The following is a 243793-nucleotide window of genomic DNA, read 5'->3' on the forward strand; positions in this document are numbered from 1 at the left end:
GCGCAGAGTTGTGATTTCCCTCGCACCAAACCCTGAGTTGTGAGGGCAGCGACCCCTCCCCCCGTGCGACCACCTCCACTCGGGCCATAGGAACCAACTCCAAGGGGGCCAGGTGTCTTTGCCCATCCCACCCACCCCCCATAATTAAATATTTGAGGGGGGCTGGGGCCGCCAAAGTTAACGGTCACTGCCATTCAAATGGGGTGTATGTGTGTTGCTCCCGCAGTGTCAGATTTACGTATAAGCTAAACAAGCTGTAGCTTAGGGCCACACTCTCTTGGGGGCCCCCCAAAAAAATTTAAAGAAAAGATACCTGGATGTACATTTCCAAAATATAAGATAAAAAGCAAATAAAATAAAACCTACATCCAGCAACAGTGTTTTGCGTTGTGTAGGCTCCTATGATGTAAGGAATGGGTCCCGCCTGCTAGCCTGCTCCCTAAAACATCACTGGCTTGCTCCTTTCTATATATAGGATGCCTACATTCTGCATGGACTGGTTATATGGCAGTAGGTGCAAATGGCTTGAGATACCTATTAGGTCCATAAATTATTACCTAATAGCATATATTCAACACAAAAAACCAAGGACAATTTTGTTGTTGACAAAGGACAGCTGGACATATAAAGGGCCCGATTACCTTGAGTAGCTTAGGGCCTCATCAAACCTAAATCCGGCCCTGGGTGCCCCTCACCCGCCCCAATATTTAATGCAGGTTGGCCCCGCTGACTCTGACCATGCACAGAGTGATTTCCTTGGATGCCCTTTTGCACAGCCCAGGGAGACTTTTCTTCCCCTGGAGGCAATCCCCTCAAACCCGAGCATGCGCAGAGCGGTTTCCTCGCCACCAACCACCCCTCCCCTGAGCATGCACAGAGTGCATTTCCTCAGGAACCCTCCCTCCCTTCCCGCCGGCCTCGACCCACCCGTTCTCAGGACGGGCCTCTGTCTGATGGCGTTCTCCAGCAAAACGCTGATCCAGCCCAGGAAGCCCAGGTAGACCGAGCCCCTGTTGAACAGCCGCGGGGGCGGGATCGACCGAGCCTCGTCTGGCAGCCGGAGGTACAGCGGCGACGGCATGGCGGAGGCCGGGGACAAGGGCGCGCAGACCCAGCAGCAGCAGCAGCAGCAGCAGCGGCGCCGCTCGGGGAGGGCCTGGCTTCAAGGGCAGGGGGAGGTCCGCCCCGCAACACCGTCCCCCGCGACTCCCGGCCCGCGACGCAAAGGTTCCGCGGCGCTTTGGTTCCCCCGCCTCGGAGCCAAGGGCAAGGGCGGTCCCTCAGCGACGTCTTCCGCCGCTCCGCATTGCACGCGGCCAGCGACGCGGAGGTTCCGCGGCTATTTGGTTCCCCGCTTCCTAGCCGCCCTCGCAGGGCCGGATTTAGGATTGATGAGGCCCTAAGCTACTGAAGGGAAAGGGGCCCTTTATATGCCCAGCTGTCCTTTGTCAACAACAAATGGTCGCTGTTTTTTGTGTTGAAAATATGCTATATGGTAATTTATGGACCTAATAGGTATCTCAAGCCATTTGCACATAACAAAATATGTATTTTATCAAAGTACTTGTGGGACTGAAATACAGTTAAGAAGTATATTAATAGCAAAACGCAATTAAGTGAGGACGTGGGTGTTGCTGTGGGTTAAACCACAAAGCCTAGGACTTGCCAATCAGAAGGTCAGCGGTTCGAATCCCCACGACGGGGTGAGCTCCCGTTGCTCGGTCCCTGCTTCTGCCAACCTAGCAGTTCAAAAGCACGTCAAAGTGCAAGTAGATAAATAGGTACTGCTCCAGCGGGAAGGTAAACGGCGTTTCCGTGCGCTGCTCTGGTTCGCCAGAAGCGGCTTAGTCATTAACCCACAGCGCCACCAGCGTCCATATACATACATAAAATCAGTTAAAATATGTGAATCATACATATATATATATACACATATATACATACATAAAATCAGTTAAAAGTTTGAAGACTGCAAGCACGCCAGGCTCCTGAGGTTCACAGAAACTGGTATTCAGCATTGCTGGAAACCATCACTGAAGTCAATAATGGCTTAGAATCATAGAAATGTAGAGTTGGAAGGGACCACAAGGGTCATCTAGTCCAACCCCCTGCAATGCAGGAATCTCAGCTAAACCACCCGTGACAGGTGACCATATAACCTCTGCCTAAAAGCCTCTAAGGAAGGAGAGTCCATCACCTTCTGAGGGAGTCTGTTCCAAATTCGAACAGCTCTTACCATCAAAAAGTTCTTCTTGATGTAGTTGGTATTACCTTTCTTGTAACTTGAATCCATTGCTTTGGGTCTTGCCCTCTGGAGCAGGAGAAAACAGCTCGAGCCATCCTCCACAACAGGCCTCTAGATCATGGGTTGGCAAACTAAGGCCCGGGAGCCAGATCCAGCTCAATTGCCTTTTAAATCTGGACCACCGATGGTCCGGGAATCAGCGTGTTTTTACATGAGTAGAATGTGTCCTTTTATTTAAATGCATCTCTGGGTTATTTGTGGGGCCTGCCTGGTGTTTTTACATGAGTAGAATGTAATTCATTCATTCCCCCCCCCAAAAAAAATATAGTCCGGCCCCCCACAAGGTCTGAGGGACAGTGGACCGGCCCCCTGCTGAAAAAGTTTGCTTACCCCTGCTCTAGATATTTGAAGATGGCTATATCTCCTCTCAGGACACGGGTGGCGCTGTGGGTTAAAGCCTCAGCGCCTAGGACTTGCCGATCGAAAGGTCAGCGGTTCGAATCTTCGTGGCGGGGTGCGCTCTCGTCGTTCGGTCCCAGCGCCTGCCAACCTAGCAGTTCGAAAGCACCCTTAAGTGCAAGTAGATAAATAGGGACCGCTTACCAGCGGGAAGGTAAACGGCGTTCCGTGTGCTGCGCTTGCTCGCCAGATGCAGCTTTGTCACGCTGGCCACGTGACCCGGAAGTGTCTGCGGACAGCGCTGGCTCCCGGCCTATAGAGTGAGATGAGCGCACAACCCTAGAGTTTGGCAAGACTGGCCCGTACGGGCAGGGGTACCTTTACCTTTACCTTATATCTCCTCTCAGTCTCCTCTTTTCCAGGCTAGACATATCCAGCTCCTTCAACCTTTCCCCATAAGGCTTGGCTTCCAGAGCCTTGATCATCTTGGTCGCCCTCCTCTGCACACCTTCCAGCTTGTCAACATCCTTCTTAAATTATGGTGCCTAGAACTGAAAACAGTATTCCAGGTGTGGTCTGACCGAGGCAGAATAGAGTGGTACTATTACTTCCCTTGATATAGACACTAGACTTCTGTTGATGCAGCCTAGAATAGCACAAGCTTTTTGCTGCTGCATCACAATGTTGTAGTTTACACCAGAGGTGGGCAGATTCCAGCCTTCTACAATTTTTTTTTTACTTGAACCTAGTGGTCTACAAACCAAAGCTAGGTACCACTGAGCCTCTTGGGCTTGCCAACTGGAAGGTTGGCGGTTCGAATCCCCACAACGTAGTGAGCTCTTGTCGCTCTGTCCCAGCTCCTGCCAACCTAGCAGTTCGAAAGCACACCAGTGCAAGTAGATAAATACAGTGCGGGGTGTGTGTGTGTGTGTGTGTATTTGATCCCCTGCTAAATTTGCCCATTTGCCCTCTGATGAAGAAACGACCAGTCCATAATTTTAATGGTAGGTTTATTGTAGCTGTGAGAGACAGAATAACAACAGGAAAACCCCCAGAAACCCAGAAGACAAAAGTCAGAGATTGATGTGCCACTCCTGGTTAGCTTTCTTCAGTCCAGCCTAAATTAGGTGGAAAATGTTGTTTGGTTGTTGTGAGTCAATTACCCGCGACCCGCGTAGGGTAAATAAGACACAAGGACACATGTATTTTAGGTTAATGGGCTAAAGAAGGCCAATACTTTATTGGGTACACACAGCATGAGAGTGGTATTGGCTTAGGCATTGGATCAAACAACATACCGTATTTTTCGCTCTATAGGACGCACTGGACCATAGGAGGGGGAGAACAGGGAAATTTTTTTTTTCTTGTTCTCCCCCTCTAAAACAAGGTGCGTTCAAGATTCATTCACCCAAAGCCTCAGGAGAGCAGCAGGAGTTCCCGCTGCACTCTGGAGCCTTCAGGTGGCTACCTTGGAAGCTTGGAGAGCAAGACTCTCCTGGCTTCAGCAAAAGGAACCTGAAGCCTTTGGAGCACAGCGCGAGGTCCTGCTGTGCTCCAAAGGCTTCAGGGATCTTATGAGGCTGGGGGGGGGGGGGAGGAGCAGCACTTCCCCTCAGCACCAGCCTCACAAGCTGCTGATGTGGGAACAGCTCCTGCTCACAACACCTCCCCTCTGGGAGGGGAGGCTTTGTGAGTCAAGGACCTGCAACAGGTAAATAAGACACAAGGACACATGTATTTTAGGTTAATGGGCTAAAGGAGGCCACAACTTTATTGGTTACAGCATGTGAGTGGTATTGGCTTAGGCATTGGATCAAACAACCTATATATGACCCCACAGGACACATATTCCAATGCCTAACCCGAGCCAATGAGGCTTGCCGCCAAATCCCCTCACAGCTGCAACCAATCCCTAATGCTAGATATCGGCCAACCACACATCATCCACAAATGAACGCCATCGTCTCTAAACAGGGCCACCTCGCTGAATCTGATGTCAACATGCTTGATCACATGGCTGTTAATAAAACACAATTTGCGGGCCACCACACGATTCAAGAGTTTCCTGGATTTGTCGATGGCAACGACTGCCACGCCAAACTCTCTTCAGAAGGGAGGACCAAAACAAGGTAGACTTTGGAAATAGAGCAGCAAGTTCGTGTAAGTCCTTTTTTATGTTCAATAACAAGTCCAAGCTCTTCCTGAAGGCCAAGTCGTTTCTCCCCAGCTGAATGATCAGGATGTCTTGAAATCCAGGAAACTCTCACTTGCAGGCAGTTCCAGGTTGTTGCCCAAGCCGCAATCTTTGGCTTGTTCCCAAGCCCAGTGGACAATACTGTGACCGCAGATCCAAACTTGAATGTTAGAAGAAGCTGAGGGTAAGAAAACAAGAACAGGTAAGTGGTTGCGTTCTAAAAATTCTTTCGTATGTACCCTTTGAATGCACCTGACTTCTAGTGGCCCAGTTCCTTGATTCTATCTGTTGGGTGGCCTAAATGGGCGGCCATTGCGGGCGCCCCAATCCTGAAAGAGTCGGCAACATATTCCTTTGCAGGGAAACCACAGACATCAATCGCTTTGCGCAATACTCCTATGAACTGATGCCTCATCAAGCAGGAACCATCCTCGTGTATGAATAAAGGGCCACAGCCAGGAGGTCTAAGATATAAGTACCGCCTAGTGTCTTTTACTGGGCATGGACCCTGGTTTTTGGAAGCAGAAAGTCTGATCGGGACACCCTTTCCCTGTTGGTCAGTTTTTGACCGCTGAATGCATATTATTAACTCGGAGTTGGATAACTGTATGTCATTTAAGTGGAGGCCACGAGAGGAACCATCTGGTTGGGCCTCAGACACAACCTCCCCAACGCTCAGGGCTCCGAAGGCGGCAATGGAGAATGCCGCGGAAAGCAAACGTGCTTCATATTTTGACCAACATATTGACCTAAGTTTCTGACGTACCAGGCAGAGGAGATCAAATGTTACCAGCTTTCTGCTCTCGCCATTTTCAAGTTGGAGTCTGCCCCAGCCCTTAATTGCTCTACGAACGATAAAATCAGTGCAAGGGTCAGCTGAGAATATAACTTTGCTAAAAAAGCTGATGGCAGCCGAATGGATTCTTAAGGTTTCTGCTGCACACCCCAAATTATGCAGGTGCGCTAGGTACTGTAACACGTGATCAGTAGTGGGTGGGATATTGGGGGCAAGAGCTGAAACCTTGGACCTGAAATCCCGGAAATCGCACCAGGCTTTCTTATACGACCTGAGAGTAGAAGGTTCCAGTGAGGCTAATACTCCCTTGATCACTTCGCATTTCCAATGCTCCAGAGGTGGTCCGAGAAAGGTTCCGGCAGCTGCTGGGCCGAAGATGCTAAGCGGAAGCAGTTCATCTGACTCCTCATCCGTATCCCGCGATCTAGACTTCTCGTAAACGTGTTTCTTCTTGGAGCGTCTCTTCCCTGCCGGCTTATCTGTTGTGGTGGGCTGTTGCTCGGCTGATGCCTGAAGCTGCACCTCCTCTTCATCATTGATGTCAGACTCAGGAAGCTGAACCCCTGGTTGCGAGCTCTGAAGAAGACTAGAAGAGGACTGAGACATAGACATGTTATTGGGTGGAGCAGAAGCCGATCGACCGGTAGCACGTGTTGCTGCTGACAAAGCGCGGGACATTCGGAACCTAGCACGAGTCTGTGCAAGTTGATTAGCTAACATAGCCTGCGTACTTGCGCTTGCAAATTGGGATTCGTTAAATAATGACGCAGATGTCCCAGGCAGCTCACCATCAAAGGATGGGGCATCAGGCGCCGTGTCAGGGATCAAACTAGGAGAAGGGGAGGACCTTGGCGAACGGTTAGCAATACGTTGTTCAAAATCATTCATGAAACACTTGAAAGCATTAAATAATTGAGAAATGGTTTTAGGATCAGAATCTTCGTTACGCGACTCCCGATTGCTTGAGGTAGGGCGCTTTGCCTTAGAAGTGGGATTCTTGGCAGGAGTTTTCCTCTTTGGCGCCATTTGGAAACAGTTACACAGTGCTAAACAACACTATATACAGCAAAATGCAGTAGTGTGAATTATACTTGTCTCTCTCTCTTGTTATTGATTGATTGGCCTTTGTTATTTATTTTTTAATTTAAAATTATTTATTTATTTAATTTATTATTATTATTATTATTATTATTATTATTATTATTATCTTTTATTTATTATCACTTAAGGCTAGCCCTATAAGCCAGCCTTAAGGAAAATGCAGCAAAACTATGCCAGCAACAACTTAGATAAATTAGCTGCGAAAGCAAAACCAAATTATTAAGACAAAATAAAACCCTGTAAGACTGGCAAATGCGCTGCAGCACACAACAGCCAGCTATCAGCAAGCCTTAATTAACTTAGCCCCAATCCCAATTTAAATACGATTAATGCAATATAATTCTAGAACCCCTAGTTAATTTAAACTCAAAACCAAGTGAAATAAATTCGCAGCTGTTACTTAGCTCGGTGTTGTTTCAGGTAAACTTGCGACTGTTAACAGAGCTCCAAGCTGCTAGAAAATAAACTGGAGCCAAAAGGTTTGTATGTAAACCTTAAAATGAAAATGAACCAAGATCAATTGTAGCCAAATCAATTCAAAATAAAGTGATCCAAAGGGAAGCAAGACATAACCCCCCCCCCCCAAATTCAAGACTCCGGTCCTATGAACTCTGAAGCCTTGGCAACCCCTGATAATAGGGCAATGGGGAAAGCAGGCTAAACAGTGGCAGTGATTAGGACTACTGGCAAGGCAACTGGAGAGCAATTAAGCAATTTTGGATAACAAAGGATGCAGGAGCAAGTCAAACAAAAGCAGCCCTGATGAGATGTAGGGCAAAGGGCGCTGGAGGGGAAAGCACCCCCGTTCAGGCAATGCTCCTTGTTAATATGACCCCCCGACGGCTCCCCACAGCCGTAGAGAATGTTTGGAGGAAGAAGCCCCTTTGCTGAGAGAGAAAGGCCCTAGCAAATAAGAAATCGCACCAGTAAGGTTGAAAAAAGGTTGGGGGCGGGGAGGCTGAGAAAGAAAAGGGGGGGGGTTTCGAAGCCCACCAGGATTAATGGAGCAAGCCAATGAAAAACCCCAGAGGAACCTAGAGAGGCAAAGTAAAAAGGAAAACAGGCACGCTCTCTCTCTTCTGAAGGGCAGGGGGAAGCCGCGGCAGGGGAAATCCCAACAAATGACGCAAGAGCTGGGTGGGTGTCCGTGTAGGATAGGTGTGTAGGTATGTTGATATGTATAGTATAGGTAGGAATTATATAGAGTAATGTAGGTATGTTTAGTGTTAGGAAAATAAGGTAGTGGGTTGTGTATGTGTATTGTGTAAATGTATAATAATAATAATAATAATAATAATAATAATAATAATAATAATTTATTATTTATACCCCGCCCATCTGGCTGAGTTTCCCCAGCCACTCTGGGCGGCTCCCAATCAGTGTTAAAAACAATACAGCATTACATATTAAAAACTTCCCTGAACAGGGCTGCCTTAAGATGTCTTCTGAATGTCAGGTAATTATTTATCTCTTTGACATCTGATGGGAGGGCGTTCCACAGGGCGGGCGCCACTACCGAGAAGGCCCTCTGTCTTGTTCCCTGTAGCCTCACTTCTCGCAATGAGGGAACTGCCAGAAGGCCCTCGGCGCTGGATCTCAGTGTCCGGGCTGAACGATGGGGGTGGAGACGCTCCTTCAGGTATACAAGACCTGTTGAGTTTCTGTTAATTGGTTCTCATGGGAAACTTACAGATTCTGGCTTCACACAATTAACTCAAGGCAGTGTCAATTTACTCTTGGCAGAAAGCCAAGGTCAGCTTGACCTAGAAACTACTTACTCTGATTGGTTAACGACCAGCACTCAACTCTGTTATCTAGGGATTGCTAGCACAGTGTGATGTGGGGTGTGTTAGGAGTAGGAGTGCTGTGTATGGTTGAGAGAGAGAGAAAGAAAGGATTTATTTTGCTTTGTTTTGTATGCAGAAACTCTGCTGGTTTTATTTTTTCCTTTTAATAAATCCTGTAAATAGTTATTCTGAGTCTAGCTGACTAGTCATTTCCACCTCAACTAGCTTCTTCGCTGTGCAGGAAAACTCTGCTACGTTTGGGCTAAAGCCATTAGTGCTATGCCTGACACTTCAAAGTTCCATGAGGTTATGGGTATTGTGCTGCCAGCCTGAGTTGTGGTGGTGTCAGCATCAACGGCGTTGGTTCCAGTAGTTCCAGAAGTTGTTGTTCCTGTTGGTGCAGCAGATGGACACTGGCTGGTTCCTGACTGTGGTGAGCTGGTGACGCAGCGGACACAAGGACAACAGCTGCAGCGTGTGAGTGCTGGGTGCTGTGGTTCCTGTTTTCTCTCTCGGTGGTCGTGAGTAGCTGGTTCCGGGTTCCAGGGACATCGCTCTCAAGATGGCCTCACAACCAGTTCAGATGGCTTTTGAGCGTCTGAATGACTCCAATTACTTGCTGTGGTCGGAACGCATGCAGGCAGTGCTGCAGAGGGATCGTCTCTGGCAAGTGGTGAGTAAGTTTCCTGCGAAGCCTGATGATGAGGACCTCGATAAAGACCAAAGAGCAAGGGCCACAATTGTCTTGGGGCTGGAAGATTCCCAGTTGCCGTATGTGAGGGGAATCAAGACAGCTAGAGGTGTGTGGCAAGCACTTAAAGAACTCCATGTGCGTGAGACAGCGGTTTCCAAGCTGTTCATTCGCAAGGCATTGTACAAGGCAATGTTACAGCCTGGGGTTACAATGCAGGAACACCTACACAGTTTACAGTTTGCTGCGCTACAGGAAAGAGACTGTGCATTAGACCAGCAGGAGAAGGTGGCTATTATTTTGGGTTCTCTCCCGGAAAGCTGGGATAATTTAGTTTTGTCTCTAGAAGGCATACAGGAGCGTGATTTATCAATCAGTTACGTTACTGGGCGTTTGATTGAAGAGTGGCAGAAGAGGCAAGAAAGGTCGTTTGCTGCAGAGGCTTCTACATGTGGGCGGTTTGGAAGGAGTTCTCATGCCGTGCCAGGGGTGAAGCAAAAGCAGCGTACCGGTGAGGAGTCAGCGTTTGCTGTTAGGCGTTGTTTCCGATGTGGGTCTTCAGCGCATCTAAAACGACAATGTCCTGAGTTGGTCAAGTCTCAGCTGCCGGTGCAGGAGCAGAGACGAGATCAGCAGCAGCGGAAAAAGAAATTCTTCAAACGAAAACAGTCGGCTCAACTGGTGACTGCCGAGGTCAAGATTGCTGATGAGAAACAAGCTGTCTGGGTGGTCGATTCGGGAGCATCTCGGCACATCGTAAATTCAGATGAATTGATTGTTTCCAAGAACTCAGCACAGCGCAGCCAGGTGGCTCTAGCAGACGGAAGTACTTCCGAAGTGATTTCGGGGGGTGCAGTTTTTGTTCCTTGTCTTCGTGAATGCCTGCAAAATGTACTTTGTGTGCCTTCATTAAGGAGCAATCTGATGTCTGTAGATTGTTTGCTAAAAGCTGGGTTTAAAGTGCATTTTGAAGGAGACAGTTGCATTATTAAGAAGGCTGGTGAGATTTTAGGCACTGCTAAGTCAGAGGGAGGCTTGTTTTGGCTTAAAGCAGGATCTCAAGTTGCAGCAGTAGTCAGTAAATCTCAGCCTGCAGTGAATAACAAAGCTATACATGACAACTGTGTGCACTTATTGCATAGGAAAATGGGGCATGCTTGCTGGAAAAGTGTACTAAAAATGTCAGAATTGGCTGATGGGGGTAATTTAAAGAGTTGTAACAAGTACCTTGATTGTAATGTTTGTAAAAAGGTTAAAACCCACAGAGTCTCTTACCCCAGAAGTGACAGAGTTAGTGAGTCACCGCTACAGCTGGTTCACATGGACGTAATTGGTCCATTTGCTGTAAGCAGGGGTGGATCGCGTTTTTCATTAACAATTGTGGATGACGCCACGCGTTATTCTTGGGTTTTTCCCATGAAGAATAAGGGTGACGTGTTCACTAAGTTTAAAGGCTGGGTGGCATCTGTGGAAAGATTTCTGTCCACTAAACTCAGAAGGATTCAGACGGACAGAGGTGGCGAATTTATGTCAAATGCTTTTAGAGATTGGTTACAAAAGCGTGGCATTGGGCATAGAAAAACGAACGCTTTTTCCCCAGAGGAGAATGGCGTTGCAGAGCGAAAAAACAGATCTTTACAAGACATGATGTTTGCCATGCTTGATGATGCTGATTTGCCCATGTCTTATTGGGGGGAGAGCATGCTCACCGCGTGTTATCTCCAAAATAGGCTCTTTCATCAAACAATAGGTACAACTCCGTACTTTAAATTGTTTCAGAAAAAACCCAAAATTGACCACTTGCATGTGTTTGGATCAAAAGCCTGGGTGTTAATTCCAAAACAAATGAGAAAGAAGGGAGATCCTAAGACCAAACAGTTAGTGTTTGTGGGTTACCAGGAGCTGGGAAAAGGTTTCCGCTTTGCTGAAGGGACAAATGGCATTGTGATCTCCAGGAATGCCAGTTTTTGTGAACATAGTGGCTGGGAGAGACTACATGCCAATACTGAGGTTTGGTTTGAACCTTCCCAGGAGCTTCATGACTCTGAAGGTAAACATAGAGAATCAGAGTCTGAGGGGGAGGAAAGTTCAGATAAGAGTTCTCAAGAAAGTGGAGTTGCCCCAAGACCAGTTGTTAAGCAACAAAAGAGAGGTCATAGTTCTGAGGAGGAAAGTGGGTCAGAAGAAAAATTTTCTCCCAGAAGATCTAAAAGACAAAACAAAGGAGTGCCTCCAGTGCGTTTTTCTCCAGATACTGCAAATGTATTTAGTGTAATTGCAGAACCCAAGAGTTTTCAGGAGGTGTTAAAGTTACCAAAAGAGGAGGCAGAGCTCTGGAAGCAGGCAATGGAGGAAGAGATGTCCTCTCTGAATGAGCACAAGGTCTTTACACCAGTAGCAGCGCCTGAGGGGGCAAAGATTGTAGGCTGCAGGTGGGTGTACAAACTTAAACCTCTGGTGACAGGAGAGTACAAATACAAAGCTCGTTTAGTGGCTCAAGGATACTCTCAGAGGCCTGGAAAAGATTATGACGAGACTTTTTCCCCTACTGCTAAGGGGGACAGTGTAAGGCTGATTTTAACGCTTGGAGCAAAGAGAAAACTCCTGTTAAACCATTTTGATATCCAGACTGCATATTTACATGCATCAATATCAGAAGACCTGTATCTAGCCGAACCGCCTGGTTATGAGACAGGTTCCAATAGAGTGTTGAAATTAAACAAAGCTCTATATGGTCTTAAACAGGCTGCAAGATCTTGGAACAAATGTTTCCATGAGGCCTTAGTGTCATTTGGTTTCAAGCAGAGTACAGCTGACAATTGTGTTTATGTACGTGGTACAGGCAGTGATCAAGAGTTTTGTCTGATTTATGTAGATGATGTATTGTATGCTTGCAAAACAGATAAACAAACTAAAAGGTTTGCTAAACAATTGTCCAGTAAGTTCAAAGTGAAAGACTTAGGCCCGGTTAGGACATATCTAGGGTTGGAAGTGTGCTGGGCCCAAGATGGCAGCTGCCTAATTAGTCAGCAGAACAAAGTTAAACAACTACTGACTACATACAGGATGCAGGATTGCAAAGGGGCAGTGGTGCCTATGGATCCAGGTTTCATAAAAACACTTCATACAGACGAGAGTCCTGAATTTGAACATCCTGATGTATATCATTCTGTAATTGGAAGTTTATTGTATCTAGCACAGTGGTCCAGACCTGATATTAGCTACGCAGTAGGCATATTAAGTAGATTGGTCTCAAAACCCACACTAAATGCCTGGAAAGGGGTAAAACAAGTTCTGAGATACCTCAAACAGACAATTGGCTATATGTTACAATTAAATTCTTCAGAGGATGAAATGTTGAGTTGCTACTGTGATAGTGACTGGGGAAATTTGCCGGATAGAAAATCTGTCACAGGACTAGTCATAATGATCGGTGGACCTTTAATCAGCTGGCGGTCACGCAAGCAAGACGTTGTAAGTGTGTCATCAACGGAATCAGAGTACGCCGCGTTGAGTGAATTGTGCAACGAGGTGATTTATTTCAAGCATTTGTTAGCAGATTTAAATGTAAATTGTGGAGAACCAGTACAAGTTTACATTGATAATCAAGCTTGTATAACCTTAAGTAAAACAGAGGGTTTCAAATCGCGTTCCAAACATATCTCTGTAAAATACCAAAATGTACGTTGCTGTGTACAAGACAATGTAATCACCTGTACTTATGTATCAAGTGAAGAAAATGTAGCAGATGTGTTAACTAAACCATTGGCAAAGGTAAAGAACAAACGAATGTGCAAGGGTTTAGGTTTGCTGGAAAAATAATCTCCTACATAGGTGTATTTGATGTTAATTGTCGAGCAGAATCTGTGAGGGGGTGTTGAGTTTCTGTTAATTGGTTCTCATGGGAAACTTACAGATTCTGGCTTCACACAATTAACTCAAGGCAGTGTCAATTTACTCTTGGCAGAAAGCCAAGGTCAGCTTGACCTAGAAACTACTTACTCTGATTGGTTAACGACCAGCACTCAACTCTGTTATCTAGGGATTGCTAGCACAGTGTGATGTGGGGTGTGTTAGGAGTGCTGTGTATGGTTGAGAGAGAGAGAAAGAAAGGATTTATTTTGCTTTGTTTTGTATGCAGAAACTCTGCTGGTTTTATTTTTTCCTTTTAATAAATCCTGTAAATAGTTATTCTGAGTCTAGCTGACTAGTCATTTCCACCTCAACTAGCTTCTTCGCTGTGCAGGAAAACTCTGCTACGTTTGGGCTAAAGCCATTAGTGCTATGCCTGACACTTCAAAGTTCCACTTCAAAGAGGCCGTTTAGGGCTTTAAAGGTCAGCACCAACACTTTGAATCGTGCTCGGAAACGTACTGGGAGCCAATGCAGATCTCTCAGGACCGGTGTTATGTGGTCCCGGCGGCCACTCCCAGTCACCAGTCTAGCTGCCGCATTCTGGATTAATTGCAGTTTCCGGGTCACCTTCAAAGGTAGCCCCACGTAGAGCGCATTGCAGTAGTCCAAGCGGGAGATAACCAGAGCATGCACCACTCTGGCGAGACAGTTCGCGGGCAGGTAGGGTCTCAGCCTGCGTACCAGGTGGAGCTGGTATATGTATGTGTTTTATATGTTAGGAAAATAAAAAAGGTTGCGAAGGGAAAGCCCCGGTAGGGGAAATCCCAGCAAAGGACACAAGGGCTGGGAAAGCCGAATAAAGGAATAAAGGACACAGCGGCGGGGCAGGGGAAAGCAAAACAAATCATTTTTCTTACTGTGCTCCAAACCTCCCAGACCCGGGCACAAGCACCGCAGGAGCCGGGTCAGCCCTCCGCCCCCCACCCAAAGCAGCCTCCAAACCTCGAGGAGAAAAGAGAAGAGAGTTGCTGCACTGAGGAGCAATGGAAGAAGGAATGGAGGAGAGAGCAGCTGGCGAGGAAGACGCAGAGATCTCGATCCCACGACTGCAGGAAGCAGAATGAATGAGGCGCAGGGTTGCCGCGCGGCCGCTTGAATGCGGCTAGACTCCGCCCCCAAGCCAGCCCTATTGGCTGGCCTGACGGGGCAGCCGGGAAAATGACGCAGGAGGCAGAATACGCCCCCCTGCCGACTGGGAATCAGAAACTGCTGATAAACTGCAAATCAGTCGGAGGTCTACCACCAGATCGTTTCTCCTTTTGCCCTGTCTACATATAGGAGCAGTGAAACAGCTGAATTCTTGGGACCACAATAGTTTCCCTTCCATTACAGATGTTACCGGTAGTTAATGATAACATTGCAGGGGATTGGATGAGCCTTCCAACTCTGATCATTGCTATTATAAAGGGTCACCATGCTTCTTTTGCACTTTCCAGCTCTAATTATTGCTCTCTGCACTTTTGGCATTGCATTTCCCTCTCACCCAAAGCTTTTATGCCCCCCCCCAATTATCCTGACAAGACAGAAGTACTGTTTTGGGGGGGACAGGGGGCGGGCAGGAGTGGGGGACTCCCTGGTCCTGAATGGGTAACTGTGCCCCTGAAGGACCAGGTGCGCAGCCTGGGAGTCATTTTGGACTCACAGCTGTCCATGGAGGCACAGGTCAGTTCTGTGTCCAGGGCGGCTGTCCTTAATTACGCCGGCTCCCTTGGCCAGAAAGCGAGATGAGCGTCGCAACCCCACAGTCGCCTTTGACTGGAATTAACCGTCCAGGGGTCCTTTACCAGCTCCATCTGGTATGCAGGCGGGGGCCCTTCCTACCCACAGACTGTCTCGCCAGAGTGGTACATGCTCTGGTTATCTCCTGCTTAGACTACTGCAATGTGCTCTATGTGGGGCTACCTTTGAAAGTGACCCGGAAACTGCAATTAATCCAGAATGCGGCAGCCAGACTGGTGACTGGGAGTAGCCGCCGGGACCACATAACACAGGTCCTGAGAGATCTGCATTGGCTCCCAGTACGTTTCCGAGCACAATTCAAAGTGTTGCTGCTGACCTTGAAAGCCCTAAACGGCCTCGGTCCAGTAGACAGGAAGGAGCGTCTCCACCCCCATCGTTCAGCCCGGATACAGACATCCAGCTCCGAGGGCCTTCTGGCGGTTCCCTCATTGCGAGAAGCTAAGCTACAGGGAACCAGGCAGAGGGCCTTCTTGGTAGTGGTGCCTGCCCTGTGGAACGCCCTCCCACTAGATGTCAAAGAGAACCACCACCACCAGACTTTTAGAAGACATCTGAAGGCAGCCCTGTTTAGGGAAGCTTTTAATATTTAATGCTGTATTGTTTTTAACACTCGACTGGAAGCCGCCCAGAGTGGCTGGGGAAACTCAGCCAGATGGGCGGGGTATAAATAATAAATTATTATTATATTACATGTATGCATATGTGTCTGTGTTATCTTATATCAGCACATGAAGGAAACTTGGGGGAGGGAAAAATCATTTTAATGCCAGGTTCAGACTTCCTGAGGCCCTCCAAGGACCACAGGCTGAGAACCCTTAGCTGCACGAGAACCCAAATATCGTACATAAAAAAGGCAACGCTACAATTATATTTACAAAAGCAATTATTGTATATTTTATTCACATCTTTCACCCCACGTTTGTAACTGACAGTGCAATCCTACCCATATCTACTCAGAAGCAAGTCCCACTGAATCCAGTGGAGCTTCTGCCCAGATAAGTGAGGTTAAGCATGCAGCCTGAGTTTCTTGTCTGGAGGACAGTCTCATAATACACACAAGTAACCTTACACATTACATGTAAGGATAGACCCGTTAAACATAACCAGTGATTGCTTCAGCTGAAAGTGAAAAGTAAAAAAAGAAAGTCCAATTCCATTTTTAAAAACCCTCCAATTAAGCATCCTTTTGTAAACAAGGCTTCTCCTGCAATTCTCTTTTCATGCCAGGAATCGCCCCTGCTCATTTAAGGGTATTTGCTCACTAATTTCTTGATCCCACATCCTTAAAGAAACAGCAGCTATTTCTGGAGCACCCCTGCATGGAAAGCACATGGCACCATGTGTGGCAGGAGCCACCACCGTTTAGCATGATTTGGCAGCTATTCTGGAGGTATCACCGTTGACTCAGGTATGTTGTAAGCATCGCTATTCTTTCTTTTGCCTGACAGCTGGTGGTCCCGCAAAGGCGGAGATGTACAGTTTGAGCCAGGCGTACGTGACACCTACAGCACAATATACAGAGGTGAGCAATAAAGGGAGGAAAGGGAATTTGACTATCCAGGTGGTGAAAGGCATCACAATTTCACACAAGATTTCCAGAGGTATCAGCCCAGTGAGGTAGATTGTTTCCAACCAATTAAGCAGAGGCCCTTCTTTTCTGTGGAGAGAGAAAGCAGAAAAAAGGATTTTAATATAATCACTTAAATTATCACTTTGAAAGTTACTGATATCTAAAATCAACCCCTCTTTTGCAAAGCAGAGCAAGCATGTCTTATTCTGGAGGAAATATCTAAATCGGGGATTGAGAACCAGTGACCCTCCAAATATTTTTGCTCCGCAGCTCCCATCATTCCGGACCATTGACTGATGAGCTGGGAGTCCAAAAACACAGCTAGAAGGCCACAGGCTTGCTATTCCCAATCTAAATGCAAGAGCAGGCAAAGACTCGCTAGGCTGTCCGGGAACCCCAGTCTAAAATGTGAGTAGGTTGTGGGCCCCACCTCTCAAAGACAACCAAAAGATGTACTAAGGCTGGTGGCAGGTGATGGTACTCATCGAGACATTTGCAAGTCCTAATGGAAGCTTGCCTTTGCAAAAACATTTAGGCTGTAATCCTAACCCCATTTTACCTGGGACTAAGGGCCACTGAACCCAACAACTAACTTGTGGTTAGACACGGTAAGATTGCACCGTTGGTCATTACCTGAATATGGCCTTCAGCGAGGAGAAGCTATACACCATGAAGAGCAGCATGAGCAAGATTTTAATAGGCAGTTCTGAAACACAACAAACAGTTGGCAGATGTTGTATATGACCAAACAATGGAGGGGGGATTGTTGTTGTTGTTTAGTCGTTTAGTCGTGTCCGACTCTTCGTGACCCCATGGACCAGAGAACGCCAGGCACCTCTGTCCTCCCCTGCTCCCGCAGTTTGGTCAAACTCATGCTGGTAACCTTGAAAACACTATCCAACCATCTCGTCCTCTGTCGCCCCCTTCTCCTTGTGCCCTCCATCTTTCCCAACATCAGGGTCTTCTCCAGGGAGTCTTCTCTTCTCATGAGGTGGCCAAAGTACCTTGGTCATGAGGTGACCAAAGTACCAAAATACTCTTTGTATTTGGCGTTTATTTTGTTTAACAAAGTGCATATACCACTTGATTAAAATAAAAATACAACTCTCTAAGCAGTGTACAAAACATTAGCAGCAGGCACATAGGAAGCTGCCTTATATTGAGTCTGACCACTGCCCAATCTAGTTCAGTATTTCCTACAATGACTAGCAGTGGCTCTTCAGGATTTCAGATAGGGTTCTTTCCCAGCCCTACCTGGAGAAGGCGAGGATTAAACCTGAGACCTTCTCTGTGCAAAGTAGTTTGCTCTACCACTGAGTTACATCACCTTCTAAGAAGAGGCAGCTGCTGTTTCAGAAGTACTTACATTAAAAATAAGGCACTCCTTCACTAATCGGGGAACCCTTTTATTCCATTCAAAGGAGTTTCAGTCAATGAGAGGAAGCAGCCCTAAATGACGTATATTCTCGATGTGTTGACGGCCCTTCACGTACACCAGTAACCTTTGAAAACGAATGTGTAAGCCAGGAAATATTTTCGGCAGGTGGTGAGAAATAGAAGGTACTTACCTGGTGCTGTAAACAGTAGAGGAAAAAGGGAAAGATGTCCTGTAGTCGACAGAACCAGATAGGTGCCAGCATCTCTGGATCTCTCCACAGCCAGCAGGCTAAAAACACATACCAAAAACAGGAGATTTTGGAAAGTAGCTAAGCTGTTCAAAGAGATCATTTTCTTCAAGGTCCTCCCTCACTGCTGCCACCATGCTCCCAGCACAATGCTATGCATGTCTACCCAGACGTTTCACAGAGTTCAGCTCTGGTTAACCATGTACAACGGGAGGTGATAAACTTGTAGCCTTCCCAAGGTTGTTGAATTACAGTTCCCACCATGCTGGCTGGGGCTGAAGGAAATTGGGAGTCCACCTTTGCAGCAATACCTAGGATCTTCCTGCAGCAGCAGGGGGAACAAGGAAGTCAAGTTCCAAAGCTGCTTCCTTGTTTTGCTCTTCAACTGTAAGAAGCTGCTTTATCCCTTACTTGTTTCTAAGATATCACAGAAACAGGCCCAAGATCCACAGGGAAGTCCTATGTAGCCACGGAATTTTTAAAGAGAAAATCAAATTAAGAAAACTACACTCTTTGGATTTCATTATGTCATTTGTGGTGTGATATTTGTAAGCCACCCTTCCCACAATCTTGCCCAGAAAAGGGGTCCAGGTGTGAAGACTGGAATTTATAAAAATGCAACCTGAACCCCTTTCCATCCCTCTTACCTCAGAGGGAGAATGGCGAGAAGGACTGCTTTCTCATGCACATGCCACCCAAACATGAAGGAGCTCAGCGCGCAGAGAACCAGGCATCGTAGAAAGCCTCTGGGCCCTTGGGGTTTAAACCAAAGACAGAAAACAGAGGGCTAGAAACAACAGGCAGAAAACAAAGCTTCAGTGGTGCATTTTAGCAGGCTTATCATTCAGTGGGAGCTCAGCAGTTGCTAAGCTCGGCATTTTTACAGCGGTGTCTTGGTTGTCAAACTTAATCCGTTCGAACCCGGAACTGTTCGAAAACCAAGACGCAGCTTCTTATTGGCTGCAGAAGCTTCCAAAGTTCCAAGTTCAGCTTCCAAAAAGCATTCGCAAACCACAACACCTACTTCCGGGTTTGCGGCATCCGGGAGCCGATTTGTTCAGGAGCCAAGCCGTTCGACAACCAAGGTTGCATTATTCTGCTTTGCATTGCCAGAAAGTGTTAAATTGCCCTTTTGAGATTCTAGATACCACCTACGTTACTTGGCAGTTTAACTGACGTGGGTCCTAAACCAAGGAACTCTGGGATTTGTAGTTTTGAGGATAATGCTGAGACAATCTTGTACCCTATACTTTTCAAGTGAGGGGTGCACCAGCGGTGCCACAACCATCTTTTAAAAAGCAGGGGTGGGGGAGGTGGAGAAAGGGTGACAAGCAGTGAAATTTAAGAGAATCTGTAAAAACAAAATCCAGAACATTGGAAGCTGACCTCATGCTTCAGATTTCAGTTAATGGTGGTTCTTGGGTCTGAACATTTTGCCCCACCTAAGAACATAAGAGCAGTCTGCTCCTGACTCTTTAAAAGCAGCCTAACACAGGTGTGTGTAGATTTGAAGCTTTCCCCATCCATGCACTTCTAACCCAGGAAAAGCTTCACCTGTTGAATTTCTGCAAGTCAGGCCACTGTTAAAGGCATAAAAGAAGTAAGCAAAACTAGTGCTAACTCTGTTTTTAAAGGTACAATAGACTGGCAGGGACCAGAGCGGGCTGAATATTCAAGGCAAGCAAGTTGGTGCTTTAACAGGGGAGCATTCATTTTAAATGGGGAGAAATTTCTTGTGGGCTGTGCTTGCAAGCAGATGAAGATGTGCTCAGAGGGGTAAAGTGATATGGATTTACCAGCATAGAGATGGCAGTACAGGTCAAAGTTGCCAATGGAGTCACTGAAGGAAGGACGGTATGTTGAAATTCTTGGACTAGCCCTCCAGTCATGGCAGCCTTGGGCATCTTTGCAGGGTCAAGGAATTTATATTTCAGACCTGGAAGTTATAATGAAGTCTGTAAGAAGGACAGGCACGTTGTCAGCCACACCATACCCACCCTAAATATATGTGGACGCAAGTCCCATGGGTTGTTTCAACGCTTGTTTACATCCAGAGAAATTTTAAATTTTATTTAAAGGTTTATAAGCCAGTTTTTGAGCAGATGCTCCAAAGTGTCTCATAGCACAAGTAAAACCCCAAAGCCGAATATAATATAAAATATAATTTAAAATATTGTGTTTGTGCTAAAAAACAGCATTAAAACTAAAATAAAATCAGGTTTAACAGAGTCAGTTTATAATCACAACCTATATTACATAGGATTATAAAAATGTAGGGTTGTTAGGGACCCTGAAGATCATCTGCTCCAACCCCCTGCAATGCAGAATATGCAGCTGTTCTGTATAGGGATCTAACCTGCAACCTGGGCGTTATGAGTACCATGCTCTAACCAACTGCACTGAATGGGTTAAGTCTCAAGGAAAAAGCGGGTCTTCTAGGCCTATTTAAGGACTAAGGGATGAGGCTCACTTAAGTTCAACAGGCACAGAATTCTACAGTTGTGGGACCACTGCTGAGTGCCCAGCAGCCTAACTCGTCATGTGCAATCATGCAAGGACGCTACACAGCCCAAATGGTGTACTAAAAATGTCCTTGTAGACATAGCAAGATGTCTGAGGCACACGCACATAACCAACTCCACTTTAGTAAAGAGTAAGCTTCTGAGAAGATATTTAGGATGGTTTGGAAGTCATCCTCTTGAGTGTGCACACACACTCATAAACGCTATCTCCAACTCCTCGGAAGATTCCATCAACAGTGCCTCCGAATTTTTTTTACACATCTCTTGGGAAGACAGGCAAACTAATGCCAGTGTAGTGGAAGAAGCAAAGATCACCAGTGCTGAAGCAATAATTCTTCAACATCAACTTCGTTGGACTGGTCATGTTGTTCGGGATGCCTGATTATCGTCTTCCAAAGCAGCTACTCTATTTCAAACTTAAAAATGGAAAGTGTAGTACGAGTGGTCAACAAAAGAGGCTTAAAGACTCTCTCAAGGAAAATCTTAAAAAATGTAGTATAAACACCAGCAACTGGGAAACACTGGCCTGCGAGTGCTTCATTTGGAGAATAGCTTTACCAAAGGTGTCATGAGCTTTGAAGACGCTCGGACTCAGGATGCAAGGGAGAAACGTGCTAAGAGGAAGGCACGCTTGGCAAGCCCTCACCGTGATCCCACTGTGGAATAACGTGTGGATCCAGAATTGGCCTCTACAGTCACCTATGGACACACCGTTAAGACCATGTTCATGGAAGCCAATCTTACTCAGCTATGAGTGATCACCAAAGAAGAAGAAGAGTAAACACAGTGGTTTAGGAGACTATGAAGATGAAGAACTTGCATGGAAATCTCCCTGCTGCTGTCGTATCCAATGACTGTCAAAGGCAAGACATTGGACTGGACATCCCACTTACCCAACCCAGTTAAACCCAGTTTATATATTCTTTTGCATACTTTCAAAAGATTAATAATAAAATGTAAGGAGAGGAACTGCCACTGTGCTAGTCAGACACAGCAGGCTTCTCCTACTGAAGATTTCTAATAGGGAACAAGAATCACCAAACAAGTATTTGCTATTAATACATGCAGGGTTAAGATACTCTACCAATAACGGAGAGCGCTTTGTCCAGGGCGTTGTACAGTGCCCAGAAATTAGGAGCCCAGTATGCATGGCAAAGGCCTCTCTTGAAAGGGAAGAGACGAGAGAGGACCTGAGGCAGCTGGCCCTAATGGAAGAAAAAGGAAGTCAGAAAGTTAGTCAAAGATTTTTCATTTATATTAAGTAACACAACAATACATTTATGGTTGTGGCTTTATTGCTTTTACTGGTCATGTTGTTGTATTTTGTTAAAATAATTTTAAATGATTTAATAATAATAATAATAATAATAATAATAATAATAATAATTTATTATTTTTACCCCGCCCATCTGGCTGGGTTTCCCCAGCCACTCTGGGCGGCTTCCATAGAAACCAAAGATACAGTAAAATATCACAGATTAAAAACTTCCCTGAACAGGGCTGCCTTAAGATGTCTTCTGAATGCCAGGTAGTTATTTATCTCTTTGACATCTGATGGGAGGGCGTTCCACAGGGCGGGCGCCACTACCGAGAAGGCCCTCTGCCTGGTTCCCTGTAGCTTAGCTTCTCGCAATGAGGGAACCGCCAGAACGCCCTCGGCGCTGGATCTCAGCGTCCGGGCAGAACGATGGGGGTGGAGACGCTCCTTCAGGTATACTGGGCCGAGGCCGTTTAGGGCTTTAAAGGTCAGCACCAACACTTTGAATTGTGCTTGGAAAGCTGCTTTCAGGGCCTTTGGATAGAAAATCAGCTTATAAATCCAAGTAGAAATCACAGAATAGCAGTGTTGGAAGGGACCACAAGGGTCAACTAGTTCAACCCCCTGCAAAGCAGGAATCTTGTTGTCCAATGTGGGGCTCAAACCCATAGCCCTGAGATTAATAGTCTCATGCTCTACAGATGGAGCTACCCTGAGCTAACAGCCAAGTCAAGAATGTTCCTCACACTCAATCAGCTTATAAAGAATATTATTCATACATATAGTAGCTACCCTTTGTACAAGTTACAAACACCTCGGGTTACAAACACTTTGGGTTACAGACTCCGCTAACCTGGGAGTAGTACCTTGGGTTAAGAACTTTGCCCCAGGATGAGAACAGAAATCGTGTGGTGCAGCGGCAGCAGGAGGCCCCATTAGCTAAAGTGGCACCTCAGGTGAAGAATGGTTTCAGGTTAAGAACGGACCTCCAGAACCAATTAAGTTCGTAACCAGAGGTACCACTGTACTCGCTTATGGGAACAATTAGTAAAGAACGTCTTGCATACAGTCATCACTCAGGAAGCAGGTGCATGTTTTAAAGAGGATCAGGGTCCTTACCCAAACAATAAATGGTCCCAGTGAAAGGGCAGAAACAAAGCAGACGATGAATCCCAGGGCAACTAAGCGAAGAAAACTGAAACTGCCCCATCGGAGGGATCCATCTGGAGAAAACGAAAATATTATGATTAAAACAGAAGAGGGGTGAAAGAAACAAGAAATGCTTCAGCAGTGTGTTTTACAGTGGTACCTCGCAAGACGAAATTAATTCGTTCTGCGAGTTTTTTCGTCTTGCAAATTTTTCGTCTTGCGAAGCACGGTTACAAAAGAAGTTTTGGAAAAGCTTCAAAAATCACCAAAGTCTTCAAAAACCTCAAAAAAGGTACCACACCACGTGCTATGAGTTGCTCCTCGAAGTCAAGTCGCAACTGCGGTTTTAAGAAAAAGGAAACAAACTTGCAAGACGTTTTCGTCTTGCGAAGCAAGCCCATAGGGAAATTCGTCTTGCGAAGCAACTCAAAAAACGAAAAACTCTTTCGTCTTGCGAGTTTTTCGTCTTGCGAGGCATTCGTCTTGCAGGGCACCACTGTAATTTTCTTCCCATTATAAAACAAGATCCTCCTCTGAGATAGTTAAATTCTTGTCATAGACCAGTCTTTCCCAACCTGGTGCCCACCAGATACTGTGGACTACAACCCCAGCCAATATGGCAGTCTTCTTTTTCACCTGGCAGTGTATCCAAACCCAGGTCGTTCCCCCTATGAAATCATCAATAACTTGCCTGAATTATTTGCAGTGAAGCAGTAGGACCGGAGGAGGTACACACCATATGCTGGGGCGACATAGAGGTTGATATGCTTGAAGTGCAAGAGGACGGCAAAGAGAAAAGCCCCTTCCAAGTGCCTTTTCTGAAAGGGAGTGTGGGGCAAGAGGGAAGAGAAAGGTCAGGCGGTTATTTGAAGGAACAAAGAATCCAAAGCCGACATAAACAGAATGCACACTTAAGAGCTGGATGAGACTTCTAGAATAGGAATTGGGCATGGCCGCCTCTTAATACACTACCTGGAATAGCCGTGCAATGGAAAGCAGCATAAATCCAAACAGAAAGCCATTGTACTGAAAATGAATGTCTGTGATTGAGTTAAGGAGTAACGTCCACTACAGAAAGACGCCCTAACCCAGGAAACATTTTAAACTTTAGTGCTTCAATTCAACTTCCATGTTGAATGACCAGTTGTAAGTCTTACCAGTAGCAAATTTAGCAGTTCCAATTCTCATTAGAATTTGATAGCTATCTCCCCACTCCCCCCAAAACCCAACCAAATGTTGATGTTTGGTTTAGGTTATCTGGCCAGATTTCTTTTGACACCTGAGTTGGAAGGATACGGTCCACAATTAAGAGGCCAAAATTCCATAAGAGGAGAACTGAAAGGACAAGCTGAGGGTTCTCCAGAGGTTCCTTTGTACTTCGCTTCCCATTTACACATCTACAGCACCTGAGCAGAGGAGAAATAAAGAGACAAGACAAAATCCAAATCCCTTTGTTCTTCCATACACATTTCTTAAAGATCAGGTGCGGTTTATAGGTTATGTTAACACTGTTTTTTTGGTTTTTAAAAATACTCCATCTATTCCATCTAAAATACTCCATCTATTCTACTCTTCAACACATTTACTGATTTCAACAAGAGGCAGGCTGAATGATTTCTTTCCAGATTCCAGTGGCTTATCTTCCCTTCTCCCAAAACACAAAACATAAAGACTTCTTATTTAAAAGCAATAAAGGGGCACCAACATACTCGCGAACTGCGTAGATGAAGAGCACATCTGTGAAGATGACCGAAAGCCTCTGGAAAAGAATGGTTGGGTAGCTGGAATAGTTGAGGTTTTGGATGACCAGCATCTCTTTGTCAAAGTATTTGGCAACATGTGAAAGCCCATACTCAAACCATGCAAAGAAGGGAGGGTAATCCAAGGTCCACTCAGAAGTTGCCTGTAAACATGGGAAAAGAACGCAAGTGAGAAGGCAGGTGTCAATCACTGGACGACCTTAAACTGTAAGCTAGTTCACATATGCCAGGGGTCTGCAACCCGCGGCTCCGGAGCTGCATGCGGCTCTTTTACACCTTTGCCGCGGCTCCGTGGCGGATACTAGCGAGGGGAGGAGGCACATTGTGCGCCCCGAAACTCCCCACTGTGGTGGGCGCTGTACTGGCTGTGACGTCGCATGGGGGCGGTGCGTGCGTTAGTCACGCACCGTCCTGACGTCACCTTCCCGCCCGCACGCCCGCTACATTGTAAGGGGCATGTACGCTGGTCACTGTTTTGAAGGGGAGTGAAGAACACACACACAAAAAAAGGTAACTTGTTAATTTAACGTTTATTTCTATGAGGAGGAGTAATTCTGAGGGGTCAAACAAAGAAATAATAAAAAAAAGTGACAAAAAAGTTATTTTTATAATGACGAGTTTTGCGGCTCCCAGGTTTTTTTTTCTTCGGAAACGGGTCCAAGTGGCTCTTTTTGTCTTAAAGGTTGCAGACCCCTGACATATGCACATTCAACGTGTGGCAAGTGCAACATCAAGTGATCTCTCGTTTCGTGAACAAATCAAATGGTTTGCAGTCATTAGGGTGGCTTTTTAAAAAAATGTGCAAAGGGGAACGATCTGGATCAGTTGGCTGTTCTAAACCAGACAGAGACCTTCACTTTTACTCTAGGAAGCCTGGAAAAACAGGCAAAAGACATTTCAATTGCCTGCCCTGGAGGTCCATTCAGCTTCCAGTAACAAGGAAGGGATATCTGACGGCAGCCTTTAATCATCTGCAAAACTCCACAAGATGCTGCACCTCACTGTTCTAAGAACCAAGCACACTTCTGGAAAGGCAGAAAGACACACTTACCTCATAATACCACTGAGAGACTGGTAAGCTATGGGTGATGGCTAGCCAGTTCCTATGCACTTCAAAATCTGTGGAATGACTACAAGAAGTTAGATATTAGTATCTGGATCATACCACATAGCTTTCTACTTTGTAAAAGGCAAAAGATTTATATGATCTAAAGAGAAACCAGAGCATTTCTACTTTGCATTTTCCAGTGCAAAAGTAGGTAAATAAGAACCGATGAGGAACTCTCTGCTAGGTTGTTAACAAGAGACAAACTTTCAGCAGTTGTGCTCATGCATTAACATGTATGTCTATGTATCTCTGTAGGTATCTGTGCACAATAGCTTTCCTACAGTTAATTCTGTTTCCTAATTTCATGAGAAATTACTTCTGCCACATTTTAAATTTATGTTCCAGCAATTCAATTACTGCTACATCTACAACTCACATTCCCATTTATATGTAAATGTACACAGCAGTGGATGACCAAAAGGTAAGGAGAATTTTCAGAGCGGCACTCGGTGGGCTCACAGAGCAAACCGACAAAAAGGTGGACTGGGCTCATACACCATTAACACAGAATCATAGAAAGTTATGTAGAAGAGGACATTTTGACCCCTGGATGTCAGGACAAGCTGCAACTGCCAAAATTTGCAACATGTAGAGAGACAATGGAGTGCATCTCTGGCGGTGAAGTAGCAGCACTGAAGTTGCCTCCCAAGGGTACAAGCCTGGGCAGTATGTATAGAGGTCCTGAGCCGCTCAGATGACAACACATACCCCTCTCAGCTGGGCTGCAAGAGTTGCCAAAAGGAGGCATGCAAGGCACCATCCAACCGTCTTAGGGACTGCACTACAGATTTGTGTCAGGATTATGCCTTAGCCCTTTTATCTCCCGAATACATCCAGCAAGGCAGCAGAGGTTTAGGATCTTTTCCTTCTACTTGGGCTACCTTCCCAGGTTGATGAGCCCCACCTGCCCCTCACTTCTCTCTACAGCACATGCAGAAACTGCCTTCTTGGCTGTTGGACCCACTATTAGTATCACCTGCTCAATACATTGGAGCTAATCCTTGCATGGAGGGGAACTACACCTGTAAATATCAGCTGCTGGGAACTGCAAGTGGGGAAGAGGGCTGTTGTGCTCATGACCAGTTTCAGGGCTTTCCAACAGCATCTGTTTGGCTGCTATGAGAACAAAAAGCTGGAATACAGGAGACTTTGGTCTGACCTTGTGGGGTTTTCAAATGTACTTAATGTACAATTGGGCCAAAGCAGCCAATCATAACAGCCTTCACTATGTCAGCTGATGTTTTCTTTTTCTTTCTTTTTTTGTTAAACTTGCTATAAAACATAATTGCACTGATTACCAAAATATGCTCCGTGAAAATCTTGTTCTTAGTCTGACCACATCCTGCAATAGTCAACAGTAGAATTGGTGTCCATTTCCCCAGACACAGCAACATACTTTAGTGCTTTGACAAAACCTGCATCTCCTGCATTATTAAGCCTAATGGGCATTTACTGGAATTGATGCAGTGCTTTTTTCCATTTTATCACCTGGAAGCCCAGAGGGCTAACTAATATTCCTCCTCTTCAGTTAGAGCTGTATCCAATCCCTCATGTTCTTCATAAACTTGGTATTACTGCACTTCTGAGTTTGACTCCACTACTAACTAGGGTATAATTTATTGAAGATAGATAATCTGAAGGGGTCTCCAGCAGAGAATTAGAATAAAGATAGATGATAGATAGATAGATAGATAGATAGATAGATAGAAGGAAACGGGGAAAGAACAAAGGTCAGGGAGGAAACAAAGGCATTGAAAGAATGCTATTATTTTAATCACACATACTTTGGGTTAAGGTAGGGATACCTAACATGGTACCCACTAAATGTTTCATGAACATAAGAAAAGCCTGTTGGATCAGGCCCATCTAGTCCAGCATCTGATTCTCACGGTGCCCAGCAGATGCCTGCAGAAAACCTATTAAGCAGGACGCAGGTACAAAAGCACCTTCCCCTCTTGTGACGTCCAGCAATTGGTATTCAGAAGCCATTTACTGCCTCCCCAACTGTGGAGGCAGAGCACGGCCATCGTGGCTGGTAGCCACTGATAGTCATATGCTCTATGAATTTGTCTAAACCTAGAATCATAGAATCATAGAGTTGGAAGAGACCACAAGGGCCATCGAGTCCAACCCCCTGCCAAGCAGGAAACACCATCAGAGCACTCCTGACATATGGTTGTCAAGCCTCTGCTTAAAGACTTCCAAAGAAGGAGACTCCACCACACTCCTTGGCAGCAAATTCCACTGTCAAACAGCTCTTACTGTCAGGAAGTTCTTCCTAATGTTTAGGTGGAATCTTCTTTCTTGTAGTTTGGATCCATTGCTCCGTGTCCGCTTCTCTGGAGTAGCAGAAAACAACCTTTCTCCCTCCTCTATGTGACATCCTTTTATATATTTGAACATGGCTATCATATCACCCCTTAACCTCCTCTTCTCCAGGCTAAACATGCCCAGCTCCCTTAGCCGTTCCTCATAAGGCATCGTTTCCAGGCCTTTGACCATCCTCTATTAAAGTAATCCAAGTTGGTGGCCCATCCCTGCCTTTTGGTCTATAACTCTTTGCCTTGAGGGATAGCTCAGCTGAGACTCTGAATCTGAGGGTTGTGGGTTTGAGCCCCATGTTGGGTGAAAGATTCCTGCACTGCAGGGAACTGGCTTAGATGATCCTCATGGTCCCTTATAACTCTATAATTCTGTGATTTTGTGAACTCTCATTTGTCCCAGACAGCATGAGTTCACCATGTTGGCCATCCCTGCAATAAGGTGTAGGGAATGGGGTGTGATCCAAAGGAAAAAAGTGAGTTTTAAGGAAAACTTTTTCCACCCAAGGGCAGCATGTTAAATAGAGTGGGTTCTCTACTTGCTTGATTGCAAGCAAGCTGAAGTATACCTGATCGAAACAATTCCATATTCCTCCCGCCTACCTATGTCTTGAATTCCCTCCCCTTCCTGTGTGCCTGCCTGGGGTCCATTTTATATTACAATCCCCTCAGGGCAGAGACCTGTCAAACCTGTTCTTTGTAAAGCACCACGTTCGCATGGGACTGCACTGCTTGTTGTGCAATTCACACATATGTCTCCTAACCTTACACTTACTGGAGCTTTGCTTATGAAATGTATATTTTGTCGTCATTTAAAAGTTGCAGCGTAAGTTCTACAGACTGACTCTCAGGTTTCCCATCCTCTTTTTTTGACATTACAGGAGGGTTGGAAGAATTAGGAATAACATTAAGAATAGCCTACTGGATCTACTTCCTGACAGTAAGAGCTGTTCGACAGTGGAATTTGCTGCCAAGGAGTGTGGTGGAGTCTCCTTCTTTGGAGGTCTTTAAGCAAAGGCTTGACAACCATATGTCAGGAGTGCTTTGATGGTGTTTCCTGCTTGGCAGGGGGTTGGACTTGATGGCCCTTGTGGTCTCTTCCAACTCTATGATTCTATTATTCTAGTCCAGCATCCTGTTCTCACAGCGGTCAACTAGATGCCTGAGGAACCAGTGAACAGGATTTGAGCACAAGAGCGCTCTCCCTTCCTGCTGTTTCCTGCAACTGGCATTCGGAATCATTGCTGCCTCCAGCTGCGGAGGTACAGCATAGCTGGCTAGAAGCCCTCTCCTCGTCCTTGACTTTGTCTAATCCTCTTTTAAATCTGTCTAGGGTGGTGGCCATTGCTGCCTCCTGGGGGAGCAAGTCCCATAGTTTGTCTATGTGCTGCGTGAAGTATCACTTTCTTTCCTCTGTCCTGAATAATGATAATTCATTTATATGCCGGCCGCGCATCTGACTGGGTTTACCCAGGGACTCTGGGAGGCTTCCAACAAATTACAGTGGTACCTCGGGTTAAGTACTTAATTCGTTCCAGAGGTCTGTTCTTAACCTGAAACTGTTCTTAACCTGAAGCACCACTTTAGCTAATGGGGCCTCCCGCTGCTGCTGCACCGCCAGAGCACAATTTCTGTTCTCATCCTGAAGCAAAGCTCTTAACCTGAAGCACTATTTCTGGGTTAGTGGAGTCTGTAACCTGAAGCGTATGTAACCTCAAGCGTATGTAACCCGAGGTACCACTGCGCAGTAAAACACAGGTAAGACATCAAACATTAAAAACTTCTCCATACACCATACAACAGCCCATGAGGCCCTTAATCTCAGGGTCGTAGCTTCCAGCCTCACCTCGGGCAAAAGTTCCCTGCATTGCAGGGGGTTGGGCTGGATGACCCCTGGGAGTCCCTTCCTACTCTGCAGTTATTCCACGATTAAAAGAGGCGATGGGGGGGGGATCATTCCTCTGCCCACCTTTCTCCGTGCCACGTATTCATTTCATAAAATGCCAGTTACGGAGCGAGGTTTCCCAAGCGCGTGGGTTTCCCAGCTGTTTTTTTGGACTACAACTCCCGTCATCCCTAGCGAGCAGAACCAGCGGGCGGGGATGATGGGAGTTGTAGTTCAAAAAACTGCCAGAGGCCCAAAGTCTGGGGAACGCTGCTGTAGAGGGAAGCCCTGCAACCGGGAACCCAAGGCAGACTCAGAGAGAGAGGGGGGGGGACCAGGCAGCAGGAGGCCGGAGAGACCCCCGCGAGGAACAGCCGCGTCCATTATGGCGGCGCTGGCCGCCCCTTCCCCGCCAGAAGAATGTGAGGGGAAATAATAACGAATCCGGGCTCCTTACTACGTGGGGATGAGGAGCAGCTTGAGTAGCGTGACCCCGAAGGCCACAGCCGCGAACCAGCCGCCGCCGCCAGCGCCTCCGCTCGCCGCCATCACGGCCCGCTTGCCTCCGCCAGCGCCTCAGAGGGCCGGCGGGCACTGCGCATGCGTGGGGGGGAGGCGAGCCGTTGCCGCGCCGCAACGGTTTCAACCGCCTTCGCAGCATCTAGGCGCCTGCGCGGGAAGACGGTCGGGCAGGAAAAGTACTGCGCCTGCGCGCTGGCTTTACTCGCGGGGTCCTGGCTCGCCCCTCGCCACACCCCCTGCAGGCGGGACTGTGTCAACGCAGCCGCCTCGACGCAGGCGGGGTTTCAAAGCGGTTTGCAAACCGGTTCTTTGCTTGTTATGTGCAGTTGGTTCCAAGCCTAGAGCCTCTAGAATTCAGTGGGGCTTATTTCTGGCAGACTGTGAGAGGGTTGCAGGCTTCTAAATGTGCAGTAGTCCCAAGTCTAAATCCTGACCCTGTAGAATTTATTGGGCTGTTTTTATTCTGATTATATATACTGTATGTGTGTGTGTGTGTGTGTGTGTGTGTATATATATATATGTTTTTATGTTGATCTAGTATGTGAACCACCCAGGTATAGGTATAGGTAAAGGTCCAGTTACGTCCAGTCGCAGACGACTCTGGGATTGCAGCGCTCATCTCGCTTTACAGGCCAAGGGAGCCGGCGTTTGCCTGCAGACAGTTTTTCCGGGTCATGTGGCCAGCATGACTAAGCCGCTTCAGGCACAATGGAACACTGAAACCAGAGCAGTGCATGGAAACGGCGTTTACCTTCCCACCGCAGTGGTACCTATTCATCAACTTGCACTTTCTGGCATGCTTTTGAACTGCTAGGTTGGCAGGAGCAGGGACCGAGCAACAGGAGCTCACCCCGTCACGGGGATTTGAATCGCCGACTTTCTGATCAGCGATCCCAAGAGGCTCAGTGTCCGGGTATAGGGCGGTACAGTCATACCGTGTTTTGCAATCGGGATCTGTTTCAGAGCCCCAGCCACTAGCCGAAAAGGATGCAGGAAAAAGCACTGCGTCTGTGCACACGCGGAGCGGTTTGCGCTTCTGCACATGCACAAGTGGCAAACCCAGAAGTAACCCGTTCTGGTACTTCCGGGTTTGCCGCGGACGTTCGCCGGAACGGATGCCTGACGAGGTGGACATTCGTGGAGGTATTACTGTATATAAATTCACTATTTATATAAATATATAAATTGCACTATTGTATGCCCAGATAATATTCTTATTGTCTGATTCCACCCTTTATCCAAACACCATAGGGCTGTTTACAGTTAGTGTTGCAGGGACTGCATTCGGAACTAACCTCAGTTTTCTGGAGACTCTCCAAAGACAGACCCATCTGTACAATTTATTACAGTCATCTATCCAGCACGGGTGGCGCTGTGGGTAAAAGCCTCAGCGCCTAGGGCTTGCCGATCGAAAGGTCGGCGGTTCGAATCCCCGTGGCGGGGTGTGCTCCCGCTGCTCGGTCCCAGCACCTGCCAACCTAGCAGTTCGAAAGCACCCCCGGGTGCAAGTAGATAAATAGGGACCGCTTACTGGCAGGAAGGTAAACGGTGTTTCCGTGTGCTGCGCTGGCTCGCCAGATGCAGCTTTGTCACGCTGGCCACGTGACCCGGAAGTGTCTCCGGACAGCGCTGGCCCCCGGCCTCTTGAGTGAGATGGGCGCACAACCCCAGAGTCTGTCAAGACTGGCCCGTACGGGCAGGGGTACCTTTACCTTTTTATCCTAGATGTCAGTTTAATGGAAAGGCATGTTGTTCAACACGATAACAATGCCTCCCGCCCCGATGCATAGAAAACCAAAGTCTATCTGTAACGGGCCGCCATGCCAGTCTCTGTGTCTGAAAAATGCTCTTTAACAAATTTCATCGCCCTTTTAGTCAATGGGGGCCATGCAACTTGGGGTGGGGTCAGGACAGAGGTCATGCTCCATTTTCTACTTTTGTCATGCAATAACTACCTGTGGGATATTGCGATCCGTCATAAACCAAGCCCAGACACACATGCGGAATTCTCAGAGGCATGTTTCTAAAGTTAACAAGCAGATTTATTATAAACATCTGTTAAACCCAATATGCTTTTAGAGAGAGTCCCAAAGACCCTGTAACTCTGCAATAAGATGTCTTTACAGGATCTGTCATGGAGTTTGGCATTTATTGCAGAACTGAACGCCATTCGTCATAATCCCCCACAGAGCATCGAGGGTCAACATCTAAGGACACCTTTCAAAGGGTCACTTTGGCATCCCGATGAAGCAGATTTCTTTCTGAATTCTTTCCAAGAAGTGGTGAACTGAAATCGCAAAAGAGTTTTTACAGGACCAGTTTCTGTGCACAAAAAAGTCAGATGTTTTTACAATGTTTGCAACCAATTTCCTACAGACATCTTTGGTCCTTCCTAAGGCAAGCTCCCTCTATCCTGACTGCCCACTCTGCTGTTATTCCATTGGCCAGGGGACCAAGATCACTGTTGGACTATGACTACAGCCCCTGGAAGTATGGCTGATAGCCAGGGATGATGGGAGTTGTAGTCCAACAACAAGCGTAGGGTACCATGCTATTATTATTAAATGTTTTTATATATGCTGGAAGCCGCCCAGAGTGGCTGGAAGCTGCCCAAGGTGGCTGGGGCAACCCAATAAGCTGGATGGGGTACAAATAATAAATTATTATTATTATTATTATTATTATTATTATTATTATTAATTGGCCACCACTACTGGCATAAGTTGCATGCCTTCCTAGAGAGAGATGACCTGGCCATAGGTACCCATGCCCTAGATACACTCCTGCTTTTATTCATTGCTTTCGTGTATTTTAGTCGCTATGGCTTTAAAACAATCTGCTGCTCTGTTGCTTCTACTGCTTTCCATTATGCAATATATTTATTTTTTCGTTAAGCCCTCTGGAGACTTATGCAAAAGATGGGCAGTAAATCCCTAACAGTGCCCTCCTACGCATGTTTATTTGGAAGTTAAGTCCCTGCTGTGTTCAGTGGGCTCACTCCCAGATAAGTGTGAGTGGGATTGCCGCCTTAAATGAATAAATAATAGAATTGCAGAGTTGGGACACCGAGGTCATCCAGTCCAACCCCCTGCAATGCAGGAATGCAATATACTCCAAATGAAGCACAGGGCTAGTGAGCTATGTTCTCTTTGGGGGTGAGGGTTTCACAAGTTGTGCAGGCCTGATCTAAACCTAGGCCCCTTCATGTTTTTTTCTTTTTGCGCTGAGGAGAATCTGTGTCCGTCCGTGTCCAACACCCCTTCTCAATCTGACTACTGCAATGCGCTCTACATGGGGCTACCTTTGAAGGTGACCCAGAAACAACAACTAATCCAGAATGTGGCAGCTAGACTGGTGACTGGGGGCAGCCACCGAAACCACATAACACTGGTCTTGAAAGACCTACATTGGCTCCCAGTACATTTCTGAGCACAATTCAAAGTGTTGGTGCTGACCTTGAAAGCCCTAAACAGCCTCGGTCCTGTAGACCTGAAGGAGCATCTCCACCCCCATTGTTCAGCCTGGACACTGAGGTCCAGCGCCGAGGGCCTTCTGGCAGTTCCCTCACTGTGAGAATTGAAGTTACAGGGAATCAGGCAGAGGGCCTTCTCGGTAGTGGCACCCACCCTGTGGCACGTCCTCCTATCAGATGTCAAGGAAATAAACAACTACAGTATCTGACTTTTATAAGACATCTGAAGGCAGCCTTGTTTAAGAAGTTTTTAATGTTTGGTGTTTTATTGTGTTTTAAATATTTTGTTGGGAGCTGCCCAGAGTGGCTGGGGAAACCCACCCAGATGGGCGGTGTATAAGTAATAAATTATTATTATTATAAGTGCTGGGGTAACCAGCTGCAAAATGCTTCCTTTGCTGGCTGGTTTTGGAAAGGCTGGAAGGAGATATCATGGCCCTAAGCCATGTAGCTCAGCCCTGAGCCATGTAGCTCTTAATCTCAGGGTTATGGGTTCGAGCCCCACGGTTGGGGGTTGAACTAGATGACCCACGTAGTCCCTTCCAACTCTGCAATTCTATGATCTTGCATTTGTCTAGTGCCTGTTAGCCGCACTCTCCACATAGATGCTAGGCAGTTTTCAGATGCTTCCTTTCTCCTTTGGAACAAACAGGGTCATAGGAAACTGGCGTTTTACCAAGACCATTTGTTTCCCTAGCGCGGTATCATCCACACATACCGACAGCGGCACTTCAGTTGGGGATATTCCCAGTCCTATCTGCAGAAGCTGGGGATTGATCCTGGAACCTTCTGCATGCAAAGCAGAGGCTCAGCCACTGAGCTACAGCCCTTCGTTCTACCTAGCAGCCAGCTAGCAGAGACAGATACCCCCCAATAGCCTAGTACCATGAAGCCATGCTCCATTTTCTACCACAGGCAAAAGACCCAAATATCCTGGAGGCCGTCTCTTCAGACCGTTTGAATCTTACAACTGGCCACTCACGTTAAAGGAAACAGTGACAGCATGGAGGCAAACTGCTGCACTGGGGAAACTTGGGCAATTTCATATCTACATGCCAGAGACGTTATAATATGACCGAGGAGGGAATCAACTCCAATGGCTATCATGCCCTGCTTGGGTCAGAAAGTCTCTCTCACCCTGAATCCTCCAGCTCTTGCACAAACACAGACATCCTTAACTGCCTTTAGCTGCTCAGCTGCCCTTTATAGTAAGTTAAGATTGCACAAGTCTCTTCCCAGTGGGAAAAAATGAGGCAGAGAGGTTAAAATGATGAGTCACCCGTCATTAAACAAAATGTGGGATCTCTTCACAACTCCCAGTCTCTGTGTAAACAGTTCAATATTGCTATTTTGCCCTGTCAACCCCACAGATAAGGGATGAACAGCTTCATTCTGGCATCGTGCCGTTTGGGAAACAGATTTATCCATCAACATTCCCCCTCCCTCGCCCTTTCTGCCTCTTCCTTGCCGGGCACAATATAGCATCGAACATGCAAGGGGGGCAAACAACGGCAGTACATAATGCCCCCGGTGCTGATGTCATTGCCGGTGCCCACAGGAAGAGACTCGTCCCTTCCCGATGATGCATCTTAGAAGAAAGGCAGTTGGTTGACACGGAACCAGAGATCTTCCTCAGTCCCTGCTACCACCTGGCCCACAAACCAATCTGTCACACATCCCTAATCTGGAGTTTCGACATACACTGGTTAGTCTGTTAAGCAGAAAACTAGCTTCGTAATTCAGGTTATTAGCGCACGATTCGTGAAGTGGGCTCGGGAAGGGAAACCCGTGTCCAGACACGAACCTCAGCGCATCGTTGCTATGTGTAGTGGAACGGGGGGCAAAGAGGCCCCGCCTACTTGTACCGTATTAGCCGGATAATTTTATTGTTCATAAAATCCGAGGCGTGCGGGTGAGAGGAGTCGACGCAGAAGCCATCGCTCATTGCGATTTTCAGTACCTCCTCGACAAACACCTGGAAACTGTTGATCTGCTTCTTGGCCGGCAGGACCCACAACCTCTTTAAGTTCTGCCTGGTGTACTCCTCTTCCGGCAGCCCTTCCACGCTGGCAACCCAATCCAAGGTCACGTGGTAGGGATCCTGCAGGTAGCTGGAGATCGAGGACAGGTTGCCGTTGAAACAGTAGTAGAGTTTGGAGCCCAGAAGTTTGAGGAACAAACTGGAGGTGCTGAAGATGTGAGCGTTGAACACTTCCATGTTGGAAGAGGACAAGCTGTAGATCTGGGGAGCTTCCCGGACGGTGAAGTGAACCGTCTGAGTCCTCTGGTCCAAGCTGATGTTGAGCATGGCGTTCTTCTCCGCCCTAGAGAGCTCCACCTCCTTCTCCTGCAGGGCCTCGATCAGCGGCTGCACCTGGTAGAAATCTGCTTCTCGGCGGAGCAGGCCCATTTCTTGGAAGTCCTCTGGGAGGTCCAGGTGGGAGGTTCTCAGGAAGTTGAGGATGTAGCGGAAAACCTTGCCGTCCCGGTCGATGAAGCAGTTGCCTTGGCTGTCCCTCTTGGTTGGCAGGTTCCCGCTGAACATGGCACCCAGCATGGAGTCTGGGAAGCTGGTCAAGGTGGACAGCGATGTTGTGTACAGCTTCCCACCAACGTTTAGTGTTATAGGCTCTGACATGGTGGGAGGAAGGGACGTCCGGAGCAGATCTGGGATGGAAGGAATGAGCACCAGACATTAGCACAGCATCGTTTAGGGGTGGGTTCTTTTTGGAGGGGGAGAAACTTGAGTGCATTAAAATTCTTCCATTTACCTCCCTCTTCAACCCTCTTCTGCTGGAGCAGGAGAGGTGAAGGAACATGAGGAGGAGAAGGTGGTGTGAAAGCCCTTGACTCTCCACCAGAAAGGACCCATCCCTCTTGTCCTCCTGGACCTGCTCCTCACTCTCCAACCCTCCAGCTGATCCTGCCTGACTCTTGTCTCCTGGCTGTTATGGGCTCCCCCAGATCCCTTCTTCCTTCAGCTTCTAACCCCCTTTCTCCCAGTGCCCCACTCCTCAGTTTGCCTAGCCACCACTCCTCAGTCTCCAGCCAGTCCCTGACAGTATCAGCAGGAAAGTCTTCTCCTGCAGAGCACAATAACTGTTTGGGTATCTAAGGAGTGAGATGATCTTTTGAGAGCCAGTGTGGTGGTGTGGTTAAGAACGGTGGACTTGTAATCTGGTGAACCGGGTTTGCTTCCCTGCTCCTCCACATGCAGCTGCTGGGTGACCTTGGGCTAGTCACACTTCTCTGAAGTCTCTCAGCCCCACTCACCTCACAGAGTGTTTGTTGTGGGGGAAGAAGGGAAAGAAGAATGTTAGGGTAGTGATAAAGCAGGATATCAAATCCAAACTCCTCTTCTTATTTTGGAAGCTGATTAGGGTTTTGCACACCTGTACTAGCACTTGTTGTCTTTGTACATGGAGTTTGTCCAATGACAACCTAGACAGCATCTTAAAAAGCAGAGACATCACCTTGCCAACAAAAGTCTATATAGTTAAAGCTATGGTTTTCCCATTAGTGATGTATGGAAGTGAGAGCTGGACCATAAAGAAGGCTGATCGCCGAAGAATTGATACTTTTGAATTACGGTGCTGGAGAAGATCCTTGAGAGTCCCATGGACTGCAAGAAGATCAAACCTATCCATTCTGAAGGAAATCAGCCCTCAGTGCTCACTGGAAGGACAGATCCTGAAGCTGAGGTTTCAGTACTTTGGCCACCTCATGAGAAGAGAAGACTCCCTGGAAAAGACCCTGATGTTGGGAAAGATGGAGGGCACAAGGAGAAGGGGATGACAGAGGACGAGATGGTTGGACAGTGTTCTCGAAGCTACCAACATGAGTTTGACCAAACTGCGGGAGGCAGTGGAAGACAGGAGTGCCTGGCGTGCTCTGGTCCAGGGGGTCATGAAGAGTCGGACACGACTAAACAACAACAACAACTAGCACCTAGAAGGCTGTATTATAGAATCATAGATTTGGGAATCTCAGCTAAAGTATCCAGGACAGACGCCCATACAACCTCTGCTTAAAAACCTCCCAAGGAGGGAGACCGTTCCACTGTCAAACAACCTGAGGACCCACTTTCTAGGTGTTTGGTTCCCACATGCAAGATCGTAACTGCAGCTTTCAGCGTCGGCTTGCAAGCGAGAACAAAACTCCCACAGATAGAACTTCTACGTCTCCAGAAAACAACACTTTTCAGCATAGCTACTTTGCCTGTTCAGATGCCACCAGGCTTCCAACGTCTGAGTAATGCAGTGAAGAGGAAATCAACTGATGGTATGAACCTGTGTGAATGAGTTCTTGGGTGAAGGGAAATGGAGACCCGTAGTAACTTGTCATCAGCCTTGAACGCCAGTTTGCCTCAAAGTCAACGACAATTTCCCCGTTGGAAATCTCAGGGCTGTAAATTCAAGAAGCTGCACTCAAGTCTACTACTAGGTCTTCTGCTGAGGCCAGATACCATCTGGAGACAAGGTACCTTTACAATGTCTGCTAATTTATTAATTGGCACAAAGCCAGCGTAGTTAGTCACACTAGGACTTGGGAGACCTGGGTTCAAATCCTCACAGGGTTCTTGTGAGTATGAAACAGAGGAATGAAAACCACATATGCTGCCTTGAGCTCCTCTCGTGGGGTATACATGTCAGGAAGAAAGGAAGAGAAACTTGCTAACGAAACTCCCATCACCCCTTCCTGGCTGGGACTGATGGGTGTTGGAGTACGACGACAAACTGAGGACCCTGTTTAGGGGCTTTGATTCTCAAACACCTTGGTTCCCAAACACCAAAAATCAGGAAGTAAGTGTTCCGGTTTTCTAATGTTTTTCGAAAGCCAAACGTCTGATGTGGCTGTCGGCTATTGTTTCAGGGGCGGCTGCACCAATCAGAAGCTGCGCCTTAGTTTTTAATCATTTTGGAAGTCAAACAAAGTTCCGGAACGGATTAAGTTTGGTGCTTTTATTTTTGCTATGTATTTTGTGTTTTTGAGGCTTTTTTGGTTAATCTGTTTTTATGACTGTGTGGAACCCAGTTCAGCTACTGATTGATTGATTGATTGTGCGACTGTGGAAATGGGTAAAAGCCCCCCATCCAAACAATGATTATCATCAGTGCAGGTAAGAATTTTATTTTTTTTAATCATCTACAATACTGGCTTATTTATTTTATAGTACAGCACATTGATTATTGCTTTCATTTTATGGATCAATGATCTCATTAGTAAAATTCATGTTGAATTGCTGTTTTAGGGTTTTTTTAAAAAAGTCTGGAACGGATTAATCCGTTTTGCATTACTTTCTATGGGAAAGCGCGCCTTGGTTTTGGAACGCTTTGGTTCCAAATCCGGAACGGATTAAGTTTGTGAACCAAGGTACCACTGTACCAGGTTACGGAAAGGTGTGTTAGGAGTCAGAACTTTCAGACCCTCTTCAATCCATTATGACACGGCGTGCTGAACCCTTGCATGTTATGGAAGAGAAGAATAACAGTTGGCTGCGTGAATGGGCCTTTCCCCACGACTCTTTATTCACTGCGTCAGGTGAGATCTGAGGCTGGAAAGACCATTTCACCGACCCATCCGTGAGGTAAGACCACTTGGGCAAAGAGTGATCTTGGAGGGAGTAAGCCAATTAGGGTGTCAAGGGAAACACGAGGGATAAGAAACGCAAGAATTGTTTTGCTGGATGAGCACAAGTTTTCTGTCTGCATTCTAAGGCTGGATCTAGACACATTAAAAAAAACGTTTTGGGAAAACACGTTACAAAGCTCATAATGGGAAATCACATTAGCGACGGATCAAACTCTACAGCGCCATCTGGTGTCGTGGTGTTATAACACATTTAAAACCAATGTAAGAGGTAAAGGGGCCCCTGACCATTAGGTCCAGTTGTGACCGACTCTGGGGTTGCGGCGCTCATCTCGCTTTATTGGCCGAGGGAGCCAGCGTACAGCTTCCGGGTCATGTGGCCAGCATGACTAAGCCACTTCTGGCGAACCAGAGCAGCGCATGGAAACGCCGTTTACCTTCCCACCAGAGCGGTACCTATTTATCTACTTGCACTTTGACGTGCTTTCAAACTGTTAGGTTGGCAGGAGCAGGGACTGAGCAACGGGAGCTCACTCCGTCACAGGGATTCAAACCGCCGACCATCCGATCGGCAAGTTCTAGGTTCTGTGGTTAAACCCACAGCGCCACCTGCGTCCCAAAAACTAATGAAGCTGTGTCCTAAGAAGGTAGTCCACCATCTAATTCTCACAGTGATCAAACAGATAGATGCCTCTTATGGGAAGTCGGGAAGCTGGGTCTGATTTTTGCTCTGTCTATTCTTTTATTGTTAAATTGCTTCTAAATATTTTAGAGGAAGCGATTAATAAATGGAACAAATAACAAATAAATAAAACAATGTGAAGAATGTGTATACCACTCAACAGAAAGTATCTAAGTGCAAGGAAGGGCATGTAAAGATATTATTATTATTATTATTATTATTATTATTATTATTATTATTATTAAAAATATGTAAGACCGAAAATTAGAAATCATAATAAAAACCATTGTATGTTGTATCAGCCGTAAACTTCTAAACAACAATTCAGCTGGAGACGACCTGAGTTGTTGTTGTTAAGCCTCTGAAGCGCAAAATAATAGGTGCCATTGCCAAGGGGACAAAATGCCATTATGCTGGTGCATAATTAAGAGGCATATACAGTGGAATCTTAGTTCCTGAACGGCTTAGTTGACAAACAAATCAGCTCCTGAACGCTGCAAACCAGAAAATAAGTGTTCCGGTTTGTGAACGCTTTTTGGAAGCCAAACGTCTGACACGGCTTCTGCTTGTGTGCAGGAAGCTCCTGCAGCCAATCGGAAGCCACGCCTTGGTTTTCAAACGGTTTCAAGAGTCGGATGGACTCCCGGAACAGATTGACTTCAAGAACTATGGTACCATTGTAGTAATAATAATACCCCGCCCATCTGGCTGGGTTTCCCAGCCACTCTGGGCAGCTTCCAGCAAAATATAAAAACATAATAAAGCGTCAAACGTTTAAAAACTTCACAATACAGGGCTGTCTTCAGATGTCTTCTAAAAATAAGGTACAGTGGATGCTTGGGTTGTGAATGTGATCTGTACGAGAGGCACGTTCGCAACCCACAGCATTTGCAACCCGCAGCGCCGCGTCTGCGCACGTGCAGATTGCAATTCGGCACTTCTGCCAAATCTAGCACTTCTGCACATGTGCAACCGCCGAAACCCAGAAGCAACCTGTTCCAGTACTTCTGGGTTTTGGCGCGTCTGTAACCTGAAAAAACGCAACCTGAAGCATCTGTAACCCGAGGTATGGCTGCAGTTGTTTATCTCCTTGGCATCTGGTGGGAGGGCGTTCCACAGGGCGGGCGCCACTATCGAGAAGGCCCTCTGCCTGGTTCCCTATGGCTTCACTTCTCGCAGTGAGGGAACTGCCAGAAGGCCCTCAGAGCTGGACCTCAGTGTCTGGGCTGAGCAATGTGGGTGGAGACGCTCCTTCAGGTATACTGAAGTTTAGCCATCCCTCACTTGAGGCCTACATAATACCTGCAGGATAACTGAAACGCAGGTAGGAAACTGGCCCCCTTGGGTGAAGAATGTTGGTGTGCATATGAGTCAAAGGTCACTGGAGAAGGACCTTTGAGTCCTATGTGTATATTTGCTTCCTTGACCTGCTTTGCGCTTGTGGTCCGACCCGACGGCCCAGCTTTGAAACAAGTGGCTGCGCCGATGAACTTTTGCTCCTGCGCAAATTCCACCCCCTTTGTTTTTAAAATAACTATCTGCAAAGCAGGGGCTTAACTGACCTTGAAAAAATGTCAAACAACTGGTCAGAGCCGTTCTGTATTTAACCTGAAGCAAGGATACACCTCTGTGTGGAGTGATGGCTAACTTGGGGGGACGATTTTGTGCTTGTCTACATAGGAAAGGCTATGAAAGAGCCATAGCTCAGTGCAAAGGAATGAGACTTGTATGCATATAGTTATCTGAAGTTTAACATTTTAGTATGTTTTTATATATGTTGGAAGCAACCCAGATTGGCTGGGGCAACCAAGTCAGATGGGTGGGTTGAAGAAGAAGAAGAAGAAGAAGAAGAAGAAGAAGAAGAAGAAGAAGAAGAAGAAGAAGAAGAAGAAGAAGAAATCCCTCCTTTATGATAGAAATGTTGGAGGGCAAGGGCGAATGGCTGGATACAGAAGACTCTTACTACAGTCGTCCCTTGGAAGTCAAACGGAATCCTTTCCGGAAGTCCTTTCAACTTCCAAAACGTTCAGAAACGAAAGCGCGGCTTCTGATTGGCTGCAGGAAGCTCCTGTAGCCAATCGGAAGCCGCATCAGATGTTTGGCTTCCAAAAACAGTTCACAAACCAGAACACTCACTTCTGGGTTTGTAGCGTTCGGGAGCCAAAACGTTTGAGAACTAACTGCTTGAAAAACAAGGTGCGACCGTATATTCTTATGTTCTGAAATCCCTGGAGTCATTGTCAGTCAGTGCAGACCAGGTGAGTAACCTGTGGCACTCCAGATATTGCTGGACTGACTCTCAGCATCCCTGACACCACCACTGGCCATGATGTCTGGCGCTGATGGGAGTTGTAGTTGCAGTTCAAGACATCTGGAGGATGTCAAATTGGCAAAAGCTTTGTTACAGAAGTGCCACCTGCAACAACAGCCTGCAGACGTTGATGTAAGTTCCCCTGAGCCCTGGGGCGTACAAAAGGGTGTTAGACATGTAAATACATAAGCAACATTAAGGCCACCGTGGCCTCAACCACACTTTAAAACCTACCCTTAAAAAAGATCTTCCTTCCAAAATATCTCCATGTTTATCTTTGGGGTTGTATTGTAAGGCAAGGCACAGCTAATCAAGGTATATTTGCACATATCCTGTCTGATATTTTTGGCCCCATCTCGTTATACCTTTAATCCCTTAAAACCAGTCCTACCTTTAAAGATAAGATCATAGGTAAATCCAGGTTGGTACTCTTAGATAAAAGGAACCAGCCGTGTATTAACAGATGATTTACCAATTCTGTCTTGCCGTCTGCCTTCAGCCACAAAAACTAAAAAACTGGTTCAGCTGTCAGGGTCTGCCCCCTGGCCCGATCCCAATCATGATTACTCAGAAGGAAGTTTCCGTGAATTCAGCCAAGCTTACTCTCAATTAAGTGCAGAGATCGTGGCAACCTTAATTTAATTTTACCTTGCCTCTAACAAGCCTGGTCTAGCTACATTCATCTTTCCAAGGAGCTGAGGTCCTGCAAAAGGTTTTGCGTGCAGCTCAGGTCTTGCGATGATCTTGGCTTTCAACAACTTCGCATTTAGAAGAAATTCTAATGTGGACCCAGCAGACAAAAGTCATATCGAAACAGATTTGCCAGAAAGTATAGCATCCCTCTTTCTCCCTAAGATAGAAGTAGTTGTCAGACTATTTGCCCATTAGCTACTATTTCCTACTCTGACTAGGAACATCGCTTCATCGTCTCAGACAGAGCATCTTTACCCTCTCCTGTTACATGTAACCTGGCAGTATCACATTAGTGTTTAAAAGTTCTAAATGACTTAAGCTCCAAATATCTGAAAGGCCTTCTCCTTCCCTACAGATCCTCTGAAGATCTGCAGAGGGAATCCTCTTGGTAATTTTGTTGCCCTTACAGGATCGAGGTGGTGGTAGTGGGTGTAGCAAGGGACAGGGCCTTCTCTGTGGCGGCCCCTAAACTATGAAATTCCCTCCTCACAGAAGTGCATTTATAGTCATAAAGGTAAAGGTAAAGGGACCCCTGACCATTAGGTCCAGTCATGACCGACTCTGAGGTTGCGGCGCTCATCTCGCTTTATTGGCCGAGGGAGCCGGCTTACAGCTTCCGGGGTAATGTGGCCAGCATGACTAAGCCGCTTCTAGCGAACCAGAGCAGCGCACGGAAACGCCATTTCCCTTCCCGCCGGAGCAGTACCTATTTATCTACTTGCACCTTAACATGCTTTCGAACTGCTAGGTTGGCAGGAGCAGGGACCGAGCAACGGGAGCTCACCCTGTTGCCGAGATTCGATCCGCCGACCTTCTGATTGGCAAGCCCTAGGCTCTGTGGTTTAACCCACAGCGCCACCCGCGTCCGACTTCATTGTACTACTATGCAAACAGCAAACAGTCGCAGGGAGAAGGTCAGGCGCGCTAAAGCTCAGAATGAGCTCAGACTTTCAAAAAAGGTAATAATAATAATAGTAATAATAATAATAATAAGGTTTCTTTGGATATGTTCGAAGCAAGAGGAAGAAGAAGCAAGCAGTAGGTCCTCTGCATGGAGAAGACAGAGAAATGCTATTGGGTGAAAGAGAGAAGGAAACACGTACCTACTATAAACAAATTCAAATCTCCACCCAAGCTGCACCCAAGGGTACTAAAGGAACTTGTGGATATAATCTCAGAGCCTCTGTTTACAATCTTCGAGAATTCTTGGAGAACAGGTGAGGTTTCTGCAGACTAGAGACTAGAGATAGGCCAGTGTTGATCCTGATAACTGGTGGCAGATCAGCTTGACATTGATACCAGGACAAGTCCTAGAACAGATAATTGAATGGTCGGTCTTATAAAAGGATGCCTTGATTACTAAGACCCAGCATGGGTTTCTCAAAAACAAGTCATGCCAGAAGAAAGAGTTACAAGCTTTGATAGAGATACAAGCTTGGTGGATCAGGGGAATGCTGTGGACATAGTGTATCTTGATTTCAGACCTTGACAAAGTCCTCCATGGTATACTCATGTTAAACCTGGTAAAATATGGGCTGGACGAGGTAACTGTTAGGTTGATTTGTAGTTGATTTACTGACCAAACCCAAAGACCGCTCACTAATGGTTCCTCATATCATCCTCGAAAAAAGTGACAAATGGAGTGCTGCAGCGTTCTGTCCAGGGTCCGTTGTCATTCAACGTCTTTATAAATGACTTGGAAGCAGGAATTGAGGAGATGCTCATCCAATTGGCAGATGACACCGCAGAAGATAGAATTTGAATTCAAGATGCCCTGAAAAGATTGGTGAACTGGGCCAAAACAAAGTAACAAAACGCATTTCAATAGGGACAAAGCTAAGGTTCTAAACTTAGGCATCCCCAACCTGCGTCCCTCCAGATGTTTTGGCCTACAACTCCCATGATCCCTAGCTAACAGGACCAGTGGTCAGGGATGATGGGGATTGTAGTCCAAAACATCTGGAGGGCCAAAGATTGGGGATGCCTGTCCTAATCCAACCCTCTAACCCAGGCATAGGCAAACTCGACCCTCCAGATGTTTTGGGACTACAACTCCCATCATCCCTAGCTAACAGGACCAGTGGTCAGGGACGATGGGAATTGTAGTCCAAAACATGCCTGTAATCTAAACTTAGGCAGAAGTCACCAGCTGCACAAATATAAGATGGGGGACATCTGACTTGACAGTAGTACATGCGAAAAGGTTCTTTCACATTACCTGTTATCCATTTCCTTTTTCAAAACAGGAGATACCTGGGGCCTTCTGCATGTGAGACGGGTGTTGTACAAATGAGCTGGTCTCTCCATTGAGTTAGGATGGTGTTGTGAGCAGAATGAGAGACCTGAAATTGCTGAGAGGCTCTGGGCAATTTTTAATCATGGTTTCCCTTCTCCAAAACAGAAATAATATGGCCTACTGCAGAGGGTTTATTTATGTCTCATTCATGGCCTGCCGGCCTGCCTTTCCTCCAAAGCAGATGGCATTTTCATGCAACAACAACTTTGCGAGGTAGGTTAGGCAGAAAAATAGTGACTGAACCCAAAGCCCCTGGTCACCTTCACAGCTAAAGCTATGGCATAAAATTGTGTTTCAAACTTACAAGGCCATCTCTAGCCACTGGACTATCACAACTCCCTATAATGAGTAAAAAAGAAAGAAAAGAGTCTAGGTTATAAATGGGTATATTTTTATGTCTCTACGCAAACACACATCTAAACGATCTCAGTAACTTAGAGCAGAAATAAGTACTGCAAATAGCTGGAGAAAGTAAAGGTGTTTGCATGCAGAGATTGAATAAAAAAATGATCAGGCAGCACAAAGTCTAAAAACAACGAGGTTTTAAGATTATGGGATGACAGCAGACTTTGTAATAGAGCTGGGTCCTTTTATGGACTATTGTAAGATAACTTATGGTGGGGGAAATAATATGAATATAACTTTTACTGTTGTGTAGGGGCCTTGTTGCTTTGTAAAATTTAAGAGCGGTTTACAAACTTGTACATAATGTTGGAAGGCGTTTAGATAGGGACATGTTGCCTTGATATCAACAGTTTATGTAAGTGTGTATACGTTTGGGAGCACCTTTGGATACCAAAGTGGAAGGACAATGTCAAACCGGAAAAGGACCTGGTACACATCTGCTACCTTGTCACCTTTAACTGCCTGACAGGTGGAAACTCAACAGATGCAGCTCTCCTTTCAGAGGAACTTTCCGACAGTTTTCGTGAGAAATGTGACTTCTGAGCCAGCTGGGTTTTAAAAGCCCCCCCTCCCCAAACAAACAAACAAACAAACAAACCAAAACCCCCACCAAGGTGTATCATGAACCTTGAGCCAAAGGCATGCATCTGAGGGGCCCAGCCGTTGGGATCCCTCGGTTGATCTCTCCTGCGACCAGCCAGCATCCCATTCATTGGAGGGCTTCCCCCGGCATCCTCCGCCCCCTTTTGCGCACCTGGATCTTTCGCATCACTTACCTGTCGCGCTGCCAACCTGCTGGACCGCTGTCGCAGATGCTTCTTTGGGGTGGGGAAGGGGAGAGAGAGGAAAAAAACACGATGGGAAAGCTTGGGTGGACTGGGGACGGGGGGAAGGCAAAGAGGTGGATCTGCCCTGCCTAGGAGACGAAGGGAAACCCCAGCCGGCCGCAATGCTCCGTGGGAACTGTATTTCCTGGGCGCCTCCGGTGCCAGCGCCGCGGGCCGGGGACGGGACTACAACTCCCAGGCGGCTCCGGGGCAAAGGCGGCCGGCGATCAGCTGGTGTTAAAGGGGACGCAGCCCTGGAATTGTGACTCGGGGGGAGGGAGGGGGGAGGAAAAACAAACCCACAGAGCGAGCCCATCTCCGAAAGCAGCCGGAGGTGGTTCCCTGGTGATGCGCGCCGGCTGCAGCAAAGCAGCTCCTGGCGCTTTCCCTCTGCACCACCAAGTCTGGTTTGGTTTGTTTTTTTGCAAGCGGGGCGCTGGAGGAAAAGTGGGGCGTTGCTATTCTTATTATTATTATTATTTGCAAAGGCGTCTTCTGCACCTGGAGAGAGAAGTAAGTGAACGGCCGCCTCCCTCCCTCCCTCGCTTGCTTGCTTTTTTGCTCGCCTCCCCGTTTTGCGCAATGGTAACGCGCGCGTGCAGTGCGGAAGGCTCCTCTGCGAGGAAGCGCCGCTGGGTTTTGCAAGCGGGAGGGGAAATTGCTGCCAGGTAAATGGGCGCAGGGTGGCCCCATCTGGTCCTTCGGGTTTGGGGAGCTTCCTCGGCTCAGAATCCCTCTTTTTGACCCCTCTTTCTTCGTGGAGTTGGAAAGGGACCCGACGGGTCATCTAGACCAACCCCGTGCAATGCAGGGATCGCAGCTGAATTCATGGAGGTTAGATGCGGCTCCGCTAGCAGCGCAGAGAGCCTCCATGTTTAGCGACAATATACCCCTGAGTGCTTGATGCTGGGTGGCAAATGACGGAAGAGGGCAGTTGCCCTGTTGCCCCCACTTTGTGGTCTTTCCTAAGGGGTCTGGCAGGGAAAGCAACCATCGATCTTTGGGTTAATGCAGCTGCGCTCTTCCAATGTTGTCTTCTAGCTGCTTAAGATGCACTCTGCACATGCTCAGTGCTGCTCTTTTTTCCTGGAGGACGACTTAGAATCGTAGAGACGGAAGGGACCCAAAGGGTCATCAAATCCAACGCCCTGCAATGCAGGAAATTCATCTCTTTCAAGGCCGAGATGTGGTTTTGGGAACTGATTTTGGAGCACAATTCTTGATTTTTTGTTCCGGTCACTCGTCCTTTCCCCTGGGGCTGCCGTCCTCTTGTGAACTAAGTAACCGTATGGTCAGGTTTTGGCGAGACAGGTGAGTCCGCGAAGGGAATAGCAAGTGTGGAAAGATGGAGGAATGTTCCTGCAGCAGAACAAACCCTTGGCGAAAACAAAAAAGTTGTCAGGCTTATTGACATGATGCAAGAAGAAGTCCAGGGGGAGCGCCGGTGGCGAGGCTGCCTCGTTGCTAACTCAGACTGAAATTTATGCTCTCTCCATTCTGTCACCACCACGTACTTCTGTAATAAGAACGGCTGCAGAATTAGAGCCATCAGAGAAGTGCAGTTGTGGTGCAGTAAATAGATGCATTTATTTATTAGATTCTGCCATTTCTTTAAGGAGCGCACAGTATTGTGAAAGGTTCTCCAGTAGTGGTTAGTGTGTCACCCTAGGACCTGGGAGACGGGTTCAAATCCTCACGCAGCCTTGAAGCTCACTGGGCTTCCAGTCTCTGTCTAACCTACCTGGCAGGTTTGTTGTGAATTGGGAAGTGCGTGTCGCCTTGAGCAAATTGGAGGAAAGTCAGGATGTCAACGCAATAAGAAATAGATGTGCACTTGTACATTTTATCCTTGCAATAATCTCTTGGGTTGGTTGGGCAGAGAGAGTGATTGGCGCAAGGTCCCCCAGTGAGCTATGTGACAAGAGTGGGGATTTGAACCCAGGGCTCTCTGGGATACTAACCACTGTACAAACACCAGCTGTAAGTCAAGTCTCCTGTGAGGGTGCTGGATTAGATGGGCCATTCGTCTGATCAAGCAGTGGCATGGTTTAGGGGATCGGGGAGGTCCTGGGGGCCATGGCCCTGGGTTCAAAACTCTGAGGTGGTGCAACCAGGTGCCCCCGTGCAGGCGCTAGCTTTTGGGGGATCCTCGCTCTACCCCGGCAAAAGCAGCAGAGCAGCCCAAGCCCACAGTGGGCAACCCCAGCGAAGCCCGGCCCAGCACTCTTCTTCGTGGGTGTCAGGATGAGTCTCCCACCAAGGGCTGCGTTGGCTGGCCAGGCTCCACCCTGTATGGGTGGGTGGGTTGTGCGACATGGCCCCGCTTAGCTCAGGGGGGGGGGTACCTTCTGGTGCTATTGGTGTCTTGCCTGCCCCGGGCACCAGCAACCCACGCTATGCCACTGTTCTTAAGTTCACTGGCCGTCCTCCAGCTTGGAGCTGCAGTCCCAAACATGTGGAGAGCACCAGGTTGGGGAAGATGAGTGTAAGCCAAAGAAAAGAAGCCACCATACTTTGAACTTATTGACTGTCTTGGCATAGGTGTTATGGCTGTTATTAAGATGACTTGGGCGCTTTCATGAAGGCTAGGTCTGCCATTGACTATCGGCCATATTAACTAAAATTGTGTTTCTGTAAATAGGGGCCTCAGTGTACCTGTCATTACTGGGCACAAGCTGGGTAAGAGAGAGAGAGAGAGGGACTGAGACTGGCCATTTCCATTATACCTGACTTGTAGGCTTCTCTGAGTCATTTGACTGCACACTGCCGGAGACATAAATCTGGGAGCGGTAGGACTTTGACCCGATTCAGCATGACGGTTATGGTATTTCTGAGATCTGGTACTCAGCTTTATACTGAACAAAATACCCCCCCTCTTTTTTTATGATACACACTTTCTCTTCGCCAGAAGTGTCATAGAATTATGGTATAAAATCCTTTCATTTCAAGTTGTGCAAGTGTTCCATATTCACTCCTTTTCATTTCTTGTGTTTGTGGAATCCGCAGAGATTTCTTCCAGGTCTGTTTGATGAAAGAAAATGATGGTTTTGTGAGGCAAAGCAAATTGATTATTCAGAAATGGTAGCAATAAAAACTTGTGATCTTGCTTGGGAGGGAAAAGCCGAACCACTGTGGGACCTAACTTCTCCTTCCTCTTCTCCTCCTCCTCCTCCTCCTCCTCCTCCTCCTCCTCCTCCTCCTCCTCCTCCTTCTTCTTCTTCTTCTTCTTCTTCTTCTTCTTCTTCTTCTTCTTGTATTTGTACCCTGTCCATCTGACTGGGTTGCCCCAGCCGCTCCCAACAAAGTATTTAAAACATCAAACATTAAAAACTTCCCTAAACAGAGCTGCCTTCAGATGTCTTCTAAAAGTCAGACAGTTGTTTATTTCCTTGACATCTGATGGGAGTGCGTTCCACAGGGTGGGCGCCACCACTGAGAAGGCCCTCTGCCTTGTTCCCTGTAACCTCAATTTTTGCAGTGAGGGAACTGCTAGAAGGCCCTCAGAGCTGGACCTCAGTGTCTGGGCAGAACGATGGGGGCGGAGACGCTCCTTCAGGTATCCTGGGCCAATGCCATTAATCAGAAAATGTGCACAGGATTGTTGATCTTCAGTTTTTGATTCAAATTCTAACCTTCCTTCTAGGCACTGGTGGAGGAAGAGGAGTGCGAGGGGAGCGCACTGCCCTAGGCAGTGTGATCCCGGTGGGGTGCCATCATAGCTGCCCCCCCGGGGGTCACGCCCCCGCAGGCACGGGCCACGCCCCCGGGATGCGCACCAGCAGCCCCGCCCCCACCTGCTCTCCCCCCCCCCCAGTGCCAGAGCATGGCACTCCGCCCCTGTTTCTAGGATGCAAAGGAGGAAATGGATCTAGTGTGAATTCTTTGTCTCAGAGTTATGATATGAAATCAGTTTTATTTTTATTTATTGTCCGTATATTACAATTATATCCTGCCCTTTCTCCCAAAGGAAGTGGGTGTCATTTTTCAGGAACGCCTCGTATCTGCTTTTGCGTATTATGAAAGAGTCTGCCTTTTGCAAAACCTTATATTGTGAAGACTGCTAATTTTTTATAATTAAAATCCTTAATACAAGTTGGCAGTAGTCAAGGAATGCAATGGGAACAAAGTCGTACAGAATGTGAAGTAAAACATTCTGAAAGCATGGGACGATCTGTATTGAGTTAAGCATTCTTTCAGTCCAATCCTATGCATGTTTCCGAGCACAATTCAAAGTGTTGGTGTTGACCTTTAAAGACCTAAATGGGCTCAGCTCAGTATACCTGAAGGAGCGTTTTCCCCCCATCGTTTTGCCCGGACGCTGAGATCCACCTCTGAGGGCCATCTGACGGTTCCCTCACTGCGAGAAGCAAAGCTACAGGGAACCAGGCAGAGGGCCTTCTCGGTGGTGGCACCCGCCCTGTGAAACGCCCTCCCATCAGATATCAAAGAGATATCAACTACCGTATTTTTCCTTCTATAAGACGCACCAGACCACAAGACGCACCTAGTTTTTGGAGGAGGAAAACAAGAAAAAAAATATTCTGAATCTCAGAAGCCAGAACAGCAAGAGGGATCGCTGCGCAGTGAAAGCAGCAATCCCTCTTGCTGTCCTGGCTTCTGGGATAGCTGCGCAGCCTGCATTCGCTCCATAAGACGCACACACATTTCCCCTTATTTTTCAGGAGGGAAAAAGTGAGTCTAATAGAGCAAAAAATACGGTATCTGACGTTTAGAAGACATCTGAAGGCAGCTCTGTTCAGGGAAGTTTTTAATGTGTGACATTTTAATGTATTTTTAATCTTTGTTGGAAGCTGCCCAGAATAAATAATAATAATAATAATAATAATAATAATAATAATAATAATAATTTATTATTTATACCCCGCCCATCTGGCTGGGCCTCCCCAGCCACTCTGGGCGGCTTCCATAAAAACCAAAAATACAGTAAAATATCACACGTTAAAAACTTCCCTGAACAGGGCTGCCTTAAGATGTCTTCTGAATGTCAAGTAGTTGTTTATTTCTTTGACATCTGCTGGAAGGGCGTTCCACAGGGCGGGCGCCACTACCGAGAAGGCCCTCTGCCTGGTTCCCTGTAGCTTTGCTTCTCGCAATGAGGGAACCGCCAGAAGGCCCTCGGCGCTGGATCTCAGTGTCCGGGCTGAACGATGGGGGTGGAGACGCTCCTTCAGGTATACTGGACCGAGGCTGTTTAGGGCTTTAAAGGTCAGCACCAACACTTTGAATTGTGCTCGGAAACGTACTGGGAGCCAATGTAGGTCTTTCAAGACCGGTGTTATATGGTCTTGGCGGCCACCCCCAGTCACCAGTCTAGCTGCCGCATTCTGGATTAGTTGTAGTTTCCGAGTCACCTTCAAAGGTAGCCCCACGTAGAGCGCATTGCAGTAGTCCAGTATTATTTTGACTCGGGGCTGAAGTCAAACGGCTGTGTTAACAGCACTGAAGTGTCCTGCATGGGCAGTATGTCTGGAGGTCCTGGGCTGTCCAGACGACAAGACCCCCCTCTCAGCTTCACCGATGTGGTCCAAACGAAAGCAGAGCAAGATATTTGGCACCAGCTTGGCTGTAGGAGTTGCCGGAAGGAGGCGTACAAGGCGCCATTCAACTGTCTTACAGACTCCACTCTCAATTTGTGCAGCAGTTCCTCCTGAGCCTTTTCTTTTCCCAAAGATATCCCACAAGGCAGCGGAGGTTTAGGGCCAAAGTTTTCCTCCTCCTAGATGGGCTCCCTTCCCAGGTTGACAAACCCTTCACTTCCCTCAACAGCACAGGCAGAATTTGCCTTTTTGATCGTTGGACCCAGCCACTATTGGTCTCGCCTGCTCAATCCTCTGGAGCTTGTTTTTGCTTGCAAGGGAAACCCCTAACTCATGGGTAGGCAAACTAAGGCCCCGGGGGCCTGATCCGGCCCAATCGCCTTCTAAATCCGGCCTGTGGACGGTCTGGGAATCAGCGTGTTTTTACATGAGTAGAATGTGTGCTTTTATTTAAAATGCATCTCTGGGTTATTTGTGGGGCATAGGAATTCGTTCATTTTTTTCTTCAAAATACAGGCATACCTCATGTTACGTTTGCTTCAGGTTGCGTCCCACGGCAACCCGAATGGGTTACTTCTGGGTTTCGCCACTCGCACATGCGCAGATGCGCAAAATGACGTCACGCGCATGCGCAGAAGTGGAGAATCGCAACCCACGTGTGTGCAGACGTGGGTTGCGTTCTTTTCAGGTTGTGAACGGGCTTCTGGAATGGATCCCATTCGCAACCAGAGGTACCACTGTATGGTCCGGCCCCTCACAAGGTCTGAGGGACAGTGGACCGGCCCCCTGATGAAAAGGTTTGCTGACCCCTGCCCTAACTCAATGCGCGTTTGAGACCATCAGCTGCCCTCACCTGGTTTAGCCAGCCAGTCGAAGCCATTCCAGAGTGTGGCTGCTATCACATACTGACAGCTTTTAGGAGCCACAGGTGAGAGCTGTGTGCAGGGTGAGGACCAAAGGTGGACAAACTACCCAGAAGCAGCAAAATGTGTTCCCCACCAGAGATACTACCCCTCCCCTAACAACCCATACACTCTTCTAGGGTATTAAGAGAGAGGAAATTAATAAAGGTTTTTCTTTTCTTTTCTTGGCAAGGATAGGTAATGAAGGGAAAGCTTTGTGCATCATTTTGCAGTTAGTGGCACAGAATAAGGCCTAGGGGAAATGGTGATGCCACAGTCCCGATCATAAATTTTGGATGCAACCTTCTTTCAGAGCGTCACATTTGAAAAGCACAGACTACTGTAGATGTTTCCTCTTTTGGAGTGCAAATGTATGGCCGCTCTGGGATGTGCTGTTTGTTGGTTTAACTTGTTTGTTGGTTAAAGGGGGGGAATGCTAGGTATAATAATAAAAAATAGAATTTCCTGGATGCCAAGATACGAGTTCGGGGCAAGTACTCTTTGATGAGAGAACCCCAGCAGAGAATTAAAATCACAAAACATGCAGCAAAGTAAAGCGTGGAAATATAGCCTGTTGAAACCTTTAAAATATTCCCTTCTTCCAAAGTCCCCCACTTCTCTTAGCATAGGAAGAGACCACACGTTTGACAAGTTGAAAAATGGGTTTACTTACAAACTCTTCAAAGGTCAGATTCATGTGCTTTTCCATGCAGCAGCAAGAAAAGACCTGCAGTAAAATAGTAAATGCTTCTAAATGATTTGTATAGAAAAACAAAGATGGCTTGCTTAAGCCATGCAATCTAAGCTTGGCACATCTTGGTTAGACCTTACTGGTAGGGTTCACATGGTGGAAGAGAGGGAACAAAGAGATTGGTAGGAGGAGTGACCTAGCTAAGCCAGGCAGGACAGCTTACACTCTATGGTCTTAACCCCTTCATGCATTAGAGTTAAGCATCTTGATTATATGAGGCTGATTGATCCCACACTGGTTTCCAAGGTTTAGTGGCCAGACCATGTCACTTGAGAGGGCACTAAAAACCCCACAGATTTGCAACCATTGTTGAGCAGGCAAAAAAAACAACATGTCTGCATAGCTGCACCTTCAACTTGCAAGGTCAGGGGTGGGGAAACTCTGGACCTCACCATCTGTCCCTGAGGGCTCATCCTCTGGAGCCACCAGTCCTGCTTTCAACCTTCCATAAGGGGTTTTGCCTAACTGGAATGTCCCCTTGAACTCTGAGAATGCTTCTTGTTTATCTGGATGGTTGTCTGAATGTGTGTAGAAGTGTGTTGGACAATCCAACATTCCTTCCCCCCACCTTGTGCTTTTGGTCCCGTATCTCGTTTTGTGTAGAAGCGAGCCTACTGAACAGCGTCAGAATTCGCATTCGTAGCCCTGCCCGCTTTCTCCTCTGGCCCCACCCAGCAGTGACGGGCGGCCCCCGAAACGCTGCCCCAAAGGGAATGTGGCCCTTGAGATGTTTCTCACTTCCTCCTCTGTAGCACCACAAAGTTCCCAAGAGTTTAAGCCAGCAGCCAGTTGCTCACTATTCCGTCTGGAGCATCGGGGGCTTAGCAAAGGTGCAGGTCTCCGTGAGTCCAGATTGCCCGGCAATCTCGACGATGCAGAAAGTCAGTGATGTAATAGCTTGGCTGGCAGAGCAGGAGGTGGCTTTGGAAAAGGGATGAAGGACAGGGAGGTCAGGTTGAAATTTCCACTTGGCTCTTTTCTTTGCTGCTGCAGGATGGAAGGGAGAGGAAAAGACTCTCCTCTCCCCGCACACCCCCTCAACCTCAACCCCATGCAGAAAATTGACTATGTAAGCAAGGAAGCAAGCACTCCTGTCTTCAGGATATGTTTTGATTTTATTGGGTTTTTCTTCTTAAAGGAACAGCATACTTAGGCTGAGATAATGGCGGGTCATAAAGATGAGCTAAGTTGAAACAGAGAAGTGTTTTGTTCCAAGACTGCTGGGTCATTGTGCATGTGTTCATTTTATGGGCACCCGCTCCCCATAAACCCAGGCTATCTGAGGTCCTAATTCCCAACTATATACCCTCCATCTGTTTCAAACCACAACTCTGATCAGCCCAGCAATGAAAGGGGAACCCAACTAAGTTTAACCCACTGAAATTTCAGTGTGGCCTACTCTTGAGTAGGAAGCCACCCATAGTCCAAAACGTCTGCCAGACTACTGTAGATCCAATTGTATACAGTGGTACCTTAGGATACAGACGCTTCAGGTTACAGACGCTTCAGATTACAGACTCCGCTAACCCAGAAATAGTACCTTGGGTTAAGAACTTTGCTTCAGGATGAGAACAGAAATCATGCGGCGGCGGCGCAATGACAGCGGGAGGCCCCATTAGCTAAAGTGGTGCTTCAGGTTAAGAACAGTTTCAGGTTAAGAACAGACCTCCAGAATGAATTAAGTTCTTAACCCAAGGTAACACTGTAATAATAATAATAATAATAATAATAATAATAATAATAATAATAATAATTTATTATTTATACCCCAGCCACTCTGGACGGCTTCCAACCAAATATTAAAATACAGAAATACATCAAACATTAAAAGCTTCCCTGAACAGGGCTGCCTTCAGATGTCTTCTAAAAGTTTGGTAGTTGTTGTTCTCTTTGACATCTGGTGGGAGGGCGTTCCACAGGACGGGTGCCACTACCGAGAAGGCCTTCTGTATAGGTGTGTGTGTGTTTTAAAGGAATGTCGCTAAGCCACCTTGAATGCCATTTGGCATAAAGGTGTCCTTCAAATGCGTAAATTTTGGTTGGGAGGAATAAACACGGCTGAATGTGTCTGAATAGCTTTGCAACAATAACAGGATAATAACAGGATAATTGTACGTCAATCGGAGAAAGACCGTAAGGTTGAAGTGTTGGTGCTGACCTTTAAAGCCCTAAACGCCCTCGGCCCAGTAGACCTGAAGGAGCTTCTCCACCCCCATCGTTCAGCCCAGACGCTGAGGTCCAGCTCCGAGGGCCTTCTGGCGGCTCCCTCACTGTGAGAAGTGAGGTTACAGGGAACCAGGCAGAGGGCCTTCTCGGTGGTGGCGCCCGCCCTGTGGAACGTCCTCCCACCAGATGTCAGGGAAATAAACAACTCTCTGACTTTGAGAAGACATCTGAAGGCAGCCCTGTTTAGGGAAGTTTTTAATGTTTGATGTTTTATCGTGTTTTTAATATTCTGTCGAAAGCCACCCAAGAGTTGCTGTGGCAACCCAGTCAGTTGGACGAGGTATAAATAATAAATTATTAGTATTAGTATTCAGAAGCACTTCGCCTCTGAACCTGGAGGAGGCAGTACGTAGGTACCATGACCCGTAGCCATTGATAGCTTTATCATCCGTAATGATCAAAACCTGGTTTGCAGGCAGAGGGATGCAGTTGTGACACAGCAACATCATTGGCCAAGGTCACTAATCCCCAATCCTTTCTGCAAGTATGTGTCCCCCTCTATTCATGAACGGACTCAAAAGCTGACGGACTATGCGGAATTAGATGGTCTATCAGAAAAAATAAAGAATAAACCAAAACAGGAATTTGTTTCAAAATGGGAGGTCTTTAAAGTATATTTGAAATATAATTATAGTAGTTTAAATTCTGTTGCAGCATTTGAAGAATTTCAGTAATAGTTTTACTGAAATTAGTAATAGAATTAGTTAAATCATGATAAAAGTGTGTATGGACAACAAGTAATACATAAATGAAATAAGGAATAGACGGGAAGTTGGGATCTATAGTTCTAAGACCAATTTTGGTTTTATTATCTTGTCAAGGAAATTTTGTGTTTATTGTTATTTTTGTTTCCTTCCTCTTTGCAGTTGTATCGATAAAATTTTGTGTTCTAGAATGAAAAAAAAAAAGAAAATAGCAGGAAAGGACCGCATGCTGGTATACTGCCCCATCTTTTCTCACATTTCTCCCACAATTTTCTGGGTTAAGGAGGCTGCAAACGAGGATTATCTCCCCTGTAAAACACGACAGCAATAATTTTATTATTTTATTATTTTATTTTATTATTTTATTATTTTATTTTACAACTCCCTGCTTGCATGGGGATCTTGTTCTGGGTCATTGTGCATATCGGCAGAGCATGCGTAAGGCAGTCCTGCCCCATTCCCGCCCACTTCCGGGGCAAAAAACAGTGCGCATGGTAGCAATTGCGCATGCATTGGATGCGTACAAAATGGTTGTTCCTTCTATTATGGAAATAAGCACTAAGCATTCTCTGTATTTCGTCCGTTTTCCAGAAAGCGGCTTTTGCATCCTATTAAAGCTCCGGTGGCGCAGGTGGTGCTGTGCGTTAAACCACAGAGCCTAGGACTTGCTGATCAGAAGTCCTGCAACGGGGTGAGCTCCCGTTGCTTGGTCCCTGCTCCTGCCAACCTAGCAGTTCAAAAGCATGTCAAAGTGCAAGTAGATAAATAGGTACTGCTCTGGCGGGAAGGTGAACGGCATTTCCGTGCACTGCTGTGCTTCGCCAGAAGCGGCTTAGTCATGCTGGCCACATGACCCGGAAGCCGTACGCCGGCTCCCTCAGCCAATAAAGCGAGATGAGCGCCACAACCCCAGAGTCGGTCACGGCTGGACCTAATGGTCAGGGGTCCCTTTACCTTTTCCTAAAGCTCTGGTAGAATGTGGAGATCAACAACAAGGGAAGCATTAGGAAAGGGGGATAAACTGCCGTGTGAATGGACCTTGACTGAAAGTGGCTTTCCGGGGTTTCAGATGGGAGCTGGGACTCGAACCTGGAACCTCTGACATACAAAACAGATGTTCTGCTGCTGCTGCTGCGCTACATCCCTTCCCCTAAAACACTTCCTCGCATTTACCGGCTTCCTGAAAGTTCATAGAAGCAAAAATAATATTTTGGCCTTTTGTACGCAGTTCAAACTCCCCGTCAAGCGTCGTTCTGACTAGTAGTTCTAGTGAAATCCCAGTGTTTTCAGCAGATTTATTACCTCCCCCCACTTCTGTTTTGTTGCTAATTAATGAGTTTCCCCATTTTCACTTCCCTCCCCCGCCGCCACCTCAGACTTTAATTGGAAAGAAACACAATGGTTTCATTCCTAGCCCTGGAGCACTAGTGAATTTTGGCAAGGGCAGGCAGCGCATCCTGCATGATGCTGCAGAATTATCCTCTCATCTGAGTGACGGTGCGCGATCAGCAGAAAGCCCAGACTTTCCTAACAAGGAGCCAGTAATTGCCTTTGAAACATGAGCGCCCATCTGGGGATTCATGGTCTTGATGGGGGGGGGGAGAGAGAGAGCTGTGCAGCTCGCGTTTTGGCAGGCCGAATGGGAGCAGGTCCGCGGTGTTCTGGGCCGGCCCTGCCGTTAGACAGAGTGAGGCAGCTGCCTCAGGCGGCACGTGCCAAGGGACAGGCAGTGACGCAGAGAGGGTTTGAAGGACAGAACTGTGTTGTGCTACATGGCCGGCTGGCCTCCGAAAGAGGGTGCTGTTCCCTCAACTTTTAAGTAAGGTTCGACTGTCTGGTTAGCTTCCGTTATGTGCCATCTTGTTCTTGCCTCAGGCAGCAAAGTGTCTTGGCCTGGCCCTGGTGCCAGTGCCCAGCGGGATCTACTGTTTTCCCTAGTTCTCTCATCAGCACTGTGGGGATCGATATGGGAGCCGCCATTTACTTTCCCCACAAATGCCAATGATAGAGAATTGGCCAAGGGCATTATGGGAAATGCAGATAACTTCTCTCGGCTCCCGAAAGTCAACTGGAACGCTGTGTTATCACTACCAAGTGAACCCATTCGGGCTCACCCACACAGGAGACGGTAATGAAGGGTATGTTTAGCCTGGAAAAGAGGAGGGTGAAAAGAGAGAGAGAGATGATAGCCATCATCATCATCAACAACAACAACAACAACAATAATAATAATTTATTATTTATACCCCGCCCATCAGGCTGGGTTTCCCCAGCCACTCTGGGCGGCTTCCAACAAAGTATTAAAATACAGTAGTCTGTTAAACATTAAAAGCTTCCCTAAAGAGGGCTGCCTTCAGATGTCTTCTAAAAGTCTGGTAGTTGTTCTTCTCTTTGACATCTGGTGGGAGGGCGTTCCACAGGGTGGGTGCCACTACCGAGAAGGCCCTCTGTCTGGTTCCCTGTAACCTCACTTCTCGCAATGAGGGAACGGCCAGAAGGCCCTCGGCGCTAGATCTCAGTGTCTGGGCAGAACTATGGAGGTGGAGACGCTTCTTCAGGTCTACTGGACCGAGGCCGTTTAGGGTTTTAAAGGTCAGCACCATCACTTTGAATTGTGCTCAGAAACATACTAAAGCAGGCTTCTTCAACCTTGGCCCTCCAGATATTTTGAGACTACAATTCACATCATCCCTGAGCACTGGTCCTGCTAGCTAGGGATCATGGGAGTTGTAGGCCAAAAACATCTGGAGGGCCGAGGTTGAGGAAGCCTGATCTAAAGGGTCACGTGGAAGATGGAACAAGCTTGTTTTCTCCTGCTGTGAACGGCAGGACTCGATCCAATGGCTTCAGGCTGCAACAAATGAGATTCTGACTAAACATCAGGAAGAACTTTCTGACTGTAAGAGCCGTTCAACAGTGGTTTCCTTCAGGAGGTTGTGGACTTTCCTCTTTGAAGGCTGGATGGCCATCTGTCATGGATGCTTTAGCTGAGATTCCTGCATTGCAGGGGGTTGGACTAGATGACCCTTGGTGTCCCTTCCAACCCTACAATTATACGATTCTAATTCCCAAATGCATCTCTCTCAGTCACACACACAGAGCACACTTGTGCACCCCATTCAGAAAATCTCTACCAGTGAAGGAAGTACTTGCCGTTTCAGCCCTCTAAATAAAATAAATAAATCCTGATTTCCCTACAGAAGCAAATACACGAGGGCCACCCATCTGGTGCCTACACCTATCAGCCTGCACTCGATTAGGACCCTGGCAGAGACACATGCCTGACTGGCATGTTCCCTCCCTCCTGGTCGATCGTTCGGGAGCTTCAAAAGCTTTCTTCAGCCCAAACATCACAGCGACCGATGCCAACCGACATTGACACACTTAGGGATCCGCAGAGTTTGCGCATCCCGCGTGACAGTCCTCAGGAACTCAGCATTTTGGCTAATCTACTTTATTTACATATAAACACACACAGAACACTGCAACATGGCTCCCTCTCTAGCATCAGACAGCAAAGAGGGAAAAAACAAAGGACAATAGTCCTACTTCACGGAACAGAGTAACACAAACATCCTGTCTCCATCACTTCCCACTCGGTGGAGTCAAAACGTATACCGTCATGTGATAGACAACAATCCCATGACTGCAATCATGGAGCAGGAATTCTAACAGTGCCCACGGGTGCTGTGTTGGCAATCCCTGGCCTACGGCATTCTGATTTTATTTCCGTCCTAGGGAGAAACAAACTCGTAAACTAAACTTGTCGTTATTTGATTCTCTTTCAGCACACGAGGTGCGCCAGCATGGACAAGATTCTTGAAGCCATTCTGATGTCCTCCTACCCTGACCACATGAAACAAGGGCTGGTGCGGCGAGTCATCGAGGCTTCGAAGCAGTCGATGGACAGCGAGCAGTGCTGGCTGATGCTGGAGCTTTCAACCAAGCTATTCCTGGTGGGCGACACCAAGTTCAAGAGGTCCGTCGGCAAAGAGGTCCTGGAAGCCTACGGCCATTACCACCGGGAAGCCTTTGAAGAGTTCTTCAATGCCCGTTTCCTCCTGAGCCTCTTGCAAGAGGGTTATGGGCCTCTGGGGAAGAGGAGCGTTTATGTGCTAGATTATATCCACCTGGGGCTGCCCTTTGTCTCGGACGGACCCTCGGCCAACGACATCTTCAGCCTGCTCAGGACGGAGGTTCTCCGGAAAGTCTGCGAGAGGCCGGGCCTGAAGCAGTGCGTCCGAATCAGCAAGCTCTTAACCCAGTACCCGCAATGTATTCCCATGGGCAAGCGCCAAGCCCTCTTTTGCCAGCAGCTTGTAAGGTGCATCGGGCAGTTCCGCCCTGCCTCCGGAAGGGAGGAGGCCATTGTGGACTTCCTGGACCAGGTGATCAAAGTCAGCGTCTTGCTGCAGAAGATCTGGAAGACTCAGGTGTCTTCCATTCTCCCATCCCTAAAAGAGCTCTTCACTATCATCTCATCGACAGGTGAGGGGGCTGCACGGGTGGAACATGTTTTGTAGCATCAGTGCTAGTGACAATCATGGTTTGTGGTGATGTGTGCGTTCATTATTTCGGAGAGTTTTGATTTTATTATTATTATTATTAGATTATAGATTATGATGGGGGTGTTTGGGGAGGGATAGTACCTCTGTTGCAGGGACGCAGGTGGCGCTGTGGTCTAAACCACTGAGCCTAGGGCTTGCCGATCGGAAGGTCGGCGGTTCGAATCCCCATGAAGGGGTGAGCTCCCGTTGCTCTGTCCCAGCTCCTGCCAACCTAGCAGTTCGAAAGGACGCCAGGTGCAAGTAGATAAATAGGTACCGCTCTGGCGGGAAGGTTTGTGTGGCAAGTTCCTGCCCCCCCAGTGGAAATAAAGACACATGACACAATTATTAAGGTTAATGGGCTAAATAAGGCCACAACTTTATTGGTTAATGGTGATGAGCAGTATTGGCTTAGGCATTGGTCCTAACCAACTATATCCGGCTTCAGCCCGTCCGCTTGAAGTCCGGGAAGGGTTAACCACCAGTAGGGGGAGTCCTGCTGATGCACATCAACTAGGAACTCCCCTAGGGTCGCCGCTCAGGGGCGTGCCTTAGGTCCTCACCTCCACAAGCTTCGGACAGGGCCACGCCCCCCAGAATCCTTTATCGGACTGCCCTTCAAGAACAGCTGGTAGGCGGCAAAAGAGGGTGATCCTCAGGACCGCACCTGCCTTAAATAGGGCAGGCCACGCTCCCAGAGCCAGCTGATTGGCTGGCAAGGGGTGACACGGCCGGGGATTCCCCCAATTGCGCGGGGTGGGGTCCGTGAAGCCCACAACCCCACCTCCTCTGCAGGGCGGAAGTGGCTAAACAGCATTTCTGTGCGCTGCTCTGGTTTCGCCAGAAGCAACTTAGTCATGTGCTGGCCACATGACCCAAAAGCTGTCTGTGGACAAACGTCAGCTCCCTTAGCCAGTAAAGCGAGATGAGCACCGCAACCCCAGAGCCATCTGCAACTGGACTTAACTATCAGGGGAAGAAAGGCTCCGGCAGATTGAGTGGACAGGACCAGTGGGTCCAATGGTCAAGGCGGCGATTTCTGCAGGTACTGCAGAGGGAAGTGAGGGGCAGATGGGGCTTGTCTACCTGGGAAGGTAGCCCACCTAGGAGAAGGAAAACGCCAATCCTAAACCCCGGCTGCCTTGTGGGATATATTTGGCTAAGGAATAAACCAGGCATAGGCAAACTCGGCCTTCCAGATGTTTTGGGACTACAACTCCCATCATCCCTGACCACTGGTCCTGTTAGCTAGGGATGATGGGAGTTGTAGTCCCAAAACATCTGGAGGGCTGAGTTTGCCTATGCCTGGAATAAACCCTACACAAGTGGAGTCTCTTATGATGGTTGGATGGCACCTTGTACGCCTCCTTCCGGGAATTCCTGCAGCCAAGCTGGTGCCAAGCGCATTGCTCTGGTTTCCTTTGGACCCCATCAGCAAGGCTGAGAGGGGGGTCTTGTCCCCTGAGCAGCCCAGGACCTCCACACACACTGCCCAGGCTTGTGTCCCAGTTTGACTTCATCCCCCGGAGGCACACTCCATTGTCTCTCAGTATAACTAGCGGAGCCATACACGTTTCAGATATAATAATAATAATAATAAATAATCAATTTTATTTATACCCCGCCCTCCCCAGCCAAGACTGGGCTCAGGGCGGCTAACACCAGGTGTAAAAGCAATTGGTTAAAATACAACTTAAAAACAAGATTAAAACACAACATTAAAATGTGGCCTCATTTCAGTAGAAACTCAAATCAAAAACGTTTTGGGGTTGAAAACGTCAAATCTTCACCAAGGCCAGCTATCCAGACTGGTATGCTCATTTAGGTTTGCCCTGGCCTCTGTTTCCCTTTTCTGGTGTGTGTGTGTGTGTGTGTGTGTGTGTTTGTTTGGTTTGTTAGTTTCCTGGAAGTCTCTGGATAGGTAGAAACACACGGCGCCACAACCCCAGAGTCGTCCGCGACTGGACCTAATGGTCAGGGGTCCCTTTACCTGCGAAGTAAGGTAAAGGTAAAGGTACCCCTGCCCGTACGGGCAAGTCTTGACAGACTCTAGGGTTGTGCGCTCATCTCACTCTAGAGGCCAGGAGCCAGCGCTGTCCGCAGACACTTCCGGGTCACGTGGCCAGCGTGACAAAGGTGCTCCGGCGAACCGGCACCAGAGCAGCACACGGAACACCGTTTACCTTCCCGCTATAAAGCGGTACCTATTTATCTACTTGCACTTAAGGGTGCTTTCGAACTGCTAGGTGGGCAGGAGCTGGGACCGAATGACGGGAGCTCACCCCGCCGCGGGGATTCGAACCGTCAACCATGCGATCGGCAAGTCCTAGGCGCTGAGGTTTTACCCACAGCGCCACCCGCGTCCCTGCGAAGTACACTGTCTTAATTCTTGATGCCACTTGTTTTTTGGACTGCCTCTGCCTTCGACGGTCTTGTAGATGAGCAGGACCCACCATCGATTGCCTTAGCCAGCGTGGTCCAGTACGTTCCCCTAGAACTCATGGATGGCATCCTTAGAAACCTCACCAACGACGACAGCATAACGGATGTACAGATGATGATGGCAATTGGCAGGTAAGGAACGCCCAGGAAGAGAAGTGTTCCCCAGAGAGGACTTGCAGGGTGGGTTGCTTTCACAAATGGTACTAATAATACTTTTTTTGTGGCGCGTGCAAAGGAACAGAAGAGGGACCTGCAAGGATCAGGCCAGTGGTTACCCCTTGTAGAATTCTGTGTGTGTTTTTGTGCTTAGGCCAGCCTGCCTTCCACCCCACCCGTCCCAACAGACAGAAGTCACTAAAGCGTTTATAAATATGTATTTTTATGCAAATTCCCCTGCAGATTTCTTTTAAAAACAATAGATTGTGAGAACCGGATGGGATGGGTTTGTGGCTGAACACATGCAAAAATGGCACGGATTTGGGAAATACCGTATTTTTCGCTCTATAAGACGCACCTTTTCCCTCCTAAAAAGTAAGGGGAAATGTGTGTGCGTCTTACGGAGTGAATGCAGGCTGCGCAGCTATCCCAGAAGCCAGAACAGCAAGAGGGATCGTTGTTTTCGCTGCGCAGCGATGCCTCTTGCTGTTCTGGCTTCTGAGATTCAGAATATATTTTTTCTTGTTTTCCTCCTCCAAAAACTAGGTGCGTCTTATGGTCTGGTGCGTCTTATAGAGCGAAAAATACGGTAGATGCACCCATCACTACTCATAATGCTCTTGGTTTTCTCAGGACAGGAGTCTTCCTCTTCATCCTGGTTCTTTTCTGGGAACACACGATTCTTTGTTTTGCTGTGTCCTGCAAAGCTAAAAGTGCTGCAGAGAACATGCACAACCTCTCAACTTGGTTCAATTATTGTTCTTTCTCCTTCTTCTTTCCCTGGGCAGCTAATGGCAGATGCTTGCTAGCGATGCTACGACTAAAAGGCATCTGGCATCTATAATTAGCCCTTGGAAGATCAATGGCCTCCCTTTCCCTTTTTAAAACAGCCCCCGCGCTGGGGCAGAATTGGGAGAGACATGAAGCAGAGCCCACAAAATGCAATTAGGCTCACGCGAGGGCTGGGCGGGTGGTTTGGAGGAGGCTTTGAGAGCCAGCCGGCAGCCCAGATAGCGCCTGCCAGATCGTCCTTGCGTCTGGGACTCCTTTCCAGGCACTCGCCTCCTCCTGCGTAGACTGCGCAGACTCTGGGCAGCCGTCCAAATGACGTCAACGCAGCAAGCGACCAGTTCCTGGCAAATGGTTGTTTCCTAGCAGCCGGACAGATACAGGAGGCAGTGGCCGGAAGGCACAGAGGGATAGCCCCCCAACCCTTTTGACCTATAGCCAGAGATGTTGGGAGTTGTAGTTCAGTAAGATCCCACCACGTTGGAGAGGGCTGTTCTTCTTCTAGGGCAGGAGTAGCCTGTATGTGGTGTTGTATGCGTGTCTTTAACTATAGCTCTTATCAGCCCCAGCCAGAACTATAAAATGGTGGTTTTCTTGAGTCAAAAGGAGAGTGCCCCATAACACTTAAAAAAAAAAAAGCACTGATTTTACCTAACGTGGGACTCAAAACCACAATCCTGATGAAATATACTCTTGAGTCGAGAGTGGATTTCATGCTCTTTATTCAGCTCATAGTGGTGAGGAGGAATGGAAGTTCCCCCAGGATGTCTGCTTTATATATATTATTTACACAATGGATCCCACGTGATTGGCTAATTCCGGGATTCACCCGTAGGCCAATCAGGTTGCGGGTTCACTTCCACCTGGAGCTGGATTGGGTGGCTCCTGTGGACCAATCAGACTGCTGCATTTTGGATCCTATTAAACTCAGTACATAACACCTGAGATTAAGAGTCTTGTGCTCTACTAACTAAGCTATCCCCCTACCTCTCTGCTGATGAAAGTATCACCCAGCCCTAGCACTAAACTAAACCACCAGAGGGTGAGCTGTTGTGCTAATCCTAGTGGCAATTGGCTTAGCTATATCCCCTGTTGGACTTCCAAGATGAGACATGAATCCCAAACTCATAAGGCAAGATTCACTGAAAACCCTGCCTACACAACAGCGGGAGAGTCCTCTAAACTTGTTAGTCCTTGAAAGCAGTTAGAAGTTCAGTTTAAAAGTTATTATTGTGGCTTTCACTGTGCAATTAACAAGAAAAATGAGTCTCTGGTAGGATGGTGCTGTGGACCCTCTGGGTGTGCTCTGCGGATCCCCAGGGGGTCTCCACTAATTAGGAACCACTGCTTTATGCAATTACCCTAGAGCAGGTTTTCCCAAATTTGGGTCTCCGGCTGTTTTTGGACTACAAATCCCATCACCCCTGACCACTGGTCCTGCTAGCTGCAGGTGATGGGAGTTGTAGTCCAAAAACAGCCGGAGACCCAAGTTTGGGAGACTCTGCCTTAGAGGAAGCCACATTGAGAGCAACGGGACTTAAATTCTGAGTAGGAACAAATAGGATTGCATTTCCTGAACTTGGCATTTAGAAATAAGGTTCGTCTGGACCGGGCTTGCACCTTGCAAAGTTATTCTGCGTATCCTATCTTGCGGTACCTGCTTCCTTCTTTATCTTTGCAGGATGATTGAATGGGTGTCTTGGCCTCTGGGGAAGAACATCGACAAATGGATCATAGCGTTGCTGAAGGGTTTGGCTGCGGTGAAGAAGTTCAGCATCTTGATTGAAATCACGCTGTCCAAAATTGAGAGGGTCAGTTTGCTTCTTCGCGTAAGCCTGCATTCAAGGGACTAATGTGTATTTAGCACTGGCAGGGAAGTTTTCTCTGCCCTCAGGGAGCCCATTTGGGAATTATAGAAACATAACTCAATTTCTGGCACGTGTGTGTGTGTGTTTGAGTCATTGTTCAGCCCTCTGACATCAGCGCTGCCGTGCTATTCCAGAAATAATTCAAGGGGCTGTTTTTTTAACTTATAAAGGCTTAAATGGCTTATGTCAGAGGGGAAACATTTGGAAATAATCAACAGTTGTGGGTCCCCACACAAAACCCATGGCACATGTTGACTGGGGCTGACAGGGATGTTACTTGCTGATTTAAACCAAAGTCCAACATTCTTCGCAGAGGTTTGACCCCATTGTCTCTCAAGACAGAAGGATGTCAACAACAACAACAACAATATACGCTAATGGCCAAAATTGTGGAAACCTTTTGGGAAAAGTGTATTTTTGAGGTTTGATGGCTCATAACATCTAATTGGCTCTCTAAACATGCATGCTCATTGGCTACATTCAAATGAATGCATATCAACCTAAGCAAGTTGTGCTCCCTTTTTCTGGTTATTTGGCTATAACTTTTGATAGAATACAGATAATTGAACAGACTTTGTGGCATTGCATTCTTCATTGAATTATCTTTCCATTGATATATAATTTTATGGCATTACTCCAAAAAAAGTGGTGTTCTGAGCCATCAAACCCCAGAGATACACTTTCCCCAAAATGTTTCCAAAATTTGGCCACTAGTGTAACTCAGGGAGACGCGGGTGGCACTGTGGTCTAAACTGCTGAGCCTCTTGGGCTTGCCGATCAGAAGGTCGGCGGTTCGAATCCCCGCGACGGGGTGAGCTCCCGTTGCTCTGCCCCAGCTCCTGCCAACCTAGCAGTTCGAAAGCACGTCAAAGTGCAATAGGTACCGCTCCAGCAGGAAGGTAAACGGCGTTTCCGTGCGCTGCTCTGGTTTCGGTGTTCCGTTGCACCAGCAGCGGCTTAGTCATGCTGGCCACATGACCTGGAAAAACTGTCTGTGAACAAACGCCAGCTCCCTTGGCCTGTAAAGTGAGATGAGCGCCGCAACCCCAGAGTCGTCTGTGGCTGGACTTAACTGTCAGGGGTACTTTACAGTAGTACCTCGGGTTACATACGCTTCAGGTTACAGACTCCGCTAACCCAGAAATAGTACCTCAGGTTAAGAACTTTGCTTCAGGATGAGAACAGAAACTGCGCGGCGGCAGCAGGAGGCCCCATTAGCTAAAGTGGTGCTTCAGGTTAAGAACGGACCTCCGGAACGAATTAAGTACTTAATCCGAGGTACCACTGTACCGTTTTTTAGGGACGCGGGTGGCGCTGTGGGTAAAAGCCTCAGCGCCTAGGGCTTGCCGATCGAAAGGTCGGCGGTTCGAATCCCCGCGGCGGGGTGCGCTCCCGTTGTTCGGTCCCAGCGCCTGCCAACCTAGCAGTTCGAAAGCACTCCCGGGTGCAAGTAGATAAATAGGGACCGCTTACTAGCGGGAAGGTAAACGGCGTTCCGTGTGCTGCGCTGGCTCGCTAGATGCAGCTTCGTCATGCTGGCCACGTGACCCGGAAGTGTCTCCGGACAGCGCTGGCCCCCGGCCTATAGAGTGAGATGGGCGCACAACCCTAGAGTCTGTCAAGACTGGCCCGTACAGGCAGGGGTACCTTACCACTGTACTTTAGTGTAACTCAAGAGCCGTTGGGTTGTGGGATCCTGCTCACCTGCCATGTTAATAATGAGCCCTTCCTCTCTTCCAACAGGTGTTTTCCAAGTTGCTGTACCCTATTCTGCGAGAGGGAGAACTCTCTATCCTGCGTTACATGCTGTTGAGCTTCCAGCACTCCCACGAGGCATTTCACTTGGTAAGGCAAAGCGTGTCATCGCTCATGTTCAAACGTACAGGCGTTCAGTTAAGAACCAGGTAGAACAGGAATGTCCTGGAACTCCAGATGTTGCTGGACTTTTGCATCATCCCAGATCGTTAGCCAAGCTTGCTGGGGCTGTTGGGAGCTGGAGAGCCACAAGATCTGGAGAGCCACAGGTTCCCCATCCCTGACACAGAAGCAGAGATCTGATGCTAGAGAGAGCCAAAGTTCTGATAAACTGAGATATGCATTTGTAGGTTCTGGACTGAGTGGGAGGCAAACTTTGGCTTACGCACATGCAAAGTTTAATGTGGGGCAGGTGTTTCTTTTGGAATGAAGAGGTGGGGTCTTCTTCCACTGAGTCCTTGACCATTGGCCAGTTGTGGGATGAGTGACAGGAAAACCGAGTGACATTTTAACCCTTAAGTATCTGGTGAGCTGCTGTTGCTCAGTCCCTGCTCCTGCCAACCTAGCAGTTTGAAAGCACGTCAAAGTGCAAGCAGATAAATAGGTACTGCTCCGGCGGGAAGGTAAACGGCCTTTCCATGCGCTGCTCTGGTTCGCCAGAAGTGGCTTAGTCATGCTGGCACATGACCCGGAGGCCGTACGCCAGCTCCCTCGGCCAGAAAAGCGAGATGAGCACCGCAACCCCAGAGTTGGCCACGACTGGACCTAATGGTCAGGGATCCCTTTACCTTTACCTATCTGGTAACTGCCTCTCCTGGTATGTCCCACAGAGGACCTTACGGTCTTCAAACAAAAACATCTTGAAGGTCCCAGGCCACAGAGAGGTTAGGCTGGCCTCAACTAGAGCCAGGGCTTTTTCGGCCGTGGCCCCGATCTGGTGGAACGCTCTGTCACAAGAGACCAGGGCCCTGCGGGACTTGACATCTTTCCGCAGGGCCTGCAAGACAGAGCTGTTCCACCAAGCCTTTGGCCAGGGCACAGCCTGACTCCTTTGGCAATCTTCACAGAACTCTAGCCCAATGGTTGCCATCAATTTGATTTGAATTAATTTTATAATGAAATGATTTTAGAATGTTGTATTATTTTATTGTTGTTAGCCGCCCAGAGCCTGGCTTCGGCTGGGGAGGGTGGGATATAAATAATTTATTATTATTATTATTATTATTATTATTATTATTATTATTATTATTATTACACGTGTAGCTCAGCCCTGTGGTTGGATTTTGCTGGTTTAGGCTGACTGTACCTCTCCTTTTTCTCTCTCTCAAAGCTTCTCCCACACATCCCTAGAGTGGTAGCTGCCCTCCACAAGGAAAACTCCAACTCTGCGGCAAGTTGCCTGGAACAACTGGCTGAGCTAATCCACTGCATGTTTTTCCGATTCTCAGGATTCCCAGATCTCTACGAACCTGTCGTGGAGGCGATAAAAGTAATTCCTCTTTTGGGGGTGGGTGGGTTCTGTATGCATGGAAGAAACCTTTGGGGGAGGAGGAAAAAAGCTTTCAGCTTCATGCAGCTGAAATGAGACGCTTCTTAGAATTGGCGTTGGGGGCTAGAATTATAGCATGAGACAATCCTGCTTTTTTTACTTTTAAACCAAAGGAGCTGTGAACACTGCAGACTTAACCCTGACTTTCCCCCCTTGCCTTATTCCTCGTGAGACTCTCCCGATTCCAAATGAGGACCGAATCAAATATCTGCTCGGGCAGAACGCCTGGACTTCCCAGAAGAACGAACTGGCCAGCTTTTATCCTCGACTGGCTTCCAAATCTGAAACGGGGAAAATAGGGTTAATCAACCTGGGGAACACCTGCTATATGAACAGCATCATCCAAGCACTCTTCATGGCCTCTGAGTAGGTGTTCTTCCTACCCCTTTTGCCTCTGCTTTCCCCTCCAGCCTTACCTGGTTTGGTATTTAATGATAGGTTTGGAAGTTCTGATTTGGGGCTATTAAAAGTGCCACATGTTAGCAGCCCATTTTCTGTTCTGGCTTCGTTGCTTCTCACATTTTAAAGCCTTCAGCAACAAATTACCGTGAGCCAGTGTGGTGCAGTGGTCGAGTATCTGATTAGGATCTGGGTTCAAATCCCCGCTCAGTCATAAGTGATGTTCACTCGGGCCACTCGCAGCCTCTCAGCCTAACCTACTGCACAGGGTATTCAGTGAGCAGGGGGAGAGAACTGTGTGTGCTCCCTTGAGCTGGGTGGAGGGGGAAATGTAGGATAAGAATAAGAATAAGAATAAGAATAAATTCTATTTATATCCCGCCCTCCCCAGCTGAAGCCGGGCTCAGAGCGGCTAACATCAAATGTATAATACATTAACATAAAATCAGACAATCAATTAAAATACATCCTCAAATCAGATCAGGATCAGAATAAAATCCAATCGGATGGCAACCCGCAGATTAGGGTTGGGGACCTTAAATGCTCACCAGGCCCAACTGTTTGTGCTGAACTTATATGGGCCTGTGAGAAAATAATAATAATAATTTATTTATACCCCGCCCATCTGGCTGGGTTTCCCCAGCCACTCTGGGTGGCTTCCAACAGAATATTAAAATACAATAACCTATTAAACATTAAAAGCTTCCCTGAACAGGGCTGCCTTCAGATGTCTTTTAAAAGTCTGGTAGTTGTTCTTCTCTTTGACATCTGGTGGGAGGGCGTTCCACAGGGCGGGTGCCACCACCGAGAAGGCCCTCTGCCTGGTTCCCTGTAACTTGGCTTCTCGCAGCGAGGGAACCGCCAGAAGGCCCACGGAGCTGGACCTCAGTGTCCGGGCAGAACGATGGGGGTGGAGACGCTCCTTCAGGTATACTGGACCGAGGCCGTTTAGGATATAGATGCAATAAACAAATAAACAAATAGTTGAATGTTTGCTGCTGAAGGCTTCAAAGCGAGAGAAGCAGTTCAACCTGAACAGAAGCAAATAGAAGTCGTAATCACCTGTTGATTGCATTGGTGAACAAATTAAATACACTTGTGGGAATTTCGGGTGGGGAAGAGGGACTTTGAAGGAAGTATAATAAGGGAAAGGAATTGGTTAAAATAATAGTTGCTGGCATTTGTCTGTCTCGAAAGACGATGGAGTGCACCTCTGGGGGTGAAGTCTACTCCAGCCCAATCTGGGTTAAGAGTTCCCCAAGAAGAGGGGTTGGTTGTTACACTACTCTAGAAACTTGAAATGGAATCAAGAGTGGATTTCCTGCTCTTTATTCAGCTCATAGTGGTGAGGAGGAATGGAAGTTCCCCCAGAATGTCTGCTTTATATACATTATTTACACAATGGGCCCCACGTGATTGGCTAATTCCGGGATTCTCCTGTAGGCCAATCTGGTTGTGGATTCACTTCCACCTGGAGCTGGATTGGGTGGCTCCTGTGGACCAATCAGACAGCTGCATTCTGAATCCTATTGTTCTAGGACCAATCAGACTGCTGCATTTTGGATCCTATTCAACTCAGTACATAACAAAACTGTAGCTCTGTGTGGTGAATAGGTGTCTTCTAAAAAGTACAAGCCCCCTTTAATGAACTACAGCTCCCAGGATTCCTTGGGGGAAGCCATGACTGCTTAAACTGGTCTCATAGCACTTCACATCTGTAGTGTGAATGTGTCCGGTGATGTGTTGCAGAATACACACACACAAAAGCATTTGTCTGGAGAAACCCTGGTTTCTCATGATTGTATGTAAAGTTTTGTGTTGTTGTTTGGTTGTGGGGTTGCCACTGTTGATCGGGGAGCTCAGGCTTCTCATTACGACGCTCTTTTGTTTCTGTTTTCTATACCACCTCAGTATATTCACTGTGTCTAAACGTCTTTCAAAACTTCCTTTTCAAGCTTCAGGCGTTCAGTGTTGAGCTTAGCCGAAAACACTTCCCAGCCCTTGATGGCGAAGCTGCGGTGGCTGTTTGCCTTTCTAGAGCACAGCCAGGTAAGTCAGTGCATCTCCCAATTCCTGCATTTTTGTTATGCTTCCCTTTGGAACGTTCAAAGCTCTTCTGTTGCATTATGCCTGCAACAGCCCTGCAAGGTACCTTGGTCAGTTTTGTTAACCTCCGCATCCCAGATGGGGCGAGGAGGAAGGGAGTTGAGCCTCAGATATGGTGGCTTGCTCAAGCACCCATGGTAAGATTTGAACCCGCTGCTTCTTGGCTCAAAGGGGCTGTTCAGTTTCCAGTTCAGGTTGAAGTTTAGAGGTCTGGAGGATGAGCCTCAAATTATATAGGTAAAGGTAAAGGGGACCCCTGACCATTAGGTCCAGTCGTGGCTGACTCTGGGGTTGCGGCGCTCATCTCTCTTTATTGGCTGAGGGAGCCGGCGTACAGCTTCCGGGTCATGTGGCCAGCATGACTAAGCCGCTTCTGGCAAACCAGAGCAGCGCACAGAAACGCTGTTTACCTTCCCACCGGAGCGGTACCTATTTATCTACTTGCACTTTGACGTGCTTTCGAACTGCTAGGTTGGCAGGAGCAGGGACCGAGCAACGGGAGCTCACCCCATCGCAGGGATTTGAACCGCTGACCTTCTGATCGGCAAGTCCTAGGCTCTGTGGTTTAACCCACAGCGCCACCCGCGTCCCTCAAATTATATACTTTGCCTCAAACCAGGAATGGAATGAGGCAGCTGCCGTGTCCGCAATAAGGGGACTGATGGACTTGAGGCTTCTTGCTTGCTTTGGTTCATATCCTGTTTTTATCTCACGTTTCCTCCAAAGGGTGCAATATGTGCTCTTGTCTCTTTTATCCTCACAGCAACTCTGTGAAATGGATTAAGCACACAGAGTGACTGGTTCATGGCCATTCAGTGAGCTTTGTGGTGGAGTGGGGATTCGAACCCAGCTCTTGCAGGTCCTAGTCCAACACTCACAACCACTGCACCATGCTGACCCCTCACAATGCCAGAACCACCACCGCACAGATGCTGTTTTGCTTAGTGTTGAGCAGAACAGAAACAGCCAGCATTTGTCCAGTGCACAAACAACAGTGTTTTGCTATATTTGCAGATTTTCGGGTGGGAGTGAGCAGGTTAAAGAATGTCATGGCAGCCCTTAAAGCAGCTGGGGAAACTGGCTGATACAGTGGTACCTTGGTTCTCAAATTTAATCCGTTCCGGAAGTCCATTCCAAAACCAAAGCGTTCCAAAACTAAGGCATGCTTTCCCATAGAAAGTAATTCAAAATGGATTAATCCGTTCCAGACTTTTAAAGACAACCCCTAAAACAGCAGTTTAACGTGAATTTTACTATCTAATGAGATCATTGATCCATAAAATGAAAGCAATAAACCGTGTACTGCAGTCACACAAACAATCAGTAGCTGAACTGGGTTCTTCCACACAGTCATAAAATAAATAAATAAAAGAGCTGCAAAAACAAGAACGCAAAATAAATAGCCAAAACAGACAGACCTCAGCGTAACACTCAAATTGGAAGTGTGGCACTCTAATCAGAAGCGTAACACTCAAAACAGAGCATGTTCAGCTTCCGAAAAAAGTTTGCAAACCGGAACACTTACTTCTGGATTTGCAGTGTTTGGGTTCCAAGTTGTTTGAGTACCAAGGCGTTTGAGAACCAAGTACCACTGTACTTTTATTATTTTAGGGTTTGTTGGTGACTGCCTACTCCAGCTTTCTAGCTAAAATGAAGCAGATTTCGAAATTTAAAACCACCTAATATATAAATTCAGCAGTCTAAAAATCAGCTGGGGCCATGATTTGAACTCTAAAAAGCACAGGTGAAAAAGCGCAGGCTTTGGTATCCGAACGGCAAATGCTTTGTGTCTTTTCACCATTTCCCCTTCTGTTACCCACTTACCTTTCTTAAATCCCTGTTAGCGGCCTGCCATCTCTCCCGAAAGCTTTTTCTCTGCTTCCTGGCCTCCCTGGTTCACCAGGGGAGCTCAGCAGGACTGCTCCGAATACCTCAAGTACCTGCTCGATCGGTAAGATGCATCCTTCTCAGATAAAATATGCTTTGTAAAAAAAAACCCAACATGAATATTAGGTAAAATTGTATGCAAAAAATGTCTACCGAGAAGGGAAGGGCCTTCTCGGTAGTGGCACCGGCCGTGTGGAATGCCCTCTCATCAGATGTCAAAGAAAAAAAAAACAATTACACAACTTTGCAAAGACATCGGAAGGCAGCCCTGTATCAGGAAGTTTTAAATGTTTGATACCTAATTGTGTTTTTATATTATCTTGGAAGCGACCCCAGTCAGATAGGTAGAAGTATACGTAATAAATTATTACTGTTCTTGTTAGGAGAAATACACACTAAAATGCTGCTGAATTTTCAGGACTTTAAAACCAAATAAATAAATTGTGAACCGATCTAGAAATGTGGAGAACTTAAAACTGGAAAGCCGAGAAACTGAAATTGGCATGTTTGCCTATCCTGTCTCCACACACACCCTGAAGATTGCCCAAATGCCCGCTCTCTTCACAGCCTGTGAAAGCTCAGCCCTTAAAATTGCCCTATACATTTGGGAGAGATTTGTTTGTTTGTTTTGAGGGAGAAGGGAGATTCTCTGAATACAGCCACTACTGAAAATAGCAGGTGTGCGTCTTTCTTGTCCCCTCTCCCTCTGCATTTCTCATTGGACTTCCTTGTGGCCGCAATCCATGGTGTCAGGATACGGATTGGTTCAACCAGATTTTTGAAATAAGAATGTTAAGTTATTTGCCTCCTGCTTTATCAGACAGCTTGCGTGTAAAAGCTAACACTGAACTTACTGCAGAAATGCACTCAAGGGATAGAACAAATTGAAACACAGTTGATTTGTGACGTGGATTTGTCAATTAGATTAATAATAATAATTTATTATTTGTACCCCACCCATCTGGCTGGGTTTGCCCAGCCACTCTGGGTGGCTTCCAACAAAGATTAAAAATACATTAAATTGTCACACATTAAAAACTTCCCTGAACAGGGCTGCCTTCAGATGTCTTCTGAAAGTCTGGTAGTTGTTTTTCTCTTTGACAGCTGGTGGGAGGGCGTTCCACAGGGCGGGCGCCACCACTGAGAAGGCCCTCTGCCTGGTTCCCTGTAACTTGGTTTCTCGTAGTGAGGGAACCGCCAGAAGGCCCTCGGCGCTGGACCTCAGTGTCCGGGCAGAATGATGGGGGTGGAGACGCTCCTTCAGATATACTGGACGGAGGCCGTTTAGGGCTTTAAAGGTCAGCACCAACACTTTGAATTGTGCTCGGAAACGTACTGGGAGCCAATGTGGGTCTTTCAAGACTGGTATTATGTGGTCTCGGCGGCCGCCCCCAGTCACCAGTCTATCTGCCGCATTCTGGATTAGTTGTAGTTTCCGGGTCACCTTCAAAGGTAGCCCCACGTAGAGCGCATTGCAGTAGTGCAAGCGAAACTGATTTATACAATGCCTTCCAGAATAAAGATAAGTTTCAGTATCTGTCTGGAGAGGCAGCTTGTCCAGTTTCCTTCTAGGCAAAAATTACAGTGGTACCTCGGGTTAAGTACTTAATTCGTTCCGGAGGTCTGTTCTTAACCTGAAATTGTTCTTAACCTGAAGCATCACTTTAAATAATCGGGCCTCCTGCTGCCGCCACCCCGCCGGAGCACGATTTCTGTTCTCATCCTGAAGCAAAGTTCTTAACCTGAAGCACTATTTCTGGGTTAGCGGAGTCTGTAACCTGAAGCGTATGTAACCTGAAGCGTATGTAACCCGAGGTACCACTGTATATGATTCTGGTACTGCCGCTCATCTTGAGATGCAGGGCTTAGATGCTGACAGGCGTCTAAGAGCATCGTAGCACCTGCTTCCATGGTTGGAGGGATGGTTTTACTGGTGACATTCTTCAGCGTATTTCTCTTCTTCTTCCCCCAACCCCAAAAAAGGCTTCATGAAGAAGAGAGAACAGGAAGGCGAATCTACCAGAAGCTCAAAGAGTCCACGCTGATATCTCAGGCTGAGCAACAGCAGCCTGCAAGCAAGACTTTAATTGAAAAAATGTTTGGGGGCAGAATTAAGACGAAAATCCGGTGTCTGAAGTGCCTGAAAGTCTCTTCCAGAGAAGAAGCCTTCACGGACCTCTCCTTGGCTTTCCCACCAGCTGATAATCATGTGCCTATAGCCAGTAGCAGTACCTCTCTTTTACCGGTAGAAGAAATGGGCCCGCAGGCCGTTCAGTCGGGCATAGAAGTGCCAAGCAGGACATGCGATTCGCCAAGGAGGTTCACTAAGCCGGCTGCACCGGGAGAGAATCACCCCCAAATATTGCCCGTCGAAACTTTGGGGCCTGGAAGTCAAGAGACTCCTTTGCCCCTGAGGGCTGAGCAAGACGCTACCGGCGCGAAGCCAGACGAAGACTTGGTGTTGGCTCTGAGGGAGCAAATTCGCGGGCCCATGGCCTCCAGATCCGTCCCCGACCTGATCAATTATTTCTTATCGCCCGAGATGCTGACGGCGGAGAACCGCTATCACTGTGACAACTGCGCTTCCCTTCAGGACGCGGAGAAGCTGGCCGAACTGACGGAGGGGCCTCACTACCTCATCCTCACCCTGCTGAGGTTCTCCTTTGACCTGAGGGCCATGAGGAGGAGGAAGATCCTAGACAACGTCTCCGTCCCGCTGGTGTTGAAGCTTCCGGTCTTGGCGTCTTCAGAGGACCCGAGCGGCGGAGCGAACCCGCCACGGAGCGCCTCTGCGCGCAAGGCCTTCGCTTCGGTGGTGTACGACCTTTGCAGCGTCGTGGTGCATTCTGGGGTCTCCTCTGAGAGTGGCCATTACTATTGCTACGCCCGGGAGTGTGAGGATGTGGCGGCCGAAAGCAACCTGAAGGACGCCTCTCGGAGCGGCGCCCCAGAGAAACCTCCGGACGTTGCGATCCAGTGGTACCTCTTCAACGACACCAGAGTCTCATTCTCGTCTTTCGAGTCTGTCAGCAATGTGACATCCTTCCTGCCCAAGGATACGGCTTACCTGCTGTTCTATAGGCAGAGGTCGAGCCAGTCGAGAGACGTGGGACGTGGGGCCACCGGAGAGTCTGGCCGGGTGAATGGAGACTTGCATTCTCCGGACAAAAGCCTGATGGAAGCCATTGCGAAGGATAATATCCTGTACTTGCAAGTAAGTGCCAGTTTACATTTCTTGGTGTGGAAAGTATTGATCTGATGTGTAGAGATCTTTCCTATTCTACTTAATTCTGGAAGCTTCTGGAAGCTTCTCTGCGTGAAAGAAACAAGCAGAAGGTTCATGATGTTTGGGTTATTCCTTCCGAGAAGCTGGGTACAGCTGGCTTAAACTACCGTATTTTTTGTCCCATAGGACGCACCGGCCCATAGGACGCACCTACTTTTTTGGGGGGGGTGGGAAATAAAGGGGGAAAATTTTTTTGGGGGGGAAATAAAGGATGTCTGCCTGAAGCGCGGGGCGCCCTGCTTCAGCGCGCCCCACGCTCCGTGCAGGAGGCTGCTATCCGCAGCCTAGGGAGCCCTGCGGGTACTTCCGCGGGCTCCCCAGACTTGCTGATAGCTTCCTGAAGCCTGGAGAGCGAGAGGGGTCGGTGCGCACGACCCCTCTCGCTCTCCAAGCTTCAGCGAAAGCCTGCATTCGCCCCATAGGATGCACACAGATTTCCCCTTCATTTTTGGAGGGGAAAGTGCGTCCTATAGGGCGAAAAAGACGGTAATTCTCTTATGTCTTTCTGTCAAGGTCATGCTGACTATAAAAGTAAGGCCAGAAGGAGCCTGGGTTTCGCTTTCGCTTTGTATCTCTTTTCCTTCTGGTGTGGTGTTCTCTACATAGTATGCTGAGTGTCAAGGCTTAGACTTACTATAAGTTATTGTAAGTTTAAGTCTGCTGTAACTGGATTTCTTATGGACAGGGCCAATCCTTAATGTATTGGATTTGTGACCATTATTCTCATTTGCCTTCAGTAGCAGCAAAGCTCTGCTGGATGAAATATTAATGGCCTCTGGTCTATTTTTGGGGAATCCTGAAAAATATTTAAGTTTTTACTCTGCTAACTATACATTGAGAATCTGCTCTGGATCAATACTGAGTAGATTTCCATGACAGTAAAGTATGCCAGCTCTATCACCGTAGTTGTTGTATATGCCGGGGTAGCCAATATGCTGCTTTTTTGACACCCAACTCCCATCAACCCCAGCCAGTGTGGCCGTTGGTCCAGGATGATGGGAGTTGTAGTCTAGTGACAGCTAGAGAGCGCTGCATTGGCTACCCATCATAGATACAGGTTTGAGATTTTCGTGCTCATGTAGGTGAGCCAAAACCATGCTGCTTGCGCACAAGTAAGATATCAGCAGCCTCTGACAGTTATATCTGACAAAGCACTAAGCTAAATCACTTAGCTGCTTTTGCTGGTGAAATGTTATCCGCCCTCAGAGTGCTATTATGCATGGTGGTTGGGAGACAATCATGTCGTGGTGGGGAATAAAATGGATTAGCTGCAGCAGGAGAGCAGAGAAATGTTTACGTATAAAGTGTGGAAAGAATGACCATATAGGTGACTTCCTAGTGGATTCTGTTTTTGAATGTATCCCGGGAAGAGAGAGTAGTGGCCACATGCATCACCTGAGAAGTTAAAGAAGTTAATGGGTTTAGGATTGGGCGCAAGTCTGTCCACCCCTCTAAAAACAAGCAAACCCACAAATGGAGGTGGCTGTAGGGGGGACACCTCAGACAAGCCAGTGAGGACTTTTCATGCTCTATGGGGATGGAATACTGTTGGGACTGACCGGGGTGGGGAGAGGGAGCAAAACCGTTGGTTGGTTGGCATCCTTCTGCCTTGAGACACAATGGAGTGCACCTCTGGGGGTGAGGTCAAATTGTTTGGCACCAGCTTGGCTGCAGGAGTTGCTGGAAGGAGGCGAACAAGGCGCCATCCAACCATCTTAGGGACTCCACTCCAAATTTGTGCAACATTCACTCCTTAGCCTTTTCTTTTCCTGAAGATATCCTTCAAGGCAGTGGAGGTTTAGGATCAGAGTTGTTCTTCTCCAAGATGGGCTACCTTCCCAGGTTCATGAGCCCCATCTGGTGGCGGTAGTGGATGAATTGGGGTGGTTGAAACCCTGGACGGAAGCACTGTGTGAGTGTCTGGAGGCGGTTGGAGGATGGATGGCGGCTAACAGATTGAGGTTTAATCCTGACAAGACAGAAGTACTGTTTTTGGGGGGCAGGAGGCGGGTGGGTGTGGAGGACTCCCTGGTCCTGAATGGGGCAACTGTGCCCCTGAAGGACCAGGTGCGCAGCCTGGGAGTCATTCTGGACTCACAGCTGTCCATGGAGGTGCAGGTCAATTCTGTGTCCAGGGTGCCTGTCTACCAGCTCCATCTGGTACACAGGCTGAGACCCTACCTGCCCACAGACTGTCTCACCAGAGTGGTGCATGCTCTAGTTATGTCCCGCTTGGACTACTGCAATGTGCTCTACGTGGGGCTACCTTTGAAGGTGACCCGGAAACTACAACTAATCCAGAATGCGGCAGCTAGACTGGTGACCGGGAGCGGCCGCCAAGACCACATAACACCGGTCTTGAAAGACCTACATTGGCTCCCAGTACGTTTCCAAGCACAATTCAACGTGTTGGTGCTGACCTTGAAAGCCCTAAACGGCCTCAGTCCTGTATACCTGAAGGAGCATCTCCACCCCCATCGTTCTACGGAGGTCCAGCACCGAGGGCCTTTTGGCGGTTCCCTCACTGCGAGAAGCCAAGTTACAGGGAACCAGGCAGAGGGCCTTCTCGGTGGTGGCACCCACCCTGTGGAACGCCCTCCCACCAGATGTCAATGAGAACAACTACTACCAGACTTTTAGAAGACATCTGAAGGCAGCCCTGTTTAGGGAAGCTTTTAATGTTTGATGCATTACTGTATTTTAATATTTTGTTGGAAGCCGCCCAGGGTGGCTGGGGAAGCCCAGCCAGATGGCGAGGTATAAATAATAAATTATTATTATTATTATTATCATCATCACTCCATACTGCAATGTTTTGTTACAGGGCCCCATTTGTTAGCTGAGAGTCAACTCCCCTCAGTCCCAGTCAGTATGGTGGCCCAAAGTTCAGGGATGATGCACCATCTTGAGGGTGCCATGTTGGCTAGCCTTGAGGGGGTTATTTGCTGTTGTTTATTTAACTGATTTGAGGTGTATACCATGTCTGAGCTTTGTTTTGTTTTCCTGTGACACAGGCGCAAGAAAAGGAAGCCCGAAACAGAAGTGCCTACATCTCGGCCTTGCCCAAGTCCCCTCTGTGGTGGAAAGACTTTGATGGGGACGATGACGATAGCTCTTCAGGGGGTTGTGGGCACGACCCCGGTGGCGGGTCAAGCTCTTTTCATGGACTCGTCTTCTAGCCATTGTTGACCCGACACAAAACGGCCGACACTGTCACCACCAAGCAAGGCTTCACTGTGCTCAACGATCCTTTGGCCTTTTTAAACTTCTTAGCAACTGGAGAGCTAGGTCCACCGTGGCCGAGACAGAGCACCACAACCGTTTGAACGGCCTGGCCCTACCGCTCCATGGAATTCTGGGAAATGTAGTTCTCTGAGGGGTGCTGAGGAGGGAAATCTCCGCTCCCTCACGGAACTACACTTCCTAGGACCGCCAGGAAGACTGAATTCGAAGTGTCCTGAGGTGCCCCACCTACACCTTCTCCCCTTGCGAAAAGGTGGGAAATCCTTTTGAGAAACCCCTCAAAAGGGGTGTCTTTTCAGGGAGGACAGTGCAGCAAACTGGACTCGAAGGCATTTCTGCTGCCCTGTGATACCTTTTCAATGTAGAGCGGCGGCAGGTTCTGAACCCCTGTCCTGTTTTGAGTCTTCGTTGGCCATGGATATTTTGAGTGGAACTGAAAGAGAAGTAGGAGCTTTGCAGGGGATAGAACAATATGGCGGCTTAGAATAATTCAGGCCACAGGGCAACACCGTTGTTGATCAGCACTGGCTTTGGGTGTAGCCGTGTGCCGCTAGGTTGAAGATTAAAATGGTGCACGTGCCCTCTCTCATACTAGATCTTGAAGCTCCTGGATGTGCTAGTCCCCTTCTCAAGTACCCAACCTCAGCCTGTGGTACGTTAGGTAGCAGGTCTTACCTGCGCTCTATCACAGAGCTCAGGTGAGTCATGTCCCCTCGCTTCCATCACAGAAGAAGCACTCTCTCCTCGTTGACCTAGACAGCCACCTAAGGAAGACTCATGTTTAGAAAGGCTGGTCCTCCTGACATGAATCTTTCCTTTGCTGATTTCCCCCATTTCTTATTCTAGGAATCGCAATGTCTGAGAATATAGTCCTGGCCGCGACTTGTCTCCTAGCGCCTCCACTCCAAATCAGTATGTTTAAGACTGTGGGTCATGTGGTGCCTCTGCAGTATATGAAGGCAGAGGTTGCTAACTGATTATTTAGCTGGTTTTTAAAAAACGCACACCCATGGCTGTCACTCAGATTTTTCTTTGCTCTGGGAAATCGCTGCTCTCGGGCTCAATTCATTGGTTGTTCAAATCCAGGGTTACCGACGGGCTAATATTTTAAACTGTATAATGGAATACACTAATACATACACATGCAAAAACCACCTCATTTTCGTTCTATTTTGCGCCTTGATGAGAGCAGGAACTCAGCGGCAATTTCGTTCTTTCTTCCTAGCTCTGCAGAAATTGAAATTCTTAATGGCAGCCGGACAGTGGAAGTTTCCGTAGGGGCAAGAAAGGAGCTCTTAACCTTGAATCCCTCTCTCAGTGCTTTCTCTACACCTTTGGAGAGATCTGGTTTTCCTGTGGTCTTTGGCACACCTTCCCAGGGGGTGTAGGACTTCCTGCCCATCTTTCACTTAAAAACACGAGCCAGGACAGATTATGAATGGTCGCAGCCACACCAATCTGCTTGTTGTAATGGTCATGACTTACCCCCAAAGAATCCTTGGAAAGGTAGTTTCTCAAGGTTGCTGAGAGGAGGCCCTTAGGAAAGCTAATTTCCAAGATTATTTAGAAGAAACCACGAGTGTCAGAGTGGTTTAAAAGCAATTTCAGTGCATGGTGTGGCTGTGTCCCTTCCTGCTTGTGTAGTATAGCATCTGTCTCTCTGTTGGCATCCATCTGTCTCAGGAGACAATGGAGGAGTGCGCCTTTGGGGTGAAATCAAACCTTTGGAGAGTTTCAGCGCCTGCAGTGGCTGCAGAGACCGATACAGGCGGGACATGTTTTGTTGCAGCTGGGGCAGATGAAGGCGTCTGGTTGTGCTGCTACAGATGCACCATGGCGTCTATTCTCTTTGTTCTCCTCCCAGCGGTCATTCTTCTTCTGGTCATTGCTATGGATACTCAACCTGTCTCCAGGCACTGTGGTCGCCTGCAAGGGATTTAGCGCTCTTCTGAACACTTAAAATGCACCGGCGAGTACTTTAATTAGCATTATAAATAGCAACTCCCTCAACAGCCTGCTCTCCTAATTGTGCTAGTTAATAACAGAGAGAGACACACACGTTTTTTGCTTTTAGGCACAGGTCACATTTATTTAACAGCAAAAATAATAAGTTTCTTTTCTTTAAAAAAAGTATTATCTAGGTTAAGCGCAAGATCAGTTTTACAGGATAAGTGTGTCAAAAGTGTCTTTTTTATAAACAACAACAAAAAAACCCCTCACAAAGAATAAATTAATAATTTAAGGGATTAGCAATCCACAGCGACTAGAAAAATTAATAGCCAGCTCAAATGGCAACACCACAAGACGAACAAGCTGTACACATTTTTAAAAAGGGACTATTTTTTTTGTCCTCCTAAAAAACCCCCCAAAAGTATTCTTATGAAATAAAACATTTCTTACCCCCTTCACCAAAAACAGCCATTCATTTTAGGACATTCATAGCAAAGTAACTAAAGCACAACGTTCCTTTTATTAAATGCCCTTAAAGGCTCCTCATCAAGTTGATTTTGGGGACACATTATAAAATTACCCTAAACTGGATGTGGCGAGCTTTTGGCCCTCCAGATGTTGCTTCACAACAACCTCGTGATGTCTGGCCATTCTTGGATTCCAACATCTGGAGGGCCAGATGTTCTCTGCACCTGGTGAAAAGGTTTGCATTAACAGTCAAATGTTTTCATTATGTAGACTCAGCAACAGGGGATCTGAGACTCTTAAGATGTTCCTGGACTACAACTCCCATCATCCTGAGCTTGGGCTACGGTAGCTGGGACTGGTGGGAGCTGGAGTCCACTAACATCTGCAGGGCCCCAGGCTCCCCACTGCTGATGTAGATCCTTGGTTTCTTGAACCCTGGTTTCTGAAAAGCCGTATCTGATGTCTATCCATGGAACTACCAAGTCCATCTGTAAATAGCCCTTTATCCAAATGCCACCAGCCTACGTGGATGCTTTAGGCCAGGGGTAGGCAAGCTAAGGCCCGGGGGCCAGATGCGGCCCAATCGCCTTCTAAATCCGGCCCATGGACAGTCCGGGAATCAGTGTGTTTTTACATGAGTAGAATGTGTGCTGTTATTTAAAAGCATCTCTGGGTTTTTTGTGGGGCATAATAATTCGTTCATTATTATTTTCCCAAAATATAGTGCAGCCCACGACATGGTCTGAGGGACGGTGTACCGGCCCACGGCTGAAAAAGCTTGCTGACCCCTGCTTTAGGCATCTAACAGGGCCGTTTGGTTTTGCAGCAATACCCAATGCCATCAGCCTTAGGACTTATCTGCTTTCACTAATCAGAAATTTGTGTTATTGAACTGCACAGACTCCCATCAGCCCCAGGCAGCTGATGGGATTGATTGGGGGTTGATGGGAGTACTACTCAAACAACAGCTGCATGGCTACAGGTCCCCCATTTCTACGCTATATGGTACAGTTGGGGGGGCTCTACCACTGAAGACTTGTAGAGCTCCTCTTCCTGTTGGTAATTTTGGAATACAAAACCTATGATGCAGTGGTGCCAGATGAGCAGCGTGGAAATCTCCAAGCAGATGATCAGAATGCTTGCGTGGGGAGGGGAGAAGCAAGGAGGCCACTCCAATCGGCTGCTGTAGATACACAAAATTGCCCCTCGTTGAGGTAATGTATTAAGAACTGATAGCCCACACTCTCCCGAGCTTTTTGGTGTGTGTGTGCGCGCACTACTGGCAAAGTGGTATCGTGATCCTTCTGAAGTCGTGCTTCCCATGTGCAGCAATCCACCATTTTAATTACCCACCCTGCCATTGTGGGGAATTTTAAAGCACAACTTATTGCAGCTGTGTGCCCTAGTGGCTAGGCATGCCTACACCCAGGAAAGATGGGTAGAAGAAGAAGAGTTTGGATTTGATATCCCGCTTTATCACTACCCGAAGGAGTCTCAAAGTGACTAACACTCTCCTTTCCCTTCTTCCCCCACAACAAACACTCTGTGAGGTGAGTGGGGCCGAGAGACTTCAGAGAAGTGTGACTAGCCCAAGGTCACCCAGCAGCTGCGTGTAGAGGAGCGGGGAAGCGAACCTGGTTCACCAGATTACGAGTCTACCGCTCTTAACCACTATACCACACTGGCCCCAGTCCAGAACAGGCATGAAGTCTGGCGGTCTTGAGCATGAAGGGTGTCGATACCAGGCCATGCTGGTTTTGCCTGGTCGGGACACACACACACACACCTCCGATCTTACCTGTTTATTATGCATTCACACCACTAGGAGCTGCTAGGGTGGCCCCCCTCAAAATGCAAACTCTTGGTAAAATTCCCAACCAGGTGCTGCTCTGAATTCTTGTGCAAAATGTTCACTGTGTTGATCGGTGCCCCTTAGGAGTAGGACAAACTGATCTCTTGTCAAAATGGGAAAACGAGCGCATAGCATTTGTTTCGGCAGCTGGCAATATCGTGTCCAGCTCACCCGGTTTGCTTTCCGCACCATGTGACCGACATGGTCACGTGACCCCATTTCTGTTTCTGGGGATTCTATTCCGTCACCCTATAACTCACCCCTACAAATGAGAAGCTGATGAAGGGGAGCAGGGATGGAGATGGTAAGAACTCTTTTGGGTCAGGTAATCTAGTCTAGCATCCTGTTCTCACAGAGGTCAGACAGATTCCACAATCAGAAATCCGCAACTGCAGAACCTGAATGTAAACAGCACTCTCCCTGCCTGCGATTTCTATCAACGGGGACTTTAGCAGCAGCAGAAGTGGAATTAAACCATCATGGCTAGTAGCTGTCAATGAGAAAACTCAACAGTGCTAGAACATGCAAGGCGATGTCTTGCATGACTAGAGGTTAGCACAGGAAGATGCTGTCTGGGTGCTTTCAATGGAAGCTGCAAGGTTTTAGTTTAGAGCAGAATGTGAAAACTGGCGCTTCAATGAACGGCCCCACAAGGCTACGTTTGACAGTTTGGACCGAGTGGGAGCCCCACAATGGGCTGCCTGTCAAAGCCTGGCATGTTGAAACCCAGGTAGCCATCAGAGAGGGGCCTGATTCCAAGGTCAAAGGGGCTGCTTCTTGTGATCCTTTAGCGTTCGCCCGAGAATAAACCTTGCCACCCAGCCTTTCCCAAATCCCTGGAGCAGGCAGGTTGGGAAGTTGCTATGTGAATGCAGCTGCCACCCTGCCCAGGAAGTCTGGGAATTGGTTAGAAAACGTGCCCTCATACCAGTGACAAAGCTGTGTCTCCATGTATCAGTTCACCACGCAGGTGGGAACTCGGCTGACTACTAAAACCAAAACCCCTGCATGTAGAAAACAGCATGGTCAGGGAGGCGAGGCAATGTGTGTGTGCAGAAACATAGCAGGTAGCTGGGGAGGTGCTGTTGTTCAGTGGTAGTGTACGTCCGCTTTGCATGTAGAAGGTCCTAGGTTGCTTCTCTAGGTAGGGCTGGGAAAGACCCCTTGCTTCAAACCCTGGAGAGCTTCTGCCAGCCAGTGTAGACATAACTGAGCTAGATGGCCCAATCGTCTGTAGGCCAGCTCCCTTCATTCTTGTGTCATATGAACCTTCACCTTCATCTCAGACAAGTGGTTTTTACCACTTCAGAGAAACCGATATCTGAGAACCGGGGAGGGGCATTAGGCTCTTGGTTAAGTTTGCAAAAGCTCAGGTGCCTCTGGAAACTTTGCTAGAAAAATAGGAATTGAAAATAATAATCTCAATACCCTGCCGTTTCAGAGTTTTCCAAGCTGTCAACAACTGGGAAAATGCCTGACATTAAAAAATGAAGTACCGTATTTTTTGCTTTGTAAGACTCACTTTTTCCCTCCTAAAAAGTAAGGGGAAATGTGTGTGCGTCTTATGGAGCGAATGCAGGCTGCGCAGCTATCCCAGAAGCCAGAACAGCAAGAGGGATTTCTGCTTTCACTGCGCAGCGATCCCTCTTGCTGTTCTGGCTTCTGAGATTCAGAAGATTTTTTTTCTTGGTGCGTCTTGTGGTCTGGTGCGTCTTATAGAGCGAAAAATACGGTATTTTCTTTTCCAATTATGCACCTGATGCATCCGATAATGTGCCTTCACAGTGAAGGCTGATTCACATTTATTCCTATTTTCTCTTCCCTCCCTTGGATTTTATTCATTCTTTTCCCAACGAGTAGAATTCATTGCTCATCAAACTGGCTGGGAATTGTTCATTGTGTCTGATGACATTGGTGGATCAGAACAACTGCTCAGTATCCTAATCCGTTTGAAGTCTCCGCCATTTTGATTAGGGCTTCTAACAGTGTTTGGAGTCAGCGAGGCAGAGAAATGTCCCTTCATTACACTTGCAATATTGGTTGCTGGAATGCCATAGTGGTGTCACATATAGTTTAAAGGTAAAGGGACCTCTGACCATTAGGTCCAGTCGTGACCGACTCTGGGGTTGTGGCGCTCATCTTGCTTTATTGGCCGAGGGAGCCGGCGTACAGCTTCCGGGTCATGTGGCCAGCATGACTAAGCCGCTTCTGGAGAACCAGAGCAGCACACGGAAACGCCGTTTACCTTCCCGCCGGAGCAGTACCTACTTATCTACTTGCACTTTGACGTGCTTTCAAACTGCTAGGTTGGCAGGAGCAGGGACCGAGCAACGGGAGCTCACACCGTCGTGGGGATTCGAACCGCCGACCTTCTGATCAGCAAGTCCTAGGCTCTGTGATTTAACCCACAGCGCCACCCACATCCCCACATATAGTTTAGGGCCCAGCTAAAATGCTCTTTCCCCTGTTCTTAGTGCCCACAACACTCCTGTGAGGTAGGGAACTGAAACACTATCTTTCTTATAGGGTTGGAGACCACTAGCAGCTCACCATTTTTTAAACCATGTGCTACAAATCAGACCGTCCAAACAGCCTCTCATGGAGCAAACCCAAATACTTTGTGGGACACAAGCAGTGTGCAGGAAAAGCCCAAAAGTCCACAGAGCAGGTCAGTCATCATGCAAGAAGAAAGCGAGTGAGAAGAGATCTGAGCAATGTCAGCGACGGGTGTCAGAAAGAGACATTTCAGAGGCATTCGTGGTTCTTAAGACAGTGGAAAAAGCAACGATCTTAGCCTGAAAAGCTGGTGGGCAAAACAGTCACTGCATTTTCTATAAAATGAAATTCAGGTGCCATTCTAGTGAGCAGTGCCGGCCTGCACATTTAGGATGGAAAAGGAAGTGCGATGCCCATCTTTCTGACATGTACCTACACTTACAAGCAGACTGTTTTGCTTCAGACTGCAGGTAAGGAGGGGTCTGCAGAAGCTGTATGACTGAGCAGACTTCCCTGCATGTAGAAAGCCAGAAATTTTGCCCTAGCCTTTTTCCTGCAAACCATAACCCTCACTTGCAGTCTTGAGATTATAAGGTGCACTCACATGGCAGTTTTTATCACCTCCAAGTCTTTGCTGGAGGATGAAATGTAGGTCTATGCCTAAACAAAGACTCTAGTGTAGGGGACCTGTGGCTGTTGCATTATAGGGGTTAGACTAGATGGCCCTTGGGTACCTTCCAATTCTACAATTCTATTATCTCTGACCTTACTGACTGGGGCTGATGAGAGTTGGGACACTAAGGGGAGTTGGGATACTACCACGAAGGAGGAGATACAGCAGTTCCCCACCCACAGCACTGATAAAAGAGGTTTATTTTCTGTGCCAGAGGTGACCAGTTTCCCTCTTTGTCCCAGAGGTGGGTTTCCACTGTGAACCAGAGTCTCATCATGTGGCTGTTTTCATTTGCACATGTTCTGAAACCATGGTGGCGAGGACCCTGGGAAACAGCCCTGGCCTGAGAAATAAGCAGTTGGCTATTAAGTGGGACCCCGGTGTATAGGGGCAGTATACCAAGCAAGCAGGAATTGCTGTCGTGTAATCCCTTGTACAGGACGCGGGTGGCGCTGTGGGTAAAAGCCTCAGCGCCCAGGGCTTGCCGATCGAAAGGTCGGCGGTTCGAATCCCCGCGGCGGGGTGCGCTCCCGTCGCTCGGTCCCAGCGCCTGCCAACCTAGCAGTTCGAAAGCACCCCTGGGTGCAAGTGGATAAATAGGGACCGCTTACTGGCGGGAAGGTAAACGGCGTTTCCGTGTGCTGCGCTGGCTCGCCAGATGCAGCTTCGTCACGCTGGCCACGTGACCCGGAAGTGTCTCCGGACAGCGCTGGCCCCCGGCCTCTTGAGTGAGATGGGCGCACAACCCCAGAGTCTGTCAAGACTGGCCCGTAGGGGCAGGGGTACCTTTACCTTTTTAATCCCTTGTACAGTCATACCTCGGGTTACAGATGCTTCGGGTTGCGTTTTTTTGAGTTGCGGACTGGCAAAACCCGGAAGTACCGGAACAGGTTACTTCTGGGTTTTGGCGGCTGTGCATGCGCAGAAGTGCTAAATCGTGCCTTGCGCATGCGCAGAAGCGCCGAATGGCAACCCGGCGTGTTGCGAACATGCATCCCGCACGGATCACACTCGCAACCCGAGCGTCCACTGTATGCAAGTTTCCCACAGCCATCTTTCTGGATCAAGTCAGAAAAAGAATGCAGACTTAGGCTGACTCAGCACAAGTTCTGAATTCTCACAAATTGCGTGGAATCTCAGGGCAGGGTTTGCCACACACCAGTGCTCTACCACCTAGAATTACAGAAATACGCTTTCCAGAAAGCGAAGCATGGAAAAAAATCCTTTTGCAATGGTACAGCTGTTTTTAACAGTCAGTGCACAATTCGCGACGTCACAGCTTTTGCCGGCTACCCGCGATAACCTGTACAAAAGTGCAAAGGAAGGTCATGGCAATATGCTAATTGAGGCTGCGATCCTAAACACACTCCCCTGGGAGTAAGAGCTACCGGACACAATAGGGCTTACCTCTGAGCAAGCATTCATAGGGCACGAGGATGGTGTCGTCTGTCGGTGGCGTAGAGCCAGGTAGAATAAGGTGGACAGGTCCTGGCATGCAAGGAAGCAGCCGAGAGAACACCAAATAGCAACCGATAAGCAAGCTCCAAGGAGTGCGATTCTTTGTCCCCACCGCCTGTATTATCCGGTATAACGGCATAGCGATGCACCACATTACGGCTGCAGTCCAATACACACCTGGGAAAAAGCTCCATTGAAGACAGTGGGACTTACTTCTGTGTAAAAAAGCACAGGACAGTGCTGGACGTGAGTCTGCCTATGCTCAGGTACGGGTGGAGGTTGTACCTTTAGGCCAGAGGTCTTCAACCTTTTTGAGTCCATAGCTCCCTCGACCAACTGCATTCTTTCTGCGGCACCCCTGCGGGGCTCAGGAGCCCAGTTCTGTCCCCCCTTGCCTGCAGAGCTGGCAGCCTCTCACCCCTTTTTGAACACCCTGCCTCATGGAGGGTTCCCTCAGCCTCCTCTCCTCTCCTTGGGAGTCCTCTGGGCAGCCGCTGCTGCCACCCCTGGCCTCTGAGCTGCTCCCCAGTGCCCCAAAGAGGTTTTTTTCCAGAGGCACCACTCACCTGTGGAGCTTGTAGCCAGGGCTGCTGCAACCAACAGCTGTTTGGGAGGCAGAGACGTGAGAGGGGATCAAGGAGGGTGGGAAGGAAAGAGGGACAGAGGCGAGTGTTGCCTGCGGCACCCCTGACCATTATTCACGGCACCCTGTTTTAGGCTATAGCTTAGCACTATTTACGGGACCGCCTCTCCTGGTCTGCCCCGCAGAGGACCTTAAGGTCCATGAATAATCATAGTTTAGAGGTCCCAGGCCCTAAGGAAGTCAGATTATCCTCCACCAGGGCCAGGGCCTTTTTGGTGATGGCTCTGACCTGGTGGAATGCTCTGTCCCATGAGACCAGGGCCCTGCAGGATTTAACTTCCTTCCGCAGGGCCTGTAAGACAGAGCTATTCCGCCTGGCTTTCCATTTGAATTTAGCCTGATCTTTTATTCACCTTCCTTCCCTCCCCCTCCCCTTTTTATGAAGATTACCTGCTCTGGGATCCCACAGCTAATTCTCCCCTGGTCTCCTCGCTGGCCCAAATAGGACAAATTTAGCCAGCTAGCCCTGGTGATTATCTAATGTTTATTGGATGGATTTCCCCCCTAAATTGATTTTTGAATTTATTGTTATTCACGTTTTATACTGTATTTTATGCTGTTTTTTTGTTGCATCAATTAAGTGTTTTAAATTTGTTGTTAGCCGCCCTGAGCCCGGTTTTCTGAACTGGGAAGGGCGGGGTATAAATTTTATTATTATTATTATTATTATTATTATTATTATTATTATTATTATTATTATTATTTATTAGTAGAGCCAATGAGTTGTATGCAGATGGTTCCATCTCCAGCATTTCCTGTTAGATGGATCAGGTTTCAGGTAACAGGAAAAGATCCTTCTTACTAACTGAGACTTTGGAGGGATGCTGCCAGTCAGGGTGAGTAATAATGGACTCAGCATAAGGCAGCTTCATATACGGAGCTCTCCATGCACTTACCACATCACGCTGGGGGCCCCAGAAATGCTTTTAAGGTTGTTGTTTTTTGTGGGGAAGGGAGGGGTGGCCGCTGATGGTCCAGTATTAAATCCAAAAGGAATCTCTCAGCTACACGAAGAAACACATGGATATTCTAGAAGGGTTAAAGAACTAGAATCTTACTATTCTAGAGCAGTTGGTCAGAGCATGGTGCGGATCATGCCAAGGTTGCAAGTTTGATTCCTGTATGGGACAGCGGCGTATTCCTGCATTGCAGGGAATTAGACTAGATCAGGCATAGGCAAACTCTGCCCTCCAGATGTTTTGGGACTACAATCCCCATCATCCCTGACCTGTTAGCTAGGGATGGTGTGAGTTGTAATCCCAAAACATCTGGAGGGCAGAGTTTGCCTGTGCCTGCACTACATTATCCTCACAGTCCCTTCCAACTGTACGATCCTATTATTCTATTTGGGGCTTGGCCTCTTCATTCTCAACCTGAACTCTGTCCTCCTGCTGTCCTTACAAATTAACTCTGCTACTCCTACAGCAATCTGCGCTCACCCTGGCGCAGAAAGCAAGTTAGTGGGGTTGTTTTTGTGGCCCTACAAATCGGGATACACCTTTTAATCAATTAGCCTCAACCAAGATGTTATTCCTTTCCCTGTCTTTATCACCCTGGACAATTTTAGGCAGGGACTTCTTAATGTTCCCCCACCCTGACATTTTCCAGGGTCCTTGACTTCATGCCATTAGATGGGGAAGAGGTTGAAGTTCTTACAGCATGCAGATAGGAGAATTCTCTCCATAAAGTGGCAGAAACCTGTCACAAAAAGGCATCTTTTTCATGACATCCCATCTGGCAGACCCACTGCTATGATGGCTTCCTGCAGCAGCTTCCATTTTTTCTAATCCTCTGTGCTAATGCGATCTTCTGGAGGGACAACTGGCCAGTGATTGTGGCTCTCATGTGACAAGCAGCAACTAGTAAGACATGTTGAGACTATGAGTCGAGAGCATCACTTAACTCGTAGCCACAATGACACAGAGCTTCAACCCACTTTCAGCTGCTATACAGTGGTGCATCCACCTTTGCCATTATCCAGACACGACTAAGAATCTGGAGGATTACCGTGAGACAGGGTTCAAACCTAACAGGGCAATTTTGCTGACATCTGGTTAAATGGGTTCTTTTTTTTAGTGTGTTTTGCGCCCGGACTAAGCATCAAGGCAATGGACAAATTCCAACACATGACAACTGAATATTTGTAAATATCCAACCTTTCGCCAACGTCTAAATTTTCGTTTTGAAAACGCGAAAAGTTCTAACGAGTTTTGAGTGCGCTAGTTTTATTGGCAAGCATTGGACATGAACAGTGGCTATTCCTGGAAACGGAACGTCGGACCAGATAGACCTTTAGCACAACCTGACAGGGCTCGTCTGACAGTCTCAACTACGCATCTCATGAGCTGCCAGACATCAAACTCACTCACCTACTAAGCACAACTGCACACCAGCTATCAAACACTTGTCAAACATCAAAGGCTGAACTCAAACATTACAGGATATCAGATACAGATCTCAAATATTCCGCGAATGTTCAACAATATGCAAGAATTCAGAAAAGATTCGACATTAAGATTTGCAAAGGGGAATCTCTGAGGGGAACCAACACACTTTCCCAAGAAACTGATATATGCCAATGAGCAGTGGTTTTTTTCCTTACACCGACATCCTCACAGGGAAAACTCTCCTAAGTGCTCTGAGGACAAGGATGCCTGTAATTTGCAAGGTAAACAAAAACCAGCGCTTCCACAGGCTTTGCTGAAAATCGAACGTGATTAGAGCCGACGTCTGGCCACTATAAAGGGATCAGGAGACGGAAGAGGGAGGCAAAAGGGAGACCCAAAGATCCCAGCAGAAGCCCAGCATTCTGCCATACTGGCACCAGTTTGGCTCGGGGCAGGTGTACTTTGAAGAAGAGGAGAAAACGGTGGATACAAGGCGGGTCTGGTGATGACTGAAAGCATGCAGGGCGTCAAAATTCCCAGTATTGCTATGTTGAATTTTGCAGATAACTTATCCACCAGGAGCTCTGGCATCCTTTAGCACTGGCAAGCAGTTGTCAGCCATGTTTTCCCCCCTGAAGTGAACTTTCTTAGTTGACCTTGGCGCTAGCAGTCCTTGCTGAACGACGGCCGGTGGGCCCAGTGCCTTGATGGGCAGAACTATTTAGTCTTTGCCCTTCTGGAAGGCTCTCTCTTTTTCCTCTCTCTCTTTATCCTGGTATACCTCCGCCGGCTATTACTTCACCGCCTTGTTGGGCTCCGAAGACTGCCGGACGTCTGTCCACTCCTGCATGGTGCTTTGCAAAGCTTGCGTCTTCTCCTTGTCGACTTGTACGTAGTCGACCTTCTCGTCTGAGGCAACCGAGGATGTGGAGGGCTGGTGACAGGGAAGAAAAAAGAAGAAGAAGAGTTTGGATTTGATATCCCTCTTTATCACTACCGAAGGAGTCTCAAAGTGGCTAACATTCTCCTTTCCCTTCCTCCCCCACGACAAACACTCTGTGAGGTGAGTGGGGCTGAGAGACTTCAGAGAAGTGTGACTGGCCCAAGGTCACCCAGCAGCTGCATGTGGAGGAGCAGAGATGCGAACCCAGTTCACCAGATTACGAGTCTATCGCTCTTAACCACTACACCACACTGGCTCCACCATAAGGAAGCACAAAACAGTTGAACGTGGTTGCACATCTACCCCAAAACAGAGTGGGTGGCAGGGGGTGGAGAGAGAAGGGAATCTTTTTCAGCCTGGGGGCCATATTCCCTTATACAAAACCTTTTGGGGGCCATATACCAGGTGGTGGGTGTGCCAAGAGGCAAAATGGAGTGGAGCAACAGTTGTGTCTCATGTACACATTCCTCTTTAACCAGGCCTTTGGCTGACAGAGGCCCTTTTAAAATGTGTTGTGGGGCCATTATTGGGTTGTTATTGTTATTTTATTTTTATTATACGTTTTCTGTTTTTATATTGTGATTTTACGTTGCGAACCGCCCTGAGACCTGCGGGTATAACATAGTACACAAAATGAAATAACGATGATGATGATGATGATAATGATACATAAGCCATGTATAGTTCAGAGGGTGCAATTATTATTATTATTATACCTCGCCCTTCCTGGTTCAAAAACTGGGCTCAGGGCGGATAACAACCAATTTAAAACACTTAATTGTAAAAGCAGAATAAAATACAGTATAAAAACATGAATAACAATAAAATTCAAAGTTCAGAAATCAATTTTGTGGAAATCCATCTAATAAATATTAGATAATCACCATGGCTAGCAGAAAGTGCATTGCTTGAATGGGACAGAACATTACTTGCTTGCACCCCATTTGATTAACGCAAAGTCTTTGGGCTATACCTTTCTGTGAGGGCCAGGTGAGCTTGGCTGGAAGTCCAGAGCCAGGTAATCGACATTTCCTGTGCTCTTTTTCGTGGCTGGGCTGCTTGTGCCGCTGGGGATGGGCGATGCAGAGACAGGGTTTTGCTGGAAAAGACAAATAAAGAAGGAACAAGTGAAAAAGAAACCACAGTCGGAGGCCAAGGTCTGTTCTTGGACTCCTGCTCATGGTTTGGTTTGAAGAAAGAAACCACAACCCTGGCTCACACCGAAAGCTTTGTGGTTGGTTTCCTGACTTCCAGAAGGAAGATCCAAGTGGGGACTGCTTGAGCTGCCTTTTTATGTACTGAGTTGAATAGGATCCAAAATGCAGTAGTCTGATTGGTCCTAGAACAATAGGATTCAGAATGCAGCAGTTTGATTGGTCCACAGGAGCCACCCAATCCACTCCAGGTGGAAGTGAATCCGCAACCTGATTGGCCTACAGGTGAATCCCGGAATCAGCCAATCACGTGGGGCCCATTGTGTAAATAATGTATATAAAGCAGACATTCTGAGGGAACTTCCATTCCTCCTCACCACTATGAGCTGAATAAAGAGCATGAAATCCACTCCTGACTCCCAATATATTTCATGCCTGCACCAACATATACGGCTTATGTACAGACTATAGTTTTCCCAGCTAAGATTAGTGGCCGGCTGGTGGCCTCAGACTCGGTGTCAGTGGCTGGTTAGGTCAGGCATTAGTCGAGGGTCCCAGGGTCTCAGAAGGGCCCCTCACAGGCATGACCCAGCCATCTCACCACCCACTGACCTTCCTGCTAGATGAGTAGTAGTACGGTTTTTAGATGGGAGCAAAGCTTTGCTCCCATTCTGTCAAGTACGGGAGTTCCCCTCTCCCTTCTTGTAGCTCACCGATAAGAATTAACAAGCATTTGGTAGATTTATGGTCCTTTTATTACAGCAAGTACAAACACGCAACCCTTCGCAAGGGTATCAGTTGCTCGCTCTGACTCCCCCCAACTTCCGCGGCAAGAAGTGTTGGTGCTGACCTTTAAAGCCCTAAACGGCCTCGGTCCAGTATACCTGAAGGAGCGTCTCCACCTCCATCGTTTTGCCCGGACACTGAGGTCCAGCACCGAGGGCCTTCTGGCGGTTCCCTCGCTGCGAGAAGTAAAGTTACAGTGAACCAGGCAGAGGGCCTTCTCGGTAGTGGCACCCGCCCTGTGGAATGCCCTCCCATCAGATGTCAAAGAGAAAAATAACTACCAAACTTTTAGAAGACATTTGAAGGCAGCCCTGTTTAGGGAAGCTTTTAATGTTTAATAGGTTATTGTATTTTAGCGTTTTCTTGCAAGCCGCCCAGAGTGGCTGGGGAAGCCTAGCCAGATGGGCAGGGTATAAATAAAAAATTATTATTATTATTACTGCACCAACAGGAAGTCCCCCCTCCCTTGCGTCTCCTTTGTTCTCTGACATGCTCGGACCCTGCCCCCCACTTTCGATTGATGTCTTCCCCAGCTGCTCCCTCCCTTCTGGTTGCTTAGCTACTATCTCATAGCTAGGTAGTTCCTCTCTCAACTGTGCAGCTTCTGTGTCTGCCTGTCTTCTCTGCTTCTGGAAATACTGGAAGCAGGGTGGTGGTGGCAGCAAATATTCTCCCTCCTCTTCTGTTAGGAGCTGATGTCTCTGAGATTTCATTTCCCAATCCTTCAATCCAGCCCAGCCCATGACACATTCTCAGTGGTTGTCCTCTGTCTTAATTTACCCAAAATGCAACGCCCCGGCCTATAGAGCTATAAAACTAGACCAAAGATCTAAATCTATAGAGAAGGAATGGAAGAGCACCCGCTTTGCATGCATAAAGTCCCAGGGTCAATCCCAGGCAGGGCTGGGAGAGAGCCCTCTCCAAAATCGCCGAGAGCTGCTGCCAGTCCGTGTAGGCAATACTACACTGGATGGGCCCCAATGGTCTGACTCAGTACAGGGCAGCTTCCTGTGTTGATGCTGGGCTTTTGCATTTTGGGTAAATTAAGATGGCGGGCCTGTTGTCTTTGTCCATGGAGTTTTCTTGGCAGGGATACTGGTGTGGCTTGCAGAGACATCACCTTGCCAACAAAGGTCCATATAGTGAAATTATTGTTTTCCTAGTAGTGATGTATGGAAGTGAGAGTTGGACCATCAAGAAGGCTGATGGCCGAAGAATTGATGCTTTTGAATTATGGTGCTGGAGGAGACTCTTGAGAGTCCCATGGACTGCAAGAAGATCAAATCGATCCATTCTGAAGGAAATCAGCCCTGAGTGCTCACTGGAAGGACAGATCGTGAAGCTGAGGCTGCAATACTTTGGCCACCTCATGAGAAGAGAAGGCTCCCTGGAAAAGACCCTCATGTTGGGAAAGATGGAGGGCACAAGGAGAAGGGGACGACAGAGGACGAGACGGCTGGACAGTGTTCTTGAAGCTACCAGCATGAGTTTGACCAAACTGCGGGAGGCAGTGGAAGACAGGAGTGCCTGGCGTGCTCTGGTCCACGGGGTCACGAAGAGTCGGACACGACTAAATGACTAAACAACAGCAACAAAAGATGGCGGGCAACCATCAGGGGTTCCAATGCTGCTCACCCTCTGCTAAAATGTGAGCTGGGATTGGGACCACTAAGGACAAGGAAGGAAAATGGAGTACAGAGAGAGAACTTGGGTTGTACTAAGAGATGGATTTTGCAGGGACTTACCATGGCCACGTAATTCTCTTCGCTGTCTCCGGAGTCTGTGCTGGTGATGCTCTGGGTGGAGATGGGACGACAGTATTGGGAAAAGTTGGAGTTGAAGGTCTGGCTGTAATGAGAAGTTGAGAAGATGAGTTGGGCTAGGCAAGCTCCCTTACACATCCTGTCCGTTCCCCCCCCCCCCGAAATATACTCGGAGTCGAGAGTGGATTTCATGCTCTTTCTTCAGCTCCTAGTGGTGAGGAGGAATAGAAGTTCCCCCAGAATGTCTGCTTTATATACATTATTTACACAATGGGCCCCACGTGATAGGCTAATTCCGGGATTCTCCTGTAGGCCAATCAGGTTGCGGATTCACTTCCACCTGGAGCTGGATTGGGTGGCTCCTGTGGACCAATCAGACTGCTGCATTCTGGATCCTGTTGTTCTAGGACCAATCAGACTGCTGCATTCTGGATCCTGTTGTTCTAGGACCAATCAGACTGCTGCATTCTGGATCCTATTGTTCTAGGACCAATCAGACTGCTGCATTTTGGATCCTATTCAACTCAGTACATAACACCCCCATTTGCACAATCTGCTGGAGTGTTGAATGGGGACACTGCACATGCCCCAACAGCTTTCCCCCGGAAAACTTGCTCTTTGGTGCTAAATCAGAACCAACGACAATCCACGGAGAACTCACTGTTTGCTGTTTGTTCCGATTGAGTGTTGAAACTGCGAGTTTTCCCGGGGGAAAGAGGAGAGGAAAACGGAAGTGTGAAAAAGCCCTTCTTTAACCCTCTGTTGACCCCATGGAGGGCCTTTGCCCTGTTTCATGGACAAGATCTTCACTTAAGGAGGCTGGTCGCTTTGAGAGCAGCCAAGCCTGGTCTGTAGCGGACAAGGGGTCCTTTACTCACCCAGGCCTAGACCAGGATTTGGTGACCGGCGACTTGAAGGGAAGTTCATCGATAACGGTGTTATTCCTCAAGTCCAGAGGCGTTGGCTTTGCTGGAGCGGAAAGAGATCTGAGTAAGGCCTGAGCAATCGTTTAACGGACACTTGATTGAATGGACTTGTCAGGGGACTGCCATCGGAACAGGGGAGGGAGGGAGGGGGGCCGTTGGGAGAAAGAGTGCCTCCAAAAATCCTGAGGAGCAGCTACTCCTCCAGCGGTGAGGAAAGCCACACCTCCAGTGAAGGAGAGAGGGAAGGGACCAGCCAAGTGGGGGAGCCCCAACACCTCATCTAGCCAGGCTGGCAGGAAAGGGGTCAAGGATGCTGCTGAGAGCCCCAGCACCTCACATAGCCAGGCTGGCCAGGAGGGATGCAATTCTGGGCTGCATCAATAGGAGTATAGCATCTAGATCAAGGGAAGTAATAGTGCCACTGTATTCTGCTCTGGTCAGACCTCACCTGGAGTACTGTGTCCAGTTCTGGGCACCACAGTTCAAGAAGGACACTGACAAACTGGAACGTGTCCAGAGGAGGGCAACCAAAATGGTCAAAGGCCTGGAAACGATGCCTTATGAGGAACGGCTAAGGGAGGTGGGCATGTTTAGCCTGGAGAAGAGGAGGTTAAGGGGTGATATGATAGCCATGTTCAAATATATAAAAGGATGTCACATAGAGGAGGGAGAAAGGTTGTTTTCTGCTGCTCCAGAGAAGCGGACACAGAGCAATGGATCCAAACTACAAGAAAGAAGATTCCACCTAAACATTAGGAAGAACTTCCTGACAGTAAGAGCTGTTTGACAGTGGAATTTGCTGCCAAGGAGTGTGGTGGAGTCTCCTTCTTTGGAGGTCTCTAAGCAGAGGCTTGACAACCATATGTCAGGAGTGCTCTGATGGTGTTTCCTGCTTGGCAGGGGGTTGGACTCGATGGCCCTTGTGGTCTCTTCCAACTCTATGATTCTATGTGGCACACCCCTTCCATTGCCCAGCCTGCGCAGAGGGGGGAAACGTAAGGAAGGGAGGCGGAGGCTTGGGGTACCAAAGCTCTTCTGTTGGGGCAGAAGCCAGAAGGGGCCGCTCCCGGATTTTGCAAGTGACTAAGACGGACATGAACTTTGTGTTTCTGCACTGTAAATAGTTTGCACCAATAAAACCTGTAAAAGATAGGTCGGAGTCTTGCCTGGTTACTCACGAGCAACCACCACCTGCATCTGACAGGACTCATTGAAAAAACAGGAATTTGGCAGGCAGCTGGTCGGCGACTGTGAGAACAGGATGCTGGACTAGCTGTTGGCCTGATCTAGAAGGTGGTTCTTAGGTTCTTATGGCAGAGACTGGCAGCCTCCTGAGGTGTGGATATTAGCCTCTAAACGCAGCTTCAAGCCACAGCAGTTGCCACACACATTGCAAAAATATCAAATCGCCCACAGAAGAAAATGGCAGGAAAGTGGTGCCTTTCCTTCCCTGAACTAAATGAATGCAAAAAACCTCCCAAAATAACTCTCAGTCCCCTGAAATGAGGGATAAGCTAGGGTATCTACACCTACCTCACAGGGTTGTTGTGAAGGGGGGAAAATGGGGAGGGAAAACCCATGTAAACTACGTTGAGCTCCTTGGAGGCAAGGGTGGCCAAGGCAGTTTGCTTTTCTTTTCTTTTTTAATTTTTATTAAGTACAAATTAGAAAACATACATATTTACAACAAAAGAAAATTAAAAAAAAGAAAATACATATAACCAAGGGGAAAAAATGAGAGAATATTTTGTCTCTTTTCATATTTACAGTTATTTATACCTCTATAAAAGGGGACGCAGGTGGCACTGTGGGTTAAACCACAGAGCCTAGGACTTGCCGATCAGCTTGGCGGTTCAAATCCCCGCGACAGGGTGAGCTCCCGTTGCTCGGCTCCTGCTCCTGCCAACCTAGCACTTCGAAAGCACGTCAAAGTGCAAGTAGATAAATAGGTACTACTCCGGCGGGAAGGTAAATGGCGTTTCCGTGCGCTGCTCTGGTTCGCCAGAAGCGGCTTAGTCATGCTGGCCACATGACCCGGAAGCTGTACGCCGGCTCCCTCGGCCAATAAAGCGAGATGAGCGCCACAACCCCAGAGTCGGCCACGACTGGACCTAATGGTCAGGGGTCCCTTTACCTTTACCCCTCTATAAAATGCTATTCACAATAAAGCAGTGAAACGAAAGATAAGATATCAGAAAAAAGAACAAAGAAAAAATAAAGAAGTAAAAGAAAAAGATCATAGGTGAAATTTTTTTAAAGTAGATAAGTACGCACAATACATAGCCGTTTCCCGTCTATATTTGTATTCAATTGTATAATTTCATCTTGTCTGCCAAGGGCAGTTTGGAGGGGAGCAGAGCTTACCTTTGCGGTCTGGCTTGAGGTTGCGGTTGACGGGCGGGGGCTGGATTTCGCTCATCCTCCTGTGCAGCTGGGAACTGCTGCTACCTTTGTGGACCGGGAAGGTAGAAGAGGACATGCCCATCAAGTCCAGGTGGTGAGGCCCAGGGCTCATGGGGATGTAGAGGTGCTGGGAGTTGTCGTTTGACCTCTCCGTGCTGATCAGGACCGAAGAGCCTGGGTTCATGGGGACATAGTTGTCTTCCGAGTCCGCGCTGTGAGAGCGAGCCACCGGCGCCTTGTTTTGCTGGGGAAGGGAGAAGGTGGTGACACACGAATGGGAGGCGAGTCGGTGAGGAAAGGCAGCAAAGAGGGGAAACTCAGGTTCTAGGTCAGGGGTCAGCAAACTTTTTCAGCAGGGGGCCAGTCCGCTGTCCCTCAGACCTTGTGGGGGGCCGGACTATATTTTGAAAAATAATAAGAATGAGCAAGCTCCTATGCCCCACAAATAACCCAGAGATGCATTTTAAATAAAGGCACACATTCTACTCATGTAAAAACACCAGGCAGGCCCCACAAATAACCCAGTACAGTGGTACTTCGGGTTAAGTACTTAACTCGTTCCGGAGGTCCGTTCTTAACCTGAAACTGTCCTTAACCTGAAGCACCACTTTAGCTAATGGGGCCTCCTGCTGCCGCTGCGCCGCCAGAACACAATTTCTGTTCTCATCCTGAAGCAAAGTTCTTAACCTGAGGTACTATTTCTGGGTTAGCGGAGTCTGTAACCTGAAGCGTATGTAACCTGGAGCGTATGTAACCCGAGGTACCACTGTAGATGCATTTTAAATAAAAGGACGCATTCTACTCATGCAAAAACACGCTGATTCCTGGATCGTCCGCGGGCCGGATTTAGAAGGTGACTGGGCCGGAACCGGCCTCTGGCCTTAGTTTGCCTACCCATGGTCTAGGTCTTTGGAATTTTTTGCAAGGTAGCTTTCTGAGAAGCACAGATTTTATATTATTTATATACCGCCCTATACCTGGGAGTCTCAAGGTGGTGCACAGAATAAAATCAAGACATAAAGCCACAATAATAAAAATAAAAACAACAACCCAATAGCCCCTCCCACCAAAAAAACCTCTACATTTTAAAAGGGCATAGGATGTAAACCAGATCAACCAAAGGCCTGGTTAAAAAGGAACGTTTTTGCCTGGCGCCTAAAGGTGTATAAATGAAGGTGCCAGGTGAACTTCCCTGGAGAGAGCATGCCGCAGAAGGGAGCCACTGCAGAGAAGGCCCCGTTCTCCTGTTGCCACGCTCCGAACCTCTTGAGGAGGGGATACATGAAGGAAGGCCTCAGAAGATGATCTCAGGGTATATATGTATGTATAGAAAACCTCAAGTTGCTAGTTCTTAGGACACGAGCTAACTGAGCACCCATAGCTTACCAGATATGAGTTGAATCCAGCATTCACAGACTCTGTAGACTGAACTGCACTGCTGCTGCTGTGCTGAGGATATTCATAGGTTTCACAAGACGAAGCTGAAATCAGTGACATCGAAATCACAGTTAACAAGCAGTAAACAAAGTTTATTAAGAGGATCAACTGAGTGGCTTCTCCCAATTCCTTTTAGACGGAGAACAAACAAAAGCCATAATTCCTAGAGTGCAGATTTGATGAGCGTTGGATGAAGTTGTACATTATCTACACCCTCGGGGCAACTGACTAATGCAGGTCACACAACAGAAACAGCTCTTTCCTTCAACATGCTACCACCACTTCTTGCCCCACGCTGTCTAACAGTAGAGCCGGACAGGCCCCAGAACTGGGAAGAAATTTGTCCCGCCTCTATTTTTTTTTTACATCAAGGTACTTCTGGAACAGGAACTCTATTTCTGAGTGATGGAGATGGAAGAGTGTTGTGTCCATGTACTGTTGGCATCCATCTGTCTCTAGAGACAATGGAGTGCGCCTCCGGGGGTGAAGGGAAACGGCTGCATCTGCAGCACTCAAGTGACCTCTCTGGGGCGCAAGTCTGGGCAGTGTGTAGGGAGGTCCTGGGCTGCCCAGAAGACAAGACCCCGCTCTCAGCCTTGACGAGATGGTCCAAAGGAAAGCTGAGCAAGATGTCTAACACCAGCATGGCTGGAGGAGTTGCTGGAAGGAAGTGTACAAGGTACCATCCAACCATCTTAGAGACTCCACTTTGGATTTGTGGAGCGTTGACTCCTTAGCCTTTTCTTCTCCTGAAGATGTCCCTCAAGGCAGTGGAGGTTTAGGATCAGAGTTTTCCCTTTCCTAGATGGGCTACCTTCCCAAGTGGATGAGACCCAAATGCCCATCACTTCCCTTCACAGCATGTGCAGAAACTGCCTTCTTTTTTTTTCTTTTTTTCAAATATTTTTTATTAAGGATTTTCTTGTTTTACAGAAGTGTAGTGCCTCGTATTTTTTCTTCTTCTTCCATGTAACATTTTTACAAATCCGTTTCATTTGTTGAGGCATTAGGGGGAGAAGAAAAAAGAAAGAAAAAAGAAAGGGGGGTGGAGAGAGGGAAGATGGATGGGGGTGGGGTCGGGTAGCGGTGTTTCTATTATGTTTAATGTATGTAGAGTTTGGTGTCAGCGTTGCTTGTGTTGCTCACTTGTGTTCCTTTGGTGGTGAGAGAGGTTGGGGTTGGCCTAGGGTGTGATTGTTTGCTTGTGATTGGCTGTGGTGATCTTTGTTTTCGTGTGTGAGTGAGGTGTGTGTCTGTTTTGGATCAGGTTAGCCATATTGATTTGTATGCTGTTGGTGGATTATTGTCATTGTCCTGTTGGGCTGTGTATGTGATAAAGGGGAGCCATACCGGGGTGAAGGCGTCTTCTGTTTGTCCCCGTGTCAGTTTCAGTTTATTAGTTAATTTTTCTAGTAGGGCTGTTTCCCATACTATTTGGTACCATTGGTCCATGCTTACTCCTGACAGGTCTCTCCAGTGTCTGGTTATGGTGTTTCTGGCTGCTGAGAGCAGGTGGGTTATGAGTTCTTTGTGGTGTAAATGGGCATTGTTGTCTTGGAAGATGTTTAGTAGGGCCAATTCTGGGGTGATGTCTATTACTTGCTTAGTTATTTTACATATTTCTTGTATGGCTGTTGTCCAGAATAGTTGAATTTTGGGACACTCCCACCACATGTGGAGGTATGTGCCTGTGGAGGTGCACCCTCTCCAGCATTTTGGTGAGGTTCCTGGGTGTATTAGCGCTAGTTTCCTTGGTGTTAGGTACCACCTGTAGGTGAGTTTCAGTGTGAGACCAGAATGTGGTCTAAACCCCCCTTTAAATCGATATCAACGAAAAGAAAAAGAAACTGCCTTCTTAACTGTTGGACCCACTTTTGGTCTCATCTGCTTAAGCCGCCAGAGCCTGTCTTTGCATGCAGGGAAAGTCCCCAACTCACTGTCAGGGTTCAGGGAATCGGATCCCTTCCTCCCTGATAGTGAATAAGCAAATCAAACAAAAGGAGCGTTCTTACCAGTTAGTTTCTTTAATAATCACAGCGAGAGAAATAGAAATGTATATATCTCTCTAGAAATGGCATTGTTCCCAGTAAAGGCTCACACCCTCTGTCCCTACTAATTTATGCCACGTTGGGTAATCTGAGCTGGTTGCCCCTGTTCTATCACTTTCCAAGCCTGTCTAGTCTTAGGCGAAAGAGGGGGTCAGGAATGCTGTCCAAGGACACTGAATCTGCCAGCTGTCTCCTAGTGTTTCTGTGCTGGGCCCGGGGGTAACCTGTGAAACGTGGTCCAGGACCAGACCAGAATCTGGAGGTTCCGCCAGGAGTCAGTCCGACAGGGCCAAGGCAGGACACGAGGCAGGAAACCAGGCAAGGACAGGTACAGGATCTCAGGCAGGATCTAGCATACAGCAATGTTGCTCCCGCAACCTGGGGCGGGGTCCAACAGCCTTTTATCTTTGTCGGGGTAGCGGCCGGTCCTGATCCCCCGGCGACTCACCTCCCTGTTTCGCCCAAAGGCGAGCACTCCTCCTGCGAGTACTCAGGTCTCTCCTTCTCTCAGACCTCAGTCTCTGCAGCTCGGGAGACGTCGGTGGGTTACTAGACCCAGAGGCCACCTCAGCCTCCCCTGACCCAACCGGTAGTGGAGCAGCTGTAGGTGATGGCCCAGCTGAAGGCAACAATGTCATCCCCGCATCTGGAGCCAGGGCAGGCTCAGGTCCCGGACTCGGCCCAGCTGGTGTTTGTTGCAGGGGAACCTGTGCAGACTGGGACTCTTCAGGATCAGGCCCCAGACTTGGTTCAGATGATGCCTGAGCAAAGGATCCGGTGCGGACTGAGACTCCTCTGGTTCTGAGTCCGAGCCCGAATCCCAGGCCATCAGTTTCCTTTTCTTGCTGTTCCTCACCCAGTATTTCCCAGCTTTCCCCCTCTGAACTACGCCCCTCTGAAAACCACTGTTCTAAATCAATACTGTCCTCCTGCCCTTGGGAAGGTTCAGGAGAAAGAGGGGCGGGCGGCTCCCACCGTCCCTCCTCAGTCCAGCCCCCGACACTCAACTGAAGGTTGGATACTCACTGGTTGCCCTCAGCTGTTTTAGCCGGTCAGTGGAAGCTGTTTCCCGGGGTGTCTCATGCTGGCAGCTTCTAGAAGCTGATTGCAAGGTGGGGACCAAAGGTGGACAAGCTACCCCTGAAGGAGCATGACGTGTCCCCCATCAGAGGCACTGCCCCTCCCCTAACAGCCCATGCATCCCAGCTCCTGCCCAAAGCCCTGGAGAACAGCTGGCAGTCATAGCAGTATAGCCACCTACAGTGGTACCTTGGGCTAAGTACGTATTTTTCACTCTATAAGACGCACCAGACCACAAGACGCACCTAGTTTTTGGAGGAGGAAAACAAGAAAAAAAATATTCTGAATCTCAGAAGCCAGAACAGCAAGAGGGATTGCTGCGCAGTGAAAGCAGCAATCCCTCTTTCTGTTCTGGCTTCTGGGATAGCTGCGCAGCCTGCATTCGCTCCATAAGACGCATACACATTTCCCCTTACTTTTTAGGAGGGAAAAAGTGAGTCTTATAGAGTAAAAAATACGGTACTTAATTCCTTCTGGAGGTCCGTTCTTAACCTGAAACTGTTCTTAACCTGAAGCACCACTTTAGCTAATGGGGCCTCCTGCTGCTGTCAAGCCGCCGGAGCACAATTTCTGTTCTCATCCTGAAGCAAAGTTCTTAACCTGAGGTCCTATATCTTGGGTCTGTAACCTGAAGCGTATGTAACCCGAGGTACCACTGTACCACTGTATGCATCCAGTGCAAAGAGCCCTGATACTCACCTCGATGCAGCCGGCAGTTCTCCATGGCAGGCAGAGTATTCCTTCTGGGAATGGTAGCAGCAACTGAGCCCACGCCTAGGCCTTCGCTGTCCAGCAGGCGCTGCTGAGGGCTGCCCCACCGTGTCTCCGCCTGCCCTGGTTTAGGTGGCCTTGGTGGGGGAGTGGCGGGCGTTTCGTTGGAGGCCACCCCCAGGGTGTTGTGGTTCTTGTCCAGCGTGAATGTCCTTGGAATCTGATAAATGGACAGAGGGGTGCCGGGGACGTCGTACGAGTCAGTGGACAGCTCCCCAAAGTCCTTGCAAAGGGTGTTGTTGGGGGTTTTGAAGGTGTACACCTCCTCGCTATCCGTTTCGGAACCCGTGAGGCTGGATTTGGTGTGCGTGTAGCACCCGAAACTCCTCGGAAGGTCGTAGGCACTGTCCCTGAGCTCCGAGTTGTGCCGGCTTGGCTTGGGCAAGCTGTAGAAGCCGTGGACTTGCCCGCCCACCCCGTTGACACAGTGCCCGTTCCCCTGAGACAGCTTCTGGACAGATGGGTCGCTTCTCATGAAGAACGAGGATCTTGTGGCTTGAGAGAAACTAGCGCTCCTAAAACGAAAAGTGGGAGAGAAGCTGTGAGGCAGAGATTCACACTGGGCACTGCCTATGGTGACAGCAGTCACGAAATTAAAAGACGCCTGCTTCTTGGGAGGAAAGCAATGACAAACCTAGACAGCATCTTAAAAAGCAGAGACATCACCTTGCCAACAAAGGTTCATATAGTTAAAGCTATGGTTTTCCCAGTAGTGATGTATGGAAGTGAGAGCTGGACCATAAAGAAGGCTGATCGCCGAAGAATTGATGCTTTTGAATTCTGGTGCTGGAGGAGACTCTTGAGAGTCCCATGGACTGCAAGAAGATCAAACCTCTCCATTCGGAAGGAAATCAGCCCTGAGTGCTCACTGGAAGGACAGATCCTGAAGATGAGGCTCCAATACTTTGGCCACCTCGTGAGAAGAGAAGACTCCCTGGAAAAGACCCTGATGTTGGGAAAGATTGAAGGCACAAGGAGAAGGGGACGACTCGTCAGAGGACGAGATGGTTGGACAGTGTTTTCGAAGCTACCAGCATGAGTTTGACCAAACTGCGGGAGGCAGTGGAAGACAGGAGTGCCTGGCGTGCTCTGGTCCATGAGGTCATGAAGAGTCAGACACGACTAAACAACAACAAATATCTTCCTATATAAATAGAAATGTAACGTGTCGTCACGCTCTGCAGCATGCGGAAGAGCAGGCTGGGTGAGCTATTTAACAGAGGGAGGGAAGTCACCTCCCCCCCCCCATTAAACACACCTGCAGTGAGGTGTAACATGGCAGAGGGGCTTCACATAGCAGTTTAGCAAGCTGCTTTGTGAAGCACCTCTCCAACTCCATTAACATTTGGAAAATGCGAATTAATTTAGGGATAGGTGGGGATTTGTCAGAGAAGTCTCAGTACCTCAGCAAATTATAATTTTCACGATTCTTGGAGAAATGTTGTAACAGCCTGGTCTAAAACTTAAATGTGTTTACAGTGTAGAGACGCTAACCTCTCAGACCCCAACTGTGGGATCGTAGCAGTAACTGGTCTGTGTGATGTGATCTTACGTATGTCTCTGAGCTTCACATAGTGGCCTGTAAAATGGTGAATAATTGTCTTGGGTCACACAAGTGTTGTGAAAGGAAATTTGCAGCCTTGGCAACAATGAAGATGAGTACTATGGGATACAATTACTCACAGTTCATTGCAACGACAATCCCAGAGCTGGTTACATAAGCCATTAAAATAGCAGAGAGACAATAAAATATTACAAATAAATGGACCATGCGACTTGCAGCAAACAGAAAATCGAAAGGGTAATTGCAAACAGGCACTATGCCCAGCAAACGCCTAAGTGTTTGGGTGGCACCTAAAACTCTTAGGAACTGGCGCCAGCTGCATCTCAGAAAGGAGGAAGTTCTATAACTGGGGGGGCCACCACCAAGAAAGCAGTCCCTTGGGTTGCGGCACAGCAAATATCAAATAGCTCCACCTCCACCAGGAGGACCCCACTCACAGATTTGAATGGACCAATGTGCACCCACCCACACCAGATCTTAATAAACACACAAAAAAATTTAAATTATTATTATTTTAAGAGAAAGAGCAAGGGAAGCTCAATCAGTCATCCCAACAACTGGGATTTTAATTTAAGAATTTAAAGGTAAAGGACCTCTAGGCAGTTAAGTCCAGTCAAAGGCAACTATGGGGCGTGGTGCTCATCTCGCCTTTCAGGCCAAGGGAGCCGGCGTTTGTCCACAGACAGCTTTCCGGGTCACGTGGCCAGCAGGACTAAACCGCTTCTGGTGCAACTGGACACCGTGACAGAAGCCAGAGTGCACGGAAATGCCATTTACATTCCCGCTGCAGTGGTACCTATTTATCTACTTGCACTAGTGTGCTTTGGAACTGCTAGGTTGGCAGGAGCTGGGACAGAGCAACAGGAGTTCACCCCGTTGCGGGGATTCAAACCACCGACCTTCTGATCGGCAAACCCAAGAGGCTCAGTGGTTTAGACCACAGCGCCACCCGCATCCCATTGCTGCACAATGGAACTTCCCCTTCCTCTCTGATCCCCTGCAAATTCCAACTGCTCTAGTAGGTCCTCCAAACCTCTGGAGCAGAGTTTTGGGGTGTGTCGGGTGGTGGAGAGTTTGGGGAAGCTCCACTGCTGAAGCAGACATCTATTCCTCTCATGCGGTGCCATTCCTGGATGAAACCCATGCTGTGGAAAGGTCCCAAATGGCTGGATGCAAAGGGTTTTTAATGACCTTCCATTAGTTCCATCAGAAGTGAAGCATACTTTCAATTATTAATGAAAAACAGATGTAGGGGTGAAATTCTCTTGAACCCTGGAAAGCCCTGGGGTTCACCGAGAATCCAGCTGTGGTTCAAGCATGTTGGGACTTTCTGATTCACATGGCTTGTACCTCTCCAGCTGTCGCCCATCGTCCTTTGGGCCATTTATGTGTCCCTCCTCTCATCCTTCCCACATCACATTCCCAGCACGTTCCAGTATGGTTTGATGGGAAGGAAAAGGCAATAAGTGTTCCTCCTCTAGGGAAACTGGAAACCAGTATAATGATAACAAACCAACTGGGACCAACAGAAACGAAAAGCCATAACACTGCTAGAATAAAGAAGGCTGATGTATGGAAGTGAGAGCTGGACCATGAAGAAGGCTTATCGCCGAAGAATTGATGCTTTTGAATTATGGTGCTGGAGGAGACTCTTGAGAGTCCCATGGACTGCAAGAAGATCAAACCTCTCCATTCTTAGGGAAATCAGCCCTGAGTGCTCACTGGAAGGACAGATCGTGAAGCTGAGGCTCCAATACTTTGGCTACCTCATGAGAAGAGAAGACTCCCTGGAAAAGACCCTGATGTTGGAAAGATGGAGGGCACAAGGAGAAGGGGACGACAGAGGATGAGATGGTTGGACAGTGTTCTCGAAGCTACCAGCATGAGTTTGACCAAATTGCGGGAGGCAGTGGAAGACAGGAGTGCCTGGCGTGCTCTGGTCCATGGGGTCACGAAGTGTCGGACACGACTAGACAACAGCAGCAGCAGCAGCAGCAGCACATATTTCTGCATTTGTTTCATAAAATCTATACACCTCTTGACTGTGTTTTTTTTTTAAACCCCAACAACAATCAAAGTGGTATACCCAAAGGTAAAACAAGGAAATGCCTGGTGAGGAATACCATATGTGGAGCACTCGTTCATACTGCTACTATTGCTGCTTGATTGTATCCAATGTATGGGATGCGGGGGGAAACAAGGAAAAAAAATTACTATATGAATAGTATATGTAGCTGCAGGACAGAGAGTCAGAAGTCCTTTTACTTTTTTCTATTTTCCCGTAACTTTTCCTGTCTTTCCTTTTCTCCCCCTTTCTCTTATTTTTAGGACTCTCCTTTTCTTCTTTCTGACTTTTTTTAGACTAAGTAGTCGTCTTATCTTGGTATATTATAAAAAGGTACTTTGTAAAGGGTATGTGGTTTTGTATATCTAAGTAAAAGGTAAAGGGACCCCTGACCATTAGGTCCAGTCGTGTCTGACTCTGGGGTTGCGGCGCTCATTTCGCTTTATTGGCCGAGGGAGCCGGCGTACAGCTTCTGGGTCATGTGGCCAGCATGACTAAGCCACTTCTGGCGAACCAGAGCAGCGCACGGAAATGCTGTTTACCTTCCCGCCGGAGCAGTACCTATTTATCTACTTGCACTTTGATGTGCTTTCGAACTGCTAGGTTGGCAGGAGCAGGGACCGAGCAACGGGAGCTCACCACGTCACAGGGATTCGAACCACTGACCTTCTGATCAGCAAGCCCTAGGCTCTGTGGTTTAACCCACAGTGCCACCCACGTCCCAGTATATCTAAGTATCAATAAGTAAATCAAATAAAAAAGGAAGAAAAAAATCACAACCCTACTTTAAAACATACCAGAAATTAAAATACTATAAAACCTATGCATCTAAGCACCCAGATAGGCTTGCCTATTATACACGAGTGTTTTCAGCAGGAGCCAAAAAGAGTGCTCTCAACAGGCAGGGAGTTCCAAAGTGTAGGTGCTGCCTCACTAAAACAGATCATTGTTCTTGCAAATAAAAGGTAAAGGGACCCCTGACCATTAGGTCCAGTCGTGACCGACTCTGGGGTTGCGGCGATCATCTCGCTTTATTGGCCGAGGGAGCCGGCGTTTGTCCACAGACAGCTTCTGGGTCATGTGGCCAGCATGACTAAGCTGCTTCTGGCGAACCAGACCAGTGCACAGAAACGCCATTTACCTTCCCACCGGAGTGGTACCTATTTATCTACTTGCACTTTGACATGCTTTTGAACTGCTAGGTTGGCAGGAGCAGGGGCCGAGCAACAGGAGCTCACCCCGTTGCGGGGATTTGAACCACCGACCACTGATCGGCAAGTCCTGGGCTCTGTGGTTTAACCCACAGCGCCACCCGCGTCGGAACTGTTATTATCTGGCACCTGCAATGGTGCCAGTTCTGCAGATCGAAGCAGTTGAGTGGGAACATGTGGAGCCTGGAGATACATGTTCACACAAAAGCTTCAACCAAGAGATCATGTTATAAGGCAGCTTCTGTGCCATACTGCTTCATCACCAGTAGGTGGAGCTATGTATAAAACGACTACAGGATTATTATTATTTTTTGCACGATGGGCCTATTTTATTCCCAAAACACAGCTCTTTTTGCAGAACAATTGCAAAGTAAGATGTGTCTCGTGTTGAAAGACCAGCAGCTGCCTCTTGTCGTTTGAGCTTCAGACTACTCTCAGATCTCTTGCCACTAAGGCTAAATGGCTGTGCCCAAAGTTTTATAGAACAGTGGTTTTTGAAGAAGGGTTTATTTCCTGATTTTTAACTGCGTGGGTATAAACTGCTTCAAATTATCAAAACGACTTTTACTTCTGTAAATGCTTTTTAAAGGATGAGACAACGAGGCACAATGCCTGGTGAGGAATACTGTAAGTGGAGCATACTGTTACCATTGCTGCTTGATTTTACTGGATTGTATCCAATGTTTAAGGACACGGGTGGCGCTGTGGGTTAAACCACAGAGCCTAGGGCTTGCCGATCAGAAGGTCGGCGGTTCGAATCCCCATGACAGGGTGAGCTACCGTTGCTCGGTCCCAGCTCCTGCCAACCTAGCAGTTCGAAAGCACGTCAAACTGCAAGTAGATAAATAGGTACTGCTGTGGTGGGAAGGTAAACGGCGTTTCCGTGCGCTGCTCTGGTTCGCCAGAAGTGGCTTAGTCATGCTGGCCACATGACCCGGAAGCTGTACACCAGCTCCCTCAACCAATAAAGCGAGATGAGCGCCGCAACCCCAGAGTCGGCCACGACTGGACCTAATGGTCAGGGGTCCCTTTACCTTTTATCCAATGTTTGCCCTGCTCTGAGTAGTCCCATTGAAACTAATGGACCTAAGACAGTAATGGCTGTCCATTTAAAGCGGTGACCTCCGAGTAGGAAGAACACTGGGCACTACCCATTGTGCTTAATTGCCCCAAGCCATCCTGAGCATTGCCAATTCATTGGAAGGGCAGAGTGTGACGTTATTAAAAATAAACAATGGCTCTCAGGCACTGAGCTTGTAGGCAACAAAGAATATGCAATGAGGGAATCTGTCAATTTTGGCTTCTCGTTTTTCCAGTCTGAAGTTCAGCTCCTAACATTTCCACCTCAGTTCGCGATTATTATTGTTTTAAAGTCCTCCTGAAAATTCACCAGCAATTTTAGTGTGAATTTCTCCTAAACCACAGAGCTTAGGGCTTGCCGATCAGAAGGTCGGTGGTTCGAATCCCTGTGACAGGGTGAGCTCCCATTGCTCGGCCCCTGCTCCTGCCAAGCTAGCAGTTCAAAAGCATGTCAAAGTGGAAGTAGATAAATAGGTACCACTCCAGCGGGAAGGTAAATGGCGTTTCTGTGCGCTGCTCTGGTTTGCCAGAAGCGGCTTAGTCATGCTGGCCACGTGACCTGGAAGCTGTCTGCAGACAAATGCCGGCTCCCTCGGCCAGTAAAGCGAGATGAGCGCTGCAATCCCAGAGTCTGCGACTGGACCTAATGGTCAGGGGTACCTTTACCTTTTTACTCCTAATAATAGACATTTTATATGCAATTTTGCCCAGTAAACACATATTGTTGCATAGTATTTCTCCCAATGCTGAAGCATTCTTGTACCATAACTCTCAGTAAGATATATGCACGCTTTAATGCGGCAGATGGATTTTTGCAAATGGTGGTTGGCTAGAAAGCTTCACTGCAAAATTCGCAGAAGTGTGAATTTCGAAGGACCTTTGCGTTTCAGTTTGCGTACCGTTTCGAAAAGTGAGAATTAGGGAGATTCATATTTGGTGTGAACCAAATCGAATCTCTCCCCCTACCCACCACCAATCCTTAGCCAAGAGATCCCGGTCCTACCTGGTGTTCTCCGATTTCCTGCTCATACACTGGTGCAGGAAGAGATAGTCTTGAGGGGCACTGGTGGAAAGCGTGGTCCGGATATGGTTGGCGGGTGAATCGAAGGTGAAAAGGGTGGGCTGGCTGGAGTGTGAAGGAGCGGACGACTTCCGTTCTCTCAGGAGCCGCTGGCTGGAGCCACTCAGCTCAGCCGGGGAGGAACGTGGCCCGTGAATGACCGAAGGAATGTTTCTTAGAGAATCTGCACAGGAAGAATTGAGGGAGATATTGTCACCCTTAAAATAATAACAGCAGCAACAACAACAACAAAGATAACAACAACAACAACAACAACAACAACAACAACAACAATTTATACTCTGTTTATCTGGCTGGGTTTCCCCAGGCACTCTGGGCAGATTAAAATACAGTAGATGCTCGGGTTGCGAACGTGATCTGTGCGAAGGCACGTTCGCAACCCACAGCACCGCGTCTGTGCACGTGCGGGTTGCGATCCGGCGCTTCTGTGCATGCACAAAGTGCAATTTAGCGCTTGTGCGCATGCATGACCGCCGAAACCCAGAAGTAACCCGTTTCGGTACTTCCGGGTTTCGGTGGGTCTGTAACCTGAAAAAACGCAACCTGAAGCGTCTGTAACCCGAGGTATGACTGGACAGTGGTACCTCAGGTTACAGACGCTTCAGGTTACAGACTCTTCAGGTTGCAGACTCTGCTAACCCAGAAATAGTACCTCGGGTTAAGAACTTTGCTTCAGGATGAGAATCGCGTGCTAGCACCGCGGCGGCAGCGGGAAGCCCCATTAGCTAAAGTGGTGTTTCAGGTTAAGAACAATTTCAGGTTAAGAATGAACCTCCGGAATGAATTAAATTCTTAACCCGAGGTACCACTGAACAATAATTCATCAAATATTAAAAGCTTCCCTAAACAGGGCTGCCTTCAGATGTCTTCTAAACGTCAGATAGAACTTAACAGAGGTATAATTACCAACATCCAACAAACCAACCAACAAACAAACAAACCGCCGTCCCATGATTTTTTGGAAAAAGCAATGTGCATTAAATATGCAATCAGGGACAGAGAACGAGTGGCTCTTCAGATGTAGAACAATAGAATCATAGAGTTGCAAGGGGCCATGAAGATCATCTAGTTCAACCCCCTGCAATGCAGGAATATGCAGCTGTCCCATACGGGGATTGAACCTGCAACCTTGGCGTTATCAGCACCATGTTCTAGCCAACTGAGCTATCCAACTGAGTCATGCATCTAGACTCCAGTTCCCACCATCCCTAGCTACCAATGGCCATGTTGGCAAGAGGCTGATGGGGAGCCTAACACTCTAGGGATGACGGCAAGTTCCTCATCTCCTCTGCCTAAACAAGGTGATTCATCAGTCTCCTATACACTGTCAAGTGATAAAAATAGGCACGTCTGCAGGGTTTTCTTTTAGCCGTACCACAAATCCCTATTTTAGAGAGAATAAAATAACATCAGTACGTGGTTCTGACTGATTGGTTGGTGCCTGTGCGCACCACCGATCAATATTGAACATTTAATGGTGTCATTATGATATTAAGGAGAAAAGTTATTTGCCTAGCTCAGTACAGGGATAGATTACACGCACAATGCTCAAATTCCATTCTTTGGGCAGAGGAGAGCTACCTGGCAGCACAGCACGCTATCGGAATTTAAGTTGTCCCGTTTGCCCAATTATGCCATTAATATTACCCTGCGACCATCATCTGAGGTCCTTCTTAGTGGGTCTCCTGCAGGTGAGGTCCGGAGGGTGGCAACACGAGAACAGGGCCTTTTTGGTGGTGGCTCCCCACTTGTGGAATGCTCTCCCCAGGAAGGCTTGCCTGGTTCCTCCATTACATACCTTTAAGTTCTATGGCCTTTTAAATGTGCTTTTGGGAGGTAGGGTTATTGGCTTGTCATTGTTATGCATTTTGCGTCCTCATTTTGTATTGTTATGTTGTGAACCGCTCTGAGATCTTTGGATGAAGGGCAGTAATAATCTGAGAGGGTCTGGCTAGGGCTGATGGGAATTGAAGTCCAAAACATTTGGAGAGCTCCAGGTTAGTGCCCTTATGATTTAGGCAGTTTTATATTCAATCCCAGGGACGCGGGTGGCGCTGTGGGTTAAACCACAGAGCCTAGGACTTGCCAATCAGAAGGTCGGCGGTTCGCATCCCCGCGACGAGGTGAGCTCCCGTTGCTCGGTCCCTGCTCCTGCCAACCTAGCAGTTCGAAAGCACGTCAAAGTGCAAGTAGATAAATAGGTACCGCTCCGGCGGGAAGGTAAACGGCATTTCCATGCGCTGCTCTGGTTCTCCAGAAGCGGCTTAGTCATGCTGGCCACATGACCCGGAAGCTGTACGCCGGCTCCCTTGGCCAATAAAGCGAGATGAGCGCCGCAACCCCAGAGTCGTCTGCGACTGGACCTAACGGTCAGGGGTCCCTTTAGCTTTACCTTTTATATTCAATCCCCAATGCTGCATTCTCCATTTTCACAGCTGCTGCACACGAGGTCCAGATAAGGAGGAGAAATGTGAAAGGAGGCAGGGGGAAGGGAATTAATCAAATCAGCTCCTGGATGAATAAACCCGTCCGGTTTTGGGGGTTTTGCTTCTTGGTCACACAAGGAAGTGATAGAATGCCAGGAGCTGGCTTTTAAATGTATGGCTGCCAAACTAGCTTTTTTCATTCAACTGGTCTGGGGTGGGGGGAAATCCTGAAATATACAAATAAAAAGAGGTACACACCAGGGACATAGCCAAATTGGGGGGACAGGAGCCGATGCCCCCCCCAAATCAAGTAAATAAATAAAAATACTTAACGAACGGACTAATCGTGTCACAGATAGCTTGGTTCTGTCCCCCAATAAATCCTGTGCCGTCATCACCACCATAAATCCTGGCTATGTCCATGACACACACATAATTTTTGGACATACTCTAAAATATAGACCTTTTGGGTCGAAGAAATAATAGCTAGAAGCATGATAGGATATAAAGTCTCTGTGAACCCGCTGGTAATTTGGTTTGGGTATGCCTTGAAAGACGACAGCGGAACGACCTTAAAGATTATTTTTCTTTCCTTTGTTAAGGAAATTGGAAATTACAAAAAAAGAGGAATGCTTTGATCCGGTTTTACCAAAATTATGCCAATACATCAGTCTCCCACCCCCAAAGTATTTAACGAGCGCGTGGCACCCTACGCAGTAATTTTTATTGTTAATGGGGAACTACTTTGATGCTCCAAGTTATCAGTGAACTGGTGATCATTTACTGCTTAAAAACATTGAACAAAAATAGATTAAAAGATGCATGCTGTTTAAACAAGCTAAGTGGGAAGGGGAACAGAGTGAAATATATATTTTTGGGGGGGTTGCTGGAGAGGAAGACGAATGAATTGGGGCAAAGGTTCATTGCAGGGGGCTCTAATGCAGTAATTTTTTTAAAAGCTCAGATTTTAGGTGGGAGAAACAGGTCCATTACTCAACAGCCGCACACTATTCTAGAGACATGAGCGGGCATCACTCAAAACAGACTCACACTCCATAATTCTAGTAAAAGCAGACTTCTCACCCCAAGGGAGCCCATTCCATTGACACTGGCATTGATTTTCAAAAATGTATCCTCGCTTTCTCCCCACAGTGACCCGGCCACTAAGTGCTATTAGCGATTGCAGCGGGTTCAGAACTCACTCGCCACTGCTTCGGGAGACGAAACCCCATCAACAGAGGCAAGGAGAAGGGGCAAGGAAGCTGTGAGTGCTTGTATTTGAACTTACTGTGGCGCAGAGAGAAGGAAAAGGAGGGGAAATAAGTCAGAAGATGGAACGTTTCTCCTCTGCGGCGGAAAATTCAGCGGACGTGCCTTACTTTTTGGTCACTGTTGGAGAGCGAGAGGGATCTGGGGCACGTGGGGAATACTTGCAAACAGGTGAAAGGTTTTGTTTGCTTGTTTATTATTTCAGTACGGTGGTACCTCGGGTTAAGTACTTAATTCGTTTCGGAGGTCCGTTCTTAACCTGAAACTGTTCTTAACCTGAAGCACCACTTTAGCTAATGGGGCCTCCCGCTGCCGCCACGCCACTGGAGCACAATTTCTGTTCTCATCCTGAAGCAAAGTTCTTAACCCGAGGTACGATTTCTGGGTTAGCGGAGATGGAACCTGAAGCGTATGTAGCCTGAAGCGTATGTAACCCGAGGTACCACTGTATTGTTCTCTATTGAATTAGTTTGACGACCTGCATCCGAAGATCACAGGGTGGTTCGCAATGTAAAAATGCGAAATGAAAACACTGAATACGTAATAAAACAAAGACAAAGGCAAAACAAATCAATATCCCTCCCGTGCACACCCACTTTATGATTTATTAAATTTGCATCCTGCCCTTCCTTCCGAGGGAGCCCAACGGAGAAAACCTAAAGCAAAACTTATTTGCGAGCAATTAACACCATTTAAAAACATTTTAAAACGAGTAAGAGCCATCTAAAAAATAAGATACCCTCAGTTACTAAATTTCAGAGATGCCACTGCTGATATCTACCAGACATCTAATAATAATAATAATAATAATAATAATAATAATAATAATAATAATAATTATTATTATTATTATTATTATTTAATTGTACCCTGCCCATCTGGCCGGGTTTCCCCAGCCACCCTGGGAGGCTTCCAACAGAATATTGAAATACAATAACCTATTAAACGTTAAAAGTTTCCCTAAACAGGGCTGCCTTCAGATGTCTTTTAAAGATAAGATAGCTGCTTATTTCCTTCACATCTGAAGGGAGGGTGTTCCACAGGGTGGGTGCCACTACCGAGAAGGCCCTCTGTCTGGTTCCTTGTAACCTCACTTCTCGCAATGAGGGAACCGCCAGAAGGCCCTCGGAGCTGGATCTCAGTGTCCCGGCTCAACGATGGGGTTGAGACGCTCCTTCATATATTCTGGACTGAGGCTGTTTAGGGCTTTCAATGTCAGCACCAACACTTTGAATTGTGTTTGGAAACATACTGGGAGCCAATGCAGATCTCTCAGGTGTTATGTGGTCTTGGTGGCCGCTCCCAGTCACCAGTCTAGCTGCCGCATTCTGGATTAATTGCAGTTTCCGGGTCACCTTCAAAGGTAGCCCCACGTAGAGTGCATTGCATCTGGGAGTCGGGGGGGGGGGGAGGCCGAAAGCAGCCTAAAGGTGGCAGGGATGATGCTGTGAGGGTTGGCATTACCTCTGGTGGGTCCCAACAGATGCCCGAGTGTGGCTGGTGCTGGTTTTGAAAGCAAGTTGCAAATGTAATAAAATCAATGAACGGCGTATGCCAAAAATAAAAATTGTGCGATGCAGTTCCATCTGTCTGTTTACCAGGTTCAGTCCCTATTTTCGGCACCTCTTCCTGGTAAAACATTGTCCCTATTTTGTGTTTTTCACGGTGTGTGTGTGGAGGGGGCGGGGGAGAGATTGGGAGGTTGCTATTTTCTTCCTTTAAAAAAAAATGCAAGCATAGTTCCAACAGGAAATGTTGGGTTCTGTGAAGCCCTGGAAGTTTGTTTTATTCCACATTTACTTGAACTTCCTGTGGATGCAGAACACACGCACATACGCACAGAAATCTAGCAAACAGAATGAAGAAAATGTTATTGCTGCACAATGGTTTTTTCTCTTGCTGTTAAGACTGACACTGCGAAGCGTTCCTTTCCCCAGCAGGCTCTTAAAAGGGGAGGAAGAAAAGGATCTGGCAGAGAATTAGGAGATTCTCCTGACACCGAGTAAATCAAGGCTGGAGATTATCTGCGATCAGTACTCAAACCACTCTAATGTGAGAAAGAAATTCTATCTGGTACGCAGGCCCGAGGCGCGGTCATGTTTTGTTCCACCGTCTCTGGGTGCAAGGAAGCGCAGAGAGGGGGCCTTGAAGGTTTAAAACAGCCATCATTAAAAATATGAGCACTCCACAATGTCTGCAAATGGGATGTGAAGGCTGGCAACATCAAGCCTGCAAGGCAGGAATCTCCTGCAGATGACCGCGCTGCCTGGAGACAAGACAGTCAGGTTTTGCATCCACAGCAGTGAACAGAGGAGGAATGGCCACCATGGTGCATCTGCAGCAGCACAGACAGACACTGCCATCTGCCCCAGCTGCAACAAAACATGTCTCTCCTGCGTCAGTCTCTAGAGGCACTACAACCTTCCAACAGCTTCACTTCACTTCCTAAGGTGCACTCCACAGTGGTCTCCCAAGACAGCAGTTCTCCAGGGTATGGTGCAGGATCTGGTGTGGACGGGGGTCAGCAAAGTTTTTGTGGCTTGGGCCAGTTCACAGTCCCGCAGATGCCGCAGTGGGCCGGAGTGCACGTGCATGCGTGCGCGCACACACACATGCATGCGCAAACGCTGTTTCTGGCACTCGTCCCAACATGGCTTCCTGCAGCCAATGGGAAGCCAGCCGGCATCGCGGAAGGCAGTCCCCACTCTGTTCTGCGCCGGTTTAGCGCAGCACATGGGAGCCAACCAAGCGGGCGGCAGGGGTCCATAGGCCGGTTAAGCGACCCCCATGGGCCGCTAATAATAATAATAATAAATAATATTTAAATATTTAATAATATTAATAATTATTTAATAATAATATTAATATTATAATACTCTGGGCGGCTTCCAACAGAATATTAAAATACAACAGTCTATTAAACATTAAAATCTTCCCTAAACAGGGCTGCCTTCAGATGTCTTCCAAAAGTGTGGTAGTTGTTTTTCTCTTTGACATCTAGTGGGAGGGCGTTCCACAGGGAGGGCGCCACTACTGAGAAGGCCCTCTGCCTGGTTCCCTGTAACTTGGCTTCTCGCAGCGAGGGAACCGCCAGAAGGCCCTTGGCACTGGACCCCAGTGTCTGGGATGAACGATGGAGGTGGAGAAGCTCCTTCAGGCTACTGGGCTGAGGCCGTTTAGGGCTTTAAAGATCAGCACCAACACTTTGAATTGTGCTTGGAAACGTACCAGGAGCCAGTGTAGGTCTTTCAAGACCGGTGTTATGTGGACTTGTGGCCGTGAGCCTTAGGTTGCCGACCCCTGACCGAGGAGAAGGAAAACTCTGATCCTAAACCTCCACTGCCTTGTGGGACATCTCCGGGAGAAGAGAAGGCTAAGGAGTAAACCCTACACACATCTCTCTTTTTTAACATAATTTTTATTGAATTTTTCCATGTTTCATTTTTGTTCAATACACATATTCATAGCTTATATTATTTGCTCAAGGTGAGCTTTGACTTCCTTCTACCTCTCTATCTGACATCCCTATAACCTATAACATATCTTTCGCATTCCCGTAATTCCTTCTTTATCCTATAATCACCTTAAGGAATCACATTCTTATTTATAAATCAGCATCTTAATTTCAATAGGGACACGGGTGGCGCTGTGGGTAAAACCTCAGTGCCTAGCACTTGCTGATCGTAAGGTCAGCGGTTCGAATCCCCGCGGCGGGGTGAGCTCCCGTCATTCGGTCCCAGCTCCTGCCCACCTAGCAGTTCGAAAGCACCCCCAAGTGCAAGTAGATAAATAGGTACCGCTCTGGCGGGAAGGTAAACGGTGTTTCTGTGTGCGACACTGGTGCTGGCTCACCAGTGCAGCTTCGTCACGCTGGCCACGTGACCCGGAAGTGTCTTCGGACGGCGCTGGCTCCCGGCCTCTTAAGTGAGATGAGTGCACAACCCTAGAGTCGGTCACGACTGGCCCGTACGGGCAGGGGTACCTTTACCTTTATCTTAATTTCACATTACAAAACATTTCACGTTAATGCTACAAACGTTTTTAAATGAGTACAGTTTCCTTTCAAGTACTGAATAAACCCTACACACATCTGGAGTGGGGGCCCTAAGGCGGTTGGATGGCGCCTTGTACACCTCCTTCCTGCAGCGGCTTCAGCCCAGCTGATGCCAAACGCTTTACTCTGCTTTCTGTTAGAGATCATCAGCAAGGCCGAGAGGAGGGGGTGTGTCTTGCCATCTTGGCAGCCCAAGATCTCCATATGCCCTGGCCAGGCTTGCACCCCTGAGAGGCCACTTTGGTGCTGCAAATGCAGCAAAAACAACACAGGAGGCAGCGTTAGGAGTTACCAGTCTCCGCAGCCACAGCAGGCTCTGTGATTCTCCCGAAGTTTAGCTTCATCTCCCGGAGGCGCACTGCACTGTCTCCCGAGACAGACGGATGCCGACAAAGTAGGCAGGAGTTTTCCCAGCCTTGCCTGGAGAGGGTATTAGGTTTTGAACCTGGGACCTTCAGCATGCAATACAGATGTTATTTCAATGAACCTTAAAGGTAAAGGTAAAGGGACGCCTGACCATTAGGTCCAGTTGTGACCGCGGTACAGCTTCCGGGTCATGTCGCCAGCATGACTAAGCCACTTCTAGTGAACCAGAGCAGCACACGGAAACGCCGTTTATCTTCCCGCCGGAGCAGTACCTATTTATCTACTAGCACTTTGACGTGCTTTTGAACTGCTAGGTTGGCAGGAGCAGGGACCAAGCAACGGGAGCTCACCCTGTCGTGGGGATTCGAACCGCCGACCTTCTGATTGGCAAGTCCTAGGCTCTGTGGTTTAACCCACAGCGCCACCTGCGTCCCTACCAATGAACCTTGCCTCCTGCTTAAAAAACTCGTTCCTCTGTTCCCCTCTGAGATCCTTATTGTGCACTTAACAAGCACTGGGCCTGCACCTTTTAATAATAATAATAATAATAATAATAATAATAATAATAATAATAATAATAATAATAATATCTTTATTGTCATTGCCCCCTCTCGGGGACAACAAAATTACTTGACTGCTCCATAAAAACACTAATTAAAACAATACAGTATAGTACAGCAAGGAAGATTAGATGACTTTCAAAGTCCAGGCTTCCCATTCAGGGCCGAGATCGCTCTGGAGAAGAAGCTGTTCTTAAGACGGCTCGTTCTTGTCTTCATCGTCCTGTATCTCCGTCCCGACGGCAGGAGCTCGAAGAGACAGTGACCAGGATGCGATGGATCTTTTACTATGTCCAGTGCCTTCCTATGGCACCTTGTGGCATAAATCTGCTCTAAGGTGGAGAGTGGGCAGCCAACAATGCTCTCTGCTGCCTTAACAACTCTGCACAACCCCATCCTGTCCTGGGTAGTACAGCTTCCGTACCACACACATAAGCCATAAGTGAGCACGCTCTCAATGGCACAGTGATTGAAGGCAAGCAGCAGTTTCTGCGGAAGATGGTTTTTCCTTAGAATTCTCAACAAGTACAGTCTCTGCTGCGCTTTAAATGAAAAGCAAGCCACGTTTATGCCGCTTCCTTCAGCACAATAACCCAGCACCCCTTGCAAGATGCCTTTCAGCAATTTGCAATTTAAAAACGTGACATGGGTCTGGCAAATGATGCCTTGGTCCTGTGATGGGAACCTAATGTATTATTTTCAGAACGAGCTGGAAATGCTGGTACTGCAAAGCGTGAAAAGCGCCACCCCTTCCCCCCGTTTTCTCTGTTCTCGGGTCCCGATACGCACAGCTAAAGCTGTTTCTCTTCGCCATGCATGACAATCGTCCCTGCCAGTGGCATTCCTTCTCAAAGATAAGGGCAGAATTTGCATAAGAAAGGGCTGTTTGGGTGAAGATAGGCTTGGCTGAAAAAGCACCACCTGCCTTATTTAATAAAATTTACGGTCCTCACAAGGAGCCAAGCCACACAATCAGCAGAAGCAGTTCCTTCGGGACTTCACTGTGACAGACTGCAGAGACGAGGGGCGGAATGTCAGAATGCCATTTTCTTTAAAAAACAAACGCTACCTTCATTTTACAGTCGTACCTCTTGTTGCGTCTGCTTCATGTTACATTCTTTCAGGATACCTCCCGTGGCAACCCGGAAGTACCGGAAAAGGTTACTTCCGGGTTTCGCCGCATGCGCAGATGAGGAAAATCACATCATGCGCATGCGCAGAAGTGCTGAATCACGACCCGCGCGTTGCGTTCTGCTCATGTTGCAAACAGGGCTCCGGAACGGATCCCGTTTGCAACCAGTGGTACCACTGTATAAAGCAATTGTACCAAGCAGAAACCTGGGCCAGGATCCTTTCCCCTTGATACAGTGGTACCTCGCAAGACGAAATTAATTCGTTCCGCGAGTTTTTTTCTTCTTGCGAGTTTTTTTGTCTTGCGAAGCACGGTTTCCCATAGGAATGCATTGAAAATCAATTAATGCGTTCCTATGGAAACCGCTTGCCGGGCTGGCGGTGCGGAGAAGGGCTTTTCTCCCCACCGCAAGACTTCAGGACAGGTCCGGGAACAGAGGGGAAGGCGCGCTGCGCTTCTCCTCTGTTCCCGGAGCTTGCGGGGCTTGCAGTGAGGAGAAGGGCTTTCCTCCCCACCGCCAACATTCAGAACAGCATTCTGAATGCTGGCGGTGGGAAGGAAAACCCTCCTCCCACCGCAAGTCTTCAGGACAGGTCCGGGAACAGAGGGGAAGGCGCGTTGCGCTTCTCCTCTGTCCCCGGACCTGTTCTGAAGGCTGGCGGTCCACCGCCAGCCTTCAGAACAGCCATCCAAAGCCTGGCGGGGGGAGGAGGTCTCTCCGCCCCACCACCAGCCTTCAGAGCAGCCTTCCGAAGGCTGGCGGGAGGAGAAGGTCTCTCCGCCCCACCGCCAGCCTTCGGAGGAGGTCCGAGGACAGTGCGGAAGACGCGCTGCGCTTCCCCGCTGTCCCCGGAGATTTCCCTATGGGCTTTCGTCTTGTGAAGGAAGCCCATAGGGAAATTCGTCTGGCGAAGCACCTCGAAAAATGGAAAACTCTTTCTTCTTGCGAGTTTTCCGTCTTGCGAGGCATTCGTCTTGCGAGGTACCACTGTATATGTATGCTAGATTTCTATGCGCAAGGAGTTACAATGTGAGGAAGCATTCACAGCATCACAGAATTGTGGAGTTGGAGGAGACTCTGAGGGTCACCTAGCCCAGGCACCCCCAAACTTGGCTGCCTTGATCTGGCTGGGCTATCCTCATGTTCTTAAGCTTCATAAAGAAACTGTATTGTGTGAATGAGCCCAGAAAGATGAGAGTTTTGGCGAGGCAAGGAAAGAGAACAGGCGTAAGCAGCAGCAATCTAAAGCAGCCCAGCTTTTAAGGAGAACCTGAAGGGCACTGAGACCTGAGTCACCAATTCCACTTGACATTTAATCTGCATGCTGTGTGTGCACACATGTTATCAGCAGGCCATTTGTTCCAAAGTTGTTTTGCCTCTGACTCGCTGCAAATATTTTCCACTATTTTAATCATGTCAACATGAGCAACTGCCTGGAGACACCTTGTGAATGTAGTCAGCTTGTGCGTAAGGTACAAATGTTTTGTTTCCTGGAGATGACAGCGCAGTTTATCTCTTTAGCTGCAAGGCAGGCTTCCCCAACCCGGTGCCCTCCGGGCAGCTGTGCTGGCAGGGGCTGATGAGAGCAGTCCAAGACATCTGGGGGGTGTCAGGTTGGGGGTGCCTGCTGTATAGGGGTGCCTTCTGCTACCGGATCCATGCCAGGAACCCAACACTCGCCCTGCAATGGGAAGTCGCTGGAGAAGAACAACAATCTCTCCTCAGTTTAGTTGCGCTTCCAATAGCTTTGCGTGTGTGATTTGCTCACAGAATGTGGGTACCACACATCTTAAGGAAATCGGTCCTGAGTGCTCACTGGAAGGACAGAAACTGGAAACCAGTATAATGATAACAAACCAACTGGGACCAACAGAAACAAAAAGCCATAACACTGCTAGAATAAAGAAGGCTGATGTATGGAAGTGAGAGCTGGACTGTAAAGAAGGCTGATCGCCGAAGAATGGATGCTTTTGAATTATGGTGCTGGAGGAGAGTCTTGAGAGTCCCATGGACTGCAAGAAGATCAAACCTCTCCATTCTGAAGGAAATCAGCCCTGAGTGCTCCCTGGAAGGACAGATCCTGAAGCTGAGGCTCCAATACTTTGGCCACCTCATGAGAAGAGAAGACTCCCTGGAAAAGACCCTGATGTTGGGAAAGATGGAGGGCACAAGGAGAAGGGGACGACAGAGGACGAGATGGTTGGACAGTGTTCTCAAAGCTACCAGCATGAGTTTGACTAAACTGCGGGAGGCAGTGGAAGACAGGAGTGCCTGGCGTGCTCTGGTCCATGGGGTCATGAAGAGTCGGACATGACTAAACGACTAAATAGGTAGGTTGTATGGAGGTCCTGGCGTGCCCAGATTCAACCGTATGCCGGCAAATCCCGACTGCAGAATTAAAGTTGATTGGAGCTGTTGCACAACAAATGTGCTCCTCCCCTCTCACCCTCAAATATCCTATTTTTTAGACGGGAAAATGCACCAGAAAGTATGATATGGCGTTTGCTTGATGCAACATCATCTAACGTCCCTGCAAACATACCAGGATGATTTTGCAATAAACAGGTCACACAAATATGATCTTAGTTTTTCCTGGAATGTAATAAGGAATTAGATTGTCCAAATAAAGATTGGATACTTTTCCTTTCTGCCTTCATAACCTTACACAGGGGTAGGCAACCTAAGGCCCGGGGGCCAGATGCGGCCTAATTGCCTTCTAAATCCGGCCCACAGACAGTCCGGGAATCAGAGTGTTTTTACATGAGTAGAATGTGTCCTTTTATTTAAAATGCATCTCTGGGTTATTTGTGGGGCCTGCCTGGTGTTTTTACACGAGTAGAATGTGTCCTTTTATTTAAAATGCATCTCTGGGTTATTTGTGGGGCATAGGAATTCGTTCATTCCCCCCCTCAAAATATAGTCTGGCCCACCGCATAGTCTGAGGGACGGTGGACCGGCCCACAGCTGAAAAAGGTTCCTGACTCCTGACCTTACATAAAAGATTAGAGCAGGGCCTTCCCTTACTCTCAAATATTCTTGACGGCACCTCCATTTTTTCTCCTTTCTTGATCTCTCGTTTCCTTCCTTCCTATCTTTTCCTTTCCTTTTCTCTCTGTGCAATTTCCCTTCCTCCTTCCTCTCACCCCCAGGCTCTATTGCAGCCATTTTTCTGTAGCCCTGTTAAGTCTGCTGAAACAAGATCAACAAACAGCCCTGCTCTTCATTGTTTTCTTTTTCTGTTACCATCCTCATTTCCTTTTCCTATTTCCTGTTTGCCTTCTTTCTTCCACTTAGAAAAAGATTAGGGGGTGTGCATATAGGGGGTGCTAGCAGACTGGAGGGGGAGTCGCACCAATTGCTTATGCAATTGAATGAGGTGGGAAGCTTATAACAGGATCCCAGGATCCCATGGAATACGGATGGAGAAATGACCAGTTCTTGGCACCATCCTCTGATTTCTCTTTGTGGGGCATGCAAGAACTTCCTGTGAGAGGAGTGGAAAAAAGACCAGCGAAGATTTATGTAATGTTACGCCCCAAAGTTAGAATGGGTGACTTTGCCAATTTCGATTTCTCTCAATTTAACATTCTCCCCAATCTTAATTTCAATTCTCCACCAAAAAGAAAAAGATTTTTTAATGGAAATTCATCACCGTTTTATAGTGTGGGTTGCTCATTCTAGATGCGCACCTGCATTTCATTTCCCCCAACAGACACATTTTTGCAAAGTATTTACCTCTCTCAATTTTACCAGTGGACTGCCATCTTTCCAGATTTTAATTTGCTCTGAACTAATTTTAAGATGTATTTTAATTAATTGATTGCCTGTTTTTATGTTCTTATGTTCTTTGTATACTGTGTTAGTTTTATGATGTTAGCCGCCCTGAATTCCCCCCATATTATTATTATTATTATTATTATTATTATTATTATTATTATCTAACTTTTTACCAACCACCAAAACACAAACAGTGAAACACCCCCAGGCGGCTGATACATTGGGTATACAATGTTCAATAATATACATATTCAATAATTTACATATTCAGTAATATTCAATAATAACATATTCAAATTAACCATATGTACACTTCTATATACCTTAACACTCCTCCTTCTGCAAATAAAATTTTACAAATAAAATCTATTATTATTATTATTAGCTACATTCTCTAATATAGGAATCTTTATGCACCCAAATATATATGCATTTTTGAAGATGGCTTGAGAACCGCATTGCAAAATTCAGGTATGCGTGAATTTTGAAAGATGCCCGTGTTGCAGTCTGCAATACTGGAAAATAAATTCCGACTTTAAATGAGACCTGGATCAAATTCCACCCCTACCCCCCATCTTGTAATAGTAATTTAAGAGAGAGGGAAGGAAAGAGAGGGAGAGAGATGGAAATATGAATCCTTTTCCAAAGAAGCAAAAGTCACATGAGAACGACAGAGAACCAGAGCCCGCGATGGAGAAATGAAAAGGAGCAGCAGCAGCAGAGAAGGGGTCTGGGGAAAGGGCCAAGTCAGATCACCCTGACCTCAAAGCATTATATATCTTGGTTATTTTAACTGCAATCAATTCTTTGAAGGGCAGAGCAGGGAAAGGCAGAACATAAAGGCAAAGCTCTGCATCTCATTCTGCCTAGCCTTATCTAACTTTGTCTAAACTTTATGTCATTCCCACGAGAATCCTTTTCCAAATGCAAACTGCTCATGTGTTAATCTTGTGGCTGTTCTGTTAAAATAATAATAATAATAATAATAATAATAATAATAATAATAATAATAATAAATTTATTTATACCTTGCCCATCTGGCTGGGTTTCCCCAGCCACTCTGGGTGGCTTCCAACTGAATATTAAAAACAATACAGCATCAGACATTAAAAACTTCCCTAACTTCAGTTGTTTTTTAAAAGTAAAATGGTTGTTTATTGCCTTGACATCTGCTGGGAGGGCGTTCCACAGGGCGGGCGCCACCACCGAGAAGGCCCTCTGCCTGGTTCCCTGTAACCTCACTTCTTGCAATGAGGGAACTGCCAGAAGGCCCTCGGCCCTGGACCCGAGTGTCCGGGCTGAACGATGAGGGTGGAGACGCCCCTTCAGGTCTACTGGGCCGAGGCCCTTTAGGGCTTGAAAGGTCAGCACCAACACTTTGAATTGTGCTCTGAAACGTACTATTTTAGATCCACGGGATGCATTGTCTCCAACCTTATGAAGGGTATCTGCTGTTTTAGTCTATTGTCCAGTACATGGGTTGGCAATTTTTTTTAGCCGGGGGCCGGTCCACTGTCTCTCAGACCTTGTGGCGGGCTGGAGAAGCAGCACCGGGGGGGGATTTGGAAGAGGAGGGGGGGCAAGTAGTCCTCCTTCCCACCCCCCAGCCGCTGCGCTTTCCTTCACAGAAGCTGCCACTGCTGCCCCCCCCACCGCTAGTTCTCGTAGGCAGAGCGAGCCCCTCCACTCCACTCTCTGCCCCACAGGAGCACCAAGGCGACAGTGGAGGTAAGATGAGTGGCGTGAAACGGCTGGCTCTGGAGAGGGGCTGCTTAAAATGGGGCTCAGCCAGCTCAGCCCAGACCCCTTCCTCCTCTTGGCAGGGCGGGAAGAAGCCAGGAGGAGGGAGGGAGGAGGCGCCACCGCAGTGTGTGTGAGTGAGAGGGGGGGAATGGAATAGCGCATGGGGGGAAATGGCGCAGCCCAAACGAACAGATCCACGGACAGTCCGCAGGCTGGATCCTGAAGGCAATTGGGCCTGATCCGGCCTGCGGACCTTAGTTTGCTGACCCCTGGTCCAGCAAAGGTAAAGGGACCCCTGACCATTAGGTCCAGTCATGGACGACTCTGGGGTTGCGGCGCTCATCTCGCTTTATTGGCCGAGGGAGCTGGCGTACATCTTCCAGGTCATGTGGCCAGCATGACTAAGCTGCTTCTGGCGAACCAGAGCAGCACACAGAAACGCCATTTACCTTCCCGCCAAAGCAGTACCTATTTATCTACTTGCACTTTGACGTGCTTTGGCAGGAGCAGGGATCAAGCAACGGGAGCTCACCCCGTTGCGGGGATTCGAACCGCCGACCTGCTGATCAGCAAGCCCTAGGCTCTGTGGTTTAACCTACAGCGCCACCCGCATCCCACCCTGGTCCAGTAGCTTCCTTTAAAAACCTGGCAGTCAACTAAACGTTAACAGGGACCCTGTTATAAATTGAGGATGAGCAGAACAGCCTGTGATGCTGGCGATATTCTCCGATTCATGAGCTGTTTGCCAGAGCTGCAGATGATGCTAAACATGTCATTTGAAGCTGTGTTTAGGGGATGGGGAAGAAATTTGGCTCAGTTCGCATCTACAAGCAAACCGACCTAATTTGCACTACTCATAAACTGAAAAGCACCAATCCTTCAAAACTCATATTTTTTCCTAATTTGCCAATGCAGTTCTTCAGTCAAGTTGTTGTTGTTAATTAAATTTATGTCCTGGCTTTCTTCCCAAAGGAGACCAACATGGTAGAAAAGTGCATATACTGGGGTTAAACCATGTGTGCGTATTAGAGAAAATAGCATATAGAATCACATTAGGAAAAACTGCTTGCAAAAATATGTATACAGTGGTACCTGGGTTTAAGAACAGCCCGGTTTAAGAACGATTCGGTTTACAAACTCCGTGCAATGGGAAATAGTGTCCTGGTTTGAGAACTTTACCTTGGTCTAAGAACGGAATCTGAACGGTGGAAGGGCACCAGCGGCGGGAGGACTCATTAGGGAAAGCACACCTCGGTTTAAGAACGGTTTTGGTTTAAGAATGGACTTCCGGAACAAATTAAGTTCGTAAACCGAGGTACTGTAGATGACAAAATTAACATTAAAATGCTGCTGAATTTTCAGAACTTTTTTTTTAAAGTCTCAAACTGATGTGGAAACGTGGAGAAGTAGCTTAAAGTTTGGAAAAAAAACAAGAAGCTGGGAGAAACTGAAATTGTCAGATTTGCCAATCCCTTACCATGCTATTGTTTTGTTTTGTTTTTTTAAGCTGGAAGTAGCAGGCACATGGGAATATAATCAGGATCCATACTGTAGAGAAGGAGGGGGGGGGTTATCGGTTTTATCCCAAGCCACAGTCCCAACCAAAGTTGCCCCCCCCGCAAGTGCAACAAAGGCTTTTTCAGACTTCAGTTCCTCATTCCCTTTTTGTTTTGTGTTTCAGCTTAAACTCTGGAGCGAGCCGATGAAGTCATAAGAAGACAGCCCTGGAAACCAAATGGGAGGAAGTGGAAAAGAGGAAATGCAAAATTAACTGAAGCACTTACAAGTCAAGTCCGATTGAAAAGTCCCGGGAAACCACAAATTAACAACGCTGGGGGAAAAGCATATATATTAGGACAGAGCGTGTAATGAAAACTGTTCAAGAAATCTGGAAATAATTTATTAGGGTTTAGAAGGGTGTGTGCATGTCACAAGCAGAGCAGAGCAAGTTGAATTAGCAGATCGTATATATAGGGAGGGGAAATGCTAGAAATGCTTCAAAACACATTTGGATTGTTTCCCCCCGCTGTATGCAAAGGATAGACTGCTGATTGTTTTATACATCTTGTGCAAAATAAAAAGTTTGACCTGTATTTGATCTGGGATGTGCTGCTAACTTAACATGTTAGCTCAATGAGGCAATCACCAGCCTAGGCTGTGGCCCCAAATCTACCTCGCCCCAAACCGATACACATTGCAACAGGAAAAACAAAGGTGTAACTTCTAACATTTTCCCTTTTGTGGCTTAGAACCAGCTTTGGGAGAGGAGATTTAGATTGGTGCTATCACCCAGGGGCTATAACATCCTGTCCTGGCCTGGTGTCCTTCCGATATTTTGGACGTGGCTGATGAGAGCTGTGGCCCAAATCAGCTGGCGAGAACCCAGATAGGGATCAGGAGTGAGCCAGCAATAAATCACACCGAGTAAGTGAAGTTAACTCTTTATTGGGAAAAACAAGATCTACCAGGCAGAGGGCCTTCTCGGTAGTGGCGCCCTCCCTGTGGAATGTCCTCCCACCGGATGTCAAAGAGAACAACAACTACCAGACTTTTAGAAGACACCTGAAGGCAGCCCTGTTTAGGGAAGCTTTTAATGTTTGATGTATTACAGTATTTTAATATTTTTTTGGAAGCGGCCCGGAGTGGCTGGGGAAGCCCAGCCAGATGGGCGGGGTATAAATAATAAATTATTATTATTATTATTATTATTATTATTATTATTATTATTATTATTACTCAGGGGTGCCAGGCCTAATGAGCACATCAGTAGTTCTTAAGGGTAAAAGATGCCTTGAATCCTACCCAGATTCAAAATCTCTCTTATTTTTCTCCCAAAAGTCATGTGCCTGGCTTTCTGATGTTATTCTGATTCTTTTTTTTCTTGAATGTAAAGGAAATCCCTTCGGGGAATTCCCACCTGTAGTTTATGTTTGCTTTTTTAAGTCCCGCTGCCAGGTAAAGGTAAAGGTACCCCTGCCCGTGCGGGCCAGTCGTGTCCAACTCTAGGGTTGTGCGCTCATCTCACTTAAGAGGCCGGGAGCCAGCGCTGTCCGGAGACACTTCAGGGTCACGTGGCCAGCGTGACGAAGCTGCTCTGGCGAGCCAGCACCAGCACAGCACACGGAAATGCCGTTTACCTTCCCGCTATAAAGCGGTACCTATTTATCTACTTGCACTTAGGGGTGCTTTCAAACTGCTAGGTGGGCAGGAGCTGGGACCGAAAGACGGGAGCTCACCCCGCCGCGGGGATTCGAACCGCCGACCATACAATCGGCAAGTCCTAGGCACTGAGGTTTTACCCACAGCGCCACCCGCGTCCCGTGCCGCTGCCAGGTATTTGAATTGAATTGAAGCATCCTGGCTTCTTCACCTGCCTGACTCATCTCTGCCTCCCCATGGCCCCCTCTTCAGCTTCCAACTCTGCGTCCAGCCAGTCCATGACACTGGAGAAGGCCAGGTAAATCACCCTTCTCCCATTCCTGCTTTCCCAGAAAGACGACAATGGCAGGAGCTCCAAGCACAGAGTGCCTGGATGGATTCTAAGATAAGCCAAGGTGGTTTCACAATGCCGGATGAGAGGGGAATGGAGGAGCCAGATGGAGCAGGCAGAGGTGTCTCCCTTGCTTAACCGAAGTCAACAACGCTCCTCGCTTGATGATGATGGGCGCAACAGGGATGCTGGCGGTGATTAAATGCCTCATTCCTGATAGGACTTTCCTCGACTTTAATTAATACCACCGCTCAGCTATTTATCTTGCATTAGACGGGAGGAAAACATTTCCCCGTCTCTGGTGATCTTTAGGGAAAGGGCAAGGAAATATTTCAATTGCATCTTGCCAGCGTCGACACTATGGGATGCTTTTCTTGAAACTATGCGCTGACAGAGACACCCCATGCTGAGGAATGAATAATAACACTGCATTACAGGTCTACATAAGGGAGGCGGGTGGCGCTGTGGGTTAAACCACAGAGCCTAGGACTTGCCGATCAGAAGGTCGGTGGTTTGAATCCCCGCGACGGGGTGAGCTCCCGTTGCTTGGTCCCTGCTCCTGCCAACCTAGCAGTTTGAAAGCACGTCAAAGTGCAAGTAGATAAATAGGTACCGCTATGGCGGGAGGCTAAACGGCATTTCCGTGCGCTGCTCTGGTTCGCCAGAAGCGGCTTAGTCATGCTGGCCACATGACCCGGAAGCTGTACGCCGGCTCCCTCGGCCAATAAAGCGAGATGAGCGCCGCAACCCCAGAGTTGGTCATGACTGGACCTAACGGTCAGGGGTCCCTTTACCTTTACAGTGGTACCTCAGGTTAAGTACTTAATTCGTTCCGGAGGTCCGTTCTTAACCTGAAACTGTTCTTAACCTGAAGCACCACTTTAGCTAATGGGGCCTCCTGCTGCCGCCGCTGGAGCCCGATTTCTGTTCTTATCCTGAAGCAAAGTTCTTAACCTGAAGCACTATTTCTGGGTTAGCGGAGTCTGTAACCTGAAGGGTCTGTAACCTGAAGCGTATGTAACCCGAGGTACCACTGTACTTTACAGGTCTACATAAGCTGCCCAAACCACAGTTTTCTGGCCTGAATAAATCAGAATTGCAGAGTTGGAAGGGACCTTAAGGGTCTTCTAGTCCAACCCCCTGGAATGCAGGAATTTTTCACCCAATGTGGGGCTTGAACCTATGGTCCTGAGTCTAAAAGTCTCATGCCCTACCAACTGAATTAATCACATTTCCATCACTCACTCTCTCGAGCTCAGCGAATGAAGGTGTTATTACAGAGTTATTACAGAATCTCTCAGTCACTAGAATCGCTTTTCTGGCTTCTTTTATTGTTGTTAGCCGCCCTGAGCCCGGCTTCGGCTGGGGAGGGTGGGATATAAATATTATTATTATTATTATTATTATTATTATTATTATTATTATTATGACATACATTATTAGGCTCTGTCACACATTTTCAAGCTTTATAGCAAGAGTAATAAAAAGAAATTGTTATTTAGGGGAACTGAATTTAATTCTAAAATATATACCGGAAACGTGGGAGATTTCAAGGGATCAAAAAAAATATGGATGTACCATGCTATATAAAAGCAAAAAAACTTGTTTTGATGAATTGGAAGAGCCGCAAAAAGATTCCATTGAACACATGGATTGATAATATGGACAGATTAGCTACATACGAACAAATTGCATGTCGACGCAAAATAAGAATGGATAAATATGAAGAAATCTGGAACAAATATTTAAGCGATAAGGATAGTGGTGGGAAGTGGGGGGGGGGAGAGAGGTGGGAAAATATTGTTAAAAAAGGTGTAGTCGAAGGTATATCAGTGTATTCAAATCTGAATTGTCAAATTGTGTTATTATTGTTATTATGGTTTTTGTTGTATGTGTCTTTTGCGGTTGATTTTTGTATCGAAAAAATGATTGCACAAATAAATAAATAAATAAATAAATAAATAAATAAATAAATAAACTTTCATTTTTCCTGCCAGGAGGGTGACTTTTGGACTTCATTTGTACTGTTTTATTGTCGTTTTATTACACCCGCGGTAGAAGACGTCACTCATTATCTGCCAGCCTGAAACCTTTGTTCACACAAGTAAGCAGGTACACACTGGCAGAAATGGTTCGGTTTCTTGTCGGGTGACAATTCCTGTGCAACACACAGAGTGAGGGCCCTCTATGCATTGGCTACGGGGGGGGGGGGGGAGAGAAACGCCAGGAAAAAGGAGTTAGATTATTCATGTCCCATCGATTTGCTTTAATGCTCTCTGGTCTTCAGATTCTATTGATTCCAGCAAGTGACGTAGCCTCTGCAATCTTCTCTGTGGGTTCGTATATATGCGTGTGTGTTTGTATGCCTATGTGCTTTAGTCTTGGGCATAAATGCAGTTTATGAATATCAAGTAAAATTCATCAGCTCAGATAAGATTCATAGGTCTAAAAGCTTTTAAAAACGAATGCTGAAATTTTCCAAAAACCCAGGAAAAATATATTGAGACAGATTGGTGCAGCTGTTAGAATAGGCCTGGGGATGGAATGTGGACCTTCAGGCATCCTTAACTGGCCCCTGGAACTCTCTCTAGGCCACACCCCTCACTAGTCCTGCTCTACGTACTCCTCCTGGCTGGAGGAGACGGGTCTGTGGCCCCTGGAAGGCTGCTAATGAGGCAATGTGGCTCTTGGGTCAAAAAGCAATCTTGAGTGCAGGCCTAGGGGTCAAACTCTCACTCAGCCATGAAATTTACTGGGTGACCTCGGACCAATCGCTAAGGGAGGGCAACCAAGATGATCAAGGGTCTGGACCACCAAGCCTGATGAGGAATGGTTGAAGGAGCCGGGTATGCTTAGCCCGGAAAAGAAGAGACTGGGAGGAGACAGGATAGCCATCTTCAAATAGCTCAAGGGCTGACGAGTAGAAGATGGAGAAAGCTTGATTTCTCCTGCTCTGGAGGTTAGGACTCCAAGGAATGGACAAGAAAGGAGATTCTGACTGCACATCGGGAAGAACTTTCTGGCAGTAAGAGCTGTTGGGACAGTGGAACAGACTCCCACAAGAGGTGGTGGGCTCTCCTCTCATTTGAGGTTTTTAAGCAGAGGTTGGATGGCCACCAGTAATGGATGCTTTAGCCGAGATTCCTCTATTGCAGGGGGGGTTGGACTTGATGACCCTTGGGGTCCCTTCCAACGCCACAATTCCACAATCCGAGCCTAATCTACAGCACAGGGATTTTGAGAGAGTAAATGGAGTGAGGGAACCAACATATACCCCTTTGCGTTTCTTGAAAGTAAAGGTAAAGGGACCCCTGGACCATTAGGTCCAGTCGTGGCCGACTCTGGGGTTGCGGTGCTCATCTCGCTTTATTGGCCGAGGGAGCTGGCGTACAGCTTCCGGGTCATGTAGCCAGCATGACTAAGCCGCTTCTGGCGACAGAGCAGCGCACGGAAACGCTGTTTACCTTCGCGCCGGAGTGGTACCTATTTATCTACTTGCACTTTGACGTGCTTTCGAACTGCTAGGTGGGCAGGAGCAGGGACCGAGCAACGGGAGCTCACCCCGTCGCGGGGATTCGAACCGCCGACCTTCTGATCGGCAAGTCCTAGGCTCTGTGGTTTAACCCACAGCGCCACCCGCGTCCTGTTTCTTGAAAGTAGGGTGGTATAAAAATATAAGGTTTATTTTTTGGAGAAAATCTTCTCTGGTCTACCTGAGGGCCAGATAAGAGAATTCCCAAGCTATTCCTGCTTACTGAGAGCTGCTTCGACGCAACTTCTTTAATTGTGAGAGAGAAAGCCCAGTGAAAAGAGAGAAGCCCCTCCATATGGGACTCAAAATCTCTGCTTGCAATTATCAGGGTGGAGGGAAAGAGATGAGAGGTTTTGTGTGAAAACATCTGTATTGGTTTGACAGAGGGCTGGGAAGGAAGGATTGCGCCCGAGCCGAAAAGCTGGACCCAGATGAAAGCAGCACAGACGTGAAATGTGCTCGCTTGATATCCCGCCTTATAAATACAAGCCTTCTTCAGTTTGTTGCTGCTGCAGGCTTCTACTGGGGTCCGCACCTTCAGCGAGGCCAAGCTCTGCTGACACGCCTGTTAATAATAAATACAACCCCCGGGACCGATTTGTACAATCTGCTCTGCTTCGGGAGATCAGGTGGATACTTGACGTCTTTCTTGTTGTGCTAACAGCAATGAACCCAGAAAAAAAGGCTCTGCGTCATAAAGTTTTATGTCCACGCACAAACCCCTCAATTTTTGCTCTTCGTATACAATAACTCGAATAGGAAAGAGATATACGAGGGACGAAGGATTGCCAGACTCCCGTCTTGCTTTGCTATTGCAGGTGTCTTCTGCAACTTATGATGGATGCAGTAAAAGCGGCCGCCGAGACCACATAACACCGGTCTTGAAAGACCTACATTGGCTCTCAGTACGTTTCCGAGCACAATTCAAAGTGCTGGTGCTGACCTTTAAAGCCCTAAACAGCCTCGGTCCAGTATATCTGAATGAGTGTATCCACCCCCATCGTTCGGCCCGGACACTGAGGTCCAGCGCCGAGGGCCTTCTGGCGTTTCCCTCACTGCGAGAAGCCAAGTTACAGGGAACCAGGCAGAGGGCCTTCTCGGTAGTGGCACCCACCCTGTGGAACGCCCTCCCACCAGATGTCAAAGAGAACAACAACTACCAGACTTTTAGAAGACTTCTGAAGGCAGCCCTGTTTAGGGAAGCTTTTAATGTTTGATGCATTACAGCATTTTAATATTTTGTTGGAAGCCACCCAGAGAGGCTGGGGAAGCCCAGCCAGATGGGCAGGGTATAAATAAATAAATTATTATTATTATTATTATTATTATTATTATTATTATTATTACCAGCCCCCCATGCGTCTGCATGTCCCCCAGGCATCTGGTCAGAGCCACTGTGAGAACAGGATGCTGGCCTAGATTTGCTATTGGCCGGATCCGGCAGATGAGGTCTTACGTTCTTATCTTCTTAAGCAAACAGGACCTCCTGGCTGCTACGCTTTTCCAGCTCATGATCTCATGGCCTCTGAACTGGAGAACACAGGGCCACCCCTGTCTGATAATTCCTGCAGCCTTGCCACCCGCTGTGCTATGCACCCTTCCCATAACTCAATACCAAGCGACTGGCAATCTGAAACAGAAAGCCAGGAGCCAGCCTCCCTTGAAATAAATCCAATCTGGTCGCCTACTGAGGAAGGGAGAACTTGGGAAGGTCTTCAGGGGCTTCTCCCACCCTTGCCGTTGCATAAATTTAATAAATAAAAACAACAACCAAAAAGCACATTTCTTGTACGCTGCCTGCCAGCGGATCTTCTCAGGAGGGCTAGCGGATGAGTCAGCCGATCCCCACATCATCTCTGTACCAAAGAAAACCACCTCAGCTCCTGATATTTGCTCCAAAACTCCTACACGAAGTATCCTGCGGGTTAAAAAAATAATTCCCCCACCCTCTCCTTCCTCTCTGAAACAATGCTCTTATTGGGTGGTAGATGAAAACAACTCTTTGGCCACTATCTATACCACATAAACACACACACACAAAGGAAAGGGAGCCAAAGATATCAGCAAGGCAGTGCCTTTGGAGGATCACTATAAAACTGATTAGATGAACTGTTCCTCTATTCATTTCCCCATCCCCATCTATACCCTTATTCAATGACCTTTATAGATGGGTAGAACCCAAGGTCTTTGTCACCTTTGGACATTCGGCCATGCAGACTGGGGCTAATAGGAGTTGGAATCCAACAAAAACAATTTCATTATTTGTACCCTGCCCAGTCGTATAGTTAAAGCTATGGTTTTCCCAGTAGTGATGTATGGAAGTAAGAGCTGGACCATAAAGAAGGCTGATTGCTGAAGAATGGATGCTTTTGAATTCTGGTGCTGGAGGAGACTCTTGAGAGTCCCATGGACTGCAAGAAGATCAAACCGATCCATTCTGAAGGAAATTAGCCCTGAGTGCTCACTAGAAGGACAGATAGTGAAGCTGAGGCTCCAATACTTTGGCCACCTCATGAGAAGACTCCCTGGAAAAGACCCTGATGTTGGGAAAGATGGAGGGCACAAGAAGAAGGGGACGGCAGAGGACGAGATGGTTGGACAGTGTTCTCGAAGCTACCAGAATGAGTTTGACCAAACTGCGGGAGCGAGAGGAAGACAGGAGTGTCCGGCGTGCTCTGGTCCATGGGGTCATGAAGAGTCGGACACGACTAAACAACAACAACAACACCCTGCCCAGTGGGTTGGGTTGCCCCAGCCACTCTGGGCGGCTTCCAACAGATATAGAATTATAGAACTGTACGAGTTGGAAGCGACCCCAAGGACCATCTAGTTCAACCCCCTGCAATGCAGGAATATGACGCTGTCCCATACTGGGATCCAACCTCCAACCTTGGCCTTATCAGCCCCACGCTCTAACCAACTGGGCTATCAGTTGACCTAGTCTCAGTGTACTTCCAAAAAGTTTTCCACTAGGACTTCACCAAAGAGTAAGCTTAAAAGTCATGGAATAAGGGTAGAGGTCCTTTTGTGGGTTGGAACAGGAAGCAGAGAGTAGGAATGAATGGGAGAGTTCTCTCAAAGAAGGGATGTGAAGGTCCTCTGTGAGTGCCTTGGGGTGATTGGAGGATAGATGGGTGGCAAATAGATTTAGGTTGGATCCTGACAGGACAGAAGTACTGTTTTGGGGGGGCAGGGGGCGGGCTGGTGGGGAGGACTCCCTGGTCCTGAATGGGGTAACTGTGCCCCTGAAGGACCAGGTGCGCAGCCTGGGAGTCATTTTGGACTCACAGCTGTCCATGGAAGTGCAGGTCAATTCTGTGTCCAAGGCAGCCGTCTACCAGCTCCATCTGGTACACAGGCTGAGACCCTACCTGCCCGCAGACTGCCTCGCCAGAGTGGTGCATGCACCGGTTATCTCCAGCTTGGACTACTGCCATGCGCTCTACGTGGGGCTACTTTTGAAGGTGACCCGGAAACCACAACTAATCCAGAATGTGGCAGCTAGACTGGTGACTGGGAGTGGCCGCCGAGACCATATCACATTGTCTCCCAGTATGTTTCCAAGCACAATTCAAAATGTTGGTGCTGACCTTTAAAGCCCTAAATGGCTCCGGCCCAGTATACCTGAAGGAGCATCTCCACCCCCATCGTTCATCCCGGACACTGAGGTCCAGCGCCAAAGGCATCTGAAGGCAGCCCTGTCCAGGGAAGTTTTTAATGTTTGATGTTTTATTCTGTTTTTAATCTGTTGGGAGCCACCCAGAGTGGCTAGGGAAACTCAGTTAGAAAGGTGGGGTATAAATAATAAATTATTATTGTTGTTGTTGTTGTTGTTTTGTTACTATTGTTACTATTGTTATTATTTAGAAAACAGAGTCCCCCAAGCATCTGTGTTTGGTATTTTTATGTTGCGAACCGCCCTGTGATAACATCAAACGTTAAAGACTTCCCTGTATGGTCCAAACCTGCCACCCACCCTACTACCTTGGGGGGTGGGGAAGACACACACAAGCTTCTCCAACCTGGTGCCCTCCAAATACTGTTTGGCTCCCAAACTCCCATCAGTCCGCAAGCAGGAATGATGGGAGCATTGGGGAAGGCTGCTGTTGAATATTAGGGTACAGCTGCAGGTCTGCCCATGCCTAGGCTGACTTCCTGTCCTCGCTCTCTTTCAATTGTTTAACACGGCATATGCTCCAGCTGTTCCGAGGAACAAGGCACAGCCCCTATTTTCCTCTATATCCCATCACGCGCTGTTCCGGAACTTCGTAAATGTCAGGACAACACATCCCTCTTTCTTTGAGAGCCTCGTGCCGAGAAAAAGAGGGATTGGTTTTCATCGCCTTTCTTCCTTTCATTGCAGACTCCAGGCACAGAGAATTCCTGGGTATTTATTCGCAGTTGAACAACTTCATTAATTGTGGTTTATTGCTGTTATTTATTTCCTCCTAGGCTGATAAGGGTAGAATTTATTAGCTTGATCCTGAGTTCTGTATGGGTGTTATTGTTCTGGTGTGTTTTTTAACTTGTTCTCTTCGAGAATTTCCATGTTTTGCCTCCAAAGTGACCATGTTTTGTGGGAAGGAATGAAGCACATACCTGAACTTCAGGTTTCCTCATTTAAAGCAGATTAAATGTCACTCAGGCACAGTGGTACCTCAGGTTACATACGCTTCAGGTTACAGACTCCACTAACCTAGAAATAGTGCTTCAGGTTAAGAACTTTGCTTCAGGATGAGAACAGAAATCGTGCTCTGGCGGCGCAGCAGCAGTGGGAGGCCCCATTAACTCAAGTGGTGCTTCAGGTTAAGAACAGTTTCAGGTTAAGAACGGACCTCCAGAACGAATTAAGTACTTAACCCGAGGTACCACTGTATAACAAATTCACTAAATCCCTGCACAACCACAGAATTTTTGTGGTTTGGAAAGTGACAAGGATATGCACGGAAATGTGCGGGACGAATGAATGACCAATGGGAAGATGTGTAAAATACTCCGCAAATGAATCGGAATGAACGACCATTGTTGTCTAACCACCCCACAAACCAATCAGAACAAATGTGAAATGAAGACGGGATATAATCTAACCTCTCTGTAACCTTGTGCAAGGAAATCAGGATCAATGCTCATTATGTTATTTTGTATGTATTCCTTAAACACAAGCTTCTGGGTTAGGGTGGATTGTTTTATTATGTTAATTTACGCTGTCGTTTGAAAAAATAAAATGAAAAGAAATTAAAATTAAAATTTATTTTTTAAAGGGTCCAATGGAGCAATACAGTGGAACCTTGGTTTTCAAACGTAATCCGTTCCGGAAGATTGTCTGACTTCCAAAACGTTCGAAAACTGAGGCTCAAAGGGCGGCCTGCAAATTTACAGAGAAAATTGAGAAAAATGCAGTGGTACCTCAACGGAAGCTGTCCAATTTCTGAGGCGCATTCAAAAAAGGAAGCATTTACTTCCAGGTTTTCAGCGTTCGGGTTCCGAAACGTTTGTCAACGGAGACGTTCAAAAACTGAGGTACCGCTCATACGTATAAGCTAAACAAGCTATAGTTTAGGGCCCCACTCTCTTGGGGCCCCCCCAAAAAATTAAAGGGAAAAAACACTGGATGTACATTTCAAAAATATAAGATAAAAAACAAATTATAGCTACATACAGCAACAGTGTTTTGTGTTTTGTAGGCTCCTATGATGTAAGTCATGGGCCCCACCTGCTAGCCTGCTCCCTAAAATATCACTGGTTTGCTCATTTCTATATATAGGGTACCTACATTCTGCATGGACTGGTTGCATGGCAATATGTGCAAATGACTTTCGATACCTATTATGTCCATAAATTACCATATAGCATATATTCAATGCAAAAAAACAGCGGCAATTTGTTGTTGACAAAGGACAGCTGGACATATAAAGGGCCCCTTTACCTTCAGTAGCTTAGGGCCTCATCAAACCTAAATCCGGCCCTGGTACCGCTGTACAACTAATCAATCAAATGAATAAATAAATAAATAAATAGCACCAGCAATCTTCCTGCACAGGCACACTGAATCGGCTCCCTCCCTTCGGCCAGAGAGACAGAGCGCGCGTCAGCATTGCCGAAATGGCTCTTGGCTTCCGCAGCTACTTCCTAGCCATCCTAAGCCATTTATTTAAGAAGACCCAGCAAGATCAGCCCAAGGAACCTGTGCCTTCACACCAGGCGGAAGTTCAAAAGGTGCAGTTATTCCCCCCAGTGCATTTCCATGCCACGTATATGTTTTTCTAAGCTGAAGTTCTTGAAGGCGCAGTAATACTTTTTGGGTGGACGGCAAGAAGATCAAACCTCTCCATTCTTAAGGAAATCAGCCCTGAGTGCTCACTGGAAGGACAGATCCTGAAGCTGAGACTCCAATACTTTGGCCACCTCATGAGAAGAGAAGACTCCCTGGAAAAGACCCTGATGTTGGGAAAGATGGAGGGCACAAGGAGAAGGGGACGACAGAGGACGAGATGGTTGGACAGTGTTCTCGAAGCTACCAGCATGAGTTTGACCAAACTGCAGGAGGCAGTGGAAGACAGAAGTGCCTGGCGTGCTCTGGTCCAGGCGGTCACGAAGAGTCAGACTCGACTAAACAACAACAAATCTGATTTTTGTTTGCATTTTTTTATGTTTAAGAGACCCATTTCGTCTTTAATGACGGCGCTTTAAATGTGGATCTCTATAGTGTTTTCATGGCCGCTGCAGCCAAAATGGAACCGCCATGTTCAGAGGCAATCTATTTTTGATCACAGAAGGGCCTGTTGCCCGTGGGCTTCTGAAAATGACATGGCTGGACTGGAGAGAAATTCCTTATGTTTTCTCTGTTGCTTGATAAATAGAGGCAATGAAACTAGAAAGGGGAGTGGGACATAATCAAACATATTTCAGCATCTCCTATGTGCCAAATATACTCCTCTCCTCTGGAATTGTTTACTCTTTAAAACGAAAGCCAAATAGCGCTAGATTCTTAAAATAACTTGCTGCTTGGGACTCAGGAAACTTCGGGTCAAAGACATTTACGGAGAGAGGATAAAAATTAAAGAGGCAGCTGGCTATAAAATTATTGCTTCATATATTGCACGAACGGCGAGCCTCTTTTGAGCCTCTGGTGCCAACCAAAAATGCTACCTTTGGTCAAAGCTGGCCAACAAACTGTTAATGAATTTCATATTGCATTTATTCTCAATTTCCCCCACCCCAGTCACCACAAGGTCCCAAAGGCAGGTCGCAGCAATGTAAAGCAGAACATTAAAAACCATTTAAAGCAAATTTCAACCACAGCAAGAGAAGGTCCTAAAAAATTTAAACTCAAGGGTCGAAGGCCAGGGTGCAGAGGTTGAGTCTTCAGCATAGAGGAAAGCTGTGTAATGAAGGTGCCAGGCACCTTCCTGTGTGTGGGAAGAACCGTAGAATCGTAGACTTTTAAGGGACCCTGAGGGTCCTCTAGACCAACCCCCCTGCAAAGCAGGACTCGAACCCACAACTCTGAGATTAAGAGTCTCAAGCTCTACCGACGGAGCTATCCCAGAGTTCCACAACTTATTCATTTATTTTATTGCATTTCTAGCCACCCTCTCTCCCCAAGGACCTCAAGGTATGGTTGTCCCCCTCTTCCTGTGAGGTAGGTTAGGCTGAGAGGCAGGGACTTGTTCAAAGTCACCCAGCGAGCTTCACCGGCCGAGTGCGGATTTGAACCTTAGGGCTGACACGAAGAATACCTTCTTCCAGAGCATCCTTTCTCAACCTGTGGGTCCCCACAGATGTTGTTGAACTACAACTCCCATCACCCCTAGCTAGCAAGGCCAGAGCTCAGGGATGATGGGAGTTGTAGTCCAACAACATCTGGGGACCCACAGGTTGAGAACCGCTGTTCTAGAGGGTCTGGAGGGAAGGAGGCGGTCTTTCAGATATCGATGCGTTTTATTGACACAGTTTTATTATGTTCTATTGACGGAGTGTCCCCCCTTTGAGACTTACTGGCAGTAAATAAATATAGTTTTATTGACCGGAGGAGTCGACCCTGTTTCCCAACTATAAATCTGCGAGCCCCTCCAGACATCCTTTTTATTGTACTCATGATTTGCGCTCACAATACTATTGGGACATGATTTGCATTCGCGATTCTGTACATAATTGTGCTTTCAACACCTGCATAAGGGTCTTTTTCTTGGGTGGGTGGGTTATATTGCTTCAGCTCCAACCAGTGCAATATAAACCCCCCTCCAAAAAAACAACAACCTTATGTAGGCATGTCCCATAGCTGCCAACGTTTCCCTATTTTAAAGGGAAATCCCCTTATTCCGAATAGGATTCCTTGCAGGAAAAGGGGAAATTTGACAGCTATGCCCATAGCTTCCTGCTAAAATCCCATAACTTCTTATGACTTTGTTTTTCAAACTGCGAACTTTTTTCCAAACCTAAAATCTCATAATTTATGACTTTTCCCCAAACCTTTTGTAATATACAAGAGCGGCATGCCAAAGTGCCAGAATCCGCCTTCTGCTTTCTGATCTACCCACTCCTAAATACCTCCTGTTGATGCCAGATACCAGCATTCCTGTGGTTTGTGAATGCTGGGGGGCGGGGGGGGGTGGACCGGTGGTTTAGCAAAACTTTCAGTGCAAAACTGAAAGTGTGGTGGCACCGTGTCACGGCACAACTCGCATGTGCATGAGAAACAGTGAGGGGGGTGAGCACTGGGAATGGCGGGAACATGGAACATGGACATACTATTAATGAGTCACTGACATGTTGCTGAAAACAGTCACAATAAACCAGCAGTCTGCATGAGCAGTCTTCTCACCATAGAATCAGAGAACTTGGGAAGGACCCCAAAGGTCCTCTAGTCCGACCCCCCGCAATGCAGGAATCACAGCTAACTAAATCTCTGCTTAAAACCCCCCAAGGAAGGCAAGTCTACCACCTTCCAAGGCAGTCCGTTCCCCTGTTCCTATTTAATTAATTTCAGCTACAAATCTTCCAATATCAGCTTCTCTCAATTTCGCATGTTCCCAATCTTCAGTTTGCTTCTCTACATCATTTACACCCCCCCTTAGAAAGTCCTCGTGAAAAATTCTCCACCGTTTTGGGAGGAATATATACTTGCTTGGGACGCGGGTGGCGCTATGGGTTAAACCACAGAAATCATAGAAACATAGAGTTGGAATAGACCACAAGGGCCATCGAGTCCAACCCCCTGCCAAGCAGGAAACACCATCAGAGCACTCCTGACATATGGTTGTCAAGCCTCTGGACTTGCCTAGGACTTGCCGATCAGAAGGTCAGCGGTTCGAATCCCCGCGACGGGGTGAGCTCCCGTTGCTCGGTCCCTGCTCCTGCCAACCTAGCAGTTCAAAAGCACGTCAAAGTGCAAGTAGATCAATAGGTACCGCTCCGGCGGGAAGGTAAACGGAGTTTCCGCGTGCTGCTCTGGTTCGCCAGAAGCGGTTTAGTCATGCTGGCCACATGACCCGGAAGCTGTATGCCGGCTCCCTTGGCCAATAAAGCGAGATGAGTGCCGCAACCCCAGAGTTGGCCACGACTGGACCTAATGGACAGGGGTCCCTTTACCTTTAAATACTTGCTTGTATGCAGTTCTACCCAATACAGTGGTACCTCAGGTTACAGATGCTTCAGGTTACAGATGCGTCAGGTTACAGACTCCGCTAACCCAGAAATAGTACCTCGGGTTAAGAACTTTACCTCAGGATGAGAACAGAAATCGCATGTCAGCAGCGCGGGGGCAGCAGGAGGCCCCATTAGCTAAAGCGGTACCTCAGGTTAAGAAGAGATTCAGGTTAAGAACAGACCTCCAGAACGAATTAAGTTCTTAACCCGAGGAACCACTGTATACAGCTTTGCAAGTCCATTTTTGTCCCTAACAAAAACACTTCTGTACAGTGGTACCTCGGGTTACATACGCTTCAGGTTACATACGCTTCAGGTTACAGACTCCGCTAACCCAGAAATATTACCTCGGGTTAAGAACTTTGCTTCAGGATGAGAACAGAAATTGTGCAGCAGTGGCGTAGCGGCAACAGGAGGCCCCATTAGCTAAAGTGGTGCTTCATGTTAAGAACAGTTTCAGGTTAAGAACGGACCTCCGGAACGAATTAAGTTCTTAACCCGAGGTACCACTGTGTGCTGTTTTCCCCCTTTCTAATTTATGCATTGCTATGCACACTTCTGCACTTTTGTACACACTGCTTTGCTGGAGAAGAACAGCATGGCAAAATTCGCAGAGGCACGGATTCCGAAGACGCTGTGTTTCACTTTCCATGTTGTTTGGGGGACGGGGGATGACGCGGGGTGGCTTTTAAACGCGAACTGAATCGAACCCCTCTCCCGCCCTTCGTTCCAGCCGTGCGCCAAAGTGTTTGCCGACTTCCTGCTCCTCCGAGCGCTTGACACCCTTCCCCTCCTCCTCTACCCCAACCTCTGCCAAGAAAGTGCACATGGCGACCTGCCTTTGCGAGTGAGCCACCCCCAAGTCATTGTTAATCTGCTCATGATCTCTCTTCCCCCACCACCCCAGAGACAATGCGCCGACCGCACAAAGCCAGCGGGGAAGGAAGCGGGAGTGTGCTGCTCACAATGGCGAGGAAGCACTCGGGGGTCTGTTGCAGCTGCTGCCATTTCCCCGGCCCTGCTAAGGTGTCGCTCTTAAGCCAGCGGCCGCAACAAGTAAATGCCGTTGCAGTTCAGAGGCCTTCAGTGTGTTGCCGGAGGCCTTTTTGCAATTCTTCAACAACCATCTGTCATATTAAAAGAGAGACAGAGAGTTTACTTCGTATCTTGCTTTCCTATGATCTTCCATTCTTCTGTTCTCCCTGTGAATTCTACCCTATGTTCATGCTTTGCTTCTTGAAGTTTCCTGTCTTGGATTAATGAAGGTAGGCACAGGAAGGTGATGCAGGAGCCTGTATGAGGAGCAGGATAGAAAGGATATCCCAGGGAGGCTGGGAGAAGATGGGGGAGGCTCCGAGGTGAGAGCTGGGAGGATTCACTCTTCTGTGTGAGCAATAAGGGTTAAAACATAATTATGACAGAGGACCTTGTGTTTATTTCTTCTTTTCTTCTTCTCTTCTACTTTTTCTTTTTTTCTTTTGCTTATTCTTGCTTCTTATCTTCTTTGGATGAATTCAGCTTTCATTGTATTTTATGTTGAAAATTCCGAACGAAAATTGATAAATATATATACAGTGGTGCCTCTGGATGCGAACGGGATCCGTTCTGGAGCCCCGTTCGCATCCTGAAGTGAACGTAAGATGCGAATGTGCATGTCACTGCTTCCGCGCATGTGCATGATGTCATTTTGAGCATCTGCGCATGTGGCGAAACCCGGAAGTAACGCGCCCCGTTACTTCCGGGTCGCAGTGGAGTGCTACCCGAAAATATTTAAGCTGAAGCGTATTCATTCCGAGGTATGACTGTCAAAGGATGCACAGGCGGTACAGAGGGTAGGGATGTGGGTGGCGCTGTGGTCTAAATCAGTGAGCCTCTTGGGCTTGCCAATCGGAAGGTCGGCGGTTTGAATTGGCGCGACAGGGTGAGCTCCTGTTGCTTGGTCCCTGCTCCTGCCAACCTAGCAGTTCGAAAGCACGTCAAAGTGCAAGTAGATAAATAGGTACTGCTGCAGCGGGAAGGTAAACGGCGTTTCCGTGCGCTCTGGCATTCATCATGGTCCTCCGTGTGCCAGTAGCGGTTTAGTCCTGCTGGCCACATGACCCAGAAAGCTGTCTGTGGACAAACGCCGGCTCCCTCTGCCTGAAAAGCGAGGTGAGCACCACACCCCATAGTCGCCTTTGACTGGACTTAACCGTCCAGGGGTCCTTTACCTTTAAATCCTTATAATGGTAGAGTTGGAAGGGACTACAAGGATCACCTAGTCGAACCCCGTGCAATGAAAGTTTTGCCCAAAGCTGGGCTCAAACCCACAATCATGAGATTAACCGACTGAGCTATCCCTTTCATCTAGGTTGATTCCATTTCTATACTGCCTCTTCTCCCATGGGAGGACAGTGAGCAGTGTATAATGGAATCCAAAAATAGATTTCTAAAATATTAATGAAAAGACAAAGCAATACCAGTTGCAGAAATTACAGTAAGCATTCCTGTCTCAAAGGCCCGGGCAAACAGATAGATGCATTTGCTCAGAGGGGGAGTTCTGCAAATATAAATCTTTGCCGGAACTATTTTAGAAGCCCCTACCGTGCTACAGTGGTACCTTGTGTTACAGACGCTTCAGGTTACAGATGCTTCAGGTTACAAACTCCGCTAACCCAGAAATAGTACCTCGGGTTAAGAACTTTGCTTCAGGATGAGAACAGAAATCATGCTCTGGCGGCAGCGGGAGGCCCCATTAGCTAAAGTGGTGCTTCAGGTTAAGAACAGTTTCAGGTTAAGAACGGACCTCCAGAACGAATTGAGTTCTTAACCCGAGGTACCACTGTATTTGTTGTTTTAATGTAGGTTGTAAACTGCTTCATATGTGATTTCCCCGCTTAAAAACACAAAGCGGCATAGGATTGAAATGAATAATAATAATGTTGTGTAGTCGTTTAGTCGTGTCCGACTCTTTGTGACCCCCTGGACCAGAGCATGCCAGGCACTCCTGTCTTCCACTGCCTCCCGCAGTTTGGTCAAACTCATGCTGGTAGCTTCGAGAACACTGTCCAACCATCTCGTCCTCTGTCGTCCCCTTCTCCTTCTGCCCTCCATCTTTCCCAACATCAGGGTCTTTTCCAGGGAGTCTTCTCTTCTCATGAGGTGGCCAAAGTATTGGAACCTCAGCTTCAGGATCTGTCCTGAATATTATCTGAAAAATAATTCAGTGGTACCTCGGGTTAAGTACTTAATTCGTTCCGGAGGTCCGTTCTTAACCTGAAACTGTTCTTAACCTGAAGCACCACTTTAGATAATGGGGCCTCCCACTGCCGCACCACCAGAGCACGATTTCTGTTCTCATCCTGAAGCAAAGTTCTTAACCCGAGGTACTATGTCTGGGTTAGCGGAGTCTGTAACCTTAAGCATATGTAACCTGAAGTGTATGTAACCCTAGGTACCACTGTAGTAGTAGTAGTAGTAGTAGTAGTAGTAGTAATAATAATAATAATAATAATAATATCCCAGCCCTACATAAGAGATGTCAGGCATTTAATCTGGGGCTTTCTGCCTGCTCGACGCTCACTTCCTCCCAGAAAAGCGACAGGAGTCTCAAGGAGTTAAAAGTTAACTTCTGTTGTCACCAGAGGACCATTGTGAGCACACAGAGTTCTCTGATGGGACCGCTCTGAACTTTGCTTCCAAAGGCCGCTGTGTTCACACTGAGTCCTTTGTGCCCCTGTGTCAGAACAGTCCGTGACTCAGACACCCCCCTCCCCTCCATTCTCGTCCCCAAACATACTTCTCCCCTTGCTTTTATTTCTTCCTCCTTTCCAAAGCTCTTCTGTGGGGAGGGAGAGAAGCAAAACCCATACCAGAGGGGGGCAGGCGGGAACTGTGAGACCCGAGGAGACACACTGTACACACTTCCAAGCTTGTGCTTTTCAGGCCATGCACAGAAATGCAACAAAAGATGGGGAGAATGAATTAATTCAAGCATTTCCTCGAAATGGGCTCCTTTGCGAGCAAATTAATCCTGATTTTTCATGCTCAAGTGTAAGGCATTTGGGAAACCCCACCTGAAGGCATGCAGGGGGTGGGTCATAGAGTTGGAAGGGACCACGAAGGTCATCCAGTCCAACCCCCTGCAATTCAGGAATTTTCACTCAACGTGGGGCTTGAACACACGACCTCGATATTGGGAGTCTCATGCACTACCGATGGAGCTATATGACTCCGTGACACTTGGTCCCTTCGGTTTCTCATTTAACCATTCTTCAGGCATCTGTATTTCTGCATGACTTTGCATTTTACTTAAGTCCTCGTGAAACCCATCGGCATTTTATCGCTTAATATACACACCTTTGTGTGCAATTTTGCCTGCTAATATTTTCTTGCAAGCTATTTCTTTGCACGCAATGCATTTTGTATGTTATTTTCCACTGTCACCTTTGTGTTTAATGTTGTTTGGAGACACCCTTACTCCCCTAGCAAAACTACAATTCCCAGAGTGGTTTAACAATCAATGCCTCTTCACAAGGGACACTGGGAATTGTAGCTCCCTGAGGGGACTGGAGGGTCTCCTAAAAACTTTCAGCAAACGTAACAAACAACAGCTCCCAGACTTCCTTGGGAGAAGCCGCAATTATCTGTTGTGTGCGGGTGATGTCACACGTGTGATGTCACATGCCATGCGCACTGTGGTGCCTGCCGCCACTGTGGCGAGGCCTGCTGCTGCAAGGCCCTGCCCCTCAAGATTGGGGGCAGTGCTGGATTAAACCCTGTTGCAGCCTGTAGGCAGTTGAAACCTCGGGGGCCCCCTTGCAAATTATCTCCTAATACTTGATTGTACAGTCTGTGATAGGAATTTTGAGGTCTTAGATAAATGGCAATGTTCATAACGTACATAGATCAGCACAGGAAGACCGACCTGAAGCCATTTTGATTCCTAAACTGAGCCAATGTTTTCTCTGCAAGGTCAAAGTGGAAAAGCCTCCCCATTGTCTTTTCCTTCACAAATCCTGTCTTAAGGGTATGTCTGTGTTTGAATAAGGTGTGAGCCTGTGACCTGGCCCAGGAACTAAGTATTTATCATTACAAAAGGCTGGCCAGGCTACCCAGGAAATCCAATCAGGAGATAAACAACGAACAACATTCAAATTTTCTGTTTTAGACCGCCTTTACTGTGATGTAGGTGTGATGTATCTGAGGGGTGGTCTTAGGTTACACCCCTTCTGTGATGTATGTATGATGTTTCTGGGGGTGGTCTTGATCTACAGGGTGGCAATTTCCAAAGTCTTTATAAGGCCTTGCGCACCATTTTTCTGGGTCCTCTCTCTCTCCTGCGTGTGAGGGGAGCACCCTGTTGCAACAGATCAATAAAGATCAAACTTACTAGCTGCTTTGCTTCTCAATATTCTCACCTTGGCCTCTGTTATTCTCTCCTACCAATAGGGAACCTATGTAAGGACTCTATATGGGCTCTTGGATACCCCATAAGGGAAAAGGGCAATTTTTGTTTACAACAAGTCATACCTCGGGTTACAGCCGCTTCATGTTGCGTTTTTTTGGGTTACGCACCTGCCGAAACCCGGAAGTACTGGAACAGGTTACTTCCGGGTTTCGGTGGTCGCACATGCGCAGAAGCACTGAATCGCAACCCGCTCATACGCAGACTGGTACGCTGTGGGTTGTGAACATGCATGTATGAGGGGTGCTGCACTCAGGTTGGGCTCGGAGGCCTGCCATTGTAGGAGCACCCAGTTGCTGAAAACAAATCACACTCCTGAGTCCGTGTTTTTGTTCCACGAGCCTTCCTGCTTCAGAAATCTGAACAACGCACCACTTAAGGACTGAAGAAGAGTTTGGCTGCTGGATCGGGCCCATCTAGTCTCATCGCAGCCAGACACAGATGCATTTTATGGGAAGCCTGCACTTGTACCCTGAGCAGTATTTATTTTAAGCATAGCTCAGAGTGGGTTGGGCTGGATTCCTCGTCCGATCCAAAAGTGAGAGGGGGAGGCAGAGAGCTAACTAACAGCACACAAAAGTATGTTTTAGCAAAACAGATGAGAAACTTCGGTTCCCAGATGAGAGTTGGACACCTGCCCATTGGGGCAGGCAAAATACAGACAGCGCCATTCCTAAGAAGCGATTAACATTTCTGCAGCAGGGATAGCCAGTGCTTTGGCGTGAATGCTGCAAGTCAAGCCCAAAGAACGAGACCATGTGGCTCAAGCACGTACCAAGCTTGTGGATAACAAGAACCAGAAATGCCGTGATGGATCACACCAAAGATCCACTCAGAGCCGTGTATGGCTTCCTATAGTGGCCATACAGATAGTTCCTGGAAGCCTACAGTGTTGGATGTGCAGCAGCAGGAATCATTACATTTTCAACTCGAGGGTTAATTATGTTATTAGTAAACCAGCCAACCAAGGGGCATGTGTGGAGGTGTTGCTTACCAACCAGTCAGAGTAGCATAATCTCTAGTGCTCTGATTGGCTATGCACTTCCGAGGTAGTTTGTCCTCTGTGTGTTTGGTTGAATGTCTCCCTGCTCTGTACAAGGCCTGAACTAAGAAAGGCAAAACTTTATTCTGCCTATGCTATGCACTGTTTACCACAGCAAAGTGTTACTGCGATTTCTTTCTCTCTGAGCTCTGCTTGTGTTAAGTGACTTTGCGAAGCAGAAACAAAGACTACTCTTCTGCTCCTGCCCCTTGTCTGCATCGGTTGCTTGGTGGCATGCAACATAGTCATTATGGTTACTAATACAGTGGTACCACGCGACGGTCACCTCCAGACTGGATTATTGTAACTCGCTCTACGTGGGGCTGCCCTTGAGACTGACCCAGAAACTCCAGCGGGTGCAGAATGCTGCAGCGAGACTCCTTATGGGGTCTTCGCTGCGAGATCACATTCGCCCGGTGCTATACCAGCTGCACTGGCTCCCGGTGGAGTACAGGATCAGGTTTAAGGTGCTGGTTCTAACCTATACGGCCTAGGACCCTCGTACCTACGGGACCGCCTCTCCTGGTATGTCCCACGGAGGAACCTACGGTCTGCAAATAAAAACATCTTGAAGGTCCCAGGCCTCAGAGAAGTTAGGCTGGCTTCAACTAGAGCCAGGGCTTTTTCGGCTGTGGCTCTGACCTGGTGGAACGCTCTGTCACAAGAGACTAGGGCCCTGCGGGACTTGGCATCTTTCCGCAGGGCCTGCAAGACAGAGCTATTCCACCAGGCCTTTGGCCAGGGCACAGCCTGACTCCCTCCCTCGGCAATCTTCGCGGAGCTCTGGCCCAATGGTTGCCAGTGGCTTGATTTGAATTAATTTTATAATGAATGATTTTAGAGTGTTGTTTCTGCTGTACTTTTGTACTATTTTATTGTTGTTAGCCGCCCTGAGCCCGGCTTCGGCTGGGAAGGGCGGGATATAAATTAAATTATTATTATTATTATTATTATTATTATTATTATTATTATTATTATTACCTCAGGTTACATACACTTCAGGTTACATACGCTTCAGGTTACAGACTCCACTAACCCAGAAATAGTGCTTCAGGTTAAGAACTTTGCTTCAGGATGAGAACAGAAATTGTGCTCCGGTGGTGCAGCAGCAGCGGGAAGCCCCATTAGCTAAAGTGGTGCTTCAGGTTAAGAACAGTTTCAGGTTAAGTATGGACCTCCGGAATGAATTAAGTACTTAACCTGAGGTACCACTGTACTACTAAGACTAGCCCTCATTAATTTGTCCGGTCTCCTCAAAAGTGGGCAGAGAAATGAATGTAAATTTTGACATTACAGTCGTACCTTGGAAGTCGAACGGAATCTGTTCCGGAAGTCCGTTTGACTTCCAAAATGTTTGAAAGCCAAAGCGCGGTTTCTGAAAGCCAAAGCGCAGCTACTGCAGCCAATCGGAAGCCCCAAAGGCCTGTCGGACGTTCGATTTCCAAAAATAGTTCGCAAAACCGGAGCACTTACTTCTGGGCTTGTGGAATTCAGGAGCCAAAACGTTTGAGAACTAAGCTGTTCGAAAACCAAGGTACGACTATATAGTAGGCTAGCTTCTACACGTACCAAAACATTCCTCTGTCCAGACAATCAAGAGGCATTGTCAGGTTTCAGGGGCACATTCTTGCTAGGCCAAAACATGGAAAAGGGGTGTGAAGGAGGATGAGTGAGGGGTGCGGCCTAGGGAGAATCCCAAGGGCCAGGTAGAGAGGGCTTGAAGGCTATATTTGGTCCCCACTATTGTCTTTGAAGAATGCTGGTCTAAGGGAAAGATTGGTGAATCAAGGAGGCAGTCAGGGCAGGAGAGAAGCTAGAGGATCATCACTCTTGGTGGGAAGGTTCAGCCACATGAGGATTTAGAAGGCATCTATGTGGGACGCGGGTGGCGCTGTGGGTTAAACCATAGAGCCTAGTAACATTCCCTCTTTTTAACTCAGCGGATGCGTTTGCTCAGGCTCGCTAAAGCCTCTCTAATAACTGTTCTGGTATTTTCCCCTTATTCCCTCACTAAAGATAAGACACGACACAGTCTATAAAAAGAGTTTACTCACATTCTGCTCACAATTGGATCCCAGAAGGCAGACTTAGCTTAGAAAAGTAACATACACCTGGAAACTATCTCATAAGGAGACAGTCCCTTTGTCCTCTCTTGGCTGGAAGCTAAGAGAGCATCTTTGGCTAAGCAGATGTTGCTTCTTCGATGCATGTAGTCAAAGAGAGAGAGATGGCTGCCCTGGCCTGTGCTTTTGCTGTTACCTGCACAGGTGAGGCCACACCCACCTCTAGTCACATGCAGAGGAAGTCTGCCCCAGCCCAGAAGGAAACAGGAAGTTTACCTGCTGGCTGGACAAACATTCCTCCCCATGTGTAAACATGCTCACTCTAGGAATGTTGTACTTGACTGCTCTTGTGTTTCACATCCCACCATCTACACCCAGAATGCATCAGGAATATCTATAAACGGCCATATGTCCTCTGTAGGCTTCCTTCTTCCTGTGAACATAAAACAGCTTGGGAGCAATTGATTCCCACACTGAGATGCCTCTTCGCCCTAATGCATCCAGACATGACTGCTGAGTTTGCGGCTGCCGAACGCCGTGGCTTTTCGTTAGGCTAGTTCCGAAGAGATCAGTCTTGGCAGGTGAATTTGCTTCCTTTCCCGGGGCGCTAACCAAGTGCGAGTTCCTCTTGCAAGGCCCTCCTCTCGCCTGCCGCTGAGGTCACTTGGTCGACGCTTGGAGCTTTTCCACTTCAAACAATTCCTCTCCTCCCTCCGGGACGAGTCTGCTCCTAGCTTGTTTTCCACGGTGCCACTGATGACAATAGCCAGACTTCGATTACACATGGAAGTTCTGTATTGATTCTGCAGAACCGGGGCTTGTTTAGCTAACGGGAACTCAAATTGCAGCCCGGACGTCTGACTGATAAATGTCGAGACCAAAGTCCTGCAAAGGGACATCTCCAAAAAGCTAAACAACTTGCATTCCTCAGCGAGGTGCCATCTGGTGGTCCCTCTCCCAAGAACCCAGAATACGGAAACTGGCAATGAGAGCCAGTGTGGTGTAGTGGTTAAGAGCGGTAGACTTGTAATCTGGGGAACCGGGTTCGCATCTCCGCTCCTCCACATGCAGCTGCTGGGTGACCTTGGGCTAGTCACACTACTCTGAAGTCTCTCAGCCCCACTCACCTCACACAGTGTTTGTTGTGGGGGAGGAAGGGAAAGGAGAATGTTAGCGCTTTGAGACTCCTGAAGGGGAGTGATAAGGCGGGATATCAAATCCAAACTCTTCTTAACATTGGAATGGCACCATTAGTGAAGATGCTACATTACCGAGTTATAAGGAGAAAAAGGAGGTTCTGAAGGTATTTTTTAATTTAGTTGGACAAGAAGGAGTTTGGTCATCTTGATATCTGTAAACCCAATGGATAGGCAGTGAGAGAGCCAAGGGCGTGAACAACCAGGGATATATATATTTTTAAAAAGCTTGGAATCTCTCTCTCTCTCGCCTTTGGAATGTAAACACCCTTCAAAGTTTGAGGAGATGTGTCAGGGTTCTTCTCGGCATGGAAGATTTAGCACCACCCAATGACCGCTGTTCTGTTTTAATTTGGAAGAGGTATAGCAAACTTCTAATGTTCTTACAGTCGCGAAATTAAAAGACGCCTGCTTCTTGTGAGAAAAGCAATGACAAACCTAGACAGCATCTTAAAAAGCAGAGACATCACTTTGGTGACAAAGGTCCGTATAGTTAAAGCTATGGTTTTCCCAGTAGTGATGTAGGGAAATGAGAGCTGGACCATAAAGAAGGCTGATTGCCGAAGAATGGATGCTTTTGAATTATGGTGCTGGAGGAGACTCTTGAGAGTGCCATGGACTGCAAGAAGATCAAACAAATTGTCCAATAGCACCCTTAGAGACCAACTAAGTTTGTTCTTGGTATGAGCTTTTGTGTGCATCCTGTATACCTGAAGGAGCGTCTCCACCCCCATCGTTCTGCCTGGACACTGAGGTCCAGCGCCGAGGGCCTTCTGGCGGTTCCCTCGCTGTGAGAAGTGAGGTTACAGGGAACCAGGCAGAGGGCCTTCTCGGTGGTGGCGCCTGCCCTGTGGAACGCCCTCCCAGCAGATGTCAAGGCAATAAACAACTATTTTACTTTTAAAAGACACCTGTAGGCGGCCCTGTTTAGGGAAGTTTTTAATGTCTGACGATGTATTGTTTTTGATATTTGGTTGGAAGCCGCTCAGAGTGGCTGGGGAGGCCCAGTCAGATGGGCATGCATGCATGCATGCATGCATAAATAAATAAATAAATATTGTTATTATTATTATTATTGAGCTGTCACAATACGAATGCTAAAACGGTTAAGGCAATACTCAAGCAGCAATACCATAAAATACTATAAATTCTGCAAGATCGAAACACAGTTCTAATCAAGGTTGCAGATAAGGCTGTGGCCCGAAGGCTCTTTGGAAGAGCAGCAAAGAAGAAGAGGAGGAGGAGGAGGAGGAGGAGGAGGAGTTTGGACTTGATATCTCACCTTTTACTCCCCTTAAGGAGTCTCAAAGCGGCCAACAATCTCCTTTCCCTTCCTCCCTGACAACAAACACTCTGCGAGGTGAGTGAGGCTGAGAGACTTCAGAGAATTGTGACTAGCCCAAGGTCACCCAGCAGCTGCATGTGGAGGAGCAGGGAAGCGAGCCCGGTTCACCAAATTACAAGTCCACCGCTCTTAACCGCTACACAACAAAGGCAGTGTGGACCCAAGCAGACCTCCTTTCGGAAGGTGTTCTGCTACCTCGGTGCCACAGCTGATAAGGCCCTGTCAAATGTAACACACCTCCACTAGCGGCACCAAATGCAGCCTTTGATGCACATCTCAAATGTTTCAGATGCTTTCAGTATCAAAGGAGGCGGTTCTTAAGCTATCTCCGTCACAGGCCATTTAAGGTCAAAACCACCACCGGGTCCCGAAACAAGCTGGAAACCAGCAAAGATCAAACACTGGCAGAGTTATGTGCTCCAGACTGCAGGCTCCAGTTAACAACCACATTTTGGACTCACTGTACTTTTCAAACCGCCTTCAAAGCAGACCCACTTGGAGCATGTAGTATTCTAATGTAGTAATAATACATTTTTATTTATACCCCGCCCTTCCTGGTTTAAAAACCGGGCTCAGGGCGGCTAACAGCAAATATAAAACATTGATTAAAATGCGACTTAAAAAGAGCATAAAACAGCATAGAATACAACATAAAATGCAGCATCAATACCAATAAAATTCAAAAATTCAGGGGTCACTTTTTTTGGAGTGCGGGGAACCCCAGTCAGTAGACATTGAATGATCACTGGGGCTAACTGGCCACGTTGTTCCTACTAGGGCCAGCAAGGAGGTGTGTGAATTAAAATTTAAATGTGGGGTCCCAGAAAGGGTTTCTTCATAGAAGAGGAAAGGGAAAAGGGAACAGAGGATCAGGCTAATTCAAATTGAAGGCCAGGCGGAATAGCTCTGTCTTACAGACCCTGCGGAAGGAGATCAAGTCCTGCAGGGCCCTTGTCTCGTGGGACAGAGCATTCCACCAGGTCAGAGCCATCACTGAAAAGGCCCTGGCCCTGGTGGAGGATAGTCTGGCTTCCTTAGGGCCTGGGACCTTTAAGCTATTATTATTCATGGACCTTAGGGTCCTCTGTGGGACATACCAGGAGAGGCGGTCCCGTAAATGTAGAAACGGCAAGGGCAAGAGTGAACATTATTATATACAGATTAAAAGGACACTATTGCAGTTTTTTAAAATCATGAAATGAAAGGCTGTGGAAGCAAGTGCTAAGCGTATGGCTTTGTTATGCTGCAAGATGGACATATCTATAAGAAGGGAGGACCAGGAATGGATTATTGAACAGGCTAAAGACCCTCAAAATTCATGACGTGGTTCACCAAGAGCACCCAACTTCAGAACGTGGTTCACCAAGAGCCTCCAAATTCAGGATGTGGTTCACCAATAACCCCCAAAATTCAATATGTGGTTCACCAATAACCCCCAAATTCAGGACGTGGTTCACTAAGAGCCCCCAAAATTAATGACATGGTTCACTAAGACACCCCAAATTCATGACGTGGTTCACCACGATCTCCAGTCATTTTTGTTCCCTGTGGACAGCTTGAAAATAATGGTTGCTTTAGATAACACAAATGTACTTGTCAACTTACCTGCTCTTATCCTAGAAAATACATGTCAGGTTTTTCACTTCTACATGTAAGAAACAACCTTTTTCACAAGAGCTAACTGCCTGTTGCTTTAAGGACTTTTTATTCTAAATGGTACCGACGTATGAAGTTAGTTGCCACCACTGTGCCGTGAAATTTCGCGCGTACCTGGGTTCTCCTCAGACTGGTTGAATCCACAGATCTGGCAAATGCAACGGACCCACTTGTTCATATCCTCCTCTGTTTCGGCCACCAGGTAAAAAGTCCTCTCGCTAGTCTTGATATCGAAGACATAGCTGTCCTGCAGCTCCTTCTTGTTGAAGGTCAAGCCGGCGTCCACCTGCTCGCAGAAGTTGAGATTGATCACCCTCAGGGGCTTCTTGGAGTGGTCGTTCTTGTAGTACTCCAGCACATCGGGGTCTCCACTCATTCGCCCACTGCGAAGGATGAACCATCGCTTCTTCCATGCCTAGGAAAGAGAGAAGAGGTTGGGAACAGTATGAATTTCTGGAATTAAGCATCTCCTGGCTAGCATGGCTGAGCCTGTCATGTTTTTTAAAAATAATATTTTATTAATTTTCCAAAAATAGAAAAATACCGTAAATACAGAATACAGTAGTACCTCGGGTTAAGTACTTAATTCGTTCCGGAGGTCCGTTCTTAACCTGAAACTGTTCTTAACCTGAACCGCGGCTGCCACACAATTTCTGTTCTCATCCTGAAGCACAGTTCTTAACCTGAGGTACCACTTTAGCTAATTGGGCCTCTCGCTGCTGCCACGCGATTTCTGTTCTCATCCTGAAGCACAGTTCTTAACCCGAGGTACTGTTTCTGGGTTAGCGGAGTCTGTAACCTGAAGCGTATGTAACCCGAGGTACCACTGTAACAAAAATAAAAATAACAATACAGAAACAAAACAAAACAAATTGACTTCCCTCTAATCCCTTTCCTGGTTCCATAATTTATCGAGATACTGCATGTCCATTGTTAAGTTTATAACATGTTTAAATCACCTGTAGTCCATTCACAATAAAATTACAAGTATTCTTAAAGCCCTGCTAATGTATTAACCTGTGTACATTGCTTCTGTATATATGCAGGATGAAGAGGTTGAATCAGTCCAGATGAAATGGGCACAAGATGTGGGACATAACATTCAAATGGCGGAATGGGAAAAAATATGGAAAAGTGATATAAAATTTACAGCATGTGTGGCAAGCAAAGAAAATTATATGAAAATGATGTATACATGGTATCTAACTCCAGCAAAATGAGCAAAAATGTATAAAACTAGTGAAAGCAAATGTTGTAAATGTAAAGCAACAGAAGGGACATTTTTCCATATGTGGTGGGATTGTAAAATTATTAAGAAATTGGGAAATGATTTACAATGAAATGAAGAAAATGTTTAAAATAACCTTTGTTATAAAAACCAGAAGCTTTCTTATTAGGTATTATAGGAGTGGACTTACCAAAAGTACAAAATAATTTGTTTTATGTATGCAACAATGAGCCTGTCAGGTTTAATACAGCTGACTGTGGTAAAAGCTTCCCAACTCAGGAAAGCCTTGACAGGCTCAACTAATTCTAGATTTTGCCTCAATATTTTTAATAATAATAATAATAATAATAATAATAATAATAATAATAATAATAATATTCTTACACTCTGCCCATCTGACTGGGTTATCCCAGCCTCTCTGGGCAACTTCCTAGCAGACCAACTGGGATGAATAAGCAGCCAATGTCCTGCAAACTACTCCCAAACTTTGTGCAAAGAAATCTGGGATGGATGATCAATAAGCAGGTTGCCAGAGATATCAGAGCCATGGGGCCCAATCCACCAAAAGATTCTACAGTGGAGCCTCGGTTTTCGAACGTAATCCGTTCCGGAACACCGTTCGAGTTCCGAAATGTTCGAAAACCGGAAACTCAGTACGGAAGCCTCAAAAGGGAAAACTCAATACGGAAGCCGCGTTTCATGTTTGACTTCTGAGGTGCGTTCGAAAACCGAAGCATTTACTTCCGGGTTTACGGCATTCGAAAACTGAAATGTTCGTCAATGGAGATGTTAAAAAACCGATGTTAAAAAACCACTGTGTTGCAAAAAGGATAAACAAAATGAAAAGTGCCCGCACAAGACGAGTTAATGAGAGAGAAATAAAGAGAACAAGTGTGTCTGTCTGTGACAGATTTGCTGCCTCATGCAGAAAAATCTCTTGGATGGGCCTTGAACTAGCTGGAAGCAACCTTGAATGGGCAATGAATGCAGAGCTGTGATTTATGGGCGCTGTCAGTAAACTCTGGTCCAGGGCGACAAAGGGCTGAGCAAGACCGTTTGCCAATGCCTGATCTGAGGAAACATTTATTTAGCACAATTGTATCTCAAAACCTCTTCCAACTTGCTCAGGGCAGAATGCACTAAAGTATATAGTCTGAATTAATAAATATAGCTATACTGTGAGTCGTGTGACCTGTAACGTCGTTCTGGAGGGCTTTTAGGGGTTGAAAATGCAAAGTCTAAACGGAAAGCCTTTCTCAACACCAGCAGATTCTTTGCAAGGTTTACATTTATACAGAAAAGCCGCAATTTGCGCAGGGGTTACGTTCCTGATCATCAAGCACTTCTGTGAAATCGTGTGTAACTGAAAAAGCCCGCAAACACCCTGTTCTGCCCTGTCCTTTTAGTGACATCTTTTATGACGTTTCCAAGTCACTTCCAGACTCACACTGATTCACATCCTGAATGCATGTAAACGGAATCCGTTATTAAAAGCATTTCAGTGGGCTGAAGATTGTATTGCTGCGTTTAAAACTCAGCGTGCCCTACATTTGTCAGAGGTAGCACCACTGAGCTCAATGGGGCTTACTCCCAGGAAACTATCCATAGGATTGCAGTCATGGCAGATGTTTCAACAGGGCTGTGGAATTGGGTCTCCCCAAATTCAAACGTGCTAACCGCTAAGCCATCCAGTGCCATATTAAACCCTGTGGTGACCCCTTAGGCCGTCAAAATCTCGGGGGACCCCCCTCTCAAATGGTCTCCTAATACGTTTTTGAACTTGCGGCACACTAACTCACGGAAAGCTCAGTATCCAAAGGTTTCTCGTGTGTGCACTCTGGTGGGATAACATTGAACTAACAAATCTTGATTGTAATTGTCTTTCAAGATTAAAACAATATTATTTTGATCTGTTGTCACGGGGCCCCTAAAAGGGCCCATGGGCCAGGGTCTACTCTGCCTATTTGGCAATCTGGCACTGAAACTTTTCTTTACAGTATGCTGGTCAGCTGGTCCCAATAATCTGAATACTAATCAATAATAATAATAATAATGATGATGATGATGATTTATTTATTTATGCCCCGCCCATCTGGCTGGGCTTCCCCAGACACTCTGGGCAGCTTTCAACAGAATATTAAAATACAGTAATGCATCAAACTTTGGGGACGCGGGTGGCGCTGTGGGTAAAAGCCTCAGCGCCTAGGGCTTGCCGATCGAAAGGTCGGCGGTTCGAATCCCCACGGCGGGGTGCGCTCCCGCTGCTCGGTCCCAGCGCCTGCCAACCTAGCAGTTCGAAAGCACCCCCGGGTGCAAGTAGATAAATAGGGACCGCTTACCAGCGGGAAGGTAAACGGCGTTCCGTGTGCTGCGCTGGCTCGCCAGATGCAGCTTTGTCACGCTGGCCACGTGACCCGGAAGTGTCTTCGGACAGCACTGGCCCCCGGCCTCTTGAGTGAGATGGGCCCACAACCCCAGAGTCTGTCAAGACTGGCCCGTACGGGCAGGGGTACCTTTACCTTTTTTAATGCATCAAACATTAAAAGCTTCCCTAAACAGGGCTGCCTTCAGATGTCTTCTAAAAGTCTGGTAGTTGTTGTTCTCTTTGACATCTGGTGGGAGGGAGTTCCACAGGGTGGGTGCCACTACCGAGAAGGCCCTTTGTCTGGTTCCCTGCTCTCTCTCTCTGTGTGTGTGTTGTACAGCTTGTTTCTACCACCTCAGGGCTGCGCCACCTCCTCCAACCAACCAAGCCATTACTAAAGTTCCCCACACTTCCAATTCAGCATCTATGCATTGAAGCTGAGGTGTCTGCAACTTCCCTGCTCACTTTCGCTTAACTGCTACATGGCCCCCGCAAAGTTGTCTACAATGGGATGTGGCCCTTGGCCCGAAAGTGTTCCCCAGCCCTGCTCTACGCGACACCTCGGTGTCGCTTCCGCTGGTGCGGGACAATTGAAAGCCTTCTCCATCTCCTTCCCAGCTAGCGCAGGACCAATTTCACAAGTCTCCGAACATTCTGCGGCGTTCAATTCTATCTCCCTTTCTCCCGGAAAACATCTGTTTTGTATGTAGGATGGAGCTGGCTGAGTGACGCTCGCTCCGAGGGCTGTTTCTCAGATCATGCGTCTCCCTGCCAAAGCAGCGCATGTATCTGTCGAATGCATATTGGCCCAGCTGTCAGAGACAGACAGCAGGGAGTGGAGCTAGAATGTTAAAAAGCGCAAGAAACAGCGCCGGCCTTTAATCATAGGTTGTCGAGGGAGCGCAGATGAGATCCACCCAGCCCTTGAACACACAGCTGTCCCAGCTAAAGCTGCAGGCCTTCGTATGACGTGCCCCTCCATGCATAACTTGAACACACCGCAGAGAGCATATTTTGCTAGCATTTGTAGGTAAAGCTCAAGGGCACAGGCCCCAGACACCTATGTCCCCTGTGCTGATTTTATAACGTATAGGTGCAATTTTGGGCCACGTTTCCGGGCTGGGGAGACAAACTCTGGCTCATGCTGTTAGGAGGGTTTGTTCTGCATTATAAGGTCCCAACAGGATTTTCATGAGTTACGCTCAATGTGGGTTGGGCTCACTCGTAATCTATTGGCAAGAACTACCGGTTACATGCACGCCAGACAATACAAAACTAAGCACCCTTTGGAGAAAGGGGATACAGCAAAGTTTTTTCCCACCCCCTCTGAGAATTCGGGGAAATGCAATGAAACTGAATGATGGACGATTCGGGACAGCAAATCTCTTATGTTCGCAAGACTAAAAAAAAAATGTATCCTACTCAATGTTTAGTGAATTTATGGGACGCGGGTGGCGCTGTTGGTTAAACCACAGAGCCTAGGATGTGCCGATCAGAAGGTTGGTGGTTCGAATCCCCGTGACGGGGTGAGCTCCCGTTGCTCGGTCCCTGCTCCTGCCAACCTAGCAGTTCGAAAGCACTTCAAAGTGCAAGTAGATAAATAGGTACCACTCCGGTGGGAAGGTAAACGGCATTTCTGTGCACTGCTCTGGTTCGCCAGAAGTGGCTTAGTCATGCTGGCCACATGACCCAAAAGCTGTACGCCGGCTCCCTCGGCCAATAAAGCGAGATGAGCGCCGCAACCCCAGAGTCGGCCACGACTGGACCTAATGGTCAGGGGTCCCTTTACCTTTACTCAACATTTAACATGACTTCTCTCTCTCTCTCTCTCTCTCTCTCTCTCTCTCTCACACACACACACACACACACACACACACACACCACACCATTCCTTTTCTATCCCATCCAACCACGGCACACACTTAGAAGTCTCCTGTCACCCGTCAATGCAATATTCAGCAACTGCAGATAATCACAACTTGTGCCGCAATTGGAAAAAGAATTAAGGTGGCAGGCATCTGGGACCTTACTGGCACTGTGTTTTGCAGTGTGACTAACCGCCCTGTAGGCAAAGTATTAAATACAGTTATATCTCTTGTTACCTTTGCTTCATAATATGTTTTTTCAGGTTGTGCCCCTTGGCAACCCGGAAGTACCGGAAATGGTTACTTCCAGGTTTCGCCACTCGCGCATGCGCAATGCGCAAAATGACGTCACGCGCGTGCACAGAAGTGGCGAATTGTGACCCGTGCGTGCGCAGATGCGGGTTGCCTTCCTTTCAGGTTGCGAACGGGGCTCCGGAACAGATCCCATTCGCAACCAGAGGTACCGCTAAATGGTTTTTAAGTAGGAGAGGATGGGTTTAGAGTTGCGCAGCCTTGGACACAAGACCTAAGGTTAACACAGTGCAGGTGGATTCAAAGCATTGCCTCCCTGTCTCCAAATGTCCCATTTGTGTTAGGGACACCCCCCCTTTAAAAAAACCTGCACCCCTGATTATTTGTGCTCATAATGGTATCAGGTGGTTACAGACGACACTGCTTTCAACACTGGTTTGGCCTGCAAGTGTTTCCTGGTGGACACACTGCTTTGTTTCCAAATCAGTGCATGGCCTGTAACTTCCGGCAGAAACCCTGTCTTTTCATACGTCAACTGTTTCGATTCATTACTACTTTTGTCTCGTGTGTTTTTTGCTGTGCTACAGAACAAGGTTACTGCCCCTCCTGACGGCAGTGATGCTGCAATGCTGGGGTAGCATCAAAGGGCAACTAACGGAAGCAGAATGATACATGGATAGTCCTGCATTAATCCACCAGTAAATGCACTATTTATTGCATTAGTCACAGGTTGCAGAATACGCCCACGGAAAACGCCGCGGCCATCAGACCAAGGGAGGCCCTGATTAATATTGTTTATATTTATTTATAATATTTGCATACAGCTTCTACAACCACGGTGATTCCCAAAGCAGTCCCAACAGCCATTAAAAATAGTAATCAGTTAAAACAACAATTAACATTCAGCAATTAAGACGGAGTAAACAACAGACAGAAAAGCAGCACCACAGGAGTTCTCCAACAGCAGCAGACAATATCAAACGGAAGAGACCCAATGAAATAGCAGGTATTTACACCTCTCCATCTTTTGCTTAAAAATCTCTAACGAGTAGAGGGATCAGACCAAAAGACCACCTAGATAAGCGCCTTGCTTCTTACAGTGAGAGCAACCAGACCCCCACAGAAAACCCACGAGCAAGGCAGAAAGGCAGTAATGAGTTCTACTTTGCTCTCATGCCTAATATTGGTGGACCAGACTCAACTCCCTCCCTTCTTGCAAAAGGAAATAAGGCAGCAAATGTTGAAAGGTCAAAACAGTACAATTTAAATTAAAAATACAATAAAAACTGTTTAAAACATTTTAAAATATATAAAACTATCCAAGACAATTCAAATACATTTAGAAAAATCTAAAAACATATAACAGCTTTGCAGTTCTTAATTTCATGGCCAGTATCAATCAGCAATCAAGTGCCTGGGACACAGGAATGCTTTTCAATTTCTTCTGGACGTCAACAACGAGGGAGACACACGCACCACATCAGAGGCACAAATGGGGAGCCACCACCCAAAAGTCCCTGTAATGTGTCAATGCAAACTGGGCACCACCATGGGAGCCTTGGATGGCAATAGCCACTGAGAAGCCTATCCATCTCAATTAATGTGGCAGATCCTCCTTTTAATAATAATAAAAGCCACCTGACCTAAAAGACATAATCACATAGCGTAGAACAGGGGTGGACAGCCGGCACCCCCAGAAAGGAGGAGAAAAAGGGAAAGTCACCACCTCAAAAAGTCTCTCTTCTCCTCTTAAGATTATCACCACTTCATATTATTCCCCTACTTCCTTCCTTGTCACAAGAGTGTGGTGGTAGCTCTGGCGGTAGCCAACATTAGTAATATCCAAAGGCAACACGATGACCAAATACAACAATGTGATGTCAACATATACTCTTTATATATACAGAACATTAAACAATATGAAATATATGAAATATGCACTCTCTGCAATACCAAATAAACAGAAATCTTCTAAATCTCTGAAAGTCACAAAATATGCACTCTTGATGGATTCTCTTGAAAACATAGAACCAAATAAACATAAGTCTTATAGGTCTCTGAAAGTCTTTGTGGGCTACGCAAGTCTCTGAAAGAAGCAATGGGTCAGATTCTTATCTGGTGAAAACAAGCCGTAAAGCTTTGTTTTATGACGTCCAGCGCTGCCGAAGTGGTCCACAAACAGACGTAGTGAACAGTGATTCCGGATATACCCACTGTTTCATGGAATTCTTCTTCAGCACAGCAGAAGGATACAGAAATGCTTCAAAAACTGCAACTGAATTATTGAAACGATGACCTGCATATACATGGTAGCTTACAATAACTCAAATATTTCATATTGTTCAATGTTCTGTATAGATTATATAAAGAGTTTTTATTGACATCGACAATTGCAACACAGGGGTTTAATTGTTTGGTAGACAAGATTACGCTGCAGTCCCTGCAGGATAAAAGGTTGCCAGCTCCTGAACTACTGAAACAGCCTCAGCCGTCTCTTAGCACAGCTAGATGCCTTGTTGTTGTTTAGTCGTTTAGTCGTGTCCGACTCTTCGTGACCCCCTGGACCAGAGCACGCCAGGCACTCCTGTCGTCCACTGCCTCCCGCAGCTTGGTCAAACTCATGCTGGTAGCTTCGAGAACACTGTCCAACCATCTCATCCTCTGTCGTCCCCTTCTCCTTGTGCCCTCCATCTTTCCCAACATCAGGGTCTTTTCCAGGGAGTCTTCTCTTCTCATGAGGCGGACAAAGTATTGGAGTCTCACCTTCAGGATCTGTCCTTCCAGTGAGCACTCAGGGCTGATTTCCCCAACATGGAGAGGTTTGATCTTCTTGCAGTCCATGGGACTCTCAAGAGTCTCCTCCAGCACCATAATTCAAAAGCATCAATTCTTTGGGGATCAGCCTTCTTTATGGTCCATCTCTCACTTCCATACATCACTACTGGGAAAACCATAGCTTGAACTATATGGACCTTTGTTGGCAAGGTGATGTCTCTGCTTTTTAAGATGCTGTCTAGGTTTGTCATTGCCCCTTCCTTCCCGTGGCAAAGGGGCTTGAATAACTCAGGGAAGCTATGAGCTATGCTATGCAGGGCCACCCAAGATGGACAGGTCATAGTGGAGAGTTTTGACCAAACGTGATCCACCTGGAGCAGGAAGCGGCAAGCCACTCCAGTATCCCTGCCAAGAAAACTCCATGGACAAAGACAACAGGCAAGCTGCCTTATTATTGGCCCATCTAAGACAGTATTGTCCACACTGACTGGCAGCAGCCAGTGTGGTGTAGTGGTTAAGAGCGGTAGTCTCGTAATCTGGTGAACCAGGTTTGATTCCCTGCTCTTCCACATGCAGCTGCTGGGTGACCTTGGGCCAGTCACACTTCTGTGAAGTCTCTCAGCCCCACTCATCTCACAGAGTGTTTGTTGTGGGGGAGGAAGGGAAAGGAGAATGTTAGCCGCTTTGAGACTCCTTTGGGTAGTGATAAAGTGAGATATCAAATCCAAACTCCTCCTCCTCCTCCTCTTCTTCTTCTCTGGGGTTTCAGACAGGGTGTCTCTCTGCCAATGAGCTACGACCCTTCCCAGCTGGCCGAACTGACTGAGAGCTCAGCTAAAGCCCCAGTTGCAATGGGCAAAGAGGGGCAGAGGAAAACCCTTCACTTTTTTATTTGCAGGAGTCAGTGTGCAGAACCAATGTTGCCAACCCTTGGGGGGACGGGGGACGGAGAGAGGAGCTACTCATCTCCCAGAACTGCAAGTCTTCTGTGTGAGGACGGCGCCTGTTACGTGTTTGGCGTGCAGCACAGGAACTGGTGCATTCCTCCTCGTCCAGAGGTCACCTTCTTGCCACCTGCGATTAAGACAAAGTGGTGTTTTGTTCCGATGAAGCAGGCAAGGACTAAAGTGAAGGAAAGAAGAGACCTCTGCATAGCTTGGCAAACAACCAGGGAGTTAATTGGGCCCCAAAACCATTCATCAGCTGCCTTTTCAAAGCCGAGCCGAGCATGATGCGGCATTTATCTCCTGTAAACAGGTCTGGTCTCCTTCTGCGCAGGTGAGGCCTCTGCGCTCAGCTGCTGGGAAGAGGCAGCCCAGATACTCAGGTGGTACGGCTGCGCCGAGCCTGCAACTGTTCCACCCAGTCAAAAGCACTGGCAAGAATTCCTTAAACTGAGTTAGACCTCCACTCTGTCTAGCTCTGTAGGATCTACAAGAGGGGTCGGCAAGGCTGGATCACTCCCACGGAGATCCTCCGTGGGCTGGGCCAGTGCAGTGTGACGCCGGAAATTGCGCCTGCACATGTCTGTGGCACCGGAAATCGCTTCTGCGCATGCCCAGAGGCTGAAAACCGTGCTTGTGCAGAAGCGATTTTTGGCATCTGGGCATGTGCAGAAGCAATTTTTGGAGCCGAGGAAGAGAGTCCCCGCACCGTGCTGGTTTAGCGCAGCGTGTGAGGACTCGGTTCGGGGGTGGCTTGGTTCGGGGGCAGCTCATGGGCCAGTTAAGTGACCCTCATGGGCCGCTTCTGGCCCATGGGCCTTAGGTTGCTGATCCCTGGTCTACAAGGACAGGCTGCAGCTCTTTGGAGTTATGGAAGGGGCTGTTTTACAGTCCTACCTGGAGATGCCAAGGATTGCACCTGAGGCCTTCTGCATCCAAGGTTGATACTCTGCCACTGACCTGCTGGGCCAGTGTTTGAAATTTGTTGTTGTTTAGTCGTTTAGTTGTGTCCGACTCTTCGTGACCCCCTGAACCAGAGCACGCCAGGCACTCCTGTCTTCCACTGCCTCCCACAGTTTGGTCAAACTCATGCTGGTAGCTTCGAGAACACTGTCCAACCATCTCGTCCTCTGTCTTCCCCTTCTCCTTGTGCCTCCATCTTTCCCAACATCAGGGTCTTTTCCAGGGAGTCTTCTCTTCTCATGAGGTGGCCAAAGTATTGGAGCCTCAGCTTCACGATGTGTCCTTCCAGTGAGCACTCAGGGCTGATTTCCTTCAGAATGGATCGGTTTGATCTTCTTGCAGTCCATGGGGCTCTCAAGAGTCTCCTCCAGCGCCATAATTCAAAAGCATCAATTCTTCGGCGATCAGCCTTCTTTATGGTCCAGCTCTCACTTCCATACATCACTACTGGGAAAACCGTAGCTTTAACTATACGGACCTTTGTTGGCAAGGTTTGAAATTAGCCAGGCGCATTTTGCACCTGGCACTTGGCCACTTGTGACCGAGTGAAGGTCCCGGGGGTCACGATGGGGCCTGATATCTTCACCATCTGGAGGTGCATGCCTGGGGATCCTTGGATCTGGGCTGTTTTCACACCCTAATACCCCGTCCTGTAGAATTCTATCTGTTATATTTTTTTCTGCACAGTTGGAATGAATTTCTGGAACCAAAATGCTTTACCTGTGCAGCCTGAGCCAGGGCAGTGAACAACGTTACAGTTAATTGATGTCGCTTCACTTACCCCTACCCCACTCATAGTTGCGAAGAATATTCTTACGTGACGAATGGTCCATGTCGCTGTGAAGAAAAGGAGGTAGGAATACTCCTAAAATATGTGGACTGTCCCTGGATCAAGTGACTTTTCTTCTTTAAGTTCTCAAAGCTCTAAAAAATTAAGATTACAATTTGGAAGACAATTGGACTTTTTTATTTTAGTTTTTTATTTTTATTGGATTTGATATGTTAATTAGATGTCCTTCTTGGAAAATTAATAAAAAAAAAGTTCTCAAAGCTCTTAACCCATTGTCATCTGAACTTTCCAGATGTTCAACTGAGAATCAACCGCAGTCCATCCTTTGAAAGATGAGACTTTAGAGACCCAAAATGGCAACTAGGTATTCCGTTTTGGCCACTGTAACCCCAGATTAAGGAGCCATTTAGCACCTGGCTTATATACCTGAATTTCTAACACTCCCCACAATACGGATCTTCGCTTTACAGAGCCACTGTGCTGAGAAACAGGATACCTCTAATCGCCAGATGGCGGACATAAACAATAGGGTACGGCGCTCTGCATCGTCTCCAGCTGGTGAGCTTCAAAAAACAGCTGGCTGGGAGCTCTTGGAAACATGCAGGATTGGACAGGACTTGGTCTGATCCCACGGTGCATCCCCTGTGACGAGAAGCCTGGAGTACAAGTTGGGAGCCACAAGGATAGAGAGCCAGCAGAACTTGCTTCCTGCTAAAGATGCTTTAGGATTACAGCCTCAACTGAGCAGAAAGACAACCACATCCCAGAAGGGGGAGGGACTTCCCTTCCCTTTGCCGTTTCCCCCCCCTCCCCATGCCTTCCTTTGTCTTGTCACTCCAAAGATTTGTAGCCTAATTAGTTTTGCACTAAATCTCCAACTGGCCGCGCAACAGCCGAGGAAGTGGCGGCAGGACGGATCTTTGCAAAGGCAACAGAGCAGCAAATTGTTTGGCAGTAAAATAAAAGCAAAAACCGTAGGCCGGCTTTCGGATTTCAATTTGGTTTGGGAACTAAATGCAATTTCCCCTTTGACATGCCTGCTAATAGAGGAGCTAAATATAGACGCGCAGCCATCTTGCTGCGCCCATCACCGAAGGGGGGAAAATATATCACTTGGGTCTTCCTCAGCAGAGAAGGAAACGGGATAGGGAAAGAAAGAAAGAAAGAAAGAAAGAAAGAAAGAGGCAGGCTTATGCTCTCTGTCGCTCCCCAAGTGAATGGGGAGGTCAAGATAACCTTCCCAGGTCCTTTATGAAAATCTCTTTAATTTCAATATATATGCAATGCTCCAGTGAAGGGAAAATTGCTCTGTTCATCTACAGAGAGCTCTAATGGTCTGGGGTTTTTTTTGCTCTTTTATTCATTGTACTCACCCTTATGTGGGCAGGGTAATTGTTGTATGTTGCTGGGTGATTTTTGTGGAGGATCGCTTTTAGAAGGTTTGCTTTGTTTTTGTGGATTTTTGTGGTGTACAGCAATAGCTTGGTTGTCGAACTCAATCCGTTCTGGGAGTCTGTTCGACTCCAGGAACCGTTCAAAAACCAAGGCACGGCTTCCGATTGGCTGCAGGAACTTCCTGCATTCAGTCGGAAGCCGTGCTGGACATTTGGCTTCTGAAAAACGTTCACAAACCAGAACAAACCGGGTTTGCAGCATTCGGGAACCGATTTGTCTGGGAGCCAAGCCATTAGACAACAAAGGTACCGCTATATTTTGCATTGTTTAGTGCATGTATTAATTGAATTTATATCCCACCTTTTCCTCCAAGAAACTCAAGGTGATGTACATGGCTCCCACCATCCAACATCACCTGCAAGGCCACAAATTTCCAACCACACTGGCTCTCTATAGCACAGCGTGCCCAAATACATTTAAACACCCTATATATAAAAGTGTAGCAATGACAAACCTAGACAGCATCTTAAAAAGCAGAGACATCACCTTGCCAACAAAGGCCTGTATAGTTAAAGCTCTGGTTTTCCCAGTAGTGATGTATGGAAGTGAGAGCTGGACCATAAAGAAGGCTGATCGCCGAAGAATTGATGCTTTTGAATTGTGGTGCTGGAGGAGACTCTGGAGAGTCCCATGGACTGCAAGAAGATCAAACCTCTCCATTCTGAAGGAAATCAGCCCTGAGTGCTCACTGGAAGGACAGATCCTGAAGCTGAGGCTCCAATACTTTGGCCACCTCATGAGAAGAGAAGACTCCCTGGAAAAGACCCTGATGTTGGGAAAGATGGAGGGCACAAGGAGAAGGGGACGAAAGAGGACGAGATGGTTGGACAGTGTTCTTGAAGCTACCAGCATGAGTTTGACCAAGCTGCGGGAGGCAGTGGAAGACAGGAGTGCTCTGGTCCATGGGGTCACAAAGAGTCGGACACGGCTAAACGACTAAATAACAACAACATATAAAAGTATGCTTCCTGCAAGCTATTCCCTTTGCATGTAGACCATTCAAGGAATAATCAGTGGCGAAACGAGAGGTAATGAAGGATTGCTTCTGTCACGATATGGGCGCAAGTTTGTGCTTTCTCTCCAACCTTCTGAAATCAAGTTCCCTTCCAAACTTACTCTGAGCGCACAAGTGCACACACACAAATTGGCCATCCATCTCTTCGGCATGCTAGTGCGCAGACCTCCTTGCACCCAAGTGGGGTGCTCCTCCTTCCAATATCTGTGCATTCCACATGGCTGGCCAGCCAAATGAAATTTGAAGGGCACCTTGCTTCAGAAAAAAGAAGAAGATACCTTGCAAGTTCAAATGGTATCCATTAATCACGACATGCTAGAGGACCCAGATTGAAGGATCGGGCCATTAAGCCAACAGAATGCTCAACTGGAGACCCAGTTCCAGTTCATTTCAGGGGTTTGGCCGTTCCCTAGTTTGTTTCGAAACCCATTTTCCTGGTTTGTCAGCCCTGAGCCAATTTGTTCCATTCACTCTGTCTCCTGTTCCAAGCGGGGCTCGGATTTCTGCACTGCTTCGATCCATACCCTCTCGTCTTGAGCTTAAAAGATCTGAAGGTTCCTGGGCCAAAATTTCACATGACACTGAGATGGCGTGCGGTTTTTATTTTGACTTTTCATTTTCCTATTACAGTGGACGCTTAGGCTGCAAACGTGATCCGTGCGGGATGCACGTTCGTAACCCGCAATGTTCGCAATCTGCAGCGGCATTTCTGTGCATGCGTGGGTTGTGATTCGGCACTTCTGTGCATGCGCAAAGTGAGATTTAGCGCTTTTGCGCATGTGCGACCGCCGAAACCTGGAGGTAACCCGTTCCGGTACTTCTGGGTTTTGGCGGTCCGTAAACCGAAAAACGCAACCTGAAGCGGCTGTAACCCAAGGTATGACTGTATTACAGTGGTACCTCAGGTTACATAAACTTCAGGTTACATACGCTTCAGGTTACAGACTCCGCTAACCCAGAAATAGTACCTCGGGTTAAGAACTTTGCTTCAGGATGAGAACAGAAATCGTGCTCCGGTGGCGCGGCGGCAGCGGGAGGCCCCATTAGCTAAAGTGGTGCTTCAGATTAAGAACAGTTTCAGGTTAAGAACGGACCTCCAGAACGAATTAAGTACTCAACCCGAGGTACCACTGTATTTTATTTTATTTTTTTTAAAAAGCTTGGAAAACATAGTTGCAAAAACTGCAACCTGGAACAGATGACTGGGACTGGGGTAATAATAATATGAACAACAACAACAGAAGCAGTTGCCGGTGATACAGACTCCCTCTAGCCTGGCGGGGTGTTTTTTTTGAATGGGGTGGCAGATTTTTTCACTGACACACTAATAGTGCATTCGTGGAAGATTTATACTGGACCATCCACACGCATCGGCGCACTTATTTATTATTCTTTAAGGATTTCCCTACATTATTGCCATCTGGACCAGCACTCTTGCGCTACAGCGCAACAAACGTGGCTCGAAATATAAACGGGAACATTTCCTGGCATGCAAAGTTGCAGAATTTCAGCAGGAAGCTACGGGACAGGCGTCGATTGAAAACAGACATCCGCCCTGAAACTTGGGGCAGGTGCAAACAGTAGTAAGTGTGGGGTTGGGCATAACCATCCCAATAACTACCACGTGCCCTAGTCTCCCGTTTCCGATGTTTATGTATCTCCTTTTATGTGCAGATGCCGAAACCAGATGATGCCGTTCTGTAACCTCCGGGCAATTTGAGCTATTTGGCTCCGATATTCCAGTAAACCAGAAAACGCTCGTGCAGAGACTGCACTGTCACCCCCTTGACTATTGTCACGGATTTAGCCCTGCTGAACCACCTGACCTCCTGACTTTGTGGAGCCTTTTACCACTAGCAGAGAGGCCTTTACAGACACCCGCTAGCTCTCCAGGTGAGGCCAGCCAAGAACTGAGACTTGGAAAACGTGCCTCCTTGCAGGGATTTCTGGCTTAGCAACGGCTGCCCTCCACCTGGGCGTCAGAGGAAGCCCTGTGTTATCTTCCCTGTTATTGCAGAACAGCAGATAAAAGGGGGGGGGGAGAGAAGGCACCAGAGGCAGACAGTCCATAATACTTTAGCAAGAGATTACAAAACACCCTTTCAGAGGCAAGGCCCTGGCAACTTATTTAATCACAGCAGTGGCTGATAAGAGAACTTCCGCTGCTGCCGCCGTGGCTCCGAGAAGTCAATAAAGAGCAAAATCCACTGCGAGGGGAAGAGATGGGCTCTTTCCTTCTAAAGATTTCAGCGCATGTAAGGACACAGGTTCACTCTTGGATATATTCTAGATTATACAGCAAAACCTCCAACCACTGTGTGTTTTTAAAAGCTCGCGCTGCAGGACCCAGCAAACGGAGCATTCAACATTGGAGCATCTGGAGAGCAGTAGTTACGGAAATTACGGCGGAGGCCACATCTTTAAAGTTGTTAAATGTTACAAATATTACGCATAAATGTATTCTTTCGACTTGACAGCTCAGGGAAGTTACCCAGCTTTAAAAATCATATAAAATCAACTCCTTTTCCAATTTCCTTCATTCCACCGCCAATTTGCTTCATTGGCCAAGGATTTGGAAACCACTCGGTCCCCGCCATAATCCCTCAAGCGGGAGGTCATTTACTCACCGGAAGGTACTCATAGGTGTCAATCGCTGGGCAAAGGCACTCCTCCGGACTTGCCCAGGCGGCAGACTATGCAAACCAAAGCATAGCTGTCAACCGTCCCTTATTTGGCGGGAAACTCCCTTATCCCAGCACCGTGTCCCGCTGCTGTCCCTTATTGATGATGTCCCTTAAATTTCCCAGGTTTCAAAGGAAGCAGCTCCTCTCCCTCCCTCCCTGCCGGCCAGGGAGGAGGGAGGCTCCAGCTGTGTTGCTTGGCTGCGTTGCTCACCCAATAAGGAGTCTGAGAACGACTGGGGGGTGGAGCTTGCATGCCTTGCGCCAATCAAATCGGCTGCGTTGCCTGGGGACTCGCCTTTGCTCAGCGCTTCCCAGCAGAGAGGTGACGGTGTTTTTCCTTGCTGCATCCCCTTTGCCGGGTTGCTGCGCTGTGGGAACCACCGCTTGAGGCTTCGTTTGGCTGCTGGCTGGGCTTTCTGCCTTTGGCTCGGAGGGGCTCAAAAGCCGAACATACCTATGCCCAGAAAATCCCTTATTTTGGCTGCTGATCCCTTATTTTCGAGGCTGCTGGCCCCTTATTTTCAAATCTGTAAGTTGACAGCTATGAACCAAAGTTCTATTGTCCCTTTGTAGTAGTTACTTAGTATGTACTTCCCAATACATATCCTGTATCGGCCTGTTGCCCCAACACATTCCTCCTATGTTAATCATGTATAACTCTCCCCTTCTCTGATGTAGCAATGATGTAGTGATGATGCTTAATGAACTGTATGCTGGGATAAGATAGAAACTTTAAAAAGTCCACTTGCGGAGGCGGCGCAAAACCGTGATGGCGGACCTCTTCGAGCTCTGAAGAGGGGCACCGCAGAAAAGGGTTGCTCGCGACGGCGCAGCGGCAACCCATTAAGATAAACCACGGGCAGAGTGAGTCCGTGGCCGTGGGACCCGGCGGGCACCTGGAGCGACCCCGAAATCACAAAAGGAACCCCGTAAGGGGCTCCGGAGTGAAGGAGGGGGAGCGGTGCTGTGGGTTCATCGCTCTTTCTGCGGAGGCGAAGCCGCGCGGCTGTCACGGATGAGCGCTGACCTTTCTTCCAAGAAACATCGGGCTGAAACATCAAACCCGTGAGTAAGGACCTAAGATTCTACAAATCAAATCGGAAAATTTGGCTAAAAACGGGAGACGAGAAAGAGGAAGTCCGTCTTCCGACACTGCTTTCAAGATCAAAGCAGACGGTCTAAAGAGCGGAAAGCGCTGTGAACAGGGAAGCTTTGAAGCTTTAAATCGGGACTTTCGTGCACATTTGAATTTTACTTTTAAAGAATAAATACAGCATAAAATTGACCTGGAGCGGACACCCCAAGGGCAAGGGAAGACTCTAACCCCAAATTCCCGGGTGGCCGGGTAAAGTTGTTTAAACTGCGGAACTGTTGCAAGCTTCCAGATACTTTTGTAACTGGATAGTGTAATTTTGAGCTCACCTAGCTGAAGTGGATACAATTGCAGGCACCTTGCTGGAACTTTGTTATATGTTTAAAAGGGCTCTGCAGGACCTTTCTTTTAGCGTGCTGGAACTAATTTGCTTTTAAAATTGTTTTTAAAGTTGGAACAAAGAGACTTTAATTGCGGAAAGTTACCTTCTTCTTACTAAAACTTTGGTGGCACTCCCCCTAGAGGACATTGGGAATATAGAGGCCTGGGAAAGTTTCTCTGTTTACCTTCTCTCAATAGACTGTTTTTAATTCTGGACTTGCCTTTCCCATGGGATTACAACACTTGACCTTGAACGTTGACTGATGAGTGGCACAGGAAAGACAAGAGCAGCCAAAGCTAAGGAAGCTAAGGAGAAAGAGAAAGCAAAAAAGCAAGCACAGCTTTTGCAAACAACTTTAACTTAGGGACGTAGATTATCAGTTCCAGCTGTGCTTGCGACACAAAAAGTAGAAACCGAAAAGCCTGAAAAATCTGAAGAGGAAGATATGGCAGCAGGAGGAGCTGAGGCAGTACTGAAACAAGTTTTGGAACAATTGTCAGCAATAAATCAAAAAATTGATAACCAATCAACAAAAATTGACCAAGCAACATCCTCGATCCAGAAATTGACAGATCAGGTTTCCCAACATACCCAAGCAATTGAAAAATTGCAAGGAGCAACAGAAGAGAATCGTAAACTGGCAGGGGAAGCCGTTCAAATTGCAACATCAGCTAAAAAAGAAGTCGAGGAAGTTAAAGCGGAAGTCAAGCCTCTTCATAAACAGATAGGGGACCAACAAACCTATCTCTCGTTGGTGGAATTGAAAAATCGCGAGACCAACCTCAGACTAAGGGCAGTCCCAGAAATTGAACAAGAAGATTTGAAAGGACTTTTGACAACAGAGTTTACAAAGTTCTGGGACTTAAAAGAAGAAATTGATTTCAAAATTGTATCGGCTTTTCGGTTGGGAAGATTAGTAAGAAAAGATAGATCCAGAGACTGCTTAATAGCTTTGAGATCAAGGGAGGAGAGAGACAAAATACTAGGCCTACACTTCAAAAACTCAATTGTGATACAAGAGAAAAGGGTGGAAATTTACCGAGATATTCCTAAACAGTTATTGGACTTGAGAGCCACCTACTCAGATTTGGCTAAGTTGCTGAGACTCAACACAATTCCTTACAGGTGGGAGTTCCCACAAGGGCTATCATTCACTTACAAACAGAAGAAGGTTAAAATAAGATCACCAGAGGACTTACAAAAGTTCCAGCACGATCACGGAGAAGACCTCCAAAAAGAAGCAGCAGCTAATTGGCCTATACCCAACCCAGGTGGAGCAATACCTGCACCTTCGGAACCAGAGGAGAAAGAAGATACACCGCTCTAGGTGTAGCAGAATAGTTCAGGATGTCTCTGCGGCTACTCAGTTGGAATATAAATGGCGGAAATTCCCCGGAGAAAAGAAGGAGGTTATTTCACATATTGAAGAAAGAACAATTGGACATTATTTGCCTACAAGAAACCCATGTGACCAGGCTCCACAGGAAGGTTTTGGTAAATAAAAGATTAGGCCAAGAATTTATTTCGTCTGACAAAGTAAAGAAAAGAGGAGTGGTGATCTACGCTAAGGAGAGCCTGATACCCAAATTTCTATTTAAGGATGAACAAGGAAGAATTTTGGCAATTGAAATTCAAACCCAAGGAGAAAAAATATTGATATTAGGAATTTATGCCCCAAATGACGGGAAATCAGAATTTTTCAAGAAGCTGCATGAGACGTTGCTGGACTATCTGGATTATGCTAACATCATAATGATGGGAGATATGAATGGAGTGGTGTCTACACATATGGATAAGTCTTACAACCAAAACTTAACATCAGACGGCAGACTGCCCAAAACTTTTTTCGAACTGACTGACAATCTGGATTTGATCGATATATGGAGGACAAAGAACCCCCTAGGTAAAGAAGGAACTTTTTTCTCTGAGGCCCACCTGTCTTGGTCAAGGATCGACCAAATCTGGACCTCCAGGGGGCTGGCACCCAAGACTAAAAAGGTGGAAATCTGCCCAAAAACATGCTCCGACCACAACGCCTTGAAAATAGAACTTAGATTAACTCAACCCGGTTCCTTCAGATGGAGAATGAATGACACACTACTAAGAGATCAAGAGATTGTGAAAAAGGCCCAAAAAACATTAAAGGACTATTTTGAGATAAATCTGAATACTACAGTTGAAAAAAGAACGATCTGGGACGCAAGCAAAGCTCTTATGAGAGGGTTTCTGATACAACAGAATTCAATCAAGAAAAAACTCTGGAACGGAAAGAAGGACAAAATATTGGAGAAAATACACCAAGGAGAAAAAAAACTGAGAACCAAACCAAAGTCCAAGGAGGTGCTGAGAGAAATTAAATTCCACCAAGCAGAATACTCAAAATTGATTAATCAGGAGATTGAATGGAAAATAAAACAGATGAAGCAAAGATCTTTTGAATCAGCAAATAAATGTGGAAAGCTGCTAGCTTGGCAGCTGAAAAAAAGACAAAAGCTAAACACGATAACAAATCTAGAGATTGATGGAAGGATCGTACAGAAACCAGAAGAAATTAGGAGGTGCTTCCACAGATACTTCAAAGAACTGTATGCACAGGGGCCCCAGAAAGAATCAGAGATAGATCAATTTTTAAAGATAAATGGACTATCAAAAATAACTCAAGATAAAAGATCAATCTTGAACTCTACAATAACCTCACAGGAAATTGAAGGTGCCATTCAGAATATGCAACTAGGCAAATCTCCAGGCCCGGATGGACTTACCTCCAAATATTACAAGGTTCTGAAGGACTATTTGATACAACCTTTGTTGGAGGTATGTAACCAGATTATGGATGGGAAGAGGGCACCAGAAACGTGGAAAGAAGCCTTCATCACATTGATACCTAAGTCAGAATCTGAAAAGACTCAGCTTAAAAACTACCGTCCCATCTCACTCCTAAATGTGGATTACAAAATATTTGCAGACATTTTGGCAAATAGACTTAAAAAAGTCTTAAATGAAGTAATTCATAAAGACCAAGCTGGCTTTCTCCCTGGTAGACATTTATATGAGAACACTAGAAACATCATTGACATTTTAGAACTTTTGCAGACTAACAGGAACACAAGGGCGGTGTTAATCTTTATTGATGCGGAGAAAGCATTTGACAACATATCTTGGATGTTTATGAAGAAGAACTTGGAAGGGATGGGAGTGGGACGGGGGTTTGAGAATGGATTACATGCAATCTATTCAGAACAAAAAGCTAAATTAATAGTGAACAATGTGGTGACGGAGGAATTTAAAATTGAAAAAGGGACACGACAAGGGTGCCCTCTATCCCCTCTGTTATTTATCTCAGTCCTGGAGGTGCTATTGAATATGATCAGAGAGGACCGGTTGGTACAAGGGATAGAGGTCGGAGTGAAACAATATAAACTGAAAGCTTTTGCAGATGACCTAGTTTTGACACTGCAGGAGCCAGAATCCAGTACAAAAAGAGTTCTCGAACTTATATCTGAATTTGGTCGGGTGGCGGGATTTAGGTTGAATAAACAAAAAACTAAGGTTCTGACCAAAAATTTAACAATTACAGAAACAGAGGGGTTTCAGAGAGAAACAGAACTGAATGTGGTTAAAAAAGTGAAATACCTTGGGATCTATTTGTCCTCCAAGAATTTGAATTTATTTAAGGATAATTATGAGAAATGTTGGTTGGAAGTTAAAAAGGATTTAGAAATTTGGTCAAGATTGAAACTTTCCTTGTTGGGAAGAATTGCAGCTATAAAAATGAATGTGTTGCCGAAAATGTTATTTTTGTTTCAAACCTTACAGATCGTGGACAGAGTGGATTGCTTTGGAAAATGGCAGAAGGATATATCTAGATTTATCTGGCAGGGCAAAAAGCCCCGAATAAAGTTTAAAATATTAACAGATTCGAAAGAAAGAGGGGGGTTTGCCCTGCCGGACTTGAGGTTGTATTATGAAGCTGCAGCCTTCTGCTGGCTGAAAGATTGGTTTTTGTTGGAAAACACCGATGTCCTAGATCTGGAAGGTTTTAATAATGCTTTTGGATGGCACGCATACCTATGGTACGACAAGGTTAAAGCACATAAATTGTTTAAAAGCCACATTGTCAGAAAAGCAATTTTTGCAGTCTGGATGAAATATAAAGACTTACTAGAGAGTAAAACTCCGAGGTGGCTATCACCAGTGGAGGCCAAGGCCCGAAAAAGACCCAATATGGAGGCCTATTGGCCGAAATATTGGGAATTGACTGAAAAAATTGGAGACAATTGGAAGTTGCAGAGCCAGGACAAACTAAAAAATAAGGTGCGAGATTGGCTACATTATGCTCAAATTCAAGAGGTTTTCAAAATGGACAAAAAAGTTGGTTTCCAGGTGGAAAAGTCGAAACTAGAGACAGAATTGTTAGAACCAAAGACAAAGCTGTTATCTAGAATGTATAACTTGCTGCTTATGTGGAATTTACAGGATGAGACAGTTAAATCTGCTATGATTAAATGGGCACAGGATGTTGGACACAACATTATGTTTGAAGACTGGGAAAGGTTATGGAACACCGGAATGAAATTCACGGCCAGTACGGCCTTGAAGGAAAACATTATGAAAATGATATACCGGTGGTACATGACCCCAGTCAAGTTAGCTAAGATACATCACCTGTCTGACAATAAATGTTGGAAGTGTAAGGAAGCAGAGGGGACTTTCTTTCACCTCTGGTGGACATGCCCAAAGGTTAAGGCTTTCTGGGAAATGATTTACAATGAGTTGAAAAAGGTATTTAGGTATACCTTTCCCAAGAAACCAGAGGCCTTCCTGTTGGGCATGGTAGACCAGAAAGTGTTAAAGAAGGACAGAACTTTGTTTATGTATGCTAGTACAGCAGCAAGAATACTCATCGCAAAGAACTGGAAGACACAAGATTTACCCACGCTGGAGGAATGGCAGATGCAGTTGATGGACTACATGGAGATAGCTGAACTGACCGGCAGAATCCGAGATTTGGATGTAGAAACAATTGAGGTGGACTGGAAAAAGTTTAAAGACTACTTGCAAAAGTATTACAAACTGTATGAATCTTAAGACGGTGCATGATTTGGAAATGATACGCTTTAGCAATTATGATTAAGTAAATAGTAAACTAAGTGATAAAAGAGAAAAGGAGATAATATGAAATTGAACATGTTACGTTTATTTTAAAGGTATAAAAATTGTGACATAATACATTGAATATAGATACATAACATGTAAAAGTTACAATAAGGTATGACATAAGGTAACAAATTGCTGACATTGTTAATATAAAGAACGCAGAATCGGAAGGGGTGGGGAAGTCCAAGTTGGGATTTTTGTTTAAAAAAAAAAAAATGGTTTCTTGTAAACTCCTTATTTGTTTGTAATGTATAAAATTTGGAAAGAAACGTAATAAAAAATATTATTAAAAAAAAAAAGAAACTTTAAAAAGTCCTTGTCACCCCATCCTCGGGGTTCAAAATTCCTCTTTGAACCTGTTGCGCAATAAACTTTGGTCTACAGCTATTTGCTCCGGTTGGTGGCTGGACTCCTTCCTTTATTCCACAGGGACCCACGGGCTCTGCCTGACAAGCTGGGTGACTGAGCAGCCTCGCACCTAGATTTTTCCGTAGCAGCAGTGTAAGAAACTCAGATATAGAAGCTAGGAGCCAAATGGCTCCTTAAAACAGGGTTACAATAGCCAAAGCAGAATGCGCAGTTGCACAACCAGGATGTGATTTTATGTTTCCAGTTCAAATCCCAGCTTGGAAACCCATCAATTCCAACCCCCCCCCCAGTTTTTAAGGGAGGCAGGGAAGACACCAACAAGCACACACTGCAACTTGGCATTTCCCACAAGCGGCGAGACATCACAATCAAACTCGGTTTGCAAGTTTACGGCGCAATTCTTTGTCTGGAGCACCATACCTGTGACCTGGATTTTAAGAGGCGAGGAAAGATGCAAGAGACGTGGCAATAAGATACCCTCTCGAACTTCGTGATTTATTGGCATTTATGAGGAAATAGGTCCGAGCAAGGGGAATGCACAAGCAACCATGCTCCTGTACACTGAGGCGGTTTCTCTGACAGCCCTCTTTGCAAAAAGGACAGGCACGCCCCATTAAGCACGATTGGCTCCCGGCCTCGGGGCATCCATCAGCTTGGCAGGGAGGGCAACCCAAGCTTGAAGAATTCACACTCCAAGGACAGGCCTGCAAGAGCCTCGACATTTTAATGAGGGAGGCTGAGGATTTTTCCTTGCAGATGAGGAAAGAGACTGCATTCGTGGTGTGCCTGCCGTTGTGGTGAGCTCTGGTGGCTTCTTGCAAGGCGTGGCTTGCTAATGGGGCCCAAAATTTTGGAGTGTGTGCACACCCCACTGTACTTGCCCCACTGCTGCCCCAATTCCCTTCTGTTGTGGGCTTTAGCTAGGACTTAGTGCTCGGCCAAGGTCCTGAAAGACCTACATTGGCTCCCAGTACGTTTCCGAGCACAATTCAAAGTGTTGGTGCTGACCTTTAAAGCCCTAAACGGCCTCGGTCCAGTATACCTGAAGGAGCGTCTCTACCCCCATCTTTTAGCCAGGACACTGAGATCCAGCGCCGAGGGCCTTCTGGCGGTTCCCTCCCTGTGAGAAGTGAGGTTACAGGGAACCAGGCAGAGGGCCTTCTCGGTGGTGGCGCCTGCCCTGTGGAACGCACTCCCAGCAGATGTCAAGGCAATAAACAACTATTTTGCTTTTAAAAGACAACTGAAGATGGCCCTATTTAGGAAAGTTTTTAATGTCTGATGCTGTATTGTTTTTAATACTCAGTTGGAAGCCGCACAGAGTGGCTGGGGAAACCCAGCCAGATGGGCAGGGTATAAATAATAAATTATTATTATTATTATTATTATTATTATTATTATTATTATTATTTATTATTATGGGTAGCATTCTGTCAGGGAACTGCCATCGCAGCCAGGAGTGGAGGAAGGGCTCCCAAGCGATGCCGGAGAAGGTCCCAGCAGGAAAGGAGGGGACTCAGCGACCGGGGAAGGAAATCAGCGTTACACCAGGGAGAAAGGCGGGCAGAGGCGGGCTTCGGAGAGATGACTCCAGGACTCTTCACCAGAGACCAGCGGGGAGAGTACGGGTCCTCCACTGCCCACACCCACCCTGCGCAGAAGACTTCCGCGCAGGGAGGCTAGGCGGAGACTATCCGTCAAGGAACTTTTATGTTGGAAGAAGTTCAGGAAACGCCCACTGACGGATTCTGCCAGTGACTGAGACAGACGCGGAATCAGGACTGTCCAGCCAGGGGAAGGTTATCCAAGCAACCTCGCCGAGAGTGGCGGGAACTTACGCACGAGCAACCCCCAATTCACATTACACATTCCAAGGGCTGGCTACTAGCAGTTGGCAGAGCAATGCATGTAAGTTTTTCATTGACCTCACAGTGGGCAACCATTTTAACTGCTATAACAGTTATAAAGGTAAAGGGACCCCTGACCATTAGGTCCAGTCGTGGCCGACTCTGAGGCTGCTGCGCTCATCTCGCTTTACTAGCCGAGGGAGCCGGCGTATAGCTTCCGGGTCATGTGGCCAGCATGACTAAGCCGCTTCTGGCGAACCAGAGCAGTGCACAGAAACGCCATTTACCTTCCTGCCGGAGCGGTACCTATTTATCTACTTGCACTTTGATGTGCTTTCAAACTGCTAGGTTGGCAGGAGCAGGGACCGAGCAATGGGAGCTCACCCCGTCGCGGGGATTCGAACCGCCAACCTTCTGATCGGCAAGCCCCAGGCTCTGTGGTTTAACCCACAGCGCCACCAGCATCCCATATAACAGTTATAGTGGACCTTACATTCATCAGTGTTCATCCCAGGTAGGCAAATATTCCTGGGGTGCAAAGCCAGAGAACTGAGGGGTGTTGCGGAAATTGCGCTTGAGATCCATGTTCAGAGTATTGGGATTGGGGGCTCTGCTGGGGGGCTAGATGTAGGCCTGCGCTGAGCCCCTAAGCAGCCAGCTGCCCAACCCTACCTTTGTTGTGTTCAGCCACTCAGCAACCCTAGAATCACGGAATTGTGGGAACCCCAAAGGCCATCTAGCCCAACGGCCTGCAAGACAGGGACCTCAACTAAAGCAATCATGACATCCTCTAAGGTTGGCCCCCCCCATTCATGACGATTTGCCCAAGGATACCCGAAGGCTCCATGGGTGATTTGGGGCTTGAGCTACAGCTTGCATAAAGAGCTGCCTCCATCTAGCTCAATATCGCCTGCACTGACCGGATGTAGCTCTCCAGGATTCAGGACTCTGGGTACCTTCCCAGTTGGGGATTGAAAAGAGGACCTTCTGAATGAAAACTAAATGTTCTCCTACTGAGCTACAGCCCTGCGGTGAGAAAGTAACCCAGTCAGATTGGCGGCCTATAAATAATAAATTTATTATTATTATTATTATTATTATTATTATTATTAGGCACACAGAATGTGGTCCCTGGAAGTGCGCCGCAGCTGTATCCACATTAAGACCCTTTATCACTTGCAACAAACTCACAGCTGGTGGTCTTGCTCCTCTCTTACACATTTGCTGAACGTACAAAGGAGGTTGTATAAACACCCCAGTGAATATGGGCAAACTAGTTTTCTAGAGAGGAGATGATAATAATAATAATAATAATAATAATAATAATAATAATAATAATTTTTATTATTTATACCCTGCCCATGTGGCTGGGTTTTCCCAGCCACTCTGGGCGGCTTCCAACAGAATATTAAAATACAATAGTCTATTAAACGTTAAAAGCTTCCCTAAACGGGTCTGTAGGGGGGAGGGGAGGAAGGGCTATAGCCTGGTGAGTAGAGTATCAAAGGTCTCAGGTTCGATCCTCAGGTAGGAAATACCCCTCGCCTGAAAGCCCAGAGACCCCAGCTTGTTGGCGTAGATCACACTGAGCCAGGTGGATCCAATGATCTGACTCAATACGAATAGCTCAGTTGGTGAGACTCAAATAGGGGTCAGCAAACTTTTTCCGCAGGGGGCCGGGCCACTGTCCCTCAGACCTTGTGGGGGGACCGGGCTATATTTTGAAAAAAAACAACAACCCATGACTCTCGCCTTCCTTCTTCACAGCACCGGATGAGCCCCGGTGGCTGCTTACCTGTGCCTTGCGAGCAGTAGGGGCTGGCGGTGGTGGGAGTAGCGCAAAAGGGCTGGCTCCAGAAAGGGGCTGCTTAAAATGGCGTTTAGCCAACAAAGCCCAGCTCCCTTCCTCCTCTAGGCAGGGCAGGGAGAAGCTAGGAGGGAGGGAGGGAGGAGGCACCACCGCGCTGTGTGTGTGTGGGGGGGATGGTGCAGCCCGAATGATCAGAATACCAACACTGATCCACGTGGCGATTCCCGGACCGTCCGCAGGCCGGATCCAGAAGGCTATTGGGCCGGATCTGGCCCCTGGGCCGTAGTTTGCCGACCTATGCTCTTAAATGTCAGGGCTGTGGGTTGGAGTCCCACATTGGCCAAGGGAAGGGGGGATTCCTGCATTGCAGGGGGTTGGACCAGATGACCCTCATGGTCCCTTCAAACTCTTAAAGGTAAAGGGACCCCTGACCATTAGGTCCAGTCGTGGCCGACTCTGGGGTTGTGGCGCTCATCTTGCTTTATTGGCCGAGGGAGCCGGCATACAGCTTCCGGGTCATGTGGCCAGCATGACTAAGCCGCTTCTGGCGAACCAGAGCAGTGCACAGAAACGCCATTTACCTTCCTGCCGGAGCGGTACCTATTTATCTACTTGCACTTTGAAGTGCTTTCGAACTGCTAGGTTGGCAGGAGCAGGGACCGAGCAACGGGAGCTCACCCCGTCGCGGGGATTCAAACCGCCAACCTTCTGATAGGCGAGTCCTAGGCTCTGTGGTTTAATCCACAGCGCCAGCCGCGTCCCCAACTCTTCCAACTCTTAGGATTCTACAAATTAAGAGTGCAGTGTTTTTAGAGCAGAAGATTGTGACGACTTTACCCGGCTCTAGAAAAGAGCCGTCCGTTCCTTGTCGAAGCTGCACAGCCAATCCTGCTGCGTCTTACTCCCGAAACGAAATGTAAACATGTGTGCTTTCTGGTGACACCTGTTTACACAGCCAAAGCGCCTTTTAAACCAATGTTGTATTTTACCCAACAGCTGGGTTTGTTTGCTTTCGGCCACGTTCTCCAACAAGGAAACACAGCAGAGCCCCTAGCGCATGAGGGGAACACGAGGAAAGTACTGTACATGAGCCCGTTGTGCATGCGTTCTTGGGGAAGGGTAGCTGTTCGCATAATCTGACAAAACCCATGATCAGGGAGGGATGATGTTTTCCATGGAAACCTAGGAAGCTGACTTATGCTGAGTAAGAACGATCGCAAAACAACAACAAACCTCTGGTTACATGAAGCATATTCAATAAACACACAAGGCGTAACCGGATGTACCTTTGAAAAAATAATATATACTATTCATTGTATTGAATTGTAGATTTCAACAAACATAGCTCATAAAGTTCAACGAAAAAGGTAGAAGACCCAGTGGATCAGTTCATTCTCTAATCAGTTTATGCATATGGTCCATATATGTGAAAGTATCTACTCCACCTGTCTGTTCATAGACAGTCCACATGAAAGGTTGTTGCAGTTCCACAAAATCCTTTCACAGAGTCTAAGACAAGGATTTCTCCTGCTATGCTATAAGATCCACTGTTCTGTGATATCATATATGAGTTTGTACAACTGATGAGGGACGCAGATGGCGCTGTGGGTTAAACCACAGAGCCTAGGACTTGCCGATCAGAAGGTCGGCGGTTCAAATCCCCACGACGGGGTGAGCTCCCGTTGTTCAGTCCCTGCTCCTGCCAACCTAGCAGTTCGAAAGCATATCAAAGTGCAAGTAGATAAATAGGTACCGCTCCAGCAGGAAGGTAAACGGCATTTCCGTTCACCAGAAGCGGCTTAGTCATGCTGGCCACATGACCTGGAAGCTGTACGCCGTCTCCCTCGGCCAATAAAGCGAGATGAGCACCGCGACCCCAGAGTTGTCCCTGACTGGACCTAATGGTCAGGGGTCCCTTTACCACTGATGAAGCCCAATACGGCAAAACAAGGCTAATATTCTGGAAATCCTTGTCTTAGACTCTGTGAAATACAATTAATAGTGTGTCTGTGTGTGTGTGCGCGCGCACACACACACACACACACACACACACACAATTTTTTCAAAGGGACACCCCACACTGCCAATATTTTGCCGCAGGCCGCCTTTATTATTATTTGTGATAATAATACCTGTAACTTTTGGGAAGGGGCGACTCCTTGAAAAGAGCATTTGCCCAGGGGCGTCTTACCCATAGAGGCTAGTGGCACGGGGCACCGGGGCGCCAAGTTCTAGAGGGCGCCAGGGAAGAGAAGGAGGCTGGATGCGGTGCCTCCCGGCATCAGCTCGCCGCCCTCGTCTCCACCATGCCGCACTGAAGCAGCGTCGCACCTGGAGCCTCCGCCTGCTGTGGCCACCATGGCACGAAGCGGCCAGCTGAGCCGGGAGCCGCCGCGTCTAGCCTCCACCTCTTCTCCGCAGGGGGAACGGCCCTCCGGCCGCTGCCTGCCTCCTCCAGCCCCGCAAAGCTGGGCGTGTCGCTGGCAGCGCCGTCCTCCCTAAAAAAGGTTGGCAACTATGGGAAACGGGGGGCGGCCCCGGGGGGATCTTTGCAGCACGGCGCCGGATATGCTGAAGATGGCCCTGCATTTACCAAGTTGTTAAGATGTAAAGTCATACCTCAGGTTAAGTACTTAATTCGTTCCAGAAGTCCGTTCTTAACCTGAAACTGTTCTTAACCTGAAGCACCACTTTAGCTAATGGGGCCTCCTGCTGCCGCCGCGCCGCCGGAGCACGATTTCTGTTCTCATCCTGAAGCAAAGTTCTTAACCTGAAGCACTATTTCTGGATTAGCGGAGTCTGTGACCTGAAGCGTATGTAACCTGAAGCATATGTAACCTGAGGTACCACTGTACAGTCATACCTCGGGTTGAAGTCGCTTCGGGATAAGCATTTTTGGGTTGCACGCTGCAGCCACTTGGTAGTAATGGGTTTCTGGGTTTCGCCGCTTGCGCATGCGCATACGGTCAAAATAACATCATGCGCATGCACGGAAGTGGCGAATCACGACCCGCGGATGCAGGTTGCTTTCGCTTCTGGATGCGAACAGGGCTCCAGAACGGAACCCGTTCGCATCCAGAGGTACCACTGAAAAGAGGAAATGGCTGCACACATCTGCAATTTGTCACCAGGCAAAGCGATAGGTTGGGTTTGTCATTTTTGCCTTATCCCTCACCCACCCCGCAAAAATGTGCAGCGCACAGGTCTCTCAGTTTAGCCATGCCATGGCTGGCTGGCCAAATCTAATTTCTGTGCTTGAGTAGCTAAGATGCATCAATGCCTTCAGGGAGCTAGGATTTAATATCCCCTCACATCTGAATTAAATAGGAAATTGAGAGCAACACCTATGAACAAAAAAACGAACTGCATCCTTTGTGAACCTATGTGCTGTTGCACCCAGTCACTGATTAATCTAACCCAGAACTGTCTACTCTGATTGAAAGCCGCTCTGTGGGGAAAGGGCGGTAGAGCTTGGTGGTAGAACATCTGCTTTGCATGCAGAACGTGCAGGTAAGATTACGAAAGGTTCCTCCCTTAAACCCTGGAGGTTTGCTGTCAAGACGGTAGGCATCGCCAAGCCAGATGGACCAAAGGCCTGATTCAACAGAAGGCAGCTTCCTGTTCTAAAACAAAAGAGATGGTTCAGCTGTTTAGGTATTTAACAGCTAGGATTCTTTATGCACAAAAATGGAATGAGGTTCCCATCAAGGAATGGATAAGCAAGGCAATGGGGCTATGTAGAAATGGCAAAGTTAACAGCCAAAATAAGAGAAACTAAGGACCATTGTTTTGTGGAAGAATGGAAGCCTTTTTTGGATCACTTAAAGAAATGTTATCGAATGATGCACTCGTGAGCAAGATTTGAATTCTGAGCAACAGGAGGAACTGGAGATTATTATATTGTCGCTATGATATAAGAAAGGGAAGATAGTGTGCAGCAGAGGGGGAAGACATTAAAACACAGTGGAAAACGGGATAGGAAGTCAACAAAAGAGAAGGAAAAAAATTACTATGTATTGAAGTGTGTTCTCGGGAGGAAAGCAATGACAAACCTAGACAGCATCTTAAAAAGCAGAGACATCACCTTGCTGACAAAGGTCTGTATAGTTAAAGCTATGGTTTCCCCAGTAGTGATGTATGGAAGTGAGAGCTGGACCATAAAGAAGGCTGATCGCCGAAGAATGGATGCTTTTGAATTATGGTGCTGGAGGAGACTCTTGAGAGTCCCATGGACTGCAAGAAGATCAAACCTCTCCATTCTTAAGGAAATCAGCCCTGAGTGCTCACTGGAAGGACAGATCCTGAAGCTGAGGCTCCAATACTCTGGCCACCTCATGAGAAGAGAAGACTCCCTGGAAAAGACCCTGATGTTGGGAAAGATGGAGGGCACAAGGAGAAGGGGACGACAGAGGACGAGATGGTTGGACAGTGTTCTCGAAGCTACCAGCATGAGTTTGACCAAGCTGCGGGAGGCAGTGGAAGACAGGAGTGCCTGGCGTGCTCTGATCCAGGGGGTCACGAAGAGTCAGACACGACTAAACAACAACATTGACGTGTGTATGTTAAACATTTGAAAATTTAATAAAATATAATAATAATAAAATTAGAAGGCAGCTTCCTATGCTTCTGTGCTCAGGGCTTTTTGACAGGGGTCTCTTCCGGAGGGAGATGCAATTCTGTCAGCATCTCCCAATTTTATAAGGTCTTATTATTATTAATTATTAAGTTAATGTATTTATTCGCTGGCTTTCTCCAAAGGTGGGATTCAAGGTGGCCGGCAGATTTTTTTTTAAAAAAAATTGTTATAAAATACAAAGAAATAAAAACAAACCAGTTACAAGCAGTAGGCACAATACACTGAAACACACCAAGAACCAGCATCAGAGATCGCCCTGACAGCAGTCCAGCACCCAAAATTTTCAAAGATCTGTCGAATACAAAGGTTTTGATCTCATGGTGGACGAGAACAAGGAGGGAGCCAATCTAACCTCTCTTGGGAGGGAATTCCGCCATCTGGGAGCAGCCACAGAAAAGGCTCTCTCTCGCGTCACCACAAAACTTGCCTCTAATCGGGGTGGATAAAAATCAATGATTTAAAACAAACAAACAAACAAAAAACAACAACGGATTTTTTTGATTTAAATTGGATTTTTAAAATAAAATGCTTTTGGAGGAAGAATCTTCCTAAAGAGAGTTTTCTATTTAAGTTACATTATAGTCCAAAGGCTATTCATCAGGAAATAAGGGTTTGTTTAAAGTTTTTTTATGTGTGCTAAAACTCAGTCTAAGTTTTGCTTTTTAATCGTTTAACCAAATCAGTTAACAAACATGGATACATATATTGTTTTAGTTAAATAAATTGTTTAAATTGTTTTTAAGGAAATGATTATTTTTCTCCTTCTGATAAAGTACAGCAGAAAAGTTGTCCAAATATAAACAGTTAACTTATTAAACCTCACAATAATTTCATAATTATCTGTCTATGTATATCTACTAGTAGAACCAAATCAGTAATTTTTGATATAACTGTAAAAACTACTCTGAAACTACTTTTTTCATCAGCAATCTGGCTTCCGCATGCTCAGTCGGTGCATTGTGATAGGAATTTTATGGTCTTAGATATATGGTAATGTTCATAACCGCATGTACATAGATCAGCACAGGAAGACCGACCTGAAGCCATTTTGATTCCTAAACTGAGCCAATGTTTTCTCTGCAAGGTCAGAGTGGAAAAGCCTCCCCATTGTCCTTTCCTTCACAAATCCTGTCTTAAGGGTATGTCTGTGTTTGAATAGGGTGTGAGCCTGTGACATGGCCCAGGAACTAAGTATTTATCATTACAAAAGGCTGGCCAGGCTCCCCAGGAAATCCAATCAAGTAACCTGCCAGACAGGAGATAAACAACAGAAGAAAAACAATATTCAAATTTCTGTTTTAGACCGCCTTTTCTGTGATGTATGTGTGATGTATCTGTGGGGTGGTCTTAGGTTACACCCCTTCTGTGATGTATGTATGTATGTTTCTTGGGGTGGTCTTGATCTAGAGGATGGGAATTTCAAAAGTCTTTATAAGGCCTTGAATGCCATTTTTCTGGGTCCCTCCTCTCTCCTGCGTGTGAGGGGAGCACCCTGTTTCAACAGATCAATAAAGATCAAGCTTACTAGCTGCTTTCCTTCTCAATATTCTCTGGTTGGCCTCTGTTATTTTCTCCTACCAATAGGGAACCTATGTAAGGACTCAATATGGGCTCTTGGATACCCCATAAGGGAAAAGGGCAATTTTTGTTTACAACAGCATCCCTCTCTGGTCCTGTCAAGATCCCCATGTGCCCTGAAGACAGGGGGAGGCTGGTGTGGAGAAGGGGAGGATTGGCCAAGGCTGAATGAACAAAGCAAATCCTTAAGAAAGAATTGTCCGTGTAACTGAAGTCACATTTGCCCACATTCATCCGGAAAATATCTGATGCGCGTGCAGCAAACTCGCTGCCAGATCCAATCAGCACCCCAGAACGTATTTTAATTATCTGCCACACTGGTTGCAGTTTCGAGGTGTTGAAAGGTCAACGTTTACGTCGAAAGGTTTTTGTTTAGCCTGTTCATTAATTGGGGGAGCGGTGGTTTTTTGCATTTTGGGGGGGAGGCACACCACATCCCACATTAAAGGGGCTTTCAAAAGGCACACACAAAATAAAAGGACGAAAACAAAGCCTCCCATTCTGGAAACCATAAATAAAGGATGTAAGGGAGTCAGATGATACATAAATTAAGGCGGCAGGGATAGCCACAAACACACACTCAGTGAAGCGAAGACTGAGCGCAATCAGAAGCTCGCGCCAGACGACATTAGCCCATTGCCACATGACTTTGCTGGCTGGGGCAGATGGGAGTTGTAGTCCAAAATATCAGGAGGGCGCTAGGTCATAGCTGTCAAGTGTCTCTTATTTGAAGGGACAGTCCCTTATTCCAGTGCCATGTCCCACTGCTGTCCATTATTGATGGATGTCCCTTAAATGTCCCTTAAATGATGTCCCTTAAATTTCAAAGGAAGCAGCTCCTCTCCCTCCCTCACTGCCGGCCAGGAAGAAGGGAGGCTCCAACTGTGCTGCTTGGCTGCGTTGCTCACCCAATAAGAAGTCTAAGAACGACTGGGGGGTGGAGCTTGCATGCCTTGTGTGTGGCTAGTTAATGCAAGCTGAGGGGTTTTTTGAATGCTGGATGCCATTTTGTTGCACGTGCTGCTGCAAACTTTGCAGTTAAAGCCAGGCCGGGGAGCCATCTTAAGTTGAGGCCTTGTGGTGCATGTGATTCAGATTCTATTCAGTTGAACCTCTGGTTACAAAGTTGGTTGGACAGTGTTCTCGAAGCTACCAGCATGAGTTTGACCAGACTGCAGGAGGACAGGAAGACTGGAGTGCCTGGAACAGGTGAGGCTACAGGTCCCTTATTTTCAAGGCTGCTGGTCCCTTATTTTCAAATCTGTCAGTTGACAGCTATGCGCTAGGTTCACCTAGCAACAATGTTGTTTTCTGAAGCCTTCTATTTCATAGGAGGAAAACGCGATCAGGAAACTCATACGAACCACAACTCTTGCTGGGATTTCGGATTTCGGATTTCAGGTGCTGGAACGATGTGTTGCAGGGACTACAGCTCCCATGAGCTCCATCCAGATTAGCCAATGGTCAGGGAGGATGGGAACTGTAGTTGAACAACAACTGGGGACCCAAGACTGAAGATGGATGCGCCTTCAAGCTCTACTCTACAATAGCATCATTGAATGGAATAGAGTAGCATCATGGAGACAGCGTTCCATCCTTCTCTGACACTCTAGCTTTCTGCTTGCAATGAGTTATTTTATGTCTACATTCTGCAGCACTGCATCCTACTCTGTTACGGAGGGTCCCTTAACTCTCAAGGGCCACAGGGGCTGCCTAGGAGAGGAGGGGGCAGCAAAGCCCTATTGGCCATGTGACCTGTTCTATTGACACAAGTCGTATTTGCATTTGAATAGAAACTTAATTCTGAAGCAAAAGGTTCCCTCCATCTCTTCTTTTTAAGATTCTGTGGCACTTTGGTGCACAAAGCAGCGTATTGGAAGTGATTTGGTGATGTCACATGGAAGAGGGAGCAAGCTTGTTTTCTCCTGCTCTGGAGGGTAGGACTCGAACCCATGGCTTCAAGTTACAAGAATTCCTACAAAACATGAGGAAGAATTTTCTGACAGTCGGAGCAGTTCGACAGTGGAATGGTCTTCCTCAGAAGGTTGTGGACTCTCCTTCCTTGGAGGTTTTTAAGCAGAGGTTGGATGATCATCTGTCAGGGACACTTTAGATGAGATTCCTGCATTCCAGAGGGTTGGACTAGATGGTCCTTGGGGTCCCTTCCAATTCTACAATTCTATGATTTCTAGGACGTCGCTATTTGCGGGTTGGGATTCAATCACATAACAGCCAATTCAGCTTGTGCAACTGAGGTTGAATTGGAGTCCATTTAAATAATAATAATAATAATAGTAATAATAATAATAATAACAACAATAATAATAATTTTATTTATACCCCGCCCTCCCCAACCAAGACCGGTCTCAGGGCGGCTAACACCAAATATAAAAACAACTGATTGAAATACAGCTTAAAAAATAAGATTAAAATACAACATTAAAACATTAAAAGGCAGCCTCATTTCAGTGGAAACTCAAAAACTTTTTGGGGGATAAAAACGTCAAGTCTTCACCAAGGCTAACTATCCAGACTGGTCCAGAAAAAAGCCAGGGAAGTCCACAAATAGGAGAAGGAGAAAGGAAAAAAGAAGGAGAAAGGAAAAAAGAAAAAGGGGGAGGGAATCAAATTGATTCCAAGCCAAAGGCCAGGCAGAACAACTCTGTCTTACAGGCCCTGCGGAAAGAAATCAGATTCTGCAGGGCCCTGGTCTCACGAGACAGAGCGTTCCACCAGGTCGGAGCCAGTGCTGAAAAGGCCCTGGCTCTGGTTGAGGCTAAGCTGACTTCCTTAGGTCCCGGGACCTCTAGGGTGAATATTAATAGTGTGAGGACAGGCCTTCAGATATTCAGAGGCAGCACACTCCCAAGTATCAGATGCTGGGGCCATCTCCTTCAGGTCCTGCAGGTGAATTTCCAAGGAGGATTATGCTTATCAGCACCACAAGTTCACATGATGGAGACGACGGACTTGGGGCCTGCCTCCCCCAAGACAATCCTCGCGTTTTGTTTTGCTAAAACGAGAAGCAGGGTGTGTGCACCGTTCACACCCGGCTGACGCGTCCCTGCCATAAGGCAGCCTTGCAGAACGAAGGAAAAATCTTTCTGCACTCCTCATGAGTGTGTGCCTGGCCATGTCATTCTAGGAGAGCATCTTTCCAGCTCCTGCCGCAATTTCTTCTAGGCTGCTAGACATCGCCTGTCAGTGCGATTAGCGCAACGACTGGCTGGGAAAGTTTGGGGGAACGGAGGTTACGAGATGAGAAAGTGTGGTTAAGTTCAAAAGACACAGAGAGCCTGGTTTCAAAGAGACAAGAGGGAGATAAAAGAGGTTCGCAGGATGGCAGCTGACTCCCCGCAATGTGATTTCTGGAGCAAGATAGCTTGTGACCGATCTTGGGTAAACCCAGCATATTTGGGGGCTGAATGATCTCCATTATTGCACACAACCTGCACACAAGTCAACCTGCAGGGCTTTTAGAGCGAGGTGGCCTTGGTTGATCTCGGTTTAGCGGAGAACAGAAATACAGTCATACCTCGGGATAAATACGCTTCGGGTTAGGCAAATTCGGGTTGCGCTCCGCGGTGACCCGGAAGTAACGGAGTGTGTTCCTTCTGGGTTTCGCCACATGCGCATGCGCAGATCGTTAAAACCACGTCAAGCGCATGCGCAGAAGCGCCGAAACGTGACCAGCGCAAACTTAGCTACTCTATTCCGAACTTAAAAATGGAAAGCGTAATGCTGGTGGTCAACAAAAAAGGTTTAAAGACTGTATCAAGGCAAATTTTTTAAAATGTCGTATAAACACCAACAATTGGGAAACACTGGCCAGCGAGCGCTCCAGCTGAAGAACAGCCTTTACCAACAGTGTCATGGGCTTTGAAGACACTCGAACTCAGGACGCAAGGGAGAAACGTACTAAGAGGAAGGCACACTTGGCAAACCCACACCGTGATCAACTCTTGCCTGGAAACCAATGTCCCCACTGTGGAAGGACGTGTGGATCCAGAATTGGCCTCCACAGTCACTTATGGACTCATTGTTAAAACCGTGTTTATGGAAGACAATCTTACTCGGCTACGAGGGATCACCAAAGAAGAAGTTGATTATTTATTGTATTGTTATTTCTACTGTAAGCTGCTGTGGGTACTTACTAAGTAGAAGAGTAGAGCATTAATAATAACAATAACAATAACAATAACAATAATAATAATAATAATAATTGTACTCTGCCCATCTAAGTGAGTTGCCCCAGCCACTCTGGGTGGCTTCCAGCACATACAAAATGATAATAAAACATTACACATTAGAAAATAAATGAAAATAAAACAAAGGAGTCCCTCTACTCATTCTCTCCATGCTGACACCTTCCTTGTTCATATTTCCACCCCCCTCCTAAATTTTCTGGCGGACCCCTCCCAGCCCCAACAATTAGTCCTCACAGGCTGAGATTTACAATGGATTAGGAATGGGACCAGCTTTATTTATTGTTTTCCTTCCCCCTCCCTCGACCCCATTGATTCCGCCACTACCCTGCTTAACCCCATGAATATTTGACAAGCGTTTCAAAACTCAGTTTCCACCTGCATGCATTATTTAATGAAAGAAAAAGAAAAAACCCCTTCCTTGTTAATGCACATGGGGCAAGAGGGTTCGCTGCATTAGAAGATGACCTCGCGGCTGACCCCCCGCCATCGAATGTGCTCTCCTGAGCTGTTAATACAACAGATGTGCCGAAGACAGGGAGGTCTAGGGCAAATTGTCTGCAGGAATATGCCCTCACGCTGCCTAGAGAGTTGCATGTGATTAAGAGGTTGTGGGGTCATCCCACTTGGTTAGGGATGTCGGAGGAGGTTGTTCAGCCCACATTTTTAAGCAAATCCACCTATTTTGTACTTCCCAGACTGATACGCAGATGAGGGTACTGCTACCCATTGGTTTTAACAATGCTCTGAATTTTGCAATGTCGTCCTCAGCAAAAAGCACACACGCAAAGCAGAAATCACAGGGAAGTGTGAACAACAACAACAGTGTGTTTTAGTTTTAAATGCAAACAAAAATGCACATTCTGGCATAAATGCATGCTTTGGGATGAAATGTGTTCGAAATTTGCGTCTCTCTCTCTCTTTCTGAGATGTCTGTCCTGACTGTTCGAACAATCAGTTTCATTGGATGTCCACGAATTCCAGCGTTTTCAGAAATCCTTCGGAGGTCCCAATAAGTATCCGCACAAAATGTTAAAAAAACATGTAGCTAGGGACTAGTTCCACATTCTGTCAGCTAAAACCAGAGACTGAAAAGCAGATGATGATGATGATTATATTCGTATCCCACCCATCTGACTAGGTTTCCCCAGCCACTCTGGGTGGCTTCCGACATACATTAATAAATTATTATTATTATTATTATTATTATTATTATTATTATTATTACCCAGCCACTCTGGGCAGCTCCCAACAGAATATTAAAAACATGATAAAACATCAAACATTAAAAACTTCCCTAAACAGGGTTGCCTTCAGATGTCTTCTAAAAGTCAGATAGTTACTTATCGCCTTGGCATATGATGGGAGGGTGTTCCACAGGGTGGGCACCACCACCGAGAAGGCCCTCTGCCTGGTTCCCTGTAACCTCACTTCTCACAGGGAGGGAACCGCCAGAAGGCCCTCAGCGCTGGACCTCTGTGTCTGGGCTGAACGATGGGGGTGGAGACGCTCCTTCAGGTATACAGGACCGAGGCCGTTTAGGGCTTTAGAGGTCAGCACCAACACTTTGAATTGAGCTCAGAAATTTACTGGGAGCCAATGTAGGTCTTTCAGGACCGGTGTTATGTGGTCTTGGTGGCCACTCCCAGTCACCAGTCTAGCTGCCACATTCTGGATTAGTTGTAGTTTCCGGGTCATCTTCAAAGGTAGCCCCACGTAGAGCGCACTGCAGTAGTCCAAGCAGGAGATAACCAGGGCATGTACCACTCAAGCCAAATACTTAAACACACAGATGTGGTGACAGCATCCTAAGAACACAGGAAGGCACCAAATACCGAATTCAAATACGTTTTAACAAATGTCGCCCCATCATTCTGGTTGCCTCTTTCTGAATTTATTCTACTTCTAAAAAGAATCTGATCTCCCACTCTGGTCCTGGGTCTCCATCCTGGCACTAGAATTTTTATTTCAAGTGTTGCGTCCCGCCTGCAGAGTTTAGGCAGCTTTGCGATTTTTATTTATTTTTTAAAGTCAGTATAGACTCTTTGACACAGCCACACCAAGATCTTTGTTGTTTGCCAGTCCCCATCTGCAGACCGTAACATTTCGCCATATGGGTCTTGTGGTCATCGGCCGTCTGCAGCGAGCGATGAGGGCGGAAAAATTCCAAGTTACATCATCTGCGGGGCTGTTTTCTTCCCAAAAAGAGGGAAAGTGCAAGCACTCTCTCCAGTGGGATGATGAGGTGGCAGAAAGACTAGCGGGAGGGGTGTAGGAAACGAGAACACCCCAGCCAGTAGTTTGGGAAAGATGGCAACTGCAAAGGCATGTTTCCTTGAATTGCGGCTGCAACGGCGAAAGGCTCATCAGCCTGGGAGGGAACCACCAGCTGGCGGGGAAAAGATGATGTCGAAATATTTTTGGGCACTGAAATCACGTCTGGGACTTATGGCAGGCCGTTGTCATTGGGATGAAGGAGCCAAAACGATGCTGTTCTCGGAGAACTTTCAGGCACCAGCGGAAGGATGCGCAAGTCATTTATCGCTTATCCTAACAATGAATTCATTCTCCCGGCGCTGGATTCCTTATGAGGGAAGGGCGAATGTGTCGAATTTGGTTTTCCAGAAGGAGATCTACAACGACGCGTTCAGAACAAGGCCCTGTTTAGCCTTGCTGATAAAAGAAGAAGAAACCCAAAAGACTTGCACAACAAAATATTATTTAAGGAGTTGAGCGCGCCTGGCTTATGAGCTAATTATTTAGCTTGGCTATGTGACAGGCCCAGTGATAACTGCCTGCGAGGGTGAGGAATTTGCTAAGCGCTAAAAGTCGAGAGAGCCGTTGTGTCATGGCATCAAGGAGCAGGAAGGGCCTGTTTGATTTGTGAGTGTGCCCTTCTTTCCTTCTCCCGTGTGTGAATTATCCTACCCAAATAACTTGAGTACACATTTCTACTTAGCAAGGAACAATCCTGATTGGGGCCTGAAAACAACACTGGCCTTCCACAACAGGAATATCCAATGTAAGGTAAAGGTAAAGGGACCCCAGACCATTAGGTCCAGCCGTGGCCGACTCTGGGGTTGCGGCGCTCATCTTGCTTTATTGGCTGAGGGAGCCGGCGTACAGCTTCCAGGTCATGTGGCCAGCATGACTAAGCCGCTTCTGGCGAACCAGAACAGCACACGGAAACGCCGTTTACCTTCCCGCCGGAGTGGTACCTATTTATCTACTTGCACTTTGACATGCTTTCGAACTGCTAGGTTGGCAGGAGCAGGGACCGAGGAACGGGAGCTCACCCTGTCATGGGGATTCGAACTGCCGACCTTCTGATCAGCAAGTCCTAGGCTCTGTGCACCACCTTCAAAAATCCAGGGATTATTTGGGTGAATAGAATAGAACAGAACAGAACAGAGTAAAGTTGGAAGGGACCCAAGGGTCATCTAGTCCAACCCCTGCAATGCAGGAATCGAACACTGCTCCAGAGCCATGAGGTCTAGAAACTTAAAAAATAAACAAATCTACAAGTTTCAAGATAGTGACTTTCACAACCAGGAAGGAGTTTCAGCGCCAGAAGTTTAAGCAAATGCACAGAAAGTCCATATACTGAAAGCAGCACAAAAACCCCAAGCACCAGAGATCCATGATACACAGCCGTGAAACCTTAGAGTGCAGGATTGCCTCCTGGGGGCGGGAGAGTTTTAGCACTTCAACCTCTTGGAATTAGGCGAGCCAATAACATCACTATGAACAAATCTCGTCTGGCAGAGACTTACAGCTCAGATGACCTAATATTAACTCTCTCTCTCAGGCCTCTCCTCCCAGAGAAGGCCCAGAGCACTTTGCAAAGCAAATGTGGAGGATCTGGAAACGAAGACCTCCGAAAACATTCTGCCAAAAACATCTACGTGATGTTAACAGTTAACGCGAACGCAGGAGGGGAGATTTACAAGCGAGGATCAAGTTTTCCTGGTTTTTGCCAATTCTGTTTGCAAATGCCCTTCCCTCATTGACTGCCACCCTCTGCTTCTTCCATTTTCAGAGCTTGGCTGGAAGAGGAAAAAATAGTGGGTGGGGAAAAGATTAGGCATGAATTGTCCCCTACGGAATTTGTTTCCGACATCCCAACTTTCCGACATCGAGCTCAGGACAGCCATTGTGGTGTGGTTTGCCAGGACACAGAGCACAGAACCTAAGGATGTTAAGAAGAGTCTGGCCTGCTGGATCACGCCAATAGTCCTTCTAGACCAGCATCCTCTTCTCACAGTATTATTATTATTAAATTTTATTTATACCCTGCCCTCCCCAGCCAAGACCGGGCTCTGGGCGGCTAACACCGGTTTAAAAACAATTGATTGAAATACAACTTAAAAACAAGATTAAAATACAACATTAAAATGCAGCCTCATTTCAGTAGGAACGCAAATCAAAAACTTTTGGGGGGATGAAAACGTCAAGTCTTCACCAAGGCCAACTATCCAGACTGGACCTACATGGGCCAGAAAAACCAGGTAAGTCCCCAAATGGGAGTTCCATCACAGAAGGAGAAAGGAGAAAGGAAAGAGGGAAGGGGATCAAGTTGATTCCAAGCCAAAGGCCAGGTGGAACAACTCTGTCTTATAGGTCTTGCAGAAAGAAATCAGATCCCGCAGGACCCCATAAGACAGAGCGTTCTACCAGGCCGGAGCCAGTGTTGAGAAGGCCCTGTCTCTGGTTGAAGCTAATCTGACTTCCTTAGGGCCCGGGACCTCTAGGGTGTTACTATTTATGGACCTTAAGGTCCTCCGCGGGCATATTGGGAGAGGCGGTCTCGTAGGTACGAGGGTCCTAGGCCGTGAAGGGCTTTAAAGGTCAAAACCAGCACCTTAAATCTGACCCTGTACTCCACCGGGAGCCAGTGCAGCTGGAAAAGCACTGGGTGAATATGCTCCCATGGCAGGGACCCCGTGAGGAGCCTTGCTGCAGAATTCTGCACCCGCTGGAGTTTCTGGGACAGCTTCAAGGGCAGCCCCGCGTAGAGCGAGTTACAGTAGTCAAGCCTGGAGATGACCGTCTCATGGATCACTGTGGCCAGGTTGGGGCGGGAAAGGTAAGGGACCAACTGCCAATCGGATGCCCCAATGGGAAGCCCACAAGCTGGACCTGGGTGAAATAGACCCTTTCCCCGCTCACTCTCTTCCAGGAAATGAGATCCTAGGAAATGACTCGAACGAGCAGATGAAACCACATGTTACAGTGAAGGAAGAGGGGAAGTTCTGTTCACACATGACAAGTGCTGTACACATGTACAAAGAGTCTGCAAAGATGCTTGCGTGAATCACTGTACGGGTGGTGAATTCGAAAAATCAACACAAAAACCGACGGAATGAATGTATATTACAGATCAGATGTGCAGCTGGCCACACGTTCAATGTGTGGGACATTATTGCAGTCAAACCAACAATCCATGTTTTCCCAGATAGGCATATGAAGGGGCCGAGGGTCACAGAGCTTCCCTGTAATGTTTGCTAGAGAGAACTCTTGTGAGGTCACTTCCTTTGTCTGCCATGGCAGGAAACTGTGACACTACATACTTCCTTCTTGTATTGGAAACTCTCTTTCGGCATCATCCCTCCAAGCTGACCACCATTTTGAATTTAGGATTTTGTACTTTTGTAACTTAGATAGTAGTTATAAACCAGTCCCTCAGACCATGATGCATTTTAAATAAATGCACACATTATACTCGTGTAAAAACACCAGGCAGGCCCCATAAATAACTCAGAGATGCATTTTAATTAAAAGGAAACATTCTACTCATGTAAAAACACGCTGATTCCTGGACTGTCCGCAAGCTGAATTGAGAAGGCGATTGGGCCGGATCCGGCCCCCGGGCCTTACGTTGCCTACCCCTGTTATAAACCTGCCTTCCTTTTGCTACTGTAACTGTGGCTTCAAGACACAGATTCTGTAAGTAAATACTACTTTTACTTCTTCACAAAACACTACAGTGGTACCTCGGGTTACATATGATTCAGGTTACATACGCTTCAGGTTACATACTCCGCTAACCCAGAAATAGTACCTTGGGTTAAGAACTTCGCTTCAGGATGAGAACAGAAATGGTGCTCCGGCGGCGCGGCGGCAGCAAGAGGTCCCATTAGCTAAAGTGGTGCTTCAGGTTAAGAACGGACCTCCGGAACGAATTAAGTACTTAACCCGAGGTACCACTGTATGTGTGCATATGTGCACATGTTATTTTTAAGTGGGGGGGGGGTAGGGATGCATTAAAGGGGTTAACACCAGGGAAAATCCAGTCTGCCTTCCAAGCACCGTGGATTATATTTCTAGGTTATATCAACCTTGTCTTAACTTCCGCGTTTAAAGTTGCAAAAGATGGTACTTGCTCATGTGAGCAAGGAAGGACGATAACAATATATTCTCTCCTAGTGCCTAAATCCATCCCTACAGAATGTACCCACGTATGATCATATGCAATATTCTAGAAACAGTCACAAAACTCAAACTGACTGATGGAAAGTTATTGCCCTATTTGGACCCTGAAGCACCTGTCCGTAACCTAAGCTTGATGCTGTCCTACCGTGACCTGACCTGACCGAGACCTTTCGCACCACAATTCTTGATGTTTCCTTCTCCTGGGTTTTGATCCACCCCTTTGCCTCTGCTCTGCACGTTTGTCTCGCCTAACCAGCCCTCCAAATCATCTCAGCAGCACACTGCCACCCCCCTCGCTGGTACTTGTGGAAATAAAAAGTTTACGTCCTGACATTTAAAGATGCTGCCAGCATATTAATAGCCTGCTGGGTTGAAAATAACACTGGCTTAGCCTGCAAATACCTTGAGACTCACAAGTCATAAACACCATTGCTTTTTATAGTAGAATTAAATATTTGACCTTGGGGGTTATTAAACAGGGATGGGCACGTATCCTGCTATACAGCGGACAGCTCTGTATCTGAAGGGCTGGGTGATCTTCCTTCCTTCCAAATTTGCTTCTATATATATGTTATCACATATATCACATGATAATATCATATACTGCACATATATAAGTGTGATATAGATATTATCACAGGGAAATCCTGTGCATTGGGCTTGCTGATGGGAACATCGGCGGTTCGAATCCCTGCGATGGGGTGAGCTCCTGTTGCTCTGTCCCAGCTCCTGCCAACCTATCAGTTCGAAAGCACACCAGTGCAAGTAAATAAATAGGTACCGCTCTGGCAGGAAGGTAAACAGCGTTTCCGTGCACTCTGGCACTCGTCACGGTCCTCCGTGTGCCAGTAGCGGTTCAGTCATGCTGGCCACATGACCTGGAAAACTGTCTGTGGACAACCGCCGGCTCCCTCGGCCTGAAAGCAAGATGAGCGCCACAACTCCATAGTCGCCTTTGACTGGACTTAACCGCCCAGGGGTCCTTTATCTTTTTTTACCCTCTTTTGGGGTGACGAATTGCACAGTGACGTCCAACTCCTCCCCCCAGCCCTGACCTCACTATCACTTTGCCCCTCCCACTGTGGGTCACTGCTACAGCTCTGCCCCACCAGGTGAGGTGCTAAAAGGTAGGGCAAAATTTACACCCTCTCCAACCCTGAAGCCCCCTGATCTCACCAGAGAGTGCTCACAATCACTAAATCAAAATATGAAGTTTTAAGGCTAGCTGACCAACTATCTCAAGCATGCCCCTTCACTCGCTCAATCCTATTTCCCTCCCCATACATGCTCCAGGGACTTAACGTACACCAGCTTTAAGAACTTACTACTTACATATAGGGACGCGGGTGGCGCTGTGGGTTAAACCACAGAGCCTAGGTCTTGCCGATCAGAAGGTCGGTGGTTCGAATCCCTGTGACAGGGTGAGCTCCCGTTGCTCTGTCCCAGCTCTTGCCAACCTAGCGGTTCGAAAGCATGCCAGTGCAAGTAGATAAATAGGTACTGCTGCGGCGGGAAGGTAAATGGCGTTTCTGTGCACTCTGGTTTCCATCACGGAGTCCTGTTGCGCCAGAAGCGGTTTAGTCATGCTAGCCGCATGACCCGGAAAGCTGTCTGTGGACAAACGCCAGCTCCCTTGGCCTGAAAGCGAGGTGAGCACTGCAACCCCAGAGTCGCCTTTGACTGGACGTAACTGTCCAGAGGTCCTTTACTTTTTAGCTATCAGTATTTTAGAAATCAATTAAACAACATACGAGTAAAAGTAAAAACAATAGCCATCAGTACTTCCATCTAAAATTACAGACAACTCCCCATGCGCATTCAAGGCATGCGCGACCACACACTTGCGCATTGCTGCGAACTGGCAAACGGCACAAAAGGGGCAAAATTGCACAAAAACAGCATCTCACAATCCCAGAAGTCTTTGAGTCCAGGGAAAAGTTGGGAGTTTTAGAGAGGTGGTTTGCAGTAGCAATTGTGGTGGAGTTGGGTGGATTTTTGTTTTTGTTTTTAAAGGGTTTCCAGAGGTTTAAATAGTAAAAGGCGGCATTTTTCCATCTCCGCCAAGCTAAGCAGTTGGCTCCTTACCTCTCTCGCCCTGACCTAGCCACTGTGATCCACGCGACGGTCACCTCCAGACTGGATTATTGTAACTCGCTCTACGTGGGGCTGCCCTTAAGACTGACCCAGAAACTCCAGCGGGTGCAGAATGCTGCAGCGAGACTCCTTACGGGGTCTTCGCTGCGAGATCACATTCATCCGGTGCTATATCAACTGCACTGGCTCCTGGTGGAGTACAGGATCAGGTTTAAGGTGCTGGTTTTAACCTTTAAAGCCCTATACGGCCTAGGACCCTCGTACCTACGGGACCGCCTCTCCTGGTATGCCCCACAGAGAAACTTACAGTCTTCAAATAAAAACATCTTGAAGGTCCCAGGCCATAGAGAAGTTAGGCTGGCCTCAAGTAGAGCCAGGGCTTTTTCGGCTGTGGCTCCGACCTGGTGGAACACTCTGTCACAAGAGACTAGGGCCCTGCGGGACTTGACATCTTTCCGCAGGGCCTGCAAGACAGAGCTGTTCCGCCAGGCCTTTGGCCAGGGCACAGCCTGACTCCCTCCCTCGGCAATCTTCGCGGAGCTCTGGCCCAATGGTGGCCAGTGGCTTGAATTTAATTAATTTTATAATGAATGATTTTAGAGTGTTGTTTGTGTTGTACTTTTGTATTGTTTTATTGTTGTTAGCCGCCCTGAGCCCGGCTTCGGCTGGGGAGGGCGGGATATAAATAAAATTTATTATTATTATTATAAAAATAGTAAATAGTAAAAATAGTAAATAGTAAAAAAAAAAAAAGGACAAAATGCATTATACACACGACTCTCAACGTACACTGAGGTTGCGTTCTGGGGATAACACATAAAACCAAAACTGTGTATAGTCAAAACACATTGACTTTGATGGTGGGTGGGATTGCCAAAGTCTCTCCCTCCCCCCCACATGTCCTGCCCCCTTTCCATCCCCTTTTAATTTTTTTGTTGGGTGTCCAAAGCATAAAGCTGAATGTGCAGAAGTTAAATGTGCGTACAGTGGTACCTCGCAAGACGAATGCCTCGCAAGACGGAAAACTCGCAAGAAGAAAGAGTTTTCCGTTTTTCGAGGTGCTTCGCCAGACGAATTTCCCTATGGGCTTGCTTCGCAAGATGGAAGCCCATAGGGAAATCTCCGGGGACAGCGGGGAAGCGCAGCGCGTCTTCCCCACTGTCCCCGGACCTCTTCCGAAGGCTGGCGGTGGGGCAGAGAGACCTTCTCCCCCCGCCAGCCTTCGGAAGGCTGTTCCGAAGGCTGGCGGTGGGGCGGAGAGACCTCCTCCCCGCGCCAGCCTTTGGAAGGCTGTTCTGAAGGCTGGCGGTGGACCGCCAGCCTTCAGAACAGGTCCGGGGACAGAGGAGAAGCGCAGCGCGCCTTCTCCTCTGTTCCCGGACCTGTCCTGAAGACTTGCGGTGGGAGAAGGGTTTTCCTCCCCACCGCCAACATTCAGAATGCTGTTCTGAATGTTGGCGGTGGGGAGGAAAAACCCTCCTCCCACCGCAAGCCCCGGGAACAGAGGAGAAGCGCTGCGCACCTTCTCCTCTGTTCCCGGACCTGTCCTGAAGGCTTGCGGTGGGGAGAAAAGCCCTTCTCCGCACCGCCATTTTCAATGCATTCCTATGGGAAACCGTCCTTCGCAAGACAAATAACCCGCAAGAAGAAAAAACTCGCGGAACGAATTAATTTCGTCTTGCGAGGTACCACTGTATGTCGCAAGATACATGGGAAAACTGCATACAAAAATTCGTACAGGGCAAGAAATGGTCACTCAGATGCCGATGGATTTTTTTTTGACAAGGACTTTTTAAAAATGCACACACGGAGGTGGAAAAATGGCAAACTGAAATTAGGCTGGAAAAGCAAAAAAAAACAGAGAGAAACCGCAACGGTCAGATCCATCCACCCCTACTCCTACACGCACAGGGCCTACAACTCCCAAACCAAATCCCGGAATGGAAAAAAAGAAATCTATACTTCTAATTCTGGAGCTACCAAGGACTAAGGAAACAAATGAGAGCTGTTAGGGAGGGGGGGTCCCAAATTGTAAGCCATCTTGAGCCTATCCTTTGAGGGGACTTTCTGCACAACCTGGAGGGGGTCCAAGGCATTTGCACCCACGACATTCCCTGAGAGTTTTTAAAAAAGGCCTAGGGAACTTTTCTAGGAGCGTGGAATGGCATCCCAGGCCAAAACAAACAGAGAGGAGGTGGATGATGACCTTCCCATCGGAGTTTATTTTTAAATAGACGTGTGTACACATAAAGGGGAAAAACAAAATGAGTCCTAAAAAAATTATTATTATTATTAATAATAATAATAATAATAATAATAATACTGGAGGGCAAATCTTTTAATTAAAATTGTCTCAGAAGGTTGAAAACTTTTATCTTCCGTCCCAAGCACCCTACAAGAGGTGACCTTTGTGTTCAAATCATTATGGGAAGGCGTCTAAAATTACGAGCTTTCTCTCTGAAAAGGATTCTCTCTCCCCCCCAAAAAAGTGCTCCTTAATTAACGGGTGGAAGCTTTTCAAAATCCCCACTGAGCAACTGTAGCCGTTGCCACGGCAACGGCAAAACCACTCGCCGGCCCGACAATGAATGGAGCAGCTTCGCGGAAACGCTTAATAATTCGCTTTTTAAAAATCTCGCAAATTCCCAGGGAGGCAGCGCTGTCCGTCTTACCGCTAAGGTAACCTTGGGCGATCGTGCCGGTGAAATATTCATAGGCAGGGAAGACACGTTTGCTGACCTCATCATCTCCCTTTCACCGCTGAGGAATTGGCAGAGATAAAATTAGAGCTTGTAGGTTTAGGTGTGGAAGGAGGGGGAGCAATGACCCCCTAAAGCAGCAAGACATCCAACCAGTTGCAGAAATGGTAAAAAAAGGGGGTTTAGGGCTCATCCAAGAGGATGTGGGTGGCGCTGTGGGTTAAACCACAGAGCCTAGGACTTGCTGATCAGAAGGTCAGCGGTTCGAATCCCCGTGACAGGGTGAGCTCCCGTTGCTCGGTCCCTGCTCCTGCCAACCTAGCAGTTTGAAAGCACGTCAAGTGCAAGTAGATAAATAGGTACTGCTCCGGCGGGAAGGTAAACGGTGTTTCCGTGCGCTGCTCTGGTTCGCCAGAAGCATTTTAGTCATGCTGGCCACATGACCCGGAAGCTGTACGCCGGCTCCCTCGGCCAATAAAGCGAGATGAGCGCTGCAACCCCAGAGTTGTCCGCGACTGGACCTAACGGTCAGGGGTCCCTTTACCTTTACGGCTCATCCAACACTTCTGCTGCCCCCCCCCGAAAACCCACCGTTTACTGCTGAATCGGAGTAAATGACGATTGGGTTTTCTTCGAGTGGCTGGGGAAACCCAGCCAGATGGGTGGGGTATAAATAATAGTAATACCGTGGTACCTCCTGTTAAGTACTTAATTCGTTCCGGAGGTCCGTTCTTAACCTGAAACTGTTCTTAACCTGAAGCACAACTTTTGCTAATGGGGCCTCCTGCTGCCGCCGTGCCGCCGGAGCATGATTTCTGTTCTCATCCTGAAGCAAAGTTCTTAACCCGAGATAATATTTCTGGGTTAGCGGAGTCTGTAACCTGAAGCGTATGTAACCCGAGGTACAATAATAATAATAATAATGAATAATAAAAAATAAGAATAAATAAAGAATAATAATCTCTACACACTGCCCAGGCTTGTGCCCTGGAGAGGTCACTTCAGTGCTGTCAACGCTGTCACCCCCAGAGGCGAACTCCATTGTCTTTCGAGACAGACGGATGCCAACAACGTGACCAAAAACGGAAATCAAAGAGGATTGTGGCTGGTCCAGCCTTGACCTCCATTTCACGAAACGCTGGTTCTTCAGCTGGGACTTAAACATGGAGGTAAAGTGCTGGCACGTGTGCCTGCTTAAATTCAAGGTGGGTTCCCATCTTGGTCTCATGGTTGAGAGGGAGAACTGAAGTTGCACACCCTCCTGTGCCCTGAAACCAGCAGATAACACCCCCAAAAATTTTGGGGGGGAAAGGTGGGGAAGGAACTGATGAAGAAAACATGTAAGCCCACAAATCGCTTAACTCAGGCCAAAGAATCAGCCCTGCTGCCACTCAGTGATTTCAGTCTAGTCAAGATTTTTTCCTACTATTTTTGATCCCTTTGGACTTCAGATGCTGAATGCGCTGTTATGGTTGACAGCGCTTCATCCTGGCATGACAATTGACAGGGTTTCTGTCCTGTAATATATGGGTAAATAAGGCAGCGGAGGGAGATAGGAAGGTCGTGAAACTGGAAAGCGTTTTTTTGAAGACGCAAGGACTGGCCTGTGCAAATCTTCTTGTAACTCTAAGTTCTTTTCATGCAAAACCCACAGAACGCCATGTGCTCGTTCCCCTCAGCCGCTCCACACAAAGCACCGTGGGGCAGAATCTATCCGAAAATAAGCACACTTAAGGCGTATTATTTTTAGTGTGGCAGCTCCTATCCTACTCTTTGGAACTCCCTGCCCATTGACATTAAGCAGGTGCCGTCACTGTGTTCTTTTAGTGCCTATAGGCAAAGCCACTTCTGAGCTGGAGAGGAGGTGGGGTTGCGGGCTCACCCCCACACACATGCGGGGGCTGGCTCTTAGCCCCCGCGAGAGAATCCCCGGGTGTGCCTACGACCTAGCCTGCCAATCGGCGGGGTGGGGAGGCGTGGCCTAGCCCATTTAAGGCCGGTGCGCCCGGGGACTGCCCCCTTTGCCCTTTCCAGCTGCCTGGTTTTCCCATCCCACCCACCCTTTAGGCTTAGCTAGCTATGACCTTGCTATGGGCTCCGGTTGGTCGCCGCAAGGGGCCTGGTAGGAATTTTTCCACTTGGCGCACTTCAAGCCATTTGGTTTTTTCGCCTACCTCATAGCAAACGTCACAACTTCCTCGGTATTGGCGGTTAGGCATTGACACGGGTAATGAAGGGGGGGAGGAAGCGCCATCACCTTCCCCCAATGAAAAGGGTAGTTCGGTAGAGGACTCCGGGGGGCGTTGCCCTGTCCGAATCCTAGGGAGGTGAGGGCCCACAGCACGCCCCCGAGCGGTGACACCCGTGGGATCCTAGTTGGCGTACTTCAACAGGACTCCCACGGTTGGTGGATAACCCTTCCCGGTCTCCATGCCGGGTAGTCGATAGGAGCCAATGCCTAAGGCCAATACCTTCCAATTCCTGTAATCAATAAAGTTGTGGCCTTTTACACCCATTAACCTTAAATAATGTGTCCGGTGTCTTCATTTCACATGGGGGAGGGGACTTGCCACGCAAACCTATCCAGACATTTAAAGTTGATGCTTATTTCAATCCGTAATTTGAGCTTATAATGTATACTTTTAACTGTTTGGCTTTTGAAAAACAAACCTTGATTTTTATTGAAAACCCTAATGTGTATTTTGTATTTGTATTCTTTTTACTTAGACGTGCTGAGGACTGAACCAGGGACCTTCCGCATGCGAGGCTACTGCTGAGCTATAGTCCTCCCCGATGCTCGAATGCCGAACAAGAGAGCTAAACTTGCCTGCCCCCTTCCTAAGCTAAGAGTCTCCCTGCAAGGTCAGCTGGTAAAACCTTGGATCTCAGCCACCTCACAGCTCAGTTTTCGCAAATTTGTCTTAATTAAAGCGCAAGGAGGAGGGGTTGTGTAAACAGCTTTGCTTTGAAATCAAAGCTCAGGTCAAATGTTTGAGAGCCTGTAAAGCAGACTTATTAAGCAACCCGATTTCCAATATGCCAGAGGAATATCCCCGGTGTTTCTATCTGAGGAGCTACAAATATGAAGAACGGCATCAAGATGACTCTGACTTGCCTTTCATGGTTCTACTGGGAACCAGAGGCTTTTAAAGCTCTGTGAGAAACACACAAACTACTGGCCTGGACTGGGTGTAATGCTATGTTTTTGTTTAGCGCAGAACTGGGTAACCTTCCAGATGTGGTTGGATTCCAACATCTGGAGGGCCACAGGTCTTTGCTGCGATGTTTCATAAAAAACCCGTGAGCTTCTGTGTCTCCTTCTCCCTCAAGACCACATCAAGGTGACAGGACTCTTTCAGTTCTGCTTTCGCTTTGCTGCGGTTTAGTGTTACACCTCAACCCTAAATGGCAACTGACCACGGTTTACTGTAACAACCCAACTTTGCAAACCACAGTTTGACGCTGGCTTACTTCCCTGAACCGCAGTTAAGACGAACAACTGCTTGTCTGGGTTCGGATATAACACTAAGCTGTGGTTAGGGGGGAAACGTGAACACTTCCAATCTCTTCCTCACAGCTTCACCTAAGGAGGAGGAGGGAAGACTATGATTTAGCATCATGCAAGGCTCAATCCTAGTTTAGCGCTATGACCAAACGCAGTCACAGAACTCCAATTTATCTCGCCTCTCACATCTTTTGACAGTTACAGAAAGGTAGCCGTGTTGGTCTGCCATAGTCAAAACAAAAAATTTTTTTCCTTCCAGTAGCACCTTAAAGACCAACTAAGTTAGTTCTTGGTATGAGCTTTCGTGTGCATGCACACTTCTTCAGATACACTTGAAACAGAAGTTGCCAGATCCCTCTATATAGTGAGAAGGTGGGGAGGGGTATTACTCAGAAGGGTGGTGGGAATGGGTGATTGGCAGATAGCTGTGATGAGCCTGTTGACGACTCTTAACGACTGCAATAGGTCTTACAGGAAAAAGCAAGGGGTGAGAAGGTGAAAAATGGCTTTGTCATGTATAATGAGATAAGAATCCAATGTCTTTGTTCAGACCAGGTCTCTCCATGGTTTTAAGTTTGGTAATGAGTTGCAATTCAGCAGCTTCTCTTTCCAGTCTATTTCTGAAATTCCTTTGTAGTAAAACAGCTACTTTGAGATCTTGTATAGAATGTCCTGGGAGATTGAAGTGTTCTCCTACTGGTTTCTCTGTCTTGTGATTCTTGATGTCCGATTTATGTCCGTTTATTCTTTGGCGTAAGGTTTGGCCTGTTTTGACAGGTATCTACTCCCATTCAATAAATGGAGACTTGGAAACCAAGCAGAAGGAAAAGCCTGCTTATTTCTGGATCGATCCATCTCATACTATCGCAGCAAAGGGAGGCTGCGTGGGGACTGCCCTCGAGCGCAGACCCCAGTCAACTGGCTGTCAAACCAGACTCTTTTCCACAGGAACCATCTAACACTTGCACAGAATAACCTGTTTATATTTAGGCAAAGCTTTTCCTTCTTCTTCAGGGCTTGCAGGAAATCTTTTCTTAGACACTTGAACAAACACACAAATACCGTCCCGGACTATTTTCCTGGATTCTTCCTTGTACGGTTTCTCTCCTCCATCCTGCTCCCAAATTTCATCTCATCCCACACCTGGAGAGGGTTGAGAAGACTAGCAAGAGGCGGATGGATGAAGGAAGAGTCCATCTTACCACGAATCTTGCAAAGAACATCTTTTCTACGCACATTCTGTCTCTCGTTCCCAGCTACTGCCTTTCCAGGGAGTATTGTTGTTCAACGGCACCCAGTGACTCATTTTCAGTTATGAATTGAGAAATGCCTCGCTCATTGCCACTCATACCAAGCCAAAAGCAGATGGCTCTTTGAACCTTTCAACTCACCAGGTGTTTAAAAAAAGGAACCGAGGTTGCTTCCAGATGACCTGTTTGTTGAGCATTCATCCGGATTTGTTTGCGCCAAGTCTGCAGTAGGGATGGCCACCTGTGCAGGATTATTTAGCTGAGATTCTCACATTGTAGGGAGTTGATCTAGGTCAGGCTTCCTCAACCTCCAGATGTTTTGAGACTACAATTCCCATCATCCCTGACCACTGGCCCTGCTAGCTAGGGATCATGGGAGTTGTAGGCCAAAAACACCTGGAGGGCCGAGGTTGATGAAGCCTGATCTACGTGAGCATTGAGGGTATTTCCAACTCTACAATTATGTGACAGAAGAAGTGTGCATGCACACGAAAGCTCATACCAAGAACTAACTTAGTTGGTCTTTAAGGTGCTACTGGAAGGGAAAAAATTTTTTGTTTTTACAATTATGTGATTTTATGATGGGTGAATCTCTGTATGTTCCTCCCCATTTCTGATTTCTGATTTTTCTAGCCTTACGTTGCAACCCCCACATCAAATTTTGATAAAATTCCTCAGCATCCGAGTGCAAATTTCTCCTAATTCGCACATTCTTACATGCACATCTGCCAAACACATCCATTTTTGCAAAACGATTCCCCCGGGTGCAATGCACTTTTTGGGTATGCTGTTTTCACTTAAATATGCATTTTTGTACAAATTACTTGGTTGGAGAACAGCACCACCCAGAGAAGTGTGACGTTTAAAGGACGGGGCTGTGTTTTCGGTCCCAGAAACTGCAAATTTTGTAGCTTCACCCCTACAATCGAATTTCTCCCCCTTCTCCAGTTTACGGGGAGGTCGGATGACAGGATCATAGGGATTGTAGGTGGGGGAAAGGCTGTAGCCCAGTGGGTAGAGGATCTGCTTTGCATGTACAAGGTCTCAGGTTCTAATCCCACCATTTTTAGGTAGGACTGAGAGAGGAACCCTGGAAATGCTGGTGGACAATACTGCAATACATGGGACCAATGACCTGACTCAGTAAAACACCACTTTCCACACCCTTAAATCCCTGGAAAAGAGGAGGGGATACTTTAGAGAGAAGCTGTTCATGGTTAATTTCTATTTGGCAATGAAACACTGTACTAAATTACTCTTTGTGGGCATCAACAATGTCTACACATCACTTGGGAAGACAGGCAAACTAATACCAGTGTACTGGAAGAAGCAAAGATCACCAGTGTCAAAGCAATGATTCTTCAACATCAACTTCGTTGGACTGGTCATGTTGTGCGGATGCCTGATGATCGTCTTCCAAAGCAACTACTCTATTCTGAACATAAAAATGGAAAGCGTAATGCTGGCGGTCAACAAAAGAGGTTCAAAGACTCTCTCAAGGCAAATCTTTAAAAAATGTAGTATAAACACCAACAATTGGGAAACACTGGCCTGTGAGCGCTCCAGTTGGAGAACAGCCTTTACCAAAGGTGTCACGGGCTTTGAAGATGCTCGAACGCAGGATGCAAGGGAGAAACGCGCTAAGAGGAAGGCACACTTGGCAAACCCTCACCGTGATCAACTCCTGCCCGGAAACCTGTGTCCCCACTGTGGAAGGATGTGTGGATTCAGAATTGGCCTCCACAGCCACTTATGGACTCATTGTTAAAACCGTGTTTATGGAAGACAATCTTACTCGGCTACGAGGGATCGCCAAAGAAGAAGAGTTAGTAAACCCTTCTAAACTACTATGGTTGTTTCAAGTCCCACTCGTGGGTGTTCTGCAAGCTGTTACGGTTTCATTTTTAACATGCGGAATACAGAAAACCAAAACTAATACTAATGGACATCAAACTGACTGCTTGGGAGCTTTCTATCTGCCACTTTAACAATAAGGGTGAAGACGTCAGCAAGCACACAGATTTCCCCACATCGTGGTTGAGTGGGGCAGCAATCTTGATTCTTGCCCCCATGGGGTTCAGTTCCCTGAAAAAGTGGGGTACCCCCGTCAGCTGACTCCTGCAAAAAAGCCTGCACGGTGGGAGGACGAAACCCCTTTTATCAGCTCCCTCTTTCCCCACAAGGTCGTGGAAAACACAAGGCAGCAGCTATAAAGGCAAACATCCTGGCAGGAAGAGGAAATGCTTCCTATAGAAAGGGAATTTTATGTTTCCTGGCTGAGGGAACTTGCATCGAGCAAGACGGGGGCGGGAAGGCGATTATATACATCCTCTGCCTATATTGCAAATGGGGTTGTCCCATTTTGCGGAGGGAGATTTGGCGGTCAGCCTTGAACCAAGATGAGCCTGTGTTGTGCGCAGCACCAAATCAATAAAGCACAAAATGAGACCAAGGAAAACAGGCTTTCTGGTGAAGGGTTGGGTGAATTTGCCCATTGCGGCTTCCTTGTCTTCCAGCTCATCACATTTTTTCACGTGTTCAATAAATGAAGAAAAATCCTCATGAAAACCCACCAGCGTTTTGGTGCTAATTTCCTAACAAGCAAGCAATTTCTCCCACAAAAATGCGTATTTTCACAGACAGTGGTACCTCGGGTTACAGATGCTTCAGGTTACGTGATTTTGGGTTGCGAACTCGGAAGTACTGGAAGGGGTTACTTCCGGGTTTCGGCACTCGCGCATGCGCAGGAGCACTAAGTCGCACTTTGCACATGCGCAGAAGTGCCGAATTGCGACATGCGCATGTGTAGATGTGGTGCTGCGGGTGGCGAACGTGCCTCCTGCACGGATCACGTTCGCAACCCAAGGTTCCACTGTATATGGCTATGCTGGCAATGCCTGATGGGAGTTGTAGTCCAAAATCTCTGGAAGCCAACAGGCTGGTGAAAAGCTGATTCATAGTCTGGCCCCAGGAATTGTATTATTAACCGTCAGAACTCTGGATTTTGAAACTGCTGGTACTTTGCCTGTCGTTTTGAATTTATTATTTGGATTTATTTCTCCCCCCTCCCCCCATTTGTACTCTGCGTCCTTTGTGGCAATTTGCTGAGATGCATAACGAATTGCGTGATTCCCAAAATCATCATGCGTGACAACTTTTTTAAAACAACAACAACAACAAACCATTTAAGGACATAAACCCACTTTCACTTACCCATTTAAAAACTATTCAGCTGTGCACAGGGCACTAGGCAAGCGGTTAAGGGAGAAACGGACACCATCTAAGTATATTCTACCAATGTTTTCATTGCTTCTTCCCCCCGCAGACGCTATAATGGATTTCCCATTTGCAATTATTACTGATGTTCTACACTGAAGTTGCAATGGCATGGGGGTGAGGGCTCCTTTCAGCCATCATAATAACATTCCGCCCAAATCTGTCTGTCTGTCTGTCTGTCTATCTGTCTATCCATCCTCTTTATAGTAAACTGTAAAACAGACATTTCCTCTGCAGTGCATGGACAGGCCACCTCCCAAAACCAATTAGCTAACTGGCTGCAATCATTCCCCAAGGAAACAGAGGCTCCTGAATGAACTCTGTCCACGGAAAGGGACCTGTTCTTCGTGCCTCCTACCCTCTCTCCCCCCTCCCCCCCCTGAATTCATAATTTAACTTGGATAACCACTCTAATAAATGAAGCCACACGCGCGCCGTTTTTCTTTGCCAGCGATTGGGGGGGGGGGAATGACATGGAAATGAAAAGTGGTTGGGAGCAAGTGGGGACACAGCAACCTGGGGGGGAGGAGGGGGGCAACCTTCCGAACTGCAGCCATTGGCGGGGGGGGGGTCATTTGCATACAATTCAGAATGCATGACTGAAGTTGATCTTTGCTCTTGTGCATTGCACAAGAAGGGACCCCTGAAGGTCATCGAGCCCAACCCCCTGAAAATTTCAACATGCAGCCCCCCCCCAATCCAAATTGAAACCATACAGGACGCCGCTTGGCTTTGCAAATGCGATAGCAGTTTTATTGCTAGGAGGAAAATCTATGAAGCCACATCTATCAAGTCTGAGGTCCAGAGCCTTCCCAGTTGGCTCTGTGCGTTTCGGGTTTTTCTTAAAGTCATGGCCAATTTACTTACATACCACATTTTCAACCAATAAATCCCTGATCAAAGCAGTGACAAAGTAAGGCAAATGATATAGTAGGCCCACAACTTATGCAAGCGGTTATATTCTGGGGATCGCCCCTGAAATCAGCATTGCATACGGTCAGAACACATTGGCTTCAGTGGCGGGTTGGACTGCCAAAGCCTTTTCCCCTGAATGCCTGTCCCCTTTCTTATTGTATTTATTTTTTTGCCATGCGCTTAAGGCTGACAACAACAACAACAACAACAACAACAATTTATACTCCGCCCATCTGGCTGGGTTTCCCCAGCCACTCTGGGCGGCTTCCAACAAAGTATTAAAATACAGTAGTCTGTTAAACATTAAAAGCTTCCCTGAACAGGGCTGCCTTCAGATGTCTTCTAAAAGTCTGGTAGTTGTTCTTCTCTTTGATATCTGGTGGGAGGGCGTTCCACAGGGTGGGTGCCACTACCGAGGAGGCCCTCTGCCTGGTTCCCTGTAACTTGGCTTCTCACAGCGAGGGAACCGCCAGAAGGCCCTCGGCGCTGGACCTCAGTTTCTGGGCTGAACGATGGGGGTGGAGATGCTCCTTCAGGTATACTGGGCCGAGGCCATTTAGGGCTTTAATGGTTAGCACCAACACTTTGAATTGTGCTCGGAAACGTACTGCATACTAAGAGGTCAAGTCAAACTATCCATTAAGCAATTCCCTTATAAAAGTGCCTATGACTGGAGGGGGGGCAACACAGGTAAAACTAATAATCTTTCTCTGTCAATAATAATAATAATAATAATAATAATAAATTATTTATACCCCGCCCATCTGGCTGGGCTTCCAAAAAAATATTAAAATACTGTAATACATCGAACATTAAAAGCTTCCCTAGACAGGGCTGCCTTCTTTTTTTTTTTAATAAATTTTTATTAAGATTTTACAAAACAAAAGATTCATCATTTCAAAATGTATCATTTCCATAAATAAAATTCATATAAAAAGCAAAAACAGTATAAAAACAAAAATATGTAGCAGAAAATAAAAAAAATAGAAAAAAGAAAAGAAAAATGAAGAACCCTTTTTCTTAAATTTCCAAAGTTCCATACCCCTCTGTCTTGACCTCCTCACACACCCCTTTTTTGTGTTCCTCTTTATTCCAATCCAATTCAGCAAATTCAAAACCTTGTTTAAGCCATACTTAATTTTACATTCTTCTAATTATTATGTCCCTTTTTTTCTTTTGTTAATCCATATCTCCTCTTATATACTATGACATAATAATGTTCTGTTCATAACCCCCTATCCTTTTTAACATTCTTCTTTTAAATCACCTTTAACCAAGTCACACAAACCCTGTTACCTTCACTTCCCACATCATATTAACACTCCAAGATTTTACAATATTTCTGTAGATAGTCCTTAAACTTTTTCCAGTCCTGTTCAATCAAATCTTCTTCCTGATCGCGGATTCTGCCAGTCATTTCAGCCATCTCCATGTAGTCGATCACTTGCGTCTGCCATTCCTCCACGGTGGGTAAATCTTGTGTCTTCCAGTACTTGGCGAGAAGTATTCTTGCTGCTGTTGTTGCATACATAAAAAATGTTCTATCCTTCTTTGGCACCCATTGGCCAACTATGCCCAAAAGAAAGGCCTCTGGTTTCTTAGGAAAGGTACTTTTGAATACCTTCTTGAGTTCATTATATATCATCTCCCAGTAAGCCTTGACCCTTGGGCATGTCCACCAAAGGTGAAAGAATGTTCCCTCAGCTTCTTTACATTTCCAACACTTGTTGTCAGGCAGGTGATAAATTTTTGCAAGCTTGACTGGGGTCATGTACCACCTATAAATCATTTTCATAATATTCTCCTTTAAGGCAATGCATGCCGTAAACTTCATACCGGTGGTCCACAACTGCTCCCAGTCAGCAAACATAATGTTATGACCTAAATCCTGCGCCCATTTAATCATTGCTGATTTAACCGTTTCATCCTGCGTGTTCCATTTCAACAGCAAGTTATACATTTTTGACAAAATCTTAGTTTTTGGTTCTAACAGTTCTGTTTCCAGTTTTGATTTCTCCACCTGGAAGCCAATTTTTTTGTCCAAATTATAGGCCTCTCTTATTTGATAATAATGAAGCCAATCTCGCACTTTGTCTTTTAATTTTTCAAAACTCTGCAGTTTCAATCTGTCACCTTCTTGTTCCAAAATTTCCCAATATTTTGGCCATTTGGCCTCCATATTGAGCTTTTTCTGAGCCTTAGCTTCCATAGGTGATAACCACCTTGGGGTTTTACTTTCTAGCAAATCTTTATATCTTATCCAGACGTTAAACAGAGATTTCCTGACAATATGGTTTTTAAATGCCTTATGAGCTTTAACCTTGTCGTACCACAGATATGCATGCCACCCAAAGACATTGTTGAAACCTTCCAAATCCAAAATGTCCGTGTTCTCAAGAAGCAGCCAGTCTTTCAACCAGCAGAATGCTGCTGATTCATAATACAATTTAAGGTCTGGCAGGGCAAATCCACCTCTTTCTTTTACATCGGTTAAAATTTTAAACTTTATTCTAGGTTTCTTGCCCTGCCAGACAAATCTAGAGATATCTCTCTGCCACTTCTTGAAACAGTCCATCTTGTCCAGAATTTGCAAGGATTGAAACAAAAATAACATTTTTGGCAATACATTCATTTTTATAGCTGCAATTCGACCCAACAAGGAAAGCTTCAAATTAGACCAAATTTCTAAGTCTTTTTTGACTTCTGACCAGCATTTCTCATAGTTCTCTTTAAATAAGTTCAAATTTTTCGCAGTCATATTAATCCCTAGGTATTTCACTTTCTTAACCACCATTAAACCTGTTTCATTCTGAAACCTATCCTTTTCCATTGGAGTTAAATTCTTCTCTAATACTTTAGTTTTTACCCTGTTTAATCTAAATCCCGCCACATGACCAAATTCTTTAATCAATTCCAAAGCTCTTTTCATACTAGATTCCGGCTCCTGTAGAGTTAGAACCAGATCATCTGCAAAAGCTTTCAATTTATATTGTTTGGCTCCGACCTGAATTCCTTTAACAAACCGGTCCCCTCTGATCATATTTAACAGCACCTCCAGGACCGAGATAAATAATAATGGAGAGATAGGGCAGCCCTGACGTGTTCCTTTTTCTATCATAAAATCTTCAGTCACCACATTGTTTTCAATCTAGACAGGGCTGCCTTCAGATGTCTTCTAAAAGTCTGGTAGTTGCTGTTCTCTTTGACATCTGGTGGGAGGGTGTTCCACAGGGCGGGCGCCACTACTGAGAAGGCCCTCTGTCTGGTTCCCTGTAACTTGGCTTCTCGCAGTGAGGGAACCACCAGAAGGCCCTCAGCGCTGGACTTAGAGTACTTCCTCTGGAAACAGCTCCCTTATGAACAGTCTCCTTCGGAAGGTGATGGACTCTCCTTCCTTGGAAGTTTTTAGGCAGAGGTTGGATGCTATAGTTGAGATTCCTGCATTGCGGGGGGTTGGACTAGATTGCTCCTTGAGGCCCCTTTCAACTCTGCAATTCTACGACTGGCAAATCCCCCCCCCATACTTTGCAAGGCGGAAACGAATTAATAATACGGGAACCTGCTCTGACATGCTGCTGTCAACATCTCATTCTCCCCTGCGGAGAAAGGAGATAGGAGGTTGCTTGGAAACTAGATTACTTCTCGTTCTTAGAAAGCAGTCGAGATGCTGGTGAGGTCACGACGCCAGGTTTAGCAGGGGCTTGCTGATACGGCTTTCTGCCTAGAAGGAAGAGAATGAGCAAGAGATGGTTTCCAGTCCTTGGTTGACTTCATCTAACACAAGGATGGGGAACCTGCAGCCCTCCAGAGGTTGAGGGCTGCAGTCCAACAGCAGATGGAGAGCTGGATGCTGTTGTTGTTGTTATTAAATACGTATACCAGCCTTCAACCAAAGATCACAGGGTGGTTCACAAAAAATTAAATCATTTTTTTTTCAACATCTGGCTCTGCCCAACTTTATTAGAGGAACTGAAGGCGGCAGCTAGGCAGCCTTTCCCTCTTTTGCATTTCCACCAAGTGACATTTCAGCAGCAGAAAGATCTTGAAGAAATCGTCGATAAATTCTGCATCTGCTGGATTCCGAGACCAAAACCGAACTGACCCATGCAGTGGCTGGTGTTTGCCTGTTGTTGTTTAGTCGTTTAGTCGTGTCTGACTCTTCGTGACCCCATGGACCAGAGCACGCCAGGCACTCCTGTCTTCCACTGCCTCCCACAGTTTGGTCAAACTCATGCTGGTAGCTTTGAGAACACTGTCCAACCATCTCGTCCTCTGTTGTCCCCTTCTCCTTGTGCCCTCCATCTTTCCCAACATCAGTGTCTTTTCCAGGGAGTCTTCTCTTCTCATGAGGTGGCCAAAGTATTGGAGCCTCAGCTTCACGATCTGTCCCTCTAGTGAGTACTCAGGGCTGATTTCCTTAAGAATGGAGAGGTTTGATCTTCTTGCAGTCCATGGGACTCTCAAGAGTCTCCTCCAGCGCCATAATTCAAAAGCATCCATTCTTCGGCGATCAGCCTTCTTTATGGTCCAGCTCTCACTTCAAAGCCTACTATTTTGACACCCAAAGCCTACTAAGACGTCCTGGGAGACTGTGCCCAACTAATCAATACGATCTAAATTTCAAGTTCAGGAACCTGAAGTTTGATTTTATAGCTCTAATGTTCTGTGGATGTTCCCCCATCTCGGAGCAGGCAGAGCACCCAAAATAAATTCCTGGTATGTTTCTCAGCACCTTTCAAGGACACTAGATCCTATTTTGGATCTTGGGAGACTGTATTCTAGGAGCGTGGATGGGCAGACTTTCAAAATATACAGGGCCGTCAAGGAGCGCTCGTCTAACCAACATCTTGTTGACCAAAGGCTTTTCCATAGCGCCCTTTTCCAGTGACGTGTTCGCAGCTGCAACTCAACATTTCCAGACAGGGAGTTGCCGAACGGACACATATATGATGATAATGGCCAATCCAGGCGACTTCCGGGAAAAAAAGAATACAAGACAGGCTGAGCGGCTGGGTTTTCCAATAGCAGCCAATAGCCATGTTTTGAGAGACACCGCCCCCACTCAAATAACTTCCCCATGAATATATATATTTATAAAATTAGGTGTGCATCCAAGCAGCTGTTTTAGAGGATTAAGTGCAAGTGGAGCCTGGTTCCCTGCTCTGCTTCCCAGGGTGGATAAAAATCAATGTTGTGTTTAAAGAAATAATTAAAAATAAATAAACTGGATTTTTTAAAATTCAAATTGGATTTTTTAAAATTCAAATTGGATTTTTTTAAATAAAATACTTTTGGAGGAAAAATCTTTCTAAAGATAGTTTTCTTTTTAATTTACATAATAGTCCAAAGGCTATTCATCAGGAAATAAGGATTTATTTTTAAGTTTTTCAGGTGTGCTAACAACTCAAGTCTGTTGTTTTTTTAAAAAATTGTTTAACCGCATCAGTTAACAAGCATGGATACATATGCTATAACGTTACTGTTTTAGTTAAATAAATTGTTTAAATTGTTATGAAGGAAATGGTTATTTTTCTCCTTCCCATAAAGTACAGCAGAAAAGTTGTCCAAATATAAACAGTTAACTTATTAAACCGCACAATAATTTCATAATTATCTGTCTATGCATTTCTAATAGTATAACCAAATCAGTAATTTTTGACATGACCGTAAAAGCTACTCTGAAAATTTATTATTCCAAAAACGAAACCTTCCTCTGATTGTAAATATTAAGATGATGCTGGCAAGAATGAGCCTTTCTGCAAAAAAAATGATTTAAATCAAGTCTTACTGACTAGTGATTTAAATCAAATCCACCCTGCTGCTTTGTACCCCGTAAAAAGGTTTAGGATCAGATTTTATCTTCGCATGCAGAGGAACTCCCTCACCTGGCTTAGCCGGCCAGCCGAAGCCGTTTCCCATGGTGCAGCTGCTTCTAGGAGCCACAGGTGAGAGCTGTGTTCAGGGTGGGAACCAAAGATGCTCCAACTACCCCAACAAGGAGTCTATGCATGCCTGCAGATGCATCAGACAGGTAATGTGGGAATGTTGAGGGTGGCAGGAGAGGATATATTGATCATTAATATCCTTCCTAACTTGCGCTAGCAAGTTTCTTCACTTAGCAGAGTGCATTACCCTTCTTCCGCAGCAGAAAGCTGGCTGCCAACCCGTGTGAGTCTCTTAAAACAACAAGCAATTCAATTTGGCTTGCCCAGATTGAGACACAGTGGTACCTTGGTTCTCAAACGCCTTGGTACTTGAACAACTTGGAACCTGAACACTGCAAACCAGGAAGTAAATGTTCCAGTTTGCGAACTTTTTCCGGAAGCCGAATGTGTTCCGTTTTGAGTGTTATGCTTCTGATTTGAGTGCCACGCTTCCGTTTTGAGTGTTACGCTGAGGTATCTGTCTGTTTTTGCTAATTATTTTGTGGTTTTGTGGCTCTTTTTTGTTCCGTTTTTGTGACGGTGTGGAACCCAGTTCAGCTACTGATTGATTGTGTGACTGCAGTACATTGTTTATTGCTTTCATATTATGTCTCAAATTCATGTTAAGTTGCTGTTTGAGGGGTTGTTTTTAAAAGTCTGGAACGGATTAATCCATTTTGCGTTACTTTCTATGGGAATGCGTGCCTTGGTTTTGGAACGCTTTTGGTTTTGGAACGGACTTCCAGAACGGATTAAGTTTGAGAACCCATTGCTCCTTGAAGGGAACTTTTTACAAACTATATAAAAAGACAAACAGGTTTTGAATAAACATACACAAACTTATTGGTTGATAACATGACGGATAGATATGTTAGGATATGTACAATTTTATAATATGCAGAGAAAATATGTGAAGAGAAATCAGGGAGAGGAACTGAGGGAAGTCCTTGGGGGGGGGGAAATAATGTATGTGATTATATGGTTTGATAATTTGTTATGTGGAAATTGAGCACTAACAAATATTTTTTTTAAAAAAAAGTTTGAGCACCGAGGTGTGCTCTATTATTCCTGGTAAGAACCCTTTGAGCCACCCTGAAAGAATAAAGACACCACAGTCTTATTCATAAGTAACAAAAAGCAGTTTTACTCACAATCAGGCAGAGCACAGTGTGATCCCTTAAGGCAGGCTTTTGGCTTAAAAGTTACAAACGTGTATAAACAGGTTTACCCCATATGGGAGACTGCTGGCTGGCTGGCTGCCAGCAGTGCAGTCCAGGTGAATCAGGATGTTTGAGGGACGAAAAACGAAGATCAAAGAGAGAGAGGTTGCTGCGTGACTTGGCCTTTTACCAGGTCTGGAAAGGTAACGTCCACCTACTAGACACATGCTAGGAAGGATGCTCCAACAACCGGATGCTTCAACCGGATGCTTCAACCGGCTGGACCAACATCCCCTTGCATGTCCACTCTAGCAAAACAGGTAACGTTGTACTTGACTGCTCCAAGTGGATTGCACCCCACAGGTAAAAGTCAGCGCCAACAGAATTAGCTTGAGCCTCGAAAAGCTCATTGACAGTAATAAGAGGTTAAGGAAACACGAAGGAAAGGGAAGCTGTTATGTACTGAGTTGAATAGGATCCAAAAGGCAGCAGTCTGATTGGTCCTAGAACAATAGTGTTGTAAATAAAAATTGCCCTTTTTCCCTTATGGGGTATCCAAGAGCCCATATAGAGTCCTTACATAGGTTCCCTATTGGTAGGAGAACATAACAGAGGCCAAGCAGAGAATATTGAGAAGCAAAGCAGCTAGTAAGCTTGATCTTTATTGATCTGTTGCAACAGGGTGCTCCCCTCACACGCAGGAAAGGAGGAGGAACCCAGAAAAATGGCATGCAAGGCCTTATAAAGACTTTTGAAATTGCCACCCTGTAGATCAAGACCGGGACGCGGGTGGCGCTGTGGGTAAAAGCCTCAGCGCCTAGGGCTTGCCGATCGAAAGGTCGGCGGTTCGAATCCCTGCAGCGGGGTGCGCTCCCGTTGTTCGGCCCAGCGCCTGCCAACCTAGCAGTTCGAAAGCACTCCCAGGTGCAAGTAGATAAATAGGGACCACTTACTAGCGGGAAGGTAAACGGCGTTTCTGTGTGCGGCTCTGGCTCGCCAGATGCAGCTTTGTCACGCTGGCCACGTGACCCGGAAGTGTCTCCGGACAGCGCTGGCCCCCGGCCTCTTGAGTGAGATGGGCGCACAACCCCAGAGTCTGTCAAGACTGGCCCGTACGGGCAGGGGTACCTTTACCTTTTTAGATCAAGACCACCCCCAGAAACATCATACATACATCACAGAAGGGGTGTAACCTGAGGCCACCCCTCAGATACATCATACCTACATTACAAAAAAGGCAGTCTAAGAGAGAAATTTGAATGTTGTTTTTCTCCTGTCGTTGTTTATCTCCTGTCTGGCAGGTTACTTGATTGGATTTCCTGGGTAGCCTGGCCATTCTTTTGTAGTGATAAATACTTAGTTCCTGGGCCAGGTCGCAGGCTCACACCTTATTCAAACACAGACATACCCTTAAGACAGGATTTGTGAAGGAAAAGACAACGGGGAGGCTTTTCCACTTTGACCATGCAGAGAAAACATTTGCTCAGTTTAGAAATAAAATGGCTTCAGGTTGGTCTTCCTGTGCTGATCTATGTACGTGCGGTTATGAACATTGCCATATATCTAAGACCTCAAAATTCCTATCACAATAGGATTCAGAATGCAGCAGTCTGATTGGTCCTAGAACAATGCAGCAGTCTGATTAGTCTGCAGGAGCCACCCAATCCAGCTCCAGATGGAAGTGAATCCACAACCTGATTGGCCTACAGGAGAATCCCGGAATTAGCCAATCACGTGCAGCCCATTGTGTAAATAATGTATATAAAGGAGATACTTTGGGGGAACTTTCATTCCTCCTCACCACTATGAGCTGAATAAAGAGTGTGAAATCCACTCTCGACTCCGAGTATATTTCAGAAGCACAATTCACCGTGTGCTTATTTCTAATATGAATGCAGAGAGAAAAGTCAAATGAGGATAGTCCCTGAAGACTCTACGCTTACGGGTCTGGGCTACTGTAGAAACGGTTGCAATTAGCCTTCTGAACTAAAGTTACATCCCGAACGGTTAAAAAGAGAGATGGAAAACTTTCCAAAATACGAGCTGCCAAGGCGATTGTGGAGGGGGCTATGAGCTCAGTGGTTTAATTGCTTTTAAGGAGGGGGAGTGGGGGAGGGGCAGACTCCTAAAAGCTCGGTTTTTACAGGTTAATTTTTAACTCCAGAGTCACCTAATTACAGAATTGGGAGAAAAAGCCCCCTCGCCCACTTTATTTGAATTAAGCAACATGCCACTAATAATAAAAAAGGTCAAAGTTGGAGAGGTCAGTGTGCCTCAAATGAGACACACCGGTCGACCTGAGAATGAACTCTTAAGATGGCGGCAGGTGGAACTTCCAACTGTGTGTGTGTATAATTTTTATAAAGTTCTCTATTTTACCATTTAAAATACCATATTTTTCAACCTATAGGACGCACTTTTTCCCCTCCAAAAATGAAGGGGAAATCCGTGTGCGTCCTATGGGGCGAATGCAGGCTTTCGCTGAAGCATGGAGAGCGAGAGAGGTCGGTGCTATCCGCAAGCCTGGGGAGCCCGTGGGAGTTCCCGCAGGGCTCCCTAGGCTGCGGATAGCAGCCTGCTGCACGGAGCGCAGGGCGCGCTGAAGCAGAGCGCCCCGCGCTTCGGGCAGACATCGGCCAGCCCCACAAGCTCGGGGGACAGCGGGGAGGCGCAGCGCTGCCATCCCGCTGTTCCTTGACCTGGTTTGGAGCCTGGCACTGGGGAGAAGCGTGCCAACTCTGGGGAGAGTCGTGGCCGACTCTGGGGTTGCGGTGCTCATCTCGATTTATTGGCCGAGGGAGCCGGCGTACAGCTTCCAGGTCATGTGGCCAGCATGACTAAGCCGCTTCTGGAGAACCAGAGCAGCACACGGAAATGCCGTTTACTTTCCTGCCGGAGCGGTACCTATTTATCTACTTGCACTTCATGCTTTCGAACTGCTAGGTTGGCAGGAGCAGGGACCGAGCAACGGGAACTCACCCCATCGTGGGGATTCAAACCGACACCTGGGAATTTCCGTCTGAATTATCCCCAACAAAAAGGACTCCTTTTTTTTGTGGCTTTTTGGAAAAGTATTTTAAACATTTTTTTTCAATTCACTATAAATTATTTATAGAGACTGCCAACTTTCTTACTGCCCACTGCCCCTGTGCGTTTAAGCAAGAGGCTTAATCAGGCATAGGCAAACTCGGCCCTCCAGATGTTTTGGGACTACAACTCCCATCATCCCTAGCTAACAGGACCAGTGGTCAGGGATGATGGGAGATGTAGTCCCAAAACATCTGGAGGGCCGAGTTTGCCTATGCTAATACAGTGGTACCTTGGGTTACAGATGCTTCAGGTTACAGACTCTGCTAACCCAGAAATAGTACCTCGGGATGAGAACTTTGCTTCAGGATGAGAACAGAAATCGTGCTCCAGTGGCGCGGTGGCAGCAGGAGGCCCCATTAGCTAAAGTGGTGCTTCAGGTTAATAACAGTTTCAGGTTAAGAACGGACCTCCGGAACGAATTAAGTACTTAACCCGAGGTACCAATGTATATGTATGCCTGGAGGGCCAAGTTTGCCTATATATATGTATATCTGGCGTGCTCTGGTCCATGGGGTCACGAAGAGTCGGACACGACTAAACGACTAAACAACAACAACATGTATGTCTTACATATCATGTATTTTGTTCTGTGACCCGCCCTGTGATCTTGTGATGAGGGGCAGTATATAACTCTAACAGATAGCAGTAGTTACATATGCTAATACATATATGGTTATTATGATACTTCACTTTTGAAGCATTTTGACCTACGGTTGCGGTTTGTTCCTTTTAATCTCCCCATGGACTTGGTTCTTAATGTGCAGTACGCCAAGCTATTCGTATCTTACGGACTTGCAAGCTGCTTTGAGACAATTCTTTTTTGCGGAAAGCGATGGATAAAGAAACAAAAACGAACGTGCCTTTTGGGAGGGTGGGGATACCAGCAAGAGAAAAACTTTATCCTCACAGCAGGTGAAACATTCTGATAAATCAGCCCCAAGCTCCTTCTAGCTAAGAGTTCTCTTGGCTTGACCACACAAACACACACACAGAAAGAAACATGGTTTTATTCAAACCAGATTACTGAAATTGCATTAAGCATCGCTGTGCACATGCTTAATTAGGGCTCAGTAGCCGATTCTTTTGCTCGGCCCTGCGTTCCCAACTGCTTTGAGCTGGGTTTGAAGAGAAGAGGAAAACAGATTAAAATCAACTCCTAATCCAAATTGCTTCATTCATCCTTCCCCTCCACTACGCAGATCTGGCAGGCCAGCCTGAACTCTTGTTGTGTGCTGTTACACCATTTCTCTCATTATCCAAATTGATTCCTTCCTCTGCATGGACTGTTTCCGAAAAAAGGCCAAAAAACAAAACAAAAAAACCATCAACAACGGCTGTCAGTGTAGTTTGAATCACCCGCATGCTCTGTGAGACAAAACAGAAATGAAAAAGAGAGAAAGAGAAAAAGAGAAAGCTTTGGCAGAATCACCAATTTGCTCCTTCGTCATACCGGGAAGTGTTATTTAGAGTCACAGACCAAACACTAAAAGTGCCTTCGTCGCGGAAGTTTTAAGGACCAAAATGTGGCCTTTTTGCTCAATGTTCTGGGCACCGCAAAACAGAATCTGGATGCTTTAAAACAACAACCACCACCCCTTTGCATTCACTTATGCAAATAAACTTTAAGAAAATACTTATTTATAGCGCTAAGTAGCGGCCTTCAAACTTCCTATTTTAAAGGGACCTTTTGCAAATTGAGTACATAATCCGGAGGAGGGGGAATAGGTCCTCTGTTCCCTCCCTTCCCCAGCCAAACTTTGCATCCTTCTTGGGTGATCTTGCCTGGCCGGAATATGTCATCGACTCACAGCATTGTAGAGTTGGAAGGAGCCATAGAACAGGTTCTTTGGGACATGGACTAGGATTCTTTGCAATTCTCTTGCATTTTGATGACAGGGGTTCAGGGGTTCCTGGTGGATCACCACTGGGGGACTTTTTTCAGCCTGAGAGCCAAATTCCCTTCTGGGCTACCTCCCGGGGGCCACACCTGCCAGGGAGGGCTGGGCTAGAGGCAAAAGGTTGGCAAAGCAACGGGATGCATTTTTTTTTTTTACCTTTTTGCAATAGGTAAAAATTCTCTGACACTTCTCCCCATCCTCCATCTTATATATTTATTTATACCCAGCCTTTTCCCCGGACGGGAATCAAGGCAGCTTAAAGATACAAAACAGGAATCGCTAAACACACACAACAACAACAAAAATCCTAAAATAACAAATGAACATTATTTTTATTCATACACATGGGGGCACCTTCTGGAATAAAGGAAATTCGGATTAAATTTTGTCCTGAGGTAAACGTATGAACAGGTTTTTGTCTTAGGTTACTTTGCTAATTCGTGCCGACGTAGAAACTAACTAGCAAACACACATCCACAGACAGACAGACAGACAGACAGAGAATGGATTCCTAGCTTGAAAGCCAATCGCCTGAAATAAAAAGGGCAGGAATTTAGGTCAGGCCAGCTGGCAATCGATGGGCGACGTTAAGATGATGGAAAAACCCTGCGTTGTGTAAAAATCCACAGACGTGTGAGGAAGCAAGAATACAGAAATCCCTCGCTGCGAAGGGGTGAAATGTAATCACCTGCCCTTCATTTTGCTTCCATTTGGCCTCACTGCATGCACCAGCCGTAGCTGCGAGGTGAATTCCTGTTACTGAACAACAGCACCATCCAAAACATTTGAATTTGGTTACCAAAATACTGGGCGCTTAGACATTTCACCACACCAGGCAACAAGTGCAATCGGTGAATACACAACTGAGGAGGCCTCAGGAACCAAAACTCTTTGCGTCAGGTCGCCCTTAGGTTGGCAACCCCTGGAATACATAATACGCCCCCCTCCTGCAGTTTCAGAAGCATTGCTGCCTCCAACCATTGATGATGATGATGATAATAATAATAATAATAATAATAATAATTCATTTATATCCCGCCCTCCCCAGCCGAAGCCGGGCTCAGAGCGGATAGCCTTTTGCTCCACCGATTTGTCTGACAGGGTTGTGGTTTTTATTATTATTATTGAAGATTTTCTTATTTTACAGAAGTATGTGTAATGTCTCTCATATTTTTTCTGTGTAACATTTTTACAAATCAGTTTCATTTGTTTCATTTGTTGAGGGGGTGGGAAAGGGGGTGGAGGGGGGGAAGATGGGGGGGTCAGGTGGCGATGCTTCTATTTTGCTTAATATATGTAGGGTTTGGTGTGAGCGTTACTTGTGCCGGTTCTCTGCTGTTCATTTGTGTTCCTTTGGTGGTGAGAGAGGTTGGGGTTACCAAAAAATTACTATCAATAACAGCAGCAAAAACTCCCAACAAAACATCCCCCAAAATGTGCTGGAAAGTCTAGGACAAATGAATGATTAATGGGAAGATGCGTAAAACACCCCAAAAGCAAATTAGGGTGAATGCCGTTTGTCATATACCAGCCCCATAAACAAATCCGAACAAATGCTCAGTAAAAATCAGATGTACACAAACCACTATGTCAGTTCTGGCCAAGCAAATCAGGAAAAATGCTGAATAAGGTCAGTAAATGCTGTCTGCCAGTAGGCTTTTTATTACGTTTTTATCACTGATGTTCTGTATTAATGTCGTACGCCACCCTGGGATCTTTTGATAAAAGGGTGGTATATAAATTGAATATATAATAATAATACTCTGGAGCTGCCCTTAAGAGAACGGTTGGTTCCCTTTACGTTTTCTCCATGGTAAGAATTCCTCTGGCATGCCCTTAAATGTCTTTTATAGTTCACTCGGACTCAGGAGGAAGATAAATCATTCATGCTCAGTGCTGAGCGTGACCCATCGTGAGCAACAAATCCAGAGCTAAAAATGAACCTGACTTTCCTTGAGCGCAAAGCGGGGCGAGGAAACACGTGCAGCTGGGCGATCTATCGCAGCAGGTAGATGGGAACAGCTCCGACAGTACTTGTTTCTGTCTCGTCAGCGATATGTTTCTCAATGAGGCCAGGTGCACACGGACTTCATGTGCCGGCTGCTTTCAGAGCACACTCCACAGGGGAATCCAGTTGCCATATTGTGAGATCTTAGAAGGAAGACGAGTGAAATGCGGCAGTTTGCTCTTCTTGGAAGAAGCCGGTTTCTCAAGAATGAAGTCTAGTGTCCAGGTCAAGAATAAATAATAGTACCGCCCTGTTTTGCCTTGGGCAGACCACACCTGGAATACAGTGGTACCTCGGGTTACAGACGCTTCAGGTTACAGACTCCGCTAACCCAGAAATAGTACCTCGGGTTAAGAACTTTGCTTCAAGATGAGAACAGAAATTGCGCAGTGGTGGCAGCAGGAGGTCCCATTAGCTAAAGTGGTGCTTCAGATTAAGAACAGTTTCAGGTTAAGAACGGACCTGAAGGATGAATTAAGTTCTTAACTCAAGGTACCACTGTACTGTGTCCAATTCTGGGCACCACAATTTATGAAGAATGTTGACAAGCTGGAACGTGTGCAGAAGAGGGCAACTAAGATGATCCAGCGTCTGGAAACTAAGCCATATGAGGAATGGTTGAAGGAGTTGTGTATGTTTAGCCTGGAAAAGAGACTGAGATAGGACAGCCATCTTCAAATATCTCAAGGGCTGTCCCACAGAAGATGGAGCAAGCCTCTTTTCCTCCTGCTCTGGAGGGTAGGACTCGAACCAACGGTTTTAAGTCACAAGAAAGGAGATTCTGACTAAACACCAGGAAGAACTTTCTGGCAATAAGAGCTGTTGTACAGTGGTACCTCGCAAGACGAATGCCTCGCAAGACAAAAGAGTTTTCCATTTTTTGAGTCGTTCCGCAAGACGAATTTCCCTATGGGCTTGCTTCGCAAGACGAGTTTGTTTCCTTTTTCTTAAAGCCGCTAAGCCATTAATAGCCACTAAGCCGTTAATAGCCGCTAAGCCGTTAATAGCCATGCTTCACAAGATGAAAAATCCGCAAGACGAAGAAACTCGCAGAACGAATTAATTTCGTCTTGCGAGGCACCACTGTACAGTGGAACTGGACCATAAAGAAGGCTGATCGCCGAAGAATGGATGCTTTTGAATTCTGGTGCTGGAGGAGACTCTTGAGAGTCCCATGGACTGCAAGAAGATCAAACCTATCCATTCTGAAGGAAATCAGCCCTGAGTGCTCACTGGAAGGACAGATCCTGAAGCTGAGGCTCCAGTACTTTGGCCACCTCATGAGAAGAGAAGACTCCCTGGAAAAGACCCTGATGTTGGGAAAGATGGAGGGCACAAGGAGAAGGGGACAACAGAGGACGAGATGGTTGGACAGTGTTCTCGAAGCGACCAGCATGAGTTTGACCAAACTGCGGGAGGCAGTGGAAGACAGGAGTGCCTGGCATGCTCTGGTCCATGGGGTCATGAAGAGTTGGACACGACTAAACAACTAAGATTCCAGCATTGCAGCAGGTTGGACTAGATGACCCTGGGACCCTTTCCAACTCTCCATGAAGGTTCTGATGGTGGAGCAAGCCTAGGGAAGATTGGGGGGGGGATGCATTTGGCAGTGTCCACACATCACTGGCACCTGAACACAGTCTGCCCCACCCCAGCCCCCCTTCTTGGGTGTTCCTGCTGCTTGCCGTCCCAGAAAAATTCACATGGACTCCCAATTCCCAAGGCTACGTTTTCCATGTGAGCGCCTACGACTTTTCCTCCTCCAAAACACAATTTTAAAACCTCTTCCGTAAGGCGAATGTTTTTGGAAGCGGTCCCTGCGCACACTGCTTCCGCCATGATTGACATTTGGGTTGTTTCCCCCCCACTCCTTTAAAATCAAAATATATTTTGAGCAGCTTCTTGGCAGCTTTAAAACACGATGCTCAGGAACTATCTCCCAGACCTGCAGGAAGCCAGAAGGGAAAACATGGCTTTTGAATTGTACGGTCTGATTACGCTTCGAATTCTCCCCCCCCCATCCTTCTTCCCTCCTTTCCTTTCCCCCACCCCCACATTTCAGTGTGTAGGCTGCAGAGACAGTCAGTTTTGAGTTTCCAATGGGAAGAGGACAGGATGATACCCAAATGAAGTAGCTCATTGTTTGGCAGGTCAAGGGTCGGGGATGTGATGTCACGATGTCGGGGAGCAGAACCAGCAGCTGTGTCCCATCCTCTGCGCAGGTCCACAGAAGCAAAACAGCACACAGGCCGCTCCAGGGAGCTGATGCTGTCTGGATCAGGCTTTGACAACCTGGCGCCCTCCGGAAGGTTTGGAGCTGTGTTCGAAATTTGCCAGGCGCATTTTGCACCTGGCTATTGGCCAACTATTTCACCTGGCTATTGGCCGCGACGGGGTGAGCTCCCATTGCTCGGTCCCTGCTCCTGCCAACCTAGCAGTTTGAAAGCACATCGAAGTGCAAGTAGATAAATAGGTACCGCTCCAGAGGGAAGGTAAACGGAGTTTCTGTGCGCTACTCTGGTTCATCACATGACCCGGAAGCTATATGCCAGCTCCCTCGGCCATTAAAGCGAGATGAGCAGCGCAACCCCAGAGTCGGCCACGACTGGACCTAATGGTCAGGGGTCCCTTTACCTTTACTGGCCACTTGGGGACGTGGGTTGCACTGTGGATTAAACCACAGAGCCTAGGACTTGCCGATCAGAAGGTCGGCGGTTCGAATCCCCGCGGCAGGGTGAGCTCCCATTGCTCGGTCCCTGCTCCTGCCAACCTAGCAGTTCGAAAGCACATCAAAGCGCAAGTAGATAAATAGGTACCGCTCCGGCGGGAAGGTAAACGGCATTTCCATGCGCTGCTCTGGCTCGTCAGAAGCGGCTTAGTCATGCTGGCTACATAACCCGGAAGCTGTATGCCGGCTCCCTCGGCCGATAAAGCGAGATGAGCGCCGCATCCCCAGAGTCGGCCACGACTGGACCTAATGGTCAGATGTCCCTTTACCTTTATTAGCCACTTGAGACCAAGTGAAGATGCCTGGGGACTACGATGGAGGTGCATTCCTGAGGATCTTGACTGTTTTCACACACTAGCAACACATCCTGTAGAATTCCAGCTAAGATATTTTATCTGCCCAATCAGAACAAATTTCAGGAACCAAGAAGCCAACCAGATGGTAAACCCACAAGCAAAGACAGCCCTCTCCCTGTATTTATTTTCACCTGCCATTTTGACACAAAGTTTTGCAGGTAGAGATGAGACTGTTGAAGGCAGGATGTTTCTGAACGCCCGTTGCTGGGAAGAGCAGTGCTGTTGCACTCGGTGTTAAGAAATTGTCATGTGTCGAAAGAAGAATGGCAAGACAAAATGAATGGACTACGCAGAATTGGACAAAATGACAGGAAGGATTCGAAACCTGCGTGACCAGAGATTTACAGAAGATTGAAAGAAATATACGAATTATTTGAAGAGCAACTGTAATCAAAAAATCACGCTAGTAGTTTTGTGAGGAGAAATATATGAAATATTGCAAAGAAGAGAAAGAAGAGAGATACTAGTTATGAGATTTAAATGTAATAGTGAAAATAAGAAATGTAAATTAAGACTGGAAAATTTTCAGATGTGATTGATGGAAGTCAAAAAAATTGTATAAGATGTAAAAGTACATTTAACTATTGCTGAAAATGATATGTTGAAAAATTAATTAAAAATTTATATAAAAAAGAAAGAAGGAAGTTGTCAGGTGTGTTTTGTGACTGGCACGGGTCCAAATGTGATGACGTAGAGATCTCTGGATGCTAGGTTGGCAACTAACATCTCCATCTGGCTGGTCCCTCCAGTTTTCTTAAGCAGGTCAGCAGAAGAGCTTACTCATTGCATTTCTATCCCACTCCCCCCTCCAAAAAGTACATGGTTCATCCCCCTCCTCAGTGAATCCCTACAGCGACCCTGTGAGGTAGGGCCAAGAGGCTGTGACTGACACCCCGTGATGACCGAGTGGGGACTTGAACCCTGACCTTCCAGGTCCTAGTCCGACAGCCTAGCCACTCCACCACATGGGCTTCCCAGAGTCCTTCTGCTATGGGGCAGCTATACAGATTAAGGAGGTAAATAAATATGGGGAAAGCAAAATATCACTTAGAGAAGGACCTGAAAGATTTTCCTTGGAGCTTTACTTCGTTTTATTCTGGGTTGTTTTGTCTGATGTTACATGCGTTGTAAACCACTTTGAGATTTTGTCCTTTAAAATATAAGGCAGTACAGAAATGAAACTAATAATAATAATAATAATAATAAACAATAATAAATGTCACCGCCAAAAGAAAAAAGGTGCCTAGACCTTCCGTTGTGGCAACCATAACCTAGGTTTAAGGTACCATTTGGCGATTAGCATGTGTATATATTTTTATACACACACACACACACACATATATATGAGTTTTTAACGCTGGAATTTGCACTCAGGTCCTGCTAGCGGGCTGAATTCTGCCAGGCCACTGTGAGAACAGGCTGTGGTCCTGATCCACCACTCTTACGCTACTGGGCGATTCATAGTTTTGCAGAAAGGTGTTCCAATATTAATTTGATGCTTTCCTGACAACATCTCCTTTGGATTTCAGAAAAAGTACACCCGCACACGCCTGACTTCCCTGCAAAATAACACGTGCTCAGACATTTTAACAGTTGTCCCTTGGACAGCAGCCACGAGATAAAAAAACTGTATTTGCATAAACCCATCTGTCCTCAGGAAGGTATTTGCATAAAAGTCAACAGAGTGTCATTTTTGCAAACAACTTGACTCCCAAACGTTGACAAGTAATTGTTCCGGGACTGAAGGCTTTCAAACCGAACGTCTTCTCTGTTATTACTGCGTAGTTGAACTCTCTGCCATTTTATTAAAAGGAAAACACCCACACATGTACGTCTTTTGAAGCCAGCTACGCTTCAACGTGAAACGGCAGAGCAACAGAAAGCGCTACAAGTTTGCATCTGTGCGCAAAGGAACGGCTACAGCCTTGCTTTGTGTAAATGGGACTACTTGCAGGTAAACATCAGGCTCCCATTGTGGCTTTTGTTCTTCCTATCTCTTTATATCATTTGTAATTGGTTATGGGAGCCTCCTCCCAGCCTACTAACCTCCACTTTTGGACTACAACTCCATCAGCCACAACCAGCTTGGCGATGTTTACTGGAGCCAATGGGAGCTGCCCAGTCTATAAAACATTAGATTGGGGGGAAAGCTGGGTCACAGCAGGTTTGGGGCAAATGCCACAGTCTGGGGCTCTTTGCTCAGGGACCAGAATGATAAACAGGATGGTTCAAATCCCCTGGGAGGAAAAGTTGCAAAGTTTGGGACTTTTCGGTTCAGAGAGAAGGCTTATCCACACACACACACACACACACACGCGCACACACACAGCCCCAGAGAAAACCCCTCTTTAGCGCTCAACATTGGGTTTTCTGCAGATTGTCGCCTGTTCCGACTGAGAGCTAAAGAGCAGCTTTTCTCAGGGAAAGGAGTGGCCAGAAGGAAAAACACCCCGAATGGTGCCCAGAAAGCATGGCTCAAGCAGAAAACTGCTCAGACCCATGGAAAAGCAGAAGTGTGGGTAAAGGTAAAGGACCCCTGGGCAGTTAAGTCCAGTCAAAGAAGACTATGGGGTTGCAGTGCTCATCTCGCTTCCAGGCCGAGGAAGCCAGCGTTTGTCCACAGACAGCTTTCCGGGTCATGTGGCCAACAGGACTAAACCGCTTCTGGTGCAACGGGATACCGTGATGGAAACCGGAGCTCACTGAGACGCCGCTTACCTTCCCGCTGAAGAGGTACCTATTTATCTACTTGCACTGGTGTGCTTTTGAACTGCTAGGTTGGCAGCAGCTGGGACAGAGCAACAGAAGCTCACCCCATCACAGGGATTCGAACCGCCGACCTTCTGATCGGCAAGCCCAAGAGGCTCAGTGGTTTAGACCACAGCGCCACGACGAACACCCTAAAAGGAGACACGATTGAAGTTTATAAAAAATTCTGTACGGTACAAGGCAACTGAATGGAGAAAAGTGTTTCCCTCTCTCCCTAGAGACATGTGTCGAAGCTGAATGCTGGAAGAGTCAGGGTAGGCAAAAGAAAGTTTTTCTTTGCATACTGCGTTAGTTAAACTTATGGCACTTGTTTCCCCAGGAGGTAATGAAGGCCACCAATTTAGATGGATTTGAAACAGATTAGGCAAATTAGAGGGGAGAATTGCCCTTGCGCTCAGCTTCAACTTGAGTTTCCCACTGGCATCACATGACTAAGTGAGCCATGGGCCTAATCCAGTCGGCTTTATATGCATGCCCCCAATACTTTTGTTCCAAGAATCGGTGGACTTTGGAAGGACTGGATCTGAAGCACGCTTGCATGCTAGGGGCCGGCCCTATCAATGGGCAGAGTGAGGCGGCTGCCTCAGACAGCCGACTGAGGGTTTCGTGAAATGGGAGCTGTTAGAAGACCTCTATTCCTCTCCCAGAATGGCCAGACATGCAATCCATCTTCGAAGGGGCCTCTGGGAACTGCAGCTCTGCAAAGGGTTTCTAACAACTCTTAGCACCGGTAAGAAACTATAATTCCCAGGATTCTCCAGGGGAAACCATGACTGTTAAAGTGGTATCACAGAGTTTCAAACGTACAGATGGGGTGTTTCCAAGTGTAGGATTTGGTGATGGTGCTGGGCCAGTTGTTGTTCTGCCTCGGGCAGCAAAATATCTTGGTCTGGCCCAACTCTCTGCTAATCAGAGAATCACAGAATTGTAGAGTTGGAAGGGGTTCCAGGGTCTTTTCTCCTGTTTTGCTTTCCCCCACTCTTTCTGGGGTACGGCCACAATCTCCGCACCTGCAAAAGTTCCCCACAATCTTCCAAGAACGATTCCCAAGGCCTGTCTGTTTATTTCGACGTTTGCAAGGCCCCAGTTGCCGTGAATTTTTTTTGTAAGAAATCACGTCCGGTCAGCTCTGCTTTTATGGCTTCCAAGCCCCCGTTTGATCTCTTCCTGGGCTGTAACAATAGCACTCTGAAAGCCCTTCGCCTCTTCAAAGAGTTCGGCGGGCATTAAATAATTAATGCTAATGACAAAAACACGCCATCTCGACCCCTCCTTCCCCGAAGAAAAGGAAGAAGTTGATCCACGGCTGCAGGCTGCCTAGGTCCGTCAGAGGTGCAAAGGTCTCTTATAATAAAGAGAAAGAAAGCGAAAGCGGTGAAGGAAGAGATCAAAGGATACGAGGAGGAGTGGGCGAAAACACCTTGCTGCAAAAATCACAGGAGCGGCAAGGGCAAGGAATGGCCATTAATCTGCTTGGCAAGACAGGTGCAAGAAGCCACTTAGTCCTGCTCACTCCCAGGCCACCAGACCAGGGCGTTGACTTCCACCACCGGCTAGCCAAGGTGAGCCTTGCTCATTTCACTAATGCATCTAATTCTTGGAAGACGCCTTAACGAAGGATAAAACCCAGCTAAGGCCCTCGCTCACCTTCCAGCCCATCTGGGGGGCTGCAACGTCCCCATCTCACAGGTTTTATCCTGAAGCTTGTAAATATGTGAACGTTAGCGCTGGGAGGTATTTCGCTGTATCGTCCAAAACCGGTTCTAACTTCATATCGGGGTATCGGTTTCATCATTTTCTGGCCTGGCAAGATGTCGCAAATCATGACCCGTGTGCCCTATGCCAAAACCAAAATTTGGGGAAAACCCTGAAGCCAGCTGATGCTTCCTGCAGCCCTTGTTAACTGCGCTGACTCAGATCTCCGCAACCTCCTACAGGAGGAAGCAAATCGCCAGCCAAAATCACGATGCGGGACAAATTGTGAAGCCGGCCAATGCCTCTACGGAGCTCCATCCTTATTTCAGATATCCTAATATATCACAATGTTTAATTGGCAGATATATCGCAATGTTGCAGTATAAACACCGACAACTGGGAAACACTGGCCTGCGAGTGCTCCAATTGGAGAACAGCCTTTACCAAAGGTGTCATGGGCTTTGAAGACACTCGAACTCAGGACGAAAGGGAGAAACGTGCTAGGAGGAAGGCAGGTTTGGCAAATCCACACCGTGATCAACTCCCGCCCGGGAACCAATGTCCCCACTGTGGAAGGATGTGTGGGTCCAGAATTGACCTCCATAGTCACTTACGGACTAAATGTTAAAACAAATGTTAAGTGTTTATCGAAAACAATCTTACATGGCTACGAGTGATCGCCAAAAAATAAGATATCGCAATGTTGAACACCAGATATTGAAATGTTCACCTCTTCCATCCTTATTTCAGACATCATGATACACCACAATGTTTAGCTGGTGGTGATATGAATTCCACCACCCCTGTGCGCCCCTCTTTCCCCCTCTGTAATCCCCTTTTTGAGGTGTGGCTGTGGGATGTGATATACATAAGGAGCAGTCAAGTACAACATTCCTTATTTTCCTAGAGTGGACATGCGGGGGGAATGTTTGGTGCAGCCAGTCGAAAGCTTCCTGTTTCCTCCTGGCTGGGACATACTTCCTTTGCATGTGACTAGAGGTGGGCATGACCTTACCTGTCCACAGGCACACTGCACACTCTCTCTTTTTGACTTCCTCCGTCGTTGGAGCAGTTTTTTTAGCTTGAGATGCTCTGCTGGCTTCTAGCCAACAGAGGACACTGGGATTATCCCCATATGGCAGTGATGGCCAAACTTGGCCCTCCAGCTGTTTTGGGACTACAATTCCCATCATCCCTGACCAGTGGTCCTGTTAGCTAGGGATGATGGGAGTTGTAGTCCCAAAACAGCTGGAGGGCCAAGTTTGGCCATCACTGCCATATGGGATAGATCCACGGGAATATACTTTGTAACTAAGTCTGCCTTCAGGGATCACACTGTGCTCTGCCAGATATAAGTAAACTTCTTTTATTGACTTTGAATAAGATTGTGGCGTCTTTATTCTTTTAAGAGGGATTTAAGGGAACTTACCAGGAGCGTACTATTCAGTCTAAAACGGACTGAATTGTAGAATAGTGAGAGGCTTACAGTACAAGCCTGCAACCAGTTATCTGCTGTGCGTTTTAAAGGGGACTGTAAAACTCTTCTAAGTAAAGGAACTTGCTACCGCAAGTTAGGAAGGATATTAATAAACAATATATCCTCTCCTGCATCCCTGAACAGTCCCACAGTGGCAACCAAAACTGCTCACCATACATCTAGTTACAGGTAGGTAGCCATGTTGGTCTGTCGTAGTTGGGAAAAAATAAAATAAATTCCTTCCAGTAGCACCTTAGAGACCAACTAAGTTTGTTATTGGTATGAGCTTTCGTGTGCATGCACGATCTGAAGGTATCTGAAGAAGTGTGCATGCACACGAAAGCTCATACCAATAACAAACTTAGTCAGTCTCTAAGGTGCTACTGGAAGGATTTTTTAAAAAAATTTGTTTTGCTCACCATACAGGCATCGTCAGCCTGCAAACTTGTGTCAAGGCATGACAATTCTGGCAGTTTCAGATCTGTTTTCTAACAAACCCCAGAATCTAGCAGCACAGCTATGCATCTCAACTAACAGCATAAGAGACTCAGCAATTTCATCCATCACCCGAAACTGGTGCAATTTCGCCGTCAGCGGAGGAGCTGTGGCAGCCAAGAGTTGCAGACTTTGCAGACCGGCTGAGTCATAATCCCTCACCTTGAACCCAGTTCCAGATCCCGTGCAGGGATGGGGAGAGAGAGGGAGAAGGAACTGGGGTTCTCGGCCCCTTGCTCCATTTATCATGAGAACAGGGCCTAAGTCGGGAGGTGCTTTAGCATTGTACAGCAACACAGAAAATGCCCTCAGAAACACTGAGAGATTCCATGACTCAACAAGGAATTCTTCAAAAACAAGCAATGACAAATATCTAATGGCTCCTCACACATACTGGAGCGCATGGCTTAACGACATGGCTATACTACAATATATCCGCTGTCTGCTGTTTAATTTGTGTGCATACACAAACATAGAGGCCTCCATTTTGGAGGGATGGGGGGGGGGAAATGACTCCAGAAATCACCATTGCTCAAAATCCCACAAAAGCCGGTCAGTGACCACCTCTAGAGCAGCATGCAGGATTTTTGCTTGACAGACAGCTGTCGAGAGACAGAAATGGCAAGCTTTTTTTCTACGTCAAAGGTGGGGACAAACAAACACAAAGTTTGTTTTTTGCGCATGTGTTTTTTGTTCTCTCTCCCACAGGGGTGGGAGAACCTATAGCCCTCCAAAAGGGCTATATAGCTCAGCAGCACTGAGCATGAGACTCTTAAAGGCAAGGTCGTCCATGTTGGGCAAAACAAATTGCAGGGAATTGGGTAGATAACCCTCAGGTAAAGCTTTTTTTTAAAAAAAACATTACAGGGGGCAGGAAGACCTGCAGATATATAAATTCCACAAATCGAATCAAATCTCGGTTAATGTGTGCACTTTGAATGCTTTTCTAAAAAAAAAATGGGGAGTCCGTGACCAGAAAGAGGAGGAGTATCAGGAAGAGTGGATTAAATTTAATGATTATTTAGTTAAATATGTTAAGTTAAATTAACTGAAAACAGCTTGCAGGTACTTAATTGGCTTAGGATTTTATTTATGTTAAGTGATGAATTAATATCTTTAATTTCATAATGTGAAGATTTAAGGATGTTAATGTCTAAGTTAAATTTTATAAGAATTGTGATTTGGAAAACCGTTAAACGGATATGCAGTGAAATTCAACCAAGGGGAAGCAAGGAAGTCACTTAACAAAGTTAATAAGTGTAATTTCCAATAAGGCTATGATTTATGTTTGTTTTTCTTATGTGTTTGTTTCTTTATAATATTGTGAAAACCAATAACAATTTTTTATATATATATATATATATATATATATATATATATATAAAAATAAAAATAAAAATGGGGACCCCATTCTCCCTATGAGGTGGGATGCTTAAAGCAGGCCCCCCCCAAACTTGGCCCTCCAGCTGTTTTGGGACTACAACTCCCATCATCCCTAGCTAACAAGGTCAGTGGTCAGGGATGATGGGAGCTGTAGTCCCAAAACAGCTGGAGGGCCGAGTTTGGGGATGCCTGCATCGCCATGCCGCTTTAAATCGGCAGTGTCAGACGGGGCGGGCCGACGGAACCGGGTTCATACAGCGCGAACCCGGCCGCGCGCGTTCCCAGCCGAAGCCGCCAGGGGGAGCGCAGAGGCGGGCCGAGGCGGAGGCGCGCCCGCAGCAGCCAGACGCTCCCGGAGCGCTCCAGCCCCAACAGCGAAAACAAGCCTCCGCCCCTCCCAGTCCGCACCTGTAGCAGCCGGAGCAGCGCAGCCGGGAACAGGCCGAGCCGCTCTCCGCCCAGGTGGCGGCTGCTGCTGCCCAGGCCAACCTGGGCGACGACGCCCAGCCAGCGCCGCTTGGATCCGCAGCTCCGCCCTGAGATCCGGAGTCACTCCGGAGCGGCGTGGGAAGGGATGCTTCCACGCGCGCTCGCCTTTACTCGCCTCCCCCCCCCCGGTCGTCTGTCGTCCAATTGTTTCGTTTTTATAAGTCCTCTCGAAATTTATTTTAAAAGTCTAGCCAGGCAAGCGTTGTGTGCGTTTAATTGCTGTTCTTACGCACCCGTATCCAACCCTGATCCGAATTCGCACCTCTGGAAAGGACCTCAAAAGCAGAGACGGAAAGGGACTAGATCAATTGGTGGGGAGAAACCGCCGAAAATCATTGTGATGATATACAAACATCCTGCCTAGAAACACACCCCTACACCGGATTAAAAGCCGGGAAAATCGAAGCCGGACCACCCCACCCCCCGATCCACTGGGGTGCGATCCAGCGAGGACACGCAGCCCCGACTTTTAGGAAACAATGTTGGGTTGATTTGCTCCCCGCACCTGCTACTCTCCGCGGAAAAACGGGTGTGATCTGCGAGAAGGAACCGGGAGGAAGGGCAGGCTGGCTTTCCGAACTGATCCCAAACTGATCTCTCTCGCCCTTTCTCTTGTTTGGGACCGGGGCTCATGACAGCTTGCACGGGACACGATCGATCCCGTCTGCACAAACAGCAGCGGCGCGGCTCGCCCCCCGCCCCGATCATTTTCACCGCTAGCTAACCTTCAACTAAGGACAAGCTATTGGGGCGGCGGCGGGGCTGGGGGGGGGATCCATGCTTGCACCGAGATTTTGTAACTGCACACACACAAAATCCTGGACTTTGCAATAACACGTACACAATCCTAGACGTTGCGATGACACACAACCCCGAGCTTTGCAATTGACACACACAATTCTGGACACACAATCCAATACTTTGCATTTCCGCCCCCCTTCCCAAAACAAACTAGGACTTTGTAGTTACACAAACACACAAAATCCTGGACGTTGCAATTATGGACACACAATCCTAACAGTCACACACACGCAGCAGCTAGGGCTTTGTAGCTACACATGCACAATCCTGGACTTTTGCGAACCACACGCGCAAACAATCCAGGACTTTGCAATTGCGCACGCCCATCCAAACAATTCTGGATGTTGCAATTGTAGACACACACACACACAATCCTGGACTCCCGCTTGGCCACAGCCCCAGATCGGCCTCTCCCGGTTTCTCTCTCTCTCTCTCTCTCTCTCTCTCACACACACACACACTCCTTGTCCGTTTGTTTCCAGCCGCCCCGCTTCCTCCTCCTCCTCCTCCGGACTTACGTATCTCCTCAACTTCTTCTCCGGCGGCGATTTGCGCAGCCAGCCCGAGCAGACCACCTCTCCGCCGCCTCCGGCTCCGCTCATGTTGCGCGGGGGCGCACAGGGGCGCTGGCCGCCTGTTCCTGGAGCTCAACGCCGAGTGGCCCGCGGCCGGGTCGCCTCCTCCTCCCTGCCTCCTTTTGGCCCTCTCTGGGCTGCGCCTTGGCCCGCCTGCTCCGGCTCACAATGGCCATTCAGCGGCGCCGGCCCTCGCCATCTCCAAATCGCCCTTTGCGCGCTGTGCGCCTCCGCCCGCAGCGCAAAAGAGCCATCCGTCCCCGGCGGCTGCTCCCCGGGCCGCCTCCTTCTCCATCCCCGGACCACAGTGGCGCTTCTGTCTGTCTGCCGGCTGGCTGTTGTCCTCCTCCTTCGCCTTTCCTGGGGAGGGAAGAGGTCCCCCCTTCCTGCTTCCCTTCCCGGAGAGGGGAGAGCAGGGAGCGAGAGATGATGCTGCGAGCGAGCGCCCTTGCTCTGCCTTTTTCTCTCTCTCTCTCGTGCGCGCTCCCCGACCGACCCCTTGGGCGGCTCGGCAAGCAGGAAACTCCTCGCCGCCTCTGGAGCTCGCTCTCCCCACCCTCTCCAAGCGCACCCCGCCTACCTGGCAGGCTGGCCAAAAACGCACTTGTTTGGAAACAGAGCGCCTTGCCAAAAAAGCCCGAGCGGAGTCGCCTGGTTGTTGCCGCGGTGATCGGTGACGCGTGGGAAAAGAGACACAGCGGCATTAAGGATGAGGCTGATCATAATAATAATAATAATAAATAAAATAATAATAAACATTTGATCAGTGATGCTGGGAAGGGCATCATTATGGCATGGAGAAAGACTGTGATATATTTATTTAGACCTGCAGGGACTTGGAGGCAGCTTAAAGATAAAAATAAAAAGCAGATAAAAAGTGGGTTGGGAAGCAATTACAGTGGTACCTCGGGTTACAGACACTTCAGGTGACATACGCTTCAGGTTACAGACTCCGCTAACCCAGAAATAGTACCTCGGGTTAAGAACTTTGCTTCAGGATGAGAACAGAAATCGTGCTTTGGCGGCGCGGCGGCGGCAGCAGGAGGCCCCATTAGCTAAAGTGGTGCTTCAGGTTAAGAACAGTTTCAGGTTAAGTACAGACATCCGGAATGAATTAAGTACTTAACCCGAGGTACCACCGTAATAAGATTATATGTGTACAGTCATACCTTGGGTTACAGACGCTTTGGGTTGCACGATTTTGGGTTGCGCACCGTGCCGAACCTGGAAGTACTAGAACGGTTGCTTTCAGGTTTTGGCGCTTGTGCAGAAGCGCTAAATTGCGCACTGCGAATGCGCCGAATTGCAACTCGCGCATATGCAGATGTGCGGGTTGCGAACGCTG

The 243793-nt window shown here is 47.1% G+C and overlaps 5 protein-coding genes and 1 non-coding gene across 10 annotated transcripts in view; 1 reads left to right on the top strand and 5 right to left on the bottom strand.

Annotated features, from left to right (window-relative positions):
* Positions 1–1150, bottom strand: part of NDUFC2 (NADH:ubiquinone oxidoreductase subunit C2) — a 5472-nt gene extending 4322 nt beyond the window's left edge. The window contains exon 1 of the mRNA XM_053385158.1: positions 928–1150. Coding sequence (XP_053241133.1) covers positions 928–1081 — 154 coding nt within the window. The 5' untranslated portion in view covers positions 1082–1150. The remainder of the gene's footprint in view (positions 1–927) is intronic.
* Positions 1151–15733: 14583 nt separating this feature from the next.
* On the bottom strand, positions 15734–30632 carry ALG8 (ALG8 alpha-1,3-glucosyltransferase). The gene is made up of 13 exons (XM_053385138.1): positions 30524–30632; positions 25804–25882; positions 24702–24895; positions 24289–24398; positions 23965–24032; positions 23684–23810; positions 22963–23066; positions 21670–21790; positions 19860–19999; positions 18711–18850; positions 18007–18104; positions 17072–17144; positions 15734–16525 (listed from the first exon to the last, which is right to left on the bottom strand). Exons 1-13 carry the CDS (start codon positions 30613–30615, stop codon positions 16294–16296), a joined length of 1578 nt encoding a protein of 525 aa, XP_053241113.1. The 5' UTR covers positions 30616–30632; the 3' UTR covers positions 15734–16293.
* On the bottom strand, positions 25549–25686 carry LOC128413288 (small Cajal body-specific RNA 3). Its single transcript, XR_008330309.1, has one exon. It is a non-coding gene; the product is annotated as a small Cajal body-specific RNA 3 (non-coding RNA).
* A 4814-nt stretch (positions 30633–35446) lies between the features above and the next one.
* On the bottom strand, positions 35447–47179 carry KCTD21 (potassium channel tetramerization domain containing 21). Of its 2 annotated transcripts, XM_053385141.1 has the most exons (3): positions 46813–46919; positions 44439–44645; positions 35447–36727 (listed from the first exon to the last, which is right to left on the bottom strand). In XM_053385141.1, exon 3 carries the CDS (start codon positions 36696–36698, stop codon positions 35916–35918), a length of 783 nt encoding a protein of 260 aa, XP_053241116.1. In that variant the 5' UTR covers positions 36699–36727; positions 44439–44645; positions 46813–46919; the 3' UTR covers positions 35447–35915. The 2 variants fall into 2 exon arrangements, with proteins under 2 accessions (XP_053241116.1, XP_053241114.1); XM_053385139.1 differs by lacking the exon at positions 44439–44645 and having other exon boundaries at positions 46813–47179.
* Positions 39294–82185, top strand: USP35 (ubiquitin specific peptidase 35). Of its 4 annotated transcripts, XM_053385136.1 has the most exons (12): positions 47616–48174; positions 49505–49652; positions 60793–61492; positions 63990–64125; positions 66620–66749; positions 68550–68651; positions 69892–70050; positions 70283–70476; positions 72465–72558; positions 74460–74566; positions 76486–77716; positions 80803–82185. In XM_053385136.1, the coding sequence occupies exons 3-12, from the start codon at positions 60811–60813 to the stop codon at positions 80965–80967; spliced, it is 3000 nt and encodes a 999-aa protein (XP_053241111.1). In that variant the 5' UTR covers positions 47616–48174; positions 49505–49652; positions 60793–60810; the 3' UTR covers positions 80968–82185. The 4 variants fall into 4 exon arrangements, with proteins under 4 accessions (XP_053241110.1, XP_053241112.1, XP_053241111.1 ...); XM_053385135.1 differs by lacking the exons at positions 47616–48174; positions 49505–49652 and adding an exon at positions 39294–39647; XM_053385137.1 differs by lacking the exons at positions 47616–48174; positions 49505–49652 and adding an exon at positions 47212–47376.
* Positions 82186–93308: 11123 nt separating this feature from the next.
* GAB2 (GRB2 associated binding protein 2) lies at positions 93309–243116 on the bottom strand. The gene is made up of 10 exons (XM_053385170.1): positions 242392–243116; positions 158131–158431; positions 113193–113433; positions 106198–106784; positions 102320–102414; positions 100895–101177; positions 98483–98573; positions 97587–97689; positions 94875–95000; positions 93309–93892 (listed from the first exon to the last, which is right to left on the bottom strand). The coding sequence occupies exons 1-10, from the start codon at positions 242473–242475 to the stop codon at positions 93752–93754; spliced, it is 2052 nt and encodes a 683-aa protein (XP_053241145.1). The 5' UTR covers positions 242476–243116; the 3' UTR covers positions 93309–93751.
* Between the last annotated feature and the right edge of the window lie 677 nt (positions 243117–243793).

This window comes from Podarcis raffonei, chromosome 4, assembly GCF_027172205.1.
Source record: "Podarcis raffonei isolate rPodRaf1 chromosome 4, rPodRaf1.pri, whole genome shotgun sequence".
Classification (NCBI taxonomy): Eukaryota; Metazoa; Chordata; class Lepidosauria; order Squamata; family Lacertidae; genus Podarcis; species Podarcis raffonei.

What these genes read in the sequence shown, in the direction of transcription:
- ALG8 (XM_053385138.1), bottom strand. Translation starts at nt 30,615, where the DNA reads ATGGCGGCGAGCGGAGGCGCTGGCGGCGGCGGCTGGTTCGCGGCTGTG. An exon ending in TGGCCTCTTAATTGTGGACC is followed by an intron (nt 24,033 to 24,288) that starts GTATCCTTCCAA and finishes ACTCAATCACAG; the next exon opens with ACATTCATTTTCAGTACAAT. An exon ending in CTCGCCATTCTCCCTCTGAG is followed by an intron (nt 18,105 to 18,710) that starts GTAAGAGGGATG and finishes ATGTGTTTTTAG; the next exon opens with CCTGCTGGCTGTGGAGAGAT.
- GAB2 (XM_053385170.1), bottom strand. Translation starts at nt 242,475, where the DNA reads ATGAGCGGAGCCGGAGGCGGCGGAGAGGTGGTCTGCTCGGGCTGGCTG. An exon ending in CCTCAAGCCAGACCGCAAAG is followed by an intron (nt 98,574 to 100,894) that starts GTAAGCTCTGCT and finishes TTTCCGCTCCAG; the next exon opens with CAAAGCCAACGCCTCTGGAC. An exon ending in AAGAGAATTACGTGGCCATG is followed by an intron (nt 95,001 to 97,586) that starts GTAAGTCCCTGC and finishes TGTCTTTTCCAG; the next exon opens with CAAAACCCTGTCTCTGCATC.
- USP35 (XM_053385137.1), top strand. Translation starts at nt 47,212, where the DNA reads ATGCGCGCCGGCTGCAGCAAAGCAGCTCCTGGCGCTTTCCCTCTGCAC. An exon ending in CACTATCATCTCATCGACAG is followed by an intron (nt 61,493 to 63,989) that starts GTGAGGGGGCTG and finishes ACGGTCTTGTAG; the next exon opens with ATGAGCAGGACCCACCATCG. An exon ending in ATGATGATGGCAATTGGCAG is followed by an intron (nt 64,126 to 66,619) that starts GTAAGGAACGCC and finishes TTATCTTTGCAG; the next exon opens with GATGATTGAATGGGTGTCTT.
- KCTD21 (XM_053385139.1), bottom strand. Translation starts at nt 47,179, where the DNA reads ATGGGCTCGCTCTGTGGGTTTGTTTTTCCTCCCCCCTCCCTCCCCCCG. An exon ending in GCAGGTTGGCAGCGCGACAG is followed by an intron (nt 36,728 to 46,812) that starts GTAAGTGATGCG and finishes CTTCCATCCCAG; the next exon opens with ATCTGCTCCGGACGTCCCTT.